We start from the raw sequence: 288,358 nt of genomic DNA on the forward strand, positions 1-288,358 counted from the left end.
GGTCAGGAGTTCAAGTACCACGTTGGGCATGGAGCCTACAAAAAAAGAAAGAAAGAAAGAAAGAAAGAAAGAAAGAAAGAAAGAAAGAAAGAAAGAAAGAAAGGAAAGAAATGCAGAATCCCCCTCCACTCCTGAGCTGGTCTAGTGCAGTGCTTTTCAAACTCTGAAGTGTATATGAATTACCAGGGATATTGGTGAAATGCAGATCCCGATTCTGTAGGTCTTGGTGGGGGAGCTGCAATTCTGCCTTTCCAACAAGTTCTCAATTGATGCCAATGCTGCTAGTCCAGGATGACATTTGAAGTAGCAAGGATCTAAGTCAGACAGGATGAGGGATTGACCTAGGTTACTGGCAGTGGGATGGTGAGGTTCCATCTCCTCTGAAGGAGATGGAATTGACAAGATTAGGCAAAGGTTCTGATATGTGGTAAAATCAAGGATGTATTCTAAGTTTCTGGTTTGCATAACTAGGTGGCGTTATGCAAAGCGTTTGGGGATTTTTTTTTTTTCTGATCTACATTTCTTATAAAGAGCCTGCATTTACTTGTGCATTAAAGAGAGGGGAGACAAAAGAAATCAATGATGCTGTAAGCAGCCCAGGTAAGTAAGGAGGTATTTTAAAATATGATAAACATCTTTAACTTTTGATGAATAAAATATATACTTTTCTGTCTAATAGTTTCTTGGGCGTGATCCATGCTGAATTGCTACAAACTATTCAGCTGCTAGAATCCAACAATATTCCCACAAAGACTTAATAAAATATGATATTTTTTTCTTCCTTGTTAATTTAAGAACTAATCATGGTATAATGCTGACCAGGTGTGACATAGTGATTTCTCTTTAAAAATAGTTTCTAGGGAGCTGATGATGAAAACATAAGGGGGATAATGTACTTCTTTCAATACTGAACCCAATTAATTTCAGTGACTCATAAGTGCTAGGGTGAGAAATTAGATTATTAAAGCTACATTTGTTTAAGAAAGAAATAATTTTCCTTCTTCTCAATAGACTTGTAATTGTTTTAGACATAAATTGCTCTGTGAAGTTAGGTTGGAGAATTCAGTAAAACTAAAGGAAGGCTCATCCCCAAGCTTTATTGAAAGAATAGCCAACTATCTGGTTACAGGCTGCTGGCTGAGGTAGAATTGGTCATCCTGTAACACGAAGCAATGATGGTCATAGCTAATACTTACTGAGCCCTTCCATGCACCACACAGCTTGTTGAGTTTCTCACAGCACCCTGAGATACATGCATTTATTTTATTTTATTTTTATTGAAGTATAATTGACATTTAACATTCTATTAGTTGCGGTGTCCAACATAATGGTGAACATTTGTATACACTGAGAAATGATCACCACAATAAGTCTAGTTTGTGTCTGTCACCATGCAAAGTGACAAAATTTTTTTCCTATGATAAGAATTTTTAAGATTTCCTTTCTTAGCAACTTTCGAATTTGCAATACAGTGTTATTGACTATAGTCATCATGGTGTATGTTACATTCCCATGACTTATTTATTTTATACCTGGAAGTTTGTACCTCTTGATCCCCTTCACTCCTCTAATCTCCCCTCCCCTCTGGCAATCACCAGCTACTCTCTGTAACTGTGAATTTTGTTTTGTTTGTTTTGTTTTTAGTATATGTGCTGCTGAAGTGAGCACTGTTTGTTTTGTTTTTAAAAATGTCACATATAAGTTAAATCATACAGTATTTGTCTTTCTCCATCTGACTTATTTCACTTAGCATAATACTGAGGTAGGCACTTTTAATTCCCATTCTATAGATGGAGAAAATAAGGCTTAGTGAGGGTCACTGGCTTGTCAAATTCTCTCAGATGGTAAGCGACAGACCCTCATCCAGGTTTGACTGCTTGCAGAGCTATGACCCTTAAAAACCTACCCCTGAGTTCTAGAATGTTAAGCAAGAGAATATAAGGTACATCTTCTAAGGTTTACATATGAGGAAAGCAAAGTTCAGGTAATTCCTGGTTCAGTGTGGTTTCTGATGATGCACCACACTGCCTTTTACTGAAACTGACCAAATCTATAAAGTTAGTGAAATGGATCTGATTCTAATGCATATAAGTGGTTCCCTATTGGTATGACTTTGAGAGCCCTGGGAAGACTGTTTTCTCCAAGATATGCTTTCCCTCATTAGATGGTCTCTGAGGTTCTAACATTAAATATTAATTCCTCTAAGTTAGGCCATTATTTTTTTTTTAATGTTTATTTATTTACTTTCATGTGAGAGAGAGGCAGGGAGAGAGGGAGACAGAATCCCAAGCAAACCCCATGCTATCAGCGCAGAGTCCAAGGTGGGGCTCAAACTCACAAACTGTGAGATCATGACCTGAGGAGAAACCGAGAGTCGGATGCTCAACTGATTGAGCCACCCAGGCGTTCTGTTAGGCCTTTCTTATACCCTTGTTAAAATGCAACTGCTCAAGCATGTCAGTGTGGATGTGTGCATACCCCTTCCTTGAGAGAGGTTTTAACTGGGGAGAAGGAACCAAGAGGGGCAACAGAGGCAGACTGAGATGAGTCTTGGGTCAAGAGAAAAGGAATAAGGAAAAAGATGAAAAACAGGGGGTCTGGGGACCTGAATGACAAATCTCTCAAATTAATTTGTTGAAGAACTGATGTGAAGAGGGGAACTCTTAGGGTTAATGATACATGTTTGTTTTGAATAAAGATAGCATTAAGCAGATCTGATTCTCTCACTAAGATCACCTATAAAGACAATATAGATATGGAGCAGAGCTATAAAAAGCTTGGAGAAAAAGCCCTGAATTTGGCACTTCCTTATTTTCTGACCCTGAACAAGGCTTTCCACTCCACCTGGCTTTAGATATTTTTAAAAAAATTATTTAAAAATATTTATTTATTTTTGAGAGAGAGAGAGAGAAAGACAGAGCATGAGGGGGAGAGGGGCAGAGAGAGAGGGAGACACAGATTCCAAAGCAGGCTCCAGGGTCTGAGTTGTGAGCACAGACCCCGATGCGGGGCTTGAACTCACGAACCATGAGATCATGATCTGAGCTGAAGTCGGACGCCTAACCAACTGAGCCATCCAGGAGCCCCAGCTTTTTTTTTTTTTTTTTTTAATGATTTGTGTGTTTTATTAGATAGAGATAGAGTGTGTGTGTGAGCATGCTGGGGGGAGGAGCAGAGAGAGAGAGAAAGAGAGAAAGAGAGAGGGAGAATCTCAAGCAGGCTCCATATTCCCAATGTGGGGCTCAATCCCACAACCCTGGGATCATGACCTGAGTGAGATCAGGAGTCAGATGCTCAACCAACTGAGCCACCCAGGTGCCCCTCCCAGCTTCAACTTTTAACATGAGTTGCTGTCAGGTGGGGGCAAGAGAGGAAGGGCCATAACTGATAATTGATGTGGCTGCTGGGTAGATGATATTTTTGAAACACCCTGAATCTATTCTAGGATTAAATCCTCCTAGAGCCTATCTATGCAGGACATGCTTCAAATAAGGCTGACACTGAGCATCCTTAGAGAGACTTCTCACTTCCCAGCAGCTTCTGTGGTTCACATTCCTCTCCTGTTAGGGATAATTAGTGGAATAGCCTCAGTTGTCCTTCTTAGCATTCTTGTTTGGCCAGAGAAGTCTCTGGCACATTCCTTTTCCTAGAGGAGTCCTTTGTCACCTCTGACTGAAGCAGGAGAAACAGTTTACATAATGGTGTTCGCACTGATGCTTCAAACTAATTTTTTCTCCAATTACCACATTTTCTGACAGCTAGTTTAGAAGTTGTTACCAATTTTTTTTTTTAAGCTGGAGAGCTTTCAATTATAGACCTAAGTTTATCAGAACATAACTCTAAAGAATAGAGCTTCAGATTTTAAAACAGAGATAATGAGAGATATTTCACCAATGACACAGATTTAGGGAAGAAGGTGATTCCTCCTCCGAGGAATCTTAGTGAAAGATATTAATGTTTGGGAATTTCCTCAATTAATCTCATAGGTGAAATCCTTCATAAAGCAGCTTATCTTGGATTGTGGCTCAGCTTGGCACAAACCTATCTGTGTGATAAACTTATGTGACAGACCTATGGACCCAGCTGATCAAAAAGGAAAGCCTGATAAAGCAGGCAAGGCCCTGACCACTAGCAGGCATTTATGTAGATGTTTTTGTTAAACCCAGGGTTTGACATAATCCCTCAAACCATGGATATAGTTGTCCCCTGTTGTTACATGGCCATGATGGGAAAGAACTATGAGTTGATTAAAATAAAAACTGGAGATAAACAGTCTTCTGCTATGAAAAAATATGAGTACTTTTAGCTTCAAGAGTCAGAAGTGCCTGGGTTAGAATCCTTGCTTTGCTGCTAACTAGCTAAGCGACTCCAGAGCAAGACCCTACACTTCTCTGAGCTTCAGAATCGTCTTGTGTTTGGTGGGATGGTGTACAGAGGGACGGGACACAAGGATGCAATGAAAGTGCTAAACACAGGGCCTAGAGAATGATAAGATCTCCATGCTTCGGTGAAGGGTAGCTTTAAGACCATTTCCTGGCATCTACCCCCAATCTCACTCCCGATTTTAATTTAGCTTCTCCTATCCCATGTGGTCATGCCACTCTGGTCATACCTCAGCCCACTTCTTAGACTCTACACACCAGAAAAGTAAATAAAAGGGGTCATTGATGCAGTGTAGATAGATTGAGGGCATCATGCAGATCTTAAATGGCTCTACTGGCTCCCCATTGTCTCAGAATCAAATTAATTCTCCTTGGCAAGGGAGGCAGGATTGTGATAAAGGGCCCTGCCTCTGGAATTAGCTGGATTTGAATCCCAGGTCTGCCCCATCCTTCCCGTTTGACTTTGGTGAAGTCACTCCACTTTCTGAACATGAATATTTTCAGTGGTAAAAATAAAAAAAAGGGATTATAATAGTGCCAATTTCATAAGATTGTTGAAAAGATTATATGAGATAATTAATGCATGTGAAGTTTTTAGCATGAACCTGGCACACATCAGTCACATAATTAGTGTTTTCCATTGTTGTTACTATTTATTATCATTATCATTATTTTATATTGTTAATTTTTAAATTTAATTTTATTATTATTTATTACCACTTGGTTTCAACTTGCTTGTCAGCCTTATTTCCCTCCAGCCATACTTCATACAACACCATGCTGCAGCCACTTTGAAATACCACTAAAAAATGAACTGAACAGTATAATGAATAGAGTTAATAATACTGTACTACATACTTGCAAATTCTAAAAGAGTAGATTATTAAATGTTCCACCACAAAAAATAAATGGTAATTATGTGATGCGATGCTGGTGTTAGCTAATGCTATGATGATAATAATTTTGCAATATTTGAGTGTATCCAATCAACATGTTGCTTAAACTCACACAGTGTCATATGTCAATTACACCTTTGTAAAGCAGGGGGAAAAAAAAACTTAAAAAAAAAAACCCAATGCATTGAGCTCCTACTATATTCCAGGCCATTTCTAAGTGTGGATACTCACTCAAAAATTCAACTCTGTTTTTTAAGACATGGGAACTTATGGTGTAGTTAAAGTCTGTTTGCTATTTCTAAAAGTTTCTCATACTTTTATGTCATCATCTCTGTGTAGATGCCCTTTCTGCTGCCTAGCAAGACCTTTCTTCCTTCTCTCATTGGTGGTCTTATTTATCCCTTAAAAGCCAGCTTGACTGTAAAATAGTTCCTGATATCTTACGGCAGAATTGAATGTTCTCTGCTCTTTGATGCCATAGCACCTTGCATATAATTCTATTATACTAGTTATTGTATTGGGATGTTTATATGACTATTCCTGCTGCTAGAGCAGGAGCTAATTGAAATCAGGGGCCTCTGTCTCATTCATCCAACGATTATTTATTAAGCCTTCTGTGCCTGGTACCACTACACATGCTCAGACATCAGAGATATAATGCATGTTCCTGCTCTTAAAGAATTCATAGTTTAGTAAAGAAGCAGTCATTTATCCATAAAATTCAATTCAAATTGATGATTGTTATAGGGCATACTCACATCAGTCTCATTTGTCTGGACATTCCTTGTCTGTAGGCCTTGTGAGTTGGCTTGATTTGAATCCTATCACCAGAAACATTTCCCCCTAAAGATTGGCTTCCATGCTGAAATTTCACCATTTAAGTTTGTCTACTCTAGGTCTGTATTAGTCAGGATTCTTTTGGTTGCAAGTGACAGAAACCCAACTGAAACTAGTGTAAGCCAAAAGAGGAACTTATTGGCTCACCACGGAAAAGGTGAACAGCCAAATTATGTGAAAAAGCAGGGAAATCTGGATTTCAGGAAGAAGTGCCATCAGAGGCTCAGAACCAGGATTATCTTTATATCCCTTTTCTCAGTTGTGTTGATGTCATTCTTAATGCCAACCAGCTTTCTCTCTGCATGGTGGTGCTGGAGGCTATGTAAATACACCACTCAGATCTCCTTGAGGTGATCAGGAGCATGAGCCTGAGACACTCGAGAGAGGTCACTGACCAAAGGTCCCAGCTGCTGAAATTCATTGCTTCTATTTGCCCTGAGGTTATGATCTCCTTGGGTTGCTCCATGGGAGTGACTGACTGAGTGTGTCAGGCTTCTCCTGGGAAGACCAGAACCCCTTGATGATTGATTTTGGCTTGAGGACTCCCCAACAGCCTTGTCAAACCTTCCTTGGACTGGTTGGTAGTCTTGGAAGCTAATTTCCTCTGTCACTTGGAGTCAGACTTGCATTATAGTCTAATGATTCTCTCCACCTTCCTGGCTTCCTTTCCATTTTCTCTTACTGTGTTTGACCCAATAAAATCCGTGTGCATTTAATCCTGTTTTAGTGTCTGCTTCTCAGAGTACTGGAGTAATAGACTCCTTCAAGAGAGTTTACCATGAGAGCAGAATTGACTGAAGAGCCTGGCTCACTCTTGTGGATGCACAACAGCATTTTGCTGAGGCCACGCTTTTCCCAGACTATTTCCAGCCAATAAATGAGCATGGTGGCAGGGGAGGGGGGTGCAGGCTAATGCTAGTCCATGTCTCTAATGGGAAATTTTGGCTTGACAACTCCCCATAGGCCTGGCCAAGCTTTCTAAGAACTGTGCTTAGAACTGAGACTCTTCCTAACCAATCTTCCTTCCTTCCCTCTCTCCTTTCATAGGCGTCAGTCCTGCATTGCAGTCTGAGCCTCCCCCTGCCCTACTCCTTCTCCCTCCCTTTTATACTTCACAGGTGTTTCTTTAAGAAATCTCTTCCATGGGGTGCCTAGGTGGTTGTTAGTTAAGCATCTGATTCTTGATTTTGGCTCAGGTCATGATCTCACTGTTGTGAGATTATATCAGGACCCCACATAGGGGTTCGAACCCCATATCATTCTCTGCATTATGCAGAGATTGGGATTCTTTCTCTCCCTCTCTCTCTATCCCTCCCCAACTCAAGCTCATGCTCTCTCTCAAAATAAATAAATAAACTTTAAAAAAATTTTAAAAGGGGCATCTGGGTGGCTCAGTCAGTTAGGCGTCCAATTTAAGCTCAGGTCATGATCTCACAGCTTGTGAGTTCCAGCCCTGCATTGGACTCTGTGCTGACAGCTGAGAGCCTGGAATCTGCTTTGGATTCTGTGTCTCCCTCTCTCTCTGCCCCTCCCCCACTCACTCTCTGTCTCTTTCTCTCTCAAAAATAAATAAACATTAAAAGACTTTTTTTAATTAAAAAAAAAGAAAGAAAGAAAGAAATCTCTTCCATGTCTAATCCCATCCCGGTTAACTGCTTTTCAGAAGACCTGAACTAGCACAGGTGGCAAAAAGGGATTTGAATAGGTCTTGCATTTTTGCCCTACATTTACCACTACCATCAAGACCAGTAATTATTCTTTAATCTATTTGTTAAAAAAAAAAAAAAAAAACTCCCAGAGAAAGACTCTGGGTGGGGTTGGCCTGCATCAGGTGAACCCATCAACTGTAGTCAAGAAAGTGAATCATGTGAAACATGGCAGCCATGTGGATGGAGTCTGGGAGAAAGGACCCAAGAAAAGGTTGGGGAAGAGGATGCAATACAGATGCAATTAAAATTTTCCACAGGGTCTTGGAGGCATTGCAGGTTTTCAGAACTTCTTGGAAAATCCATGATAAAAGGGGAGTTAGATTCATTCTTAAACCTTATCAGCTGGTGTCTGGAGGGTACCAATGATGGTGAACTGAGAATAAAGCACTATGAATAGTACCCAGGGGAGAAAAGCAGCATCAAGCCTGGGCAGGAACTCTGTGATGGGAGTCGGAATGCACTTGTATCTTCCTAGTAAGAACACTTGTATCTTCTTACCAATTCTGTTAGCGGCCAGCCTTATCTGAGTCCCCCTCAGTGGAGGAACAACATATAGTCCTTAACTACTATAATGGTTATGCAAATCTAAAATTGTTCAGGAGCTCTAAGATCCAAAGTCCAGTGGAGAGACAAGATACAAAAACCCAGAAGGGGCCAGAGGCAAGGATCAAAGTCTGGGAACGGAGCCAGGAGTTTGGACCCAAGAGGGAGATTGTTTGGGTAGGCAGATCAGATAGCAATGGAAATCGACTGGCCTTGAAGGATTGCTTAAGGTATCAACTACCATTTATAGCTTGCTTTTAAGGTCTGGCAGGAATGTGATGTGTGGGTGGGATGGTTTCATTGAAAGGTCCAGCGGTGGAACAGTCATGGCACAGTGCAAAATATGTACACTGAACCCTTAATGTGAGCCCAATTGAGCCATAATTATAGATTTGTATATTTGGAGCCTTAATGGAATTTTCCAGGAGAATTCAGGGCCAGAGAGCCCTGTGCAAATCAACAGAAATCTGGAATTCCTGGGTATCAGAGACTTTGGGAAAGAGAATAACAGCAGAAGAGGATTTGAGGTATTTGCTTTGTATAGATCTTCTGAGATAAAAGGGGATGACTTTGTGACAGCAAAATGCAGAATAGATCCCCAGGTGTTAAGCTTGGGAAATCAGAGGTCTAGAACCCTGTGCTTATCCTGCACAGCCACTAAGCTGTCAAACGCACTCTCTTCCAGGTATATGCAAGGTGCCCTTCATGCATTTACTATATGCCAGACAATGTCCTAGCATTTTTCTTTTTTTCTTTGTCTTTTTTGGGAAAAAGAGAAAATGCGCATGCTCATGCCTGCATGCACACAAGTGGGGAAGAGGCAGAGGGAGAAGGAGGGCAAGAATCTTTAAGGGAATGACCCCTTTCATTCCCCTCAGGAGGGTGACCTTGCCGGAAACAATGCGTTCTTTGCTAATACTTTCTTATTTCTGCCCTCTTTCTGTTGAGCATGGAACCTGACACAGCGCTTGATCTCACAACCATGAGATCATGACCTGAGCTGAAATCAAGAGTTGGACTCTTAACCGACTGAGCCACCAGGCGCCCCTGTCATAGCATTTTTCATGCATCATTTCTTTGAATCTTAGAAAAACCCCAAGAGGTAATTACTATAATTGTTCCCATTTCACAGATGAGAAAATTGAGGGTCATAGAATGAAGTCAATTGCTGAAGTCACACAGCTCACAGAAAGTAGATCTGCAGCTTGAACACCAAAGACTGTGTAATTGGTCACCTCACTAAGCTCCCCCACCCTGCTTTTAACTCCCTTAGTTACCAACTTTAGTTGTTTTTCCATGTACTCCTTTGATGCTGATAGTTACCCCTTCAGCTAGTACTCAGGGTCATACTGATTATTATTAAAACATAACTTTTTGTTTGTTTGTTTTTAACTTGAAATTTTTTTGAAAACGAGGTAATATACAGGAAAATGGTATAAAATTTAGAGATACAAAAGACCATACGGTTATTTCCCCATCACCCAGTTATCTTATTAAGCATGTTAAAAAGAAGACAGCAGGTCCAAAATGGAGTCACTTGTACTAGACCCCACATCAGCATTGTTTGTTCCTTAAACAATATGGGAGTTCCTCAAAAGGTTAAAAAAAGGACCTTCCCTACAATCCAGCAATCTTACTACTAGGTATTTACCCAAAGAATAAAAAAATACTAATTCAGAGGGATACATGCACCCTAATCTTTATAGCAGCATTGTCTATAATAGCCAGATTATGGAAACAGCCCAAGTGCCCATTGATTGATGAAAGGATAAAGAATATAGAATATGTGATATATGTATGTGTATATATATATATATATATATATACACACACGTGTGTGTGTGTGATATATGCCATACACACACACACACACACACACACACACACACACACACACACACACTGGAATATTACTCAGCCTTAAAAAGAATGAAATCTTGCCTTTTGCAACAACATGGATGGAGCTAGAGAGTATTATGTTAAGTGAAAAAATCGGTCAGAGAAAGATAAATACCATATGATTTCACTCATATGTGGAATTTAAGAGACAAAACAAATGGGCAAAGGGACAAAAAAAGGAGGGGGCGCAAACCAAGAAACAGATTCTTAACTATGGAGAACAAACTGACGGTTACCAGAGGGGAGGTGGGGTGGGATGGGTTAAATAGGCGATGGGGATTAAGGAGAGCATTGTTGTGATGAGCACCAGGTGTTGTATGGAAGTGTTGAATCCCTCTATTGTACACCTAAAACTAATATTACACTGTATATTAACTAAACGGAATTTAAATAAAAACTTTAAAAACTTTTCCGTTTCTACAGTTCAGCAGATCTCCTTTCTGTTGCTCAATAGGATGCTGCCTGATTCATGAATCATTGAATAAAGCCAATCTGATCTTGAAATTTACTCAGCTGAATTTTTGTTGTTTAAAATGCATGAGGTTTAGAGGTCATTTGTATTTTCTTTCTTTCATGTCTATTACCTATTTTGCTATAGAATTGTTTTTTTTTTCCTTACTGATATGTGGAAGCTTTTATTATAAGGGAATTAGTTCTATGCCTGTGGTATGAATTGCCAGTATTTTTCCCAGTTTGTCTTTTTGCCTTTTGAATATATGAAGGTTTTTTCCATGGAGAAATGTTTGGCAGTCTAATTTATCAATTTTTAAAAATTTTATGACTGGGATATGTCATTCTTAGGTTATTCCTTAGTCCAAGATTATAAAACAAAATACCCTGTGTTTTCCTCTATTATTGTTTTGGCTTTGATCCATCTGAAAAATTTTTGATGTAATGTGTGAGATATGGATCCAATTTAAATTGATAAGTTTCAAGTTATTCCAACAATGTTTATTGAGTAATCTTGTTCCCCACTGCTTTGAAATGCCACATTTATTCTATGCTAGATTTCTGGATATATTTAGCTTTATTTCTGAGTTGTCTATTTATTGATTGTTTAAATCACTGCAGCTCAATATCATGTTTTAATATGTAGTAGAGCCGGCCACTCTCTTTCTTCTCTTCCTTTTCAGAATTCACCTAGCTTCTGCTTGTTTCTTTTCTTTTCAAAGATTTTATTTTTAAGTAATCTCTATACCCAACGTGGGGCCCAAACTAACAACTCTGAAATCAAGAGTCGCCTGCTCTCCTAACTGAGCCAGCCAGGCACCCCTCTGCTTGATTATTTTCTATATGAATTTCAGAGTTGGTTTGTCTAGTTCCCCCAAGAAACCTGTCAGTATCTTTTCTACTGGAATTGCATTAAATTTAGGGAGAAATGACATCTTTATGACGTTGTCTTCCTACCCAAGAAAAAGACATAGCTTTTTTTAAGTGTTCTTTGGTATCCCTTAGTAACATTATTTTTTCTTTTTTTTTTTTAAATTTTTTTATGTTTATTCATTTTTGAAACAGAGAAAGACAGAGCACAAGCAGGGGTGGGGCGGAGAGAGAGGGGGACACAGAATCCGAAGCAGGCTCCAGGCTCTGAGCTGTCAGCACAGAGCCCGATGCGGGGCTCAAACTCACGAACGGTGAGCTCATGACCTGAGCCGAAGCCAGATGCTCAACCGACTGAGCCACCCAGGCACCCCAACATTAATTTTTTTCAAATAGAATTTGAATACATCTTTTTAACTTTACTGATGGATAACTTATCTTTTTATTGCTATATAAGTATTTGTTCTTTCCTCCATGTACTCTAACTGGATGTTCTTTTGGCAACAATTTAAGATCTCCATGGTGGCAGTATTGCCTCACAGTATCTTGAGAAACATCATATCTGATTTGATTTGGGTTCCAGTTCCTGCTGCCAGCTTGCAGGCAAGACCTAGACCCTCTGAGGGTTCTGGCCCAGGGAATGCCCTGTCCATACACCTTAAGCTCTTCTAGAGTGGGTGCCATGGATACTAAAACAGGTTGATGGTGTTATATGTGTTATAAACAACTACAAATCTGTATGAATTGAATGCCTTTTCATGCACTGTAAGGTGTCTGTCCACCCCAGGGCAAAAGATGGGAAACTAAAGCTTATGTTGCTTCAAGATGAGACTCTTTAGATGGATTTTTCTTTGGTGTCCTGTAACTGCTCACCTTGAGGAAATTGATGTAGCATTCAGTATTACACTTTCTAAAGATGTAGTATGATTTTCTCCTCAAATCGCAAAAGACAATAGGGAATCAGGTATGCTACCAGAAAAATGGATTATTGAGCTGGCATTGGAATTTGTCAATGTTCATTAGCATTCTCAATCAGCATTAATATATAATGAGCACCTACTATTTATGTGCCATTCTGTGCTAGGAGCTCTGGACACAGAAGTGAATAAAGTCACAATTCCTTTCCTTAGAGGAGTCCACAGTCAAGTGGGGATAATAGGTAGAAACTCACTATAATGCACTAGATTAAATATTCTATAGAGTTAAGATCAGCATGTTCTGGGAATGCAGAGAAGGGGTTGTGAAATTAATTTGGTATTAGCAGTATTGGCTTTTGAGTCGGGCCTTGAAAGATAAGAAGCAGTTAGCTAGTTTGACAAGGGTAGCAGGTGGTACTAGTAACCTGTAACTCTCTATTTAAATGCTAGCTTTGGTGAAGAGATATGCCTGGCTCTTGTAGAAGGCAGGCTGCTGGGGGAGCTAATGCTCCCAGGAGCAGTACTCAACCAGTTTTGAATGGGATCTGACAGATAATTGCCCTAGTTTTCTCACCCCTTGAGTGGGATAACTCCAAGATATGCTTTACAATATCTACCAGGGTTGCTGAGTAGGATTGGGCCCCAGCCACCCAAAGTGATAATGCTTTTCCCTGATTTCTTCCTTTCCTGGTCTCACTTGTCCGTGTCCCCACTGGGGCTTCCTGGGAATCATCTCTGAACAAACTATTTGCACTCAAATCCTAGTTTCAGGGTCTGCTTCTGGGAAACTGACCCAACAGAGCAAAGCACAGAGTGCATTACCAGAAGAGGGAAGAACATCAGCAAAGGCACATACATATGACAACTTGCCTTCTTTTGGGCCCAGAAAGCAGTTGCAGATGGTTGCAGACCAGTTCAAGGAAGGCTAGGAGATGAGCTGAAAAAGCAGCATGGAGAATCACAAATGCCTGGCTACCAAGTGGCATTTATCCTCTCGTGAAGGAAGGACGATATGATGAGAATGGGATTTTTTAGAAGTCCCTCGGATGATTTGGTGGCGGGTAAGGGCACTGTCTGGGGAGGAGGGAGACTGAAGACCTTCATCTCCTCCTTCCTAATATTTTTGGCCAAGGCTTGGGACTCCAAGCTCCAGCTCTGTAGTGCTATCTATAGGGCTCAGGCCCTCACCTGGGAGCGCCTCCCGCCTTCCTACCGATTGGTTGCTGCCTTCATCACTGGCCAGACCAGGCCAAGGAGTTGTGGGGGATGCAGCCGCTGTCTCCGGAGGTGGGCGGAGCTCTTTCAACAGCCGGTGCTGTTGCCAGGCCCTGGCGGCTGTCTATCCCCAGCGCCTGCACAGACTGAATTTTCCTTTCTGCAGCTGCGCTTTCGCGCTCACCACTTGCCTGTCTCCACTCTCCATGTGGGGCTCATCTGAAGCTTCCTATTCAGTCATTGATATTCTCATCCTGTTGTTGGCTTCTGTCAATGGGCGAATTGGGAGGCTTTTGCATAAAGGCTGGGGAAGGACCAGGTGCTTTTCCTGTCTGCCTGGATACTGAGGGGTGTTTTGTTTTGTTTTGTTTTGTTTTTTGAGCAGGTGTCATAAGCAGTCTTTGGCCTTGTTTTCTTTTCGTTCTGCCTTTTATTCTTTCATCTTTCTTCTGCCTTTCCTTCCTCCTGCCAGGCCTTGGATGAAGCATTCTGGATTCAGAGATGATTTAGTTGAAATCTCTGCCACCAGAAAGATCTGTTTAATGAAGGAAACAGAACATGATCCAATAATTACAATACCATTTGCTGAGTTCTACAATTGAGTTATTTATGTACTTTACTATATTTTTAAATGTTTGTTTATTTATTTATTTATTTATTTATTTTGAGAGAGAGAGAGAGAGAGAGAGAGAGAAAGAGAGGGGAGGGAAGGGCAGAGAGAGAAGAGAGAGAGAATAGCAAGCAGGCTCCATGCTGTTGGTGCGGAGCTCAACACAGGGTTTGATCCCACCAACTGTGAGATCATGGGTTAGGGCATGGAGGAGGGAGGCATAGTCAGGGAAGGCTTCACAGAGGCAGTGGTGCCTGAACTGCATTTGGAAGGATTGGTTATAGTCATGAGCACCTGCTAACTACCAGGCACCATGCTAGGCCCTTTTAGCTCGAGTCCTCATGACAACATTATGAGGTAGATAGTCCTACTATACAGAAGAAGAAAACCTCAGGGATATTAGATAAATTAGCTGAGATCATAAATCTGTAAATGGTACTGTCAGGATTCCAAAATAGCTCTACTTTCTGCAAAGCTTGTGGTTGTCCCATTGCACCATGCTGCAAAGCATGGGGAAGGGTGTCTCAAGTGGAGGGAACAGCTTGGGCAAAGGCTTGGAAGCACAATAGAGATGACATATGGGGTAATTTTTTGGAACCCTTGGCTGCCATGCTCACTAGTCCCCAGCACTTTCCAAAGTGCTCACTGTGGCTTGTAGGAAAAGCAAGTGGCAAGTAAATGTTTAAGTCTTTCTCTTAAAATTGTGAAATAGAGTTTCAATATCAGCTCTTTTGTGACAGGCTGTGTGACCTTGGAGAAGTCTTTTCCCCTCTTGGAGCCTCTGTTTCCTTATTTAAGTGAGAGTATGTATCCTACCTTGTAGAGCTGTAAGAATTCAAGGCAATGTGTGAACCGATCATTACTATCGATCTGTTCAAGGTGACTTTAGGATAACCAGGACTGGCTCCTGATGGAGGGGTTGGCTGAATCATCAGGCAGAGGGACTTTTAGATAATTGGATGGGGGAATGCCTTCCATCCTCCAAGAAATGAGAATGCTGGCAGAAAGCCTACTGCTAGCCTGCTTCAAATGGACCAGATGCTATTTTGGAGATGAGAAAAGACATTCTCTTGACACTGGCAGTGTAGGAAGATAAAAACCAAGAAATAGGAAAACTGACCCACTCCTGATCAGGAACAAGGGACAGGCAAGCCAGACAGGTGTCTTCAGCTATCCAGAGGGCCTCCAGCCCTGGCAGAGTCCTGCAGACCCTGGGACTTAGGGGAGGGGACGAAGAGAAAGTGCTGATGGGCTTTCAGGCTGAATCACACTCATTAAAACAACAGTCAAGCATTCGACCTTGGACTATGACTCTGTTTTTCTCAGATCCCTGGAGCTGGCTGTTTTCGAGAGAAGAAATGGGGCCATCTGCTCAGAGCTGGTCCTGGCACTAAGGAACCTTTCCCCAGGGACAGCTGTGCAGGAACTCATACAATGCGGTGTCAAGGGTGGGGGTGGGAGAAATGTACTCTCAATGTGTAGACACTTACATTAAGAAGTCATGCTGGGGCACCTAGGTAGCTCATTCGGTTCAGCATCTGACTCTTGATTTCAGCTCAGGACATGATCCCAGGGTGGTGGGATCGAATACTACATAGGGCTCCGTGCTGAGTGTGGAGCCTGCTTAAGATTTTTTTTTTCTCTCTCTCTCCCTCCGTCTGCCCCTTTGTCCCACGCTCTCTCTCTCTCTTTTAAAAAAAAAAGAAAGAAAGAAAGAAAGAAAGAAAGAATGCCATTGATTATTTATGCCACTTCACCAATAAAGAAGTGGATGTCTTTTTCTTTTCTTTTTCACACAGATCCTCAGATTCCAAGCAGAGATATTATAACCATACCTTCAAAATAAATCTTCACTTAAGAATATCATAGACTTTGAGCCTATGAATCTCTCCTGACCTCGTCCTTTTACACCTGAGGAAACTGAGACTCAAAATGAAATTGACTTCAGAATATTACATAGCTATTAAGCTATTAAGTGGTGAACGAGGGATTCAAATATTTGTCTCCAATTCAGAACATATGTTTCATTATATTTCCCTCTTTAAAATAATTGCTGTCATGAATATGTGCCAGAAATTGTTTTGAGCACTGTTCATATATGATCTCACTTAATTTTCTTCAGAAACTCTGCAAAGAGTGATTAACCCCACTTTACAGATAAATAAATTGAGTCTCATTAAATAAATTGCATGAGATTGCTTTGCTAATAAGCAGCTGAGGCAGAGGATAAACCCACAGGGGGTTGACACTAAAAATCTAATTGGTTCACAATCTAAGAGTATTCAAAAGATTATAAACACAACAGCTCATTCACTGGCATCTTGTAAATATCTCTTCCTACTACCTGGCAGGAGCCTCCTTGAAGAGGAACTGTACCAAGTAGAGACAGGGTGTTGTCTTCTACACCCACTCAGCACAGAAAGCTCAGTGTTATCCCTGGGGTGGGTTGAATGCTAAGTGGAAAGGATGCTCTTTCACTTATCCATGAAGTGGTGTGAGGAAGCTACTAGAAAACAACCTCTGATGAATCCTCTGAGTTTCTCAGGCGGGGGAGACCGACTCTGTGCTGCTCCTCTGTGCATGACAGTAATGTTCCTCTATCACCATAGCAACAAACAATACACCCGCATCCCACAAGAGGCCGGAGCTGCTCTGTGGGGAGTTGTGGTCCAAGCTGGGTGGGAGTGGGAGTAGGGTGTATGGGGGAAGGGGTGTTTCACCAGCTTGATTCTTTCTGCTTGAAGCCAGCTTGTTCCTGAGGGCAGGAATGTTTATACAGGATGCCAAGCCTCCTATATCTGCAGGATTTGGGGCAAAGGGAGATGACAGGGAAGCTGAGAGCCCAGGAGGGCACATTATTTCTTCCATGGCTTCCAATGAAATGTACTTATTCGGAAAGCTGCTGATGAATGGCACCTTTCTAAGGGGCCTGCCAGAGTATTCTAATGGGGAATCTTATGGGCCTTGCAAACAACCAGACCTGCCTTCCATCTCCACAATTTTTTAATTCTAAGATTTCATGTTAGTTGGTATAACCTCTTTGAAGTCTAATTGCTTCAATGCAAAAACGGGATATTTAACACCTCCCCTGAGAGAGATTAAATGAGATAACACATGAGCAGTTTCTGGCATGTGGTCAGCATCTAATCAGTTGTAGTCATTATTGTGTCCCCAATACTGTCAGAGAAATGGAGACTTGGCAAGGGGACCATCTCCGACTCCTTGAGGTCAGGGAAAGACTTGGACTTAGAAGTTTCCTGGGTGCCTCTGCTTCTCTCTCTTTCTCTCTCTGTCTTTCTTCCTAAAGCCATGCTCAGTGTTTGCTCCCCAGACTCAGCCCCTGTATTGCCTGGCTCAGCCTGGTGACATCAGATGCTTACTTCCCCCTGTGGGGCTCCGCTCACAGAATCTCACAACACTAGACCTTGGGGATCACCCAGCTCAGGTCCCTCTCCCTCATTTTCCAGGTCAGGAAATGGAAGCCTGGAGGGAGAAGTGCATTGTTCAAGGTCACCCAGGGAGGTAGAAGCCATTAGTTGAAGGGATTGTTGCATTCATTTTAGCAGGTGTGATTAAGCCTGGGAGTAGCTGCAGAGGACCCACCTCATGCTTTTCATGAAATCTCTTGGGTGCGTGGCTTTAGGATAAGTGTGTGTGGGGAGAGTCCTTTTTTTGTAGTTTAGTTGTGCTGGTGAGTTCTGTGATTCCCCTGGCGTCAGGAATATTAATAGCTAACATTTGCACAGTGCTTTACAGCTTATAAGGTACACTCATATACTTGATCTTATTTAGCCTTGGTAGTAGTCCTTCCAGGTCATTATGATAATCACACCATTCTTTTACAGATGAGAAAACTGAGGCTGAAAGTGATTTGTTCAAAGTTACACAGTTACCGTGGGGTAGATTTAAGAATTAAACTTCTATTTGTGTGATTCCTAATTACAGTACACTGGCCCAGCTGACATGGCCACCTATGGAGAATGCAGTGTCAGGCACACAGCTGTTCTCTATCAACAGGTGGAGGAGGAAGGCATCCACAGGGCTGATGTCATGAAAGGCCCCTGAGTGAAGGTGACAAAGTCAATTCAGTTGGGTTCTCCAAATGACAGGTAACATACGTGTGGAAAGCAATATTGATGCCTTTTCTGGTAAAGCTTTTCACTTTCAAAGTGTTCTTATATTATCTCATGAGAGACCCAAGGCACACCTGTCCCTCCCTGTTTACGTAAGAGGCCCAGAGAACTGAGCAACTTGTTGAAAATTGCAAAGCCAAGAGGCCCAGAGAACTGAGCAACTTGTTGAAAATTGCAAAGCCAAGTAGTGATGGGACCTATAGTTTCTGAATTTCAAATTCTTTCTACATCTCTTTAGGGCAGGGGGTCTGAATGGGGTCCCTTATCCTGAGACGTGAGCAAGGACCAAAGGTGGCATGTTCTAGCAAACTCCCTCATTTGAGAGAACACTGGACAACAAGTGTTTGGTCAGGTGGCTTAGTGTGTCAGCTTTTCCTTTAAGCTCTTTTTTTGAGCTCTGTCTGCCTTTCTCCCTGTGAGCATTCTTTGCTGCATTGTTGTTCAGGGGAAGAGAGAAATCAGAGAAGCGATAAAGCATTTAAATTCATTCCTGATTTTAGCAGGATTCTTTGATCTGCAGTCACCAGATGTGTGCCTGTGTTTACAACTCAATGGGAAGATAAAGATTATGCAAGGAAGAGCATTACACAGTCCTGGGCTTCTAAAACTAGTAGAGACCTCTGAAATTCTGACATTTGGCTTAGTTGGTCATTGAGTGATTCAGAAAGGTGGGGGAGGCCTTTCCACTGATTGCTCTGAGAGAAATGCCTTCTGCCTAGAGCTGGGAATGGCTGCTTGGTCTCAGAAGGAGATAGGGAGAAAAGGCCTAAATAGTGCCAGAATTGTATATTTTGTAGAATTTTCAAGGCCTGCTTCCCCTTCAATTCCAGAGAAAAGACAGGACATATGATAGACTGAAAGTGCTGTATTCTTCCTGCCCCTGGAATCTGGATCCACAGGTAAGGATAAGGGAAAGATTTTCATTATAGCTCATTAAAAACCCAAGCCCACTTACAAGCACGTGTCTTTGCATGCTGCACAGACACTTCTTGGCAAGGACTCAGAAGAGTATGGAGAATACTGGTTGAAGCAGATGTGATTTATAGTTGTGCCAACTAATCAAAATCTTCTGCTCATATACAACTGATTAATGACCACACATTCCCAATTATAAGAAAACAGTCTGTTTTTCCATAAGAATAATATCCTTATTTAAACCTACCAGAAAATAACAATAAATTCATGGAATATTTAATAAATATGTTTCAATGGTCTTGTGGGCCTACATTGTCTCAATGAAGCAATCTCAACCTAAGTAGTTCTTTGGGAACATTCTGGTCTCGCACCCAAGATTGGGACACTAATTGTGTGTTAGGTGTTATATCAGGCTTCATAGAACATTTTGAGTGGGACAGAAGACAGAATCCCTCACCTTGAGGTGATTGCCAGCTAAAAAGAAAGCTGGATAGACACTAACAACATGAACATACATACAAGTACAGCCTCTCAGAGCCTCCTTACAAATATTTAAGGGTATACTTTATGCCAGGTGCTATTCCAAGGCTTAAAGGCTATAGTGATAACACAGGTGGGGTCTTTGCCTTTGAGGAGTAGATCAATACATTTTCACCACATGCCTAGTCCAGCTTCTCTGTCTCTGCTTTTCCTGTCCTCTCTGTCTTGGTTGCCGTCTCCACCCTGTCCTGGGTATCTAAATTCCACCCATTTCACAATGCCTGAGCCATACTTCCTCTGTGAAATCCTCTTACACCTCAAATATCTCTTCTTCCTCTGGCTCTTTTAACACTCACTGCCTGCTCCACTTTCTGGTCATTCACAGACTGCCCTGCTATTGCTGGTTATGTGTTCACATGTTTATGAGCTGTCTTTTTAAGGGCATAACTTGGGTTTTATTCATTCTTGAATCTTGTTTACCTTTGAGTGCTTAGCATAATACCCTGTATGTATTAGGTACTCACAACATGTTTTTTAACTGGTTGATTTAAAAATATTATACATATACTACACCCCTAATGGTTAAGGGGAACTGCTTAGTGAAATATAAAAAAGATAACCCAATTTAAAAAGGGGGGGCGCCTGGGTGGCTCAGTTGGTTGAGCGTCGACTTTGGCTCAGGTCTTGATCTCGCGGTTCATGGGTTCAAGCCCCATCGTTGGGCTCTGTGCTGACAGCTGGGAGCCTGGAGCCTGCTTAAGATTCTGTGTCTCCCTTTCTGTTTCTGCCCCTTCCTCACTCGCACTCTGTCTCTCTCTCTCTGTCAAAAATAAATAAACATTAAAAAAAAGATAACCACACATCTGAAAAATCGAAGTGATACTGTATATGAAATCCCATCATTAGAGATTCATACCTTTGTAAAAGATTCATCTGACACTCTAAAAAATACTTCCAGGAAGGGCGATACCCTAAATTGAATTTATTTAGTTATCAGTGACATATCAGTTTTATTCTCCAACAGACATAAGAGCTGAATTGGGTAAGATTACAGTTCAACTTTCAAACAGCTGAGTCCTTACTGCATGCCAAGCACTGTGCTTCATATTGGGGTCCAAGATGGCTAAAACATAATCCTATCCTTGAAAATCTTACATACAAGTCACAAGAATATTTCATTATAATTTTTAAGGGGCTATGACAAAACCAAGCATAGGTAATGAACACTTAGTCTGCCTTGGAGGATTGAGGGAAGGCTTCTTGGAGGAGTCATCAACTAGCATTCCTCCATACCTTCTCTGAGTGCTTTCCCCATTTCTCTGCTGGTAAACTCTTACAGCTGCTTCAAGATCCACTTCCAATGTCACCTCCTCTGGGAAAGCCATTTTTTTTTTAAGTTTATTTATTTATTTATTTTGAGAAAGAGAGAGAGAATCCCAAGCAAGTTCAGCACTGTCAGGGCAGAGCCTAATGTGGGGCTCAATCTCACAAACCTCGAGATCAGAGCCAGCGTCAGAGTTCCACACTTAACCAAATGAGCCACCCAGGTGCCCCCTGAGAAGCCATGCTTCCCTCATGCCTTGGTGCCCCTAACCCACTTTGCCCAACTGTGTTATAGCATTTCTCACATCTTATTGTGGTTAATTGTTCCTGTGTTTATCCTCCCCATACTCTCCTCTGTCCCATATAGATTATGAACTTCCCACAGACAGGGGTCATTTCCCATTCATATCAGTTTATCCAGCTCTTACCACTGCCTGGCACATGGTAGATGGGAAGACCACTGCATTATTATGCATTATTATACTGAGAACTGGCTCAAATAAGAATCTAGCCACTACTACTAGAAGACCCACTGTGTGCTGGGTGCTTTATATATACACAATCTCATTTATTCTGTGTATGTAACAATTTTGAAAAGTGTTATCTCCCCGTGGCATAACATATAAACTTGTTGAATCATTATTTTGTACACCTGAAGCTAATGTAATGTTGTGTGTCAACTATACTCAAATTAAAAAAAATTTAAAGTGTTATCTTTTTTATCAGATAGAGAAAAGAGGTTCAGAGGCTAATCTGCCTGAGGTCGCACATCACCCAGAGTGGCCTGAATATAAAGTACTATATCTGCGGTGTCCTGTTCCAATACAACACCAATCCAATACCAATACAACACAGGGATTAAGTATATCTCATGAGAGGTGAAAACAAAGGTCCAGAGGTCATACAAGATTTAGGGAGAGCACATGGAAGGTGATAATCAGAGGTCTTCACGGAGGTGGAGACAGATCTAGCCAATGAATGAACTGGAAAAAACAAATAGAAGAATTTTGAAGAGATAAACTTCTTGGTACTCCATAGGCTGCAGCCCTGCCTGACAGGTGAACACAGAAGTTGTGGGGGACCCTTAGATATCCCACTTGGAGGCAAGGGATCCCCAGCCTTACACATAGCTTCTTTTCTCTGGTTCATGGGGAGGGGGAGAGAAGTAGGAGCTCTTAAGTGAGCCATCCCTAAAGTGCAGGCACCAAAAATGCACCCCGCAGACCCGGTGGAGGGATCTATTACCTTATTTCCCCAAAGTAGAGGAGATGACCTTTTGCTTTCCCACTAGGTCATGTCTGCGTCACCTTGGGATGGAAGGGATGTCTTTCTCACCCAGCATTGAGGAAGGGGTAGTTAGTTATTTTTTGTCTCACCATAGGAGAGAGAGAGAGAGAGAGAGAGAGAGAGAGGGAGAGAGAGAGAGTGTGTGTGTGTGTGTGTGTGTGTGTGTGTGTGCGCGCGCGCTAGTGGGTGCAGATTATTCCTTCCTCCCTCACCCGGAGGTTGAGTAGATGGCACCTTTCTCCTAGCTTTGGGAAAGGAGGTGGTTCTTTTCTTTCTCACTACAGGGAGTGTGTGTGTGTGTGTGTGTGTGTGTGTGTGTGTACGCGTGCCAGCGTCACGGGACTGGCTTTTTTCCTCAACTAATGGTGGGGAGGCTGACACCTCTCTTCCCTCCAAAGAGCGTGGGGACAGTCTCCTTCGTCTCCATATCAGATGGGACCTGTCTCTTTCATCCCCAGCCAAATAGGTGGTAGGGGTCTCGGTCCCCTTTTCCCTGTTTTCGGGGAGCATGACTGGTTCCCACGCTCTCCCCACAGAGCTCCGCTCAGGTTGCGGGAGACCTGGCGGTCCCTGCGGGTTAGGACCCCAGACCTAGCGGCTTAGGCGCCCGGCGCGCAGGCGGCGAGTCGGGGGCGGTGCCCGCTCTGCGGCGCGGGGCGGGGCGAGCAGTGGCCCCGCCCCAGGCCCCGCCCGCTCCCTGGCGCGGAGCCTCCAGCCGCCCGGCCCGCCCGGCCCAGTGCACCGCGGCTGTCTGCTGGGCTAGCGCGCCGCGGACCCGGCCGCAGCCTCCTCAACCGCCTCAGCCGCCTCAGCGCTCCAGCCGCCGTCGCCGCCTCAGTCTCGCCCTCCGCGCCGCCCGGCCTCGCCGCCTCGCGCGCCCCCAGCCCCTCAAGCCAGATGATGAACTTCCTGAGGCGCCGGCTGTCGGACAGCAGCTTCATCGCCAACCTGCCCAATGGCTACATGACCGACCTGCAGCGGCCCGAGCCCCAGCAGCCGCCGCCGCCGCCCCCCGGTCCGGGCGCGGCCTCGGCCTCGTCGGCGCCCCCGGCCGCCTCGCCGGGCCCCGAGCGGAGGCCGCTGCCGGCCTCGGCTCCCGCGCCGCAACCCGCGCCACAGGCGGCCCCGGCGCCGTCGGTGGGCAGCAGCTTCTTCAGCTCGCTGTCCCAAGCCGTGAAGCAGACGGCCGCCTCGGCCGGCCTGGTGGACGCGCCCGCGCCCGCGCCCGCCGCCGCCAGGAAGGCCAAGGTGCTGCTGGTCGTCGACGAGCCTCACACCGACTGGTAGGTGCCCGGCCGCCGCCGCCGCCGCTCGGGGCTCCCGGGGCCTGCCGGGCAGCTGTGGAGGCCGCGGGGAAGGCGGTCCCGGGGCGCCAAGGAAACGTTTCGGACCCGGGAGAAGGGGGGGGGGGGTCTGCATGGTCCCGCAGTGGGGAGATGGCGGGTGAGCGTGCGTGGGGGGGGGGGGGGGCGGTGGAAAGGTGAATCCTGAGGTGAAATATTTCCTCGATTCTCTCAAATCCCTCACGACACATAAAAAGAGCTACTTTCTGCAACAGGGAAGAATCTTAAAAAATAGAGTTTTGTTTGTTTGTTTTCGAAGGGGAGGTGGTGCAGAGGAAGCCGACTTTCAGCCTAGACACATCAAAGCTCAGGTGAAACATTCAAAGCCAACAACAATTCTATATCGTGAGTCACGGAGTGAATTTGCAGTGGAGATCGGTGTTGTGCGGGGAGAGGGTGGTGGGGATAGATTTCACCTGGCTGGATGAGGGCTTGTATCCGTAGTGACATCAACGTTGGTCAAGGCACACATGTGAAAGCCCAGGTGTACAGAGACTTGTTCCCATGGAGCGTGGCTTAAGTCTGTTTAAGAATATCAAAATTCTTGTATTTTGTGCAGCAGGGAGGGGATTTGTGGATTTTTTCATTTGTTTTTGTTTTAGGAAAAAATATGTGTGTGGGAGGGGGTTGTGGAAGTGATGGCCTTTTCCAGCTGGAAAGATGACTGAAGTAAAATATTCTGGATCGTTAAAGGGGCACAAACAAATAGAGATCTACCTTAATGCAGTAGACGGCAACTTCAAGAATTCTTTCTTTCTTTCTTTCTTTCTTTCTTTTTTTTTTTTTTTAAGGGATATTCAACTTAGAATGGTGAAGGCTGGGGGGAAATGTTACCTCTAGTTGGTAAAAGCTGAATGAGGTTCATTTAAGACACATCAGTTTAAAGAGGTTCTATTTTATGTAGCAGGAAGTTGGCCCAGGGGATGAATGGGGTGGGTGGTGATGGTGGAATTGATTGGTGAAGGGCTTGAAGAAATGAAGAGGCAAGAGCCTGGTTGCCCCCGCCCCAGGAATACGGGGAGGGTTTTATTTTTTTCGTTCTCACAGGGGTTGAGGTTACAGACTGGACCCAACTGCTTCCTCTCGAGAGTGAGGCACAGAGGGACCACAGAGCTGTTTATCTCCATTTCCTCTTTTGGCTTGCTTCACTGCTTTTCTCTATCATTTTCTCACTGGGAGACTTGGAGGGAGGGAGTACTGGCGTGGGTGTGATGGAAGTGAGATGTAGATGTGGAGATGCACTCCGGCTGGCCCCTAATATGACTACTTTGAATAGTCATTTGGGTGACTTGCGTAGTTGCCTTTTCTCAGAACAGTGGAGTAAAAAATCTTAAGGGACCTTTGTTAGGAAATGACAAAGGTACTTGCAGGAGTGTTTGCAGAAAGTTAAGAGTATATGATGGTACCATAGGGAGCCCCCTGTAATTACTCTTAGTTCAAATCAGCAAGTGCTTATTAAGTGAGAAACGTAGGTAACTAAGCTTTACTGAACATATGTTATATGTCAAACCCTGTACTAGGTGCTCTAATATATAGCTCATTAAATTCTTACCACAAAACTGAGGCTTACAAAAAATGGATAATGTGTTCCAAGTCATAGAGCCAGCAGATAGTAGACCCACGATTTGAACTTAGGCCCGTTTGACTCCAGTAGTGCCACTCCACTATGCTATGTTCCCTTACTATTTTGTTATTATATTATTGGCAATATTAATAATTAGCTCCCTCTATAGGGTAGGCACTGTAGGGGCCTTACAGAGAGCTCACATTTGGGGAGACAAAATGGAAACATGAAATGGTTAACAAAAAAGAATCTAGAATTATTTCAGACTAGTGTTTCAGGCATTCAATAAATGAAGTGAATGGGAGAGCCAGAGTTATAGGAGAAAGCTTCACAAAAGATGAGTCTTGAAGAAAGGCCAGGAAAAGGAGGGGAAAAATGGGAATGATATTGGTGCTTCGTTTTTTTACGCAAGAATCTGACACTCCTGTACCTTGTCCTGATCTCCTATCCTGTTGAAGTCATTTGTTTTGGGTTTAATTACCAGTTAGGTACCTGCAGGTAGGAAGACACTCATTTGTACGTGTATGATGTGGCTGCTGTAGATTTGTGTTTATCACTAACTGCTTCAGTGGCTTGAGATTTGAAACTCTTCTTGGGTATTTTATTCTCTAGGAAGACTGCCTGCCCGGCATGAACCAGAGAATTTGCTTTGCCCTGGAGACTAGACTTCTGATGGAAGTAATAGAAGCCATTTTCCTTTGGGCTGACTCCCAGCTGTTTTCGAATTTTCTCTGAAGTAATAACATTGATTTATTAAAACTCATAAACCCAGTTTGAGTTTAGTGCTTGACAGCATTTGATGCTTCTCTGTTTCTGTGCTTAATAGCAATTCTCAGGATTGCAGATTTTGTCTGATATCATGCCTAAATGTGTTAAAAACATCTCAGTTAAATATTGTTGAATGGTTTTATTGGAAGTTCTCTGTAAGTTAAGGAGCAGGTGCCTGCTTATGACAAGCAGAGTGCCTTAACAAGGTGCTTTTTGCTCTAAAGGCAAATTTTAGTAAATTTGTTTTATTGTTTAAACTGTCTAGATACCAGTGAGCAGGTGTCATATGTGCCTACTATTATTTTCCTGATGCTTGACTAGGAAGTCAGAGTGTAACTTCCCAGTAGAATTTAAGAATGTCAGTCTCATCTGAATTATAGAATGCTAAAATAAAGAGGGTTTTAACAAGCATTTAAATAATTGGAGATTTAAAAGAAGGGCTTTAAATAGGCAGCCTTCAGAGCAACCTTAATATAGATTAAGATTCCTTCTAATGTTTACCAGTGTAATTGTGAACAATGGAATTTGGGGACTTTGCCACTGACTAGGTTGATGGGAAAATTGGAGGATATTTCTGTCTCTTTTGATTGAACTGTGTTTTCATTGGTTGCTAAAGATCTTTAGGTTAATTGTGCAGTGAAGAATTATTGAAAAAATGTATCTGCTTCACTAAAAAATGAAATCAAGATCATTATATCCCTTATTAGTAATTATTGTTAATATTTTAAAAATATATACATATTGCCTGACAATGCATGTTTTCTTTTAAGGTTCATGTCTAAGGTTGAAGTGCAGTTAAGATTGAACTCTAGGAGCACATGGGTGACTCAGTCAGTTGGGCATCTAACTCTTGATTTCAGCACAGGTTATGATCCCAGGGTTGTGGGGTTGAGCCCTGAGTCAGGTTCCACGCTGAGCATGGAGCCTGCTTAAGATATTTTTTCTCTCTCTCTCTCTCCCTCCCCCTCCCTCTCCCTGGCCCCTCCCCTGCTCTTGCTCTCTCTCTCTAAAAAAATAAATAAATAAAATAAAATCACTGAACTCTAATGATCTCTGTGTTTAAACAAGGAACAAGCGTCCATTTGGATATGTTGTTTTTTCTGCATATTACACTCTCACTGGTGAAAAGGTAAGTTTTCTCTCAGATTTTCCTGACTCCATTTTCAGTGATTTCAATAACAGTGATGAAGTGAAATTTTTCATCTTAGCATCTCTCAATGTTTGGTTTGAAAATCAGTGTAGCACAGGCATTCTAGAGACTATCTAGATGTTCTAGAAACTGCAGATATGGTAAATCCACAGGTGTTTATGGAGCATCTTCTCTGTATAAGGTATATATTCTAAGAAAAAGGAGACATAGTATCTCTCTTTTAAGATCTTTCTGTCAAGATGGATAGATAAGCATACATTTTTTTTTTTAAATTTACTAAAAACTACCCCTTGTATTCAAAGAATAATAGTCCTTGGATTAACAGCATTGACATCAACCAGGAGCTTATTAAACTACAGATTATCAGGTCCTCATGCCTACTGAATCGTAATTTGCATTTGAATAAAATCTCTAAGTGATTCACCTGCACATTAAATTTAAGATACACTGAACTAAACGGTATGTAATTAGTGCTAAAGGTGTGGCAACAACACCAACTACTGTCATTTATTGGGTAACTGCTATGTGTGAAATGTTGTATTAATAAGCTTTTTACAAATATTATTGAATCTCTACCATAGCAGTGTAGTACTATAGAAGTTTAAAAGAATGAAAAATGGGTGCGGGCTAGAAGTGGGAAGGGAATGCTTCATGGAAATATTGAGATTTGAATTGAACCTTGAAGAATTCGAATAAAAAAAGATAGGTTTGGCTCAGTCCGGAGAATGGATAGTATAAGGAAAGTACAGTGGTAGAAAAGACAAAGGCCGTGAAAAGACTGGATTGATGAATTACTAGGCAGCACCTACTTTCGTTCTTTTATGGTCCAACCTTGGCCATATTATTAAGAATAGGGGAATTCAAAGTATGGTAGTCTGAACCAGTGCTTGTGAGAGGCTCTAGAAAAATATTTGAATTGGAACTTGGGAGGAAGCTCAAATGAGGTTTGAGGTTTCTGTCTGCTAAATATTTTGTCTGTGTGTCCTGTTTCTGACTGGTGAACATAAACACACTGATTCCATAAAATGTCATTGTTCGTAAGAGCAGTAGGCTATAGCTTAGAATTCTAGATGGTTAGAGCTGGAAGATCATCTGGGTACTTTATAAATGGGAGAAATCTTGATCTGAAGAGGGGACAGTGAGTTGTTCAAGGTTATTTAACTAGTTAATGGCAAAACCAGAACTAGAATCTAGAACTTCAGTCTCTCTACTAAGCTATCTCTCCCCACTATACCACAGTACCACTCTATCCCTCTGTTTTGCTATCTTTCTACCTTTCTAACTTTTATCTTTTTCCATCCCTGATTCTTTCAAGGACTGATAGAGACTTTTCCTTTTATAATTATAGCATTTGAACTCGAAAGAACCTGAATGATCATCTAGCTGTGGAGAAATGGAATGATTTGCCCACCAATAAGAAGTTAGAGAATGGAGACTAGAACTTACATCATCTGACTCCAACTCAAATTTCTTTCTACTCTTTTTGTTTTTTTAATAACTGATATAATTTACTGAAAAGATTGATTTAAGCATCTGCAATGGTGACTTCAACCTTCACTTCTGGCTCAATCCTGATGAAGGTAATTTGTTTAACAATCCCAGAAGGACTGAAAATCAGTAAGTCGCTTGTGGATCCTCATCTGAAAATGATTCCAAGTCTTAGAACCTTCACCACAAGGAGATTTTCCTTTAGTGATTCTCAGAGTCTTGGCAACTGAACTGGTCCTTTCACTTTGAGATTCTTTTCCTTTGTACCTCTGGTCAAGTCAGCACATACGTTCTCCAAAGATACCGGGTTGTGGCTGGTTAGAGTTATTCTGAATTGTTGAATTCCTGCCTCTGGTTCCTGAGTGTTTTCCCAGTGCTTTTAAAAGCCATGACTGTGGAGTGGCTTCCTGATCATCTTGTTCCTGGGCAAGAGTGAACACTGGTGAGTCAGGAGCAGGAGCAAGGCATCCAGGGCTCCACTATAGCTGCGACCGCATCTTCCTTAAAGAGGTCTTTCTACTCTTAAGTCACTCTTTAAGCAGATCCCTCAAATTAATCCTTTTTCTCCTTAAAAATACTATTTTTGTCTGTTTTAAAGATTCTCTGTAGAATTCTTTAATGCATACTTTAAAAAGAGCCACACGAGTATCATGCTATATTCACACCAATTTCACTGTCTTATTTGTGTTATTGTTGTTTCAGGAAAGGTTATTGTAAAGTGGTTGAAGGAGATTCTTAGAGGCCTAGTAATCAAAATCCAAAAATATAATAAGGTTAGTTGGACTGTGGTACAATGATGACCTTCCTTTCAGGGACCCATTTTTACCAGTGTCCCTCTCTACTTGAGATTGCTTCCTGTCTTTCTGTACCAAGTTCAGATCTTTAATAACATTAGCCTTTTCAGTATCTTGCTAAGCAAGAAGTAGTGGAGACCCAAACAGTAAGTTTTCCAGAGTTGTATACCTTCCTCTAAAATTGGTAAAACAGTTAACTGGGATATGTTCAGTGCAGCTGAACATCTAACATAAGCCAGATGCTGGAGATATAAGGATAAGTTGGGCATAGGCCTTGTTTATGAGGATCCTCCAGTCCAAGAGGAAAGAAGACAGACATTTAAAAAAAATTTTTTTTAACGTTTATTTATTTTTGAGAGATACAGAGACAGTGTGTGAGCGGGGGGAAGGGCAGAGAGAGAGACACAGAATCTGAAGCAGCCTCCAGGCTCTGAGCTGTCAACACAGAGCCTGACGCGGGGCTCGAACTCCCTAACCATAAAATGATGACCTGAGCCAAAGTCAGATGCTTAACTGACTGAGCCACCCAGGTGCCCCAAAGAGGACAGATATTTAAATAGGATTTATTATAGTATGGTAATTAGCATGTGTACGATACTATGAGAACACAGAGGTGGGTTGTCCTGGGAAATGAAGATGTGGGTAGAAATGATCAGGCCGTTAAAAATGTGCCATTGTGTATCCTTAGGTAAACTATTTTGCCTCCTTGGTTGATTTTGTAAAATCTGTCAAATGAGAGGATTGAAACAGACATTCTCTAAGATCCTTTACAGCACTATATTATTTCCATGTTACAGTTTTGTGCTATTTTCTTTAAAAAAAAACTTTATAATTTATTCTATGGCATAATGCTTGTAAATCTTTGGAAGAAGAGGCATAGGTCAATAAATGACTAAACATGTCTTTGGATGAAAGGCTCATCTTTGAGTACTCTCCATTCAGTAGCTCTTTCTTACCTCCTCAAAGATGGGAATTGGGGACATGTGGTTGAATTTCTTTCTTCCTGATAGACCTAAGAACTTTTGTATACGTATGTTGAAGTATTGGCTGAAAGCCTTTATTTCTTGATCCCTGCCATATACACTGTGCTGAGCAGTTTATATAACATATGCATACACATTGTCTTACTTTATTCTCACAGTGATCCTGAACAGTAGAAAGAATATTTCATAGATGAGTAAACAAACTCATAAAAGTAATCACTTGTTAATCATAAAGTAATTAACATAAAAGTAATTAAATAGTTAAGCTGTTAAGCTGAAATTTCAGGATCTGAACCCAGATTGCCAGATTCCTACACACACACAAAAGACAAACTTGCCAGCAGAAAAAATTAGATTATTTTTTATTATAAAAATGTTGTTTCTTTTGCAAAATGATTTACCATATGATTCATTAATTTAAAAAATATATATATATATTTAAATTTATACCTGAGTGAGTTAGCATATAGTGCGATAATGATTTCAGGAGTAGAATCCAGTGATTTACTTAAATAGTAAGCACCCCACTGCTTTTGGAGTTACTCAATTTACAAAAATTTTATATATACACAGCTTTTTCAGGATCATATCCTTTTTTTTTTTTTAAATTTTTTTGTAACATTTATTTATTTTTGAGACAGAGACAGAGCATGAACGGGGGAGGGTCAGAGAGAGGGAGACACAGAATCTGAAACAGGCTCCAGGCTCTGAGCTGTCAGCACAGAGCCTGACGTGGGGCTCAAACTCACGGACCGTGAGATCGTGACCTGAGCCGAAGTTGGCCGCTTAACCGACTGAGCCACCCAGGTGCCCCAGGATCATATCCTTAAAGAGAGTGAGGGCATGGTTAAATGTAGTGGCCTCAGGATGTAGAGTTGCATACTGTTTTTAGTGTTTAATGGCACTCATGCTATATGTGCCCCTCTAAATCTTGTAGGACCTTCTGCATACTCATTGGATGGCATTGTCATTCTTTGTTTTAGCTTTCCACATAGATGCAATTGAATACCACAAGGCTACATATAGTTTTCCAGAGAGAGGAGAGGATGATAAAAAAGGTTTCTCTATTCTGCAGACATTACTTCAATGCAGCAGAAGGAAGTAACCTAGAATAGGGCAGGAGACCTATAGAAAGAATAAAGTGAGCAAATACCATAAATCTCTGAACTCTAAAGATGCCCATTCAGCGTGCCTATGAATGGGAGGAAGTATACTGGCCTTGTTTGTTGCTTGACAGCAGGCATTTCTGAAATTGTAATCAGTTCATGTAAAATTACAAAGCAGATTATGATTATATTCAGTCAGTCTACACTTCTCTTTTCAGCAGCATGAAACAATATGAACATATAGGACTAAGGGTCAGAAGACCTAGGGTTGAGACCTGGCTCCACCATCAACCATGTGACCCTATCAGAGTTACATAACCTCACTGAGCCCCCTTTCCCTCTATTTGACACATTTTTCATTAGACACTTACTATATGCCAGACAGTATTTTGGGTTCTGGAATAATACAGACAAAAATTCCCTTATGTGTAAAATGGAATAATAGCATATATATCTCATAGCGATGTCATGAGAATTGAATAAAACAAGGTTTTGGAAAAGCATTTTGTAAAGGGTAAAGAGCCATACTAGTGATTGTTGCATCCTTCCTTGTTTCCACATGCAGGTACCCAACCTATCTTGGTCCTTTTGTTGAGTTCCCCAGATCTTATTGTGCAGTTTTACGATCTATTTTGCACATTTCAGGGGTGAGAAATATCTTAATTTTTTTAGATTGAAGTCTGTTCATACCCAGAATTTTTGAAGGTTTTCTTCGGTATTTTTTGAAAGGAAACATAATTTAGTCTGTTTTTTTGTTTTTTTAAATAAGAAACATTACCCATTTGACTCAGCTATATTAACAATTAGGGACAGGACCACATAAATCCTTATTTTATTTAATAAATGAATTCTAAAATAGCTCTGCTGCAGTTTCACTTGTGACTAATTAAGGAAGGGTGGTTACAGAGGGAGAAATGAAGGAAGAGAGAAACATAGAATGGCTTTAAAAGGTGTTCCTGTATTATTTTCTCCTATTCAATCTATCTTTCATATTGCATTCAGAATATTCTTTAAAAAAATTTTTTTTTTACGTTTACTTATTTTTGAGAGAGCACGAGCAAGGGAGGGGCAGAGAGAGAGGGAGACTCAGAAACTGAAGCAGGCTCTAGGCTCTGAGCTGTCAGCACAGAGCCAGATGCTGGGCTTGAACACATGAATCATGAGATCATGACTTGACCCAAAGCTTAACCAATTTCAGAGTATTCTTAAAACAAAAGCATTCACTGATTTTCTAGAGTTAATTTCCTTTTAAACATTCTTCTCTAACTCATTGTTGCTTGTGAGGATTATTTACAACCTCCAGTTTATCTTTTCAGATTCATTTGTCACTACTCTCTCAATCCTAAACTTTGGCTATATTCTGGATTACACTCTTTCTGAACACGTAACTTGGGTTTCAGTATTCTCTGCTATTATTACACAGTTCCTTTAAAATGCTCTTCTTCTGCTTCTCTCTCTTACCTCAGTGCTCATTTTCTTTATCCCATTTTCAGAGCATGAGGATACTGTCTATTGTTTAAAAAAGCCCCATCTCCTCCAGCCTTCTCCATGTCTTTGCTCTAAATTTCACCCCTTCTATTTCCTTCTTTTCATACTCTCGTTTTCTACTGGTTGGTCCATCCTTGTAAAGAAAGGAACAAGCAAAATCTGCTCTTTGCCTTCTTAATCACTCTTCCAGATATGAAAGAGAAATCTCACTCTTGTCCCCACTTCCTTATCCTATATTTGCCCCCTTGCACTGAGAGCTTTTACCTTTTCCATAATACTGAAATTGTTCTTGCTAGGTTACCTCATTGCTAAATCCAAAGGAAGGTGTCAGTCTATACTTTAACTGATTGGCTTGATACTGTTTATCTTCTATTTGGAAGTCCCTTGGTTTCTGAATATGGCAATCTTTTTTTCATACTGTCTTTTTAAAGTTCCTTCTCTTCTTGGTCTTTTCCTTTGCTTACCTCATTAAATGTAGGTGTTCCTCAGGGCCCCATCTTCTGCCCATTTCCTTTTTCACTCTACATATTTTCCCTGGTCCATCCACTCTCAAGATTTCAGTTACTTCCTAAATGCAATCAGTTCTCAAATCTCAACCGTTAGACCAGAACGTTGTCCTGATCTTTACATGTATGTTTAGTTGCCTGCTGGACATCTCCATTTGGGTGGTTAAAGGTGACTCAAGGTCATTTGTTTCAGTATTGAATTCCTTATCTTCCCTTCCTATTCCAGCTCTTCTTATATTCTCTGTCTCAACTGAGGACACCATTAGTTGTCTGTTTCAATTTCTCATTAATTTCACCTAGAACTTTTGCATGCCTCATCATGATTTCCACTTAATAGCTTGAATGAACTATTTAAAATACAAATGTGACTCTTTGACTCCTTTGCTTAATGCGTTTCGTGTCCTATCCCATGTCTGATATGTAAAGTTCATGGCCTCCTGTGATTTGACCCCTGCTTACTTCTTCAATATCCTAACCATTTCCATCCCTAAACTTCAGTTTACAGGATTATTGAACTATTTGCAGTTCCATATACACATTATGGCATTCCTTCCCTTTGTTTATGCTGTCCACTCCTCCTGCAATTGCTTTTCTTCTACTTTCCTTCCTTTTCTTGACTAAACGCATATTCACCTTTTGAGACTGAGATGAATATTTCCTTTATCAGAAATCCTTCTCTTAGCTCCTGGAATATATCGGGCATCTCTGTCCGCTCCATGCCCTCTTTCAGTCATGTGGATATCTTTATCACTGGACTCAACACAATGATTGGTTTATGTGATAGAGAGTTCTTTGCAGCAGGCTTAGGGTTTTACTCATTTTTATATCCTTAGCATCCAGCAGAGTGTCTGACACATAGTTTGAGTTCAGTAAATCTTTGCCAAATTGAACCTAGGAGAGTGAGATCTAGAGAATGAAAAAAAGGATAGAAGGGAACAATGGTGAGGAAGAAGTATTCTAGGATTAGAGTATATGTTATTATGTTGGAAATCATCTTTACTTACTGCAAATATAACTCTTTTTTTTAAATATATTTTTTAACGTTTTATTTATTTTTGAGACAGGGAGAGACAGAGCATGAACAGGGGAGGGTCAGAGAGAGGGTTGAGGTTCTCCTCCATAGATTATATTGACACTTAGCTCTCAAGAAGCTCATTTTTCTGAAGTTCTTCTCTTCCCTCAGCATGAAATACTCATCTTGGGCCACCCAACATGCTTGTTTCTTTTTCCTTAGTGAAAAAATTCTTTTGGTTTACCCAAAGGATAATTCTGGAGAACTAAACAACATTGTGACTGAAAAATGTTGAAATACACAGTAAGCTTTTCATGATCTGACTTTGCTTACCTCTTCAGTTCTGTCTTTGACCCCCACCCACTTTGATAGCCATGACAAACTACTCAGGTTTAATGGAATGTGCCATGCCCCTATGTTTTACTACTCCTACTACCTGAAAGGCTTCTTCTGTGTTTTTGCCTGAATAATTTTCAAGACTCAGTTCAGTTGTTGACTGTTAATAGAGTCAAGACTAGATTTACTCCTTCCTTAGTTCTTTCAATTTGTGTTAGAAACCATAATATACTTGCTTGTCTCATAGCAATTAACTTGTATTATAATCAGGTTTTACTTGTCTCTCTTCTCATCTTCTCACCTTCAACACTGAGATCTCCTTGAAGACAATGACTATAACTTTAATTTTGGTATCCCCAGCATTTGGTATGACAAAGAAGGTTTTCAATAATTATTTGTTGGATCAGTCAATGACTTATGAAAAAATTTCTGAGAGACAGAGAGAGTGTGAGTATATGAGCGGGGGCAGAGCAGAGAGAGGGAGACACAGAATCCAAAGCAGGCTCCAGGCTCTGAGCTGTCAGCACAGAACCCGATGCAGGGATCGAACTTCACAAACTGCAAGATCATGACCTGAGCCGAAGTTGGACACTTAACCGACTGAACCACCCAGGGGCCCCAAAAATATTTTTATAAATTGTAAAATGGTATAAAAGCATTAATTATTGTTACTAGCCTCCCTTGATGATAAACCTGCTCTTCCACTCTCTAACATACCCTTTTCTGATGGGCATAAACATTCCATGCTTGTTCTTGGGAGAATAGCCATGTACTCTCGATTTCTTCCCCTCTTTCAGCCTAGCCACTAACGTGTCTTTGCTTACTTGAGCCTTTCTCAAATTTTGGAGTCAGTTCTTTCTTTTTTCCTTCTGTCTAGGACCATTCATCCATTCCAGTCCTCCTAATTACAGCTATAATAACTTTCCAGGATATATACCTCTTATTTATTTCTCTGTTCAAGAGACCTAGCAACTTTATGCAGTAACTTTAGCTTGAGGTAATCCTGCAAAAAGAGGCTTGGACTTTGTAGGAGGCAACTGAAGTCCCTTTTGTTCTGTTGTGGACTCTAATCCTTGAAAGGCCCTAATATTCATAATAAAAACTCAATTGAATACTGTTTCTTTTATACTTCCAGGTTCCAGTAATAATCCAGAGAGGGAGCTGTATGTGGGGGGGGACATGCTGGAGTGTCCTATGCCCCAAGTCTCATGGTGCAGGGCTCCAAATTTGAGGGTATGTAGTGGGATGTGGTAGACCCTGTGACACAACTCTAGGGTTACATGTGGATATGTTTCCCTCTTCAGCCCCTATTATTCCCTGATGGTGAGAATTTAAATTCTGTTGAGTGCTAATTAATGCTTTACCTATTAGACAAAAGGGCACCAATGAAAGATTGATCTGCTAATCAATCAGCAAACATCTAACTCCAGTGTGTTAGTTGCCATTAAGACCACAAAACCAGCTAAATACTTAGATAATTATAGAATATATGCTTTCAGCCTTGAGAAGTTGTGCAGAATCTCAAGGAAGACAAAAATTAGGAGAGTATGGTAGAAAGAACATTGAACACATTTTAAAATATCCAGATTCAAGTGTCTACTCTGCCAGTTAACTTTTTGTGTCACCAAAGGCAATTTAAGTCTTTAAGCTTCAATTTCTATTTCAAAAATTAGGGATTTGTGTTAAATCATTTATCTTCAGAAATCAAGTGATTTTTAGAAATCAAGTGAGTTCTACAGTTTAGATTGTTTGACAGTATAAAGGGTTTTTCAGATGAAGGAAGAGATTGCTGTGGGCTGAGGAAGTCAGAAAATGTTTCACATAAGGGGTAGATCTGAGCTAGCCTTTCAAGGCTGAGGGAGATTTAGATTAATGAGGAAGGAGAGATGCATTTCACTTAAAAGGAAAAGAAAGCAAAAGCATAACAGTAATGGGTAATGTGTGTGTAGAGAAGATTTAAGCTAGTTAGTGTACAGGTTTCAGGGCAGGGAAAAGAGAAAGTTTGGGTAAGCAGAGTGGGAGAAATGATGATCATAATACATAATCTATTGGGTATATGACAGGCATTGTTCTATGCAGATTTATTAACTTATTTACTAGGTTATTAAATAGGTTATTATTATTAACTTAATTTTACAAGTGAGGAAACTAAAGCTCATAGTGAATCCAGGGTTTGAACCCAGGTAATCTAGTTCTGAGTCCATGCTTTTAATCAATTTGTTGTGTAATCACTAGAGAACAGTGTTCCAAATTGCTTGCCCCTGAACACCTTGATGTTTCTTATCTTCAATGACAGAGACACACATTTGACCTTGGGCAATTTCTTATTCTGTCTGAACTTCAGTTTCTTTATCTGTAAAGAGGAAATAAAATATATCTCAAAGGGTTCTTATGAGAACCTATTGAAATAAACTGAAAACATCTAATCATAGTCTGGGACATAGAGATGTTCAATAAGTGTTCCACCATGATGAGCAGATTTTGACAACAGCATACTATATGAGTATTTGTAGGAGACTTCAAGTCAAGTAAAATTATTTGTAGACAGATTTCCATGACACTAAAAATAATTTAGAAAAAATAGGACAAACCTAGATGAATATTCTTTCATTTTGGTTGTAGTAGTTGGTTACATATAGTTTAGAGAACATTGATTACTAGTGTTTTGAAAGTCTTGGGGGAAGATATTTTTGAGATAGCTTTGTTCTTTGAGTGCTATCACATTCATTATCTCATTTAATCCTCTACATGATAGTATTTGTGGGGCATAATTAATGTTATCCTCATTTTATGCATGAAGGAATTAAGATGGGGAGATGACCCAAGCTCACATAGCCAGGAAGTGATAGAGTCAGGACTAGAACCCAGGACTAAACTTCTTTGACTTTGGATTTTGTATATTTTTCTACTAGCTTCCTAGACAGAGTTGCTGGTGTCATAGAACTAGGTGGATAGCTAATCTAGTTGGAAGCTTATATTAAGTGGACAAGAATATCAGTTCTTTCAGCCATTTAACAGACATCTTTGTTTTCCAAGGATATTAAGCTTAATGATTTCTCTTTAATGCTACCTCGAAATTCTCTTGCAGAAACTTCTGGGTTCTGACACAAAAAGCCAATGAACAGTGCCATGGAAGGTGGTGACAGGAAGGTTGAGACTGATACTTTTTGGAAAGAAGGGAACCAAAAAACCTCAAGAAGCATCATAATGTTCTGGAAAGCATAGGAGATTTGGAGTCAGATGGTCTGGGTGAATTCAGGTATAGCAAGTTGCTATCCTTTTCTGAATCTCAGTTTCTTCATCCTTAAAATTGTAGTAATAATGCCTGCCCCTCTTTCTTCATGGATTGTTGTGAGGTCAAATAGCAAACTGTAACACACAGATTTAAATATATATGGACTGAAGCTATTGCAACAGGTAGGATTGAGAGTTGATATGAAGAAGAATTCTCAATTTCCTCTTAAGTATTGTCATGGGCAGTTTTTCTAGTTATTAGGAGTAGGAATTTAGGGGAGCAAATATATTTTTCCTAGTATCAGGGCTGTTGATTATAGTAAGAACTGTGGAGGTGGTGAATTTTGTTGTGGTTGTTGTTGCTGTTTTACTTTTCTGTGCCTTCTCTCCCTGTTGACACCTTTCATTCTGAGTCCATGGACATATGTCCTGTGACTTGGGTGGCACTCATTCCAGAGGTAAACATATTTTTCTGAAACAATTTGGGACAGGAGGTCTTATTTTTCAGTGCAAGAATTAGTCTGGTGATTTTTAGGAGCTGAAATGAGGAATTTGGAGGAAATTTTAGTGGCTGGACACAGTGGTGGTTGGAACCTCCTCGAAGTCAGGAGGTTCGTGGAAATTGTAGGCCAGATTATTGTCGGTGTCCCTATCTCCTAGCCTTTAATTTTCAGTAGGCTAAATTAATCTTTGCTCAGCTAGAAGTTGTTAATGGTTATTGGCAATTCCTTTTCACAGGTTTTTGCTTTTTCATAGAAGGAGTTGGAAAATAGAACAATTTCTTTGATCCTAAATAACGAATAGTGGAATTCCAGCCCTAAGATTGGGAGCAGAGGAGAGTCCTTCCTTATTGCTACTTGCCCACATGAAAAGTCTTCTCTTTGAAAGAATAAATTGTCAGTTGACTTGGCAAAGTAGGATTAGGCTGATTTTCCTTTAGCTCCTAGATGACTTATGCAGTCATTTTGGTTGAAAAAAATATACTCAACTTAACTTTGACCCTGGAAGGAAATTTAGGATTCTGTAATAAAGTCATACATATAAGTAAAACTTGATAATTTCTTATGTACTTTGACTTGCAGGTGTCATCTCACTCAATTGTCACCTTAACCTTGTGATGTAATTTGGTATAACTTCCTGTTTTGATTATGAAACCAAAGCTCAGGTAGATTGTGATTTGTGTATATAGTTACAACATGAAATAGGTAGAGTGACATCTAAAATCTAGATTCTTCTTTCTCTGTGCTTTTTTCTCCTTACTTCAGTGCCTCTTTTCTCTATGTAGCTAAACTACTTTCTGAGCCATTAGTCAATTAGGACACTTTTGCCTAAAAGCACTAAGGATGGATAAAAAAATTGCTTAAGCTGGAAAGAGCCTGTATGGCCTGTGACAGGTGCTGCGTAGGTTGGTTGAAAAACAACTTAAAGATAATCTCCTTTCCCTATGTGTTTTTGTTAATACTTATAATATTTTTATGATTTATAATCCTTCTGGTGTTTCTGGTATATTTCAGACTGATTTTAAGTTGTCAGGAAAGGGGATTTTTGACTCCAGAGCTCAATTCCTTTAAAGCTTCTTATTTTCCTTTGTACCTGGAAATTTATTTCTTAGCCAGATTTTAGGATGGTGTCAAATTTAAGTTCCTACTAAAAAGACTGTTCTCTGTGATCTATTTTTTTCTGCCTTCTTTTTTTCAGGTAGCCAGTCCCTCTTGCTACATCCTACCCCTTAATTCCAGCAATAATTATATGCAAAGTTCTGAGAGTCAAAGGGCAGTGGGTTTGGGGGTAGGGCAAGGATATGAAGCTCCTGTCCCTTCTGATTCCATGTGTTCCTCCCAAATCCTGGGAATACCTAGCACCCTCTGTCTTTTTCCACACCTTTTAGGAGCATCTCAGCAGTGGTCTTGAGGAAATAAAGACTTCCCAGAGATTTTTCAATGGTTGGTTTGGTTTTTCCCATCAATAGAGCTTAAAAAAAAAAAAAAAAGGCACGTACAGATCAGCCTTTTGCTTACTTTTAGTGGTCTCCTTTCCCTCTCCATCTTGAGGGTATTTATTATGAAGTTTCCCATGTTATTTCATTCATTTTTTCATGAATTATTCTGTAGGAACTGGCACTATAATGCTGAGCACAAGAGACATTGTCCCATCTTCACAAAACTTATAGTTTATTTGGAAAGATAGTCAAACAAGCAATGTAATAAAGTAGGATTTATAGGTATATCAGCATGATTAAAGAAAGTTTTAAACAGAACATATTTCTCTCATAATTTTGCCATAGCAATAGAGAAGCTGCTTCTACATTTTTCCACATTCTCTTCCAATATTTGACTATATGCAAACTTATTTTTTACATAATTGTGATTGTTATGTAGCCATAATTTCATATTGTTTTTTCAGTTATAATTTTTACATGTTGTTACTTATATATTTTTTTCATAGCACTTGTACCATGATTTATCCAATTATATTTCTATTAGAGAACTGTATTGACTTCAAATTTTTCATGATTATTGCATAGTAAGACTATAGGCATTCTCAATTTTCAGGTAAGACTATAGGCATTCTCAATTTTCAGGTAAGACTATAGGCATTCTCAATTTTCAGGAAAGGAACTACTTGATAAAAAAATTATGAAATATGTAGCTTTTGATATTACTATACTGTTTCCTATAAAAAGTTTTTCCTGTTTGTAGTCCATCAACCATTTCTACCTCACTTTTCAGCACATTATTATTTTTTTTAATATTAATAGGAGTAAAAGCAATATTTGAGTGTTTTTAAAAAATATGTGTATTTATTTGTTTTGAGAGTGGGGGAGGAGCAGAAGAGAGAGGGAGAGTGAGAATCCATGAGGGGCTTGAACTCAGAAACTGTGAGATCATGACCTGAAATCAAGAGTCAGATGCTTAACTGACTGAGCCAGCCAGCCACCCCAAAGCAATATTTGAGTGTTTTAACATGCATTTCTATGAATACAGGTAAAGTTGAATGTTTTCCCTAATGTTTGTTTATAAATATGTGAAACAATTTCTCTGGACTTGGGAAGTTTACTTGTTGATTTGCTTGGGACATTTTGATTTTGAATGGGACATTTATTGTTGATGAGGAGGAATGGATGACAGTGGGTAGAATGTCTTCCTGGGGATTACATCTAACTTGGCAAAAACTTTTGTAATGGTGGAGTCAAGAGTTGGATTCTTTGAGCTAAAATCAGTACTGCACGTGGGGTCTATGCTAGGCTGTGAGTTCTTTTAGGGCAAAGGCTATGTTTTATTATTTGCCTCAGCTTTTTAGCATGCTGGCTGATAGTAGGCCTCAAAAAATTATTGAAGGAATATGAATTTCTTGGGAGCACTGGATAAGTTCCTTCTCTAAATATTATTCTCATCTCTTCTTAAATTGCCTAAAATGTCACCATTTAAGATTTGTTCTTTGGATCTTAAAGATTTTCTAGTCTTGGAGTCCTCTAGGAATTTATTAATACCTATAGGAGGATGACTATGGTGGTCTCAGGAATCATATTGGAGATTACAACCACACTGAGAGCAACACTCCGTATGGATGGAATATAGAATAGACACCTGGTGGTGGAGGAGTGGAGATGGGGTGAGAGATGCTCAGAAGAGTAGTAGGAAGTTGTCGAAATAAACCTTATCTATCTCAGAGAATCCCAGGAATATGAGAATTGGAAAGTAATCTTAGTGGTCACCTGAGCCTTGGTGTCATTATGTATAAATGTCAATGGGAATGTCTACTTTCTAGGGTTATCATGAGATTTTATTGAAATTAAGTAGTTTATGACAGTGCTTTGTAAACTCTGAAGTGCTATGTGGAAAAAAAAATCATTGTTATCATCACCATCTCATGTAGGAAACCAAAAATAGGGAGATAAAGTTACTTTTATTTTTTCCCAGGAGCTAGATTTATTTTTTATATTTTGCTGCCAATCTTTATCATATGAAGATGAAATAGAACTTTCTAAAGTATTATTTTCCCCCAAGGGAATAGGGAGGATGGAGGATGGGGGTAATTTTGAGGGGTGAATAGACTTTCTTAAGCTTTTTACTACTTTTGCAAATGATTAGTTTTTTTCTCAGTCCTTTTCCTAGGGTTGAATGAAAATAACAAGAAGAAGATAAAACAACACAAGTATGGCAGAGTGGGCCATATTCAGATGCAGTCAGTGATTTGATAAGAAGGAATCATGAGCTGATCCTGGAATAGTAGATTGGGATCTGATAAGAAGAACCTTGAATGCAAAGCTCAGAGATGTAGTCAGTGGGGAATAGTGAAGGTTTTGGAGCAAGAGAGTGATTCAATCAGTGCCTTCCTTGGGAAGGTTTATCTGGAGACAGTGTAGAAATGGAGGAGGAAGAACTTGTGTTGGCCTGGAGACTTTAGGAGCATATTTTGGTTGTCCATCTATGAGATACTGGAGGCTTATAGTAGTGGGACCATGACAGTGAAGAAGGGGTTGATAACAAGGATGTCAGAGAGTGTAGTCCTTGGCTAAAGGAGCTCTGGGACCTTATGACCTTCAGTCTATTATCTCTTCCAGAGGCCTGTTTTCCTGGTAAACTTTTTAAACATTGAAGTATTAAAGTGCCAAATAATAAATATATAGTTCATTGGGTTTTTGCAAAGTATAAAGTACAACACAAGTCAAGATACACAACATAACCAATACCTGCTAAGCTTCTATAATGCCCCCTTCTTGATGACCCTGAAAGCCCATACTATACATGGGCCCCCTTCTGAGACTTAGTAATTATTTGTCCCTGCAAACAGCAGCCTCCTAACTAGGTAACCCTCCCTATGCCCTCCCCCGCCCCAGTCCCTCAGTCTCTTCTGCCTCCCCACGGAATCTCTTAGCAGCCAGTCATTAAGACTGTCTCAAGGTAGGTATTATACTGGCATATCTTTTGCTCCAGCTGGCAGGCTGACGGAAGAAGCTCCCATAGCATTTTTAAGGCTAGTTAAACCTCTTATTTCTCTCTCTCATCAGTTTTCTTCGTGTAGCTTTTTACCCCCAAGAGTAGGAAGACAAGAATGACAAGTAATAGGGCTAGCTGACAGGAGACATGGCCCTAGTACTAAATTATTGTATGCCCTTAAATATCACATATCCCTTCTCCTGATTGAAGTTTTATAATTTATAAAAAGAAGGTGTTGGATTGGGGTAACTGGTTCCACAGACCATTCTCGGGGCTTACTGTGGGAAGACTCAAGTGGAGATACTTTGGATCCTCTCTGTATTATTACAACCAGAGCAACTCTGGTTTTATTTGTTGCGTATGTATTGACCTTTCTCCTGAGATTTTAGTTAAAGCAAAGGATTATATAACAAATATATTCTTGAAATCCACTAGACTTAGAAGATCTCTTACAAGTGAAAGTATTGTGAAAACTTTGTGAAAGATTATGAATGGCACAACAAGGATGAGCAAAATTTTTACCTTTAACATTTTCTTTGTATGCACAAGGCCTTCATGCTATCCTCTGACCCTGAGGGAATGGAGGAGGTATGCTTAATTTTGTCTAGATTGGGAAGGATTAACCAAAGAGGAGGCATCGGAGCTGAATTTAAAGGAAGAATAGAAATTCACAGGGTGAATTAGGAGATTGAGGGGAATAAGGCATTTCAGGAAGAGGAATGAGGCAGGAAGGCATGAAAAGATACTTATTTTGGAAATATTGTATTCTTGGTGTAGATATGTGTATGATGAAAAGGGGAACAAAGGAATGCTAGATGATATGGGTTGAGAGGTCAATGGGCTCTTTTTTAAAGGGTCTTGAACATTATAGTTATAGTGATGAGGACTAATGAAAAATTGTAAACATCATTTGAATTAGCACTGCTAGATGAATTTGGGGCTCCTTTAGATTCAGGACCCTTGATCCGCACAGCAGTGTTTATAGCTATGGCAATTGTGAAGCTCACACACTAAGAAGTGATTTTGATTAGAGAGAGCCTTGGATCTATCCTAATTTCTTCTTCTTAATTGGCTTAGAGTATCAGATATATGTGTAATGCTTGTATAAAACAAAAGGCTAGGGGAGTAAAAGAGGCTCTGTTGATGGGCAGCCAGTCTCCACACTGTAATGAACTCAGTGGTGTCCTTCCCATTTAAACTCATCATCAGAGGTGGAAGTGGCAAGATTGTAGTTTTACCTCCTGTGTGAAAAATTAGAGTCAGTCTTGTGGCTCAGGCTTTTCAGATCTCCTCATTCTGCCCCTGGAAACATGTGTTTATTTGTAATGCATTGCATTTGTGGTAATTGGAGCAGCGTGCCTTTTGTTTCTTCTGTCAAACACCTGTCTCCCTGCCTAGAGAGCCTCAGAACCTGATGTAATGAGCCTGTGAATTGTATTAGGTTGGGAATCAGGTTCCAAATTAAACACATATGAAGGTGTCCCACCCATTTGCTCCATTTTTTTCATTTGTGCCCTTGAGACGTCCCTAGATATCATGAGTCCCTAGATCCACCGGTTGGGGACACATTTCATGTTGGGGCACAGTATCTGCCCATTTGGGGCCAATGTCAGCTTCATCCATTTTACAAAACTGAGAAGGACTGAACTGACATTGAAAAGTTACTATGACTAGGCACTTAACATATATTATCTCTTTGAATCTTTACACTTTCAGAGAGGTGCTGTTGCCATTTTACATATAAGCAGATGGTTAAGTAACTTCCCCAAAGTTGCATACAGCTAGAAAGTGGTGAGGATTTGAATTTTTGTCTGAGTTGAAAATCCGTGTTTTTTTCTACTTCTTGACTCTGAAGGCAGAATAATTATGCTATTAGAGTCATAGAAATTTCACAGCTGAGTGGGAAAAAGCTTAGGGGAAGGACTTAAGGCATCAAGGTCAGAAAAGAGGTTTTGGAAAATTGACATTTAATCAGAAGTAGAAGGTATACAAAGTAATAAGTTATAAGCAATTCTAGTATTTACCCCACTTTGGGAATGAAGCAGATTATGCTGTGGCTAGTGATGAGTTTAGATAATTTCCAGGTATGAGTCAGAGCAGGAGATTGATATGCTATGTAGCTAGGGCTTTCTTTTAAAAAAATGAGATATAATTTTAATACCATGAAATTCACCTTTGGGACACCTGGGTGGCTCAGTCAGTTGAGTGTTTGACTCTTGATTTCAGCTCAGGTCATGATCCCAGGGTTATAGGATTGATCCCCACTTTAGGCTCCCTGCTGAGCATGGAACCTGCTTGAGATTCTCTCTCCCTTGGTCCTCCCTCCCCCACTCATACTCTCTCGCTCCCTCTCTCTCTCTCTCTCAAAAAATCACCTTTTTAAAGTATACAATTCACTGATTTTAGTATATTCACAAGGTTGTGTAACCATCAGCACTACTTCCAGAATATCTTCATCATTCCAGAAAGAAGCCCTATACCCTTTGGCAGTCGTTCCCCATATCCCCTTTCCCTAGCCCCAGGCTAATCTACTTTTTGTTTATGTGGATTTGCCTATTCTAGACATTTTATGTGTGTGGAATTATATAATATGTGACCCTTTCTTCTATGTTCAGCTTCTTTCACTTAACATAGTGTTTTCAAGGTTTATCCACATTGCAGCATCTATTAGTGCTTAGTTCCTTTTTTAAAAAAAGTTGATTTATTTATTTTGAGAGAGAGAGAGTAAGCAGGTGAGGTGTGGGGCAGGGGTGCGGGGGGAGAGAAAAAGAATCCCAAGCAGGCTCCAAACTGGCAGTGTGACATGGCTTGAGCTGAAATCAAGAGTTGGACGCTTAACTGACTAAGTCTCCCAGGCAGGCCTAGTACTTGGTTCCTTGTTATAGATTTTATTCCTTTTTTCCTTTCTATACAATATTCTATTGTATGGATAACCATATTTTATCCATTTATCAGTTGATGGACATTTGAGTTTTTAACACTTCTGTGCTATTATGAATAAGACTGTTATGAGTGTTTATGTACAAATTGTTACATTAACATATGTTTTCAGTTCTTTTAGGTATTTCTCCAGAGTGGAATTGCTGGGTCATGTAGTAACTCTTTTCAACTTTTTGAGGACCTCCAAACAGTTTTCCAAAGTGGCTGGTACCATTTTACATTCCTACCAGGAATGTCTGATGGTTTCACTTTCTTTACATCCTTGATGATACCTACTGTCCTTTTTTTTTTATGGCTATCTTAGTGTGTGTGATTTTGACTTACGTATCCCTACTGATTAATGATGCTGATCATCTTTTTCATGGGCTTATTGACTATTTGTATGCTTTTTGGAGAAATGTCTATTCAAATCCTTTCCCATTTTTTAATTGGGTTAATTGGGTTGATTTAATTGGGTTTTTGGTTATTAGAGTTCCTCACATGTTATAGATATAAAGGACCTTACCAGAGATATGATTTGCTAATATTTTCTCCCATTCGCTGGGTTGTCTTTTCACTTTTTTTGTCTTCCTTATTTGACGTTGTTGTTTGATATTGTTTTTTAAAGCATGAAGTTTTTAATTTTGATGAAGTCCAATTTATTTTTTATTTCTTGTGTTTTTGACATATATCTAGGAAACCATTTCTTATTTCAAGGTCACAAATATTTACATGATCTATGTTTTCTTCTAGTTTTTAGTTGTATCTCTCACATTTGGGGTTTTGAATCATTTTGCATTAATTTTTACGTGTTGGGTTCTTATACATGTGGATATTTGTTTTTCCCAGCATCATTTGTTGGAAATGCTTGTTTCCCCCATTGAATTGTCTTGACACACTTGTTGAAAATCAATTAATGGTAGAGTTATGGGTTCATTTTTGGATTCTCAGCTCTATTCTATTGATCCAGCAGATTCCAACGGTTCATTCTCTACGTCAATACCAACACCATGCTGTCTTCATTGTGTAATTTTGTAAGTTTTGAAACTGGAAAGTGTAAGTCCTCCAACTTTCTTTTCCAAGATTTTTGTCTATTCTGGGTTCCTTGAATTTCCTGATGGATCTTAGCATCAGTTTGTCAATTTCTGCAAAAAGAGCTGGAATTTTGATACAGATTGTGTTGATCTATAGATTACTTTGAAGATTATTGACATCTAGTAAATCTTACAATTCATGGACATAGTTGTCTTTCCATTTATTTTGATTTTTTAAAATTTCTTTCAAAACTGTTTTGTAGTTTTCATTGTATAAGTCTTCTACTTCCTTTTCAACATTTATTCACAATAATTTTAGTATTTTTGGTGCTATTATAAATGGAGTTCTTTTCTAAATCTTATTTTATTTATTTCATTTTTGAATTATTACTATATATAGAAATACAACTGACTTTTGCATATTGATTACCTCTTGCAACCTTGCTGAACTCACTTATTAATTTAATTATCTAATTATGTGTGTATATTTCTTAGAATTTTGTATATATTAGATCCTATCATCTGTAAGTAGAAATAGTTTTTCTTCTTTCTTTCCAATTTGGATGCCTTTTATATCTTTTTCTTGCCTAATTGTCTTGGCTGGAATCTCTAGTACAATGCTAAGTAAAAGTAGAGAGAGCAAACATCTTTGTCTTATTGCTGATCTTTGGGGGAAAGCCTTTAGTCTTTCACCATTAGCGTAATGTTAACTGTGTTTTGGGTTTTTTGTTTTTGTTTTTTTAATAGATCCCCTTTATGAGGTTGAGGAAGTTCCCTTTGATTCCTAGATTGCTGACTGTTTTTACGATGAAAGAGTGTTAGATTTTGTCAAATGCTTTTTCTATGCCTATTGAAGTGACCATGTGGTTTTTATCCTTTATTCATATGGTGTATTGCATTAACTGATACTCATATGTTGAACCAACCTTGCATTCCTGGGATAAATTTCATTTAGTCATGGTATATAATCCCTTTTATATATTATTAGGTTTGGTTTGCTAACATTTTGTTTGTAGCTGGGAGATATTTAGTAGATCTTCTGATATTATGCAAGGAGAAATGGAAGGTGCCTCATATTATTCCACTAACTGCTATGTGCCACCACCTTGCTAAAGGCCTTACATATGTTACCTTATTTAAGCTTCTATCTTGCAGATGAGAAAACAAAGGGGCAAAGGTTTTTTTTTGTTGTTGTTGTTTGTTTGTTTGTTTGTTTTGGTTGTTCGGCACTTACCCTGTCTTAAATGATGTTTGATGCTGCAAGGAAAAGAATTGAGATGGAACCAAATAAAACAATGGATTTTTTGAAGGTGTGTTCTGAGTTGTAAAATTAGTTTTATGTATGGAGTAACAGAACTGAACCTGTCATGAGTGTCATCATAGACTAGATATGTTATATCAGGTGAGGCATTGAAGATAGAGAGAAACTAACGTTTTTCTTAATTGTATGGCCACTCTTTTTTTGATATCAGGTAGCGCCTAAATCAAAGCCATCTTTAAGCCTCAGGCTTAAAGAAGACACGTTTCCTGCCCTTGAGTAATTAATAGTCTAGTTGTGGATGACATGCAAGCTGTACAGTGAGATTCTAGGCCTCTAGCAAAGGTGGGCACTGGTGTTGGGAGAGTCTGGAATATTCATTGTATACTTAGATGATGGTGATGATGATGACAACGATAATAATAATAATAATAATAATAATAAAGTATGGAGTGATTAGGTATGAAGTATACTGGTTAGTGATTTGGGAGATTTGTGGTCATGTTTGAGGAGGAGAGGCTCTCTGAGTGCTCAACAGTTTGATCATCATGAATTAGGATTGTATGGGCATTCAGCTTCCCAAAGGTGATTGGAATTTGATGAGAGATGGCAAGTGTGTAGCTGCAGATAGAAATGGCAGTGAAAGTAGACTTTAGAATGGAAAAATAGGAGGTAGGAAGTCTTTGGATTGGCAAATGAATCTAATTTTGATGAATAGGAGATAAGAATGGTGATTGGTTACTTCTGATGGAAGCCAGGGTAAGGCAGAGGGTGTGGTAGAGAGCTTTAGTGGTGTTGGCAAATTCTATTCCTTAAAGTGAATGGTAGGTCCATGAGAGTTCTTTTTATTAGTAGGCTTTATAACTTATTTATGTTACATTTTAAAATATATCTAATGTTTCAAAAAAGGAGGAGAAGAAAGAAAGAAAAGAAAAGAAAGGAATAGAATTAAGTCCCAGCAAGGAACTAATGTGTTAATAATGGAAATGTCAGGTAGCCTTTGCTTAATGTATGTTTTATTATAGCCATCTTGCCTATTTGGAGTCATTAGAGGAATATGTGCTTCTGTATTCTCTTCCATAATCTATAACTGAAAAGGTAATTTCTTAGGGCTGGGTTTTGGGAAGAGGAAAAAAGATGAAGATTTGAAACAGATTTTGTTTCTCCTTTTCAGAGGAGAAAGTGGTAGGTGTGGGAGTGGGAGCTCATGTGTTCAGGCATCAAACTTGGCAGACAACTCCTTCAGAGCAGATGGAGTGAGGATTTCATCGCCTGACAGACTGACTCAGACCTGCCTCCCTGCAGCCAGCCACTACTGGGCATGGTTTGAATCTCTGTCAAAAGCTGCAGGATCTTGTTATTCCTCCTTCTACTCTAGCAGTGGCTAACTCTAACCTTCCCAGGTGAAGAACTGTGCAGGACTCAAGGGAGCCAAGTGTTTCTTCAAGGATCTGATGATATATTTGACCTTGGTCATTTGCAGAGATAGTGGCTTTGATGAAATGGGCATTTCTTAGGTGGTGTTTAAGCAGAGGCTGTAACTTCCAACAGATGACTCCTCCCATCAGTGTTGCTTTAGGGAGGGTTTTTGCATTGGATTGGATTGGATTGCCTATGTGTCCTCCATGCTTCTTTTCTGCCCTGAGGAGATGAGATGTGAAGTGGAAGCTTCTCTACAATCCAGTGATTGGCTTAGTGAGGTCAGCAGAGGAAAAATCCCTGGGAAAGGCTTGGAGTTACTGCCTGAGAAGTAAGCGGCTTTCCAGAAATTACAGATCTTGCTGCCAGTCACGATTTTAGCAACCAGTGAAGATGAACATGTTCTGGATTAGGGCCACAGCCTTTTAGTTGATATCCTTGCCTTTAGTCTCTCTCCTGCCAATCTAGACTGTAAATGCTGCCAGGCTTTTTTCCCCTAAAACCCTGCTTTCATCATGGCACTCTTCATTCAGGTATCTGTCATAGCTGCTGCTCTGCTTCAAGTCTAAGCATAGTGTCTAGCCTTGAAATTTTTTACATCTGGCCTTCATGTTTTATTTTCTTGCCCAGCATTCATTCTGTTCTTCTTTAGCTAAAACCTACCTGCCCTCTAAGACTTAGCTCAATGTCTTCCTCCTTCATGGTAGCGTTTGTCACTGTCATCTGAATTCTGTGAAACATATATGGTAACTTCCAGATAATTCAGTGGTAAATTATTTCATAATCTCTATTTATATATGGACCATCGTGTGTAAGATGATGCTTGGTACTTACCAGTATATTTTGTTAAATAATTAAACATTGAAAGTTTTGTAAATAATAACTAGTATTTGTATATTATATTTGTATCTTAATTCTTCCCCCCCTTTTTTTTTACATTCCTATTTAAAGATAAAGAAATTGAATCTTTTTTTTTTAAATTTTTTTAATCTTTATTGATTTTTGAGACAGAGAGCATGAACGGGGGAGGTTCAGAGAGAGAGGGAGACACAGAATCTGAAACAGGCTCCAGGCTCTGAGCTGTCAGCACAGAGCCTGATGTGGGGCTCGAACTCACAGACTGTGAGATCATGACCTGAGCCGAAGTCGGATGCTCAACCAACTGAGCCACCCAGGCACCCCAAGAAATTGAATCTTGAAGAGTTGATGTAATTTGCCCAAGGTCTCACAGTTGCTACGGTAGAGAGAGAACGGGAGCCCAGATTTTTGGGTCTGTTGAAAATGTTGACTTGCCTCAGGCCTTCTTAAAATCCCAGTTTTTCTTAAGGTATTTGTTGATAGTGTTATTTAATTCCATGGAAATATTGTGGGAGTGCACTGAAAAGGTAAGGTCTTCCTGTGAACTGGACAGTTACAAAACATGTTGGGAATCTTTCAAACTCAAATGAATCTGAAGAAGGGAAGTTGGGTAGGTTGATTAGGCCACTCAGATTCATGTCCACCCAGCACCTTAGAATGTGACCTTTTTTTGGAAATAGTTTTTGCAGATGTAATTAGTTAAGGATCTTGAGATGAAATCACCCTAGATTTAGGGTGGGCTCTAAATCCAAAGACTGGTGGTACTTATAAGGATAAGAGGGGATACAGAGAGAAACAGAAAGGAGAAGGCCATGTGAAGATGGAGACAGAGATTGCTGATAGCCCCTAGAAGCTGGAAGAAGCAAGGAACCCAGGCTTCCTTATAGCCTTCAGAAGGAACATAACCCTGCCAACACCTTGATTTCAGACTTCTAGCCTCCAAAACTGTGAGAGATGTTTAGATGTTTTAAGCCACTACATTTATGGTGATATGTAATGGCAGCCTTAGGAAATTAAAACAGAAGGTAAGAAGAATTAGTATTTACTAAAAGGTCTGTTATATACCAGACATGTTCTAGGCACTCTAGTATGTTATTTTATGTTGTCTTCCAACAACTTTATGTAGGTAAGGGTTATTTATCCATAATTTACAGGTCAGAAAAACAAGGCTCAGAAAAATAAAATTAAAAATTGTGTTTTAAGACCCTTCAATCATGTTGTTGTCAGCTATGTACTTTTTTTTTCTTCTGTAGATTGCCTGAGGAACTTAATTTTGCAGCCCCCAGAGTGACTGGGCACTGAATTGTGATGGTCCATCCCCACTAGATTAGTTAAAGATGTGAAACATGGATTAGTCAAAAGAGGGCCAGAAGTCTCATATGACCTTTCTTTTGGGATTAACGTCCAACATCTGTCTCCTCCAGCATCCTTACCTATTCCTTACCTCCTACATATTCACACCTTCTTCATGACACTTTCCCAGATTCTCCTCTCCCTGATATTCTTCTTTCTCTTTATCTCTTTCTCATATGAAATTTTATAGCAGTTTATCTGTTTGAACTTTATTGCACTTAAAACAGTCTTTTTTATTATACAATTTCTGTTTCTTATTTGCCCACGTATATTGTAGGTTTCTTGAAGATGGGAATCTTGTCATTTTTTAATTTTCCATATTACCTGCTAGGAATCCTTACATGTAACATCTGCTAATTAATTATTAGGTGAATTTCTGTTTTCCTCTTCTCACACTTTACCACTTTCCTTTGGAAGGTAAAGTTTGTCTTTGGTCTCTTCTGTCTGTCTTCTCAGTGACATCGTTATGTCTTGTGATGCACCCCACACCATCTCTGAGCCATCTTGTCTGCTGATTCTCACTCAATTCTCTTCTCAAGTGATTGCTGTGCTGTGGAAAAAATCATTTTATATGAGATTTATCATAATTCTTTCACAATGTGTTATAATTATGTTAGATGTCTTCTTCCCAAACTGCAAACTCCTCAAAAGGAAAGGTTTTTCTTGCTTATTCTTATACCCAAAATACCTCCTAGCTTTTTGCTTTACATTCATTAAATGTTGGCTGAGTGGGTAATTTAAAGGTGTTTTTCTTCCTAGAATGTCTGTATTTTTCTAAGAAGACTGGTAGCTCAACAGAACTTCCAAAGCCTGTTGAATTTGGTGGTGGAATTCAAAAAAATATTAATAAGTGAGGTAGAGGTTTGAATTGTGAGCTTTTTGATCCCCCTAATATTCAACATTATAGGTTACCCACTATTTTATATGGCTGATCCTGCCAAGTGTAGATGGGAAGTAGATCATAAGGCCAAGATCATCTTGAAAAGTGATTCTGAAACTCTCCATATGGAACAGAATTATTTCCTGGAGAGTTTTGTGAAGCTGTCTTTTTATGAAAATAGCTTTTAAGAAACAAAGCAAAACATTTTAAGCTTTAGATAATTCAAGACAGAGCTGATTGAGATCCTGTTTTACAGTTTCTTCCTCCTGGAAGAATAGTATAGTATGATAGCATAGTATAATAGAAAGAACACTGAATTAGGAGTCACAGTGCAAGTTCTGGTCCCAGATATGACACTATTTAGTTATATGATTATATTAGACTATTGTTTTTGTTTTTGCTTCTCAGTGTCTATTTCCCCTTCTTTTAGCATCAGTACTCAGATTTTACTCTGAGGAGCCATCTCCTCCCCAGAATTCAGGCTTTGAGATTTGGACAGAGCCCACTTTACCCCTGGCTCCAGGGATGGACATGTGGTTCATGTTTTGCTAATTAGAGTATTACATTCTTTTGATCATGGATACTGACTTAAGGATGGACACCAATCTCAGTTTAGATCTATGGCTCTGATTTTAGATTAGTTTTTTTGAGAAGATATGTATTCTTTTTATACTGGATGTGAACCTGGGAGTATCTAAGTTTGGGGTCCTCAGGAGAAGTTCTGCCTGGGAGTGAAGCCACAGCAGATGGAGAGCAACCAGGTGTTTTGACGTCCTAAAATCTGTTGAACTCAAAACCTGGACTTTTCAAATATGTGAATTAGTAAATTATATATTTGCCTAGTTTACAGTTGCAAATGTAAGAGTTCTAATTTAAAAAGTGACATTAAGCTTTTCTGAGTACCTTTAAAATAAGTACACTGGGCTCATTAAGAGGTAGATTTACTACTGTCTTGATACATGTTTGAGATAAACTGGATTTTTTTCACCAGAATAATCCAGATATGTGGTATAGATATTCTTGGTACTACTAGATTGTCACTGCATTTCCATATAGTTAAGTCTGATGTTTCAACGGATTTATAAAATCATAGTATAGTATTTGTAACCTTGGCCAAATCTCAACCTCTGAATTTTAGTTTCTTTTCTTAGGATGCTGATACTGATAACTCTTTTGTTCAACTCACAAAGTCAAATGGTGGAATGAAATCAGAGGGTCAGATAAAAAGTATAATTTCGACCTTAAAGGATGGGTAGGATTCAGATGAGGGGAGGAGAGGTAGGGCATGAACATGAACAGTATGAGCAAAGGCAAAAAAGAATGGGAATTCTTCTGTAAGTCAAACTTTTTTATACTTCTGGTGGAATATTAGGTTTCATTTTGTCTTTTTCACTATCTAAGTAATTAGGATATTGAAAGATTTGAAATAGGATCCTTGTGGAAAAGTAAAGCGTTCCAGAAACGATTTAGTAACTCTCTAAAATTATTTTGCCCTGTGGTCAAAATAATTCTAAGCAACTATTTTCCATACTTTCATAGGAAAGAACTAGGGGAATACATAGGAGATATTTAGAATCTTATAAAGACATTTATTTAAACATTAGAATCCCTCAAAATAGGAGTCTTTTTATCTTGGGTGATGGTTACCTAGTGTGGAGACCCTGAGATCTCGAGACCAGCCATTGGCATCCCTTTTCACTTAACTCTACCTGGTCATGATTTCTTATTGTGAACTACAGCACATTCCTTCTAGTGGGGAATAAGAACAATACCTATAATGTAGGTTTTCTATATTTTATTGTGCTCTTTGGTATAGGGTTTATAGAATTCATAGAACTTCAGCGCTGAAAGAGTAATAATAATAATAATAATATAATAATAATATAGTAACTATTGAGTACTAGATGTGTGCTATCTACTGTGCTAATCTCTTTACATATTTAATTCTTACAATTATTCTATCAGATATTGTAGTTATTTCTATTTTATGCATGAAGAGATTGAAGATTACAAAAGTTAAATGTACTCCAGGTCATTCAGCTAAGAAGTTGCAGAGCTGGAATTATTATAAGTCTGTATGCCTTAAGGATTGTATGATCCAGAGGTTCCCAGCCTGGGCTTTCCAGGTGGTTATTTTGAGTCTTAGTCCCTGAACTTTCAATCCAGTCATTCCACTATGCCACCACCAGGGGGCTGTACCTGTGGTGTAACAAAATCTGTGCTAAAAATGAACTTAAAAGGCGTTTACTGCATTTAGTATTTTAGGGTGTGTTTTTTTAACCTCAGCGACTGCTTAAGATTGAGATATTATTATAAGTTAGAACTATCAGAATTTAATATTTTTCTGATACAATAAAAGAGTGAATAAAAAAATACATAAATTAATTTGTCATTTGCTGTAAATAAGGGTTTTGTTAAAATGTAAAATAAGTTAAAATGAGATAACTAACAATGAAGAGAAATGTATTTCAGGTTTTCTTTTCTGGGTTAAATAAATAAATGGCCATACTGTTTTTCTATTTGAATAGATATTTTTATTGTGTTTTTTGTTTTGTCCTTGAAAGATTCTATTGCTTAGACCACTACCGGTATTGCCACCACTAATAACAATCATTTGACTAACCTTTTGTATTTTACATAGTACTTTCTCATATGTTATTGCCCCAGACAAAATTAATTTTTCCATCTTTTCTGTTTCCATAGGCCTCTGCACATAGCCATGCATTGTGTTTTAACTATTTTTTATGTCATTTACCCCCCACAGTTCCCCACACCCCATTCCCAGAACAGTATTCATAGTCAGCTGATTTGTGGTCTTTGTGGGGTTGGAATACTGCCATGTTGAGTGGTGGGGAGCTTAGGACTGCCTCCCAGAAGCACAAGAGAGAATTATGCAGAATTTGAATCTGCTTGGAGTCATGAAGAAAAAAGTTAAAGTCAGTTATGGTTAGAAATAAAGTGAAGGTTGAATTTATAGCATAGTGTAGTGGGAAAATAAGATTAGACTTTGGAGTCCAAGGAATTCTTTCCTTTCCCCATTTACCAGACATTTATTCATTGTCAAAGCACCCTGTACTTCTTGACAATGGTATTTATTATAACTGAAATTTAATAATTATTTGTGTAATGATTATATTTTCCTCTAGCAAACATATTTAATCAGGAAAGAGACTGTTAGTATTGTTCAGTTGCATTCTCTGCACCTAGCACAGCAACTGATATAGTTTAGGTACTCAGTAAATATTTGTTGAATGAATACATGGATGAATGTCTGGTAAATTGGGGGGAGGGTTAAAATTGGCTTGACCAAATCTGAAGGTTTGGAAAAGGTTTCACTGAGGATATTACATTCCAACTGAGATCTGAAGGATGAATAGGAGTTTGCTAGGCAAATGAGGAGAACCACATTCCGGGAGAAAGAACATTTGTGAAGCTTCTAAAAAGGAAAGAGCATAGTTTGAAGAAATGCATTTCCATGTTACTGGAATGTAGAGAAGGGAGAGAGGTATAAAATGAGAATTAACAAAGTTTAGGTCATGCAGAGGCTTAAAGCTTTGCTAAGTATTTTGTACTTGATTCTAATAGAAATGAGAAACTATAACAGTTTTGATAGATGAGAGCCATGATTAAATATTTTTTTGAAATGACTGCTCTGGCTGCAATCTAGTGGAGACTGAATTGGAGGAGGGGAAATGTGGATGCTGGGAAATGATTAAAAGGCCATTTCAGGAGCCCAGGTGAGAGATGACATTGGCTTGGACCAAAATAGTGGCAGTGGAGATGGAGAGAGGTGGAATAACATAAGAAATATTTAATAGATACAATTATCAGGACGTGATGATTGATAGGAGATGAAGGAGAGGGATGTAGCAAAATATGTCTACTAGATTTCTGGGTGGGCACTTGGGTGGATGCGGGTGATGTTTATCAGATGAGGAGTACTAGAAAGCCTAAAGGAAGAGATTTTAGGGGGAGATAAGGAGAGTTATTTTAGACATGTTACATTGAAGTGCCTATGACACATCCATCTAAAGGATCATTATGAGCAGTTGGGTATATCGGTTTGAACTTCAGGAAGGTGTATTTTTTTCCATATGAGGACAGAAAGAACTACTTTATTCATTTTTTTCATGACTGCATGGCGTTTCATTGTATATACTAAAGTACTGATTATATGCCATAAGTAACTGAAGGAAAAGGTAAATAATGAGAGAGAAGAATAATTGATAATATTATTTTAAAAATATTTTTAGTGTTTATTTATTTTTGAGAGAGACAGAGTGTGAGTGGGGGAGACACAGAGAGGGAAGGAGACACACAACCTGAAGCAGGCTCCATGCTCTGAGCTGTAAGCACAGAGCCAGACGTGGGGCTCGAACTCCTGAAGTGTGAGATCATGACCTGAGCCAAAGTTGGATGCTTAACTGACTGAGCCACCCAGGTGCCCCAATAATGTTATTTTTAACAGCAAGAGGGAATTAGGTCCAGCTCACAGGTGGTTTTGGTCTTAGATAAGAGGAGAGCCACTTGATTTATTATTTTAACAGAAGGGATGGAGGAGAATATGGACGAAGACACAGAAAGTTGTGTAGATTGGATGGTGGGAAGTTGAGGATATATCCATCTGGTGGATTCTATTTTCTCTGTTAAGTAGGAGGCTAGGTCATCTACTGAGAACGAGGAAGGAAGGGGTGCTATTTGAAGGGAATAAATAGGATTTAAAATTACCACTGTCTTTTGACCAAACACATGATTTATTGACAGTTAAAAGCCTTGTTGAGGTGCCAGTCTGCCCTGCTTTTCTTTTTTTCATTCCTCAGCAACTTGGGGTATACTTGAAGAAGGTGGATAATTGAGCTTATCAAGGGGTTTTGAGGTTTTATCAAGTGGAGAGGGTGAAAGGTAAAGGAAATTTAGGTTCTTGAAATACTAGGTCATGGAATCCAAGTTGAATAGAGAAGCAAAAGAAGATAGGAGGGGAGTAGGGACAGGGGCAGTGGTTCTCAAACTTTAGTGTGTGCATTCAGAATTATCTGGAGGATTTATTAAGGTGAAGATTGCTTTCGTTTGTAAAATAGGAGGTAAAGTTCTGGTGTCTTTCTCACTTGGTGGTTGTAGATGTTAGGGAGGCATCATGTGAATTTTCTCTTTAATTCGAAGAGAGCTATTAACATACTTTTTGCTCAGCTGTTCAGATTTAAGGTGGTTCAATAAATTATAAATTAGCAAATAACTCTGGAGTGAAAATACTTTAGCTCCCCCCACCCCTTTGGTACCTGATTGGGAGATCCTCTACAAGTTACATACTTTGTGTATTCCAACCTTTTGCTCTGACTTATAGGCAAAGTAGCCATTACTTGTCTTTAGTGGATTGAACATTTTGTGTGACCCCAGTTGAAAGAGTTTTTAAAATGAGGGAATCAAGGGGTGCCTGGGTGGCTCAGTCTGTTAAGTGCCTGACATCGGCTCAGGTCATGATCTCATGGTTCCCGAGTTTGAGTCCCACATTGGGGTCTATTGACAGCTCAGAGTCTGGAGCCTGCTTCAGATGCCGTGTCTTCCTCTCTCTCTGCCCCTCCCCTGCTCATGCACGCACAATCTCTCTCTAAAAAATAAAAAACATGTAAAAATTTAAAATGAGGCAATCACCATTTCCTATGTTTTACTTTCCCAAGGGGATGGTATGAGATTTCATTCTTTTTTTAACAAAAGTTTTTTTAATTCTTTTGAGGTGGTTTTTAACATACAAAGTCTCCGTTTCACTTATAGAGTTCAGTGATTATTATAAAGATGGTGGCAATAGCTAACTTTTATTGAGCACTAATTGTGTGCCAGGCATTGTTCCAGTTACACAGTGCAATGCTTTAATGCAATATTTAATTTAATCCTCTCAGTAGGCTTATGAGGGCATATACTATTTTTCCCTTTTTTTATAAATAAGTCACGCGTGACTTAAGAAAGGTAAGTAATATGCCCAAGTAATGGGCATAGTAAGTGCCCATAGGTAAGTAATGTTCCCAAGCGTGACTTAAGGAAGGTAAGTAATATGCCCAAGTAATGGGCATAATAAGTGATAGGGTTCAAATCCAAGTTTGTCCAATTTCAAGCCTCGGTTTACAATTGCTATACAGGAATTGTAGCAGTCAACACAGTAGTGCCTACTTTTAGTCATTGTATCAGCTGCTTTATTAATTTTGCAATCCCGCAGACTTACACTCTGGAAGCTTTATGTGTCAGTCTTTTGAGTTCTGTGTAAGATGGGATTATCAGAATTTCATGAATATGCAGGTGAGACATGGTGAAACTTGATGTTTGGAGATGCTTATGGTCCCATCTTTGTTTGTTTATTAGAGAGTGAGTGAGTGAGTGAGTGTGTGTGTGTGTGTGAGAGAGAGAGAGAGAGAGAGAGAGAGAGAAGGGAGGCGCAGAGAGAAAGACACAGAATCTGAAGCAGGTCAGCACAGAGCCTGAAAAGTGGCTCGAACTCAAAAACCTGACCTGAGCTGAAGTCGGACACTTAACCGACTGAGCCACCCAGGGGCCCTGCTTATGGTCTCATCTTTATCATTCATTCAACAAGTATCAGTGAACACTTAGGGGGAGGGTATATCAGTCCATTGTGCTAGGTGTATTATAAAACAGTCTAAATTCTTATCAGCTTAGTATAACTTTGGGAAGTTTAACATTGGGGATCAAAGGAGAAGTAGAGAAGAATTGTGGAAAGAACATTACATTGAAGGTTGAGAGACTTAGGTTCTAGTCTGGTACTGGAATGCTATAGATGACCTGAAGTTTGTAAAGGAAATGGTACAGTACTTCCTGTAAAATGACTAGTACGTGTTGAATGAAAACTGTGGTTTGGAATTCATTTTGTTTTGCAGTCCTGTGTTCTCTGTTATGGCATTCTTCTCTTTTGTTTGTTCATATATCCATTGGGCAGTGCATATATTTGTGTCACACCACACAATCTATGTGTGGTTGATAGATTTGGAAACTTAAGTCCAGAGTAGAAGGCAAATACCAGGCAGAGATTAAATCAGCACCCTGGAGAGCTCCAAGTGAGCGCTGGAGCTGCACATCACAAAACCACTCTTAGTAGTTCTTAGGCTATCAATGATTGTAATTCTCTGCAAGAAACTTAGAATGCTTGCGGATCCTTAAGTTACTCTCTTCATTTAGTGTAGATTCTTTGACAGTAATGGTTACAGTTTGGAATGATTTCATACATTTGTAGACTTGAAAAGATCTTCATTTTAAAAAGAGGGAGAGAGAACAGAGACCCAGAGGGAGAATAGCAAAAGGATAAGTGCCTTGCCAAGGGATTTTAGCAAGTCGTTAGAAAAGTCTGGACAAGAATCCAAGTCTTCTGACATGCAGGCCAGTGCTTAGTATGTGATGATAGACCTACCTGTCTTTGACTCTTTAAGTGTCCTCTCAGTAAAAGCAGTTCAGATTATGAGGATAAAAGAAGTAATAAATCCTACAGAATATGTTTAAAAAATTATAGCTTTTCTGGATGAACAGGAATTTAAGATGATTGCATAGGACTGTGGCAAGGGGAAATATTCAGGTTCTATTAGTGGCTTTCAGTGGACAATATTTTTTTTATTAGACTATAAGCAGAGGGCACTACGCTGAGAGATGAATTGCTACATTGTTCTACGTCTCTGACAGAGGGACACAGACTGATAATTTCTCCTCCAAAGCTACTGTTGATCTTCTAGTTTTGGGTAGTGGCGGTCTGTTTCTCAAATTCTGCTGCCCCAATAAGTTTTCTTAGTACAGATGAATCTCCAAATTTCAGAACTGAAATGTCTTAGAGCTCCTATGGTCTACCTCCTTTATTTTATGGAATACTTTAAAATGTTTGTTTATTTATTTTGAGAGAGAGAGAGCAGAGGAGGGGCAGAGAGAAAGAGAAACCCAAGCAGGCTCGCACTTTCAGTACAGAGCCCGATGTGGGGCTTGAACTCACGAAACATGAGATCATGACCTGAGCTGAAATCAAGAGTCAGATGCTTAACCGACTGAGCCACCCAGGCATCCCTGGACTACCTTAGTTTTGAGCTACTCTTTTTTATTTTTTTTTTTTTATTTTTTTTTTTCAACGTTTTTTATTTATTTTTGGGACAGAGAGAGACAGAGCATGAACGGGGGAGGGGCAGAGAGAGAGGGAGACACAGAATCGGAAACAGGCTCCAGGCTCCGAGCCATCAGCCCAGAGCCTGACGCGGGGCTCGAACTCACGGACCGCGAGATCGTGACCTGGCTGAAGTCGGACGCTTAACCGACTGCGCCACCCAGGTGCCCCTTGAGCTACTCTTTAACATTAAGTGAGTCCTAGAGCTCTGAAATGGAATACTTAGACTAGTTCTTGCATCACCCCACTTGGAGATGGCTTACCAAAGACCTTCTCTGGACCAGAGGGTATATTTCTTAAATGGGTTAATTGCAAAGACTGTCTCTTGAATCACACTGTACAAAAGCATCTGCTTCAAGACTTGCATGTACCTGAGGTATTAGGATCTCACCTCTTCAGGCAAAAACTCTCAGATATTCATTCAGCTTCTCCAAGAAAGAAGCTTTTCAGAGGCCAGAAATCTTATTAAATCCACCATATATTTCCCATGGGGCCTCTGCTTCTGAGTTGGCTCCCTGCTAGTTTCCTCTACCATTCTGTTTCTTTATGTTGTGCTTTTTAATGATGATAATTCTTTGGCTTTGACTAGTGTTTTGGTTTTAAAGCATGTTAACACATCCTTATTTAATCCTCAAACCAATCATATGAGATGAATATTATCCACATTTTAGTATCTAGATTCAGCAAACATTTATTGAATGCTACCTACACACTAGACATTTTGCTAGACTGTCTCATATATATGATTTAAAATTTTTGTTTAGTGTTTAATTAGCTGTGTGACTTTTTAAATTTTTTTTTACATTTATTTAATTTTGAGAGACAGAACACAAGTGGGGGAGGGGCAGAGATAGGAGGAGACACAGAATCCAAGCAGGCTTCAGGCTCCAAGCTGTCAGCACAGAGCCTAACGTGAGGCTCGAACCCACAAACTGTGAGATCATGACCTGAGCCAAAGGTGGATGCTTAACCGACTGAGCCACCCAGGCACCCCGCTGTGTGGCTTTTTAAAAATATAATTTATTGTCAAATTGGCTTATATACAACACCCAATGCTCATCCCAACAAGTGCTCTCCTCAATGCCCTTCACCCACTTTCCCCTCTCTCCCACCGGCCCCCCGCCATCAATCCTCAGTTCTCTGTATTTAAGAATCTTTTATGGTTTGCCTTCCTCCCTCTCTGTAACTATTTTTTTCCTCTTCCCTTCCCCCATGGTCTTCTATTAAGTTTCTCAAGATCCACATATGAATTAAAACATGATATCTGTCTTTGACTGACTTCACTTAGCATAATACCCTCCAGTTCCATCCACATGGCTGCAAATGGCATGATTTTATTCTTTCTCATTGCCAAGTAGTATTCCATTGTATATATGAACCACATCTTTATCCATTTATCAGTTGATGGACATTTACGCTCTTTCCATAATTTGGCTATTGTTGAAAGCACTGCTATAAACATAGGGGTACATGTGCCCCTATGCATCAGGACTCCTGTATTCCTTGGATAAATTTCTAGTAGTGCTATTGCTGGGTCATAGGGTAGTTCTATTTTTAATTTTTTGAGGAACCTCCACACTGTTTTCCAGAGTGGCTGCACCAGTTTGCATTCCCACCAACAGTGCAAGAGGGTTCCCGTTTCTCCACATCTTCACCAGCATCTATAGTCTCCTGATTTGTTCATTTTAGCCACTCTGACCTGTGTGAGGCGGTATCTCAGTGTGGCTTTGATTTGTATTTCCCTGATGATGAGTGGCGTTGAGCATCATTTCATGTGTCAGTTGGCCATCTGGATGTCTTCTTTGGAAAAGTGTCTATTCATGTCTTCTGCCCATTCCTTCACTGGATTATTTGTTTTTTGGGTGTGGAGTTTGGTGAGTTCTTTATAGATTTTGGATACTAACCCTTTATCTGATAGGTCATTTGCAAATATCTTGTCCCATTCCATCTGTTGTCTTTTAGTGTTGTTGATGGTTTCCTTTGCTGTGCAGAAGCTTTTTATCGTGATGAGGTCCCAATAGTTCATTTTTGCTGTTAATTCCCTTGCCTTTGGAATTGTGTTGAGTAAGAAATTGCTGTGGCTGAGGTCAAAGAGGTTGTCACCTGCTTTCTCCTGTAGGGTTTTGATGGTTTCCCGTCTCACATTCAGATGTTTCATCCATTTTGAGCTTATGTTTGTGTATGCTGTAAGCAAGTGGTCTAGTTTCATTCTTCTACATGTTGCTGTCCAGTTCTCCCAGCACCACTTGCTAAAGAGACTGTCTTTTTTTCCATTGGATACTATTTCCTGCTTTGTCAAAGATTAGTTGGCCATACATTTGTAGGTCCTATTCTGGGTTCTCTATTCTATTCCCTTTGTCTATATGTCTGTTTTTGTGCCAATACCATACTGTCTTGTTGATTACAGCTTTATAGTAGAGGCTAAAGTCTGGGATTGTGTTGTCTTCTGCTTTGGTTTTCTACTTCAGTATTACTTTGGCTATTTGGGGTCTTTTGTGGTTCCATTCAAATTTTAGAATTGTTTATTCTAGCTTTGAGAAGAATGCCAGTGCAATTTTGATTGGGATTGCATTGAACGTGTAGATTGCTTTGGGTAGTATTGATATTTTAACAATATTTATTTTTCCAATCCATGAGCATGGAATGTTTTTCCATTCTTTGTGTTGTCTTCAATTTCCTTAATAAGCTTTCTATAGTTTTCAGCATACAGGTCTTTTACATCTTTGGTTAGGTTTATTCCTAGGTATTTTATGGTTCTTGGTGCAGTTGTAAGTGGGATCAGTTTCTTTATTTCTCTTTCTGTTGCTTCATTATTGGTGTATAAAAATGCAACCAATTTCTGTACATTAATTTTGTACCCTGCGACTTTTGCTGAATTCATGTATCAGTTCTAGCAGTCTTTTGGGGGAGTATTTCAGATTTTCCATGTAGAGTTTCATGTCACCTGGGAAAAGTGAAAGTTTGACTTCTTTGCCAGTTTTGATGCCTTTTATTTCATTTTGTTGTCTGATTGCTGATTCCAGGACTTCCAAAACTAATGTTAAATAACAGTGGGGTGACAGTGGACATCTGTCGTGTTCCTGATCTCAGGGGAAAAGCTCTCAGTTTTCCCCCACCCATTGAAGATGATATTAGCTGTGGGATTTTCATGTATGGCTTTTATGATGCTTAAGTATGTTCCTTCTATCCCAACTTTCTTGAAGGTTTTTATTAGGAAAGGATGCTGTATTTTGTAAAATGCTTTTTCTGCATCTATTTACAGGATCATATGGTTCTTATCCTTTCTTTTACTAATGTGATGTATCACATTGATTGATTTGCGAATATTCAACCAGCCCTGCACTGGGCCAGATGGACTTGACAGATATATTTAGGACTTTTCATCCTAAAGCAGAATATACATTCTTCTTTAGTGCACATGGAACATTCTCTAAGATAGATCACAAACTGCGTCATAAAACAGCCCTTAATAAATATAAAAGAATTGAGATCATACTATGCACACTTTCAGATCACAATGCCATGAAACTTGAAATCAACCACAGGAAAAAGTTTGGAAAACCTCCAAATGCATTGAGGTTAAAGAACATCTTACTAAAGAATGAATGGGTCAACTAGGCAATTAAAGAAGAAATTAAAAAGTGTATGGAAACAAATGAAAATGAAAACAAAACAATCCAAACCCTTTGGGATGCGGGGAAGGCAGTTGTAAGAGGAAAATACTTTGCATTTCAGGCCTATCTCAAGAAATAAGAAAAGTTCTCATGTGTATGATTTTTAAAAGTCTCATAGTATCTCAGTAAGGTATTGTTCACATGTACAGAAGAAAAACTAGAAGCTTAAAGAGGTTAAGTAAGGAACTTCTGTTCTACTCATTTCTGGCTTTTTTGTTTGTTTGGTTTGTTTGTTTCTAAATACCTGACACCTGATTAGAACTGTGGTTAGCACTTAGGGAGAAGCAATAGACATGTTTGATATTATCAAATTTATGCAGTGTCTGAGGGAGTCAAGATTTGTAAAGACAAGGTAGAATTTAATCTAATATTAAAAGTTGACTATTGGTTATACTTCCAAGAAAAAAAAATTAAGTTGACTCTTAGAAGAGGGGAAAAAACCAAATCTGAGTGGACCAGAGAAATTAATACAGGCTTATGGAGAGAAGATAGAACCTTAATTGAGGGATCTGGAACCTTTTTGGGTCCCTGATCTGTGGATAACAAGATAAAGAGTTAGGTTAGGAATGGTAAACTAGATAGAGATATTGGTGGGAAGAGAGATTAGAGCCAGGAAAACAAGTTAGGTTATTTTAATCAAAATTACCTGTAGAAGCCAGGTATGATCATATCTTCCTTCTTACTAGGGAAAAGAGTTTTTGGTTGTTTTTTTTTTTATTAAAAAAATTTTTTTTAACGTTTATTTATTTTTGAGACAGAGGGAGAGCATGAACGGGGGAGGGTCAGAGAGAGAGGGAGACACAGACTCTGAAACAGGCTCCAGGCTCTGAGCAGTCAGCACAGAGCCCGACGCGGGGCTCGAACTCACGGACCGTGAGATCATGACCTGAGCCGAAGTCGGCCACCTAACCGACTGAGCCACCCAGGTGCCCTGGTTGTTGTTGTTGTTGTTTTTTTTAAATACCAAAGGGTCATAATATTCTTAAAATTCTTAGCTTTTTCCCATTCAGTTTAGCTTTCAAAGAAATGGTAGGTAGGGGATTTGGTTTCATAGCCCACTTTTCTTCCTTTGATCCCAAAATGCTGCTCTGAACTTGCTGCTGTTTTTCATGCCTCTTTCTGTTTTTTCAGTATACTTCCACACGTTTCATTTTGCCTTTACAACAACCCTGCTGCAAAAGGCATGACAGGTATTATTTCCATTTGGCAAGTGAAGAGACTGAGACAAAGGTAAACTAGGCAACTTGTGCAAGATCACACATTGAATTACTTGAGGGCTAAGAATAGGATTCTGATTGTGTAGTCCTTCTTTCTCATTACCTGGTAGAGAGAATTTTAGCTCTCACACTCATCCTCTACTCTCCATCTACCAAATTTAATTACTCCACAGTTTGTACTTATATCAGTGATTAGTGTTTACGTTATTATAATTATGTAAATACAGTTTTCTGCAGAGTTAGATGATATATACCATGATTACAATGCTTACCATACACAATTCCCCCAACACGCTGCACCCTGGAGTTAACAATATTCTGATGTTTTTCCTTGAATAATTTTTACAAACAAATTAAAAACTTACATGGTTTCTCAGAATCCATTATATATTTGTGACTTGCTCCATGTTCCTTAGACAACAGCTTGAAGCAAGCATTAAATGCTAATTCTGGGAGGTGCAATGTCAGGGCAGCAAGAATGATGAAGGTAGAGGGAAGTGAGGCAGGACAAATAGGAAGCAAATGCAAGGTGATGCATTACTTCACTGGCTACTGCTTTGCAACAAGCTATGAAGAGATAACAGCTGGTCGTTTGGCAGATTTCATTACTCACCCACTCAGGACATTTCCTTATGGGCTGTACTGAAAATTGCTAGAATAATCTACCAGAAAGAGGGAAAGGGATTTTATCTTTTAATTTTCCTATGTTTTCTGCTTCCCACTAGTTAAAATTTTCCCCATGAAGAATAAACTCTCTCCCCACCCTTCTTGTATGTACCATCAGATGTGTCTTTGGCAATTTGGGGGAAGCGACATTTTACTATCCATAGTGTGATACTTTATCTGAATCTGGAAGTTGTGGGAGGAGCCAGAGACACCCCGAGTGGAACTCTTTGAGCCCCCACAGAATCACTATGGTGGCAGCTCAAGACAGAGTAAAACCAAGAGAATCTGATGAGGAGCAAGAGATGTGTCTAATACAATCAAGTACTAACAATATCTGAAAAATCTACCAATTGTCCCTTCTTCCATCCCCTCTCTGGAGATCTCCCTCCCAGAAATCTCCATTCTGTTTCAAGCTGTATATTCGCTTTCTAGGCCTGTTGTATTCAGGGGCTTCTTTTTACTTCTGTCTTAGGGAGTAGCTACTGTTTGACAGATCCCACTTTTTCCTTTTTGCTTTACTTTAATTCTTCAGGAGCACAACTTCTAGGAGTTTTTTTTAAAGAAAGGGTACCTAAGAGATGAATCTTCTGAGAAATTGCATGTTCAAAAATTTTGTTATTCTACTCATACATTTGATTTACAGTGTAGTAGAGTATAGAATTGTAGGTTGAAAATAATTCTTCGCCAAAATTTAGAAAATTACTTCTTTCTTCTAGCATCTTGTATTACTGTTGAGAAGTTTAACATTGATAGGTCAAGAAGGCAGAATTAAAAATTAAAAAAATTTTTTTGAACGTTTATTTATTTTTGAGACAGAGAGAGACAGAGCATGTACGGGGGAGGGTCAGAGAGAGAGGGAGACACAGAATCTGAAACAGGCTCCAGGCTGTGAGCTGTCAGCACAGAGCCCGACGCGGGGCTCGAACTCACAGACCACGAGATCATGAGCTAAAGTCGGATGCTTAACCGACCGAGCCACCCAGGTGCCCCAGAATTAAAAATTTTAAAGCATTATGCCTGACCTTTTGGATATACAGATTTTATATCTAGCAATTTAAGAATATACCTTTTCCTCAAGTGTACATGGAACATTTATACAAAAATAATATGAACAAGTCATAGTATAGCAATGAATTTCAAAAATAGATATTACAAAGAATAATCTTTGACTACAACATAATGAAATTAGAAGTAAATACAAAAAGATAAAATTTTTAAATTTTCATGTATTTTGAAAAATTAAAAACAAACTAAGTAGTTAATGCAATTTATTTTTAAAAAAAAATTTTTTTAACGTTTATTCATTTTTGAGACAGAGAGAGACAGAGCATGAATGGGGGAAGGTCAGAGAAAGAGGGAGACACAGAATCTGAAACAGGCTCCAGGCTCTGAGCTGTCAGCACAGAGCCCGACGCGGGGCTCGAACTCATGGACCGCGAGATCATGACCTGAGCCGAAGTTGGACGCCCAACCGACTGAGCCACCCAGGCGCCCCAATAGTTAATGCAATTTAAAAATATCTAGTATTGAATAATAAAACATTACACAGTATTTGAGGGATAAAACAAAAATGAGTATAGAAGAAAATTTATCTTCTAAAATACATATATTAGATAAGAAAGCCTTAATGATTACAGCTTTGTAATAAAGCTTGAAGTTTGGAATTGTGATTCCTCTTACCATGCTTTTCTTTTTCAACATTACTTTGGCTATTTGAGGTGTTTTCTTGTTCCATATAAATTTTAAATAGTTTGTTCTAGCTCTGTGAAAAATGCTGGCATTATTTTGACAGGGATTTCATTGAATGTGTAGATTGCTTTGGGTAGTATAGACATTTTAGCAATATTTGTCTTTCCAATCCATAAGCATGGAATATTTTTCTATTTCTTTCTTTAATCTTCAATTTCTTTCATAAGTGTTCTATAGTTTTCACTATACAGATCTTTTAACCTCTTTGGTTAGGTTTATTCCTAAGTATCTTATGGTTGTTGATACAAGTGTAAATGGGATCGACTTCTTGCTTTCTCTTTCTGCTGTTTCATTATTGGTGTACAGAAATGCAACAGATTTCTATACACTGGTTTTATATTCTGCAACTTTACAGAATTTATGGATCAGTTTTAGTAATTTTTTGGTGGAGTTTTTCAGGTTTTCCACATGGAGTATCATGTTGTCTGCAAAGAATGAAAGTTTGACCTCTTCCTTGCTGGTTTGGATGTCTTTTATTTCTTTTTGTTGTCTGATTGCTGAGGCTAGGACTTCCAGTACTGTGTTGAACAATGGTGAGAGTGGACATCCCTGTCATGTTCCTTACTGTAGAGGAAAAGCTGTCAGTTTTTCCCCAATGAGGATGATACTAGCTGTGGGTCTTTCATATATGGCCTTTATGATGTTGTGGTATGTTCCTTCTATCCCTACTTTCTTGAGTTTTTTTTTTTGTTTTTTTTTTTAATCAAAAACGGATGCTGTATTTTGTCAAATGCTTTTTTGGCATCTATTGAGAGGATCATATGGTTCTTATCCTTTTGTTGATTAATGTGTATCACATTGATTGATTTGTGGATATTGAACCACCCCACAGCCCAGGAATAAATCCCACTTGATCATGGTGAATAATTCTTTTAATGTACTGTTGGATTTGATTTGCCAGTATCTTGTTGAGAATTTCTGCATCCATGTTCATTAGGGATGTTGGTCTGTAATTCTCTTTTTCAGTGGGGTCTTTGTCTGCTTTTCCAGACTTCAAGCTATCCTACAAATCTGTAATCATCAAGACAGTATTGTCCTGGCACAAAAACAGACACATAGATCAATAGAACAGAATAGAGAACCCAGAAATGGATAGAAAACTATTTGGTCAACTCATTTTTGACAAATCAAGAAAGAATGTCCAATGGAAAAAAGACTTTAAACAAATGGTGCTGGAAAAACTGGACAGTAACATGTAGAAGAATGAAACTGGACCAATTTATAACACCATACAGAAAAACAAATATAAAATGGATGAAACACGTAAATGTGAGACAGGAAACCATCAAAATCCTAGAGGATGACACAGGCAGCATCCTTTTTGACTTTAGCCATAGCAACTTCTTACTAGACAGGTCTCTGGAGGCAAGGGAAACAAAAGCAAAAGTGAACTATTGAGACTTCATCAAGATAAAAAGTCTTCTGCACAGTGAAGGAAACAACAAAACTAAAAGACAACTTACAGAATGGGAGAAGATATTTGTAGATGACATATCAGATAAAGGACTAGCATCCAAAATGTATAAAGAACTTACCAAACTTGACACCTAAAAAATAAATAATCCAGTTAAGAAATGGGCAAAAGACATGAACAGATACTAACACACACATGAAAAAATGGTCAACATCAGTCATCATCAGGGAAATACAAATCAAAACCACAATGAGATACCACCTCACATCTGTCAGAAAGGCTAAAATTAACAACTCAGGAAACAACAGATGTTGGCGAGGATGCAGAGTAAGGGGAAGCCTCTTATACTGTTGGTGGGAACACAAACTGGTGCAGCCACTCTGGAAAACAGAATGCAGATTCCTCATAAAATTAAAAATAGAACTACCCTATGACACAGCAATTGCTCTACTAGGTATTTATCCAGAGGATACAAGAGTGCTGATTCGAAGGGGCATGTGCACTCCAAAGTTTATAGAAGCACTATGATCAATAGCCAAATATTGAAAGAGCCCAAATGACCATCGACTGATGAATGGATAAAGAAGATGTGGTGTGTGTGTGTGTGTGTGTGTGTACACACATCTTTGTAATTGTGAATCTTCTAGTTCATAAACATGATGTATCCCACCATTTATTTGATGCTTCTGTAACCTCCCTCAGTTTCATTTTGTTGTTTTTCAGTGTGGAAGTCTTTCACATATTTTGTTGTCTTCATCCATGGGTGCTTGGTGGCTTTTTTTAAATGTTATTATAAATGGTATTACTTTTTGGATTTTATTTTTATTTATTGGTTGCTGGGATATAGAAATAAAATTTTGCATAAAAATGACAAAAATAGAGTATTTCCATTTTTCAGCTCCTAGTGCAAAATGTATCTAAACATTGAACATCAGCAGCAGTTAATATCACACACAAAAAAGAGACAAGCAGACATTATGCACTCCTGATAAAAGAACATAAAGGCATCTAACATGAGTCTGATCAAGCCTCTGGATCCAGCTGACAATTTGTAGGAAGTACATAGGGCTGAGGAACATGTTGATCTTCCCTGTGGAAAATTCTATGTATGGGTCAGTGGCTCCATGTTCTTCAACAGATCCACCACAAGAGGAAGAAACAGATGAAGGAGGGAATCCTGTGGATTAAAAGGGATTTAGAAGACATATACCGTTTTTTTAAATGGGCATCTCTATAATGTCTAAGACTGTACACTGGGGTGCAAACATCAGAAGGTGATTACTAAAAACTCAGGATAGAGGTTACTTTATGGGGAGGGGAGGAGAGGGGAATAGGTTAAGGTTGTGATAGGGTACCAAGGAAGCTGCTGGTAGGCAAAATTCTATTTCTTAACCTGAACGGTGGATATATGGGTGTTTACCTCCTAACAACTCATCAAACTCATTAAGCAATACATTTTTTGGTGTGGCTTTCTGTATCTTCGTTTTATTTTATGACCTAAAGATTAAAAAAAAATATATTTTGTGGTAATGAACAAGAGGATTAGTGGGCAGAGAGGACGAAAGAAGGGAGTTTTATATATTAATTTTGTTGACCACTCTATGCTGATCTTTGTGCTAGGGCATTTCACAGATATTATCTTCATGTTCAAAACCATCCCTGTTTCGTTGAAAATCAGCCTTTGATACAAGGGTTTTTCTTAAGTTTTTATTTATTTTTGAGACAGACACAGAGTGTGAGCAGGGGAGGGGCAGAGAGAGGGAGAGACACAGAATCTGAAGCAGGCTCCAGGCTCTGAGCTGTCAGCATAGAGCCTGACGCGGGGCTCGAACTCATGGAGTGTGAGATGATGACGTGAGCTGAAGTCGGGCGCTTAACCGACTGAGCCACCCAGGCACCCCCTCTGACACAGGGTTTAATAAAAAAAGCCAAAAACTATCCTTGTTTACCAAGTCTCGTAGAGATTAAATAAATTGCTCATGGTAACAAATAGTAGAGGAAAAATTCAAGCCCAAACCTGATCTGGTTCTAAAGTACAGAGTCCTTTTACTTTCCTCATTAGAGTGATATTGGCAAGTAGAAGTGTGGGTGGTTTATTAATTTCTCTCTAAGTGGCAATAGTATTTACCCTCTGGTAGTCACCCTTAAAGTTTTGTACTTTGTGTATATTAAAAATTGTATGGAAGCGTGTGTATTAAATTCTAACAAAAAAAATGATAGTTTTAAGCAGATAATATCAGATGTGAAAATACAGTGATACTTTTAAATCTTCTGTTTTCTAGTGAAACATGAACAAAGATATTTGAAATAAATGTCAAATACAGTCCAGAAGCTGAGCAGTACCAGAACAATCTTAAAAATATAGAAATATAGGGTTCAGGGAGGGACTTTATTTTCAGTATTTTATGTTGCATTGATTTTAGCCCTGTACAATATAAACTTGGATTAGACATGCCTGTAGGCTGAGTAAGAGTAATCTATTACTTCTTTGGTTACAGCTTGATTTCAGAAAGTTGGTTTTATATTTATAACTTTAATTTTGAGTTAGATTCAGTTCTCTCAGCATCTTATCTGTTAATAACTTAATTTTTACTCTTACTTTACAGGGATTGACCTTTTCTACTCTCTCTGGTGTTTTGCTTTATCCACTTCTTTGGCTTGCTTTTCTTGTTACTATAGGACAAACAGGGAAGATTTTATGAAAAAATATAATGCAAATACTTAAAATAAGTATATAAATTGAGTTGGTTCTATAAAAGTGCTAAAACTAAAAAATAACTACATAAATATACTTCAAACACATTCTGTATTTTGATCATTTTAGAATGTAGCTTCTCAAGTGTGTCCTACTACCTACATCAAAATCACCTAGGAAAGTATTTTAAGAACATACTCCATAGGTCCCATCCTGTTTAACAAGTGACTGTGCCTAGAATTTGATCTTTATCTTTTTGTCAGTTTCCCTCTTTATTTCTTAACCTGTTTAAATTTCTTTAGACATGTTTTTTTCTTTTTTTTACCTTTAATTCCAGTATAGTTAACATACAGTGTTATAATAGTTTTAGGTATGCAACATAGCAAGTCGATAATTTTAGACTTTTTACTTAGTGTTCCTCATAAGTGCACTCTTTAACCCTCTTCAACTATTTCACCCATCCCCTCACCCTCCTCTCTTCTGATAGCCATCAATCTGTTCTCTATGTTAAGAGCCTGGTTTTTGGTTTGTCTCTTTTTTCTGTTTGTTTTGTTTCTTAAATTCCACATATGAGTGAAATCATGTGGTCTTTATCTTTCTCTGACTGACATATTTCACTTAGCATTGTGCCCTCTAGATCTATCCATGTTGTTGCAAATGGGAAGATTTCATTATTTATATATCTGCTTTATCCATTCATCTATTGATGGATACTTGGGTTGTTTCCATAATTTGGCTGTTATAAATAATGCTGCACTAAACATAGGGATGCATATATCTTTTCAAATTAGTGTTTTCATTTTCTTTGGGTAAATACCCTGTAGTGGAATTACTGGATCATATCATAATTCTATTTTTAACTTTTTGAGTAACCTCCATACTGTTTTTCACAGCAGCTGCGCCAGTTTGCATTTGACTTATTTAAATTTCTTATCTATAATATCCATAAGAACATGTAGATATCAATAGGCCATCTGAAGGTTATTTGATAGACCATTTGCATGTTTTTGAAATAATAGGTTTGATGTAAGTTGGAGATCTTGACAGCATGAATACATTTTCTTTCCAACAAATTAATGATCCCTTTAATAGTAAATGATTTCTGAATGATTCTCAGCTGCATTATCAAAGACATTAAATTAAGATATGCTGTTATGCTGTGTGTATGTGTGTGTGTGTATGTATATATATATATGTAAAAAAGGAATCAAGACTTAGAATTTTTTTCCCCAGAATGAGTGTCAGTTATTCCAGTCATTAACCTTTGTATGTTTGTGTGGTGTAAGATAACAGTAATTTACTTTTTTTCCTGACAAGCAATTGTTTCTTCTCTGTTTAAATATGCTAGTGGTAGGAAATTTTCTCCTGATGCAAACTGTTCCTTGAAATGATGGACAGGTTGCCTCTATTATTATCTCTTATTCTAGTATTAGCCCTTCTGGTAACAATTAAGCTCTAGCATTTCGAAGTGGGCCCAGTGAATAAATCAAGATAAAAGCATTGAGGAAGGGAATACAAAGGCAGTGTTGAAACAAGGAGAGAGGCATGGGCAGAGAGAAACCCAGAAAGAAGCATGGGGACTGGAAATCTCTTTGATAATTTTGTTTTCCCTGACCTAGTCCAAAGATTCTGTTGGGAGTGTCATAACAGTGCTGAGAATAGTTTCTAAAAAGAACACTTGTGTTTATCATCCCTCTCCCCCACCACATGCCATTCCCAAGAGTTCCTTCTCATTCCAGTTCCATACTAGTTTAAACTACTTTCTCACCTTATAAAACCATCCCCTAATGATATCACTGTGACCCCACATCACCACCAGTTGGAACGAGGGAACCTTAGTATTTGTCCAAGAGCCGAATCCAACACTGAGGCATATCTAAATCTGCCTGCCAAGTTACCTGAATTTCATATAATATGTTGCTCAAGTGATTGTTCAAGAGAGCAACTGATTAAACCATAAGGATGAAAATGTGAGCAGCAGGTATCAGTTTTGACATATAAAGAACTTAGAAATTACCACTTCCACCCTTACACAAGAAACAACAAAATGAAAATCAGTAACTCTTCTTGGACAATAAGAAATCAGTAATAAGTAAGTTTTCTTATCAGAGAACTTGAGATTGCTACCCTAAAATATGGAGAGTTAGGTGAATTTAGAAAATCATAGTTGAGATCTGCTTATTGGAGCAGAAACTGCTGGAGTCATGAACTGTTAGGAGCACCTAATTGATAATTTTGATGAATTGCTGGAAGCTGAGTGTGGACTAGTTTGAGAATGAAAAACTCCTGGGTTTGTAATCTTAGAGAAGACTAAGATTCTTCTTAGAAAAGAAACCCACACTATCATGGGTTTTACATCCAGGATCTCACTGTGAAGAGCCAAGAAGGATCTTGTTTTGATTCTGGCAGGAAGAGAACAAGAGGAACCATTATAAAATATACCTACAGCTTTCATAATAAAGGTCTCCTCTTTAGGGGAAGAGACTTTACCAGAGCTTATCCTACCTGGGAAAAGGACATTTCTTCAACTCTACCCGTCTCCACTCTTACTGTCTCAACTCAAGTGAGGAGAGAGGATAGAAGCTGAGAAATGCTTGTGAAGGACACATGCCCACCATAAGACTGAGATTTAATCATAAGATTATAGAATGCTTCCCCCCCATCTTACTGTTACACCAGTAGGGCTCTGATAGAATAACTGGATTACAGCCAAAGTAGCTTCAACACACAGACTCTATGGGGGAGAGGGCAGGGGGGGCGTAGTTCTCAGGGAAACCAGGACAACAGGGGAGATACAAATGGATGCTAGAGGAATTTGAAGTCTCTGGCACCTACTGATATGCCAAATATTATACAGCCAAACTCTTAGCCAGATAACCTAAAACATCACACTAAAGGAGTATTTACCCTAGCTCTGATTCCTGGTAAATCACGTCTGGCTTTCAACAAAAAATTACAAGGCATGCTAAAAGGAATAGGAAAACACAGTTTGAAGAGAGAAAGCAAGCATGAAAACAGACTCAAATGGCACAAATTTTGGAATCATCAGACAGGAAATTTAAAGTAACAGTGATTAACAGGTTAAGGAATATATGAAAAATTAGACAATGTGAAAGATAACATAGGCAGAGAGATGAAAACTAAGAAAGAATGAAAAAGAAATGGAAGTGACATCAGCATCATGGTATGAGTCATTCCCTTTTTCTTTTTTATTTACAACTAATTGGATGTTTATAACCAAAAAAAACAAAAAACAAAACCAAAAACCTGTACAGCATTCCAGGACATCCAAGATATCCACCCATCTGTGTACCTGAAAGTGGGTTGATTGGACCTTGGAGGAGGCTGTGGAGCAAGGGAATTGGCAGTGGAACCTGTAGCAGCAGAGGAATCAGTGGCAGGTTCAGCAGTGGGACAGCAGAATCTTTATGACACAGGAGGAGTAAAGTGAAGGCACTTGAAAAACATGGTGTGCTTTCAATTTTAGTGGCCAATCAGCTCTGGTAAGAGAAACCAAAAACTTGTGCTATAGCACCACCTTCTGGAAAGCAAAAGAAAGACTCCTAATCACCAACCTTTTGAACTGTTAGAATTAAAATAAACAATGTCCTCCCTAAATAAGGAAGGTGTTTGCTACTTCAGATGTGGCGGCAGAGGCCCTTATCAACCCCTTGGAAAGTCATGGTAGTACAGTATCACCAAAAGAAAATGACAGTTTTCCAGCACTGAATCCAAAGGTGTGGAATATAGTGGTCTAACTGATAAAGAATTCAAAAGAGCTATTATAAAGAAATTCAACAAGTTACAAGAAAAATTACAAAGGCAATGCAGTGATTTCAGGAATAAAATTAATGAAAAGTAGTACTTTACTAAAGAGAATAAATTCTGAAAAAGAACTAAACAAATTCTGGAGTTGAAGAACTCAAAAAATACCATGAAGAATGCATTCGAATGCATTGGAAATAGAACAGATGAAAGAATTAGCAAGCTAAAAGATAGGAATCTAGAAATGATTCAAGGGAGAGAAGACAGAGAAGTAAGATTTTTAAAAAGTGAAGAAAGCCCATGAGAGTTATTACACTCCATTAGAAAAGCCAGCATAAGTATAAAGATTATTCCAGAAGGAGAAGGGAGGGTGAAGGGACAGAGAGTTTATTTAAAGAAATAATAGCTGAGAACTTCCCAAACCTGGAGAAGAAACTGGTTATTCAAGTCCACAAAGCTGATAGAACACCTTATTATCTCAGTGCAAAATGACTATCTCAAATACATATTATATTAAAACTGTTAAAAGTCTATGATAAAGAATTTTTTTTCAATATATGAAATTTATTTTCAAATTGGTTTCCATACAACACCCAGTGCTCATCCCAAAAGGTGCCCTCCTCAATACCCATCACCCACCCTCCCCTCCCTCCCACCCCCCATCAACCCTCAGTTTGTTCTCAGTTTTCAAGAGTCTCTTATGCTTTGGCCCTCTCCCACTCTAACCTCTTTTTTTTTTTTTTCCTTCCCTTCACCCATGGGTTCCTGTTAAGTTTCTCAGGATCCACATAAGAGTGAAAACATATGGTATCTGTCTTTCTCTGTATGGCTATTTCACTTAGTATCACACTCTCCAGTTCCATCCACGTTGCTACAAAGGGCCATATTTCGTTCTTTCTCATTGCCATGTAGTACTCCATTGTGTATATAAACCACAATTTCTTTATCCATTCATCAGTTGATGGACATTTAGGCTCTTTCCACAATTTGGCTGTTGTTGAGACTGCTGCTATAAACATTGGGGTACAAGTGCCCCTATGCATCAGGACTCCTGTATCCCTTGGGTCAATTCCTAGCAGTGCTATTGCTGGGTCATAGGGTAGGTCTATTTTTAATTTTTTGAGGAAGCTCCACACTGTTTTCCAGAGTGGCTGCACCAGTTTGCATTCCCACCAACAGTGCAAGAGGGTTCCCGTTTTTCCACAACCTCTCCAGCATCTATAGTCTCCTGATTTGTTCATTTTGGCCACTCTGACTGGCGTGAGGTGATATCTGAGTGTGGTTTTGATTTGTATTTCCCTGATAAGGAGCGACGTTGAGCATCTTTTCATGTGCCTGTTGGCCATCCGGATGTCTTCTTTAGAGAAGTGTCTATTCATGTTTTCTGCCCATTCCTTCACTGGATTATTTGTTTTTCGGGTGTGGAGTTTGGTGAGCTCTTTATAGATTTTGGATACTAGCCCTTTGTCCGATATGTCATTTGCAAATATCTTTTCCCATTCCGTTGGTTGCCTTTTAGTTTTGTTGGTTGTTTCCTTTGCTGTGCAGAAGCTTTTTATCTTCATAAGGTCCCAGTAATTCATTTTTGCTTTTAATTCCCTTGCCTTGGGGGATGTGTTGAGTAAGAGATTGCTATGGCTGAGGTCAGAGAGGTCTTTTCCTGCTTTCTCCTCTAGGGTTTTGATGGTTTCCTGTCTCACATTCAGGTTCTTTATCCATTTTGAGTTTATTTTTGTGAATGGTGTGAGAAAGTGGTCTAGTTTCAACCTTCTGCATGTTGCTGTCCAGTTCCCCCAGCACCATTTGTTAAAGAGACTGTCTTTTTTCCATTGGATGTTCTTTCCTGCTTTGTCAAAGATTAGTTGGCCATACGTTTGTGGGTCTAGTTCTGGGGTTTCTATTCTATTCCATTGGTCTATGTGTCTGTTTTTGTGCCATATGATAAAGAATTTTAAAGGCAGCCAAGCAAGGAAAAGACAGTAACCTGCAAAGGAACACCTATTAGGCTATCAGCACATTTCTCAGCAGAAACTCTACAAGCCAGTAGAGAGTGGAATGACATGTTTAAAATACTGAAAGTTAAAACATCCAACCACAAAAGGCTACCTAGTGTATAGAAGATATTTGCTGATCAAATCTGATAAGGGTTACTATCCAAAATATATAAATTATATAATTCAACACTAAAATAAAAAAACAATCCAATTAAAAAGTGGGCAGAGACCTGAATAGACGTTTCCAAAGAAGATATACAGATTGCCAATAGACACATGAAAAGATGCTCAACATCTCTACTCATCAAGGAAATGTAAATCAAAATCACAATGAGATAATATATCACAACAGTCAGAATGGTTAGTATCAAAAAGACAAGAAATAAGTGTTGGAGAGGATGTGGAGAAAAAGAACCCTGGTGCATTGCTAGTGGGAATGTAAATTGGTCTAAACACTAAGGAAAACAATATAGAGGTTCCTCAAAAATTTAGAAATAGATCTCCCTTATGATCCTGCAACTTCACTTCTGGGTATATCTTTAAAGGAAATGAGAACAGGATTTCAGTGAGATATATGCACTCCCTTGCTTATCACAGCATTATTTATAAAAGCCAGGATATGGAAACAACCTAAATGTCAACCAGTGGATGAACAGATAAAAAAAAAGATGTATATATACACGATGGAATATTCAACCATAAGAAAGGGGAGGATATTTCTCTATTTGCAACAACATGGATGGCCCTTGAGCACATTATGCTAAGCAAAATAAGTTAGAGAAAGGTAAGTGCTATGTGATACCACTTATATTAGAATCTAAAAAAGTTAAATCTGTATAAAACAGAGTAAAATAGTGGTTACCTAGGGATGGGGGGCGGAATAAGAGTGGTGGTGCTTAAGGGTATAAACCTGTAACAAGTAGGAAATAAACCATAGAGATTTAATGCACAATATAATGAATATAGACAATAATCTTGTGCTGTTAATTATGTAATGTGATAAATATCACTACATCACAACTAAATTACAATGTATAAATCATGCTGTATACCTTAAACTTACACAATATTACATGTCAAAGTTATTCAATTTAAAAAAATGTTAGAAATAACACAAAAGCAATGAAGAATGCTTTTAACACAAAAGCAATGAAAAATGCTTTTGTGGGCTAATCAATAGACTGGACATAGCCAAGGAAGTTATCAGCATACTTGAAGATATGGCAATAGACACTTCTCTGGCAGAAATGCGAAGAGAAGAGTTAAAAAAACAGAACATCCAAGAATCATGGGGCAGTTTCAACAGATTTAACATATGTGTAGTTAGAATATCAAAAGAAAGAATAAATATTTGAATAATAATGACCAAAATTTAATGCTGAAACAGTCTTTGACAAAATAGAAGTGAATTTTCTCAACCTGATAAAGAACATCTTACCAAAAACCTACAGCTAACATCATACTTAATGATGAAAAACTGTGTGCTTTCTCCCTAAGATTGGGAATAAGACAGACATGTCCTTTCTCACCATTCTTTTTCAACACGGTACTGAATGACCTTAGCTGGTGCAATAAGAGAAGAAAAGGAAATCACATGTGTGTAGATTGAAAAAGAAGAGATAAAACTCTTCGTTCACAGATGACATGACTGTCTATGTAGAATGTTACTAAGAATTGACCAAAAAACTCCTGGAACTGGTAAGTGTATAGAGCAAGGTTGCAGGATACAAAGTTAATATAAAAAGTCAGTTGTTTTCCTATGTACCAGCAATGAACAATTGGAATTTGAAATTGGCTAAATCTACCATTTATAATACCATTACAAAAAACTAAAAAACTGACATATAAATCTAACAAAATATGTGCAGGACATTTATATAGAAAAAAACCCCACCAAAACTAATGAAGGAAATAAAAGATCTAAATAAATGGCGAGTTGTATTATGGTCATAGGTTGGAAAACAATAAGCCCTTCCCAACTTGATCTATGGATTCAATGAAATCCCAATAAAAATTCCAGCAAACTATTTTGTTAAATACCAACAAACTGATTCTAAAGTTTATGTAGAGAGACAAAAGATTTGGAATAGTTAACATCAACAGGAGGAAGAACAAGGTTGGAAGATTCACATTTCCTGGTTGCAAGACTTACTATCAAGCTGCAGTGATCAGGGCAGTATACTACTGGTGCAAGAATAGACAAATGGATCAATGGAACAGAACAGAGAGTTCGGAAATGGACCCACACAAATATAGTCAAGTGACATTTGACAATTACATAGAAAAAGGATAATCTTTTCAAAAAATAATGCTGGCAAAATTGGACATCCCTGTGCAAAAAAATCCTAGACACAGATTTTACATCATTGACAAAAATTAATTCAAAACGAATCTTTTTGGACCACAATCTAAATGCAAGGCTATAAACCTTCTAGAAGAAAACATAGGAGTAAATCCAGGCGACCTTGGTTTTGGCAGAGTTTTCAGCTATAGCACCAGAAGCACAATCCATAGAAGAAAAAATTGGTAAGTTGGATCTTATTAAACTAAAACCTTGCTCTGTGAAAGACACTGTTAAGAGAATAAAAAAAAAACAAACAAACCACAGACTGGGGGAAAATATTTGGAAAACACGTATCTGATAAAGGACTTATATCCAAATATACAAAGAACTCCGAGACTCAACAATAAGAAGTGTATACTTTGGAACACAGTTTGGCAGTTTCTTATGGAGCTAAACATAATCTTATAAGATCTAGCATTCATACTTCTAGGTATTTACCCAACCAATTTTAAAACATATGCCTGCACAAAAACTGATGTGCACATGTTTATAGCAATTTTATTTATAGTGGCCAGAAACTAGAAGGAATCACCATGTCCTCCAACAGATGAAGGAATCCACACAATGAATATTACTTAATGATAAAAAGAAATGAGCTATCAAGCCACATGGATGAATCTTAAAAGCATATTGCTAAGTGAAAGAAGCCAAATTGAAAGGGCTACATGCTGTATGATTCCAAATATATGACATTTTGGAAAAGGCAAAACTAGGTAAAAAGATCAGTGGTTACCCAGGAAAGGGGGAGGAGGGAACCTGAATTGGTGAAACATAGGGGATTTTTTGTTGGGCAGTGATACTGTAATTGTGGATATATGACACTATTCATTTGTCAAAATCTTTGGAACTCAGAAGCACAAAGAGTGAACTGTAATGTTTGGAAATTAAAAAAAAAATCATCTGGGAGGTTGAGTGATCCCAATATGAATACAGAATGTAACAGACGTAGAAATGTATGAAACATCCTCACTGAAGTGAATGAATTTCTCCTGCTGCTATATTCCTTGACTTAACACCATCAGTAATTTATTTTTTTTCTCTATTGTATGTATGTTGGGAAGCACTCTTAAATCCTTTGTGAAAGGATTTAAATATTAAAATTACTCATGGGTGAGTGGTTAAAGCTGTTATTGGTAAGAACAATAAGTAGGAAGTCAGACGACTAGGGTTCTCATATGAGCTGGATCACTGATTAGTCATTTACTTTTCCTAGTCTCAACATCCCCACTTGCAAAATGAAAGAATTACATAACTTCTAAGGCCATTTCCTGATATAAAGTCAGTATATATGTCATTCTCATCTCACTAACTATGTGAATGTTCTGTAACAGCAGAAATTGTCTCCTTGCTTGCAGAGCATTGTACACAGGGCTGAATTGAACATTTTTCTAGGCTCTTTTTCCTGTACATGGAGTCATTGTTGCTGGTATTTTCAAGTTGAAATCAGACTGTCATTTTTACTAAAATATGGGAAAATACATTCATTTCACATTACTCTCAGAAATGCCGACTTTGCTGCAGACATTGTTAGCTATTTGCACATATCCTAGGGCTTTTTGTAGGGCTTTGACAAATAAGTGGCTATACTTATGCCAAAAGCATTGGTGTTTTGTTTGGTCCCATTTGTCAACTGAGTTACTACAATCTCTGTAGTGTCCATTGATATAGTAATATAGGATTGTCAGGCATTCAGGGATAAGACAGCAAATGTATATCATTGATGTGTTATTGATGAAAGCCAGGTAGGAGGAAATTTAAGAGAACTAAACTTGGAATGCCAAATTCTGGTTTTGGCTGTGCCTCTGATTTTTATGTTTTACTTTCTTTAAAAAATTTAATTCCAGTATAGTTAACATACAGTGTTACATTAGTTTCAGGTATACAGTATAGTGATTCAGCAATTATATACATTACTCAGTGCTCATCATGATGAATGTTTTCTTGTATTTTCACTTTTGAAACAAAGTTTTTTTTTTTTTTTAAAAAACCTTACCCCAACATTATTGATCTGAAATCACTCTACACATAATTTCTGATCTTTTAACCTTAGGAAAATACCATACCTTTTAGGTTTTTAAATTCTTCATCTTCACACTGAGGAGTTGGGCAAGATCATTGCTTCAGTCTTTTCCAGAGCTAACATTCGAGAATTTGTGTGGCTTAAGTATTAGGTTGAAGATGATAGGCTTTGCTTGGAGTTCCTCATGTGTGATAAAAGTATCAAGAATCACACCCAGATTCATAGCTTGAACCTAGAACACTAAGAAAATCAATATTTTCTCCTAGATAATACCTCTGTAATGATTGTATCTTAGGTCTTTAAGCACTATCAGCAGTATTACCTCCAAGATGGTTTCACTTTATAGTCTTTGCAGTTCTATTATAACAGTAAGGTTTAAGTGAAGTCAGACAAATCCAACCTAAGAATTTGCATTGGTGCATTTGACAGAAAATTGTCAAACCTTTAGTGGGTATCTACCCAGCTCTTTGGAAGATTTATGCTGCTATAAATGAAGCTTCATCAAGCATTCCAAGTAGCATCAGTTTCTCCCTCTGTCCTAAATCATTCCCATCAACATATCACAAGCTCTGGCTCACTTAGCTTAAAAAAAAAAAAAAATCTCCTTGACTCCCATACTCCCATTGTCCTTGGTTCCTTTCCTGGAAAAACTTCGCAAACACAATCTGTATCCATGTCTTCACTTCTCAAGTTTTCTTTAAATTTTTAAAATTAAAATGTAGATGAACTCAATTATTATAATGTATTTGGCATGAGCTTGATATCTCTTTTTATGGAAACATTTAAAGTTCCACCTTTCATGTCTGAAAATATACTACTTTTGCACTTAATAGTTTGCTAGCTTTAGAATTTTACGTTGGAAATTATTTTCCCTTAGAATGTTGAAGGCATTGCTCAGTTATCTTCTGGATTGTAGTATTGTTCCCAGGAAGTTCAAAGCCACTTTGGTTTCCTAATCTTTTGTATGTTATCTGATACCAACCCTTTTTTCTGAAAGTTTTAGAATTTTCTCTTTGACTTGCTCTTCTGAAATTTACAATGATGAACCTTGGTGAGTGAGAATCAATTTATGCTAAGCTCTATGGAGCCATTTCTTTAAGTCTAGAAAACAAGCCCAATTCTGGGACACTTTCTTATATTTTTTCATTGTTGATTTTAAACTCATATTTTTCTGGTTTGTCTTTCTAGAACTACTGTTATTTGGATGTTAAAACTTCTGAACTAGTCAGGTAATTTTCTTAATTTTTTTGTCTTCTGTTTTCCATCTCTGAGTGTTTCTGTATTTTTAGGAAAATTTCCTCAACTTTTCTTCCAAAGTTCCTATTGAGTTTTCTTTGAGTGATATTATTTGTTTCTCTTAAAAATTTTTCCCATGTAAAGTGTACACTTTAATGGTTTCTATTATATCTAAGAATTGTGCAAGTATCACCACAGTTGATTTTAGAACATTTTCTTCACTCCAGAAATAAACTGTACCCATTAGCAGTCACACTCCAAGGAAATGCCACATTGTTTTTATAAGTTGATGGACATCTCATCAATTGATGGACATTGGGGTTTTTGGCTATTCTAAACAATGCTGCTATGAACATTCATGTATAAATTTTTGTGTGATATGTTTTTCATTTATCTAGGGAACATACCTAGTAGTGGAATTGCTGGGTCAAATGGTGACTGTATGTTTAACCATTTGAGGAACTGCCAAACTGTTATCCACAGCAACTGCAGCATTTTACACTCCCATTAGCTGTGTATGAGGGCTCCAATTTCTCCACATCCTCACCAACTTTTGTTCTTTTCTTTTTTATCGTAGTTATCCTATTGGGTTATGAATTGGTACCTCATTGTGGTTTTGATTTATGTTTTCCTGATGGTTAATGATATTGGACATTTTTTCATATGATATTTGCTATTTGTATATGTTCTTAGGAGAAATGTCTATTTGGATCTTTTGATAATTTTTTACTTGGGTTATTTTTTTATTGTGTTGTAAAAGTTCTTTATTTATTGTGGATACTAGACCCTTATCAGATATATAATTTAAAAATGCTTCTCCTTTTCTGAAGGTTGTCTTTTCACTTTATTTAATGGTATCTTTCGAAGCACAAAGTTTTTGATTTTCATGAAGTTCAATTTATTTTTTCTGTTGGTTTTGCTTTTGAGATCATATCTAAGAAACTATTGTCTAATCCAAGGTCACAAAAATTTACTGTCCTCTTCTTAAGATTTTGCTCTTACATTTAGGCCTTTTATCTATTTTGAGCTAATTTCTGCATATGGTATTAAATAGAAGTCCAAATTCATCCTTTTACACATGTATATACAGTTGTCCCACCACCATTTGTGGAAAATACTCTTCTTTATTGCCTCATCTTTCTACCCTTATCAAAAATCATTGGATCATAAATGTGAGGGTTTATTTCTGTGCTTCTATATATATTTTTAACTTACAAGAACTCATTGTTTTTCTCTGATTATTCTGTTTTCATCCTATGTTTCTACCATAGGGCCATTATCTTTCTGAGGATATTAATGGTAGCCTTTAAAGCTTTTACTTCTCTGCAAAGTCTCTGTTTCTGTAGGTTGCTTTTTGATCTGTTCAGGGGTTTGTTTCATTTTGTAATATCTACAAAAATGTGTGTTATTCTCAGTTACCTGCTCAAGTCTAAAGATGGGTACTAAAGGCTGATTGAAAGCTCTGTGGGTTTGGTCGAGCTTATCTACTATGGGTCTCTGTAGGGTGACCCAGCTAGACCTGATCAATGTTTCAGTATGTTAAAATATTTTTCTTTTACATCTTTGGTTAGGTTTATTCCTAGGTATCTTATGGTTTTTCGTACAATTGTAAATGGAATTGATTCTTTGATTTCTCTTTATGCTGCTTCATTATTGGTGTATAGAAATGCAATAGATTCCTGTATGTTTATTTTTTTTATCCTGAAACTTTACTAAATTCATGTATGAGTTCTAACAATTTTTTGGTGGAGTCTTTTGGGTTTTCCAGATAGAGTATCATGTCATATGCAAAAAATGAAAGTTTGACTTCTTCTGTGCTGATTTGGATGCCTTTTATTTCTTTTTATTATCTGACTGCCAGAGCTAGGACTTCCAGGACTATGTTAAATAACAGTGTTGAGAGTGGACATCTCTGTCTTGTTCCTGGCCATAGAGGAAAAGCTCTCAGTTTTCCCCCATTGAAGATGATATTAGCTGTGGGATTTTAATAAATGGCCTTTATTATGTTGAGGTATGTTTCCTCTAACCCTACTTTATGGAGGATTTTTATTATAAATGGATGTTGTATGTTGTCAAGTGTTTTTTCTGCGTCTATTGAAAAGATCATATAGTTATTATCCTGAAAACTATTAAAACACTGATGAAAGAAATTCATGACACAAAGAAATGGAAAAACATTCCATGCTCATGGATTGGAAGAACAAATATTGTTAAAATGTCTATACTACCCAAAGCAATCTACAGATTTAATGCAATCCCTATCAAAATGCCAGCAGCATTTTTCTTTTCTTTCTTTTCTTTCTTTTTTATAATTTTTATTTAAATGCTAGCTAGTTAACATGTAGTGTAATGTTGGTTTCAGGAGTAGAATTTAGTGATTCATCATTTACATATAACACCCAGTGCTCATCATAACAGGTGCCCTCCACAATATCCATCACCCATTTAGCTCATCCTTCACCCACCTCCCTCCATGAACCCTTGGTTTGTTCTCCATCATTAAGAGTCTGTTATGGTTTGTTAATCTCTTTTTTTTCCCTTCCCATATGTTCATCTGTTTTGTTTCCTAAATTCCACATAGGAGTGAAATCATATAGTATTTGTTTTTCTCTGACTTAGTTCACTTAGTATAATACACTCTAGTTCCATCCATATCACTGCAAATGGCAAGATTTCATTCTTTTTGATGGCTGAGTAATATTCTGTTGTGTGTGTGTATGTGTGTATGTATGTATACGTACATATATACACACACACACACAGTATCTTCTTTATCCATTCATTAGTCAATGGAAACTTTGGCTCTTTCCATAATTTGGCTATTGTTGATAATGCTGCTATAAACATCGGGGTGCATATACCCCGTTCAATCTCTATTTTTGTATTCTTTGGGTAGACACCTAGTAGTGGAATTCCTGGATCATAGGGTAGTTCTATATTTTAAGTTTTTCAAGAACCTCCATACTGTTTTCCAGAATGGCTACACCAGTTTACATTCCCACCAACAGTGTAAGAGGGTTCCCCATCCCATATCATTTTCCACAGAGTTATAACAAACAATCCTAAAATTTGTATGGAACCACAAAAGACCCCGAATAGCCAAAGCAACCTTGAAAAAGAAAAGCAAAGCTGGAGGCATCACAATTCCAGACTTCAAGTTATATTACAAAGCTCTTGTGATCAAGACAGTATGGTACTGGCACAAAAATAGACATCTAGATCAATGGAAGAGAATAGAAAACCCAGAAATGAACTCACAGCTCTGTAGTCAATTAATCTTTGACAAAGGAGGCAAGAATATACAATGGGAAAATGTCTCTTCAACAAATGGCATTGGGACAACTGGACAGCAACATGCAAAAGAATGAAACTGGACCACTTTCTTACACCATACACAAAAATCAAAATGGGTGAAAGACCTCAATGTGGACCAGGAACCATTAAAAGCCTGGAGGAGAACACAGGCAGTAACCTCTTTGACATGGGCGATGGCAACTTCTTACTAAATATTTCTCCTGGGGTAAGAAAAACAAAAGCAAAAATAAACTATTGGGACTTCATCAAAATAAAAATCTTATGCAGAGCAAAGGAAACAATCAACAAAACTAAAAGGCAGCCTACAGAGTGGGAGAAGATATTTACAAATGACATCTTATAAAGAAGATAACATCTAAGATATATAAAGAAGTTAAAAACTTCAACACCCAAAAAACAAATAATCCAATTAATAAATGGACAGAACACATGAATAGGCATTTTTCCCAGAAGACATACAGATGCCTGACAGACACATGAAACGATGCTCAACATCACTCATCATCAGGGAAATACAAACCAAAACTACAATGAGATATGACCTCAAACCACTCAAAATGGCTAAGCTTAACAATATAAGAAACAATAGGTGCTGGCGAGGGTGTGGATAAAGGGGAATCCTCTTATACTGTTGGTGGGAATGCAAACTAATGCAGCTACTCTGGAAAACAGTATGGAGGTTCTTTAAAAAGTTAAAAATAGAACCACCCTATGATCCAGCAATTGCACTATAAGTATCTACCCAGAGGATACAAAAATACTAATTTGAAGGGATATGTGCACCCCGATGTTTATAGAAACATTATTGACAGTAGCCAAATTATGGAAACAGCCCAAATGTCCATCAACTGGTGAATGGATAAAGAGGATGTGTTATGTGTACACACACACACAGGAATATTTGCTTTTAAAAAAGGAATGAAATCTTGCCATTTGCAATGATGTAGATGGAGCTAGAGAGTATTATGCTAAGAGAAATAAGTCAGAGAAAGACAAATACCATATGATTTCACTCATATGTGGAATTTAAGAAATAAAACACATGATCATGGGGGGAAAGGAGGAAAACCAAGAAAGAGACTCTTAACTAGAGAGATCAAACTGATGGTTACCAGAGAGGAACTTGGTGGGGGATGGTTTAGATAGGTGATGGGTATTAAGGGGTGCACTTGTGTTGAGCACTGGTGTTGTATTTGTGTTGAATCACTAAATTGTACACTTGAATATAATATTACACTGTATGTTAACTAACTGGAATTTAAAAACAAAAAAATCTATTTCTTAAACAGTTCAGAAGGGTCTCTCACTCCTCTTCCTAGGAGAGTATAATCATAAATTCCAGAATTCTGGAATTTCATTATGGCATGGGCTGGGGTCTCTCAACAGTGAGAAAGTAAACTCTTAATCTACTCTGTTTTCAACGAAATATCCCTAAACTTTAAACATGCCCAGTGACCCCTATGCCAAAAAATCCTTTTTTTTAATCTCTCCTGAGAATTAACTCTAGTTTTCTGTCTGAATTAAGAGGGGTCAGGAGAAATTTGTTACTGAGCTAAGTGTAGCCGTAGAGGATACAGAGGCCTAACTGCTTCTTAATACTTAATTGGTCTGATTGCTTTTACCTGTAATGCCACTTCCAGGCATCTGGGCCTTTGGGGAATTTCATAATATCAACCATGATGCTTCTCTGCTTTCTTAACTCTGCTATCGGTTACTGCTTCTTCCATTTTCCACTGTCCACAATCTTGTGGCTGTCATTCCTTCTATTCTCTTTATACTTGTATGTTTATACCTTAAAAAGAAAAACAAAAATTAGGCAACCCTTTATATTAATTATAGTTGGATTTCTGGAGATAACAGAATTAAATATTTATGTTCATTTTGTCATCTTTAACCAGCAACAGAATATTAAAAAGTATTTTTGTTATTGATTTCTGATTTAGTGCATTGGAGCCAGGGATTGAAACTTTGATATTTGTTGAGGTTTAGAACCTTGAATAAATCAATTTTTATAACTTTTCCATGTGTGCTTAAGAAGAGTATGTGTTAACTATAGAACTTTGGCTGAGTATCTGTGTTGTGATTTTCTTCGTGCTGGTCATGACCTCAAGGAGTTTATTGGCACGTGCTGTATGTATGTCAGGGGTTTTTAACTTGATTGTCCTTGGCCATGAGGTACAGCTTTCCTTCACATGCTGTATGTATCTGTGACCACTCTTGGGCATACTGCAGTCTTTAATCATGCAGTTTAAAACTGTTGTGGCACAAGTATTCTTGTCTAAATAAAATTTATTAGTATGATCTATATAGAGAGATATTTACACTTTTTAAAAAAATGTTCATTTATTTTTGAAAGAGAGGGAAAATGTGTGTGCATGAGGGAGAGAGGGAGGGGCAGAGAGAGGGGGACAGAGTATCCGAAGTCAGTGCGGGTCTTGAACTCATTAACTGTGAGATCATGACTTGAGCCAAAGTCGAATGTTTAACTGAGTCACCCAGGTGCCCTGAGCTATATACACTTTTGATTGTTTTCTACATGTCTGCAAATAAATGCAATTTGTGACCTGTATTAATGATTTAGTATAAAGTGGGAAAACTAGATTAAAGTATTTGTCTTAAAAAATGAGATGGAGGGGCACCTGGGTGGCTCAGTCAGTTAAGCTTCCGACTTCAGCTCAGGTCATGATCTCATAGTTCATGGGTTCAAGCCCCGATTCAGGCTCTGTGCTGACAGCTCAGAGCCTGGAGCCTGCTTCTAATTCTGTGTCTCCCTCTCTGTCCCACCCCCACTTGTGCTCTGTCTCTCTCTGTCTCTCAAAAATAAGTAAATGTTAAAAAAAGAAATTAAATAAGGATGTTCTTTGGCATATAATTCTTGGTATCTAAGCCATTTCTTGGATTAAGTTTGTTAATTTTTATTCACGTATTCATGGACTTAATAATTTACTTCCTGATTTATCAGTTAAAGAGGTTTGATGAAGTCTACCACTTCAGTTGTGAATTTTCAGTTTTTCTTTACTGTCAAAAGTTCTGTCAACTTTTGCTTCATGTATTTGGAAACTGTCACTTAGGGCCATACATGTTTCCAAGTAGTTATATCTTCTTGGTAGATTGCTGCTATTAATTGTATATAATAAGCTTTTATCCCTCTATCAGTGCTTTTTGACTTTGGTTCTGCTTTATATGATATATAAAACTGTGAGATATGTACTCTGATATATTTTTTCCATCTTTCAACTTTCCACATTTATATATTTTTAATGTTTTCTTTTTGAGAGAGAGAGAAAGCATGAGTGGGGGAGGGGCAGAGAGAGAGGGGGAGGTGGGGACAGAGGATCCAAAGCAGGCTCTGCACTGACAGCAGCAAGCCTGGTGCAGCGCTCAAACTCACAAACCATGACCTAAGCTGAAGCTGGACGCTCAACCCACTGAGCCACCCAGGCACCCCTCCACATTTATATATTTTAGATGCATCTCTTGTAAACAGAATATAAATGGATCAAAAATTAATCTGACAATTTTTTCTTAACTTGGAATTTTTCATTTTTTATATTACTGATACATTGAATTAATTTCTGCTGTTTGCATTTTGTTCATTACCCTGCTTTTACTATTCGTTGTTTTCTCCTTCCTACCTATTATCACATTGCTAATATTTTTTCCTCCCTGCTTTCCCCTCTCCACTAGTGTGGAAGTTATACATTCTATTTGTATTCCTTTAGTGAATACTCTTAAAATTATAAAGTTGTAGTTGACCTAAAATCTAAATTAATCAATTTCTTTATTCTCTGGAACAATTCTACAATCTTAATCTGATTATTCTTTTCATCTTATTTGTTATTATTGTCTACCTTTTAGACTTCACTTGCTTTTATTCAAATTAGTCATTATTATTTTGTTTTGTAGCTTGGCTTTATATAGAAATCTCAGTTCCAGCATCTGCCTTGTGCAGGACTGGCCCTCAGTTGGACATCAACATCCAAGTCCATATTATTTGTAATAATGATAGGTTGGGGGGGAAAACCCAGATGTTTATTTATTAAGATACATCCACCCAATGGTATGCAATAGAACCATAAAAAGGAATGAGAACTTATCTTTCAGATATAAGTGAAAAAAGCAAGGTACAGAACAGTATAGTATAATTTTATTTAAGAAGTAAGTGCATGAGTATATTTTTTCAAAAAGAAACACTGAAGGAAACTAATAAAAATTATTAACTGTGGGAGATACGGTCATTGGAGAACTAGATGGACAGGACAGGATTGAAAATAAGACTTCTCAAAATATACATTCTTATTCAGTACCAGGTTCTGAGGAACTCTAAATTTAGGGGCTGGATAAAAGGAAGGGGAAGAGCAAAAGGGACTGAGAATAGGAAGTGAGATAGGAAGAAAGGCACTCTCCTGACTTGGTTAAACAGCCCTGTCTTATACTCTCTATAAGCAATCTCGCATCATCAATGCTTGGCAAAGCTTATTTCCTTCATAGTGCTTATCAGTATCAGTAATTATTTGTATATTTACTTTTTCTCTTTCTCTACTAGAATGTAAAACCCATGAGAGATTGTGTAGTGCCTAGAATAATGTTTGGGACATAGGTATTCAACTAATATTTGTTGAATGAAAAAGTAGAAGCAGCATGTGCAAATCTGTAGGGGCATGAAAACACACACATATTGGAGAACATAAGCCATTCAACAGAAGGGAATATATTTCGTGTGTGTTGGAAGGAGGACAGGTAGCTAGGTAAGACAAGGCTGGGAATTGCTCAATACTCAGAGCTCTGAGTTTTAAAACTCAATTCATCTCCTCTGGTTCTCAAGATGCACGAGAGTTACATTAGGCTTAAGTTAATTATGTAAGTACTTTCCTTTTAAACATGCTTACATTTCTTCTGCTCCCTGTTACTTTGGTCATAGCATGTGACCTTGAACTTGGAAGAAAAAGGTATATAGGTTCTTGCCCTCAGGGCTTAATATTAAAAATATTTATGGGGTGCCTGGGTGGCTCAGTCATTTAGCATCCGACTTCAGCTCAGGTCATGATCTTACAGTCTGTGAGTTCCAGCCCCACGTCGGGCTCTGTGCTGACAGCTCATAGCCTGGAGCCTGCTTCAGATTCTGTGTCTCCCTCTCTCTCTGCCCCTCCCCTGCTCATGCTCTGTCTCTCTCATCTCAAAAATAAATAAAAACATTAAACAGTATTTATAATTTTCCCACAGGGGGAAAAAATGAGGTATTTGTCCAGCTCATGACGTTCTCCTTTTCTGAGAACTCTTCCTGTCCCCTCTGCTCAGTTGATTGGACCAACGGTGGACAATGGAACCAAGTCAGGTTAATCCCTGGAAACTGGAAATTAGGCCTGAGAGACATTAGTTTGGAAAAGAAGAAAAGCCAGGCATAAGAAAGAGAAACTTTGGTTTCTGATGACTACAGTTTCTTATTCTAGTTCCTCACGAGGCTCAGTTCGCTGAGATCTCTGAGATATCACTTACAATAAATTCTTCTTTTTTGTTAAGGTAATTTACCGTGAGTTTTTTTCTTGTTATCAAAAGAAATGTTAGATGCCACTTTCCTGGGGTACCTGGTGGCCCATTCAATTAAGTGTCTGACTTCAGCTCAGGTCATGATCTCATGGTTAACGAATTCAAGCCTCTCATCGGGCTCTGTGTTCACAATGTGGAGACTGCTTGGGATTCTCTCTTTCTGACCCTCCTCAACTTGCGCTTTCTCTCTCTCTCAAAATAAATAAACTTAGAAAAAAAAAAACATGCCTCTTTCCTTCCCAGCTTTACTAATTTTAAATTACATTGCACATCTGTTTAATACTTTATAGCTTCCTAATACTATCATTATTTCATTTTCCTCACAACAATATGAAGGTTAGACAATATTTTCTCAATTTGATAAATAAGGAAACTGAGGCAAAGACTGATGAAGTGACTTGACTAGGTCCTTATAGATGTGGTGACTCTCTATGTATCATTCCATCTCTAAATTAGCTTGAGGTCATCACACAGGTTGTTTTCACAACATAGAGCTTCATTTTCTCCATTGAAGAAGAATTGAGATAGCAGGAAAAACTTTAACATTAAATAATATAATGAGACATTTATTCTATTTGGAGAAAAATTAGTTGGAGTACTATGGGTTTTTCTCTGCCTAACATAAGTGTAGGCTCTTAAGGAAGGATGTCCTGTATTATAGTAGAAGAGTGAAATGTCATGCAATTCCCTTTTTTTGTGGCTGATGCTGAGTTTCTTTCTTAGCCTTGCAGGTTTTTTTTTTTTTTTAATTAAAAATTAAATCTTCTGGGTCATTGTTGGAAAAGATACTCTATTCTTTCTCTTTCCCTGATAACAAATTCCTATGTAGTAAGAATTACTGAGACAATATTTTCTTCTATATTTGGCCAGTGATTTTTTTTTAATGTTTATTTTTGAGAGAGAGACAGAGAGAATGCAAGCAGGGAATCCCGGGGCAGAGAGAGAGAGGAAAACAAAGAATCTGAAGCAGTCTCCAGGCTTTGAACTGTCAGCACAGAGCCCAGCGCAGGGCTCGAACTCGTGAGCCATGAGATCATGATCTGAGCCAAAGTCTGACACTTAATCAACTGAGCCACCTAGGTGCCTCTTGGCCAGTGATTTAAAGATATGCTTTCCATTTCTGAAATCTCATTAGGAGTACATAAATGCTTTTCTTTTAATTTAAGTTTTTATTTAAATTCCAGGTAGTTAACATACAGTGTAACGTTAGTTTTGGGTGTAGAATTTAGTGATTCAACCCTTATATACAACACTGGGTGATCATCACAACTCCCTCCTTAATCCCCAATACCTATTTAATCCATCCTCGTATCAACCTCCCCTCTGGTCCGTCTGTTTTTTTTTTTTTTATAGGTAAGGGTCTTTCTTGGTTTTCCTACCCCCTCCTCATGTTGGTTTGTTTTGTTTCTTAAATTCCACATATGAGTGAGATCGTATGGTGTTTGTCTTTGTCTGCCTGACTTATTTTGCTTAAAACAGTATGGAGAAAGGGGAACCCTCTTACCCCAGGAATGCAAACTGGTACAGCCACTCTGGAAAAGTCAGAGACTTAAAAATAGAACTACCCTACAATCCAGCAGTTGCACTACTTACTAGGTATTTGCTCTGATGTTTATAGCCGCATTATTAATAATAGCCAAATTATGGAAAGAGCCCAAATGTCCATCAACTGATGAATAAAGATGTGGTGTATATATTTTACATATATATGTACATATGTATATATACATATATATACACACACATATATATATATATACACACATATATAATATATATACAATGGAATAATAGCCATAAAAAAATGTAATCTTGCCCTAAATGCCTTTTGAAATTATTTACTTATTAAGAAAAGCATGTGTAATGCCTGTTACTTGCAACACTGGGTCATGTGTGAAAATTTGAAACACTGAGTTAGTTACTGTCTGTGAAGAGCACACAGGTGGTAATAATAGTCAACACTTCTTGAGTAGTTGCTATTTGTCAGGCACTATTCTAAATACTTCAGAATATATATTAATTTAATCCTCACAACAATCTTGTGAGGTAGGTATTATTATTATTACCATTTTATAAATGAGGATTTTTAGGAACAAGCTCAAGTCACACAGCTAGTTAGTTGTAGAGCCAGGACTAGAATACGTACCTGCTTTACTTCAAAGTTTGTGCTTTTCTTATTGTGCCTTTAGAGGCAGAAAAAAGGAGGCTAACGGAGTAATGCCATTGTGTGGTGATAGGACTCAGTTGGGATGAATTCACTCTAAGGAAAACTCATGTAAAAATAAGCCTGGCCACAGATTTCAATTAAACTTTGTAGAATTTTTCAGGGTATTTGCTGCCTTAATTGTGGTGGAAGGAAATGTTCAACTATAAGAATTTGAAGGCTGATAGTTTAGAGGAAAGATAATTTACTTTTTTTTTTTTTTAATTTTAGAGAGAGACAAAGTGCAAGTGGGGCAGAGAGGATGAGAGGGAGAGGGGGTGAGAAAGAGACAGAGAGAGAGAATCCCAAGCACGTTCCATGCCCAGTGCAGAGCCCAAAGTGGGCTGATCCCATGACCCTAGGATCATGACCTGAACTGAAATCAAGAGTCAGATGCTCAACCGACTGAGCCACCCAGGCACCCCTAGAGGAAAGATAATTTAATTGTTAAGTAGTATGATGAAAGTAAATAGCATCATCTGTTAATGTATTTTTACTGATGAGAGAATTTATCACATCTGGATTTAGAATTAGAGCATTTTTAGAGAGCAAACAACGAAGTTTGGTCAAAGGATAATCTACACTGTTATCCTGGTGGTGCTTAGCATATAAATGCTTTATAAGTGCTCATTGAATAAACAAGTAGAAAGCTGCCTTTACTTATGCACACATCATCGTCTTTTCTAATACAGTGGTGTATGTCCATAATATCAAATCACAAAAAGAGCTACTTGAAAGGAAAATGGAATATGTGATACTACTTTCTGCTAGTTTCTGAGGGAATAAGCTATTGTTCCAGATATTTTGCATTTCTACAGTACAAAGGTAGCTGAGAGATGATTTGCTTTTTTTTTGACATTCCTCAGCTTAGTTCATATTATTAGGTTGTTCATTTTAGATATTTGGGCCTTTAGTTTCTTCCCTTCATTTACTTTTTTGTTATTTTTACCAAAGCAAATTGCAAAAGAAAGAACATTTGAGAAGGCAATTCAGATCATGATCAGCATGTTATAATAGACCTGAAGAATGTGTTCTGTACACTTCTGGGATTAGAAAACATTCTGAAATTGGATTGATGATTTCTAACAGTACTTGAAAAATAGAGAATCAGAATCTCAGAGGTATTTTTCTCAATAACCATCCAATCCATATTTCTGCCACCACACATGCCCCCTCCCAGACCAATCTCTAGCTCTGAGTAAATGGATTGATTTGTAATATCTTTTCCCACCTATCCATATGCCACCCTTTCTTCAAGGCCAAGTCAAGTAGTATTTCCTCCAGGGAGCTTTTCTAAAACATCGTTCTTTCTTTGTATGATTATTGGTTTGTCATTAACTTTAGCCTTTTTTCTAAGGTGAACGGAAGGTCCAATGGGTAGAAACTAAGGAAGACAGAATAAGGCTCAGTATGTGTGTCAAAACAGTGTGTCACTGGTTTCTCTAAGATCATCCCTAGATTTGATGTTTCGTTAATTAGGAGAATTCTCAGAACTGTGTACAGTCATACTCAGAGCTATGATTTATTATAGTGAAGAGATACTAAACAAAATCAGCTTAGGGAAAAGATGCATGTGGTGAAGTCTGAAGGAAACCAGGTGCAAGTTTCCAAGAGTCTTCTTTGGTAGAGTCACACAGGACGTATTTAATTCCTGCAGCAGTATTTTGACAAGTGTAAAATGTTGTCTACCAAGGAAGCTTATCAAACACTCAGAGCCTAAAGTTTTTACTGGGGGCTGGTCATGTAGGCACCCTCTACTTACCACATGCCATAATTCCACACCCCTAGAAAGAAAGTAGGTGTTCATCATAAACCACATTGTCTGTATAAATAGTTTAGGCATAGTGAGCTATTCTTATGAGTTCTGGGAATGGTGGTACCCTCCTGAAATCTAAGTTCCTAGCTACTAGCCAGGGATCAACCTTGCTGGAAGGACTTTCTAATAATAGCATTCTTAAGCCTGGTATGTTAACTTTTTATGGTATTGGGAATCTTTTTAATGTGCTTACAGAAGGTGAAATAGACTAACTTAGGAAGTAAATATTACCGTGTTAGAAGACATTTAAAAATAAGTTGGTTAAAAACTTGTATGAAAACTTTTAGAGAAAAAAAAGTTTTAGAGGAGATACATCCATTGCTATTATCCAAATTCTAGGACTTTTTAAATCCCATAAGATATATTATCTTGTAGTTTCTTTTTTCCTTGTGTTAGTCCTTTAATACACAGGAGAATGGCACTGTATTAGAAGAAACCTGAGTTCTTACTTAGTGCTGCCACTCTTTACTTGTCTCCTTCATTTTTCTTATTTGTTTATAAAGTACTTAAACTTAAAAAAAAGTATTTATTTGTTATTTCAGAGCATGCTCTGCACCGTCAGCATGTGAAGCCCGGCATGGGTTTTGATCCCACAAACTGTGAGATCATGACCTGAGCTGAAATCAAGTTGGACCTTAACTGACTGAACCACCCAGGTGCCCCAAGAACTTAAACTTTTTGATCTCAAAGTTTTGTGTAGCTCTCATATTTCTGGTCCTTGAGGGACTCCACTGGATTACTTTGATTAATAAAAAGCTCTTGATGATACTAAGGTAAAAATCTAATTCTCTTTAATGTCTAACCATTCCTTTTGTTCTTAATTATGTCTTTTGGATAGGTCTGCTCCATTTCTCACCTGAATGCCTGTGATTAAGAGTTCTACCATTCTTGGTGTTGATGCTAATGAATCTTAGAGACTAAAGTTTGAGTTTAGCTTCTTACCCTAGGTTGATGGAAACGGGGCAGTAAGGAATGGGGAAACTTGAGGGAGAGCTCAAGACAAGGGAAATGTTTGTGCCTTCCTACCACAGTTCTCCCTTAGACTTGGTAACCCTTCAGGTTTAGGAAAACACTCAGAAAATATTCAAAGTGCTTGAATGTTCCTAAACTCCTGTGTCCCTATAACTTACATCTCTGTGGACTGTAGTGATTCTTCCTAAGCATAAAGAGACTGCTGTTGGCCCTTCATCACCAGTGATCTATGGTGAGGATGGGGCAGAGCTCAGCCATTTGCTAGTTTTAATCTGTCTGGAAACAGGAGTCCACTGGAATTGAAGAAGCCTCACCTCTCCATCTACCTGGCAGAATTATCATGACATCTAAATTTTACTCTCATAAGGTGTCAGTACTCTACCAAGTAGAAAGTGACCACTTCTAGGGAGCAAGAAATCCTTAGAGGCCACATAATGTTTTTCATGGGTTGGAGTGGGAAGAGGAGAATGCGAAGACAGTCTGTTGTCCAGACATGTTTCTCCCACTCATGTAATTCAGAAATCCTATTTTGGCATCTCTGTTAGGTCATCCAGGTTTAAATTAAAACCATTCATTGAGCAGGAGCTTATTTCTGCACCTTAAGATACTCCATGTGATCACTCTGAATATTTTTTATAATGTTAACGTGAAAGCTGCTTCCCTGTAAGATCTAAACATTTTTAATTTTTCTAATTATACTTGTTAGTGTTTTTCAGACTGCTCTGTTTTTTTTCTGAGGAGTCCTTCAAAATATTATTGTATTTTACAATAATACAAATTATTGCACTGCATCTGGAAAATACAATTCATTAAATTGATATGCAAATTAGTTATTCAGATTTAGTCAGGACAGTGGATCAGATGAGAATCTAGAAGGAATAATTAACTTTTGAGCAATCCTTGGTAAATAGTGTTATATTAGCCTCTAGGGAACCTAAGGGCATTAGATGTCTAGGGGGAGTCAGGGGAAGATAGTTGGAGATTGGCAGATGGCTCAGAAAGGTAGACAAAGTATCCCAACAGTTCCCTGTTACCTAAGAGTAAATGGAGTACAGGGGGATATCCTGGACTGGATTTAAGAGTCCTGGGTTTTAGGGGCGCCTGGGTGGCTCAGTCAGTTGAGCGTCCGGCTTCGGCTCAGGTCATGATCTCTCAGTCTGTGAATTTGAGCCCCGTGTCGGGCTCTGTGCTGATAGTTCAGAGCCTGGAGCCTGCTTCAGATTCTGTGTCCCCCTCTCTCTCTGCCCCTCCCCTACTCATGCTCTGTCTCTCTCTGTCTCAGAAATAAACATTAAAAAAAAAAAAGAGTCCTGGGTTTTAGTCTTGCCTTTACTCCCAGTGAGCTCTATAATTTTGGGTAGTCACTTCTAGTGCCTAGTTTTCTTATCTGTAATGTAAGAAAATGTAATAGGCACTAGGTAGCCCTTAAAGCACTCTGGGCTATGATTACCAGGAAATAGACTAACTACATTTTAAGACAGTTTCTACCTAGATGTCAAACTTGCCCTCTAGGGACACACATATCTTCAAGACTAGCAAATTTACTTCTAAGCATTTTTTTTTCTTTTGATGGGTTCCTTGGTCCTTGTGAGTTACAAAATCAGTAGCTTCTTAAGAGATTTACATCCAGAGGTGATGAAGAGAGTAAGTCTCTGGCTGTGGCCTTCAGAAAGATTTAAGCTATTTTCCTACAAATGTGTTGTCATTTAAAACATTTTTTTTTTTGCTTATAATATACATTTATTATTTTCTTCTCACCAACAGTTTTTTTTTTGTTTTTATTTAAATTCCAGTTAATATGCAGTGTAATATTAGTTTCAGGTGTACAGTGTAGTGAGTCAACACTTCCATGAAATGTGTTATTGTTTTATAAAAAAAAATTTAATGCTTATTTATTTTTGAGAGAGAGAGTGATAGAATGTGAGTGGGGATCCCAGGGCAGAGAGAGAGAGGGAGACAAAGAATCTGAAGCAGGCTCCAGGCTCTGAGCTGTCAGCACAGAGCCTGATGCAGGACTTAAACTCATGAACAGTGAGATCATAACCGGAGCCAAAGTCAGATGCTTAACTGACTGATCCACCCAGATGCCCCTGTGTTTTTATTTTTAAATGACTATGAGGAAAGGCAGGAATGAGTCCAAGATGGTGGGGTAGGAAGATCCTGAACTCATGGATCATTTCCCTCTGAAAAACATCTGAAAACTAGATGAACTGCTTTTTACAACAAAGGATAAAAAGATCATTTTGAGACAGAGGAGTAGGAGATGCAGAGACAAAGTCTCACACAAAACCCCATCCCCAGTCTGGGGACAAACAATAGGGAGGGTCTCACTGGAAGGGCACTTCTTCTGGAGTAGGAGGGGTCGCCCTCACTTTGGGGACCTCAGCCCCTGAGGTCTATACTGAAAAGATGAGCCTCCAGAACCTCTGACTTGGAAAACCAACAGGGCTGATGTTGGGGTTCCTGAAGTGCTATAGAAAAATGACATTCCCTTCTTGGAGGGCTCACATGTGGGCTTACTTGCCTGGAGACCCAGTGAAAAATGGCAGTTTGAGAAGTCCCTAGACTATGTGCAAGAGAGTTTCACTTGATGATCTGGAGCCATCAACTGGAGAGACACAGGACAGCTGAAACTCCCAGAGATGGAGGGATTGGCAGATGCCATTCTTGCACTCTCCAAAGAGTCTGCTACCACAAGCAGGCAAGCTTGGATGTGGCACCTTGTTGGAATGTGTGGGGGTGACCAGTCACAGCACTTGCTGAAGCTGGAGAGTATGGGCAGTTGCAGCATGCCTCCACTCCCTAGCTGGGTTGGGTGAGTACAAGTGGTTATAGAGTTCTCCCACTCCCTACCAAAAGTGTGTGAGGATAGGCAGTTGTGACACTCTCCTTCCCCCTGGCTGGGGCTGGCAACAGATGCATGCAGTTAAGACATTCTCTTCCTACAAATGCCCCTTCCACCCTGCTCTGTTGTTTTTCTGAAGCTGGCAATTGTGCCCCACTCACTGTAATCTACAGCTGTCTTACTAAAGCCATCCCATGCAACCTACACAGGAGACATCCCTTGATTACCTGGTCCTGGTGGCCCAGAGTGCTGGTGTTCCAGAAATCTATGGGACTATAACAATCAGGAAGACAGTTATTGGCACTACACCACTCCCAGGACACTCCGCAGACAGCAGACTGAAACACAACCCCAATTTTCCTGTCAAAGAGGCCTCTTTACTTAGCCTGGAGCTTCAGACTAAGGAATAGGCTTCAGGTTTCCCATACATCTAGAGGCTAAGTAGGCACTCCCAGGGAGACACCATCCTTTTGCATACCCTTGGCCTCACTACAGTTCTATGAGACTTCCCAGGGAGGAGCTTATATATTTGTCTAGAGCCCCAGTTTTTGTAGCTGTGGCCCAGGGGACACCTTCAGATCTCCTAGCTTACAGTTAGCTTGAAACTAGGTGCTAAATGATATTCCTCTGCTTGGATCACTGACTGGTCTTGGCACACCTTCAACAATGAGGACCTACCAGGCAGTTTAGATAATCAAAAAGGTTTGGGGAACAACCAAGAGAGAGGATAAGGTTGAACAAGAAGGATCATCACCTATATAAGGCCACTCCTTCAAGACATAGAGGTAGCTTTTTCACCTGATATACAGATACAAACACAGAGTCAAGCAAAATGAGGAAACAGAAATTTGTTGCAAATAAAGAAATAAGGCAAAACCTCAAAAAAAGGCCTTAGTGATATGGAGATAATCAATCTACCTGATAAAGAATTTGAAGTAATAATCATAAAGATGCTAACCAAAGTCAGGAGAAGAATGGATGAACACAATGAGAACTTCAACAAAGAGAAACCAAAGAGAAGAAAGTACCAAACGGAAGTCATGGAGCTGAAGAATACAATAACTAAACCAAAAAATATAGTACAGTGATTCCACAATATAATGAAATATAAGAATGGATCCATGAGCTGGAAGATAAAGAATGAAATGCAACCAGACAGAGCAGCACAAAGAAAAAAGAATTTTAAAACAATGAAGATAACCTAAGGAACTTCTGGGACAATATCAAGTGGAATATCATTTGCATTATAGGGGTCCTAGAAGGAGAAAAGAGAGAAAAGCGGGCACAAAACTTATTTGCAGAAATAATGGCTGAAAACTTTCCTAACCTAAGGAAGAAAACAGATATCCAGGTCCAGGAAACCCAGAGATTTCCAGATATGATGAACCCAAAGAGAGCTACACCAAGACATATTGTAAATAAAATGTCAAAAGTTAAAGAGAGAATCATAAAAGTAGCAAGTTTCATACAAGGGAAACCCCATAAGGCTATCAGATTTCTTAGCAGAAACTTTGCAAAGCAGAAGGGAGTGGTATGGCCTATTCAAAGTCCTGAAAGACAAAAAAAACCCCCAAACTTCCAACTAAGAATACTCTATCTGATAAGATTATCATTCAGATTTTAAAAAGAGATAAAGAGTTTTCCAGACAAGCAAAAGATGAAGAGGTCATCACTACTAAAGTGGCCTTACAAGAAATATTAAAGGGTCTTCTTTAAGCTGAAAGAAATGTTACTCATTTTACAAAAGTAAAAATCTCACTGAAAAAGGTAAATCTACAGTAAAGATAGTGCTACTAAGAAAGCTACTAAGATTAAAAACACAAGTAGTAAAATGAACTAAAACTTCTAATTAGCAAAGGGATACATTAAAAGATGCAGAAGTGACATCAAAAACATAAAATGTTGGAGAGGAGTAAAATTTAGAGTTTTGAAATGTGTCCAGATTTAAGTTGGCATCAACTTAAAATAGACTGTTATATACACATGATGATGATATATGTGAACCTCACAATAACTACAAAGCAAAAATTTTTGGTACATATACAAAAGAAAATGAGAAAGGAATCTAAACATAACATTAAGGAGTCATCAAATCACAGAGACAAAGGAACAAAGACTGAAAACAGCGAGAAAACAACAAAATAGCAATATGTAACACCTACCACTAATAAGTTTAAATGTAAACGGACTGAATTCCCCAATCAGAGACATGGAGTGGCTGAATGGTTAAAAACAAAAACCAAAAAACAAGACTGCCTCCAAGAGACTGTCTTCAGAAGTAAAGACACACAGAGACTGAAAGTGAAGGAATAGAAAAACATATTCCACGTAAAGGGAAACAAAAAGCTGGTGTAGCTATACTCATATCAGGCAAGATAGACTCTAAAACAAAGATTATAGTAAAAGACAAAAAGGGGCACTGCATAGTGATAAAGGTGTCAACCCAGCAAGAAGATATAACATTTATAAATATCTGCACACACAACATAGGAACACCAAAATATGAAGCAAATGTTAACCTAAAGGGAGAAATTGACAGCAATACAATAATAATAGGGGATTTTTAAACCCCACTTACATTACTGGATAGATAAGCCAGACAGAATATCAATAAGGAGATATTGGCTTTAAACAACACATTAGACCAGATGGACATAATAGATATATACAGAACATTCCAGCCAAAAGCAGCAAAATACACATTCTTCTCAAGTGCACATGTAACATTCTCTGGGTAGATCACATGTTAGGCCACAAAACAAGTCTCAGTAAATTCAAGAAGACTGAAATCATATCAAGCATTTTTTATTGATCCCAATGGTATGAAACTAGAAATAAATTACAAGAAAATGAAAAATTGTAAGTACATGGAGATTAAACATGTTACTGAACAACTGAGTCATGGGAGAAATCAAAGGAGAAATTAAAAAATACCTAGAGACAAATGAAATAAAACCAAAATTTATGAGCTGCAGTAAAAGCAGTTCTAAGAGGGGAGTTTATAGCAAAATTGTTCTACCTCAAGAAATAAAAGAAATCTCAAATAAACTATTAAGCTTTACATCTAAAAGAACAAGCCCAACATTAGCAGAAGGAAAGAAATAGAGCAGAAATAGGTGAAATAGAGACTAAAAAGACAATAGAAAAAAAAATCAATGAAACTAAGGGCTGGTTCTTTGGAAAAAAAAAAAAAAAAAAAAAGTTGACCTGTAGCTAGACTTGCCACAAAAAAGAGAGACAGGGCTCAAATAAATGAAATCAGAAATGATGCCATGAAAATACAAAAGATAAGAAACTGCTATGAACAGATTATGCACCAACAAATTGGACAATCTAGAAAAAAAAAATTTCTAAAAACATAGTCTTTTGAGACTGAATGAAAATCTAGATAGATGGATTACTAGCAAGGAAATTGAATCAGTAATCAAAAACCTCCCAACAAACAAAGTTCTACTACCAGACTGCTTCACTGATGAATTCTACCAAACATTCAAAGAAGATTTAATACTATTCTTCTCAAACTTTTCCAAAAAATTGAAGAGGAGAGAATGCTTGCAAACTCGACAATACCCTCATACCAAAATCAGACAAAGATACCACCAAAAAAAAAAAAAAAAAAAAAAAAAAAAAGAAAGAAAGAAAGAAAAAAAAGAAACAGGCTAATATCCCTGGTGAACATAGATGCAAAAATCCTCAAGAAAATATTAGCAAACTTGGGGTGCCTGGGTGGCTCAGTTGGTTAAGCTTCCACCTCTTGGTTTTGACTCAGGTCATGATCTCCTGGATCATCAGATCAAGCCCTGCAGTCAGCTCTGCACTGACAATGCAAAGCCTGCTTGGAATTTTCTCTCTGCTCCTCCCCCACTATTGCTCTCCCTCTCTGTTAAAATAAATAAACATTAAAAAGAAGTATTAACAAACGCAGTTCAACAATACATTAAAAGGATCATACACCATGATCAAGTGGTATTTATTCCACAGATGCAAGGATGTTTCAACATTTGTAAATCACTCAATGTGATACACAACATTAACAAAATGAAAGATAAAAAACATGATTATCTCAATAGATTCAGAAAAAATTGACAAAATTCAACATCCATTTGTGATAAAAACTCTCAACAAAGTGGGTATAGAGGGAACATACCTCAACATAATAAAGGTCATAATAACAAACCCATAGCTGTTATCATACTCAGTATTGAAACACTGAAAGCTTTTTCTCTAAGATCGGAAATAAGGATACCCAGTATCTCCACTTTTATTCAACATAGTATTGGGAGTCCTAGCCTAGCAATTAGGCAAGATAAAGAGATAAAAGACGTACAAATTGAAAAAAGTAAAACTGTCACTAATTGAAGGAAACATGATACTATATAGAGAAAACCATAAAGACTCCACCAAAAACCTGTTAGAACTAATAAATGAATTCAGTAAAATTTCAGGATATAAAATTAACATACAAAAATATGAAATCTGTTGCATTTCTGTACGTTAATAATGAACTATTAGAGAAATCAAGAAAACAAACCTACCTACAATTGCAACATAAAGAATAAAATATGTAGGAATAAATTTAACCAAGGAGGTGAAAGATCTGTACGCTGAAAACTATAAAACATTAAGGAAAGAAATAAGACACCAATAAATGGAAAGATATTCTGTGCTCATGGATTAGAAGAATTGTTATTATTAAAATTCCATACTACCCAAAGCAATCTACAGATTCAGTGCAATCCCTGTCAAAGTTCTAATGATATTTCTTACAGAGCTATAACAAATAATTCTAAAATTTGTATGGAACCCCAAAGACCTCAAATAGCCAAAACAGTTTTGAAAAAGAACAAAGTATCATATTCCCTGATTTCAGAATATATTACGCAGCTATAGTAATCAAAGCAGTATAATATTGGTATAGAAACAGATATATAGATCAATGGAACAAAATACAGAGCCCAGAAATAAACCTATGTATATGTGGTCAATTAACTTCTGACAAAGGAGGCAAGAATATAAAATAGGGTAAGGACTCTGTTTTCAACAAATGGTGTTGAAAAACTGGACAACTAAATGCAAAAGAATGAAAATGGACTACAATCTTACACTATATACAAAAGTCAATTCAAAAATGGATTAAAAACTTGATTGTAAGACCTGAAACCATAAGACTCCCAGAAGAAAATAGGTTGTAAGCTCCTTGACATTGGTCTCATTGTGGTGGTGCTGGTGCTGGTGTTGGTGCTGGTGCTGGTGCTGGTAGTGGTTTAGATCTGACTCCAAAGGCAAGGGAAACAAAAACAAAAAAAAAATTATTAGGACTATATCAAACTAGAAAACTTCTGCACAGTGAAGGAAATCATCTAAAAAATGAAAAGGCAACCTAAAAAATGGGAGAAAATATTTGCAAGTCATATATCAATAAGGGGTTAATATCCAAAAATATAAAGAACTAAACTCAATAGCAAAACAAAAGCTAAACAATCCAATAAGAAAATGGGTAGAGGATCTGAATATACATCTCTCCAAAGAAGATATACAGATGGCCAATGAGCATGTAAAAAGATACACAACATCACTAATCATCAGGGAAATGCAAATCAAAACTACAGTGAGCTATCACCTTTTACCTGTCAGAATGGCTATTATCAAAGAGATAAGAAATAGAAAATGATGGCAAGGATGTGAAGAAAAGGGAACCCTCCTTAAACTTAAAAAGAAGGGGGGCATCTGGGTGGTTCAGTCGTTTAAGTGTCCAACTCTTGATTTCGAACTCACAATTCATGGTCATGATCTCACAATTCATGAGTTGGAGCCCCGCCTTGGGCTCCACACTGACAGTGCAGAGCCTGCTTGGGATTCTCTCTCTCCCTCTTTCTCTGCCCCTCACACATGCATGTTCTCTCTCTCTGTCTCTGTCTCTCAAATAAACTGGGGTGTCTCTCAAAATGGGATACTGGGTATCCTTGTATTATTTCTGATCTTAGAGAAAAAGCTTTCAGTGTTTCAATACTGAGTATGATAACAGCTATGGGTTTGTTATTATGACCTTTATTATGTTGAGGTATGTTCCCTCTATACCCACTTTGTTGAGAGTTTTTATCACAAATGGATGTTGACTTTTGTCATTTTTTTCTGAATCTATTGAGATAATCATGTTTTTTATCTTGTGGTCTTTTATCGTGTGGCTCAGTTGGTTAAGCATCCAGCTTCAGCTCAGGTCATGATCTCGGATTGTGTTTCGAGCCCTGTGTTGGGCTCTGTGCTGACAGCCTGGAGCCTGCTTCAGGTTCTGTGTCTCCTTCTCTTTCTGTCTGTCTGTCTCTCAAAAATGAATAAACACTAAAAAAAAAAAAAATAATAAACTTTAAAAAAAAAGGAATCCTCCTGCACCACTGGTGGGAATGTAAGTTGGTGCAGCTACTTTGGAAAGCAATATGGATGTTTTTCAAAAATTAAAAATAGAGCTATGATCTAACAGTTTCACTACTGGGTATCTATCTGAAGAAAATGAAAACATGAATTTGAAAGGATGTATGCATCCATATGTTCATTGAAGCATTATTTACAACAGCCAAGATATGGAAACAACCAAGGTATCCATCAATGGATGAATGGATAGAGAAGATGTGGTATGTATATATGATGAAATACTATTCAGCCTTAAAAAAGATGAAATCTTGCCTTTGCAGCACCATGGATGGACCTTGAGGGTATTATGCTAAGTGAGTAAGTGAGATGGAGACAAATACCATATGGTTTCACCTATACGTGAAATGTGAAAAACCAAGCAAGCCAAGAAACAAAACAAAACCCTCTCCCCGGGGAGAGGACAAAAATGGGTGAATGGGATTAAGAAGTACAAACTTCCAGTTACAAAATAAGTCATGGGGATATAATGTACATCATAAAAAAATATAGTCATAACATTGTGTTAACTTTTAAGATGGCAGATGTAACTAGACTTATTGTGGTAACCATTTTGCAGTGTATACAAATGTTGAATCACTATGCTTTATACCTGAAACGAAAATATGTCAGTCTTACCATGTCTTCCCCCTACCCACAAAAAGATCATGATGAAACTTAGCTTGTCTCTGAATAGCTAGGCAGGACTCAGCAGGTTTTTTTTTTTTTTTTTTTTTAAACATTTATTTATTTTTGAGACAGAGAGAGACAGAGCATGAACGGGGGAGGGTCAGAGAGAGAGGGAGGCACAGAATCTGAAACGGGCTCCAGGCTCTGAGCAGTCAGCACAGAGCCCGATGCGGGGCTCGAACTCACATACCGCGAGATCGTGACCTGAGCCGAAGTCGGACGCTTAACCAACTGAGCCACCCAGGCGCCCCAGGACTCAGCAGGTTTTAGATAATCTCTATGACCACGTAAATGAAACAGGACAAATTCAAGGTCCCATGGAAGCACCAAATGCAAACACTGAGTTCATGTAAGTTACAACAGCCCAAAAAGAGAGTTGACATAATAAAGTAGAAAGAATACTAAATAGAGAGTCTGAAGCTCCAGTTTAGGCCTGGCTCTGCCACTTCCTGGCTAGTGAGACCCTGAGCTAGTGAATTTACTTCTCTGTGCCTTAGAATCTTTAGGTGTAAAATAAGAGTGTTAACTTACAAGTAACTGAGTGAGGCCTGACAACTCTGAAGTAAGAGGAATGGAGCTAGAAGCCCCTGAATGGAGAGTCATCTGGGATGACAGGAGGGTTAGCAGGATGTTCCTGGCCAAGAGCCTAGTAACGAAGCTTTACTTCTTACTGTACCTTGGCTTAAGTGAAATTGTGTTTTGTCCTGATTGTGCCACTGAAAGACTGGCTAGGTAGTGCTTTTCTAACTTTCTTCCCACAGATACCCATAATGACAGAGGAAGGTGAACTCTAAGGTTTTGGTGGGAGAGGGGAACAGTATAGCTTTAAACACTTTACTTCAAGTTGAGCAATAGATACATTTAAAATGTTATATTAAGACAATCTCATGTAAACATAAAAAAATTCTATTCTGTAATATATTTTTGTTTTACTATCAACATAGAGCTTTAAATTATTTTTAGGGAAAAGAAAATTTAAAACTATTTCCTCTGTCTCTTCCCCTCATAATCTCAGTAGACAGAAGGCCTAAGTCTGGAATAATGATAAACACTAAACTGTTTATACGAGTTTATTTTCAGAGGAGAAATAGAAAAGGACTTTCATTTAAGTTTTTATTTTTATATTGAATGTATTGCAAGTATATACTCAGAAAAAGTAGAATTTTAAAAATACCCACCTTTGGAGTGCCCAGGTGGCTCAGTTAGTTGAGCGACCAACTTCGGTTCACATCATGATCTCACAGTTGGTGGGTTTAAGCCCCACATTGGGCTCTGTGCTGACAGCTCAGAGCCTGGAGCCTGCTTTGTATTCTGTGTCTCCCTCTCTCTCTGCCCCTCCCTGGCTCACACTCTCTCTCTCTCTCAAAAATAAATAAACATTTTTTAAAATGATAAAATAGCATCCACCTAAAAAACCGTTGCATGAAATTGATACTACAGGAAGGGTCTCTGTGCATATTCCATGGAGATATGTGCTTTTTGATACATTGTTCCCATTTAAGGAGCATGGGGCTATAGGAGAAGATAACAACCTTGCCTTAATCTTTTCTTAGAAATAATTTGACATTGTATAGCCTATGTGATAGCTTTTACTGTTAGTGTTTCCCACACTGTTTTAATCTGTGTAGGCAAACCTGGTTATCCCAACTATGGGGAGGAGAGGTGTGATTGTTACAGTCTTTTTGAGAAGCAGCATGATGTAATAGGAAAACGACTTGGCTTTGGAATAAAAAAAAAAAAAGTCATTTATTCTTCTATCAATCTATGTATTTGTGCAAAAAACCCAAAATTTGCAAAACAAGTTGAGTTCTATTTATGAATTATGAGAACTTGGCAAGATATCTAACTTCTCTGAACTTCCATGACTTTATTCAGAAATTATCCCTACATCCTCTTAGGGTTGTTATGAAAATTAAATGAGATAATATATGCATAAGTGCCTAACATACCAGTTGGTACATAATAGATACTTAATGAACTTTATTTTCCTTGCTTCTTTCTGCTTGTTGAGGAAACACTTTATTCCTTTCAAAAAGCTTTCATATTCAAGGTCTGTTTTGATCCTCATAGCTCAGATGATATCATCTTTACTTTAAAATAAGGGAAGGTGACTGGGCGGGGGTAGTGACTTATGTGCTGTTACTATATTTTAGTATAAGCAGAAGAGCCAGGACTTGAAGGCAGGTTTTTTGATTTGCCACAGGGCTTTTTTCCATACTTAATTTGGTGGAATTTCTTTTGTCTTTAAATTGGATTGTGTGTATTATTTATGGTAGGTATTCTGTCAAAACAACAAAATCTCAAGACTTAGTGGGAATTCAACAGTGGTCTAGCCTCTGTATCTTGCCCCTTATTCAACATCTCTGCCAGGTATTTATTGGAAGAGAGGATTTGACCATCAAATAAATATAAGACAGCAGGCTATGTAGAAGTGTTTAAGACATTACTTGGAAGTTGTGAGGCATATGTGGTGTAGCAAAATGAATAGCAAGCCTTCTAATTAAAACTTTTGGAATTGAGGTTCAGAACTACTTTGGCCAACTCACAAAATAATTGTACAGAACAGGTATTAACCATCGATAGAGGGAAATGTCACAGTAAAGGTAATTAAGGCAAATTACTACAGATTGTTCTTTATTTTTTGTCCAGGAAAATTTTTATTTTTTTGTTAAAAACATTTTTTTAATGTGTATTTACTTTTGAGAGAGAGAGAGAGGGTGAGCAGGCAAGGGATAGAGAAAGGGAGACACAGAATCTGGAACAGACTTCAGGCTCTCAGCTGTCAGTACAGAGCCCAATGCGGGGCTTGAACTCATGAACCACGAGATCATGACCTGAGCCAAAGTCAGACACTTACTTGACTGAGCCACTCGGGTGCCTCTGGAAATTTTTTTTTTTATTCTTTTTTTCTTTTTCTTTTTATTTTTTAATGTTTATTCATTTTTGATAGAGACAGAGAGGGAGGGGCAGCAAGAGAGAGGGAGACACAGAATCCAAAGCAGCTCCAGGCTCTGAGCTGTCAGCACAGAGCCCGATGCGGGGCTCAGACCCATGAAGCGCAAGATCATGACCTGAGCTGAAGTTGGATGTTCAGCCAACTGAGCCACCCAGGTGCCCCTGGAAAATTCTTTTTTTTTTTTTTTTTAAAGGTGGGTTTTTTTTTTTTCCCCCTATGGTCAGGAAAAAGCAAGGAAGTCCGCTCTCACCATTACTATTTAACATAATGGTGGAAGTCCTAGCCTCAGCAGTCAGACAACAGAAAGAAAGAAAAGGATCCAAATTAGCAAGGAAGAAGTCAAACTTTCACTAGTTGCAGATGACATGATACTCTATATAGAAAACCTGAAAGAACCCACCAAAAACTTACTAGAACTAATACATGAAGTCAGCAGTCATAGGATTTAAAATCAGGAATCTTTTGCATTTCTATATACCAATAATGAAGTAACAAAAAAGAAATCAAGAAATTCATCCCATTTACAATTGCATCAGAAACAGTATGATACCTAGGACTAAATCTAACTAAAGTTATAAAAGATCTATACTCTGAAAACTATAGAACACTTATGAAATAGATCACAAAGGACACAAAGAAATGGAAAAGTATTCTATGCTCATGGATTGGAAGAATTGTTAAAATGTCTATACTACCCAAAGCAATCTACAGATTTAATGCAATCCGTGTCAAAATACCACCAACATTTTTCACAGAGCTGCAACAATCTTAAAATTTGTGTAGAACCACAAACACTGAATAGCCAAAGCAATCCTGAAAAAGAAAAGCAAAACTGGAGGCATCAGGATTTGGGATTTCAAACTATATTACAAAGGTGTAGTTATCAAGATAGTATGGTACTGGGACAAACACAGACACATAGATCAATGGAACAGAATTGAAAACCCAGAAAAATGGATCCCCAACCATATGGTCAATTAATCTTTGACAAAGCAGGAAAGAATACCCAATGGAAAAAAGTCTCTCCAACAAATGGTATTGGGAAAACTGGACAGCAACATGCAAAATTATAAAATTGGACCACTTTCTTACACCATGCACAAAATAAATTCAAAATGGATAAAAGACCTAAATGTGAACCTGGAAACCATCAAAAGCCTAGAGGAGAATACAAGCAACAACCTCTTCGACTTTGGCTGGAGCGACTTATCAGGCTGGATCAAGGTTGTGAAGATCCTTAAAAACCAGGCAGAGTTTGACTTGAAAACATTTTTTATTTTATTATTATTTTTAAAGTTTATTTATTTTGAAAGAGAGAAAGCTCAAGCGGGGAAGGGGCAGAGAGAGGGAGACACAGAATCGGAAGCAGTCTCCAGGCTGTGAGCTGTCAGCACAGAGCCCTATATGGGGCTCAAACCCACGAACTCTGAGATCATGACCTGAGCCAAAGCTGGATGTTGAACCTACTGAGCCACCCAGGCTCCCCTTGAAGACATTTTTTAAAAATCCAAAGAGTGACATGATCAAATAGACTTTTCAGAAGATCATGTAGTATGGCTACAGTAGTCACATAGTCCTCAATTTTCTGAATCTTCGAATGCCTGGAAAGATAGTACTTCAGGCCTTTAGAATTCGCTGCTGGCTTGGAATTGGAGATTCTTAGAATTGGAGGGGATCTTAAGTATTATTTAGTCTAGCAGTTATCGGTCTTCTTATGCATCAGAAATTCATGTAGAACTTTAAAAAAAATTAAGATTCCCAATTTCCTCAGATTTCTTTAATCAGATCTGCTGTGTTGAGATCCTTGATTTTTCTTTTAATAAGCTTTCCAGATGATTTTCATAACCAGTCAGAACTGTGGGTCAGTGTTTAAGAACCACAGGTCTAGACCAATCCTTCTGTTTCTTATCCAATTCCCACCACTTCATGAGTGGAAATTTGCTTTCAGCTCTAACATTTTCTTGACTTGGCATTTCTCTTTACATACCTACTTTCAAACAAAAACCAAAGCAGAATTAACGACAACAAAAATACCCAGCCACTTATTGTTTACCTATTATATCTCTCATGCTGTTCTGGGTGTTTATCCATGTTATCTTATAATTCTTAAAATAACTCTGTGCAGAAGGTATTTTTATTCTCATTTTTAAAGAGGTTACAAAACACTCAAAGCCACATAGCTTTGTAGTTGATTGAACTGAATCTTCAAACTGAGGTTAATTCTGTGCTTTATTTAATGTTTGCTGTTGCTTCCAATGTCACCTTTTGTTGTGACTCTGCTAAGTAGATCTCTTCTTCATCAGTGATGAGGATTACGAATTTAGGTCCTCAGATCCAGTCTGGCCTGAAGGCACTCTACCTTGTTCTCTTCTATCCAGATCCTTGTCCTCATCATAACCTGGTTCATTCATGAAGCCTTCTTACTATATTTCTACCTGTTGAGCTCTTTCTAAGCCCATCTGAATTCAGAACACTTAGTAGATATACCATTTACTTGGAATCCCTTCACCACTCAGGTTATTTCATTTCTCATAGATTATTATGTCCTTAGCCAGACAGTAAGTTTCTTGGGATAAGGGACTGCATTTCATATATCATTGTGTTCTAAATCCTCTAGTGTTTCAAAATGTTTTACATAGTTGGAACACAATATTTATTGATTGACCACGTGGAACATTTGGGAGATGAGAGAAGAGACTATTGGGCCAGAGTTTGAGGTGATTTTTGAAATCATCTTTTAGATTTCTTGACCAGTATTAAAGAGCTATTGGCGCTCTGAGAATAGCTCTATAATATTTTTCCATTTCCCACATTTTTATCACTTTTCTCAGCAGGGGACCTAATGACTCTCCTTCTCTAGGTTCTGTTGGCCATCCTAATAACCCTTCCTCTCCTGCAGCGTCCCTTTGACCTTGAACTTACCACTTCCCTGCTTTGAGCCTCTGTGCCATCATTAGTAAAATAAGATCAAGGTAACTGTTAAGTTTCTTTCCAGCTCTCATATTCTATGGTGCCATTGTCTAGAAGCTCTGTTGAATGAGGAAGCAAATTATATATCACATTTCCTTGTCATTGTAGAAACCAAATGGGTCTGCTGAACAGGTTCTGGAGAATAAAAATTTCTTCATCCAAGCACCAGACTTAATGGGCATATTAGTATTGGTGGTCTCTGTAGGCTTTTTATCAAAGGAAACTTCAGACACAGGAATGGTGATATTTGTCAGTGTTAGCTGCAACTGAGAGATATAAGCTAAGAAAATGTGATTGATGTCATTAGACCCATTTTGACAGTGTGATATTATTCTCAAAGCACACCCCAGCATCGAATTATTTTTATCTCATGTGGGTCAGAGTCTGGGTCCTGTTCCCCTTCCCTGGGAAGGTGGGTAGACAGTTTAATGATGGTTTTGCCTACCAGGACATTTGGTCTTAATAATGAGCTCAGATGTTTCTTTGTTCCATTGGGAACTTAAACTGTAACAAGGAAGCTTAGTAGTAAAAATACTTCGATGTGGGAAAAAAATAAGCATCTTTCGCTGAAATCAGGTTGCTCACATCACTGACCCTGGGTATGTTATTCTTTCCATCTTAGTATCCTTTTTTTCTGAGTGTCCTGCCCCTCTTCGCTGATATTATCACTAAATATCCTAACTGTACTAATAGGTCTTTTTCAAAAGCCCACTCCTATCCCCATCTCCCTAGTTGCCCTTTCTCTTTTTCTGTAATTCTATTTCAAGAAGTCTCTGGGGCGCCTGGGTGACTCAGTCGGGTAAATGTCTGACTTCTGCTCAAGTCATGATCTCGCAGTCCATGAGTTCCAGCCTTCCGTCGGGCTCTGTGCTGACAGCTTAGTGCCTGGAGCTGCTTTGGATTTTGTGTCTCCCTATCTCTCTATGCCCCTCCTCTGCTTGTGCTCTGTATCTCTCTCAAAAATAAATATTAAAATTTTTTTTTTAAAAAAGTCTCTCTGTATGCAATTTAATGCTTAGTTCTCTATTGTCTCATATTGGTATCTCATTATTTTATGTGTGGTCATTTGTCCCCTTAAATTATTTGCTTCTTGAAGGCAAGGAACAATCTATGTTCATCTCTGTAATCCTATCACTGGGATGGCTCCAGAAACAATATAGAGGAGGGAGCGAAGGAGTGTAGGGGACTTAACATTTATTGAATTTATGTCTTATACTAGGGATATATACGTTATTATTTTTAAAACTTTATAATAGCCTAAAGTTAGGAAATATTAGGTCCATTTTACTCCTAAGGAAACTTCACCTCAGAGAGGTGAAGTCGTGGGGAGGGAGGTCAGAAGCAGTGTTGAATCAGTCATGTTTAGTATTATATTTCTCCTTCTCTGCCATTTTCTTTTTGTCTTAGTACAGTAAGTTATTTAATCTCTCTGAGCTTCAGTTTCAAAATAGAGATAATATCTAACCTACTGGGTACTTGTGAACCTTAATAAGAAAGATAATATAAATAAGGAACCTTTGGATGCTTTGCCCATGGACAGTTAATGAGACATGAAGATAGAATGGACAGGACTTGCTATTGGATTGGTTGTAGTACACAAGAGGAGAAAAAAGTGAAGCAGGACTCCCCGTGTCTATATTGAACAACTGAGAAAATCATGATATAATTTACAGAGTCTGGAACACTAGAAGCAAAACAATTGTGAAAGGGAAATGTTGAATAATTTTGAGATGTTGAATATACAGGTCTACAGCTCAAAGGAGTGATCTGAGACAAAGATACAGGAGTTGTTGGCCTACATGTGGTAATCAAAGCCCTCAGGTAGAAGAGTAAGAGTAGAGTGAGATTATCTAAATTCTGAAGAACTTCAGAATTTAAAAGTGAGTAGAGAATAACCCAACAAAGGCAACTTTATTTTTTTGTTGTTTTAAAAAAATTTTTTTTTTATTTAGCCCTCTGGATTATTTTTTTTTAATTTTTTTTTCAATATATGAAGTTTATTGTCATATTGGTTTCCATACAACACCCAGTGCTCATCCCAAAAGGTGCCCTCCTTAATACCCATCACCCACCCTCCCCTCCCTCCCACCCCCCATCAACCCTCAGTTTGTTCTCAGTTTTTAAGAACAAAGGCAACTTTAGATAGGTAGCCAGATAGGTTGGAAACCAGGAAAGTGTAGTGTCACAGAGCCCAAGGGAAGAAAACATTTCAAGCAACAATTGCCACACATAATATCTTTTTCATCTTCCATTTACTCTTCAACCCAGTATAGTCTGGCTTCTGAACCATCCCCTCAACTGCACTGAAATGGCTCTTTTCAAAGAACCATTATCCACAGTTGGACAAATTCAGTGGGCATTTCTCCATCCTCATTGAACTTACTATGCTAGCAGCATTTAGCACTGTCTACCATTCCCTCCTTCTTTCCCCTACTTCCATGGCTCCTTTTTTTTAGAACCCTGTCATAGCTATTCTCCCTCTACATGATCCCTAAATGTAGGGATTCCTCAGAGCTCAGAACCAAGTTGTTTTCTCTTTCTGAAAATTCTTTTCTTAGGTGTTCTCAACCATTGCCATTGATTTCTGACCATCTTGGTCTTATAACTTCCAAATGTTTATTTCCAATAAGACCTCTCCTGTGAGTTTTAATTTTCTGCATAATATCTCCATTTACATGTTATGTTATATATATCCCCCAAAGCACTGTCTTTAGACTAGCCTATCTACTTTTTCTGCTTTCAGTCTTGTCTTCCTATAATTCTTTCTCCATACTGCAGGGAAAGAGATTTATTAAAAATATAACTTTGGTAGGGCATGTATGAGTTAAAGGTGAAATTAATCACTTTCACATTAAAACAGATTCTTTTTGGTTCCTTCAGAACCCTACAGTAGGCTAGGGGGTGGCTTGGAAAAGAACCCAGGTGTCTGAAGAACCAGTCCAGAGCTCCAGAAGGACACTTTTACTAATATTCCAAGTGACATTTTCTCCAAGTTGAATAAAAAGAAAGCACATGGATTTTCTATTTATTCTGTTAATTATAAGACTCTTGCTATTAGATATGTATTAAAAAATTAATTTGTGATCATCAGCTTCTGCTTATGCCTGAGGGCTCACTGCCTTTGATGAGGTTGGTTCTTACTATCAGCAGGATGATAACTTCTTTATTGAGAATCAGTTAAAAAAAAACATATCCTCAGTTTCTTCTCTGTGTTAAATTTTAGGTATACAAAAATGAGTAACATCTATACCTTCTATTTTATGTCCTCCAAATCCACAGTGTAATAAAGCAGACAGAGTAGATTAAATATTAGCTATAACAGATGCATGTAAAGAGGGTTTTAGGGGAAGATGCAGGAGTGATTGATTTGGCTGTGGAGTAGATGGAGTAAAGAAGACCTAACAGAGGAGTTAATATTTGAACTAGATCAATCAGAATTTGCCATAACAGGGAGAGCATATTTTGCAATAAAACATCACAGGTGTAAAAATACGTCAGAGAATGATGTGGAAATATTTCATAAAATTGTACAGTGACTTTAAATTCTGAGGAAAGAAACTGTGCACCAGAAGATAGAGACTCTGAGGAAACAGAAATAAGGAAAAGTGAAAAGTGTATCAAGTTAAGAATTGCCTAAGTCAAGAAGGAAACAGAGTTAGGTCAGTGAGAATGATGGAATGAGGACTCCTGACAATTCTCTCCATAAAAGCTATGTAATCACCTCTATGAATCAGTAGCAAAAAAAACTCTCAAAAAAGCAATGAGCTTTTGGGCAAAACGTGTCCCAATGTAGGTTGTCGGAACTGTGGAAATTAAGTAAAGGTCTGAAGCAAACCAAAGAGCATTTTCAAGAAAAATGGCTGAGTCTCAATGAGAATGAAGATGGAGCTCTTTCAAAGCCCCATCCCCAAAGAATTCTTGATTTGTTTGATAGTTCCCTGAAATACTCCATTGGCAAGGCTTATTTTTATTAACCTGACTGGAAGCTTGCCTGGTGAGAAAAGTCTTTTCTATGGGGGCATTTTCTAAAAACAATTGGTGGCACTTGTTTAACATCATGACTTCCTTAGGTGGCAGAGACTTAAAAGGAAAAGTTGAGGAATGAGATGTCTAGAGAGGACTTCATATTATTTGAAATTAGAAAGGCATGCACATGTGCAGGGCTCTGTGCATGTGCAGGATTTGTAGGCTACAGCAGAGTTGTAAGCAGCCTGGCTGAGTGTTGAAGTCCTATCCCAACACACACAGATCCTTTAGGAAAGACTATACTTATTGGTTCCAGGCACTTAAGGAAATCTCTGTTCAATCACTAGCAGACCACTAAGCTAACCAAGCAGAGACCTCACTAGCTACACACAAAGAATACAGACTTTTTCTAGCAAAGTCACTAAACAAACAAACAGCAGCAGTAGCTCTTTGACTTATTCCCATGTGATCTCATTTATATGTGGAATTTAAACAATACAAAAACAAAACAAACCAAAATCTTAGATACCAGAGAACAGATTGGTAGTTGCCAGAGTTGAGGGATGGGTGGGAGAAGTGGTTGATGGGAATCAAAAAGTACACACTTCTTATAAATAACTTATGGGGATATAACGTACAGCGTATTGAGTATAATTAACAATATTGTATATTTGAAAGTTGCTTAGAGAGTAGATCTTAAAAGTTCCCATCACAAGAAAAAATTGTAATTATATAAGGTGGTGAATGTTAACTAGACTTACTGCGATTATTCTTTCACAATATATGCAAATGTTGCATCATTGTATACCTGAAACCAATGTAATGTTATATGTCAATTATACCTCAGTTTTAAAAAAGAATTAAAGGAAAATATGAGAATTATGTATCCCCAAATAGAGAATAGCAATAAACAGATAGAAAGTATGTAAGGATATATAAAATAGAACCATAAAAATGTCACACACACACACACACACATATGTATGTGTGTGTGTGTGTGTATATATATATATATAGAGAGAGAGAGAGAGAGAGAGAGAGAGAGAGAGAGAAAAGACATTCTGCAGTTAAAAGTACAATAAATGAAATGAAAATTTCACTAGAGATGTTCAACAGCAGATTTTAGCAGGCAGAAAACAAGAATCTATGAACTAGAAGATTGGTCTATTGAGATTATATAATCTGTAGAACAGAAGAAAAAAGAAGAAAAATGAACAGAGCCCGAGAGACCTGTAGATCATTGTCAAGCATACTAACATAAACAATGGGAGTCCCAAAAGGAGAGAGAAAAAGCAGAAAGACTATTTGACAAAATAATGGTAGAAAACTTCTCATATTTGATGAAATACCCAAGAAGCTCAATAAACTCCAAGTCGTACTAATTCAAAAGAGATCTACACTTAAGTCATCATAACCAAATTGTCAAAGCCACACCTGAAGACAATCTTGACAGCATAAAAGAGAATGACTCATCATGTATAGGGGGATCCTTGAAGAGATTAACAATTTATTTTTCACCAGAAATGATGGAGGCCAGAAGGCAGTGAGATGACCTATTCAAAATGCCAAAAAAAAACAACCCAAAAAAACTTTCAATGAAGAATTCTATATCTAACATTATCATTCAAAAATGTCGGAGAAATTAAGACATTCCCAGATTGAGAGAGAGTGGGAGAGGTAGAGAGAAGGAATTCATTGCTGGCAATGAATAGATTTAAAATAGACTTAAAGTCACAGGTTAAAAGCAAAAGTATGAAAAATATATATCATGCAGATAATCAAAAGAGAGTGGGAGTGGCTACACTAATATTGGGCAAAACAGACTAGACAAAAATTATTACTAGAACAAATGACAGTATATATTGATAAAAGGTCAATCTATCCATTGGCAAGGCTTATCAGGAAGATATAACAGTTACAAACATCTAAATATACAAAGTCACAAAAACGTGCAAAAACTGACATAATTGAAGGAAGAAAGTGACAGTTCAATAATAATAGCTGAAAACTTGAGTACTTCACTTTGAATAATGGAAATATTATGTAAACAGATGATCAGTAAGGAAATAGAAGAATGACATTAGAAGCCTGCTAGACCCAAGAGGCATTTATAGAGCACTTCACCCAACAATGGAGGAATGCTCATTCTTCTCAAATGCACATGGAGCATTCTTCAAAATAGGCCATATATTAATCTATAAAGCAAGTCTTAATAAATTTTAAGGAATTTATCATACAATGTATATACTCCAAATACAATGAAATGCAATTATAAATCAATAACAAAAGGAAATTTAAGAAATTCACAAATATGTGGAAATTAAACAACACATTCTTAACCAATGAGTTAAAGCAGAAATCACAGGGAAAATTAGAACATACTTTGAGATTAATGAAAACAAAACCACAGCATACCAAAATTTATGGGATGTGATTAAAGCAATGCTTAGATGGAAATTTATACCTATACTATATTAAGAAAAAAGAATGATTTTAAATAGATAACCCTTGACCTTAAAAAAAAAAAAAACTAGAAAAAAGCAAACTAAATCCAAAGAAAGCAGGGGGCGCCTGTGTGGCTCAGTGGGTTAAGCATCCAACTTCAGCTCAGGTCATTATCTCATGGCTCATGAGTTTGAGTCCCACAGTTGGCTCTGTACTGACAGCTCACAGCCTGGAGCATACTTCAGATTCTGTGTCTCTGTCCCTCTCTCTCTGTCCCTCTCCTGCTTGTGATCTGTCTCTCTGTCTCTCAAAAATAAGTAAACATTAAAAAAATAATAACTCCAAAGCAAGAAAGAAGACAGTAAAGATTAGAGTGGAAAGAAATAAAATAGAGAATAGAAAAACAATAGAGAAAAATCAATGAAACCAAAAGTTGGTTCTTTGAAAAGCTCAACAAAATTGACAAATCTTTTGCTAGACTGATCAAGAAAAAGATATAAGATTCATATTACTAAAACCAAGAATGAAAGAAAGGAAGTTACTATTGGTCTTAGAGAATTAAAAAGGATTTTAGGGGAACACTATGATTTCTTACTCCAGTAAATTAGATAATCTAGTTAAACTGTCAAATTTCTAGAAAGACACAAAATGCTGAAACTAACTCAAGAAAAAATAGAAAACCTGAAGAGACCCATAAAAGAAATTGAATTAATAATTTTTAAAATAATCCCATACAGAAAAGCTCATGACCAGATGGCTTCACTGGTGATTTCGAGCAGATATTTCAAGAAGAATTAACATTGATCCTTCACAGACTCTTCCAAAAGATGAAAGAGAAGGGAACATTTTTTTTTTCAATATATGAAGTTTATTGTCAAATTGGTTTCCATACAACACCCAATGCTCATCCCAAAAGGTGCCTCCTCAATACCCATCACCCACCCTCCCCTCCCTCCCACCCCCCATCAACCCTCAGTTCTCAGTTTTTAAGAGTCTCTTATGCTTTGGCTCTCTCCTACTCTAACCTCCCTTTTTTTTTTTTTTTTTCCCTTCCCCTCCACCATGGGTTTCTGTTAAGTTTCTCAGGATCCACATAAGAGTGAAAACATATGGTATCTGTCTTTCTCTGTATGGCTTATTTCACTTAGCATAACACTCTCCAGTTCCATCCATGTTGCTACAAAGGGCCATATTTCATTCTTGCTCATTGCCACGTAGTACTCCATTGTGTACATAAACCACAATTTCTTTATCCATTCATCAGTTGATGGACATTTAGGCTCTTTCCACAATTTGGCTATTGTTGAGAGTGCTGCTATAAACATTGGGGTACAAGTGCCCCTATGCATCAGGACTCCTGTATCCCTTGGGTAAATTCCTAGCAGTGCTATTGCTGGGTCATAGGGTAGGTCTATTTTTAATTTTTTGAGGAACCTCCACACTGTTTTCCAGAGTGGCTGCACCAATTTGCATTCCCACCAACAGTGCACGAGGGTTGAGAAGGGAACATTTTCTAACTCATCCTATGAGGCCAGTATTACCCTGATACCAAAACCAGGTAACACATTACAAGAAAAGAAAATTATGGAACAATATTTCTTGAGGCGACTGAGTGGCTCAGTCAGTTAAGCATCTGACTCCCGCTCAGGTCATGATCTCACAGTTTATGAGTTCCAGTCCCACATTGTGTTCTCTGCTGTCAGCACAGAGCCTGCTTTGAATCCTCAGTCTCTCTCTGCCTTTCCCTTTCCCTCCTCTCAAAAATAAATAAACATTAAAAAAAAGAAAATATTCCTTGTGAACATATATGCAAACATTCTCAATAAAATAACAGGGAATTGAATTTGCCCTCATATTAAAAGGATTATGTATCACGACCAAGTGGGATATACCCCAGCAATGTAAAGTTGATTGAACACATGAAAATCAGTATAATACACTATATTAATATAATAAAAACCCATATGATCATCTCAATAAACACAGAGAAAGCATTTGACAAAATCTGGCACCTTTTCATGATAAAAACATTTAATTACCTAGGAATCAAAGGGGACTTCCTCTATCAAAAAAATCCACAACTAATACCATACTAATGGTGAATGAAAACTAAGATTGGAAATGTGATAAGGATGTCCACTGTTACCATTTCTATTCGACTTTCTACTGTAGATTCTAACCAAGGCAATTAGGCAAGATAAAGAAATCAAAGTCTTCTAGGTTGTAAAGGAAAAATTCATTTACATTTCTAGACACTAACAACTAATCATCTGAAAATGAAATTTAGAGAACAATTCCATTTATAATAGTATCAAAAGGAATAAAATACTCAGGAATAAATTTAACAAAAGTGCAAGACTTGTACACTGGGAAGTACAAAATGTTGAAAGAAATTTAAGATCTAAATAGAAATGTGTTCATGGATCAGAAGATGGTATTACTCTCCAAATTGATCTGCAGATTTGAGGCAGTTTATTTCCAAATTCCACCTATTTTTTTTTCTTTGCATGAATTAAGCTGATTTTATTTTATTTTATTTTATTTTATTTTTTAACGTTTATTTTTGAGACAGAGAGAGACACAGCACGAACAGGGGAGGGTCAGAGAGAAAGGGAGACACAGAATCCAAAATAGGCTCTAGGCTCCAAGCTGTCAGCACAGAGCCTGACGCGGGGCTCGAACTCACGGACCACGAGATCATGACCTGAGCCGAAGTCGGACACGTAACCGACTGAGCCACTCAGGCTCCCCAACAAGCTGATTTTAATATGATGTGGAAATTCGAGGGACCCAGATAGCCAAAACAATCTTTAACTTTTTTTTTTTAATACTTATTTATTTTTGAGACAGAGCTTGAGCAGGGGAGGGGCAGAAAGAGAGACACAGACTCCAAAGCAGGCTCCAGGCTCCAGCCTGTCAGCACAGAGCCTGAAGTGGGGCTCAAACTCACAGACCATGAAATCATGACCTGAGCTGAAGTCAGATCCTTAATTGGCTGAGCTGCCCAGGCGCCCCACCAAAACAATCTTTAAAAGGACAATTGGAGGACTCAAAATTCCTAATTTGAAAAGTTACTACAGAGTATGATTTCAAAGCTATATGCTTCTTGGTCTTTTGGCTAAGATCAAGTGTGATTACAAAACTATTGTAATCAAAACGGTGTGGTACTGGCATATGGGTCAAACATATATAGGTGAATTAAATAGAATTGATTGTCCAGAAATAAACCCATGTTTATCTATGGTCAATGATTTTCTTCTTCTTTTTTTAAAATGTATTTATTTTTGAGAGACAGAGAGAGAGAGAGAGAGAGAGAATCCCAAGCAGGCTTTGTACTGTCAGAGCAGAGTCTGATGTGGTGCTCAAACTCAATAACTGTGATATCATTACCTGAGCTGAAATCAGGAGTCTGGTGTTTAACCAACTCAGCCACCCAGGTGCACCTTTGGTCAATCATTTCCAACAAGGGTGCCAAGACAATTCAATGGGGGCAAAAAGTCTTTTCAATAAATGGTGCTGGAGCAACTGAATATCTACATGCAAAAGAATTAAATTGGATTCCTACCTCACACTATATAAAAAAAAAAACTAAGTATAGATCATAGGCTTACATATAAGAGCTGAAACTATAAGATGCTTAGAAGGAACTATGGATGTTAGTCTTTCTGACCTTGGATTAGACAGTGGTTTCTTAGATATGACACCAAAAGCATAAGCAATAAAAATAAAAATGATAAATGTCTTCAAGATTAAAAATGTTTATGCTTCAGATACTGTTTATTAGAAAATAGAAGAGAGGGGCGCCTGGGTGGCTTGGTCGGTTAAGCGTCCGACTTCGGCTCAGGTCATTATCTCACGGTCCGTGAGTTCGAGTCCCGCGTCGGGCTCTGTGCTGACAGCTCAGAGCCTGGAGCCTGTTTCAGATTCCGTGTCTCCCTCTCTCTCTGCCCCTCCCCTGTTCATGCTCTGTCTCTCTCTGTCTCAAAAATAAAAATAACGTTAAAAAAAATTAAAAAAAAAAAGAAAATAGAAGAGAAAATAATGGCAATAAAGTTCATTCTTGCCCCAAATTCAAACCAATATTTGTTTCTGTCATTTATTACTAATTTTTAGCTCCCAACCTCTATTCCTTTTCCAGATTAGGCCCTGAACCATTGCTTTACTATATCTTAATGCAAAGTCTTGGAAATAATGGGGTATAATTAACTATCATTCCTTAGATGTATTGCCTCTTCTTCCTTGAGTAGATGGCCGAGAATTGTTGTCTTTGAGATTTTTTTTTTTTAATGAGAAAGTCATGGAACTCAGATGGATTTATACTTAATGTGATATTTTCAGAAGTTGAAGTAGAGGCTAGAACATAATGTTTGTCAAGTTTAAACTCAGGATATGGAGTGAGAGCATTGTTAGAAGCTAGTCAGAAACAGAGGCTATACTGAACTACAACAGCTAGAATAGGGGGAAGAAGTGTAATAAAGACATAGTCCTATAGGAATAAAGAGCATTGAGGGATCAGGTAAGATTTCAAATGGCTTATAAAATGGAATAAAATGAAGCCATAAGGAATATGATGAAGCTATTTATATACTGATACAGAACAATTTCTAAGATATCTTTTTAAAAAGATAAAGCACAAAGAGTGTATACAATATGTTACCCTTTGCTTTAAAAGAGGAAAAATTATACATTTTATTACTAACATAAGCATAGAGTATCTCTGGAAAGAGACAAAGAAGTTGAAGACATTTGCTGCCTTTGGGGATGGAAACTGGATGGATTTTACTGTAATAAACTGTCAGCATGGTGGGATAGATATTTTGAAGATTCTTCCCATGATAAATAGATTGTTGATGACCTACAGTAAAAATTTTATCTTTGACCATTTTAGGCTCTCAAAAAGAAGGAAAATCTCCAAATTGCCCTACCCCCCATCCCTCTATGAATATTAAAAAAAGGATAAGGAAAAAAAGTGAGTGCAAACTGAAATGAGAACTGTAAGCAATAAACAAATCCAAAAGCTGAATTATCTTTGGGAAAAAAGCTGACTGATATCAACACTGGGATCCACAGGCCAAGCGTTGTGTCTTCTGAAATGTGGTTCTGACCCTGAAACTTTGCTGCTGACCGCATTAAGATTGTTTCTCAAAGTGGTCTAAAACGGCAAATTTGATAATATGATACTCCACCCAACCCTCAACTGAAAGCATTTATATGCAAAGATTTTCTGGAGGATAACATCCTTAACTTAGGTATTGAGGATGCCCAAAGATTAAGTTCAACCAAATAGGAGTTGACAAGCAAAGATTACCAAAATTATGAGGAAACAAGACACCCGTGAGTGAGCTACATCAGAAATAACAAACAGCAGATTCAGACTCCCAAGGACTTCAGATATTAGAGGTTTCAAGAAAAGAAAGTAAAATCTTTATGAAAGACATGTTTAAGGAATTATGAAATTATTAGCAAGACTTGAAAAGAACAAATTAGAACTTTTAGAAATAAAAATTATTGAAAAACTCAATAGATTGGATTGAATAGCAGATTCAATTATAGCTGCAGAGAAAATGAACAAATTTGAATATTGACCTAAAGAAATTGCCTAGAATACAGTACAGAGAGACAAGTAGATGGAAAATATGAAAGTGAAGTTGTGATATGGAAAATAGAATTAAAAGGTCTGAAATACATCTACACTGTTGTCCTAGAGATGAAGAAATAAAAGAGAGTCATTATCCAAAAATATAATGGTAAGAATGTGAGCTGATAAACCTGAATCTCCAGAGGAAGCAGACAAGATTTTTTTAAATACAGGGGGCAAAAAAAAATCCCACCTTATACTAAATACATTGTGGTGAAACTAGAATACTAAAAAGAGAACATCTTAAAAATAATCAGAATAAAAAGATCACCTTACAGTAGTCAGCAATGCTATTACAAATATTTCATTTTCTTTTTGCCTGTAGTAGGATTGTATTCCTTATTCAGTGAAGTGTGGAATGTGACTTTCTTTGGCCAATGAAATGTGAACAAAATGAATGTCCTTTCCTGGAAGACCTGTATGTGGTTTTATCATTTCCCTTTTTCTTGTCTAAACTGTTATGGAAGCATGTGTCAAGATAGAACCTTTGAAAACCTGAGTCCCTGAGTGCCTGAAGGACAGAAACTTGTGCAACTTGTGTAGAAAATGTAGTGTGAGCAAGAAGTAAACTTCTGTTGGGTTAAACCACAGAGATTTAGGGAATTATTTATTACTGAAGCATAACATAGCTTATTTGATTGATACAGATAACAGATCCTCAGTAATGATAATAGGAGCCAGAGGAACTAAAATTATATTTCCAAAGTGATGAGAGAAAATAAGTGACAACTTACAATTATGTGACTGTAATTACTAATACTTATTTAGAATTTGCAATGTGCCAGATACAGTTATAAGAGCTTTATATTAATCCAGTGAATCCTCACAACAGCTCTCTGAGGTAGGTATTGTTATTATCAGATGAAGAAACTGAGGACCGGAGAAATGATGTGAATTTCATATAGTCTACAGTTAGTAATGGATGGAACAGGGATTCAAAATCAGGCATCTGCTCTACTCCACTAATCTAATACTGTCTTTCAAGAATGAAGGTGAACCATTTAGCAGAGCTTTGTTTAAGGAATATTAGTAATAAGGAAAATAATCCCAGAGGTAAAGTATCAGATGTAAGAAGGAAAGGTGAGGAAAGAAATTAAGAAACTTTTCTCTGTAGGTCTAAATGAACACTGTGTATATAAAATAATGATAATATATAATTATGGAATTTAAAATGACAGAATTAAATTCCCAGACAACAATAGTGTGTCAGTCTAAAGGGAGATGGTTGAAGTATTCTAAGGCCTTGCTTCTCAGGAGCATTGCATCAGTTGGGAGTTTAGAAATGCAAAATACCACACTCAACTCACAATTACTGAATTGGAATTGCTGTTTTAAGCACTCGGCAGGTGATTCATATGAACATTAAAACTGAGAAGCACTCTTCTAAGGTCCTTGAATTGTTTGGGAAGGGGATTATGATACCAATTAACTTCAAATATAATTAAGAGAAACAATATAATTTGAAGAATAACCAATGAAAGAAAAGAAATAACATGTATATAATTTCTAAATTAGCACAGGACTGGGAAAATTAACAAATTAAAAGAGAAGGGGGCAGGAAAAGAGAAAAAATACAGGGCAAATGGAAAGCACAGTTGAGTTGAAGCGTAACAGACATTCCAGTAAATGTGAGTGGCCAAAATTTACCAGTTAAAAGAGAGGGGGGAACAAAGTAAAAGTGATTATCAAATAGCATTTTAAAATGCTATTTTTAAAATGCTAAAATTTAAACTTTAGAAACACACCCAAAACATAAGGTCATAAGAGTAAAAATATCAAAAAGGTATACCAGGCAAACACTAAACCTGAGAATGCTGAGGTATCAGTAATACCTCTACAAAACTAGAAAGAAAAACAAAAAAGGTTGGGTGACCAGGTTAATATCAGACAAAATGCATTTTAAGAGGAAAGGTTTAACTCAATTAGAAGATTAAAAAAAAAAGTTGAAATATATAGGGCAAAATTGATAGAACCACAGGGAGAAATTTACAAATGCAGTATGTCACTAGGAGATTTCAATACGTCTTTCTTATTTTAAGGCCAAGCATCAAAAAAAAGCAGTAAAGATGTGCAACATTTGAACAATATAATTAATATGCATGATCTAATAGGCATATGTACAAATCATCCTTCCAAAATTAGAGAATACACATACAATTCCAAGGTAATGTTTTGTTGTATCAGTTCACTGTTGCTACTTAACAACACCCATTTGTTAGCTCACAGTTCTGTAGGTCAGTAGTCTGACATAGTGTGGCTGTGTTCTCTGCTTCAGGTATCATAAGTGTCAGCTGTGCTGCTGGGGATGCAGGAGAAAAATCTGCTTGAAATCTCATTCTTGATGCTGGCAGAATTCAGTTCCTTGTGATTATAGGACTGAGATCCTATTTTTTTGCTAGCTGTCAGCCAGGGGAGAGGTTGCCTGAATTCCTTAATATGTGGCCTTTTCAATCTTTAACCCACCAATGGCACCTCTTTCTTGTGCTTCAAATCTCTAACTTGCCCTTCAACCACCAGCTGGAGAAAAGTCTCAGCTTTAAAAAGGCATCTGTGATTGGGTTAGGGCCCCCTAAATAGTTTCCCTGTATGAAAGTCCAGCTGTGCCTTATAATGGCCTATTCATGTGAGTAAAATCCACCATACTTAACAATCCTGGGGTTAGACTGGGAAATCTGGGTTCACCTTAGAGTTATGCCTACTACATTTGTGTAAATGTTTTATCTGATTTACTGGATCGGACGAGTCTTTAGGGCAGGTTAATGTCTGGCACGTACTAACACTTAGTAAATACTGATGTTATCATTGACTAATAGTGTATTAGAAGTATGAGATTATAATCTTATTCATGTTTATTCCCTAGTATCTAGTATAGTGTATGATTTATACTATAGTTTTAGCAATATTTAGATGAATACATAAAAGAATGAGTAATTATGTAATTCAGGGCAATGGCCACTATTCTATTATATAGCATGATATATTTTTCTAAAATGTGTAATTCAGTTTGAAATTTCTTTGTAGTTTTTTTTTTTTTTTTTAATTTTTTTTTTCAACGTTTTTTATTTATTTTTGGGACAGAGAGAGACAGAGCATGAACGGGGGAGGGTCAGAGAGAGAGGGAGACACAGAATCGGAAACAGGCTCCAGGCTCCGAGCCATCAGCCCAGAGCCTGACGCGGGGCTCGAACTCACGGACCGCGAGATCATCGCGGGGCTCGAACTCACGGACCACGAGATCGTGACCTGGCTGAAGCCGGACGCTTAACCGACTGCGCCACCCAGGCGCCCCTCTTTGTAGTTTTAATAAAATGACAGTACAGAATGAATCTTCTAGTTTTTTAATTAATGGTTTAAAAGCAAAATTATGAAAATTATTCACATAAATATCTTTTCTATTTTTTACTGGTATAAAGTAATGAGCACTGGAATAGGAAATGAAAGATTCAGATTTTGATTCTGCCATTAACTAAATAGAGGGGTGTGTGTGTGTGTGTGTGTGTGTGTGTGTGTGTGTGTTTTCAGGGTGAAGACAATTTGGATTAGATAATCTTTTAATTCCAATGTCCAATGCTACTGTTTCATATACTACTCAAGAGTTCAAACATAATATTTAACATAACAATGTGCCTTATACATTCAGGTACCCAGCAGAAGTATTCCAACTAAAGGAAAAAATACTTGAAGTTAGGCTTCAGAGAGATTAATGGATTCCACCAATAGCTTCCAAGACAAATTTATCTTTGGAATTGCAAGTTTATTACCCTGGGACTATCTAATGCTAATGTTTTCCTTCCTGCTTGAGTAGCTTTTTAACCTGAAGTTTTGAGTGATGGTTATTGTTGCAATTTAATGACATTTGCTCAGCCCTTATTGACTATCTGCTCAAATAATAGATTAGCAGATACTAATCCCATCAGAGGGCTTGTCTGTGTAATGATGTCACTGTAATCATTCTGGGTAATTTAATTCTCTGCTTAGCTCAGTTGCTAATGGTCATCCAGAGAGGTCATTCCCTTTTAAGATGACTCAAGTGGAGGCTTCTGGCATATGGTACTGTATTTTAAAGAATCCTACATAAGGAGGAGCAATATGACTTACCATATCTCATCTTTCAGTGCAGGATGCATTTTCTTTTTATTAAAATACATTTAAAATTATTTATTTATTTTAATTTAAATCCAAGTTAGTTAACATGGAATGTAATAATAATTTCAGGAATAGAATTTAGTGATTCATCACTTACATATAACATCCAGTGCTCATCCCAACAAGTGCTGTCCTCAGTGCCCATCACCCGTTTAGCCCATCCCCCTATCCAACACCCCACAAGCAACCCTCAATTTGTTCTCTTTTTTTGAGTGTCTTATGATTTGTCTCCCTCTCTGTTTTTATATTATTTTTGATTCCCTTCCTTTATATTCATCTGTTTTGTATCTTAAATTCCACATATGAGTGAAATCAGGTTATTTGTCTTTCTCTGACTGACTTATTTCTCTGAGCATAATATACTCTAGTTCCATCCACATTGTTGCAAATGGCAAGATTTCATTCTTTTTGATTGCCGAGTAATACTCATTGTATATGTATGCCACATCTTCTTTATCCATTTATCCATCGATGGACATTTGGGCTCTTTCCATACTTTGGCTGTTGTCGATAGTGCTGCTATAAACATGGGGGTGCATGTGTCCCTTCGAACAGCACACCTGTATCCCGTGGATAAATGCCTAGTAGTGCAATTGCTGGGTCATAGGGTAGTTCTATTTTTAGTTTTTTGAGTAACCTCCATACTATTTTCCAGAGTGGCTGCACCAGCTTGCATTCCCATAGGCCACATACTCTTTATCCATTCATCCGTCGATGGACATTTGGGCTGTTTGCATATTTTAGCTCTTGTCAATAGCACTGCTGTAAACATTGGGGTGCATGTTCCTCTTTGAATCAGCACTGCTGTATCCTTTGGATAAATGCCTAGTGCAATTGCTGGGTCGTAGGGCAGTTCTACTTTTAATTTTTTCAGGAACCTGCATACCATTTTCCAGAGCAGCTGCACCAGTTTGCATTCCCATAAGCAGTGTGAAAGGGTTCAGTGTGGGATGAGTTTTAACCCAACATTTCCTAAAATTATTTGCCTACAGAAGACCTGCCACAGAACCCAATGAATGTCACAGAACACAGTTTTGGAAAGGCTGATTTTTTTTCTAATCTAAGAAACTAAGACTAACTCTTTAGGAACATTATAGAGAACTTTTATTGGAAGTAGCTTTAGACATTATCTGGTTGAACTCTTGAAGAGAGTTGCCCAAATAATGAGTTGGTGACACTGCTTCAGTGAAAGTAATCCAGATGTCTTGTGTCTCACTTCTGTGTTTTTCTTACTATATCGCAGTTCTTAATAAAATGATAAAATCACCTCAGTTCTATGAACCATTAGCCCTTTTTTCTGAAAATGACCAGACATTTAAGATCAACTGGGCTTCAGTTGGAAGATAGGAGTGAAAAGAGGGCTTTGATTTAAAGCATATACTGGTTTTTGTTTAAGGAATGTCACAAGACAGCCATTTTCAACTCCAGTTCAATTTTTTTTGTATACGGAGTCCCTCTTTCTTATCTGCCTTTCCCCCTTCAGAAGTAAAATCTATTATTTTAAGTTATCAGACTCCACTGTAAACTAAATGAGTCACCTTCTTTTCTAACATCTATATTATTAGAATGTGTGTTCCAAGTAGGGACTTGCATCCTTCATAAATTATTTAATATGTTTTTCTTGGTTTGTTTTTTATTTCTTTTTGTTTGGTTAGTGTTTAAGATATAATTGTTCTGTCAGCCAGTTTTTCCAGAGCTTTTCTTGACCCTTCACTTAAGGGTGAGAGGAAAAAAATAGATGGAGAGTTTCAGGAAGGGAAGCTGTATAGAAAAAACTCAAATACCTGTTCCTAATATTGAGCTATCTGATTTTTAAAAAATGTGGTCATAAAGATACAATGAGCTCTTTCCATACTTAAATAAACAGTTTGCAGTTTATTCTTGCTTACAGCTTGTAATTCCATCCCTAAATATCTATTTCTTTACGTGTTGAAGATTTTTTCAAGTTTTTTTTTCTTTTTTTTTTTTTTTTTAGTAATCCTACACCCATTGTGGAGCTTGAATTTACAATCCCGAAATCAAGAGGATGCTCTTGCAACTGAGCCAACCAAGTGCCCCCATGTTGAAGATGTTTCATTCTTGCTTTCTCTTGCCAGAAAGTGCCATTGTCAGAAATCATTTTTGGGAGAATATTTTCTAGGAAATTGAAATAAGTTGGATTCAGGATAGGAACACAATTGGAGGTCAGGGGACATGGAGAAGTGTAAAGCAAGAAACAGAAAGAAGGCACGGGAGACACAGCTACCAAAGGCACAGTAGTGGAAAGTACTTGGACTCTGAAGTCACGTCTTTCTGATTTTGAGCTCTGTCATTTTGGATTAGGTATTTAATCTTTCTGAGTTCATTATCTGATCTCTAAAATGAGGATACTAATCTTCAGAATTATGAAGAATTACATAAATTAAAAATATGAGTATTTATTATCATATTCATCAACCAATTAGGGCTTGCCTGTGGGAAGATTGAGAAACATTTTTAATTTCTCCTTTTTTTGAAATATTTATGTAGTATTGAAAAACCAGTAAAGGTATTTTTGCTTTAATATAAAAAAGAAATTTGTGAAGTGCCTGACATTTATTAAGTGCTCTTTCCTTTCCTTCTTTCCCCAGCACACTCTCCATCACCAAAGTTCCTTGATTTTTTTCTTACCTACCACCTGTTTCCTCCATAAGGAAGAAAATAAGACCCAACTAGACAGACATCTCCTCTCCTGGGTTTGGGGTACAGGGGTGAAAGGAGGAAACTCTGCATATCTAGGCTCTCTTACAGAGGCAATAAAGTATATAGATTCAGGACTTAAGCTTGGGAGAAATTCAGATATGAATATATCCTGTCTCCTATCATTTACCAGCTGAATAACCAAGACAAGTTATTTCAATACAACTTTTTAAAATGTTGAAAGTAACTAAATTTCAATACAACTTTTTAAAATCCCTTTTAAAATGTCGGTAATTATAGTACTTATCTAGAAGAGTTGTGGTTTATATATATACTTAGCATAGTATCTGGCACACTGTACTGCTCAATGAATGTTAGTTGCCATTGTTGTTGTTATTATCATCATAATCAGTATTATCATCATCTCATCACACCGAGATCCCCTTCAGATCCTTAGACAACCCTAAATAAACTTTCACAGAATTGGCAATTCCTAAACAGTTTGATAGGATGGCTCAGAGAAAGTAGTCTTCATTTTTTAGCAGGTCGTTCTTTATAGATCTTTCTCTTCTTTTGAGACTTCTGACTCAAAAGCTTTGAATTGCCTTTTGGTGTCAGTATATTGCCCACTCTTCCTGCCTACCAGATAGTTCTAGTTAATTGAATTTTATTTAAAGAAGAGAAATCTGGAACTCCTTAGCCATCAGTTCACTGCATTAGGCCATTTATCTCCGGGGATATTGACTACTGTTCCACGTTGAAGAATAAGAGGATCTTTGGTCAGTGTACTATGGTGAATCATTTTGGGATCCCTAGGCAATTAAATGATTTGGAAAAGGACTCTCAGTGCCTGATAAAGTGATATGGAATCTGTGGCATGGCATCATTGTTGTGTCAGCTAGTCTTCTGGAAATGAAAATTTTTAGAAAATACTTAGGACATTGGGAGAAACTCCTAGGTAAGACCCCTGGGTGATTGTTGGTATGGTTTATCTCCATAGAATCTCTAAGAGGAGGACTGTGTTCAATGCTGAAAAACATGAGAGTGGTGTTAACTTAAGGGGAGGTTTGACAGAGGTGCTTTGAGTCTAGATGAGAAGAGACATCAGCATTCTCCTTGGAATCTGAAAGCACAGTACCTGTGTGCAAGCTGCAGGTTGACTATCTGCTATCTCCCTACCCATTGTTCTATTTCTTGGATCAAAGCCACTGTCTTTGAGGGCATTCCTGGCAGCTTCACAGTCAGATTCAATTAATTCATTTTATTCCTATATTCAGATTTGTTTAACTACCTCTGTCAACTGAATTGTGACATGGTTTTAATTCATTTCTCTATTTGGGGATCTCTCTCCTGTGCTCAGACACAGCTTGCACCTATGGAGGATATAGACATATAGGCCATACTTTCAAATTTTTTACAATGAAGTTAGAAGGCTGTTAACCCATTGAATCTCTCACATTTGCATAATATTTAGAAGTTTGCAAAATGTTGAACATAATTCTCTTCAGTTATCACAGTGAGCTGTATAATCCTTGTTAACTATTAGGTAGATTTTGTAGATGAAGACTCTAAAGTGGAGAAGAAGAAATGTGTCCACCAGGGTCATAGCACACCTCTAGTGAATGGTGGACTAAAACATGAACCCATTTCACCTGCCTCCAAGTGAAAGCTCATTGACTATGCCTCCAGTGCCTCCATGGATATCTCGCAATGCACTTAAAAAATTTTATATATAATACTTTAAGAAGTAAGTCATATCAAGTTAGCATTTGGTATGTGCCTGTGGTGGTATAAACAGTAAGTTCTACGGTAGTCTGGAGAGGAATGATCATGGATTGTAATGATTCAGGAAGGCTTTGTAGAGTAGGTAAGATTTGAGTTGGGCCTTAAATGAATGGAGGAACTGTCAAGGGGTTATTTGGTGTCTGTTCTTCTGAGTGACCAAGCTTTCTTGTGCAGAGGACTTTGTGCAAGTTCTAAACTCAGTGCTGGTGATCTTTGTCTATCATCCTAAAAATGCATTTCATCCTCCTGTCTATTCCACTCTCTAGGAATGATTGTGACCCAGATCAGCATCCTAGTTCTGTGTGTTGATATTTTCATGCAGTGTTTTGTTTGTTTTTTTTTCCACCAAGGCATTCCTGTGGAGAAGAGAGTACGTATTATAACCCAAACAGCTGCTGGCATTAACTTGAAATATATTAAGTCTTGTTTTGATTTTTAAATATATGTAAAATTTTCTTTATACTGCATAATATTTATAATCGTTTAAGGTAAAAACTTTTAAAAAAAAGAGAAAAAATAATTAAGTAAAAATGATGCTTCAAGAAGACAGGCCATATTTACCTTCCCTCTTTTTTAAAAATTGTGGTATAGTGAACATAATATAAATTTCACCATTTTAACTGTTCTGAAGTATGCAATTCTATTCTTAGTATACTAAGTGGCATTTAGTACATTCACAATGTTTTGCAACCGTCACCACTGTCTAATTCCAAAACATTTTCATCACCCAGAAGGAAACCCTGTACTCATTAAGCATTCATGCCCCATTTCCCCATCCCACAGCCCTGACAACTACTATTCTGCTTTCTGTTTCTATGGATTTGCTTTTTCTGGGTATTTACTATAAATGAAATCAAAGAATGTGGTCTTTTGTGTCTGACTTCTTTCACTGAGCATGTTTTTAAGGTTCATTCTTGTTGTATGTGTCAGTACTTTGTTCCTTTTATGGTTAAATTTTGTTTATTCATCAGTTGATAGACATTTAGCACATGAATGTTTCTATCTTTTCCCTATTAGAAATCATGCTGCTATGAACATTCATGTAAAAGATTTGTTTGAACATTTGTTTTCAATTTGGGAGTACATACCAAGGAGTGGAGTTGTTGAGTCATGTTAATTCTATGTTTAACTTTCTGAGGAACCACCAAATTGTTTTCTGCAGTGCTGCACCAATTTACATGACCACAAGCAATGTATGAGAGTTTCCATTTCTCCACAAGCTCACCAACACTTGTTATTATCCATTTTTTAATTACAGCCATCCTAGTGGGTGTGAAGTGGTATCTTATTGTGGTTTTGATATGGTCATTCCCCTAATGACTAATGATGTTGAGCATCTTTTCATGTGCTTGTTGGCTGTTTTTATGTATTCTTAGAAAAATGTCTATTCAGGTCCCTTGCCCATTTTAAAATTGGGTTGTTTGTCTTTTTGTTAAACTGTAAGAGTTCTTTATATATTCTGGATACTATACCTTTATCAGATACATGATTTGCAAATATTTTCTCCCATTCTTTGAGTTGTATTTTCATTTCCTAATGGTGTCCTATGATGCACAAAAGTTCTTTATGAAGTCTAATTTATATTTTCTTTGGATACTTGTGTTTTTGGTGTATATCTTAAAAACATTGCCTAATCCAAAGTCATTAAGATTTATTCCTATGTTTTCTTTTAACAGTTTTATAGTTTTATATCTTATACTTAAGGCTATGATCCATTTTGAGTTAATATATATATCTAATGTGAGGTAAGTGTCCATCCAAATTCCCACTTTTGCATGTGGATATCCAGTTGTCCCAGCACCATTTATTGAAAAGACTATTCTTTCCCCATTGACTAGTCTTGGCACCATTATTGAAAATCAGTTAGCCATAGATATATGGGTTTATTTCTGGACTCTCCATTCTATCCCATTGATCTGTATGTCTATTCTTAAGCCAGACCACACTATCTTGATTTCTGTGACTTTGTAGTAGTTGGAGTGTGAGTGAGTCCTCCAATCGTGTTCATTTTCAAAATTGTTTTACCTGTTTTCAGTCCCTTGACGTTGCATATAAATACTTGTATCAGTGTTTTCATTCCTGCAAAAAGTCTATTAAGCTTTTGGTATGGATTGCATTGAATCTATAAAGCACTTAGGGGAATATGGCCACCTTAACAATATTATTTCTTTCCATTTGTTTAGATCATCTTTAATTACTTTTAGCAATGTTTTGTAGTTTTTATTATACATATCTTTCATTCCCCTGGTTAAATTTATTCCTAAGTATTTTGTTATCTATGTTGCTATTATAAATGGAATTGTTTTCTTAATTTTCTTTTCAGATTGTTAATTGCTAGAATACAATTGATTGTTGCTCGTTGATTTCCTATCATTCAAGTTTGCTGAATTCATTTATTCTAGTTTGTGTGTGTGTGTGTGTGTGTGTGTGTGTGTGTGTGTGTATTCTTTACTTTTACGCATAAGGTGTAAATTCTTCCTTCCCCACTTTTAAAGAAATATTACCCGTTGCATAATACTACTTCACTTTACTGGGAGTACACATATCCCAATGTGAGAAACCATTCTGACTTATTTCTTTTCACTTTACAATTTGCAAAGTGCTTTTACATCTAATTTTATTCTTTTAATAACAAAATGGCCAATAATATCTCATTTTACAGATAAGGACACTGAGGCTGTCAGAGTTTAATGATTTATTGTAGGCTCACACAGCTTCAGTTAGAGCTGAAGTCTTCTCACTAGAAGTCTAGCATTCTTTTGCTTGAACTCTAATTCCTTCATGTATTTGCTGTAGTGAGTAGAACTTGGGCCACAGTAGTTTTTGTGTAAACTTGAGAGGCCAATCCTGTGGCTAGGGTCAGCATGCAGTAAAATAAAAAAATGAAACCAACATATGTTCTCAAAAAGACGCACACGAGAATGTTCATAGCTCTTTATTTGTAATAGCTCCAAACCAGAAATACCCCAGGAATCCATCATGGAGACTAAATAAACAAATTCTTACATTCTATACTGGAATACTACTCAGTAATAAAAGGAACAAATTACTGAGCATAGAGCACATGAATAATCTTTAAAAGATTATGCTGAGTGAAAAAGCCTTACTGTATGATTTCATTTATATGAACAACTAGAAGAGACAAAACTATTACAGAAAAAGTCATATCAGTGATGGCTTCTGGAGGTGTGGTGGGGATTGATAGGAAAGGGGTATGAGGAAGTAGTCTGGGGTGATAGTAATGTTCTATATACTTACAGAGGTTTGATTACATAGGGGTGTGCTCTTGTCAAAACTCAGCAAATGAACTTAATATTTGAGCATTTCATTGTATGTAAATGTTATCTCAAAAGAAGAAAAAAATCAAGTATTAAACTTAATGATATGCATTCTGAAGTATTTAGGGGGAAGTGTATTGATGCTTGCAATTTACTTTGACATTGATCAAAAATAAGATGGATCAATGGATGGATAGAGGTATAGAAAGTTGGACAGATATGTCATAAATCAAGTATGGTACAGTAGTTTTCCCATATTCACAGCTTCAGTTACCTGTGGTCAGCCATGGTCTGAAAGTAGATGATCCTCCTGATGTATGGTCCTTAGGTCAATAGTAGCCTCACACTTGATCACTGTGCCTACATCATTCACCTCACTTCATCTCATCACATAGGCATTTTGTCATCCCTTATCATCACAAGAAGAAGAAGGGTGAGTACAGCACAATAAGACATTTTGAGAGAGAGATCATATTCACATAACTTCTATTATAGTATATTATTATAATTGTTCTGTTTTATTATTTGTTGATCTCTTATTGTACCTAACTTATAAATTAAACTTTATCATAGTTACGTATGTATAGGAAAAAACAGTACATATAGGATTCAGTACTATCTATGGTTTCAGGTGTCCACTGAGGGTTTTGGAATGTGTATCTGCCTCAAATAAGGGGGGACCTACTGTAAAATGTTTTTTTTTTTTTTTTGAGAGATAAGTGAGCAGGGAGCAAAGAGAGAGAATCCCATGAGGGGCAGATAGGGAGAGAAAAAGAGAGAAGCAAGATTGGTGTTTTTACCCAAAGTGGGGCTCGTGTTGACTCGAAGTGGGGGTTGAGCTCACCTGAAGCTGGACTCCTGCTCACCCACTATGGGACTTGAACTCACAAACCGTGAGATAATGACCTGAGCTGAAGTCAGATGCTTAACAACTGAGCCACCCAGGTGCCCGCTACTGTATAATTATAATGCTAATGATAGAATTTGGTGGTGAGTTCTCTGTAAAATTCTTTCAAATCTCACCTTTGCTCTATGTTTGAAATTCCCCATAATAAAATGTTGAGGGAGGAAAGGAAACCAAGTTTGGAAACGTAGTTCCTCTTCAAGCACGCTCTCCTACCCACCTTCTCCTCAGCTTAATAAGATGGGTATAATGTTACATAAAGGCAAATGCCAAGCAAGATGAGGGTAGCAAGAGTTCACTCACCAGGCTCCAAGCTGGCATGACAACTTTCTATTATTCTTGACTCCTTTATTAGTCTGGAACTCTTTCTTTGTTGTTACCCAGAGTCTGTCCACTTATGTTCCTGAGAAACTTGCCTATCAGTCTTCAATTTTCTTAATTATGAAATTTATTTTATTAATTTACTAATTACAAAACCTGTTTCTGTTGGAGAAATGTCTTATTGCCTTGAAAAGATTTCACTGTTGTTATTCCAAAGAATCATCTAATTTTCATCTGAACAAAGGCATTTTGGGGGAGAAAGAATAGTCCATTGGGAAACAGGAGATTTGTATTCTGGAGTAGACTCAGGTAAATGACTTGTGCAAGGTCAAACAATTGATAAATGGTAGAGCCAGAATTTGGACCCAGGAGTGCCTAATTCCAATATAGGAATATAGTTGTTCCAATAAAGAGCAACCCTGTTGCTCTTTAGGACCTAAAGGAATGTGTGATGGCGTTTCAGAGAGCAAGGACAGTTTTCACCCTTTAAATTCTGCTGTATGGACAGTTACTACTTTAGAACCTAGCCCTGGAAGTATATCAACTTTTGGAGGACTAAAGCTTACAGCCAGCTCTTAGTAGCAGCATAAAAAGTTTCAATCTTCATATCCTTAGGTTATTTTCCTACTTTACTTACAAAAAGCTCTCCTAGAAAACTGGTGTGAAAAATATGAGTGAATTTTTGTGCCGTATATCAGATGAAACCGTCCAGGGTTCAGGAATTCCTAGTGTTTAAGACCTCTTTAATCCTTTATTCATTCTACATTTGTAATAGCCTGTTCATGGTCCTTCTTAAAAAACTTAAATCCCAAGGACTTCTGACTAAGGATCTTTGATGTTTGTGTCCCTAATTTTACATTATGGCAAGAGATTATGTTGTGGAAGTACTATTTTGCTCCCCCAGAATACCACTCACAAACATTCTGTGAACTTGTGATGAATTGGGGTTACTACTGGCTTCCTCAGAGCAAGATCTGGACTTGTACATCTCCTAGTACAGTTCTTCCTAGCATAGAATAGATATTAAAGAATTTTAAAAGATTAATTGAATTAAAGATTTTACTTCACTTTGGGAGGAGTGCCTATTATTTTAACTAGACATTTCTCAGCCAAGATTGTCAGGCCCCTGAATAAGTCATTATGTTAGGATCAGAGGGTTAACAACAGCCTAGAAAAGATGGACTGATTTGTGGATCTGTATGCCAGCTCTTTTTGGAGAGCTGGCTTTTTGGAGTGGCCTAGATAAATCACAGGCCAGCAATACTGAACCCATAGGCCTCAGCAGAAAAAAAATTGTAGATTTTCCTTAGTTCCTGGGAAAAGGAAATGACAAACTCCTCCCTAATCAGATGTCTAGGCTTGAAGCTAGGGATTTTTTTGAGGATGGAAAGGGAGAGCAGTATGGAAAGGGAGAGCAGTATGGAAAGGGAGAGCAGAGAAAGGGTGGGAGAAGTGGGGAAGAGATTGGGGACACAGTTGGGAGAAGGAACAGGCAGCTAGGAATGCAGAGGGGAAAAATAGAGGACCTGAGAGAATAGTGGCTATTAGCTCACCCTTGTTTTGTGACAGGTGGGTGATTGGCTGCAAATGAGTTTTTGCTGGAGAACTGTTTCCTCAGAGTGGCCAGAATAGCCACTGAACTGGGTTTGACCTTAGTAGTCACCATCCTCACAACCCTATTCTAGTCTTGTGGGACCTTGGGATGCCAAGCAAGCTTTACAAGTTTTGTGGAAAAAGAGGGAAGGAGGCTTTAAATAACAGCTCTCTCCTTCACAATCAAGTCTCAGACATTCTAGAGAGGTTCCCTCTTGTGACTACAGATGTTGCTGTAAGCATTAGAGTCTAGGGCACTCTTGATTATAGTTTAACCTCAGAGGGAAGCAAAAAACATTACAATTTCAGTGTCACCCAAGAGTTTTCTATAGATTACATTGGTTAGAAGTTACATAAAATCAGTGTAGTTAGTTACAACCACATGTCCCTTTCCCACCTTCATGGATATGTAGAAAGACTCGCTTAAGATGTACTATCACCCTGGTTTTGCCTTGCTCACAAAAGCTTCCAAATACAGAATCAATGGATCCAGTCTTTATTCCTAGAGAAAACTACAAAGCAATTTATTCCATTCATTCAGCATATATTTATTGAGTGACAGCTTTGCTAGGTGCTTTAGACTCAATGTTGAGATAGATGAATTTAGTCTTTAAATTGTGCCTTACCAAGGTACAATCTTTAGAAAAAAGGAATATTCTATTTTGTTGAAATCTGATCTCAAATTCTACAAAGAAATGCTAGAAATTACTTATACATACTGCTTTGGATTTTGTACTGATCAGTGCTGGCTCATATATCTCATCATTCATTGTTTATAAAGGCCCTGGGAGACAGAGAACTAACTATATCCCAGCCCACCCTACCAAATAATATTGGAACTAACAACACTTTGGATGATATGAGTGGGTAGTGCCAGAAACTGTTATATAACCTTCCAAAAATTCTGCCTTAAGGTTGCAGTTAGAGTTGTCAAGTTTTAAATCCTCTCCCTTGTGTCTGTATATTTTCTACCTTTTGCCCTTTTGGGAAGGGATAGAGCATCCTACCCAGAAGTTAGTGACATCTTCCCTAGAGGCAAGAGTCAGTCTTCCTGGAGCGAGTTGGAAAGTGGGGATTCCCAGGTCTTCCTATCTTGGCCCTCCGTGCCACATTCTACTCAGCCTTAATTCTGAGCTCCTACTACATGGAAGATATTAGAAGATACGGTGGCTGTGGAGATGAATATGGCATGGCTATTGCTTTAAAAAATGTAGTCTGATACAGGAGATAGGATGTATATAGGAAGAGCTAAATGAGAAGCAAGAATAGGAAATTTCAGATGAGTGATGTTTGTGCAGGAAGAGGTAGCATGGAGAAATGGAAAGAGCAGTGACCTTATAGTTAGAAGTCCCAGGTTCAAAGCCTTGGTCTTATGTTCATGAGCAAATAAACCTTTTTTTTCCCTTGGCTGACTCATCTATAAAATGGGGATAATGATCCTCACCCTGCCTAATTCTCAAGGTTGTAGTAAGGGTCAAGTGAGATATTATAGTATGAGAAACTTTGGAAAACACAATTTAAAATACAAACACAGGCAGACAAGTGAAGAGTGGTCTTATCCAATTTTACAGATGAGGAAACATGCATAGAAAGATGAAAAAACTTACTGAAAGTCCTGTGTGCTTGTGATGAAAAGAGCCACCTGTAGTTTAGACACAGAACAGAATGCCTATTTCCATTTCTCGTCTCCTTTATAGACCTCATCTGCTCCAAGACTGTAAAGTAGCCATTATGCTGTTGCCACCATATAAAGTATGTTTAGGTTTAGAATATGAGGAAGTTTAGGGGTCCATATTTTATCCTAAGGATATTGGTCATAGGGATATACTGTCACCTTATTCATTTACCTCGGCAAAGGTTTAACATAGCACTGTCTAATAGAAATAAAATATGAATTGCAAATGTAAGCCTTGTATGAAATTTTAAATTTTCTAGTAGCCACAGTAAGAAAAAAGGAAACAGATGAAATTAATAATATATTTTGTTTAACACAATATTTATGAAATATTCTCATTCCATCATGTGATCAGTCTAAAAAAAATCATTAAAGAGATATTTACATTCTTTTTTTCACACTAAATCTTTGAAGCTGATGAGTACTTTTCCTCCCAGCACATCTCAGCTTGTATTAGCCACATTTCAGGTGCTCAGTAGTCATATGTGGCTCGTGGCTACTCTATTGGACAATGTAGCTTTCCACAATCTTCTTTTTTCCCACCTTTCAGTGGCACCTTCATTCCTATTCTTACCTTCATTCTAACCTTCATTCCTGTCTTCACTATTTTCTTTTAATAGATCTGTTTATTTTCCCTTTCTTTGGTCCTTAGAGAACCTAGGCTTCTTTTCTGTTTAAGTGCCAGATATCCTTCTTTGGTTAGATAAGAAAATTCTCTTCTAGCTACTATTTTAAATCAGCTTGTGTTCCTTATACTATGCCTTTCCTTCTCTGCAAATATTCAGCTCTTTTGAATGAGTTTTCCATCTCATGTTGCTTCTGTGTCTATCTCTTTTACTAAATTTTGTACTCCTTAAGGACAAAGATAGTGCTTTGTTCATTTCTCTGATCTCAGCCCCGTAGTACAGTTTCTGGTCCTTAGCAGAAATTTGGTAAGTTTTTAATAATTGAACAAATAAACAAGCTTTTCCTGGATACCTCTCCAGCTCCTTTTTCCTCTTCTACAGCGATTTTTCTCTGTAGCGATACTTTTTATTACAGAGCTATGCTGTGGCACATAAAGGCCACCCTTGTTTTTTGTGGTTTTAATTATTTGCAGGAAAACACATAGCCAGAATTTTAGACCGTATTCCACAGTTCTTTCCAGAAACCTTTTCTTTAGTCTCTTTTTAGGTTATATGATTTTACCTGTGTTGGGAAAACCTATGGAGTCTATTAGGCTTGGCTCTTTAATTGCCTGCTTGATTCTTGACGTTTCTCCCAGGTTCATTTGCCTGTCTTTCTTGCCTTCATACTTTCTAATCTTCATACCTGCCTTTGTGCTCTGTCCAGACTTTCCTGTCACTGTGAGTATCTTACACAGTCTCAGCCCCAGTTGACCTGAAGGTGGGTACTCCCTAACAGCAACTTAATGTGAAACCACACAGTCATAGAACCCTGAAGTTAGAAACAAGGTTAGAGGTTCACGTCCAGAGGTCTTCCTACCTTAAAGTAGTTGAATTTTTTTTTAAGCAAAGCTTTAGGCACAACCCTATATATAAAACTGGTGAAAATAGAGCTGCTTCAATGAAATAGGGTTAGAGGTTCCTAGAGCTAGTCGGGGACTCCACAGGACATGGTTTGAGAACCACTAATCTAGTTCTATTCCACAGTACAAATGGGTAAACAGAGACCTAGAGAAGCGAAACAACTTGCTTAATCTGCACAGAAAGCTAGTGACAGGATCTGGACTAGAACCCAGGTTTCTTTTCCAGGTCAGTGTGCTTTTAACCACAATTGAATGTTTGGAGTCTCATTTCCCAAGGGGAGAAAACAGTAACAATGAGTCTTTTATTTTACTCTGCTTGATGAGATCTGACAGGGTCCACCTCTTCTTCCCTTCTACTAAGTCAGGTTGGCCCCTCTTGTTATTGTTTTTCTCTAGAACCCAGGCTGGGGCTTGCCTTAGCCTTTGTTCTGTTCCCAGTTTTTGTAGTGCCAAGAAGGATAGGGAGAGAGCGGATTCAGGCAGGTCATGGTGGAACAGATGTTTCCTGTCCCTTGGCTAGTCTGGCTGTGTCTTTCAGAGGCAGCCGAATGCCATGGCCAGGTGTGTCTTTCAGGGCCTTCCAAGCCCTTGGAGGTGGTAGGTGTTTGTAACCGCAATTTCCTCACTAGCTTCTGTTTTTCAAAGGCCTCTAGCCACTACCCGAGGGAATACATCTAAACCTCTACTTTGGGAGTCATCAATCATTCAGAGCTCTCTGGGTCTGGCCATAATCTACCTCTGTATTCTTATTTTCCAGTGTCCCCTTCATGCATCCTATGTTTTCTCCCAGACCACTGTGTTTTCATCCCTTCCACCTCATCTTCACCTGTTAAAATATTATTCATCCCTCCAGATCAAGCTTAAATGCCACCTTCTTTAAGAAGCCTTTCTCAGTGTCCAACCTTATACAACCTCCCTCTGTTGTAGTTTTCTTTTTATAGCCTCATCTCCCATTATTCCCTGCCTCATATTTTATGTACAACAACTTTGTACATACCATGTTATTTCTCACTTCCATGTCTTTGCTTATGCTGTGCATTTGCCTATAATTCCATGTCCTAATTTTTACTTCACTTTTGCCTGGCTAACTCCTATTTAAATTTCAGATGGGCACAGGCATCACTTTTTTCAGGATGGCTTCCCTGGCCCTTTCACTCTGAGTTAGGCTATTCCCATAATAGAATATACCTACCTCTGTCTCTATACACTGTATTTTATCTATTTGTATCTAACTCCCACACTGGACAATGTTCCAAGAGAGATATCTGTGCCTTATATTTTCTATTGCTAGCATCTAGCAATATCTCACTAATAGTAAATGCCAAACAAATATTCATGGGATAGGTGAATAAATAATTTTATACTATTTTAATACTTTTATACTAGTATAATATCTACATTGAAAAAAGCCTATCTACCACGAGACTACAAGTTCTGTAACAGCAGGGACAGGGTTTGAGTCTTACTCACCTTTTTGTCCCTCATAGGGCCTTATTCATAATAGGTGTAACAGCTGGGGTTTTCCAGAGAAACAGAAGCAATAGGAGATATGTAGATACATAGATTTATTCTAAGGAATTGGCTCAAATGTAATTTAAGGAATTTTAAGGAACTCAGGCAAGAATCGATACTGCAGACTTAAGTCTGAAATCTGTTAAGAGAGGCCATTAGGCCATCAGGCAGGATTTCTACGTTAGTCTTGGGACAGAATTCCTTCTCTGAGAAATCTCAGTTTTTGCTTTTAAGACCTTCAACTGATTGGATGAGGCCCACACACAATTATCAAGGATAATCTCCTTTACCTAAAGTCAACCGATTGTGAATATTAATCGTATCTACAAAATACCTTCACAACAACATCTAGACTAGCATTCAACCAAATAATGGGCACCTAGCCAAGGTGGAACATAAAACTTAATAATCACAATGAGTGACCAATAAATGTTTGCTGAATTGAAGCATGCTTTTGAGCTTCCTATCTGACGCTCAGAAAAAGAGAACAATCTTACTTCTGTGTCCAGCAATAATTTGAGCTCAATAACCTGAAAATCCTCTACCCACTAAACTGCTAAAAGTTCTGAATGAAAAATAATAAATTCTTTAAAATACGTAACTGAGTTTGCAAGAAAGTAAGGGACTCTTTGGAGGCCAAAAAGGAGACAGAATGTGTAGTAAGTCTATAGGATGATGCATCAGGCCTCTTGGAATATCTGTCTTGGTAATCTTGGGACTTGGATTTTAATATGTATACAAGAACAGGAGATGAATCTTTATGAGACAGGCATTAAAGCTGAGACCTGCAAGTGAGTCTTACACCTTCAGTAAAATGGTGGATAGAAAACAAAATCTCATTGGGGTGCCTGGGTGGCTCAGTTGGTTAAGCGTCTAACTTTTGGTTTTAGCTCAAGTCATGATCTCATGGTTCGCGAGTTTGAGCCCCATGTCAGGGTCAGTGCTGACAGCACCAAGCCTGCTTGTGGTTCTCACTATGGCCCTCTCCAGCTGACTCTCTCTCTCTCTCAAAATAAAGAAACTTAAAAGAAAAAAGAAAAAAACCTCAGCAATATGTGGACACAAGAAAGTTGTCATTCTCAGCCTATACTCTGGATAAAAAAAAAAAAAAGTTTCTTTCTGAGAATTCAAAACCATAGGTCTATCTTAAATTGGGTGTGGAATTTGGATTTATACTACCTGTGTAGTCTGAGGTCCTACAAGTTGATTAATTAACAAAAAATATGCCCAACCAACAATACCCCAAGGTGCCTAGCAAAAGAAAACATGAACTTTTCTTAAGATGAAAAAGATCTAAAACTATAAGATGATAAAAAGATCTATAAAATTAATATATTTAAAATTATTAAGGATAAAAAAGAATTTAAAATATAAGGCATATATGACAAATAGAATTTTTAGAAATCAAAAAATATAGTAATCTAAATTAAAAATATGTACTATTTAAACAGGAGATTAGATGCTGCTGAAGAAAAAATTGGTGAATTGGAAATTAAGGCAGAAATTACCCATGATACCCCTTAAAGAGTCAAAGAGAAGAAAGAAATATGAAAACAAAGAGACAAGGAGGATAGAATGAGAAGATCCAATATATGTTTAATAGTTCTAGAAGGCAAGAATGGAGAAAATGGAAAGGGGCGATATGCAGAAGTAATGGTTGATATTTTTCCAAAATTGATGAAAAACCTCAATTAGGTCTTTGAATTCCAAAGGATAAATTAAAATAAAGTCACTTCTAGACATATTTTAGTGAAACTGTACAACTACAAAGACAAAAATTAAATCTTAAGAGCAGCTAAAGACAAGAGATAACCTACTAGAAATCACAAATTGAAAACAGTGACAAAATAAACAAAGGAATAATCTCAAAAGCTGAGAGACACAAAACCCACTCAGTCTAGAATTTTCCACGTAGTTAAAACTTCATTCAAGAATAAGGGTAGGGGCAGCTGGGTGGCTCAGTTGGTTAAGTGTGTGACTTTGGCTCACATCATGATCTCGCAGTCTGTGAGTTAGAGCCCCATGTTAGGCTCTGTGCTGACAGCTCAGAGCCTGGAGCCTGCTTCAGATTCTGTGTGTGTGTCTCTCTCTCTACTCCTTCTTGTTCATTCTCTCTCTCTCTCTCTCTCTCTCTCTCTCTCTCTCTATTCCTCCCTCCCTCCCCCTCTCCCTCTCCCTCTCCCTCTCCCTCTCCCTCTCCCTCTCCCACTCTCTCTCTCAAAAATAAACATTAAAAAAAAGAATAAGGGTCAAGTGGAAATAATTTTAGACAGATAAAGACATCAAGTTTACATCTCAGAGATCATTTCTGAAAAGACTACTGAAAATGGATATTCTTCAGGAAGCAGAAAATTGAATCCAAAAGGAAGTAGTAACATGAAAATAGCAATAGGGAGCAGAGAAGTTGGTAAACATGTGAGTAAATCTAAAACAAAACAAAACAACAGAAAAAGCTTGACTGTATGGAATAACAACAAAAGCGATGACTAATTTAGGGAGTATAAAAAAAGGGATATTAAAATATTGGGCAATAGTAGTAAGTGACATGGCAGGGGAATAAAGAGAAAAGTGGAGTGATCAGTCTTAAAGCACACTACAATTTGGGAGGACAATAGAGCTACTGATTAATTTTATACCTGAAAAGTAAAGTATGCATGTTAAAAGAAGAATTAAGGGTAACCACACAAATGAATACAAATAAAATGTATAATTGCCAGACTATTAAAGGGGAAAGATTTGCACCAGGGACCCCATACAAGAAAGATTAACTCTGCATACTTTGTAATAGCAAACATTCAGAATAACTTAAGTGTGCATCAGTGGGAGGAAAGTTAAATTTGATATATTCAAACAATGAAAATAAATGAATCAGTGTTTTATGCATTGCCACAAATACACATAAAAATTATAACATTGAGAGGAAAAAGGCAGCTTACAGGCAGATAAATATAGAATAACACCACTTATATAAAGCCCCAAAACAAGCAAAAGAGTACTACATATAGTTTATCAATACACACAGTAGTAAAATTGTATAAATATGTATATGGAAATAATAAACATTAATTCAGAATAGTTATCCCTGGGAAGAAGAGGTAGGGGAATGAAATTGAAGAGGAATGTGCAAGAAGTTTCAACAGTGAAACTTCTATTTCTTTTTTTTTTTTTTTCATCTGAAGAAAATGTAGAAAAATATTAAGATTTGACAAAGCTTAGTATTGGGGGATAAACAGGTATTTGTTATGTCATTCTTTAAATATTTCTATATACTAGGGCACCTGGGTGGCTCAGTTGGTTAAGCATCGCAGTCTTGATTTTGGCTCAGGTCATAATCTCACAGTCATTAAATCATGAGATCGAACCATATGTCGGTCTCTGCACTGGGCATGGAGCATGCTTAAGATTTTCTCTGTCAAACGGGAACCCTCTTGCACTGTTGGTAGGAATGCAACCTGGCGCAGCCGCTCTGGAAAACAGTGTGGAGGTTCCTCAAAAAATTAAAAATAGGGGCGCCTGGGTGGCGCAGTCGGTTAAGCGTCCGACTTCAGCCAGGTCACGATCTCGCGGTCCGTGAGTTCGAGCCCCGCGTCAGGCTCTGGGCTGATGACTCGGAGCCTGGAGCCTGTTTCCGATTCTGTGGCTCCCTCTCTCTCTGCCCCTCCCCCGTTCATGCTCTGTCTCTCTCTGTCCCAAAAATAAATTAAAAAAAAAAAAAAAAAAAACATTGAAAAAAAAAAAAAATTAAAAATAGACCTACCCTATGACCCAGCAATAGCACTGCTAGGAATTGACCCAAGGGATAGAGGAGTGCTGATGCATAGGGGCACTTGTACCCCAATGTTTATAGCAGCACTCTCAACAATAGCCAAAATGTGGAAAGAGCCTAAATGTCCATCAACTGATGAATGGATAAAGAAATTGTGGTTTATATACACAATGGAATACTATGTGGCAATGAGAAAGAATGAAATATGGCGTTTTGTAGCAACGTGGATGGAACTGGAGAGTGTTATGCTAAGTGAAATAAGTCATACAGAGAAAGACAGATACCATATGTTTTCACTCTTATGGAGATCCTGAGAAACTTAACAAGACCATGGTGGAGGGGAAGGAAAAAAAAAAAAAGAGAGGGAGGGAGCCAAAGCATAAGAGACTCTTAAAAACTGAGAACAAACTGAGGGTTGATGGGGGGTGGGAGAGAGGGGAGGGTGGGTGAGGGGTATTGAGGAGGGCACCTGTTGGGATGAGCACTGGGTGTTGTATGGAAACCAATTTGACACTAAATTTCATATTAAAAAAAAAAAAGATTCTCTCTCTCCCTCTGCCCCTCCCCCACTTGTATGTGCACATGCATGTGATCTCTCAAATAAATTAAATAAATAAACAAATAAATAAACACATATTTCTGTATTCGTGAAATCTTTATTTAGACAATTAGTGAACTTACATTTGGAGAAATGTGTATAGGTGTTTGAGGATTATAATTAGTTAAGTTTATTTTTTTCACAGTAAGGTCTGATATAAAGTGGTGGCAGAAATTTAAACAGACATCACTTCCAAAATCATGTTTTCTCTAAGTGGTAGTTTGCCATGAGAGAACAACACTGAATAAAATCTCAGATTTGTCCAACTTCCAATATTTGCTTCTTAACTCAGGTTTGATCTGACCAATCCAGAAGAATTTCGTTACGTTCTATTCATCATGCCCTAATAACATAAATTGGAGGAGGCTTTAGGCTGAGGCTATTTGAGAGAATAGCGGTGGTGTAGCTTGAAGAAGTGAAGTCTTAAGGAGGCCCGTTCACTGTCCTGAAAGGCAGACACGTACAAGAAAGGAACAGACTGGTTTTATGTGGGCAAAGCCAAAACCAAATAGCAAACTTAAAGATGGCAGATTTTGGCTCAGTGTAAAAATCAACTGTCTGAAAATGAAAACAAAAAGTAATAGTAATTTTTATTACTGAAAATATAACAGTAATTTTACTGAAAAATAATAATTTTTTGATGATCCCTTGTTATGAACATTGTAGACCAGATTTTACATTGGTGTAAAAGTTGGATTTGATGACCTAGTTTTAAGCTTCCTACATATGAATGATAATTAAGTCTTTAATCTTTTTTTTTTTTTTTTTTTGAGAGAGAGAGAGAGAGAGAGCATGGATAAGCAGGGGAGGAGCAGAGGGAGAGAATCTTAAGCAGGCTCCACGCCCAGCGTAGGGCTTGATCTCACAACTGTGAGATCATGGCCTGAGCTGAAATCAAAAGTTGGGTGCTTAACTGAGACTGAGCCATCCAGGTGCCCCAGATTATTAAGTCTTTAAGCCGTTCGAGTGAACATAGTCACATAGCAGAAATTTTGACACGGAGAAAGACTACTCTTGGCCTCAGGATTTCAGCTCTATCTTAGGAAAATCCCCAATGTACAGAATCTGGAACCTGGGAAATAAACAACACTTACGTAGAACTCTCCCTTCAAGAGAGTACTGTGAAGGTGACTGTTTCTTTATTCCCCAAATTCCAAATTATTGGATTCACAGGTCCTCAGAGGCCCCTCTCTTGGTCATTGGCAAACCAGGAAGCGAGGAACTGGCTCCATCCTACCTTTCAGCCTATTCCTACTGCCCTATCACTTCCTCTCTGAAATATGTGTATTCTATATTATACTGTAACTGTACCACCACTTAGCAGGGTTTTGTGAATTACACTTTCATGCTGCAATACTTTTGTTTAAGTCACGTCTCTGCTTGAAATGGCCTTTCTGCATCACACATTGAAAATCCTACTACTTAACTCCTATACTGTAAGAACCTGAAAATGCCTTTAGAAACCATGTGATTAAATCTCCATATTTACATATAAAGAAAATGTAATTCAGGTGAATTTCTAAACTATGCAAAATTTCTTCCTTTCACCCTGTGATCAGAATTTATCACTCCTTTTTCTGTACTGTAGCACAAACAGAAAACCATGTAGAATGTTTGAGACCTTATCTGTTCTAAATTGACAATATCTGTGAAGGTTAAGTATCTTGACTTTAAAAGAGCACAAGGAATTTTTATTTTTAATTGTGATAAAATACACATAACATAAAATTTACTATCTTAACCATTTTTAAGTGTACATTTAGTTCAGTAGCATTAAGTATATTCACAGTGTTGTACAACCAATCTCCTTTCATCTTATAAAATTGAATCTCTATGTCCATCAAACAACAAATCCCCACAGAGCACAAATGTTTTATCATGTAAAGTGTGATAAAAGAAATAAAGGAATTTTTAAAGTTTATCTGTCTTAACTAAAAAGAAACTGAAATCTTTAAGAGCTGGAAAATTATGTAGAAGCCTGATGAACAAAAGATACTTCTCTTAAAATCCGCTCTGGGAAAAATGAAGAGAATTAATGGTTATAATGGTTGATTATTACAGAAAAGTTACCAAATTGTATCTAAAGGTGTTGGTTGTCTTTACTGTCTTGTATAAGTATCTATTTTTAAAGCTATACTTTTATTACAGAAATCATACTTGAGGGGCGCTGGGTGGCTCAGTCAGTTAAGTGTCTAACCCTTGATTTTAGGTCATGATCTCACCATTTATGAGATTGAGCTCCACATCAGGTTCTGCACTGACAGCGCATGACTTGGGATTCTCTTTCCCCCTCTCTCTCTGCCTCTATCACACTCCCTCTTCCTCTTTCTCAAAATAAGTAAATAAACATTTTTAAAAAACACAAAAATCATACTTGCTAGGAAATCATTTTTAAAAAAGATTTTTTATTATGTTTATTTATTTTGAGAGAGAGAGAGAGAGAGAGAGAGAGAGAGAGAGACAGAGCATTAGCAGAGGAGGAACAGAGAGAGGGAGACACAGAATCTGAAGCAGGCTCCAGGCTCTGAACTGTCAGCCCAGAGGCTGACGTGGGGCTCAAACCCACGAATCATGAGATCATGACCTGAGCCAAAGTCAAATGCTCAACCAAATGAGCCAGCCAGACACCCCTCTAGGAAACCATTTTTAAATAAGAATATAAATTATTACACTCAATTGTTATTATTACAAAATTTTATTTAATCAAAAGTAAAAAATTTTAAAGCATGCATAAAAGTGAATATCTTAGAAAAATGTTAGTAAATTGTGAGATTTTCAAAAATGAATACTCTTTAAAAATTATTTTTGAATAATTTCACATTTCAGAAATAGTGTGAAGTGGTTAATAAGATCTGCTCTGGAATCATGACCACAAACCCTGAATCCATCACTCAATAGTTACATGACTTGAACAAATTAATTAATCTCTCTGTGTCTTAGTTATCTGTTGGATTAGGAGATGATCTTGTCTACCTTATATGACATAAGGATTAATTGAATAAGGTGTGTAAATTCAGCATAGTAACTAGTGCTTACTGTAGTTAATAAATATTAGCTATTATTAATTTTACTGTAGTTAATATAATTCTGGTACTTGGACTCTCTGATAAATAATCTGCTCTACTGCTGTTAACACTAATTTATTCTTTGTGCTGGAACTGTGTGAGGTCTATAGTCTTTCCTTAACCTACCCCCTACCCAGTGGTTTGCATATTGTTGGACAAATAGTAGGTACCTAATCTAAAAAATCTTTGTTGAATGAATGATGAAAATGTTTTTAAAGGTTTATGGAACATATTTCATTATAATAGCACTGAATAACAAACTCCTTTTCAAAGGAATATATCTAACACTAAAAAATGAACTGGGTTTTCAATCAGTTTGGGTTGATTTTTAAAACTAGTCTTTTGGGCTTGTTATATGTGAAGAGCATTTCAATGGATCATGAGAGAGGCTGAAATGATGGACAAATTCACTGAGGAGAAGAGAGCCAGAACACCACCATATATCTTTGCACTTCTATACTAAGGCATGAACTTCTTTCCAGATTCATTGCATACTAAACTTGGTGTAATGAGAAGAGCATTGGATTGAGAAAAGATGGGCTTTCCCACAGGGTTCTTGTGAGCACTGGTGGTATAGTAGTGAGCAAAGCTGCCTTCCACAGGATTCCCACTCCATGACCTTGGAAGACCATTTTTCCTCTTTAAGTGTCCGTTTCTTTGCCTGTGAAAATGAGAGAAAACCAGGGCTCCTGGTGGCCCAGTCGGTTAAGCATCCAACTGGATTTTGGCTCAGGTCATGATCTCATGGTTCATGAGTTCAAGCCTCACGTGGGGCTCCATGCTGACAGTGTGGAGCCTGCTTGAGATTCTCTCTCTTTCCCCTTCTTTCTCTGCCCCTACCCCCACTCACACACGCACACATGCACGCTCTCTCTCTCTGTCTCTCAAATAAATAAAAAACCTAAAAAAATGAGAGTATACCATCTAAGGTCCATTTTTCCATTCAGAATATGTGTGGTTCCATTTTGCTAAACTTGGGTGCATCTAGGAACATGTGGCATGTCTCTTCCAGGACAGTGCCAGTTATTCTCCCACCCTGCCAAAATTCAGTTGTTAGTGCCTATTCTGTGAGTAATATCTCCCCCTGAATTGGTGCCAGTTGGAAAATTGTAGAATGGAATGTGCCACCTGGGTTTGGATTTGGAAATACAAAGTATTGTTGCCTTGAGGTACAAGGATGTTTCTACTGAGCCATGGTGGTGAGTAGGCTGGTAACGACCGTTTTCTCTTGGACCAGGAAATGAGGGTCAAATCTCCTTTACTAATGATAGCAGAATGAAGAGAGCACTCTTATTTCCTTCCAACAATTTGCTATGTGAACTGTGATGCAATTATCACAAACAGAATCAAAGTATCAGTAAAGTGATAAAAATAAATAAAACTTATCTAATGCTTTTGTAATGCAGAGCTGTTTATATTCTTTATCATACTTGATCTCACAAGCACCTTGAATGGAATTCAAGCCCTCCGTTTCCACATCCTATAATGTCACTTACAGATCTCTGTTCAATTGCAGCGTTCCTTGATTTGGGGAGAGTTGCCTTTCTTGCTCTAGAGGGGCAACATGGTGGAATGGAAAGGGAATATGGTCTACCTCTAACTAAGTGTTAGACCTTGAATTAGTCAAGTATTACCCCTTTCTGGGACTCTGTTTCTTCATAAATAAAAAGCCTCTAAGCGAAAATTTCCCTCTCAGAAGGCTGAGGAAGTATGTTATTAAAGTCTCACATGACAGTAAAGTCTTATAACACTTTAATAACTAGTATGCTGACATGTACCTAGAATAGAACAATAAGACAGAGGATGGTCTCATCAAATATTAGAGTAAATGACCATATTTCTGTCTTTAATTGTAAATACCTGATCAACATTCAAACAAAGAATCCATTTGGTTGAAATGCTCTGCATTTCAAAGGACTCACACAAGCACATTGTTTAATCCAGTGATTTTTACGTAGACAGGGGAAGAGAGGTACCTAAAATGTGTGGCTGAGTGCTGTGCTGGATACTGTACATACTTATATTTGTTCAGCAAATATTATTGGGCACCTAATATGTACCAGACATTATAATAGAGCTGACATGGGATTGATATATAGCAGTTACTATGACAGCTAGGTCCCTGTTATCGTGGAACTTACATTTTGATTGGGGAGATAGATAATAGTCAAAGAAAATTTTTAAATGAATATAATGTCTTTGAAGATAATAGAATGACTGGGAGGGGAGGGGACTACCTTAGCTCAGGTAGCCTGGAAAAACATAACAAGGTAATGTATAAACTGAGACTCAAATAGTAAGAAGCAGCAGAACGTGCAAAGATCTAGGGGAAGGATATATCCTGCAGCAAGTGCAAAGCCCAAGAGAGGTGAGGTGGTAAGTTTAGCTCATTTGAGGAATACATTAAAATAATTTAAATCTCACAAATTTTAGAAATAGGTATTATCTTTATCCTATAAAGATACAGAGAAATAAAGGTAGTAAATTTCAGGTAGTAAATTGAGGATCTGAGACTTAAACCCAAGTTAATCTGGTTCCACTCAGCAATTGATTGAAATGCAAAATTTCTGAGTTGGCTTGAATAATTTGTTTCTTTGTGACCCAGTGGGAAAGGTACTCTTTCTTCATTTTGATTCAGGGTGTATATACCTCAACTAAAAGATGTAAATGGCTATTTGCTTTTGGCATTGGATGAACATATAGCACTGTGTATTCTTGTATGATACTACTTTATGTATTGTGGTTCCTCATTCCTCGAGTCTCAGATGGGTGGGTGTCCTCTGTCAGGAATCAAGCAACAGGTCTTTATTAAGGATTTTGTTATGGGGCTGAATGTTCGTGTGTCCTGTTCCCCCCCCCACCTCCACCCACCAATCCACCCGCTGCCAAATTCATGTGTTGAAGTTCTAACTCCCAATGTGATGGTATTTGGAGGTGGGGCCTTTGGGAGGTAGTTAGGTCTGGATGAGGTCATGAGGGTGGAGCCCCCATGATAGAATTAGTGTTTTTTTTTTCAATATATGAAATTTATTGTCAAATTGGTTTCCATACAACACCCAGTGCTCATCCCAAAAGGTGCCCTCCTCAATACCCATCACCCACCCTCCCCTCCCTCCCACCCCCCATCAACCCTCAGTTTGTTCTCAGTTTTTAACAGTCTCCTATGCTTTGGCTCTCTCCCACTCTAACCTTTTTTTTTTTTTTCTTTCCTTCCCCTCCCCCCTGGGTTTCTGTTAAGTTTCTCAGGATCCACATAAGAGTGAAACCATATGGTATCTGTCTTTCTCTGTATGGCTTATTTCACTTAGCATCACACTCTCCAGTTCCATCCACGTTGCTACAAAAGGCCATATTTCATTCAGAATTAGTGTTTTTATAAAAAGAAAACAGAGAGCTCTTTCTCTCTCTCTCTACCATGTGAGAACACAGCAAGAAGGTGGGTCTTTCCAAGCCAGGAAGAGGATCTTACTGAGTAGACTGGCACCTTGATCTAGACTTCCCAGCCTCTAGAACTGTGAGAAATAAATGTCTATTGTTTAAGCACCCAGTCTATGGTATTTTACTATAGCAGTCCGAGGAGATAGATATCTGTATCTATACATCTTTATCTATGTTATACATAGATAACATAAGTAAATAATACATAGATAATAGATAATATATATTATTTCTCTATATATTTATCTGTAGGTCAATAGAGAGAGGTAGATAGGTAGGTAGGTAGATAGACATAGACATAGATTAGATGGATGATAGATAGATAGATAGATAGATAGATAGATAGGGAAAGAGAAGGAGATTTATTGTAAAGAATTGGCTCACACAGTTATAGAGACTGAGAAGTTCCAAGATCTGTGGGCAAACTGGAGACCCAGGAGAGCCGATGGAATATTTCCAAGTCTGAAGACCTAAGCACCGGGAAAGTTGTAAGTTTCAGTCTGAGTCCAAAGGCAGGCGAAGACTGAGACCTAGCTCAAAGACAGTCAGAGAGAGAGTGAATTCTTCCTTACTCCATCTTTTTGTTCTCTTCAGGCCTTCAATAAGTTGGATTAGGTGCACTTACATTGGGGAGGGCAATCTGCTTTACTCAGTTCTAACTCAAATGTTAATGTCATCCAGAAACACCCTCACCAGAATAATGATTAGGCAAATATCTGGACCCCTGTGGCCTTGTCAAGTTGAAACATAAAATTAACTCTCCCCGTTTTGCTTTATTTAAGGCAGTGGTGAGTGTGAGGGTGTGTGTGTGTGAGGCAGTAGGAAGGAAATATAAGACAGTCTGCACCCTCAGAAGGCTCTGATACAGTAGGAAGAGGCACACATAAATGAAAAATCAGTGGGTTATACTAAACTGTGTCTCTCTAAAGTGACAAGGGAATGGGTTTCAGACTAAGCTTTCAAAGGAAAGGAAAACCACTCTCAGAGGGAAGGACAGGAAAGGTTTCATAAAGGAGGAGGAACTTGTTTTGGACCTTGAAGAATGAGAAGAGGTGATTTCCTTCCTTTTTTTTAACATTAATTTTCAAATGGTCTTTAATAAGTTTTAGGATACATGCAAAGATAATTCATAAAATTTGTACCAGAAAAGAAAATATAAGACTCTCCATCCAATTTTGGTGAGGCTACAATAGCCTTAACAATAATTTGGATAAGAGCAAAGAGAAAAGGATTTATATCCCATTCCACCTACAAATTTAGATGCAGTCATTCTTTGTAACATGTTATTAATAGAGTCTGATTAGGTATCAAAAAGAACATTGTATAATAAAGTAAGACTTGTTCCTGGATCCAAAAGCTGGAAGAAAAGTACAAAGTCTATGATTGCTTCACAGGTGAATTCTCTTAAATATTTATGGTAGGGAATACAAGTTCCACAAACATTCTTACTCCCAGCTCATTCTGTGAAGCCAGCATTATTACTCTGACATCAAACAAGACAAAAACACCACAAAAAAAGAAAACTCACAAACCAAAATCCCCAATAAACATAGATTCAACAATTCCTAAATAACATTTTAGTGATAGCACTTTAGCATTTTAGATGATCCCATGATATATAAAAAGGATCATGCTTTGGGGCACCTGGATGGCTCAATTAACCTGGATGGTTAACGTCCAGCTTCGGCTCAGGTCATGATCTTAAGGTTTGAGAGTTCGAGCCCCACATCGGGCTCTCTGCTGTCAGCGCAGAGCCGGCTTCAGATCTTTGGCTCCCTCTCTCTCTGCCCCTCCCCTACTTGTACTTGTGCTCTCTCTCTCAAAAATAAATAAACATTTTTTAAAAAGAAAGCAAAGGATTATGCATGATGACCCAATGGGGTTCATCCCAGGGACTCAAAATTCATATAACATTTCAATATCAATCAATGTAATTCACCACAGCAGCAAATATAATAAGAAAAACAATAAGATCTCAATAGATGCATAAAAATCCTTTGAGATTACCTTTTGTGGTGTGTGTATGTGTTAAGAACACAGTAAATTTTGTGGTGAGAACTCTCAGAAAATTTCAAGAATACAATACAGAATTGTTACCTGATGTACTTTAGATCCTCAAAACTCATTCATCTTGCCTAACTGAAACTTTGGAATCTTTGACCAACATCTAATTGCTGCCTCCCCAGCCCCTGACAACCACCATTCTACTCTCTGCTTCTAAGTTTGACTATTTTATGTTCTACATGTAAGTGGCATTATGCAGTATTTATCTGTACCTGGCTTATTTTATTTAGCATAATGTCCTCCAGGTTCATCCATGTCATTGCAAATGACAGAGCTACCTTTTTAAAGGCTGAATAATATTCCATTATACATATATATCACACTTTCTTTATCCATTTGCCCATCACTAGACATTTAGGTTGTTTCCACATCTTGGCTATTGTGAGAAAGAGGTGATTTCTAAGCAGACCAAAGCACAGAGGCAGTAGTTTGATGAGAGGTAGCTGGGAAACAGCGTCTGCATGGTAGATTGATGTAGTAGTACCATTCAGTGTCTGAATGGTGGTAGGACAGGGCTCCTACATATGCTGGTGCAGGTTTTTCACCATACAAGTGCATTTGAGTGCGGAGACTAGTGAGGGATGAAACTCAGCCCCACCTTCTTTTTGCCAGTCCAGGGTACCTGGGTACAGGAATGTGTCCACCTGGAGTAAAGGGTGCTTTTTTTCTAATTCACACAACAACTCTGCAGCTGTCTTGCAGGAGGGAAATGGTAGGAGATAAATTTGAAATAGAAGGATGGGGCCAGATTATACAGAATGTTCCTTTATATCTTGACTGCTATAAATGGATGGAAACGTGCAGCTTTGATGGTAATGGTGGGTATGATTTGTGACCCTCCACTGGAGTTAAACCTAGGGCTTTGCCAGGGCTAGGAACCATGTTTATCTAGCATAAAATAAATCTGTATCTTTTGAAAATTATATTTGCTTGATGTTTCTCTAAAGCAAACTTCATAACTGACCCATTTTGCTCCAAAATCAAATCAGCCTGATTTAATTTTACAAGCCAGTCATGGAAAGAGAATTTGTCCCATGACTCCAAAGCATTCTGTTCTGTAGCTCCACTATAATTATAGACAAATGCATCTAATCTTCCCATCATGTGTTCTGAATTACAGGATTCTTTTTTTTTCTTCTGTATTCGATAATCTTATCTTGTTATACTGCATCATTTAATTATTCCCCAAAATAGAGATCTTCAGAAAATCTGCTCAGAAAAAGTGATTTAGTGTTCCTAACTGAAGTCAAACTGGGGTGTTTACTTAGAAATTAGTCATTTTCAGAGCTTTGAGTTTTTGCTGTTTTTCTTAAGGGGTCTCATCTGCTATCTAAGGCTATTGAAGTTGTCCCACAGATAACTTAAGGGAATATATAAATTCTAGAGACATGGACTCTGTAGGTATCCTCAGAGACCTACAAGCCCAGGACTCTTTCACAATGAGCAAATGTGCCAAATAGTAGGACAGGAATTGGGAATACAAAAATGAATAGAGCACAGTCCCCATCTGAGAAAGTAAACAGTCTCTAAATTTGATCATCAGAGGTCCTGAAATTTAATTTTACCAGCTCTGCCACCTACTAACTACTACCTTTAAGCAAGTCACTTAATTTTTCTGAGCCTCATTTTCCTATAAAACCTGTAACATTGCGATGACATTCCTGTAAGGCATGAAGTATCATGAGATTAATTGGTTATCTGGGATGAATGACGTATGTAGTCATTCAGTGTTCTTTCCCTCCTTCATATTACTTCTGTCCTCTTTGGATCTTTACCTTTACAGTCTGAAGATTTTATTGAAGTCTTTCCTAACATCAGAGCCTTTACATTTTGTTCTTTTTTCCCTGAGCCATTTCTACTTTCATTATGTTATTTGTTTTTAGACAAGTGGACCTAATATGCTGAGTCAAAAATATGGACATCCTATAGTTTGTACAAGGTGAGGTCAAGTGTAAGAAACTCTTTATTACTTTAAAAAATTTTTTAAAATGTTTATTCATTTTTGAAAGAGAGAGAGACAGAAACAGACAGAGCATGAGCGGGGGAGGGGCAGAGAGAGAGACACGGAATCCGAAGCAGGCTCCAGGGTCCGAGCTATCAGCACAGAGCCTGACATGGGGCTCAAACTCACGGACTGTGAGATCATAACCTGAGCCGAAGTCCGATGCTCAACTGACTGAGCCACCCAGGAGCCCCTGTAAGAAACTCTTTGTATTGGGTTTCCAGTAAACTTTCTGATGATACCCAACATTTTAAAATCTTTCACTCTTGATCTTTTTGTGTTTTGTCTGTGACATTGTACAGGACTGATGTCTTTTTTTTTTCCTCCCCTGTCATTTCAGGTTCCTTTACTGGATTGTAGTTGAACACTCATGATCCTGTGATAAGATCATTTCCCCTGAATGTGTTTTCTTACACTTAGTCACATTAAAACTCCTCTGCCACTTTTCTGCCCACGTCCACATCTTCTTTCAGTTTATCCCTAATCAGCTTGGCATTTTAATCCCTGGAAGAGCTGAATGCCATCTGCAACTTGGCAATTTCCCCTTGTACTCTCTTCCAGATCATTTATATGAATGTTAACTAAGACACCATGCAACTTGCTTTCTATGTAAGAAGTGCCTTGTTGCAGAGCATTTGATAGAACAATTTAATCACTGAATTAATAACATCAAGGACTAGCCACAGAACTTTTTATCCGGAAAAGTGTTCACTCATTCCTGTTGTTTGCTTCTCATTCCTAAACCAATTATCTGTAACAGACATTTCTCCACATACTGGGTTTTATGGTTTGTGAATTAGAAAACAAGTCCAAATTTGAGTTAAGAACCCTTTACCAATATTAAGACCCTGACTATTTTAGGTCTGATTTATGTCTCTGTTCCAGAACATCTTTAGTAGGAATCATATACCACTTTCTATCATTTCATTAAATCCTCTTAGCTAATATCTTCTTAAATATCTTCTTAAATAACTGTCATTTTCCAGGCAGGTGCTAGGTTTCTAGGCCTAATCAATTAAGTTATCAATTGAGTTGCCAGATGAATGCTGTGCAGTAGCTATCGGTTTGGTTGTGTACTGGTAAGATAGCAAGTCCTGAAATCTACTTACTGCACCAGCTTCCCAGATGATCTCAAGCCCTGGTTTGTTCCCTCCAGTCTCTCCCACATTCCAGATAAGTGGTTTCTCAGATCTTAGGCACAACTGATCACGTCACCTCCCTGCTTAACATCTTTGACAGTATTTTTAAATTTTTCTAATGTTTATTTATTTTTGAGGGAGAGAAAGAAACAGAGCACAAGCAGGAGAGGGGCAGAGAGAGGGAGACACAGAATCCGAAGTAGGCTCCTGGCTCTGAGCTGTCAGCACAGAGCGCAATGCGGGGCTTGAACTCACGAACTACAAGATCATGACCTGAGTTGAAGTTGAATGCTTAACTGACTGGGCCACCCAGGCACCCCTCTTTGACAGTATTTTTGGAGACAATTGGGAAAATTTTAAAGATGTTAAAATTTATTTTAACAGTAAAGATGTTAAAAATTATTAATTATTAATACTAAATTAAGTGTTAAAAAGTCATTACCCAGGATAGCCAAACTCATAGACAGAAAGTAGATTATCAGGGATGAGATGGGGATGGGATATGGGCAGTTATTGTTTCATGGCTCCAGTTTCTATTTGGAGTGGCGAAAAATTTTGGAAATAGTGATGATGACTGCACGTTGTGAATGTATTTAACACCACTGAATTTTAGACTTAAAAATGTTTAAATGGCAAATTTTGTTATGTATATTTTGCTACAATAAAAAATGCATCATTGCCAGAGACAGTATTTAAAGTGTTATAGAAGAAATGGTATGAAATTTTGGATTTGTTTTAAAACACTCAAACAATAGTCTCAACAGTGAGGGTGATAGTTGAAAATGATGGGCAAAATATTGATAACTGATGAGGGTAGTTTTTTCACAATAAAAAGTTTTAAAAACTTGTAAACTAGCCATTAAGTCCCAACTATTCAGCCTGACATCTGAACCCTTTGCCGGTTAGATGCTTCCCTTTCTCTGTACCTGCAGCTCTCACTGCTCAGCTTACAGTGTCCTTCCCTGCAGTCAGGGGGTCCACCGCAGTGTTCTGTGCTTATGTAGCTTCTGTGCCTTTATACTCAGCCATTCAATTCTGCTTCCTTCTTCTTATGTGGCAAATTCCTACTCATTCTTTAAGACTTTAAGATTCCTTTTCTAGAGACCTCCTAGACTTCTCCAGGCAAAGAGAATTCCCTCCTTTGAGTTCCTAACATGCCTTGTTTGTACTTCTGCTATAGCTTATATCCTAAATTTATATTTATACCTTTTATTTATGCTTCTGTTCTCCACTAATCTGTAAGCTTCGTAAAGGTAGAGGGAACTTTTTTTTCACTGTACATGTTTCTGAGTTATATGAAACTTCTGTTGTTTTAGTTGTGCACTTCAAGTATTTTTTAAAGAAAGATTGAAAGGTGGGAATGTGAATACTGGTTATAAATCTTAAGAGTTGAAAAAGAACTTAGCAATTGCCTGTATTGGTAATGGACATCATTCTCCTTTTCTAGACTGTGCTTTCTCTACTTGGCAACTGCTGATGCATTTTTACAGTTCCAGCACCTACTATTGGGTACTCAATAAATTGTTGTTGAATTTATTGACAAATTGTAGCCTTTCCTTCTAGAGATTGCAAAAAGCCAGATATGTAGCTTGGGGTATATGGACACACACTTTCCAGAAGAAAGTGAATTTTCAGGCATGGTTTGTCAAGGCAGCAAATGAGCACCTGGAGGGATATTCCTGGGCTAGTGGGGTTGGTGGCAGTACACATCTTGCCAGTGGGTGGCGGCAGGACCTCATAAACCCTCTGCAAGACTAGCAGGCCTAATTCTACCCTTTGAGTGTAGGGTGGGAAATAGGAATCCTCTAATATTTCCAGTTTACTTTCTAACTTCTTCATGCCTAGAGATGCTTGGCTGAAAGAACAAGGCCAGTGAGACAGTGAGTGCCAGAAACTAAGCACCTTGTTAAAGATAAGTGTCCACACCAGTGCCAGGTATTTACTAAGTGCTAGACTGGTTCCAGAGCTCTAAGAATGCTTGTTAGTGCTTTCATATTCTAGATTGGGGTTTTGATCCCTATATAAACCTCAGGCACCTAGGGAAGATTTACACTTAAGGCTGTTTTTAGGCCCTTTAGTTCCAGTGTGGTTGGAGATTTAGAACAGATTTTCATGTGGGGAAGAAAGAATAGATGCGCACGTGCCCTCAGATGCACAATGCAGGAAGAAAGGAGGAACTTGGGCCTGCAGTGACAGGCTCTGTTCAGTCAATCCTGAAGGTGGCCCCTTCTGGTTTTCTCCATTTGTCTGGCCAAAACCATCACTCCTAACATTAACATACCATTAACTCCAGTTAATAAGCAAGCCCTGATTATGAACCTAGGTAAGTACATAGCTCAGTGAAGGAGTTAGAAATTTATGGACACAATGATTATGTTTGTACAGGCCTTAGCTCAGAGCATATAAGCAGACAACAGCACATAATCATTATTAAAAATCCAAAATGTTCTGGAAAATCCAGGGCTCACTTGTGGGTGGTCCTTGCACCAAGCATTATTACATAATCCAGTTGTCTGAGGCTCAGGGTGGGAGAGGGGTATTCCAGATTATTAGACAACTGAGTTTGAAAGGTGGTATCAGATGATGATGCTGTGAGCCAAATATCATAAGCAGACAATAAATGGGATGAAAGTTCAGAGGAGGAAGAGGCCATGTTGGCTGTGGTAATAATAAAACAGCAGTAATACCTGGTACATAAATATTTGTTGCATTTTGCTAATAGTAGTTTGTATTTACATAGCATTTCAGAGTTTCCAAAACACTTTCATGTCCATTATTCTCATCTGGCTTTATTAAGTCTTCACAATGACCTGTGAGTAAGGTATTAATAAATGAGGTAAAATATATAAAATAAAATACTTAGAATAGTGGCTAGCACACAGTGTATGCTTGCTATGAGTATTACAGTTATTATCAGCCCTGTTTTATACATGAGGAAACTAAGGCTGAGAGAGGCAACTATTGTCAAGTCAGACTCCTGAAAAGGGGTAGAACTAGGCCTGAACCCAACAAAACTGGCTTCTATTTCTAGACCTTTCTCCATTCTATTTAGAGACCTTTCTCCATTATCCCATGCATAAAACAGGGAGAATTTAAGTTGGGCTTGCCTAGGTTGGGCCAACAAGTTTTGAGGCGGCCTTAGCAGAGAAGTGTTTTGAAATTGTGTTCCTCAGCCTCATAAGCCCTAGTTGAATAGGAATTGGTGAGATTGGTGAATGTGTTCATTGCCTTGAGTAAGAAGAGTTAAATCTAGAAGGCTCTACTCATTTTAGCAATAAGGGAAGATGGTTCATTGCCTGGCCCATCAAGGAAGCTGCAAGCCATTAAACTCACATAGATCCTCAGCTGCTAGGCTTGTTAAGAAAATGTACAATAGGGGGAAATTGACAACACAGGCACCATAGATATTTTTAGTCTGTGCTTCAAGGATGTACATCTTGGGTTCTGTTTAGGGTTGAGAACAAGGAGGTGAATTTGGGTTGATTTGACAAGATTGCCAGTCAGAAAGTCCTTCTCTGTGCCCTGTTTATGCAAGAGACTATGGGGTTAGGGAGGGAGGAAGGGAACTAAGGGAGGTGAAGTAACTTTCCTAAACTTTCAAACACTGAGGAGAGTGGTGTATTTTTCTTGGGGGTATCAGGGGAGGGTGGGGAGGGCAGTGTGACAATGTCAGTAAAAACTGTAACTCTGTATGTTCCTTGCACCAGCAGTTCTGCAATAAATTGTTTATCCTTCTAATGTACAACATGGTGACTATAGTTAATAAAATTGTACAGTGTACTTGAAGTTTTCTAAGAGATTAAATCTTAAGTGTCCTCACCACACACACAAAATGGTAACTGTGTGAGGTGATAGACATGTAATGTGGTAATCCCAATTCACAAAGTATGGGTATATTAAATCATGATATACACTAAATGTATACAATTTTATTTGTCAATTCTACCTCAGTACAGCTAGGAAAAATAAGTTCTTTATCCTATGGATAGATTCTCTCTCTCTTTTTTTTTTAATGTTTATTTATTTATTTTGAGACAGAGCAAGGGAAGGGGAGAGAAAGAATTCCAAGCAGGCTCTGCACTGTCAGCACAGAGCCTGAGGCAGAGCTCAATCTCAGGAACCCATGAGATCATGACCTGAGCCAAAATCAAGAGGCAAATGCTTAACCAGCTGAGCCACCCAGGTGCCCCTCTATGGATATATTCTTAAATGTTAGCCATTATAGCACTGTTTATAATGTCAAAAATAACCCCCAAACTGGAAATCTAAACACTCACCAATATATATTGGTGAAATTACTGTATGAGTTTCAAATAGAATTTCTTGCAACTATTAGAAAGAGGTCCATCAGTATGTGCTGAAAGCTTATCACTAAGATGTTTTATCAAGTGCAATAAAAATCAAGATTCAAAAAAGAAGAGTTTATGTAGCATGATACTATATGTATATATGAAGCATATATGTATGCAGATAACATACACACATTTTCCCCACACTGGAAGGATATGCTTGCAACTGGTAATGAGGATTATGTGTGATGAAAACGGAATGGGAAAGGAGAAACTTATTTTTTATCTTATTCTTTTATGTGCTTTTGAAGGTAGATTTTGGTTGATTTCACCACATGACATACCTTTTTTGTTGTTGTTTAATTTAAGCCACTTGCCTAAGGTCACAGAGCCAGGAAAGGTTAAGGCTAGGATTTCAGAGCATTGTGATTCACAGCTTCTCTGGATTCTAACACACTGCCTCCTAACAGTGCTCTCTTAATATCAGCAGGTACTTCTGTCACTTCTGTCACTTGCTTGTAAGTTACAAGCAAGATTCTTCATAAAAATATCTAGAACCAAAATTTCCAAGGGCCAGAGCTGGGAGAATGTGCTCATTCTCCAGAAAACGTCTCTGCCCCATCCACTTGCTATCTCAGCTTCTTTTTTATAAGATTGGCTCAGCCAAGAGAGGTCAGTGACCCAGAGCCAGGAAACACAGACCAAGATTTTCAACAGGACAAATTACCTTAAGGAAAAAGCATTAAGATCATTGGAGAGGTGGGGCTGGGGAGAAGGCATGAAAACAGTATCGTTAGCTGACTTGGTCACTGGGCAGGTGCAGGAAGTGGCAGCTAAACCCAGCCAGAATCTATAAATATACTTCAGTATCAGTGTTTAAAACTTACAAAATAAGCCAGTGCAAGTGAATTAAAATACTTGGTGACACGTAAGCACCTAGATGTAAACTCTTAGTTCTAGGCTTAACCCCTATGAACTTTTCTGTGGTTTGGGCATATTATTTAACTGCTCTGGGTTTCAATTTCCCCATCAGTCAGATGGACAGCACTATCTGCCCTGGCTGCCTCACCAAGTTGTAAGGGACAAATAAGGCAAGGAATGTGCTTTGAAAGTGCAAGGTATCATACTGAATGAGAGGTTATTGTTAATGGCTCTGAGACTTACCTCACAGAACAAGAGCTATTTTGAGACAGGAAGATAGAAGGAAGCATCAGAAAAGCATTGCTGATAACAAGGTAGACATACCTCATCAACACAAGAAAGGAACCTCTAGGGTCATTTACTCCATTTCTCCTTTTTATAGTCATGGAAAAGATCTCCAGAGTCCAAAATCTACAGAGCAGTGATAGTGCCACTATAGACTATCATTTAAATTCATAAATAAGATGGAACTGTAGCCAAGGAGACAGGATAGGGTACAGGCCCCTTGCTGGAGGGGCTTACAGACCTATGGATGTTGAACAGGGTTCTGTAAGCAAGCTGATGAAGCTCACTAAGGTATTGGAACAAAGGTTGGGGGGATAGGCTTCAGTGATCCAGCTCCAGGATGGCTGAGTACCTCTGGGGAGCAATTTAAGGGTGGCCAGGGACTTAGGACAAATGATAACTTCCTAGAACGGACTGTTCCAGAATCCAGAGAGGAAAGGAAATATCTTGGCCTTGTCCTGGGTAGTTCACAGGAACCAGGGTAGGAAGTATTTGTAGTGGAAATAGTGCTCACAACATCAAGTCCTTTTGAGCAGAAGAAGGAAAATAGGGAAAAAACATGCAATGTAGCACAAATGACGAGTCAGTTTTTGTAATGGTGGGAGTGAAGATGGAGAGAATGAATCAGCAGAGGGAGACAGTACTATATAGTCCCAAGGGCACTGAACCCACACGTGGGTGTGAATACTGACTGGCTCTGTCACTAACTTGCCATGTGACCTTGAATATGCCATTTTCCTCCTCTGAGTCTTGGTTTCCTCCTCTCAGAAATGAATACCTTTCTGTCTCATAAGTTGTTATGAGGATTAAGAGAGATCTTCTTGAAAGCAACGTACATACAATTCCTGGAACATGATGCCCAATTCCTGGAACATGATGTCTCCCTTTATTTTGGAGAGGGACTCCTAGAAACCCACCAGTGAAATATGCTAATTTGAAATTTCAAGCACTGGGAAAGTGGGACCAACCCAGCTAACAGGTATAGTGTGGAAAGGCCCTTTTCCCATATGGAGAAGTAGCCTAAATGGACAGATAAGAAAATCTTATGGGGGTGAGGATGGGGAGTTAAGAGCAAGGTAGGAATGGATAGAAATATAAACATAAACACAGTCCACTTATGAGGGGCTCTGAAGACACTGATGCATTAATATGACGTTCCTCTAGATCCATGACAAGATAGGAAGATAATAATTACTATATAACTCAGCCTGACTAATTTTCTTGACTGAAATTCAGAAATACAAGATAGGTTTTGTGTTCAATTATAGCAGCATTCCTCGGCCTCTTCCCTTTTAAAATTTATTTTCTGGTATAATTAACTCTGTCATTCATTGATTGTCCTTTAATCCTTATTTTGTTGGTTATATTTGCCTTTTAAATTATTAATTGCCTCAAATCCTTTTTGGAAGTATGGGTATGAAGGGGTAAAATGATAACAGTTTCTTTAAAAACTCCAAGGGCAGAGCCCAAGTAGAAAATCAGAGTGACTTGTGGGATAGAGGAAGATAAGCAAAGTATATGTGTAAGACTGACCTGCTCTTTACAAGGAATAACATTAGGGGAATCCCTACTTCTAGACTTCTTTTGTAGCCCAAAGACCAAGGATGTTATCATAAAAATTGCAAAATCTAGGAGTGAAAAAGTGCTTTGGATTATTTTATGTGTAGGCAAGCTGAGCATAAAGGAGAGGAAGTGGTTTGTTTGCTTGAGGCTGTCTCATGATGATCCAGTAGCTGAGTTATAGGGTCCAACCCTCTCATTCTGGGGTTCTCTCTACTATGGTCCTCTTCTTTATGATCGTGAATTCCTGATCTCAAACACTTCTATGATACTAATTTGTGTGGGTTTTTTTTTTCCCTTTTTCCAGGGCCAAGTGCTTCCGGGGCAAAAAAGTCCTTGGAGATTATGATATCAAAGTGGAACAGGTAATCACCCTGAAGCCCAGAGTTACATCTGCATCATCATTATTCTTTCTTGACATCCCACAGTGAACCATCTAGTTCTTCAGAGTAGAGTTCAGTGTCTGTCACTGGATTCTAGGCTCTCCATCTCCTTCCCTCACCCCTCTCTCTGGGGATTTTCTGCCTATGAGATATGGTTATGAAGGCTGCATTTCAACTTCCTGACTTTTTTTCATGGTGCTGGTGTCTGTAAAGAAGCGAGGAGTGTGGCTCTTAGGGACTTCTTGCAGTACACAGTTCTCAGGCTGAGGAAAACCTTAGGGGAATGTTTTCCTGGGACACTGGCCATACCTCCGTATTGTTGGTTGCATGATTTTCCTGGGTTGGCACATATCTGGCATTCAGTTGTGCAGCCTCCAGTGGTGCCTATTCTGGGTGTGAGACTACACTGCAGAGAGAATTTCAAAAGAACACCTTGTTTGTAATGTAGTAAAGTCCTGAAATCACCCCCCCCCCTTTTTTTTAATCTTCCTCTACCCTTTGCATTGTAATAGATAGAGATAATTAAGTCCATTTGGGTGGAGAAGCAGTGTCCAGTTGAAACAATGCATGTATTTTCTATGTAATAATAGAAGTTACTTGTCATTCCTTACACAGAGTGCTGTGATTTACAGAGTACTCTCCTATGCATTGTTGCATTCAGTTCTTAAAACAACTTGTTAGATAGGCAGGGTTGATTAAAAATTATTCCCATTTTATAGATGAAAGAAACCCTCCCCGCCTCCCACCCCGAGAAGTGAAGTGACTTGCTTAAAGTCTTATGGAGCTAAATGGGGGCAGAGCAGAAGTAAAACCCTGTTGTCTAAACTAAAACCTGGTGTTTTTATGTTGAAACTGACAGAGGGCACGTTGCCTCAGTTTGTGTTCCTGCTCTGTAGAAAGTCAGCACAGGGGAGTCAGAACACCTGAACTTTGCTTCAGTCTCTGCCAACACTAAGTTTTATTTTCCAGAAAAGTCACTTAACTGCTTCTTTGGTAAATAGGGAGAATTCTCTCTGTCCTTCTTACCTCACAGAGTTGCTATGAGAGCTGGATGAGATCAGTTTGTGAAAATATTTGAAAACTGAATAAATGTTTAGGGGGAAAGCTGCTGCTGCTCTGGGGAGAACTTGGCAAAGGATTGTGATCTTATGTCCCTACCGTTATTTTTATTTATTTTTTTATTTTTATTTTTATTTTTTTTTACAATTTTAACTATAGTTAAAAAAAACCAAAACATGTAACATGTAATGTACCCTCTTAATCCCCTACTGTTATTTTCCAGGCGGAATTTTCAGAGCTCAACCTGGTGGCCCATGCAGATGGGACGTATGCTGTGGATATGCAGGTGCTCCGGAATGGCACAAAGGTTGTCCGGTAAGCTCCTTTCTGTCCCCAGGGTCACTGTCACTGTCTTCGGAGTTATTGTCTCTGGTTTGCAGAGGTGGTTTCAAAGTCAAGTGTTGGATTGAGAAGGCAGTGCTGTGTATATTGTGCAGAAGTTAATGATGTGTGCTATGTACAAGTAGTAGAGGAAGGCGGAGAAAACTAAGGCAGAGCTCTTAGTCCATTGGTAGAGAAAGGACTCAGGACTCATTTAGACATAACTAGAGTCCTATTAGGGGAGTTCTAGACCCCAGCACCCCTTCCACCAGTGTGATTTTGTGCTTTTATATTTTCCCTGGAAAATAGGATTCCTTCGCTTAAAAAAAAGGTTTGAAAACCTCTGATCTAGTTCAGCCTTCTATTTTGCATTGATTTTCTTCAATTTACTCAGTGAGTTGCTGGCAGAACCTTGTGTTTCTCTATTCTCTTTTTTTTTTTTTAATTTTTTTTTTTAATGTTTTTTTTTGAGACAGAGAGAGACAGAGCATGAATGGGGGAGGGGCAGAGAGAGAGGGAGACACAGAATCGGAAGCAGGCTCCAGGCTCTGAGCCATCAGCCCAGAGCCTGACGCGGGGCTTGAACTCACGAACCGCGAGATCGTGACCTGAGCCGAAGTCGGACGCTCAACCGACTGACCCACCCAGGCGCCCCTATTCTCTTAACCCCTAGCCCTGTATTCTTTCAACCCCCATCCCTGTATTCTTTCTATATTCCTTAGTCCTGGGAATTCATAAGTCTGATAGGAAGGTCTAGGTTGGAAGGGACATTGTGGATGGAAGAAAATTTGCAGTTAACAGGACACTCACATGCCAGGTGGTGTGTTGGATCATATCACTTATAGATGTGATCAAATCTATTACAACAATTCTGTTAGGGGAGGTAATGAGAATTCCAGATTGGGAAAAATGGTTCCCACAGTGTCATTCTTCCGAGGGGTCCAGCATGGCATCAGGTTTTTAGACTTCAGAATCTTGCTCCAGGAAGAATCTTCACTTTATCCTCTTCCCTACCTCCGTCTGCAGCATCCTGACACTGAGGTCTCCAGTGTCCAACAGGAACTGGCTCAGTGACAAGGAAGGCAAAACTCAGGTGTCAGGAACTTAACAACAGGGAAATGTAAACTCCTCCATCCTGGAGACCGAGGAGGACAGTAAAAGAGATGTCCGTTCAGGTAGGGAGTGAGCTCAAGAAAACGATGGGCTCCTCCAGCTGCAGGTAGAATGAGTCATAGGGATGCATGCACAGAAGCAGGTGGTGACAGAAAAGTCCATAGTGGGTGTCAGGAGGAATCTGGCAAGAATAAGGCAGGCCCTTCCAGGTACGAGTGTAGGAACTTGAGAGCTGGCCTGTGTAGGAAGTCTGCAGCTCAGTTCCTATAACTGATATGTAAGTTTTGATCTCAGGCGTATAGACTGGAGCCAGTTTCCCAGAACTTGGGCACAAGGAAGTCAGAACAGCTCTAGCACATGCCATACTGACTTGATGCTAAGTCCCTTGCGTGACTGAGGAGGGCTTCTTCCAACCCCACATTAAAAAGACTGGTCTTTGAGGCCAGGTGGTACTGGAGCTGCAGATCGGGGTTGGATGGGTGGCCTGGGCAGAGAACCAGGTAGGTCACTGCATACGGTATGAAACTGGCAAGCTCTAGAGCCTTGAGGGTGGATGCTGCCACAGAACTGACTCTCTGGAAAGATGGGGTTCCTCTGGAGTCAGGGCATGAAGATGGAGCAGCTGAGGCAAGGAGCTTTGCTGGCTAGAGGGGAAACACAGGAAGCCTTCCCATGCATGGGAACATTCTGTACTCCCAGTGCTTCCTGTAGCCATTGCTCAACCTCAGTTCTTCGAGAAATGTTTGCACCCCTCTCTAGCATACGCTTTGGAAGGATAACATCGGGAAGCTTGGCATCTGTTCTCAGTCAGCCTGAACCCTTACTCTCCTGGGGGCCTGATCAGCTTTAAGCAGTTGGAAGAGGGCACTGAGATCAGGGATCTCCGTGGCAGGGTTGTGAAGTCAGCCACATATGTTGTCCTTAGAGTCTTCTGGGATCCTCTTGGAGCACGAACTCTGAAGCCACAAGGAACTTCTGCTCTCACATTTCCCCATATTCTTGTTCATTTAAGGTGTATGGGTCTGAAAGTACTTCTTCCCTCCTGAGGAATTTGTACCTTAGAAAAAGACAATGCTTAATCCAGAGGAATAAGGGAACTTCATACATCTGTTCCTTAAATTTCCTCTGAGAAGTACCATAATACCTCACTTCCTAGTCCATGAAAGAATAATAATAATAAAATGAGGGGCTTACAGCAGGTGGCCCTGAATATCCCTTTTCTATCTAGGGCTTTGGAAATAGGAGACGAGATGATGTGTGACCTGAGATGCTGGTTGATGGGAAACTTGCCTCTACATTTTTACCAGGTCCTTCCGGCCAGACTTTGTGCTTATCCGGCAGCATGCATTTGGCATGGCAGAGAATGAGGACTTCCGCCACCTGATTATTGGCATGCAGTATGCAGGCCTCCCCAGCATCAACTCACTGGAATCCATTTACAACTTCTGTGACAAGCCATGGGTGGTGAGTGAGATCCCCTTCTCCCCAGATCCTGTAGCTCCCAGTCCCCCAGGGGGGACCACTGATAATCAAGGAGCATTAGGCAAAGCTGTGAGGATATGGGAGGAGCTTCAAATGGGACAAGGGGTAGGGTAGGCTCTCACAATAAAACATTATCATCATGGGCTGGGCTGCCTTTGCTGCAGAGTGGACCTTTGGTCTCACAACAAAGCCACACAAAGCTTCTATAAAGAAATCTTTACGAGTCGGTAGGCTGTGCCCTCAGCCATAAGATGCAACAATAAAAATACCTGTTTCTTGGCTCTGAAGGGCTATTAGAAAGGCCTGAGGCTGTGGGGACCCAGCTCCTATAACTGCTGCTCCAGCCTGCCCTCTTAGAAGGAAACACCTGCCCCTAATCACATCCTCTTCCTCTTGTTTTTCAAAAATCATTTCAGCTATCACACACTGACTTTCCAAGGGTGCAAGCTGCACACACTGTGAAGTTCTCCGACCCCAAGCCTCTCCACCACCCAGGGAGCTGGAGGGGGTGTTTTTTAACCAGGTGGAGCCATCACCTCTGCTCTTGATCTCTTCCTCACACCTGAATTCACAATATTTCCTGTTCTCTTACAAACCCAGGAGACCTGACAATGTAAGAGAAAGACCAATGAATGAGGAGTCAGAAGATCCGGGAGTTGCTGTGGTTGAGGAGGGCAGGTTGGGTTCCTGGTCACCAGTCATTCAGCCTTTCTCTTTGGACTGAGATACCTAAGAATCCCAGAGTTTTGCAGAAGCAGGCTAAAAGAATTATATGATTTGAATATGTTGCTAATCACAGAAGATCATATTTGAGGCCTTCAAGTTTCTTCTCTGGGGACCTCCCTTTTCTCCTCAGTCACACAACCTTCCCTACTGCAAATAAGCCCTAATCCTTTCCTTCCCTACCTTTCCAATACCTGTTAGAATTTGGCTCCCTCCTGGCCACACAGGGTGATTTTGCTATTATTAGTTTTTTTCTTCTAACTAAACCTCTCTGTGCCTGGTTTCTTTGTCTGTAAAGTAGGAATAATAGCAGTGACTGTCACCAGTTTGTCAGCCTGGTTGTTACTGTCCCCTAGTATTTGGGATCCCTTTAAGAAACTAGTCCTCTGCTTTATGTTCCAAAACTATGCCAGAGGGCAGGGTGGGAGGATCAGGGAGCCTGTGCCTAGGGCTTTGCCCCTCCTGGGATCTGGGATCTGGTGAGGGTTCACATTCTCACCCATTCATAATCCCAGCACATTGCCTTTGGCATCACATGAGAACTGCAAGGCTCCCTGGCCAGACACCAAGTTCTCCCTTCATTTTCATTAGGCAGCTGCCACACTAATGGCATTTTATATATTGTTCTCTGCCTGTTAATGGGAGTGAACAAATTTGGTGACTGTGAAGGGAAAGTCCCTCTGAAATGATGACTTTGGTTCATATTTTCTGTATTTCTTTATTGCGTTGGGAACTCAGGCTGCTTTCAGTGTGAGGCTTCAGTTGGATTGTCAAGGCTCTACCTGCATCACCATGTCCCTGACCATATCTGCTATGGTCAAGAGACCTGCTTGGTCAAGGCAGGCACACTGGGATTTTGGAAACAGAAGTAGCCCTATCAATGAAGGTAGCATTCCAGAAGAAGCCAGAATGCCACCATCCCATATTGCTGCAATTTTATCTAAAAATCCTATCACTCTAAGTTTTTTAGAGACAGAAGCACGAGAGTTGAATTAAAGCATTTATTTCCAGAAGTGCTAAGGATAACTTACTAAATTCAGACTTATCTTGAAATCTCATTTCTTCCAAAAAATCTTTCCCAATTCTCTGAAGAAGTGGTAAAATGAACATTATCTTCCTATTCATTGCCAACATCACCCCCAGCACCTAAATCCATTGTCTATGCATAGAGGAAATAACCCTTATCAGATATTACATTTGTTTAATTCGTAACTGTGTGCTTGTGACTTCATCTAAGTTTCCAAGGAGGCAGGGGTTAGATGCCAAACCCAGTACCTTGAGCAGACAGGGGCTGCCAGAGATAAAGTGGAGGAGGGTGGGGTGAGCTCCCAGGGATCTAACCAGTGCCTGGGAACTGGCTGCCATTTTAGTCTTGCTGTTCCAGGACTCTGGGATTCCGCCGTGGGCCTTCCTGGCATCGCTGTGGTGTCTGTGTAACTCTCCCACATGCTGGAAAGATAAAACCCCACATGCCTTGGTGCCATGCCAATGCGTGGGCTGCAGCAGGACAGAGGTTGTTAGGCAGAGCTGGCATCAGTTTGCTGGCGATGCTGGAGAGCGTTGGGAGCTCAGGAAGGTATCCAGAGGCAGAACAGGAGTCCAGCCTGGCCAAGGTGGGTAGACAGGACTTAAAGGTCAGATGGGGTGATGGAGAGAATCAGAGAAGGCAGGAAAAGTCTGAGGGGTTGGTCTTGACAGTCAAAGCAAGTCGACAAACCAAAGAATGGCAAGGACAGCAGGGTATACAGTGGAGTATGCAGTGGGCAGGAAGAGACCTACCTGGGTGCTGTCCCAACTCCAGGTATCATCTGGGGGCCTATGCTTTCCTTTGCTTCTCTAGCCTCAGTCTCTTCATGTGTAAAATGAGATGTCTGGTCCAGAGACTCTGTAAAGTGTCTTTCAATAATAAAATCTTGGGGGCCTGAGAGTCCCTGACTCACAGTTTCAGTCCTGGAGGACTTCAAGATCCAGAGTCACTAGCCGTGTCACAAAGGGGAATGACCCAGAAATTCCAACATTTTCCAGCATTTCAAAAATAATAGGAAAATTCTGTCTTTGCCAACAAAAGGACCACAACATATGATCACTTAAACTGCAGTTTGATGATGGAGTTTGGGAGGAAATATAATAAAATGATATTCCTTTATGGTAAAAAGTTTGAAGAACTGATCAAATTCATTCCTTTCATTTTATATATGAAGAAAATGAGGCCTGGAAAGGAGAAATTATTTGTTCAAGGGCACCCAGCAAGTTCAAGGCAGAACAAGAACCAGAAGACTCCAGTTTTCTAAAAACCCTGTTCTGAGCTTTTACTCCTCCCCTCATTCCCTCATTACCCCTACTGCCAGTGCACTGGGGATAGGTGTGTGGGTAGGGTGTATGAATGGATGGAGCAGAAAAGTCCTGTGTGTTTCCTGTGGGAAGAGCATGGTCTTTGCAGAGTCTAAAAGGTAGCTACGTGAAAGAGTAGGAAGAGTTATATATTAGGAATAAAGGAGCCTTGGTTATGAATCCAGCTTAAGTATTATGTGACTTTGGGCAAGTGACCTCACTGGGCTTCAGTTTCTTCCTTATAAACTGTGGGAGCAAGGTGTTCCAGGAGGTGCTAGATGTTTGCCAAAGGCTTTTCAACCCTCACATTGTAAGTATGTGTATCTCACCTCTTCTTCATAGAGTTATTCTGGTTTCTCATAGGTAAAGGGTCCAGTGAGTTGAGTTCTTAGATGAATAGGAAGTCCTGGAGAGACTGGGTCTGTCTATCCTGCATACCATGAGCATCAAAATCTTCCTAAAGAGCAGCTTTATTCATAACCTGCTGCTTAAATTCTTATGACTCCATACTGCCTGCAGAAAAAAGCTACCATTCCTTTCCTAGCATTTGAACTTTCAAGACTTGGCCCCATGTTACCTATCCAGCTTTATCACTTGCCATCTCTGGAGTGTTTAGAGTTAGAGACCCAAATTTCAATCCCAGCTTCATCTCTTTGCAGCTCTGTGACTTTAGGCAACTTTTCTACTTTCTCTGAGCCTCATACGTAAAATGAAGAGGATAAAATACCTAGTTCATCAATTTGGTATGAGGACTGAATATTATTAAAATTGTATAATTATAAAATTCATTCAGTAATGAATGTTACTTCATTCTCTCTCCCTTCCCCAACTAATGCATATGTTCCCTAAAAATAAGAATTGTGCACCTCTTTTATATCCTCAGAGTGTTTTGCACAAAGCCCCCAACAGAGCAAATACTCAATAAATGTTTGTTATATAGATTGATGTTTGTCTATTCCAGTTGTCTAGATAATCTGAAACATTTGCTTCTCTTTTGCAGTTTGCCCAGCTGGTCGCCATCTACAAGACATTGGGAGGAGAAAAGTTCCCACTCATTGAGCAGACATACTACCCCAACCATAAAGAGATGGTAGGTGATTGAGTGGGGACTCTAGTCCCTCTGCTGTTTACATTCTGAGCTTAGCCTCATGGTGATTATGGGGCTCAAAAAAGGGCCTCGGCATTTTCGAAAGACACTCTGTTGGGGTTGAACTGTGGACCTGCTTTGTGGGGCTAGAGCAGCTGAATTTTAGCTGATAACCCCTTGTCTCCAAGGGGTTATTGGAGACCGAATAGTGAAGAGCAGAAACAAGGGCATTTTATCAAGCTGAGAAAGTAACAAACCTATGGATCAGCAATCAGAAGATCCCACTGTTTTGGGTTCTAGCTCTGGCCCTGCCACAGGTCACTGGATTAGTTAGATTCCCTGTATGTCAGTTTCCCACTCGGAATGTTAAATGCACATATTATTCCTGACCAGGATATCTAATATAGTACTTACAAAATGTGAATGAAATTCTTTAAGTAATAGCCTTCTGGAAAAGTGTGAAGCACTCCTCAGATGTAAGGTATTGTTCCTATTATTTTTCACCAGGCCCTTCCCTTGGCTTCCTCAAGATTACAGTCAGACTGGATTAACACTATGCCTTCTCTGAGGCCATACTAGGATATCAGAAGGAGCAGAGAGATGGTTTGGTTGGCTGGGACAGAGGCTATTGCTAATGTTTGTCCTTCATGACAACTTCTAGCTCCAGTTTAACTCCCTTCTTTCTCTCTGTCCCCACATCCTCTGCCCCAGGGTTGCATGGTCTGTTGGTGATCCTGCTTAACCTACCAATGAAGACTTACTGCCATAGCATTCCAATATTGTACTCTGGGACAGAGATCATGTTTATTTCCCCTCCCACTCCCTACTCCAAAAGGGATCTCCATTTGAACCATTTCTGTGAATTATCTGGCATATTGTGCATGGGCCAAACCACACATAAAAGATGAATAGCATCCTTGAGCCTTGAAAAGAACTACCGCCTTCATTTTTGCCAGGGCAAGGCTCTGGAACTTTAAGCCCTCATCCTTAATAAATTCTTGAGATGAGCATAAGGGCTTTCCCTTTCAGGGCAAGCCAGGAAGCCTTGCACAGTCTAAGGAACCCTAAGGGGTCTGTGCCTTGGAGTTCTCAGGGACTCTAATACACAGTGGTGAGGGGACTGAGCTGAGGAGCAGATAGGGAACAAAGCTGGCTTTTTCCTGCCATAATGCCTAGCAGGGCTGACCACTGAAAACAGTTGTAAGAGTTGCAAAGTATGTTCCCCATCTACCATCTTTTTCCCCCAAGGGCCCTTGTGTTATTTCTCTCCTGTCCTCTATCCTGAAATTTTCCCTCAAGAGAGGACCTCCTAAGATCTCTCTGAGGTGTTAAGAGCTAAAGGGGAATTTCATCTCTACAAGAGAAAGGCTTTTTTTTTTTTTTTGGCTTAAAAAAATTCTGAATTAGGAATGAAAACATTAGTAATTGAGTAGAGAAGGACTTTCTAAAAGAAACAGGAGAAGCTTTATGCACATCAGTTGAAGGCATTAAGGATAATTAACCTGGAGAGGTAATACCTAAGTCTATTCTTGTCCACAGAGGTATGCTAACTGGGCCAGATCCTCTGCCAGGAATGACGTAGAGGGGAATTACAGCATGTGGGGGAAGGTTAGGCCACTGCAGGTCTCCCCCTGAATGACTCTGTACCCCTCAAGTCTCTCCCCCAAACAGATGAAAGTATATGAGAGGATTAGGATGAGTGGGACATGAGTAGAGGACATACAGCCATAGTGTATTGTTCTTTTCACTCCTCCAAATCAGCTTGTTTCTGATTCTGTCAGCCCACCTTCTGGTATTGTACATCACAAGGCCACATCATCTCATATGTATAATAATCACCATTTCTCCCTTATCAGATCAGTTACAGTAAGAGAAAACACATTCTCCCAGGGAGAAAAGTGAATAGTTCTGGCTATAGAAAATAAACTAAGCCAGAATCAAAACTTCAGTAGCAGGGCTTAGCTAGACTGAAAGGGTTTGGGAAGCAGGGGAGATGGGCTAAAGGCAGGCTAGAAAAGTCAAGTGACTTTTCCTGGCCTTTGACAGGTTCTGGGATGGTATTTGGATACAAGTTGTAACAAGCCCCATCCCTGCCCTAACACTAGCCAGATCATCTACTTGGTACTTCCCATTGGCTGGCAGTGATGAAACAGGTGGTGACGGCCAGAGCTCCACAGGGAAGGAGAACTGGCTTAGGCTTCAGGACTCTTGAAGGAAAGTGGTGGTCATTGGCCCATACTAGGGCTGGATGATGTCAACAAACTCCTTCCTGAGGGGCAGGCGGCCCTGGTACCAGCTGCAGGTGCCATCGACATGCTTCATGCAGATATAATGCTGGGCCTGGTACCCATAGAGCTTCCGTTCCAACAGCCAGTCTGTCCAGAGGCACTCATTGGGGGCGGAGATGGTACAGGGCACTGTATAGCAGGTGGTAATCTAGGGTCATACCACATAACATCAATGTGAGTAGAGCGTCCTTTTTCCATTATTGCCTTTCAGACTCCTACATTATCTGTACAACCCAGCTTAAATGCCCCTGACTTACAAAGCTTTTCCTAGTCCCCAGACTTCCTCCTGAGCTCCCCATCCCTTATGCTCCTAATATATAGCATTGCCTGTCTAATGATGTTTCTGGAGTCAGACAGGCCTAACAGTCTTTACCACTGACCTTGAGCAAATCACTTCACTTCTTAAAGCATTAATTTCTTCACCTTAAAATGGAAATCTTAATTCTTCATAAATTTGTTATAAAGACTAAATTGAACATTTTAAATAAATAGACTATTATAAGGCCTGGCAAAAGTAGACTTTCATTAAATGATAGCTATATTATCTCAAACTTTATATGATGGCTACCTTCCTAGCCAAAATGTAAGTACTTTGAGATCATGGACTATGGACCATCTTGCTTTCCCATCCCCAACTTCATACAGTGACTGATCCATGGCAGATTTCAAATATAGTATGGTAAGTGAATAAATGCATACACAAAGGAAGGAATACATGAAGAGTGAGACTGCAAGGCTCAGACCACTCCCCGTCCCCGAAAGACCTTGGAAATGGACATTCCCTTACTTGGCAGCCACAGTTCAGATGGTAGTGGTGATTCAGACTTTCTCTCTGCAAAAAGGACAGGTTCTCCCAAGGTTCGATGTAGTTACACAGATGGATGAAGACTTTTCCATCACTGAGGATCTGACCTTCAAGGGGAATGGAGGAAAACCTAGCATGAGGAATCTATTCATGGAGACCAGGAGCCCAGGTCCTCAAAGATACTGTCATTGCAGACTCTTCAATGGCTTTTTGATGGCAGTGTTGACTTGGGACTCAATGAAAGAACCAAAAAAAACTCTATAATTTTTACATCGAAGATATTAGCAGACTATGTTTGTATGAGAGAGAGTTGTGGGATGAAGACTTTTTCCTTAGCATGGTACAGAGAGAAAAACATGGGCTTTAAGGTCAGACTCTTGATGTAACCCCCTTCTTTTCTCTCATTTAGAGCTATGACCTTAAGAAAGTCATATAACTTCTCAGCTGGAACATGAAAGTAATAATTTGTTGTCAAGATTAAATGAGAGAATATCTGTAAAGTTCCCAGCACAGCTTGGGTCCACAGAAGGTTCCATAAATAATAGGTCCCTTCCTCTTTCCAACCCTTCCTATAACTACACAACCTAATCTCCTGCCCTGTTGAAACTTTTCTTGGTGAGTCTTTCTCCTTCCCCATAGGAAAATTCCCCCTCTTTACTTATCAAACTTTTTCCTATCTTCCAAAGACTGTTTTCAGTACCACCTCATCCTCCCAGCCATCTCTGGCCACGCTCGCTCACACCTCTCTTAGAACTTCAGTCATTCATTTACTCACTGAGCAACTACTATGACGTGGTACTAGAAATACAGAAATAAATATGACAGAATCTCTGCCCCCAAGGAGCTTAATAAGCAGTAGGGCAGACAGATAAGTAGGTAAAAATTACACTGCTGTGTGATTATATACAAGATACAGTACAAGAATGAAACAAAGCATAATTATCTCTGTCTGTGGAAGGAGATGGGGACAAGGAAGGTGTCTCAGAGGAGATGATGCTTCTGTGGGGCCTTGAAGGGATGGATAGAAGTTCACTTGCAAGACACATAAGGGAAAGGACTTCTGGACATTGGGACTACACTGTGCAGGGTGGCAGGGTGCAGCCCAGAAGAACACCTTCTGCAACTGCAAGTAGTTTAGTTCAGCTCTGGGGGGAAATGAGGGTCTGGGAACTGTCACTCACACACGGCAGGAGACAAAGCTGGAGAGGTGGGCGTGTTCTGATCATAAGGGCTTTCAACATTAGGCAAAAGAGCTTGTGCTTTCTCCTGAAGAGCTTAGGTACCACTGATGATTCTTCAGCAGACTTGTGGGTTTTTTTATCCCCACTCTCAGTTAGACCTGACATTTTTGAGAGAAGAGGGCACGTCTCCTCCCCTTGATGCACCACAGTGCCTGGCAGAGGCAGGGCACATGGAAGAAATGAGGTGGCCTCATCTGCTAGTCCTGGGACCTAAAGGGCTCAGTGGCATGCCTTGCCTCTGTCTCTCCCATCCAGAGGCCCCCAGATTAACACAATTCCACATCCTTAGACCTGGGGAGCCCCTACCAGTGTGGCCTCCAGAGGCTATGACTTCTCAAGAGCCAAGCCTGGACTGTGAACTCTTTGGGGACTGTGACCTATCACTGAGTCTTGACCCTCCTGCCCAAGGCCTGGCAGCGAGTAGGTGGTCATTATTGCTGAATGGATGGACAGATAATGTAAAGTCCTCCTGTTCTCCCCAACTGCTGTGTTTTTCTTTTCCTTGCCTTCTTTTCAAATATTTTTCATCCTTTAGGGGAAAGTTAGGTCCCACCAACAATTAGCTTCCCTAATTGTTTGCAACCACACAAATACCTATTTTCCTTGAACTCACAGCATAATTTAATATTGCATTCATTCACTTATGGAGTCATATTCTTGAGTGGTACCTTGACTGTTATGTCCCAACCAAATGGATATGGAGACCTGCCTGGGCCCAAGTTCATAGAGTTCATAACCATGTTAGATTCAAGGCTCCTGTTAAGACCTGTGATTTACTGTACACCTAGAATATGGCCTGTGATGTGAGTTAGCCACAGAGGCACATTTTGAGCCAAGAGCATGACCCAATGTGGCTATATAAAGTTACTGTAATAACTGTCATATGTGTGTTGGGGGGTGAGGTTGCACAGGCACAATCCTCGTTTACTCTGTGAAACCAAGACATCACCTGTAGTGCAGTGTCCAGTTTACGGTCCTGTGCTAGGGGAGGGACAGGCTATATCCCATTTGAGAAGGTGTCCAGGATAGGAAGGGGTCTTGGAACCACAGCCAGGAAGCCTGGAGCTAGAGTATTTGTATCCATGGTCCTCCGGCCTCTAAAGGATCATCATAGAGCAGAGGGCATAGCTGAACCCACAAAGGGCAGTTTCAAAGAGGCAGATTTTTGGCTCAAGGTGTCAAAAACCTTATACCAATTAAAACTGCTTAAAAATAGAACCAGCTGCCCTAGGCTGGGAGAGCAGTCTGTCCTTAAAATAGTGAAGCAGTAGCCAAGATCAGTGTAGTGAAGACTCTTGCATTGAAAGGAAGGTTAACACGGCTCCTCCCAACTCCGAGGCTGCCTCTTAGTAACACAACTCTGTTTTATGCCCAAGAAAAGGCCACCTGGCTCAGCTTGCTGCCCAAGGACAGCCCTGACTCTTCCTTGGCTGTCTTCCTTAGGACAGAGACTGTTAGGGTTGCTTGTTGGTCTTTAACTTACCAGTCAAGAGATATTGCTTCTGGCTGTTAGCTTCTAGTTTTACACCACAGAGAGAGGAATCAAAAGGTGTATAGATATACTGAACATCCTTGACTTTCTCAAACCCTTTAAACATCTGAAAGGCAATTACCAAAAAAAAAAAAAAAAAAAAAAAAAAAAAAAAAGCAGTATTGGGTCAGGGAGTATACTTTATATCTTAACAGGAAAAACCTCTCATTTCTCAATCTAAAAACATTAGGCAAAAGTCTAGTTCAGAATTTGGTAGCCCAGCTTCTCTCTTAAGAAAAATCTAAACCTTGGTTTATTCCAGTGAGAATACCTCCAGGATAGACAGCTGTAGGACTAGATGGACACTGAGGGTCTGTGGGACCTGCTCCCAACACATCAACCACTTCCACTCCAGCATCAATACCCCAGGATCAATGAGCCAGTCGCCTGACCTACCAGCCCAACTCCCAGTAGACAGACCCCACTCCTCCCAGCAGCCCAAGGAGGTTAATGCCCTGTCCTGTCCCCATGTACCTTTATCTGTTTGATTTCATACCGGATCATTTTTTGAGTGTCAGTGGGATCTGCACTGGCAGGAACTACCTTCTCACTGGAGATTTTGGCCCGTATGGCTGCATAAAAAGAGAAGAGAGGGGACCTTCAGCAACCTGTGGGAGCAGTCCACCTGGTATCTGAATGACCTGAGGCCCCTGGAGAATTTTATAAGGGAATTCTGGGTTTAGGTCTCATTGGGTTGTGAGGGGGACCATTTTGTGTAAGAGTGGGGGCCCAAAAACAATTCCTCTGCAGTTACTGAAAGTTCCAAACCCTCAGGCCTGCTGGGTCCTACAATCTTTAGAGTTTACCTGCTAGTTTTGAGAGTCTAGTTTTCCATAGCCCAGATTGCAGTGGGTTGGAGGTAGGCGCCAGGGTAGAGGAGGGAGGAGATGCCCCTTGAGTTTGCAGTCTTCTACCTATGTAGCCTGAGGCCTCAACAGAGCCCACCCAGAGCTGACATTAGTAAATGTTTATTGAATTAATAAATATGTTCTGACCCTGCACAGTTTGTCTCTTGCCATGTGGGCATTAATCAAAAACTGGCTGTAAAGTTCTTCCTCTGTGTCTGGCCCAACGCTAGGTACTAGGTCTGTAAACATGATTAAGCATCACCTATCCTGCAGGACTCTTGGTCTAGTATAGAACACTTACAAAGAACAACAGCACAGCATGGTGGGAACACAAAAATGTAAGAGATACTGTGGTAGCACCAAGGAGTCCAAAAGTCTTCAGAGGAGAGATACCTGAGTAAGAACTTGAAGGATAAATGGGAGTTTGCCGGGAATTTAAGGGTGTGGGGGAAGGGCATTCCAGGCAGAGGAAAGAGAAAAAGGGCAAAAGGTGTGTCTTGGGGTTTGGGGGGCGGCATGGAGACAACATCAGTTATAGGCTTGGAAACAGTGGATGTTTATAATGAAAGCCCAATCCCCTGGCTCCTGGCTCCCCTTACCCGCATCCAGTAGTTCAGAATAATCACTGAATATCTCTTGTCATTGTTCTTCAACGACACTCCATAATTTCAGTAGGCAGGGGTGAGGGGGTCGCTATAGGGGTCCCTTAGACTGTCTTTCATTTCCTTGCAACTTGCAAGGTTGCTATGGCACCGGCCCTGCCCCACCCATCAGCCCCAATAGGAGGCAACTGGTGCAGTATTTGATCTCCTCCCTCTCCCTGCAGACTACAGGTTTGCAGCTTGGCCCCATACCAACCCCACACAACCACCCCCCGCTGTGGACCTCACAGGCCTCCGGGGACTCACCGAGCGCTGAGTGGCAGACGTGCTGCTGGGGGTGCGCAGGGGCGCAGCTGCACGCCTCGCTCATCCCTGGCGGCCGCAGCAGTGCCAGCAGCCGCAGCAACAGCGCCCAGCTCGGCGCGGTCCGGGGGCTCCGGGGCATGACACCGCAAATCCCTGCTGAGCCTGTGGGGTCTGTCGGACCAAACAGGCCCTCCAGGGTTCATCCAGAACGCGTCGCGCCCCTTGCCCCAGGCTTTTTGAGGTGGACCTAGGGCCAATCCCGCCCGGATGGGCTCCTCCCTCCTTTGGCTGTAGGCCACCCACGGCTGCAGGACCCGCAGCCCTCCTGACTGGCAGGCTCAGTAAGATGAAGAGGGAAGCCAGGAGAGAGGCCCTTAGCCTCTATTTCCCTGCCTAAGCAATTAAGCCTTATAGAAGTAGAGGGAAGGCACTGGGAAAGGGGATGGTGTCAAGGCAGAAAGACAGAAAGCTCAACAAAGACAAATGCATGAGGGCAGAAAGACAGAGGGGCTGTGATTCAAGCTGAAGGAATAAGGGTGAGGAGAGCACAAACAGAAAGTGAGACAGGCAGAGTCAGAGAGAGGCAGACGGAATTACAACAGGCAAAAGAGACAGTGACAGAGAGGACGGACCCCTTGCTGAGCTGCACACTGGGAATGAGACAAGCTACTCAGGGCTTCTTTCAGCTGCAGGAAGTGTTTTCAATGCCCTATTTATGAGGCTCCAAAGCAACAGCAAACAGTAATGGAATAGGACAGAGAAAGTTGGGGTGTGTGTGTGTGTCTTGGCTCTGTCGGCTGGGGGGTGGGGCGAGATGTCAGAGAAAGCAGCCAGTGCTTTTAGAAACCTTTTCCCATGTCCAGAGCCTCAGACTCTGCAGATGGCTGAGGACAGTGCTCTTGGTGGGGGCTCAAAGCGCAGGGTATCCCAACACTCAGGGCAAACCTGGGACCTCAAAGTCCTCTCCAGACCGTAGGCCACGCTGATTGCTATATTCTGTCATTACTCGCTGGAGAGACTGTGTCTTGTCATAGAAGGTGGAGCAGCTTAGAAAACAAAGAAGCAAGGTACATGGGGTCACTTCAACCAGAACCATGCCCTCTATGTTTGACAGAGCACAATGCTCCAAGTCTCCAAATAGAAAGAGATACATGAGATTATTGCAGGATGTTTCCACACAGTGCTGGACTAGAAGGTAGGAGGCTGGGTTCCGATTGTGTCACAAGGTAGCTTTGCAGCCTTTGCCTCTCTGCGCCTCACTTTCTTCTCCATAAAATTGGCTTGAACTACATCTTTCCAAGGCCCTTTTGCCCCAGCTTCAACCGGCCTCATCCAGGAACCCTGAAATCCTCAGATCCGGTACTCCCAGTATCTGGTCACACTTAGGATTCCCATGGGAATCTGACTTTTCATCAGAGTCAACTTTAATTTTTTCTGAAGACTTCTCATTTTGATGTGGAAATGATGTTTGAAAAGAAGTAAATTGAAGGAGAGCTGAGTCTGACTGAGAAAGATGAGATCTGGTGACCAGGTTGGTTCTTCATATAACACCCAGACCAAGATAGAGCCTGACGTATTTATTATTGGACGGACCCCAAAAAGCATCCACTCCAGTCTCTTCATTTGGCAGATGTGAAGACAGAGTCTCAGTGAGGTAAAGTGACTTTCAGAAAGCTAGTAGCAAAGAGGACTAGAATGCAAGTCTCCTGATATATGCAGGGAGCCCTCCAACATGGTACTTCCTCCGTCCTCACTTTGTAACCACTTGAAATCCTGCCTTTGGAGGGTAGTTCTCCTTTTAAGTTTCTATTGTCCCTCTGTTAAAATATGGCTACTTCAAGATAGAGTTTAAGGATGTCTTTCAAAAGATAAACATGTTGAATTCTTATGTCAGCTCTCTTCCGAACTCCAAACTGGGCAGAAAGAGACCTTAGCATACTAAGCTGTGTTTGGTAGTGAGTTTGGGGTGTTGGTGAGCAGCGCAGACAGTGTGAAAGAGAGGGAGAAAAGCCAGGTTCAGTATAGGAAAGCTGGAGGTTTGAAGGGGGAGGGAAGGGTACTAAAAGGTACATGACAAAAGGGGCATTAGGATTACAAAGATACTGTTCTTGGGGTACCTGGGTGGCTCAGAGGGTTAAGCCGTCAGCTCAGGTCATGATCTCCCAGTTAGTGAGTCAGAGCCCCACGTTGGGCTTTGTGCTGATAGCTTGCAGCCTGGAGCCTGCTTCAGATTCTGTGTCTCCCTTTCTTTGTGCCTCTCTCCTGCTAGTGCTCTCTCTCTCTCTCTCTCTCAAGAATAAATAGACATTAAAAAATTTTTTAAAAAAACCACAAAGATACATTTCTTTCTTTTTTTTTTAATGTTTACTTTTTTAGTTTTGAGAGAGAGAGTGAGCAATTGGGGAAGGGGCAGAGAGAGAGGGGGACAGATGATCCGAAGTGGGCTCTGTCCTGACAGCAGAGAGACTGATGAGGGGTTGAACTCACGAACCATGAGACCATGGCCTGAGCTGGAGTTGGACGCTTAACTAACTGAGCCACCCAGTAGCCCCGGTACATTTCTTTTCAAATTCAGGTTTATTAAAATACAACTTACATACAGCAAAATTCACCCTTTCAAAGATTATTTATTTATTTATTTATTTATTTATTTTTACTTCTCTTTGGCTAAGGACAGGTCCTGCCCAGAGTTTGTCTAATGCAGAGAAGGCTGAAGCAATGAATTTTAAAGATGTAAAGAGTACTTAGTGGCAGAGAGGGGCAAGTCACTGTCACTCTATGGGCCTCAGTTTTTTAATTTGTCAACCAAGTAGGTTGGGCTGGTACTTTAAAGGGCCCTTCCAAGGGTATTACCAAGAAAAATACTTGTAAGATTCCACAGAAAGTGAGGCACACTCTGACCAGTTCATTCCTTTCTCCTCTGCTTTCAGCTGACACTGCCTACATTCCCTGTGGTGGTGAAGATTGGCCATGCTCACTCAGGCATGGGCAAGGTAAGGCCAGGGTTTGCTGCACTTTGGGGTTGAGGCCAAGAAGGGTAATTTTCAGAGAGCCTGGTTATGGACTGGCTCCTTTCTCTATGAATTCTTTCCAAGGAGGTGATTTGGCCCCTCTGAAGGCATGAGTGTTACCCAAACAGACCTTTTCCAACAAACAGAGTACAGGCTTGGGCCTTGGGCCCTTTGTAGCAAGTGTGGGTCCTGAGTTCTAGGAGGGGAAGCTAGAGAGGAAGGGCTTCCTCTGGAGATGTGGCATCCAGGTTTGCATCTGGATGAGCAACATCTTGATGGGTTTAGCTCAGGGTTCTTGTGATTCTCAGTATCTGCATTTGTGTGTCTCCTTTTCTCCCTCTCTGCCTTGCTTCAACATTAGGTCAAAGTGGAAAACCACTACGACTTCCAGGACATTGCTAGTGTGGTGGCTCTCACCCAGACCTATGCCACAGCAGAGCCTTTCATTGATGCCAAGTATGACATCCGGGTCCAGAAGATAGGCAACAACTACAAGGCTTATATGTGAGTGGGGTTGGGGTCTCAGCACATACTCTTCAATTTCTCCTCAGCCCAGTGGAAAATCTGAGGCTCCAGGTAGCAGTCAACTCTCAGTTTAACCTCATCTGGCCCAAAAGGCAGAGAACAGAAAGAGAGTGCCATACAAGCCAGGGACTCCTAGCCTGAGTTCCTTTCATGTCAGAGGAGGGCCCATGAACTAAGATGAGAAATAAAATTAATATTTATTTTCACTAGCCTCTAAGTGAAATTTGGCATCTCCTCAGTTATAAACCAAGACAACAGGCTACAGTAGTAGTAACAGCACATGTGACCTTGTCACTAAAGGTAATCACAGAGATTTTGGGGTTTTTTCCCCTAGATTTTTGTTTGCATTCTAGTTCATTAACATATAGTATAATGTTGGTTTCAGGAGCAGAATTTAGTGATTCATCACTTACATATAATACCCAGTACTCATCATAACAAGTGCCCTCCTTAATACCCATCACCCACATAGCCCATCTCCCACTACTCAACTCCCTCCATCAACCCTCAATTTGTTCTTTTTTGTTAAGAGTGTCTTATGGTTTGCCTCCCTCTCTCTTTTTTTTTTCCCTTCCCATATATTCATCTATGTTGTTTCCTAAATTTCACACAGGAGTGAAATTATATGGTATTTGTCTTTCTCTAATTGACTTATTTCTTAGTATAATACACTCTAGCTCCATCCATGTCATTGCAAATGGCAAGATTTCATTCTTTTCTTTTTTTATTTTAATTTTGAGAGAGAGACAGAGTGTGAATGGGGTAGGAGCAGAGAGAGAGGGAGACACAGAATCTGAAGCAGGCTCCAGACTCTGAGCTATTGGCACAGAGCCTGATGTGGGGCTCGAACTCATGGACCGTGAGATCATGACCTGAGCCAAAGTCAGACACTTACCCTTAACCAACTGAGCTACCCAGGCACCCTGAGATTTCATTATTTTTGATGGCTGAGTAATATTCCAGTGTGTGTGTGTGTGTGTGTGTGTGTGTGTGTGTGTGTGTGTGTGTGTGTGTACATACCACATCTTCTTTATCTATTCATCAGTCGATGGACATTTGAGCTCTTATGTTGCTATAAACATTGGGGTACATGTATCCCTTCAAATCTGTATTTTTGTATCCTTTGGGCAAACACCTAGAAGTTCAGTTGCTGGATCATAGGTTAGTTCTATCTTTAACTTTTTGAAGAACTTCCATACTCTTTTCCAGAATGGCCTCATCAGTTTTCATTCCCACCAACAATGTAAGAGGCTTCCCCTTTCTCTGCATCTTTACCAACATTTGTTGTTCCTTGTGTTGTTCATTTTAGCCATTCTGACAGGTGTGAGGTGGTATCTCATCGTGGTTTTGATTTGTATTTCCCTGATGGTGAGTGATGTTGAGCATCTTTTCATGTGTCTATTAGCTATCTGGATGTCTTCTTTAGAAAAGTATCTATTAATGCCTTCTGCCCATTTCTTCATTGGATTATTTGCTTTTTGAATGTTGAATTTGTTAAGTTCTTTATATATTTTGGATACTAACCCTTTATTAGATATGTCATTTGCAAATTTCTTCTCTCATTCCACAGCCTGCCTTTTAATGTTGTTGATTCTTTCCTTTGCCATGCAGAAGCTTTTTATTTTGATGCGGTCCCAAAAGTTCATTTTTGCTTTTGTTTCCCTTGCCTCTGGTGACATGTCTAGTAAGAAGTTGCCCTGGCCAAGGTCAAAGAGGTTGCTCCCTGTGTTCTCCTCTGGGATTTTGATGGTTTCCTGTCTCAGATTTAGATCTTTTATCCATTTTGAATTTATTTTTGTGTGTGATGTAAGAAAGTGGTCCAGTTTCATTCTTTTACATGTCGCCATCCATTTTTCCCAACACCCTTTGTTGAAGACACTGTCTTTTTTCTATTGGATATTTTTTCCTGCTTTGTTGAAGATTAGTTAACCATATAACTGTGGGTCCATTTCTGGGTTTTCTATTCTGTTCCATTGATCTATGTGTCTGTTTTTGTGCCAGTAACTTACTGTCTTGATGACTACAGCTTTGTAATATAGCTTAAAGTCCACAATCATGATGCCTTCAACTTTGCTTTTCTTTTTCAGGATTGCTTTGGCTATTTGAGGTCTTTTGTTGTTCCATACAAATTTTAGGACTGTTCGTTCTAATTCTGTGAAAAATGCTGGTGGTATTTTGATAGGGATTACATTAAATGTGTAGACTGCTTTGGGCAGTATAGACATTTTAACAATGTTTGTTCTTCCAGTCCATAAGCATGGAATTTTTTCCCATTTCTTTTTGTCACCTTCAATTTCTTTCATAAGTGTTCTATAGTTTTCAGAGTACAGATCTTTTACCTCTTTGGTTAGGTTTATTACTAGGTGTATAATTGTTTTTGATGCAATGATCAATTCCTTGATTTCTTTTTCTGCTACTTCATTATTGGTGTTTAGAAATGCAACAGGTTTCTGTACATTGACTTTATATTCTGCAACTTTGCTGAATTCATGTATTAGTTCTAGCAAGTTTTTCATGGACTGTGTCAGGTTTTCTACCTAGAGTACCATGTCATCTACAAATAGTGAAAGTTTGACTTCTTTCTTGCCAATTTGGAGGCCTATTATTTCTTTCTGTTATCTGATTGCTGAGGCTAAGACTTCCAGTATTATGTTAAATAATAATGGTGAGAGTGGACATCCCTGTCTTGTTCCTGACCATAGAGGAAAAGCTCTCAGTTTTTCCCTATTGAGATGATATTAGCTGCAGGTCTTTCTTATATGGCTTTTATGATGTTGAGGTACTTTGTTGAGGGTTTTTTTTTAAATCAAGAATGGATGCTGTATTTTCTCAAGTGCTTTTTCTGCATTTATTGAGAGATCACATGGTTCTTATCCTTTCTTTTATTGATGTGGCATATCATATTGATTGATTTGTGAATATTGAACCAGCCCTACAGCCCAGGGATAAATCCTACTTGGTTGTGTGAATAATTCTTTTAAGATACTGTTGGATTTGATTTGCTAGTATCTTCTTGAGAATTGTTGCATCCATATTCATCAGGGATATTGGCTTGTAGTTCTCCTTTTCAGTGGGATCTTTGTCTGGTTTTGAAATCAAGGTAATGCTGGCCTCATAGAATGAATTTGGAAGTTTTCCTTCCATTTCTATTTTTTGGAATAGTTTGAGAAGATTAGGTATTAACTCTTCTTTAAATGTCTGGTAGAATGCCTCTGGGAAGCCATCTGGCCCTGGACTTTTGTTTCTTAGGAGATTTTTGATTATTGATTAACTTTATTATGAATCTGTTAAAGTTTTCTATTTCTTCCTGTTTCAGTTTTGATAGTTTGTATGTTTCTAGGAATTTTTCCATTTCTTCCAGATTGCCCAGTTTGTTGGGATATAATTTTTCATAATATTCTACTTTTTTTTTCTGAAGTTTATTTATTTTGAGCGAGAGAGAGCATGAGCAGGGGAGGGGCAGAAAGAGAGGGAGAGAGAGGATCCAAAGTAGGCTCCGTGCTCTCAGCGCAGAGTCTGATGCGGGGCTTGAACCCTGAGCCAAAATCAAGAGTTGGACACTTAACCGATTGAGCCACCCAGGCGCCTCTCATAATATTCTCTTATAATTGTATTTTTGTGGTGTTGGTTGTGATCTCTCCCTCCTTCATTCATGATTTTATTTATTTGGGTGCTTTCTCTTTTCTTTTTAAGTCTGGGTAGGGGTTTATCAATTATATTAATTCTTTCAAAGAACCAACTCTTAATTTCATTGATTTGATCTGTTTTTTGTTTGTTTTTGTATCATTTATTTCTGCCCTAATCTCTATTATTTCCCTTCTTCTGCTCTCTCTGTCTCTTTTTTTAGGCTTTATTTGCTATTCCTTTTCTAGCTCCTTTAGACATAAAGGATTCCTTTTTATACATTGAAAGGAATCCATAGATTTCACCAGGCTGCCAGAACTCAGAAAAGGTTAAGACACTCCTAATAAAAATATATAGCCCTGAAAAGACTACAGAGCATTAAAAGCTTATTGGTTATGAGAAGAGATGACTTCTCCACATGACTGTGTCCATTTGCCAGAATGGAAAGTTAAAAGTTTCCTCCATTTGAATTTAGAGAAAGAAAAGATTTCAGGATGACCTGATCTTCTATAATATACATAAGAATGCAAATAGCTTATTATAATTCCAATTTTGGAAATATTAGCCTCTCACTTTTTAATAAATATAGCATAGTATTTCCTTTACAAACAAGAACATTATAACCAGGATTTGACTTTGCCGCTCAGCACTTGAGCAGACTTTAAGGTTGAGCAGCTTCCCTTTCCCTTGCCCAGCCATTTCCACTGTTCTTCCATCATTATCTCCCTTCAGTGTTTGTACTCCCCACCCCTGGAATTAGGAGCCCTTCCCTACACCTCCTTCTTCTCATAATTCTGCACACACCTCTAGCTTAGCCCTCTTCACACACAGGAATTCCTGTCACCCTCCTCTGAACTCCCTGGGGAGGGACAGTGGAACCATCTCTGCAACCCCATCAGCTTGTGTAGCAGCAGGCACAGAGTAGGCAGCCAGTAAGTACTCAGGGAAGAGCCCTTGTACAGGACTGAAGCACAGAATCATTTTTACTTGTTTGGACTAGATTACTGCTTTTTAAAAGTTTATAATTTTTTATTTAAAATCTTACTGCTTCAGAAAGGAATTTAGGGTTGTTTTAAAATTGTACACAATGTAAGACAAGATCGTTTAAAAGATCATTATAAAAAGTAGCTAAAAGAAGCAGAAAAATCAATATGTGTAGGCACCTAGGAAAGCAGATTTCCTATCCTTTACTTTTAAAAGTAAATACATAAATACAAAATGTTTATGACAGTGGAGCAAGAGTACCTTGATCTTTAAAAGGAGTTGCCACTTTTTTAAGGTTCAGGTTTCCAAAAGCATTTTCATTGAAGCATAAGAAAAGAGAATCCTCTAATATTTATGAAGGATAGGCAACCAAAGAAACTTTAGAAAACATTTACTTACTTTTTGATTTGCAAGGGGCAGTGATTTAGGTGAATATTCAGGTTCTCGCAGCTCCTCTTCCCCAAGCTTTTAGCTATCCCCTTGCTTTCAGAAGGAATTGACCTGGTAATAGCCACAATAAGGTTTAAGAGTCTTCCCTTCTCCCTTAGCTCTCACCCTAGAGATCCAGAGACAGCCATATTTGGTGAAAAGAGGGTGCTGTTCCCTCTCTATTCTCAGTAGGTGATAATGTGCATCTGTCTGTGGAGGTCAGATGACCTTCAAGTCCTGAGAGGTAGTTGAGCTGTCACTGAGTGGCTTCTGGGTGCTCCTTACACTCCCCTAGGTCCCAGGTAGCCTGTATGGATCTATGCCCTGTATTCTCATTGTTAGAGAAAGGTGTGAAGTGTAAGGGACATTATTACTTACTCAGTTTCCAGGACAGTATTTGTACCGTGGCCCTGTGCTGGGGACCTGGAAGCGAGTGATTCTTTGCCCCTGCCCTTGAGGAGCTCAGCCTGGTCACAGGGACACACCCGTAAACCACCAGTGTTAGGAAGACAGTGCTATTTTTATTATGATCTTATTTTATTATGATTTTATTATGTGTGTCTCTACTCAGATTTTGCAAGTCAGTCAGCTGTTAGTTGTTTGTTTTTTTCTGAACTAGGCCGTGGGGTATGGGGGGAGCACAGCACAATGAGGGAATCAAGAGTCTTAGATTTTTTATCTGATGTCTAATTTCACTAGATACATAACCTTCGGCAAGTCATTTAACCTTTCTGAGTCTTAATCTCCTTGTCTGTAAAGTTGGTTTGAGGATGTCAGCCTACTCACAACAGGGGTTTGCACTGAGGCTCTGGTGAGGGGGTTGTGGAGGAAGAGCCTTGGAAAGTAGTCAGTACCGTACAAATGTGAGGGGTTCGTATTACCATATCAGTCAACTAACTAGGCTGCCTCAGGGCTCTGAAAAGTAGCCATATGTCTAGATTTCTCAGTGTCTGAGACCAGACCTCTGGAGAAGGTACTCCTGGGAACTGCTGAGTGGAGACTGCCACGTGCATCCAGTCTCCAAATGGTATCACGTGACAAGGGCAGCACATGAATGGCTCTGTCAGTAGTGTGAGCAGGGCTTTTCTGTCCCCTAGGCAATCCCCTTCCTCTTGACTCTGTATGAGTGAGGACTAATAATTAAGAAGGCCTATTTTTGGTGTTTTACAATTCATTTAAAACTGTATCAATTGATCCTCATGACAAACCTGTGTTTACACAGGAATAAGAGGCTCAGAGAAGTGAAGTGACTTGCCCATGGTCACCCAGCCAGTTAAGAGCAAATCCAGAACAGAAACCAGGTCATCTACCTCCAATTTAGTCCAAGACTAGTTGACTCTAATACCTGCTCATGGATGGAGAGGGTGCAGAGGGCACAGCAGAGAAGTCACAGGTCGGTGACTTGATTCTATCAGTTGCATTTGATGGATGAGGCAACTTAAGCCTGAAGAAGTTAACTGACTTGCCCAGAGTCACATTGTTAATACTGCAGACTGTCAGAAATTAACTGTTGAATGAATAAATAAGTGAGCTAGTAAGGAAGCCACGGAACCCTGAGAGTGTTCCCAAGATCAATAGAATTCAGTCTGTATATACCAACTCAGCCCAGATACTAAGTGGGTAGGCTGCAAGTGGTTTATAGACTTGTACACATAAGACTTAGCTCAAATAGCTAATGTAAAAAGTAGATCTAGGATTATAAGTGAGGTATAGGCAACGTCCTTTAGGGGTTCGGGAAAATAAGTGTTCATCTGATGGAAAAGATCTGGGAAACCTCCCTGGAGCCACAGCAGTCTGGGCTGGACTATAGAGAGGAGGAGGACACTGAGGGCAGGGTTTGGCAGAGGTAGCCAGCTTCTAGGCTCAGCAGAAAGGTGCCTTGGCTACTGAGGCAAGAAGCAAGTGGGGGAAGCAGCAGTGAACTAAAATTCTGGAAAGTTTCATGTCCCCATCTTGCTAGTACGGCTCACTGCCTGTCCTATCCTGGTGGGACCTTGTTACAGGAGGACGTCGATCTCAGGGAACTGGAAGACAAACACTGGCTCTGCAATGCTGGAGCAGATTGCCATGTCAGAAAGGTGAGTGAGAGAAGTTGTCCACCCCCCAGCCCAACTGCCCTAGATGAAGAGGTGAAAGAAGTGACTCCTGCCCAAAGGGAGCCTCTAATCAGGACAGAACACAAAGGCCCAAGTAGCCAGGTAATGAGATCAGGCAGGACTGGGTTATATGCTAAATTATGAAGATAAAGACTGAACACTATGTAGAAGCTCCAAGAAAGGAGCAGTTACTATGTACTGGAATAGCCAAGGAAGGCCACCTAGAGTATATGAGACCTGCTTTGAGCCTGGAAACATGGGTGGGATCTGGAGAGCAAAGTGAGAGGGCATTCTACAGAAGGCAATGTGCTTGATGGGGGTAGAGGGAGGGAAGGAGGAGAAGGGTGGAATGGGAGAGCTGGAGACAGGAAGGAGAGCATGCAGTAGCAAGCAGGTTTGATATGAGCTAACATCCCAGACTCAGAACACCTTCCCATCACCTCCAGGTACAAGCTGTGGGTGGATACCTGCTCTGAGATGTTTGGTGGCCTGGATATCTGTGCTGTCAAAGCTGTACATGGTAAAGATGGGAAAGACTACATTTTTGAGGTAAGTCTGGCCCAAGGAATATCTCAGTAAGAGACACCCCCCAAAGCTGGAGGCCACGCTCTTGGCTTGAGAACTATGTGGGCTGCCCAAACCGCATTTAGTCTCTGAGGCCAGGGGATGGTTCCCACTCAATACGTCCAATGGCTGTGCATAGCAAAACATCTTCACCAGTAGGAAGCTATTGTTTGCAACTAGCTCGGCTGACCCACATCAAGGGTAAGAGATGCCAGGTCTGGGTTCCTGGAGTTCTAGTCTAATGCTGTTCCTCTGGGAACACTGTAGTGATTTACCATTCTTGGTCTTAGAAAGCTGGACTTGGGAATCATTCGGTTCAGTCTCATTTTGTAGATGAGAAAACTAAAGCCCAATGCCATGAGCGTGTGCTCAAGGCCATGGAGTGAATTGGTGTCTCAATCTGGGCTAGAGCTTAGGTCTCCTGGATGCAGGAGATTCTTCTTAGCATCTCTCTGAGGCTTAGAGATACTTTATTCAGTCTGGTCCTCTAACACAACTTTGCTGACTCCCTTTTCCCATATTAAAGGGAAAGTGAGTAACAGTACGAATCATTCATACACTTTCTTGCCCAATCTTTCTGGGAACAGGAAAGGCTCCTTGCCAGGAGTTGGTGGTGTTTGCAGAGGATTTGTGTCAGGAGCCCAAAGTGAGCTTCAGAATCTACTCCATGATCTGCTTGGCATGTAGTGTCCTGGATAATCATACGTCCCCTCTCTCAGTGGGCCTGTTTTCTCATCATAAATGAGAGCTGGACTACAGGGTCTATGGTCCTGGTTAGGCAGTCTCTTCCTAAAGGAGGAAAACATTTACCCAGACATTGAGGTACAGGAAGAATCAGGATGGTGGTGAAAGGGAAGGAATCCCAGGTCATGAGCAAAAGCAGAAATCTAGTTGTTTAATGGGCAGAATATGTGTGGAGACAGAAACTGCATGGGTGAAAAATCTCAGAGACGAAAACTGCCTACTCTTAACTAGAAGTTAGGGAGTGACCTTCATGTGTCCTGCCTGCAAACCTCTGAGCCCTAGAGCCATACTCTCTTCTTCAGCTACCAATCTTTCAACCTCACTGAGCCCTTGCCTGGGTAAAGTTTGGTGGGGAGGACCTTAGGCAAAGGTTTGCCAGAGAAGGGGACACAGGTCTATTTCTGCAAAAGAACTTGCTTCCAGCTCAAGATAAGAATGCCAGTTTCATCCCCAACCTATCTCTGATGCCTTATGTCCTACTCATTCTAAAAGTCTATTCCAGGCCTTTGATGTTTCCAGACTCTTTCCTAACCTGAGCTACATCTTCCACCAGGTCATGGACTGTAGTATGCCACTGATTGGTGAACACCAGGTGGAAGACAGACAACTCATCACCGAACTGGTCATCAGCAAGATGAACCAGCTGCTGTCCAGGACCCCTGTCCTGTCCCCTCAGAGACCCTTAACCACCCAGCAGCCACAGGTAAGCAGCAGGAAGAGACATGGGAGAACCAAGAACCATTCCCAAGCCCACTGCTCTAGACTTTGGTGGCTCCAAGATGGAGGAGGCTTCTTATTAGGAGTCTGCAATAGCAGCTATAGAACTGTCCAGAAATGGAGTATTGGCTCTCTTCTCTCTGAACTTGAAGTCTCTGGGGGAACCATAGCCCATTTTCCCTTGGGATACTCCCACTTTTAAATGGGAGGGGTCTCTGAGGGGGTGCTGGGTCTGACCTCTCAACAAGTGTTTACTGTCTATGAGGGCTCTGCTGCATTTGTAGAGAAAGAAGGGTGTTTATCAGAAATCTGCTGGTCTAGCAGTGCCTGGGTGACTCAGTCCATTAAGCATCCAACTCATGATCTCTTGATTCATGAGATTGAGCCACATGTTGGGCTGTGCGCTGACAGCATGGAGACTGCTTGGGATTCTCTCTCTCCCTTTCTTGCTCTCTACTCCTCCCCTGTACTCTCTTTCTCTCTCTCAAAATAAATAAATAAATTTTAAAAAGAAAGAAATATGTTGGTCTAGAGAGAAGAGGGGGTCATTCTCTTCCCTCATTCTGGAAGAGAGTAACAAGGTAAAGCTCAAACTAGAAATCTGCTTTCCTTTCTAAGGGAGAGAGACAGCTTTCTTCAGTTGACTATGGTATGTGACTCATGACCAGTCACATTCACAGCGACAGAATCCAAACCTCAGGTGGGAAATCCACACTGAAGCTTTTGTGGCTCAGGTCCTGTGGCTCTAGAATGGGCCAAAGAAAGGCAAGACTGAGGGTGTTAAATCCCATCTAGGAGATATCTCACTTTGCAAAAATATCCCCTAACTTTCTTCCCGCTGAATTTTTGCATAATGAAGTGGTAAGAGCTTGAGATAATGAATCTAAGAACTGAATCCTAGTCTAGCTGTTCCCCTAAACAGCTGTGTGATTTGGGGCAGTGGGGGGTGGGTGGTGGGTGGGAATTACTACGCTTTCTAGGGTTCAAGTTTTATTACTTGTACGTGAAAATCACTCAGAAATTTTCTTTCTTTCATACTTAAGACAATTAGAGAGGTAGAATAGAATAGTGATTTCAGAGTATAGGCTTTAAAGAGAGAACTACCCAAGTTTGAATCCTGGACCCTCTATTTACTGGCTTTGTGACCTTAGACACTTATATGTGGCTCAGCAGAGATGACAATGGCACCCCTCTCCTAGGGTTATTATGAGAATTAAATGAAGTAAAGAACCTAAAATATAGCATACATAGTGTATCATAAGTGTTCAATAAAAGTTACTTGCTATTATTAAGTAAGTAAGCAGCCTCTGGGCTTGGGTTCCCTGCGACCTTAGGCTTCGATATTATCACCCCCTTTCCTAAAGATCAGTGCCTCACTGGGATTATACTGCAAACAGAAGCCAAGTAATTGGATTCTCAAAATACTTCAGTAAGAAAGAAGAGGAGTGGGGGAGGGAAAAACAGGATAAACCAGCCTGGATTATTTGGTATAGAAGCAAATTACCCCACATTTTCTTCTTATCATTTGAATATCACAGAATCATAGCATAGGAGCATGATTGATATTCAAAATAATGGACCTGAACCATCAAGAATCAGTTACTTGTAAGTCAGTATTCCACATGCTGTTTAAGAAAGCTAGAAACTTAATGTATGAGAAATATTTCTGTAGAAATGACTAAATTAAAACAGTGTGACCATTCGTAAGTCAATTCTTTCTCTGGATGTCAGTTTCTCCACCTATAATATTAGATAGATCTAAATACCTTTCGAGCTCTGAAAATTTGAGTAAAATACTTCTATTCTGGCTGATGTTGGATAAATGGGAGTTTCTGGGCTAATAGATTTACTTCTGGTGTCCAAGTTGAGAGTAGCCACCTGCAGTGGGATGCTATCATATATCAGCTCTTACGGGTGTCTCATACCTTCTGTAGCAGGCTCATGCTGTGTCAAACCTCTGGGCAGGTGCAAGCATCTGTTTCTGTACATCAGGAACGTTAGTCACTAGAGAATTACAATAGGGTAATTAACAGAACAAAGATTAATTGCTTGTTAGAGATATAATCCCATTATTTAAAATTTATACTTAATTTGGTGTGATAAAAAAACTTTCGGGGCACCTAAGTGGTTTAGTCGGTTAAGCGTATGACTTCAGCCCAGGTCATGATCTCACAGTTTGTGAGTTCGAGCCCTGCGTCAGGCTCTGTGCTGACAGCTTAGAGCCTGGAGCCTGCTTCGGATTCTGTGTCTCTCTCCCTCTCTCTGCCTCTCCCCAGCTCATGCTCCTACTCTGTCTCTGTCAAAAATAAATAAACTTAAAAAAATTTTAATAAACAAACAAACAAACAAACTTTCCTGGTTTAAAAATATCAGATCTGTGGTTAGATTTTATGATTTTGTAAAGCTAATGGATCAGCAGATTGTTGCTTGTCCCTGCCTGGGAGGAACAGTAACAGGTAGCCTCCTTCCTGAGAAATACAGAGAACATCTGGTTGCAGCTTAAAGAATTTATACAGAGTAGGACAGGCTCATGCTGCCCAGGCAAGATAAACAAAAATGGGCTGTTCTGGGATTCTTTGAGGATCCCTGAAGTCCTTTTATAAACAGGAGTGTGCACAACTCTCTTGGCCTTCTACAGGAAAGTCATTTTGGACTAGAATGAAGAGGAGACCTAAGTTCAGCCTTGTCCTTGCCACTGACTCACCAAGTGACCTGGGATAGATATCGTCCTGTTTCTGTTTCTGTGTCTCAGCATCTTCATGTGTAAAATGAAGGACTGAACAAAAAAAAACGCTAACATGTCTTCTAGCAATGAAATTTAGATTATACAGAAATGATATCTGAAGCATAAAAGTTCAGTAACAAAGAAATCACCAAAAAATATTGTCCACCCCACAAAAAGCATTAGTTCTATTTTGGTACAAGCCCCTTACTCTGCAAACATTACATATTGCAACTTAAATATTCTAAAGAAAAATGGGAGGTAAGAAACATAGTAAGGAATAAGCTTTCCTAGATATAGGAGCTCCTACAAAAATCCCCTTGTAGCAAAGCCAGACTGGCTCAAGGATAAGCTTTTCTCTGCTCAGGCTCACATTCAAAGCTACACTAAGATATTGTGGGAAGCACATTATGCTGGGAGTTAGGACACTCAGGGGTTCGTCCTACTCTATCCTGATATTATGTGACCTTGGGTAAGTCTTTCCCCATCTCTAAGTCTCTAATTCCTCACTTACGGAATGAAGTTGGATCAGATGATATCTAGATCCCTTTGAATTCTAAAGTCACATGAAACCTGGAGTCAGCCCAACTGCAAAGTCTGAGAGTACAGTCTTCCACAAGACTGCCTTCACTCCTGATACCAACAGAAAGTTCAGAGTTCCCAAGAGTTCTCTGGAAGGACTCACATAACTTACTGAAAGCTGTTATACTCACAGGTGTATTATAGGAAAGGATACAGCTCAAAAATGAACCAAAGGAAGAATGCACAGGGCAGAGTATGGGAGATTCCAAACATGAAGCTTTCATTGTCCTAAGGACCCATTAACCTCTCAGCATCCTTATGTGACAGTACACATGGTGCTAATCAGGGAAGCTCATCTGAGATTTGGTGTTCATAGTTTTTATTGGTTTTCATGTAACAGTTATGCTCGACTGATTGATCACCTGTTTGAACTTGGTCTCCAGTATCACCATACCTCAAAGTCAAATTAATACCATGTGGCCCCACGGGCTACTGTGAGTCACCTCATCAGCATATATTATCAAATGTGATCTGAGGGCTCTCACCACAAATAACAGGGACACTCCTATTGCTCAGGAAATCCCAAGAATTTTCCTTCCAAAAGTAGGGGGACAAAGGCCAGATTTCTTACCTCCCAGGAGTTGGGGGACAAAGGCCAGATTTCTCTTTGGGCAAGGCCAAATTCTTTACTCCATATATGATTAAATTAGCTTAGCCAATGTTTCTTGAATATTTCAGACCCTGTGGGCAAGGGACATGCCTTTTTCATCTGTCTTTCCACTGACTAGCACAGGCCTAGCCCAACATATGTGCTTAAAATTAGTCATTAGACTTAGGGCTACAGTGATGAATGAGATATAGTTCCTGTCCAAAAGATTTTCATATTCTAAATTCATATCATGACTGAATTCACAGAGGTCATCACCATTGGTCAGATGGTACCTTCTTATATTCTCTGTTAGTTTCTTCCTGAACCTTGTGCCTTGACCCCAGCCCCCCTAAAGACAGAAATACCAGTCTGTCACACTTGGCAAAATGCTGCTACTTGGGATGGAAGTCATGACTGAACTGGTCATATTTCCACCTCCTATTTCTCCCTGATGATAGCATATTTCCACTGGTTATGATTGAGGAGACATTTCAGTCATCCTGGCTCCAGGCCCATGGAGTGTCAGACCAGATTGCTTCCATATTCCCACTATTACATCTGCCAGTTAATCTGCATCTTTAGCCACATGATCTGCTTCTAAGACCCACCCTTCACTGGTGATCTGGATGCCACATCCTTTTGGCTTTCAAGTTATCCCTATTTTCTCCATCATCAATTTCTTCTCTCTAGAAGATTTTCACATCTACCCACAAACATCTGCCATTTAGAAAAATGAAATAATAACCAATCCCACCATCCCACTGAAATTGCTCTTGTCACAGTGACTCCAAGTCACTGAGTTCTGATCTTCCCATCTTCTTATCTTGCATGACTTCTCAGTAGCCTTGATGCAGTTGCCCACACTCCCTCCTTCTTAAAACACTTTCCTTTCCAGGCCTCAGTGACCCTGTTCTTGCCTGGTCTTCATTCTACCTCATTGATTTCTCCTTCTCACCTCCTTTGCTGGCTTCTCCACTTGTGTTAAACCTCCAAATGTTGGTGCCCTAGAATGTGGTCTGTGTACATTCCTTGGCGATCTCAGCCAGCCCATATCTATCTCCTGCTCTGACCGCTCCTTGAACTCCAGATTCACATTTTTAACTCTTGCTTGACATCTTTATTTGCATGTCTGAAGGCATCATAAATATAACAAGGCCAAAACAGAACTCTTTTTTTCCCCTTAAATTTGTCTTCCTTCCAATTTTTCCCAAGCAACTCACGTAGACCCCTGCCTGCCTCTTTGCCCTCATACCATCCTAGCTCTTCTTCACTGTGCCCCAGCCACACTGGTAGGGGCCATCGCATCAGCTGTGTCCTCTCTCTGAAATGCTCTTCCCCTTTTTTTGCATGGCTGGCTCCTTCATGACAGTACAACTGAAATTGCCTCAACCATCCAATCCGAAGGTACCACCGGCTACCACCCCCGCTTCTTGAATTTGCTGCATAGCTCTTGCTATCAGCTAAAATCATTCTCATCTGTTTATGCCTTTGACTCTTCCAGTAGCATGTAAGGATCTGGAGAGTAGGGGTCTGTTCACTGCTGTGTCTCTAGGGCCTGCAGAGTAGCTGGTAATTTGTAGCCACTGAATACATCATGAGTATACTGAGGAGTGGGCAAGAGTGATGTGGCCAGATACAGACAGTCCTCAGTAGAAAAGTTAACAATAACAAAACTAAGTCTGTCTGCTTTTTATTATCGTTATGTGATAGCAATTCTATGCAAATGACAGTGACTAAAATACTCCTCCTACCCAGGCAAACCACTCCTCCTTCTCCTCCCCTTGATATGGTATTGCAGTACATATTTGTTGAATGAGTTCCCAGATGGTATAAGTGTCTTTAACAGCCCTTAAAGCATATTAGAGTTGGTGTCAGGATCCTGTGAGTGATTTTGGTAGTGTGAAAATAGAAGGGCTATAAGCCAAGGGACATTACCTGGGTCCCAGCCAGAACTCTGTACAGTACACTGAGACCTTAGGTGCTGTCATTAAGTCACATTCCATTCCTCACAATCAGACCCCTCTTGCTGGCCGCTTTCTTCCATGGCTCTGGCAGCTCAGGCTGAAAGAACTTCTGGCCTGAGTCACAAGCCCTAAGAGCTGCTTCTTGCCCAGTATTCTAGGTCAAGACCAGGACAATTTATCTACCTTTCTCTTTCTCCCTCTCTATCCTTGTCTGCAGCTCTACTGTTACAGCTCTCATTTCTTTGACTCTAGAAGAGCACCTAAAGGAGGCTGAGGGGGAGGTGAGTAGAGGGCACACCTTACCTTGTTGTCAGCCAGCCTCCTAGCCTGAGACAGACTAATTATAGAAGACAAAGAGCAAAGTCGTTTGAGCAGACTCAAGCTAGCTGCTGTGCCCAGTTCGAAGGAATAGGGGCAGGGTTGTAAAAGGCACTGCTATGTTGCTGAGGGCAGGGAGGCAAGTGGCAAAGCCTTATCTGGCTAATGACAACCTGGCCTCAGATTGGCTGTACTGCCAGCTTTGGAGCTGCCCTAAGAGTTGGCCAGGGCAAGTGACTCTGAAGTGCTTTTGGGAGACTGTTCTCAAGGTGGCAGTGACACCTGGTGGCCAGTGATGGCCAAAGCCTCCAGGCTATATACTTTTGAAACCTTCCTATAGGCCATGCCCTTGCATCCCCTCCACACATTCACCAACCCTTGGGGTCTGTCTTCTGGGATCTGAGTTGAGCCTGGGGCTCTGGAGAGGTGTATGCTGCTCCTGAGACTACTGGGAACCAAGGAGAGAACTTCGGGTAGACAAAGCTTCAGGTCACGCCAGCAGAGGTGGGATCCTGGTGCTCTCCTTCAGGTGGTGAATCTTTGTTCATACCCCACCACACTGCTTCCACTTTTTAAAGTTTCCTGTAATGTCTTCCGGAGTCAAAGGGCTGAATTGCTAATGCAGGGATTTCAGACACCAATGAGCTTTCTGTTTGGCTTGCAGGTTATACCCAGGAGAAGTGATTCTAAGACTCAGCCTTTGGAAGTATTTAGTACACATATGGTGTCCGGGAGGAAAATGAGCCTCTTCCCCTACCTTGAGCTGATCAGACCACAACTGCAATGTGGTTTCCAGTCTGAGAATCACAGTATAAACAAGGACAACCTCTAACTCTAAGAATGTGCTCAGAGGAAAGAATATGGGGGTTGGGGCATTTGGCAAATCAACGACTTAATGTTAAAGGAGATCCAGTTGAATAGCAATACTCTCAAGGAGCCCATGACTGAGTACCTTCAGGTCTCTGGTGCCTGGTGCCCAAAGGCAAACCTGCTGGAAGACAGGAGTAAACTAACACTAGGAGAGGAAATGGCTGCCCTGGGAACTGGTGTGTGTGGCTGCCACGTCACTGCTGATGTTCTTGCAGGGGCAAGATGAGTACATGTCAGGGCTATGGTGAAAGTGTGGGCTGGGGGCTAGGGCTGTTGGTGCAGGTAGCTTAAAATCCCTTTCCAGATCTGAGATGCTGTGTACTAGCCACAGACCTGGAAAGGGCAGTGATGAGACTTCAGAACCGAAAGACTGAGGCCCACAGACCTGCAGCCTGTGGCCTCTGGTGGGACATTCTACCAGTCCTTTTTACTGGTTCTCTGGACTAAAGAGATACTGAAAACATTTCCAGCCAGGTCTTTCTAGCCACAGAGGCTCAAAAAGATGAAGTCTCTTGAATACAAGGACACAAAGACTGAGAAGGGGTTTCAGTGGGGTCTAAAGTGCCATGCAGTTAGTGAAGGGATGCAACTCAGATCCCAAACATGAGACTAAGAGGGACTCACATAGCTTAGAAGAAGTAAATTTAGGACAAATGAAAGGTCTTCCTGCTTCCCACAGCAGGACTGGCTTTAGGGAATTAGTTCCCCAGTGAGTATAAGCTGAAAATGTGAGATTTGAAGCAGGTTCAGATAAAGTCACTAGTGACCAGATCCTTTAGCAGACTATTAAGGGAAACTGACTATTTTCAGGCTGTCTTAACTTTTAAGGGACATCTTTAATCACTTGAAGCTGACATTCTGACCTCGGGTGACCTGGCCCTCAGTGCCTCCATAGGTCTCATGGATTGCCCCCGTGGGACACTTCTTATGTCCTTAGGAAATCACTGATCATGGGAGGGCCCCAATCCAGGAGATGAGCTCTGCCCTCAGAGTAGCAATTTCCCTCGTGAAAGGAGGAGGAAGAAGAGCTCATCCTTGGGAACCTTTTATAACCTTTCCGAGGAAGGAAGGTGGGCACTGGTGACTGCTGGGGTGATCTCAGAAAGATCCCAAGGTGCCTGAAAACATGCTGTCCCCTTTGCTCTAACTGAACCTACAACCTCCCAACCACATTCCTTCCTGCTGCCTCATTCCCCCTGGGGTCTTAGACCGGGGGAGCAGAGCCTGGGGGAGCTGATCAGAATAGCTCTGTGGCGTGTCCGGCAAGGAGCTTGGCCTGGCCTCTTTCCTGGGGCCAGACCCTGAGACCCTTTCCCAATTTCCTGTCTCAGATATGCTGAGCAAGCACAGGCCTTCCTCCTTGGTGGGGGCAGCTGGACTCGGGCCAACAACTCTGAAAAGTTGAGTCACTCAGTGTCTTTCCTTCCTCAGCTTTCCGTCCTGCTGGGACCTCAGATAGGAGCTCCTGTCTCCCAGCTTGTCTGCTGAAAGCCACAGGGTAGCAAGTTAAAGGTGCCTTTGACAAAACCCCACAAACCCTCATCCATGGGCTTGCTTTTTCTCCTAGACTGTGATTGCCTGTCCATTTACCTCAACAGCTAATATTTACTGTTTCTGAAATGACTTTTCTGCATCTTCAGGGGCCTCACTGGAACAAGTTAGTGATAATACAGAGGGCATGGTATAGCCTAACCCAGAATCCCCTACATACTGAGCCACTGTGCACCAGGTGAAAGGAAGCCACCCAACAATACTTTCTCCATTGACACATGAAATTCTAGAGCTTCATTAAAGCTGCATTCCTTTGGATTGATATTTATTATTATTTAAATAATAGTAATGATGGTCACATATACCAATGCCTTGCCTAGCACTGTACAGTTGACAAAGCACAGTCACTATTTTGAGCCTCACCACCCTATGTGAAATGGTTTGGGCTGGTATTTCTATCTCTGTTTCATACATCAGCAAAGAGAATGCAAATGACTTCTCCAGAGTCACACAGTCACACAGGAGTGCTGGATCTTCTGATCCACAGTTCAGGTAGTGGTCTACAATAATAGGCACTATGCCTTTTTCATGTCCCCACCAGAGCACAGGGGAAAGTAAGAATGGAGAGAGCTGGGCCTTTGTGACCTTGTGTAAGGGAAACCCTTGCTTTCCTGAAAACCAAGTGCTAAACTTAGCCAACCTAGAGGAGCCTCTGAGCTATACCTGCCTCTCTCCTGTCTCCCTGATTTCTCAGATTACTAAAGCCCAATGGGTTCATCAGAGTGGGATACCAGCCCAACCAGCTTTGATGGAGAGCAGCAGCCCTCTACTTGCCAAGGCCCTCAAAGCCTGTGCCTCTGCTCAGGCCCAGTAGCCCTGGCATCTTGCTGGGCTCAAGACTCTGCAGCTAAGAAAGGCTTGTCTCCTATCTCAGACACCTAGAGAAATGAAAAATGCATGAAAGAATTAATGGAATCCCAGAGACAGAACAGCTTGTAGAAGACCTCTGGCTTCAACTTGATGACGTCCTCCACAGTATCTCTGATCAGAGTTTGTCCTGGCCCTGTTTAAACACCTCTAAGGCCAGGAAGATCATTACAACCCAAGCTAGCCCTTGACCTTGATCAGATTTACATTTGACTAACTTTGATTTTCTACTCAGTCCTAGGTGTTTCCACGGTTACCTCACTTAGTCCTTCTAATCTGCCTATTTAAAAAACTGAGACTCAGAGATTAAGTAACTTTCTCAAAGTCACATGAGGAAAGATGTCATTTCCACACTTTTCACCATCCTGTGTGTTCCATGTACCCATTTTAATTCCACTGGTGTCACCCTTAAAGAAGCACCAGAATTGGTTGCAGTGCTCTCTTGTGGGGCTTATCAGCCCAAAGAGCAGTGAACCTGTGACTTCCCTTTCTGAAGCCTCTCTAGCGTAAAATTTTTTGGCAACGGCATTGTAAATGGACAACCTCTGAGCTTTTTGTCATTCTATAAGCCCAGGGTTGTTTGTTTGTTTGTTTTTCCCCTTAAGGGGCTGTAAGGCCATTTATTCCCCCTTCTTTTTTGAGTGCAGCTGGGCACAAGCACTGGACTACACGTTCTTACCTGTTTGAGTCAACTCAACTTCCTGAGGGAAACCGTAGCTCAGTCTGGCCATGAGCTCCTGCTGTGGGCTGGCTATAGGCCAGACTTTGGCAGTGACGCCAGAGTGGCCAGACTTCTGTGGAATTAAGCATCCCAGGCAGTTCTTGGTGACTGGAGACAGATCCCATGGTAGCCAAACCCCACGGGAATACCCCTCAGCCCCAACAGATGGAAGGCTTGTGGGCGGAGCCAGAGAGTCTCAGCCTGGTAAGGGACAGTCCTAGGGGACTCTCGTCCTGCCCCACATAGTCCCTGGGAAGTCTTCAGTCCACAACCTCAGTGGAGCCAGGGAAGGGAGAAGCTCCCTAGGCGCCAGACAAGGGTGGCCAAAGCATATTCCCAGGCTCCAGCTCAAAGGACCGCCTCTGGGAGCTCTTTCTCTGAAGCTTTTAGAAGTGAAACTTTTGGGCTCAGTTTATCCTTGGGTGTCTTATTTTTATATTTCTTAGGCTGAGAAGAGCCAGGGCCAGCTTTCATTGGTATGATTACCCGTGTCAAGTCATCCAGTCAGTGTCTGGTGTTCTACCATTAGAGTTTAATCTATGGGATTTTAAAGTCCCTCCCCCCCAACACACCCTGCCACCAGAATCATAAACTGTCAGGATACAAGGAACCATGGTGTTCACCTAATCTATCTCATGTTTAGTGAAAGAATATCTCTACAATATCTTTGTCAGGTAATTCTCTAGCCTCTGCTGAACACACCCACCTCCCAAGATAGCCTCTTCTACTGTTTTCGCTATGTAAAGTTCTTCCTGTAACTGAAAGTCTACTTTTCCAGAGCTTTTGCCCATTGGCCCTGGCTCTGCTCTCTTGTTATATGGTCTTCCATAGCCCTATCTGAAAATAACAATTCTCTGAGAGGAGAACATCTTAAGCTATTCTTGATCAATGTCTGAGGTGATTGGCAGCAGTCAGTGGTATGAGGTGAGGCCTTGGGGAAAGGGAACTGGCAAGAGACAGTCTAGTGGCTCCACAAACTGTATGAATTTGGTGTCTTTCATCTGAGTATCCTTTTCAGTCAATTAGAGGGCATAACACTGATGGCTTGTCAGGGAGCCCAGAGGAGGCTTTGTTATCACAATTAAATAAAGTTCTCCAAAGCCTAGGAATAGAGCACTGCAGGGGGTATTCCATCATGGGAGTAAGACAGAGTTTCAGAAGAAATTCCTTATCAGCATCACCATGACCATCATCTGCTGCATTTACTTAGCACCTACCAGGGTCAAATGCTTATAGGTAGGTAGGTAGATAGATAGATAGATAGATAGATAGATAGATAGATAGATAGATAATCTCACTTCTTTTGAAGAAAGATGGGTGCAGAGGAGTGAAATAACTTGCCCAAGGTCACAAAGCTAGTTAGTGGCAGATTTGAATCGAACCCAAGGTCTTCCCAACCCAAAAAACCTAAATTCCTCAATCACTCTGCTGCCCAATCTTAAAGACTTGCTGCTGGAGACCTAGGCAGCAGTGTGTGTGTGTGTGTGTGTGTGTGTGTGTGTGTGTTGGGACGTGGGGCTGATGCCCAACCTAGTCAGAGCATGTGAGAAGCCCAGGTAGAAAGGCTATCCTGCTATCCTGGTGCACCCATTACCAGACACTGTATCCTGGCCCCAGACTTCTCCAGTTGGCAGCCAGGTTGAGAGAGAAGAGATCACAGTGAGAAAGAACCCTTGGGCCTAAGGTTTCCCTGACTTCAGCTGGGTTAGGTGGTCTTGGTGGAAGCAATTTCTGATTCTTTGAGGCTTGTTTTAATTTTATCTTCTGTACCTGATATACAGGCAGATACCTCTGCTGGCCTCAATTTTAATTCCCTAACTTGAACATTTCCAGAGCTGCTCACTGGATTTGATACCAAATTCAATACAATTTAACTTCTATGATTTAACAACATTTGTCTTCTAAAGACTTATACTCTAGTCCTTTTTGGATTTTCACTGTTACTGTGTTTGCATGTTCATTTATTTAACAAGCATTTATTAAGGATATCTTATTATACTCAGCCCTGTGCTTGACGCTGTTGGTAAAATTTTGATAGTCTTGAATTTTCCAAAATATTCCTGATTCCAACTGTTTGAATTTTTTAAATAAATAGTTCCTGTACCAGGCCTTATATCCCACTTTTTCTTTGAAAACAATGGGCATTGTATTTGTTGGAAATTCAAGAGAAGATGAAGACACATAGTTCTCTGAAGCATCTGTCTTCTTGGGGGCATCATCCCCAGTCTTCAGGATAAAAACAAAGGCTCTCTTCAGTAGTATGAGTCTCCAAAGTGCTGTTTCAGGATTTCAGAGAAGACATCACAGTCGAAAGGTTTCAAGGATGAGGTAGAAAGTGACTTAAACCTCTAGGATGTGTTGGATGGGATTGGTAGAACAGGAGAAAAGGCATTCCTGGAAGATAATCAGCACAAACAATGGAGTGGCCTACCCTAGAGAATAAACAGTGAGGGGTCAGGCCTAGAGGGAACAGGTGTGTTTAGGGCATGAGGCAAAGGGAAGGCTAGGAAGGTCAATTCCAACCATGCTGAAGCAAGTTTTGGATGTCAGCCTGAAGGATGTGGTTGTCATCTTGCTGGTAATGGGAAGAAAATATGAGCATCAGACTGCCTGGCCTCACAGCCCAGCTGCATCAGCCTCTACTGTGTGACTCTGTGAAAATTACATGACTTAGCTAGGCCTCAATTTCCTTATCTAAAAATTAGAGATGTTGATAATAATAGCATCTACCTCATAGAGGTCTTATGAGGTTTTTGGCAATACTGCATGAAAGTTCCCAGTATGTTACCTGGCACATATGCAGCATTAGCTATAAATTACTTAGAGCAGTAAAGTGACACAATTAGGAAAGGAGTATAGGAGAACAGCAGGTAGGCATGGAGAGAATAGATTGGAGAGAGAGGAGACTATTTTGGTAGTGGTAAAGTAGTAGGAGTACTAGTACTAGGAGTCTAGTAGTCTAAGCAAGAAATGGTACAGGCCTGACCAGCATTGGTTAGAAGAAGGTGGTGAATCTTAGATGTTGAGAGAGAAAAGCTGATGGGTCTTGCTGCTGACTGGATGGTGTGGTCTCTAGCTGGTGTGTTGGGTGTGGGTATTTTGGTGCCAGAGCTCAGAACAAGCATGGACCCCATGACAAGGCTTGGAAGAAGGGGAGGGAAAGTATTGGTGCGATTGCTTGCTGTGATCTGTGAGGGGGTGGGGAATGTAGATAGAACACACACCCTCTGATGTGGTGGCGCTAAGGACATTTCAAAGGCCCCCTGCCTCCCACTGCCCCAAATCCTCTTAGTAGAACAGTTTTAAGCAAGGTTGTTAAAGACCATGACACTGGAGAGGGTAACACTTTGGCTCTCCTTGAGTGGAGCTGAAAACAGGCCTTAATAGGCAGGAGAAGAGACTGATGGTAAGAATCAGAGGCCCATAGGAAATAAGGAACAGGAGGAGAGATGGTTTTCATGTGGGAGTAGGGCCGAGGGGCACTGAAAGAGGAAGTGGGAGAATGCTAATGACATTCTCAGCCCATTTCACAGCCTTGCCCTTGCAGCTCCCTCTGTGACATCACCATCAGCACACTTGGCAGCCCTTAGGTTTTACAGACCATTTCCCTTTTACTGAATTTAAGCTCCAAGTCCTCACTGCCTTAATTCAAATGTAAGACAAACTGAAGTCACGTGCATATTTGATCCTGTCTGGGCATAATCAGAATCCTAGCTGGGAGGAGAGGGAGCTTGGGAGTGGAGCCATGTTATTGGGTAAAATGTGATTATGCTATCTGAGAAGGAAAAACAGCCTGGCCTTGAGCACTTTTACTAGCATTAACATCTTACTGCTTCCCTCTGGGTAAGAAGGGTTTCTGGGGTGGGGGGAAACAGACTACTGCCCCCTCCTTTAAGTCCTTCCCTGTGGGGGTTCCAGTGCAGCCCGAAGAGTGGATCTGACCCCAGAGCCAGCCCAGAGCTGATCCCACCCCAGAATTAACTCCACAGAAGAAGTGAAGCAAGTCTAGGCTAGTCATCTAGTCCAGCCCCTGCTCTCAGGACCCTTGGAATCGCCTAAGGCAACCCACTCTCTGGAGTTTGGTGTTGATCTTTCCTTCAGGAAGCCGGGCCATGAGTATGAGGGGAAACTGGACAGGAGGCAGCCACCAGAGAAGAAACCAGATGCTGTTAGAAGATTCAAAGCTTCTGAACAGAATACGTCTAAAAGGGAGGGAAATGAGAAGCGGGGAGGGGGGCACTGCCTACCAGTATGGGACTAAGGCCCAGACCCCCTAGACCTGTGCCCCAGCAACACTCCAGATGTTGAGATCTCCCTTGAGGCATTTCTGGAACAACAGAAGCCTCTAGGCCAGATCCCATGGATCCCATCAGATCCCACTACACTCATGCCATGGAGCCACAGGGTTTCTCTTTGGAATCTGCTCAGAGTTTTGTTTTTATCTCTTTTGCATTTTGTCTTCCAGAGTGGAACACTTAAGGATCCGGACTCAAGCAAGACCCCACCTCAGCGGCCAGCCCCTCAAGGTTGTTTACAGTATATTCTCGACTGTAATGGCATTGCAGTAGGGCCCAAACAAGTCCAAGCTTCTTAAAGTGATTGGTAGTTCATTTTTCAAAGCAGAAATTTTAAGCCAAAAACAAACAAGGAAAGAAAGGAAAGCGGGGAGGGGAGCAACACTCCCCCCACCCCCCAGTGGTGCCGTTTCTGCGTTCTTTCAATGCTGACTGGACTGTGTTTTCCTATGCAGTGTCAGCTCCTCTGTCTGGTTGTTTACCTGTTCCTGTTCGTGCTTGTAATGCTCACTTATGTTTCTCTGTATAACTTGTGATTCCAGGGCTGTTTGTCAACAGTGTACAAAAGAATTGTGCCTCTCCCAAGTCCAGTGTGACTATCTTCTGGGTGGTTTGATAGTATTTTTTAAAGTATTACATAATGTGGGGTGAAATAGAACTGAGGGGGGTGGACAGGGGAGAAACAAAGACCACAAAAATAAAACCCAACTCCTCTCCTTCTCCCCCCCAGACTCAGATTAAAGCACCCCCCCCACCCCCTGCTTACCTCCATGAGTGTGCTTGGGATCTTCAATGAATTGTGCTTTTTGCTTCCTTTCTGCATGACTAGGGTAAATAGAAGTTTAAGAGATTTTCAAGGTCTAATTTCCATAGCTTCATCCGTTGAATCTGAAGGCATCCACCTTTTTCTCCATTTGCTAAAAATTTGGTGCAGTTTGAGTTTATGTGAATAGGCTGGCTGTGCCTGTAGAGCTCTTGTGTTTTTAGTGATGACATGAAATATAAAGAACAAGCTATTTCCAGGAATGTGTTCTGTATTTTACATCGAAGTGTACCTTCTTTTTTATTATTAACTAATTAGCTATGAGATTAGACAAAAAAAAAAAAATGGGGCCGCTGATGTGCAATATCAAAGTGAACTTGTGAGTATTTTCTGTGTGTTGATCTCAGTCCCCCTAAGTTGTTTCTTCTTTGTTGCTGTTTCTGAATTGGCCATATTATGCGCTTCTGTGAAACTGAGGCTGCTTTTTATTCCCCAAAGCTTGACCTATGTACAGAGATGATTCTGTAGTGATTTTGGACATAGGATGCAGGAAGCTACTGAAAGTCTGAGAAGGATTCAGCCACTGTGCTCTTGGCCTCTCCCTAGGCATCATGAGACCAAATAAAAAATGTCCCATTTCACAGAGCGGGTACACTGGTACAGAAGTCTGAGGTGGACTCCTGCTTTCATTTCCAGCTCTGACAAGAGCCCTCCAGAAGTCAGAGAATGAGGGTTTTTCTTTTTCCTGGGAAGAACTGTCTCCAATTTTAGCTTGTGTGTGTTTGGGGCAGAAGCTCCACAGCCATGGCTCTTGAAGAAACCTTACCAGTTTGCCCTCTTTCCTCTGACACACAGTTCCTGGGCAGTGATGAGGCAGGTATTTAAAGCAGGCCTCGGCTTCAGTGCCTCCTCCTGCCATCTCCTAGCCAGGTTGGGATGGGCACTGAGTGGTCTCCTCTGGCATGATGGTCCATGGGAGATCATGCTAGCAGTTTGCATTTTAGAGAAATGCTTCTAGCTCTACTTTCACATTCCTCTCACTTCTATACTGACATGTTACTGTTCTGGATTCCAGGTCGGAGGAATAAATAGTGCCGATAGTATGATTTATGTGTCCAGGGGCACGTGCCCCAGTTTCTCCTTGGGTTGCTGGCAAATTCTGAGGCTACAGGGAAATGCACTGAGTGTGAGTGTTCTCATCTGTGACCCCTCCCTTAGATGATGGTGGTGATGGTCGATCTGTTGTAAATATATACACATATGCATTTACGCACTTCCAGGTGGGTTGCATAAGAATCAGGTCCTTAAATACCTCCCAATCTGATGAAATGGTAGAAAGGAATAAAGCAACATTTCCCAGAATGGAGGAATACCTTTTATTTATTTTTTACTTATTATTTATTATTATTTTTTGTCCAAGCAGTGAGCTGATAGTGGTGTTGCTTCTCTGCATGTTATCAGTGTGAACATCTAGGTGCTTTTCATGTGACATTTGTGAGCCACAAATACAAAGTTGCCATTTGAATTCAGTCAGGCTCCAGGGTGGCTTTAGCCAAGGTCTCTCAGGTCGGGGAGAAACTGATTAGGGCTCCTACTGCCAAATGCAAGCAGGCAGCGTATCCTGACTATTATGTGCCCTCAGGCAGCATGCTAAGGAACAACTCTGTGGCCTGGGGGACATCCGTGTCACAGTATAGGATTGCTGTTCAGGTGTTTTGTACCCATTTCTTTTCTGATGTTGTCCCCTTTTTTTGTACCGATCCAGCTGGGAGAACCTCAGCCAATGCTGGAAGAGTGATTTAAGTACCTCTCTTTTGTGACTCTCTTGTACAGCTTAATGTGCAATAAAGGAAAAGTTATATCTGTCTTCAGTGTTAAGTTGTAAAGTTTCTGGCTATTCAAGCATCTCTGTACAAGTGGGAAAGAATTCAGGTTCCTGGTACAAGAGGCTGAGCTATCAACCTGCTGTACTTTACAAGAAAAGGCTATAATACAAACGATGCCAAACTTTGGAAGAGGCAGAACTGGTTAACGTGGAATATGCTGATCTTTCGTCTTCATCTTCACTGGTTATCTGATTTGAACTTGGAACTTCAAGTTTTCAATGCAAAACTCCATTTCTTTATTCCTTTATGTATTTATGTATAACTAACCCTGGTATTTACTGGTAATTGATAAAGTGGAGCCCATGCCATGTGGTAGGGAGATGGGCTGATGATCATGGGTGCACAGTGTTGTAGATGTATAAATCTGCCTCTCTAGAGGGTATGGGTATTCTGGTGTTTCTAGGAAACTAAGTTACAACACAACTCTTAGCTTCTCCTGAGTTTCTAGAAGCCCACTCCTTACAGCGGGCCCATGAATGTGGACTCTGGGAATGAGACTGAGAAATTGGATCTCTCCGACCAATTATGCATCATTTCCACTAGTCAGTATGCACTGATGGGGACATCTTTTGACTTTTGAGTACAGGAACGCCCTTAGCAAAATCTGAGCAATCAGGTATCACACTTACTGCCTGACAAGCCCCAGAGGAAGGATGGCCTTTTTTTCTCTCCAGGCCACCAGATGGTTTTCTGTCTCATGCTGGGAGAACAGTATCCCTACCCTTTGGGGGGCAGGTGGGGCTCTTTGCCAGATGGTGCCCACAACATCCCCAGGGGAGCATAGGACTTGGGTTTCTGGAAAATTTCCACCACATACATCTGGGAGGGAATGGAGCCCCCTGAGGATGGTACTAAGGGGCAAAAGAGCACATGGAAACAAAGGATTGACCCTAGTCATGTGCATGGGCTAATGTTAAAATGAAGCTCTGGTGGGGCGGGGCGTGACAATCAGACATGTGCAGGTCAGGAGCCGGACAAAGACCAGCTGGGTAAAACCATCACAAGTCTGTGATCATCAATGGTCATAAAGCACACGATGCTTTTTGAAGAACTTTCTGGTCCATTAACATCTTTGAAACACTACCTGAACACTGTCTGAAAGACAACTAAGACTAGGGGTTACTTTTTAATAGTTTTATGGTTGTAAACACCAAGGTGCAGAGTAGTTTGCTGACTTGCTCAGGGAGTCACTAGTAGACTCTGTCTTGGTTTTTCTGACGCCCAGCCCTGTGCTCTTTCCACTGCCCTGTACTATGTCTGCTGCGTGGAACTCGAGGCCTTCTAGGCCTGCATGGGGTGGGTTGCCCTATACCTAAGGAACCTCTGGAGAGGAGGGTTGGGCTCCCTGTGGTCTGGGAGGATTTCTGTAAAAGAGCTTGCCTCTGAAGGGCTGCTCCTGTCATGGTTTCTTCCCTGTCCTGACTTCTGTGCCTGAGGGGCTGTGTCTCTGAGGTGGAGCTAGTGGTGGTTGGATGAATGGGGGAAGCCAGGGACTGGCTCTGGAGCCCTTCAGAGCCTCTGGGTGGCTTCTCATAATAGAGCTTATCCTTTTGGTAATTAACTAACCCCACCCCATAAGACGTAGATTCTAATAAGGAAACCCTTTGATATGGTTAAATTATGAAGTTTTTCTTGTACTGAACCTAGGGGGCCCTGGGCAACCCCAAGGAATGCAACCCCCAGGCAAGGTGCTGCCTCCACGCCGGCCTCCCCCTGGACCATCACTGCCACCTTCCTCCTCTTCCTCCTCCTCCTCTTCTTCCTCCACCACCCACGGAGATGCACCCTCCAGCAGCAGCTCCCTGGCAGAGGTCCAGCCACCCCCGGCTGCTCCACCACAGAAGCCCCAGCCTCACCCACAGCTCAAGTAAGAGACGACTCAGCAGCTCCTTCCCCTCTCCCCTTCCTGCCCCTCCTCACAGGACTTAGGCTTCAGAGCTGCTAGAAAGCACCTTCAATCAGGCTTCCTTCTACAGATATTTTTGTGGGGCTTTTTTGGGGTTTTGGTTCTGGGTTATTTTTTTGGTTGGGGGCATGGTTGGGGTTGATCAGGGAGGGTAGGAAAGAGGGAAGTGAAAGTCTAAGGTCTAGCCAGAAGTACAAACCCTCCCCTTTCTTCCTGGGGAATACCAACAAGGCAGAGTTACTGCCCCCTTTCCTATTCTTATATTAGCTTAGGGTTGTTGTTTCTTTCTCTTTTTTTTAAATCCTGTCTCCCACTCTTTTTTTCCATTCCTTTTCTGTGTGTGTGTCTCTCTCTCTTTCAAAATTAAAAAGAAAAAAAAAATCCTCTTTCCTGCCTCTGACTCACAGTTTAGGGTGTGCAATCAGCAAGCCTGCCCAGAAGGAAAAGGGGGAAGTAGTTAAATCCATTTCAACTTTTTACCTTCAGCTTTGTCAGAAGGAGCTTGGTTTCTGGTTATGGTCAGAGGAGGGCCCAGATAGATACCCCGAGGAACTCCATCTTCTTGGGCTTCCTCACTCCGTAGAAGCCCTCACCACACTGCCCTGCAAGCCGTCACCACACTGCCCTGCTTCAGAGGAAGAACTGAGGGCCCCTAGAAAACAGTAATGCTGTACTTGGGATAGACAGCATCTAGGTGAGGATGGTGGTCAGTTCTACCCTCTTCCCCAGAACCAGAGACACCTCTCCGTACTGTCCCCAAATAGACCCCTGTCATCACTGCAGCAGAGACAGCTGTAGCCTTGTGGGGATGGGAGTGACCCACCAGTGCTTCTCAGAGTGAGGTGATTGGAATCTTCAGGGAGGGAGGAAAGGGAGGCACTTAGAGATAGTCTAGGCATTGTAGAGATGAGTAAACTGCTCAGAGAGATTTGGTTAATTTTCTTTTTCAAAACCACTTTGTCAGTTAGTAGCAGAGCCAGGATTAGGGTTCAGGTCATCCAGATAACTGCTCTCTCTAGGTCTTTCAGCCCTCATGACTGGAGGGGCATCACCCACTCCTGCTCCCCAGCTCTAGCTGGTGGCACATTTCACATCTCACCTGCCCCATAACCTCCCCTCAATACGATTGTTTTCTGCGTGCTGACTTTTAAAATCTCTCCTGCCTTCTCATTAGCCAACTCTGGCCCCAGTCTGAGGGCAGATCTTTGGGTTGCCACTGCCTTTGGGCTGAAATATCGAATAGAGCCAGCCTCTGACAACAGGCAGGAGGCTTATACGTGGTGCCCCTGGCTGTACATGCAGAAGAGGGCCCCCTCCCAGAGGCAAGCATGTTGGGGCTCACCCCCAACCCTAATGAAAGACAGGCCATTTATTTACAGTCACTGCAGGAGAAAAACTGCTCACACTCTGTAGAAGGGAATTTCTGGGTCTGCACCCCAAATTTCAGGGAAGACTGAGAGTTCTAAGACACCAGGAGAAGAGTTCTGCAGCCAAAAACCATCAGGATAGAGACACAGTGAAAGTCAAGGAGATATGATAGACCACTAGAGTTATCAGATCTCATATCTTCTCAAATGCTGGGCTTGGTCTCCCCTTGACCTTCTTGCCTTCACAGTTTTTCTCTCTGAATCTCTAGTCTCTCAAGGGAAAAATTCCTCCCTAAAATGTGTGATTTGGGTTTGTAATTAGAAAACCCAATATGTATCCACATATACACATATGTGTCCACCTGGTATGTTTCTCTTTTGCCCCTGGATTCCCTGAACCCCACAGACCTCATATCAGGGCTCCTCCAAGGAAGGCCATAAGGGCGGTCATGTCCATTTTAAGAACAGATAAATTGAAACATTTGTTTATTCCAAGTTTACTTGGAATGAGAGAAAAAAGCAGAGTATAAAGACCTCACAAATGAGAAACCGAGTCCCAGAGAAGCACAAGAGTGCGAGAAGGGCAGATCCAAGACTTTGACTCAGGTCTTCTGATGACTTCACCACTTGACAGTTGGTGGGAAAGAGAGTGCAGAGTCTAGGGTCCCCTAGTTGCTATATTTCATTAGAAGGGAAGGGTGTGAGATTCCTAGATTAGTCCTTACCAAGTAGGGACTCTGAAATGTAACCTGTGGGCCCTTTAGTTCAGCATTAAATAAAAGGAACAGATGAGTCACACTCCTTCTCCTTCTTTCCCTTCTCTCTCTTTTCCCCTTCTCCCTCTCTCCCTTCTCTTTTTCCCCCTTCTTCCTCTCTCCCATGCTGCCCCCATCCTTTCCTGTCTTAGCAGCACTGAAGGTGAGGGTAATAGCACAGGGGCCTCCCTGGGGCTTGGTAACACTCCACTGCTGGCTTTCTCCTCCATCACCCTGGTCTCCTTTCGGGGGGGAGTGGGGGTTCGGTTGTGTATCCTCATGTCACCCTCCTTCCCTGCCTCACTGGGAACACCCCCTCTCATGTTCTCTCTGGTTTTTATCTTCAAGCAAGTCGCAGTCCCTGACAAATGCCTTCAGCTTCTCTGAGTCCTCCTTCTTCCGGTCTTCAGCCAATGAGGATGAAGCCAAAGCGGAGACCATCCGGAGCTTGAGGAAGTCCTTTGCCAGCCTCTTTTCAGATTAGCTCTCCAGATACACTGGGGCACCTAGCCCACCGGGAAAGGCATCTGAGACATTTGACAATAGTCAGCCATGCTTGGTGGTGATGTCCCATGACCTTGATGTGTGTGCCCCTTCCTCTGCTCTGTTGTGCTAAGTGATATTGTGTAGCTTAGAAAAGACGATGTGAAACTCTCAGGGCAGGTGCCTAACCAGGAAAGGGTACCTGACTTCAGGTAGAATAGAGCTGTTTTCCTATAGTCCTGACAGCTTCCTCTCAGGTCATCATTCGCTGTGAGTTTAGTGGCCTTATTGTGATAGTGCCATCATGTCTTACTCTTCTTCATGAAACCAGAATTCCCTTCACTGAGAACTCTTGGTAGCTTAACCCAGCTCAGATGCAGTGCTAAGCATGCCCCCCGCTTTAGTCAGTGCTGCCTGTTTAGGGAGCATACACCTACCCAAAAATGCTCTTGTCTCTAAGTGTTAGGAACTTACCCACACTTGGATCCTTTGTCATACCTGTTCACTGTTTGAAACACACCTGCCCAGCACAAGACATTCCTCCACCACTATCATGGTAAAGTACCTTTAGTCTGTTGATTCTGGAGAGAACAGATCTACAGCACTCCCCGCCCCTTTTCTCTCCTCTGGAGAGCAGTTCTTATGTGCGTGCTGCAGTGATCTTGAGCTCTGAAGCTGCACTGTAGAGAATGCATGCCACTGTAACAGCAGTATGCCAAGTTTTGTGTTCATCTCCAAATAAATGTTAAGACCTTTGGTGTAATAAAAGCAGCAGCATTAACCAGCATTTGATTCAGCCATGAGGTCTCCCCTAGGCCACCCTTTTGGTTGAGAGAGTGTATGTGAGGCATATGTGTGTGCTTGCAAGTGTAGGGAAGGGAAAAGTCCAGGAGAGTGAAGCTGTTTGTGCCAGTATGTTTGTGAATGTGCTTATGTGTGAGTGACTGTTTGCAAGTGGTTGAGAGTATGGCTATCCTTTAGATGCCACTTACGCTGGGCCTCCTGACACCTCCCGGTGAATGTTTCCTGCAGGACAACTGAACATTCTTCAGTAACTCAGCATTTCCACCAGTTTTACTGAATTTTTAGCCTTTCTAATGTGCATAGGACCCTGCTCCTGGGGCAGTCAAGTTAGACCTACTTGTCTGGTCCATCAAGCTCCTCAGCTAAAACCCACATGGTGGTACCAACAAGGCTGGACCCATCTGCTCTGATGAGTGGAGTCCCACAGGCCTGGCCCCAGGCATCCGAAAGAGGCCTGTGATTGAGGGTGGGCTCTGAGGGACTTCACTCTGGCTTCTTCAACAAGAGTAGGTTCCCGAAGACCACAAGTACTGTGAAGATAAACTCAACATGTGCACTAATAAATGGAAATCAGTATATTAACATGATATCTATATAATTTCCTACACATACCCATCCTAACTCAGCAAAATAGCTTTCAGCCAAATGCCACTATCTTGCTAACCCTCCTCACAAGCAGTAGATGCTGAGAAGGCAGAAGGTGAAGTTGTCTGACACTAGTGTCGCCTTTCTAATTCAGCCCATGATTTCAGGGTTCAAGGATCCAGAACGCTACCTTCTTCTTACACTTAAAAAACAAGAAGTAGAACTTCCCACTGAGTGACCCCTGGGAGTGTGGGGGCATGGCAGCCCTCCTCCCTCAACAACACACATAACTAGGGAACAAACTATTAACAAACTAAATAAAAAGGTGGGGGCAGGGAACTCCCTATACTCCAGGGAATTGACCTTCAGGGTTACTTCTATATCCAGCAAAGAGTCTGCCACTTGTAGTCACTTATGTCCCTCCTGATTCTAAAAATATTTAATAGGATGTGTTAATTAATCAAAAAGCATTTATTGAGCACTTGCTATGAGCGTAAACATTGTGATGGAGTCAAAGAAATATGTACCAGCACTTTCATAGTGCTTACTAAGTTTCAGGCACAATTCTAAGTACTTAGCATATATCAATTCATTTATTCCCTCCAACAATCCTATATTATGGGTATTGTTACTATTTTACAAATGAAGAAATGGAGGCACATCCAGATTCAATAACCTGCTCAAGTTCACCCAGCTGATAAGCAGTGGAGCTGGGATTTGAACCCACACAGTGTAGCAGTATAACTCATGGCCTGGACAGCTTTGCTGTATTATTTTTATTTTACCTGGCAAAGGAAACAAGATGTAGTTTTACTGAATGGTACATAATGTGAAAGCAAAATAAGAAATACACACAAAAATTCTTTGCACCCATACCTTCCTCCTTCCTTTACCTTCTATCAGTTGGCCCCAGGGAGCAGAGGGGTGGGAGAAGGTTGGAGAACTTATCAGTGTTGACCCCCCATCCTAGAACCATGAGTAACACACACAATATATCTTATTCTGATTGAATATAGTTATGGTTCTTAAAAAATTACTCATTCTTTCACATGTGATGTCAGACCAAAAACCACAAGTGGCTTATTTAGAAAATGAGTCAGCCAGGAACTGCTAGGGTGACAAAAAGGGGAGGCATTTACTATAGGTCATGTAGCACCCTGGTCCAAAGGACACATGGATTCTATTCAACTCTTAGTAATGGAGTGGGGCCAGAGGTGGGGGAGTTCCATTTTGAAACACCCCTCTTGGTACGTAATAAAGCTGGCCCCAGAGACTAAGAAATTTGCCACTTGCAACAATCAGTAAATATTTGATGAATACCATGGTTAAAAAATGACCTAAGGGTTGGTGATAGTCCACTATAGATCTTGAAGCCTTCAGTCTGCAGGCCAATTGTGACCACTCTACAGCCATCTCTGCAGCTGACGGGGATTCCCTACCCACATCTTTACCCCAAAGTAATAGAGATAGAACACTTCATCCCTACCACATGGAACTCCCCATATCCTTGGGTCAAGATGAATTAATTCTGTTTATGTATTTGTTCAAAACTCTTTATTGTATACTTACCAAGCTCAATACATTTTGTAGGAAGAATATAAAAATGAGTTAAGCAAAGATTCTGCTCTCATAAAGTTTACCATCCAGTAGGGGAGGTAGCATATATACAAATATAAAGAAGAAAGTGGCCAATGTCATAAGACAAATGCAGTCAAAATGTTAGTTTGGAAAAAAATTAAGCTTGATAGGTATTGGTGAGGATATGGGAGACAAAACTCTCACACACTGCAAGTGGGAACATATGTTGGTACTGCCACTTTGAGGAACAATTTGGCAATATCTAATGCACAAACCCTATAATTCAATAATTTCTAGACATTCATTCTAGAGAATCTCTTGCACATGTACTCAAGGAGGCAAGTAAAAGCATATTAGCTGCAGCACCATTTGTGCAAAATAGAAACAACCAACTTTCTGTCATGGGGGAATTAGAACATAAATTGTGATTTACTCATAAATTGGAATACCGTATAGAAGTTAAATAAAAATATTTGAGGAATCCAGTTAAGTTCAGATAAGATACGGAAGGAGTATGAAAAATATGAGTGAAATAACAGTAAAATGGACAAGTAGTAGGTGTTATGGGAGTGGAGCATACCTGTAGCTTGGGTGTTCAGAGAACGGGGCACCTTACTAGTGAGCTGTGAGCAGCCCACAGGATGAGGAGACGTGGCCACTGGGAAAATGGGGTGAGCACACAGAATGCAGTCACTGAATTGTACAACTGGAAATTTCATCTAGTTCTGTCCTCTCATTTTACAGATGAGAAAACTGAAGCCCAGGCAACTTAAGGAACTGGCCAAGGTCATGAAGAAAGTTAGTAATAGCAGTAATGACTTTTAGTCCTAGGTGCCTGATGGGCCATTAGAGACACTGTCCATCATGAGATAAATGAATGGGTTTCATTTCCAGGAGCCCTCCTGGGAGGAAGAGGCTTACAAAGCATTTCAGAGGCCAGGAAAGAAATGGGATGAGACAATGCTGGGCCACAGGAAGAGCCTGGAATCAAATATGGGTTTAAATCCTGTGTTTGCTAATTGTTAGCTAGTTGACTTTGATTATAGCTTTTCTATAATCTGAGGAGATTATTTTAATAATTCAATAAGCTAAGTCTCTTCAGGAAATGGTGCTGGGAAAACTGGACAGCTGCCTGCAAAAGAATGAGCCTGCACCACTTTCTTACACTGTACACAAAATAAACTCAAAATAGATTAAAGGCCTAAATGTGAGAGCTGATACCATAAAATTCCTAGAAGAAAGCAGGCAGTAATTTCTCTAACATTGGCTACTGAAACATTTTTCTAGATATGCCTCCTCTGGCAAAGGAAATGAGACAAAAGCCAAATTAAACAAGTGAGACCCACCAAAATAAAAAGCTTCTGCACAGCAAAGGGAACCATCAACAAAACAGAAAGGTAATCTACTGAATGGGAGAAGATACTTGCAAGTGATATATCCTATAAAGGGTTAATATTCAAAGTATATAAAGAACTTACACAACTCAACACACACACACACACACACAGAATCCAATTTTTAAAAAATGGGCAGAGGATCTGAATAGGCATTTTTCATATACAAATGGCCAAAACTCATGAAAAGATGCTCAACACTGCTAATAATTAGGGGATTGCAAATTAAAACCACAGTGAAATACCACTTCACACCTGTTACAATGGCTAAAATCAAAAACAAGAAATAAGTGTCGGCGAGGATGAGGAGAAAAGGGAAACCTCGTGCACTGTTGATGGGAATGCAAACTGGTATGGCCACAGTGGAAAACAGTATAGAGTTTCCTCAAAAAATTAAAAATAGAATTACCATATGATCCAGCAATTCCACTACTGAGTATTTGCCCAAATAAAATGAAAGCACTAATTCAAAAAGATATATGCACCCCTACGTTTATTACAGCATTATTTACAATAGCCAAGATAGGGAAGCAACCCAAGCATCCATCAGTAGATGAATGGATAAAGAAGATGTGGTCTATATATACTATGGAATATCACTCAGCCATAAAAAAAGATTGAAATCTTGCCATTTGCAACAACATGAATGGACCTAGAGGGTATAATGCTAAGTGAAATAAGGGTCATAAAGGGGTGCCTGGGTGTTTCAGTCAGTTAAGCATCCAACTCTTGATATTGGCTCAGGTCGTGATCTCACAATTTGTGGGTTCAAGCTGTGCATGAGACTCTGTGCTGATAGTGTGGAGCCTGCTCAGGATTCTCTCCTCTCTCTTTGCCCTTCCCCCATTCATTCTCTCTCTCTCTCTCCCTCTCTCTCTCAAAAGAAAACTTAAAAGTCAGAGAAAGACAAATACCATATGATTTCACTCATGTGGAATTTAAGAAATAAGACAAATGAACAAATGAAGGGAAAAAAGGAACAAACAAAAACCAGACTCTTTAAACAATTTTTTTTTAGTGTTTATTTATTTTTAAGAGAGAGACAGAGCACAAGTGAGGGGAGGAGCAGAGAGAGAGGGAGACCCAGAATCTGAAGCAGGCTCTAGGCTCTGAGCTGTCAGCACAGAGCCCAGCGTGGGGCTGGAACTCACAAACTGTGAGATCATGATCTGAGCCGAAGTCGGACGATCAACCTAGTGAGCCACCCAGGTGCCTCAGAACAGACTCTTAAGTACAGAGAACAAACTGGTGGTTGCCAGAGGGGATGTGGCTGAGAGGATGGGTGAAATAGATAAAGGAAATTAAGAGTACACTTATCTTGATGAGCACTGAAAAATATATACAATTGTTGGATTATTATATTGCATATCTGAAACTAATATAACACTGTATGTTAGTTATACTTGAATAAAAAAATAATTAAATGAATTAATTAATCTAAAGTCTGTTCTAACAGTGGTTGGCGTATGAGAGGATCACAAGAAATCCTCTGCCTCATGAAGAGAACACCAGTGGAATCCCCCCTTGGCCAGGACTCCTCCAGAAGCAGCTAAAAAAATGTCAGTCGTGCTTTTCTTCATCTCCTGTAACCAGGTGGGCCTCTAGGGCAATTTCAGCCCATTAGATGCCTTTTCCTAGGGCTATGTCTTTTTAAGATTAAGTTGGTTATATTGAGTTGAGGGAAGACACCTGAAGGGCAAATACTGCTGCCCTAGGCATCCATCCCACTAGCAATGAGCGTGCACACGCACACACGCACATGCACACACACAGCCAAAACCACTGCAGCTATGGAAATGACCACACAAACCCCAGATGACTTCTAATGGGCTAAATTTTAGACACTCATACTATGTGATCATTCCTATAGTGGTGTGGTTTCCTTCAAACAATTCCTTTGGGAGCCTAAACATTTATTCCAACAAGCCTGTTGCTTATGCTCAGAAAATGGTTCCCCTCAGATCTGTAACCCTCAAATTTGAATTTCTGTGATTATTGGAAGATCAGGAGTTCATTACCTGGGAAAATACAGATTCCCATGCAAACTGTCCTGCATATTGCACATTTTGGCAGGTCCTCAACACACACAAAAAAAATAGTTAAGAATCATTGTTTTAGGGAGTGAATTTTGATTTAAATAAAACACTTAAGGGGTGCCTGGGTGACTCAGTCAGTTGAGCTCCTGACTTTGGCTCAGGTCATGATCTCGAGATTCATGAGTATGAGCCCCATGTTGGGCTCTCTGCTGACAGCTCAGAGCCTGGAGCCTCCTTTGAATTCTCTCACTCTGCCCCTTCCCTGCACGTGCTCTGTCTCTCAAAAAAATGAAATAAAACGTTAAAAATTTTTTAAACATTTAAAATTCTTTTGGGGTCAACTCTCATGATTAAGGTAGATCACATATAAGGTTCAAAATAAAATGTAACTATAAATTAATGAGATAAATTTGTGTAGTTTATAAACTGGTTCTGAAGGAAACTAATCCCATTAAAGGAGTCTCATATGTTTGGAATTATTTCTCTTTGAAATAAATGTCAAGCCTCATCAAGATTCCTGATTTTGTCAGAGAGACGATGCATTTCAACAGGCAAATTCTATTGTTTGTTAAAAATAACCTTATTACTATCTAATTCTCAAGCCAAGCACAGACTACTTTCAGAATAATGTTTTTCTCCTCAAATACTCATAATCACCATCCCTTACATTTGTATAGTATTTTACAATTTATATAGCACCTTGCAATTTAAAGGCACTTTACAGTTTATAAAGCACTGAGTCTTCTATATTTTTGTTAGATTCTCACAACAGCCCCATGAAGCTATCTCATTACATGTGATTTCTGAGTGAGCTTTGGACTCCCACTTGAAAGGTACTCTTCCTTCTACAAATCTCCTTGGACTTCAAAGCCTGTTGATTGTAAACATGTAGGGAAAATAATGCAATTATTGATTCTGTCTGATGTTACTTCCCTATTCAACACCATATCACTTTTTGAGAACTTGCTTTCTTTCTTGGATACTGATGTAGTCACACACACACACACAAACACACACACATTTGTGCTCGTCCATTGGTCATATTTTCAGGTATCTTTTTTTTTCTCTTGTTTCATGGTCCATACTCCCCAGCCTGGCACCTTTATCAAGCAAATAACCTGAGAGAGAAAGGGGAGGAGGGAACACCAAAGAGCTGTTCCAGGGAACCCATGCCATGTGTATATAAATGTTCCCCAGGGAATGCCACCCCTCTCATTTTCATCCACTTCCATATCCATATATATCTCTTTTGACAAGAGTATCCACCCTTCAGTTAAGTCCTTCACAACAGAAAGCCACAGCCATCCCAGTGAATCAGGTTAAGTTCAGTGACCACCTAACAAACCCTGGTTGTTCTAGATCCAATTCTTGAGTAAGGGGCATTATTAGCTCTGTTGGATTACTGATGAGATGAAACAGGTTTGGATTCTTGGATCCACTCTAGAGCTAATGGTAATGGTAATGATAGAGGGTTGAAAGACTGTGTCCAAAGGAGCCCTATAGATGGCTCAACCAAACCTGACTTATCCATACTCTGAAGACCTTCAAACCAACCCTGAGATCTGAGTGGCTTGATGAGTAGACTGGAATGACATTTGGGCTGCTCATTTGCCTTTGGAGTTTCACTGAGCTAACACGCTATAACTCCTGGGATCTAAAGACACTTTGGGTTTGAATATTTAACACTAAAGCAGTGAGCGGTCAATAGATTATTTCTTCTTAAAGACTTTTCCTCTATTCTGTCTCCATAGCTATTATTCTGGGGTAAGACCTTTATTCATACCTCTTATTGTTTCAGTCTCCTAATTGGTCTTCCTGGTTTCAACCTCTTGCCTATTTCTGCAAGGTACACTTCTTTTAAGATCTGTGATTATCAAAATCTTTCAGTGGATTTCCAGTTAGAGAGTGGAACCCTAATTCTTTATCTTGGTAGTTAAGCCCACCTAGAGTCTGGCCTCAATTTAGCAGGGAGGCATTACGTCTATGGTTAAGTATTTGGGCTTGGGGGTTAGACAAATCTGGTTTCAGTGGGGGTTCTACCACTTGTTAACTGTGTGACCTTGGGCAAAATGACTAAACCTCTCTAAATCCTAGTTTCATTACTTGAAATGATTGTAGTTGTAATAGTACATATGTATGAGATAATGCATGTAAGGTGCTATGTGCAGGTATTGCACACATATAAAGAAAATTCTAACACATTTTATTTATCATTATTATTGTTTTTCCACCATATCTTCCCCATATTTAGTTGTAGCTAAGCTGATGTAGCTGTCCTTGTTTTTGCATTCTTCCTCTATATGCTCACTTTATTGGTTTTTTGGCGATCTTCAGCTCCTTAAAAATTATTTTTTTTCTCTTCATTACTTGTCCAAATCATGCATATCCTTCAATACCCAGCTGAAATATCACCTACTCCATGAAGCATTTTTTTCCACCTGAGTAGTCTGTGGTTGTTGTCTCTCCTTTAAACTCTTAGAATACACTTATTGTTTCTACTACTTACATAGATGTTTTGCAAGTTCACACAATTTTATTAAAATGTGTATATTTATTTCATCTCTTTGTTCTATTCATATCTTGAACTCTTGTTGATTTTTTTTATGTTGAATTATTTTCTTCCACTTTTCATCTATCAAAGTCTATGTTTTAGGCTATTCTGAACCAGATATTTTTCCCAACATTGTATTTTGAAAATTTTAAGATACACAGCTAGTTGAAGTAATTATACAGGAAATACCCTTATACTCACTACCTATATTCCACAATTCACATTGTATTATGCTTGCTTTATCCCACATCTATCCACCCCTCTATGCATCCAACAATCAATCTTACATTTTTAATGCATTTCATAGTAAGTTGCAGACATCAGAACAGTCACAAATCATGACACAAATTAGCTCCATCTGGTGAAGATTTTGAGGATCTACTTTATCTCCTGGTTTTGTAGATGAAAAAACTAAAGACCTAAGATATTAAGCAATTAATTCAACATTGGTTGGTTAATCATCAAGTATATACTGATCACCTGCTATGTCCCTGGTATTCTGCCAGGTCCTACAAATATAGTAATGAACAAAACAGTTCTGCCATCATGAAGCTTACAGCCTAACGGAGAAGATAGGTAATTGAACAGATCATTACAAATAGTTAAATAATAAAGTACTTGGGGATCCAAATAAGTCTGGTGATTTAGAAAAAGGATCCTAAAAGGAGTCACTATTTACTGCTCTGATCTCCAGACCCTTACTCCTGGTGATATCCAAAGACTTTCATGTATAATGATGATCTATTTTTTTCTGTATGAATAAATGACTGTAGTATAGAATTATTCTTGTTGTAAATATAAGAGAAACTTCACAAATTCTTCCAGAGGAGACCAAATACTGCAGGACAGAGTTGAAGGTGTAGTTTCTATGGAAGAAAAGATTCTCAGGAACATGGAGAAGTTAGCCTGAGCCCAGGAGTTAAAGCTGTGAACTTTTTATAAATAGCAGTCTCTCAGGAGCTAGGGCAAAGATGTTCAGGTCAGACTATAGGAAGCATATGAATTCAGGCAAAAGGAACTCTAGACTTGCAGGAAGCTCAATTTAGGGTGGGACCAAAGAATTACAAATACAAGGATTTCATTAAGAGTGACCTCCTCTCGGGCTCTGTGCTGACAGCTCAGAGCCTGGAGCCTGTTTCAGATTCTGTTTCTCCCTCTCTCTGACCCTCTCCCATTCACGCTCTGTCTCTCCCTGTCTCAAAAATAAATAAACGTTAAAAAAAAATTTTTTTTAAAAAAAGAGTGGCCTCCTCAGCTGGACTTTGTACCTATTTTTAGACTTGTAATTTCCTAGTAGACTGAGTATATGTGAGTGAAATATAACTTTATGTTAGGAAATTTCTATAGTTTCTCTCCTATTAAGTGATTTAAGGATTCTACAGTATCTCTTCCAAGTTTGTACTGTTTGGATCTATTTTTATGTTCTAAGGTAAAGAAATGGGTCCATCACTAGTCTCAAGACAAGAGACTAGGCAAAAGATTTATCAAGGCTTTAGATCTGATCTTTGGAATTCTGAAGCCAGAATTTTGCCACTAAGTTAAGTCCATGGATTGAGCATATTTCCCTAAGACTGCCCTTTCAAAGAACATTGTTACAACTGGAGAGAGTAGCTTTCTTCTTTCTTTCTTTCTTTCTTTCTTTCTTTCTTTCTTTCTTTCTTTCTTTCACAATCTTTTAAATACTTTTTTGCTGAGGTATAATTGACATATAACATTATATTAGTTTCAGGTGGACAACATAATGATTTGATATTTATATATATTGCAAAATTATCACCACCTGAAGTCTAGTTAACATCCATCACCACACAATTACAAAATTCTTTTCTTGTGATGAGAACTTTTAGGATCTAATTTCTCAGCAACTTTCAAATATGCAATATGGTATTATTTACTACAGTCAGCAAGCTGTTCATTACATTCTCATGACTTAACTTATTTTATAACTGGAGGTTTGTACCTTTTTACCCTATCAACTATTTTGCCCAACCCCCACCACCCCACCTCTGGCAACCACCAGTCTGTTCTCTGTATCTATGAGGCCAGTTTTTTGTTTTTGTTTTTTAGATTCCACATATAAGTGAGATCATAAGGTATTTTTTTTCCTCCGTCTTATTTCACTCAGCATAATGCCCTCATGGTCCCTCTGTGTTTTCACAAATGGCAAGATTTTGTTATTTTTATGGCTGAATAATATTCTGTCATGTATATATGTGACATTTTTTAATCCATTCATCCATCAGTGGATACTTATGTTGCTTCTATATCTTGTCTACTAGAAATAATGCTGCAATGAACATAGGGGTGCGTATACCTGTCAAGTTAGTGTTTTCATTTTCTTCAGATAAATACCCAGAAGTGCAATTGATAGATCATATGGTAGTTCTATTTTTAGTTTTTCAAAGTACCTCCATACTATTTGCCACAGTGGCTGCGCCAATTTGCATTCCCACCAACAGTACATGAGGGTTTCCTTTTCTCCACATCCTCATCAATATGTAACTATCTGTTGTCCTTCTGATAATAGTCATCCTAACAGGTATGAGGTGATATCTCCTTGTGGTTTTGATTTGCATTTCCCTGATGCAAAAGTGATGTTGGGTACATTTTCATGTATCTGTTGACTATCTGTATGCCTGTTTTGAAAAAAAAAAATGTCTATTCAGATCTTCTGCCCATTTTTTAATCAGACTGTTTTTGCTATTGAGTTGTACGCATTCTTTATATATTTTGGCTTTTAAGCCCTTATCAGATATAAGATATACAAATATTTTCTCCCATTCAGTAGGTTGCCTCTCATTTTGTCAATGGTTTCCTTTGCTGTGCAGAAGCTTTTCAGTTTGATGTGATCCCAATTGCTTATTTTTGCTTTTGTTGCTTTTGCTTTTGGTGTCAAATCCAAAACAATATCACCAAGATCAATGTTAAGGAGTTTACTGCCTGTCTTCTAGGAGTTTTATGGTTTCAGGTCTTATATTCAAGTCTTTAATCCATTTTGAGTTAGGTTTTGTGTATGGTGTAAGAAAGTAGTCCAGTCTCTCTGTCTCTCTCTCTTTCTTCTTTTCTTTTCTTTTTCATTTCTGTTTGTTTTTTTTTTTTGTTTTTTTTTTGTTTTTTTTTGTTTTTGCATGTGGCTATCCAGTTTTTTTAACACTATTTATTGAAGAGACTGTCCTTTCCTCATTGTATATTCTTGGCTCATTTGTTGTAAAGTAATTGACCATATATATGTCAGTTTATTTCTGGACTCTCCATTCTGTTCCATTTGTCTATGTGTTTTTATCCCAATAACCATATTCTTTTGCTTACTATAGCTTTGGCATATAGTTTGAAATCAGAGAGTGTGATGCCTCCAGTGTTGTTCTTCTTTCTCAAGATTGCCTTGGCTATTCGGGGTCTTTTGTGGTTCCATACAAATTTTAGAATTTTTCTTTTTTATTTATTTACATTTGGTAAGTAGACCATTTGTAGATAACCCTAAAAACTAATGGAATGAATGCATGTCATCAACATGGAGGACTCTGAGTATTTTGGATTATTGTTCCCAATTATTCATTCTCCTCCTTTCTTTAACTGAGGACATGTCCCCATCCATTGCCAAGTGATTTATCTCCCTTGTCCCACTGACATGGGGCTTGGTTATGGGATTTATTTTGGCCAGTGGTATGGAAACCAACAGAATTTACTCCATGAATGCCAATTCATTTGGTTCTCCCACTTCCACAGAAATCGTCAGATTAAGTCCTAGAATGGAAAGAAAAGTGGAAAAGAACTACCACCAATTTGAGACTGCCAACACATAATGTAAGTGATAAAAGCATGTTTATGTTATAAGCAATTGGTGTTATAGAGTTGTTTATTTCTACAGCAAAGCTGACTGATATATGTCAACAAAAGTGTATTGAGACTAACCCTTCCCCAAAGTTTGCCTAGAGTAGGTGAGATACTTTAAAAAGTTATTTTTTTCAGCTATCTAATTAAAGGAGACTAATTCAAGTAAATAAGTATAGTATAGAAAGATATCAAACCTGCATTGGGAAGAGGAAATGGTATTTCCTTGATTTAAAAATCTGTACATTAGTTTGTTATATTCTCCGTAGGCTCCCTAGACAATCCTTCTTAAACTTTCAAGTTTGATTTCTCTCAGAAAAGTCATGGCCTATAAAATGACTAATAGTATTATTGAAAAGTGAGGTTGATTTGAATATTTAATAAAATACTTTCAAGCACTCTACTTGAAAATAAATCTTTTTTTTTTTCAAGCAACTATCTATGACATAGAAATCAGCAGGCTCTGTAGATTTTTATCTGAAAGTATGGTTAGATTCTCTTCTTATGGATAGAAGTACAGCCCAGCAATGCCTTTTATAAGATCTACTAAACTTTGCGAGGACCATCTAAAATCTAATAGGAGTAGGGGTGCCTGGGTGGCTCAGTTGGTTAAACACCTGACCGGCTTAGATCATGATCTTGCAGTTCATGAGTTCTAGCCCCATACTGGGCTCTCTGCTGTCAGCATGAAGCCTGCTTCGGATCCTCTGTCTCCCTCTCTCTGCACCTCCCCTGCTCATGCACATGCACATTCTCTCTCAAAAATAAATAAACATTAAAAAATAAATAAATGAAATCTAATAGGAGGGGTGCCTGGATGGCTCAGTCGGTTAAGCATCCAACTCTTGATTTCAGCTCAGGTCATGATCTCACGGTTGGTGAGATTGAGCCCCACGTCTGGTGCTGCACTGACAGTGTGGAGCCAGTTTGGGATTTTTCTCTCTTCTTGTTCTCTGTCCCTACCCTGCTCATGCTTTCTCTCTCTCAAAATAAATAAACATTAAAAAAATCTAATATAGGAATGAAAAATCAGAGCATTCTAAAAAGTCCTGAATTTCTAACTTATTAACTGGGCCACGATTTTGGAGTCTTTGATGCTGTTTTCAAAAGCAAACATTACTCTTATTTAAGTCCCCTAACTTTGTATCCTTGTACTGTGCTGGCTGCTCTCAGATCCCCTTCCCCATCCACTCTGAAAAAGTAAGACAGATAAAGCCCAAAGTCACTTTCATCAAAGCATGTACCTGACTCATACTCCACTACCTAGAGCATGAAGGCCAAACTACAACTTGCCATCAAAGCCCTCTGCAAATAAACCCACTATTAGGTGTTAGCTTCCTACAACACAAATCCTCCACTCAAGACTAATGATCTACTCGCTATTCTTCAAATATAACTTGTACTTTTCTGCCTATTCACCTCTGCTCATGAGGTTAGAGATATGTTCTCTCTCTCTCTCTCTCACTCTCTTCTGCATGTCCAAATACTCCTTACCCATCAAGCCCCCACTCACATTTCACTAATGAAGCCATCCATGACAACATAATTACAAGGGACTTGGGTCTTATTACTATCACAAGGAACATGGGATGATACAGGCTTTTGGGAACCCAATATTGCCTGACCTAGTGAAGTCAAAGGACAATAATTTATTACCATAATTTCTTAGGGGCTAAATAGCATGCCCATAAGGCAAAAAGGTAAACATCACATAGAAGCCTATTCTATAAGGCCAGATTCTGCTGTGGGCAATTTAGTTGGAATTTAGGACAAATGCATACACCAAAATCACCTTTTTAAAGTAATGGTTACTGCTGAAGCAATCTTTTAATAACCTGAAAACCCCTTAAAGATTGTGGGTTCTTAGGGTACAAGAAGAGTAAGTCTTGAAGGTGGGGGGATCTGTGCATTCTTTAGAAAACTTATACATTATAAATATTATTTGTAGTCTGTTAGTTTTCATGCTTAATTTTTTTTGTAATAATTATTATTTTCAAAAGGTTTTATGTTGGGGCACCTGGGTGGCTTAGTTGGTTAAGCATCTGACTTTGGCTCAGGTCATGATCTCACAGTCTGTGAGTTCCATGCCCTGCGTCAGGCTCTGTACTGACAGCTCAGAGTCTGGAGACTGCTTCCGATTCTGTCTTTCTCTCTCGCTCGCTCTGCCCCTCACCTGCTCATGCTCTGTCTGTCTCTCTCTCAACAGTAAATAAACATTAAAACTTTTTTTAAAAAGGTTTTTTACATTAAATCTTAATGTATAAAACAGATCAAACTTATTTTGATTAAAGCAGGACAAGTAGGTCAGGCACACCACTAAGTTGACCTATTGTACCTTTATCCCAAGGTGATCTCTGCTTCCCTTCCATGAGTGCCAAGTGTCTAAAAAACAGTTTATCACTTGTCTAGTCCAACTCTGCTATCCAGTCTAAAGCATCTCTGATGATTTTTCATCCAGCCTGTCTTCAAATCTAAGATTTTAGACTTCCTGTTTGGCTGAATCTGAGCTATAAGCTAATATTATAACTATTCTCAAAAAGGAGAAGTAGCAGCTGCTCAAATCAAAATCCACTTGGAATGAACACATCAGTAACCTTCAACAGATAGGAATATGTGCCGTTCATGCCAAAGTACTCAGACAGCAATGAGGAAAGGGACTTCATGTCAACCTCTGGGTAAGAGCCGACTGCCTCCAGCCCAGTGAAGACAGGCAGGAGGAGTTCTACGGAGTGTGCCTTGGGAAGTGGGACAAGGCTCTTCGGCACTGTCTCTATTCCTCACAATTACTTCAAGCCTCAGGGCTGCTGGCTGTTTGAAATGTCATTGCTATTAAAAACATTTAACCTAAGTGACAGGATCAATCTGATGAAAAGTTACAAAGACGAAGGGTAGAGAACGTTAAAAATGTGTATCACATTGCCATGTTTTCACTCACACTCCTCCCAGGTCTCTCTCTCTTTCATGATGAAGTCCAAGACCATGGATGGGATCTTTCAGGATCACAAAATACATGTATATTTCCTTTCATGGAAAAAGGAACTTCTTAAAAACCAATAATCTTTTTTTTTATTTTTTAATTTTTTTTTAATTTTTTTTTAACGTTTATTTATTTTTGAGACAGAGAGAGACAGAGCATGAACGGGGGAGGGTCAGAGAGAGGGAGACACAGAATCTGAAACAGGCTTCAGGCTCTGAGCTGTCAGCACAGAGCCCGACACAGGGCTTGAACTCACGGACCACGAGATCATGACCTGAGCCGAAGTCGGCCGCTTAACCGACTGAGCCACCCAGGTGCCCCAACCAATAATCTTTTAAATGGCATTGTGGGAAGAAGGATTCTTCATGCCAGGTTCTACATCCAAATGAACTGAGGAAAGGTACCATGTGACAGATAATCATGGATAAATACAATAGGAAGCTTAACTTCCTCCTGGAGATTGTCCAGAGCCTCTTGGCGCTAAGCCAGTGTTCCCACTCCTGCTCCTGAGGTAGGTGTTCTTGCTTTCCAACAAACCCTCACAGGCGCCAGTGTTATAAGATAGAAGGTAGAGAGGAAGGCACAACTCTGTATGAAAGGAAGTGATTCATTTTAAAATATACTGCATTTAAATATAATATTAAAGTGAGTATTAGATTCTACACTCTACTGTGAGTAAGGGTATGGCTGCTAGAAGCTGAAATGGGAAAAAACCCAAAACAACCAAAGTTGGATTTTGGTAGATGTGCACCAGCCCATGGGTAAAATGCTAGCCAGGTGCCTACTGGAAGCATGTATATCGGGGAGCACAAAAGAGAAGGGTGTTTCTGAGAAAATACCTGGCAAACCCTCAGAACATAGAACTCAGGCAAACAGAACCATGAAACAAATACAACATAAACCTACCAATTAACCACTTTGCTTCTTCTGAATTATGCTGTGAGTGGTAGCATTCTTCCAAATATAGATGGTGTGTTATTTAAAGAGTAGTAACAAGGTGCTGGCATAGGGGTTTCATGTTGTTAATATATGAATAGGAATCATTTAGGCTTCTTGCTGGAGGAGCCCTTGCTGGAGATATAGTATGTGCAATTTCTGCTGTCAACAGAACCCAGTGTGGTATGTCTTTAGTGGGATGAAATGACACTGAGCATGGCCCTGAGAGCAAGGGGCTCTGGTTGGTAATAGCCAGAATTATATTTAGTCTCCTGAACTTTTACCACCTTTGCTTTATTCTAAACTCACCTCCTGTAAGTTTTCTACTTAGCTGCAGTCAGTCTAGGTGTGAGGCACATAATGAAGGCATTTGCTTTTTCTTTGAGAGCCATAAAATCTTTCTGAGGGGAGGAACAACTGCTTTTTTAAAAACAGAAATTTAAAATCCAATTTGTAAATGTACATTTAAAATAATTGAATCCTGTGGGGCACTTGGGTGGCTCAGTTGGCTAAGTCTGATTTCGGCTTAGGTCATGATCTTGCAGTTCACAAGTTCGAGCCCCGCTTCTGTCTCTGTGCTGACAGCTCAGAGCCTGGAGCCTGCTTCGGATTCTGTGTCTCCCATCTATCTCTGCCCCTCCCCCACTTGTGCACACACAAGCTCTCTTTCTTGCTCTCAAAAATAAACATTTAAAAAAAATTTTTAAAGCTGGTTCACTGAAAGAATTTACAAATATAAATGATCCAAAGCCAACCTGATTTTGAAAAAGGAGAGGAAGCCTAAAGACACAGCATAAGAAATGGCAAGAGGAGAGTAACCATCAAAAGAGAAGCAATTTTAAAAACTACAATTCTAAGCAAGTACATTAGAAATTGTATACTAAATAGATAACTTGCTAGGATAGCAGTTCTCAAATTTGGGGGGCTCCTGAAAATTACTGAAAATACAGAAGAACTTTCATTTATGTGAGTTGTATCTATTACTGTTTACCATGTTTGATATTAAATTTGACAGTATTTGTGTAGTAATTAAAATTTTAAATAATTATAAACCCATTGCATGTTAACATAAATAACAATTTTAGGAAAAATAAAAATTCTGTTCTCCTTGAAAAATTACTGAGAAGAGTGGCTTCTTTACATTTTTGCAGATCTCTTTAACATCTGGCTTAATAGAAGACAGCTGGGGGTTCCTGGGTGACTCAGGTGGTTTAGTGTCTGACTCTTGATTTCAGTTCAGCTCATGATCTCAGTGTCATGGGACCAAGCCCCACGTTGGAGCTTGCTTAAACTCCAACTCCGTGTGGAGCCTGCTTAAAATTCTCTGTGTCTCCCTCTGCCCCTCTGCCCTACTCACACACAGTCTAAAATTTAAAAAAAAAAAAAGACAACTGGATTCTCACCTGTTTCTGTACTGAGTTTATTGTCACATGCTGTAGCTTCTGAATACCTCTACTATGTATTAGTGAGAGAATGAGAGGGAAAGACTTGGACACTTGATGTTCTAGGAAAATATACTTTAGAAAAAATAAATGTATATAATTTACTCATTCCAGAATGCAAGAATGCTTCAATATTAGGAAATCATCAGTCATCATAAGTCAAACAAATAAGTCATCATATTAGTAGATGGAAGCATTTGACAAAATTAAAAACCCAGTCCTGATAGAAGTACTCAATAAAATAGGAACCAACGGATACTTTCTTAAAATCATAAAATACAAAAATTATGTTATTTCATTAGCATGAATTTATGTATACCCTGATTTTATGCTTTGCTTTTAATTTTATATATGATATAGATGTAGATATGGAGATGGAGATAGAGACAGAGACAGAGACAGAGAGAGATAGAGACAACATAGAGTTAGAGAAAGAGGTATCTTAGCCCCCCAGACCAGCATCTTATTTAATGGGATACCCCAAAGGCATTCCCACTAAAGTCAGGTTTAAGACAAGGGTGACCACAGTCACCATTATTATTAACCTGATATTGGAGGTACAAGTCAATGCTGTTTTATAAGTGAAAGCAATTAGAGGCATAGGAATTGGAAAAGAGGGATAAAATTATCTTTTGGGGGAAAACCAAGAGAATTGATGGAAAACCACAAATTAGAGACTTTAGTTAAGAAGCAGGAAATTAGGTCTCCTCCCACACACTTATTTAACATGCCATATTCCTGTGTATTCTCTGTTTTGTTCCATTAGTCTGTTTTTTTTCTATTTGTAGACCAGTATCACACAGTTTTAATTACTATAACTTTATGATATGTTTTTATTGTTAGGAAAATCCTAGCCTTTTCTCCTTTTTCAGAGTTGTCTTGATGATTTTCTCTTGTACTTTTTATATTCTATATGAAACTTAGGTTAAGTTCCATTAAAAAGCCTTTTGATACACCTCTCTGTTTATTGCAGTACTATTTGCGATAGCTAAATTATGGAAGCAGCCCAAGTGGTCATGGATTGATGAATGGGTAAAGGAGATGTGGTATGTATATACAATGGAATACTACCCAGAAATAAAAAGGATGAAATAAAAGGATGAAATAAAAGGCTGAAATCTTGCCATTTACAACAACATGGTTGAATCTAGAGGGTATAATGCTAAGTGAAATAAATCAGTCAGAGAAAGACAAATACCATATGATTTCACTCATATGTAGAATTTAAGAAATAAAACACATGAGCAAGAGAAAAAAAAGAGAGAAACCAAGAAACAGACACCTAAAGTATATATAGAACAAACTGATGGTTACCAGAGGGGATTGTGGGGATGGATGAAATAGGTAATGGGGATTAAGGCATACGCTTATCATGATGAGCACTGAATAATGCATAGAATTGTTGAATCACTATATTGTACACCTGAAACTAGTGTAACACTGTATCTTAACTATACTGGAATTTTTTTAAAGCCTTTTGAGGGGCTTCAGGGTGACTCAGATGCTTAAGCATCCGACTTTTGATTTCAGCTCAGGTCATGATCTCACGGTTCATGAGTGTCACTGTCAGTGACCCGTGTCACTGTCAGTGGGGAGCCTGCTTGGGATTCTCTCTCTTTCTCTCTCTGCCCCTCCCCCCATCAAGATAAATAAATAAACTTTAAAAATAAATAAATCAGTAAATAAATAGCCTTGACATTATGATTGGGAAGGCACTACATTTACATATTTATTTCCCAGGAGAATTGACATCTCTAAAATATATGACTTCCCATGTCATAGTGTATGCTGTTCTTCTAAGCATGGCCTTCCCTGACCACCCTCTTGTAAATCGCATCCCCCCAACACTCCCTACCTTCCTCCCCTGCTTTATTTTTCTCCATTGCACTTGTCTCCATCTAACATACTTTATATGTTACTTTTTATTTTGTTTATCATCTGTCTCCCCTTTACTAGAATAGAAGTTTCATGAGGACAAGTACCTTTGTTTTCTCTGTGGCTATAAATAGCCCCAATGCCTAAGATGGCACCTGACACTTAACAAGTGCTCAACAAATATTTGCTGATAAATTAATTAATACAACTGGGTCTTTTATTCCTTAAATAACACTTTACAGTTTTCTTCATATATAACTTGCTAATTTCTTGAAGATTTGTTCCAGTTATGTTGTTGCTATTGTGAATTTTATTCCACTTAACTTTCTAATTGATTAGAAATTAGAAAATTTTAATAGTTTCTTACTTGATTCTCTTGGACCTTCTAGATTAACGATCATATAATTTGCAAATATTGTCTCTTCCTTTCTGATATTTATACCTGAAATCTTCCCCTGTTTTATATTTTCATTGGTGGGGACCTCCAACAAAATGTTAAAAATTATGAGTAAGGAGCATCCTTGTCTTGTTTCTAACTTTTAGGAGATGTTCATCATAGTAATTAGTACATATGATTAAATATGGTAAATGGACTTTATCAGGTTAAGGAAGTTTCCTTTTTTCCTAGGAAATAGGAAGCACAAAAGTTTTAAATTTTAATGTACTCAAATTATTAATATTTTTCTCTATGGTTTGTATTTTCTGTGTCTTATTTGAGAAAGCTTTCTTTACCTCAAGGTCATACAGACACTTTCCTACATTTCTTTCTATAAATCTGCCACTACCATTTGGGCCTTTGGTGTACCTGAAATTAATATTTGTGGTATTGCGATGTAGGGATATTTTCATTTCTCTCCTACGTGGACAACCATGATCCCAGCGTCACTTCTTGAACAATCCTCATCCACTTGCAATGATATTTCTATCATACATCAATGCTTGGGTCTATTTGTGACTTCTCAGATGTGTTCCATTAATTCATTCATCTATCCTTGCACAAATACTGCACTATCTTCCTATAATGAACAAATCTTACTACATGATAGGAAAAGTCCCTTATCACATTCTCCTCGAATTGTCTTTGTGATTCTTGGCTCTCTGTCCTTCCATAGAATTTTAGGATCAGTTTGTCAGGTTGACAAATTAACCCTGTTGAATTTTTATTGAAATTATATTAAATGTATAGATGAATTTCATGGAGAAGTGCCATTTTCACAAACTGGGTCTCTTAGTCCATAAATGGGATCTATATCTCTCCATTTATTTAGGACTTCTTTTATGTTCTTTAATAGTGTTTTAAATTATCTTTACATAATTATCTTGCATAATCTTTCTTAAATTTATTCCTGGATAGCCTCTAGTTTTTTGTTATTATGATAAATATCCTTTATTTTGTTATATTTTCTAATTGACTTATTACTGGTGCATAGGAATGCTATCGGCTTTTCTAAATGCTGATTTCTCCAGGAATCTTGCAGCATTCACTCATTAGTTGTATGTTTACAAATTTTTGGATTTTCCGTGTAGATATCCATATTGTCTACCAAGAAGGACTATTTTCAATCTTCCTTTACAATCCTTTAGCCTCTCCAATTTACTTACCCTACCTCTTGATGAACAGAGGTTCTTAACTTTAATTAAGTCCTAGTTATCAAGATTTTCCTTCTTGTTATTGCTTTCTGTTCCTGTTTAATAAATTGTTCTGTATTCTTCTATGTTCTGAAATCTTTATTGTTTTTCCTTTTATATTTAGATCTACAAATCATCTGGAATTGATTAGTGTATGTAGTAGGAGATAGGAGTCAAGACTTATTTATTTTTCCATATGGATATCAAATCAGTTCAGTAACATTAAATGAAAAGACAACTGACAGCCTACTAAATTATGGTGACAACTTGTCATAAATCTCTGGAGATCTGTTTTAGAACCCCCTACTATGTTTTAATGGTCTATCATTTTGTAAATAGCATATTGTCTGAATTACTGTATTTTATGGCAAATTGTGTTGTCAAGTAGCTCCAATATCAATGTTCATCAGAATTATCTTAGTATTCTTCAGCTTATCAGTTTCCACAAAAAGCCTTCTGAAATTTTTTTTTTTTTTAATTTTTTTTTCAACGTTTTTTATTTATTTTTGGGACAGAGAGAGACAGAGCATGAACGGGGGAGGGGCAGAGAGAGAGGGAGACACAGAATCAGAAACAGGCTCCAGGCTCCGAGCCATCAGCCCAGAGCCTGACGCGGGGCTGGAACTCACAGATCGCGAGATCGTGACCTGGCTGAAGTCGGACGCTTAACCGACTGCGCCACTCAGGCGCCCCTGAAATTTTTATTAGTATAATATCAACTGGAAGACTTGACACATTTACAATATTGAGACTACCGACTCATAAATGTGATATATCCTTCTATTTATTTAGGTCTTCTTCAGTTCCTCTAAGTAATGTTTTGTAGTTTTCTGTGTAGAGTCTTCCACATCTTCTGCTAGATTTTTTTCCTAGATAAATGATTTTTTTCTATTATAAATACATATATATGTATAACATATATGTTTAGGGGCGCCTGGGTGGCTCAGTCGGTTGGGCGTCTGACTTCAGCTCAGGTCATGATCTCACGGTCTGTGAGTTCGAGCCCCGCGTCGGGCTCTGTGCTGACAGCTCAGAGCCTGGAGCCTGTTTCAGATTCTGTGTCTCCCTCTCTCTCTGACCTTCCCCCATTCATGCTCTGTCTCTCTCTGTCTCAAAAATGAATAAACGTTTAAAAAAAATTTTTTTTAAAAGAAAAAGAAAATGATCACTTTTTTTATTTGGGAAGTTTTTCTTTAGACTAATGTAATTTTTTTTTACTTAAATATTTGAAAATTCACTGATGAAGCCATCTGAGCCTGGAATTTTCTTCATGAGAAAGTTTTAAACTAAAATTCAGTCTCCTTAGTAGATAGAGGACAGTTCACATTTTCTGTCTTTTTTTGTCTGTATTGGTAGGATGTGTTTTTCCAAGAATTGTCCACTGACTTAAAATTTCAATTTAACTTTGGCGTAAAGTTTTCCATGGTATCTCATCTTCTTAAAATTTTTTTAATTTAAATTTTAGTTAGCATGAAGTGCAATATTGATTTCAAGAGTAAAATTGAGTGATTCATCACTTAAACATACAATACCCAGTGCTCATCACAACAAGTGCCCTCCTTAGTACCCATCACCCGTCTAGCCCATCTCCCACACACCTCCCTCCATCACCCCTCAGTCTGTTCTCTATTGTTAAGAGTCTCTTGTGGTTTGTTTCCCTCTCTTCTCTTCCCCCCTGCCACTTCCCATACGTTCATCTGCTTTGTTTCTTAAATTCCACATATAAGTGAAATCATGTGATATTTGTTTTCTCTGATTGACATATCTCATCTTTTTAATATCTGTAGTATCTTATACTTATGTTTTTTTAATACAAATATTGGTAATTCTGCTTTGTCTAGAGTTATTACAACTACAACTGTTTTTGTATCATTGTTTGTGTGTTAGTAAGTCTACCATAACAAAATACCACAGACAGAATGGCTTGAACAACAGAAATGTATTTTTTCACAGCCTGGAGGCCAGAAGTCCAAGATCAAGGTATCAGCAGGTTTGGTGTCTCCTGAGACCACTCTCCTTGGCTTGCAAATGCCAGCCTTCTTGCTATACCCTCGCATAGACTTTTCTCGGTGCATGAACATCCCTAGTGTCTCTTGTAATCCTAACATCCTCTTCTTATAGGGACACCAGTCAGATGGGATTAGGGCCAATCCCAATGCCCTCATTTTTAACTTAATTACCTCTTGTAAGTCTCTATTTTCAAATACAGCCATGTTCTGAGGTAGTAGGGTTAGAACTTTGCCACATGAATTCAAGGGGACACAGTTCCGTTAGCCTGGCCTATCTTTTCCCTTACCAGCAATCTTTCTGTGTCCTATAATGAAGGTGGATATCTTCACTACAGATACATATATTTAGACAGACAACATATACTTGGATTACTTTAATTTATGTAGACAATCTCTGCCCTTTAAATGGAGTTATTAGTCTATATGCAGTTAATGTAATTGTAGGATATTTGGCTCAAATCTACCATCCAATTTTTTTTTTCAATTTGTCCATATATCCTTTGCCTTTTAACCAACTGAGCCACCCAGGCACCCCCTTCCTTTGCCTTTTTAAACTCATTTTATGTTTTCTTTTGGATCAACTAAGAGACTTTTATTATTTCATTTTACCTCTTCTCTTAGCTTGAATTTATTCAATTATTGTCTTTTCTTTTATTGTTCCCCTAGAGATTACAATGTGTATTCACTGAAAGCTTTATTTTAAGAGATTTAATTCACACACCAAGCAATTCATCCACGTGAAAGGTCCATGTCAGTGCTATTTAGTATATTCACAGGTTTGTCCAACCGTTCTATACCTGTTTGGAACATTCTTACCACCTCATAAAGAAACAGGTACCATTAATTGTCACTCTCTACCTCTCCTTCAGCCCTAGGCCACCGCTAATCTATTTTCTGTCTTTATAGATTTGTCTATCCTGGACATTCAATATAAATGGATTCATACAAGATGTGGTCTTTTGTGACTGACTTCTTTCTCTAAGCATAATGTTCATACATCTTGTAGCATGTATCCATGCTTCATTTCTTAATTGATGAGTAATATTCCATTGTATGAATATATCACATTTTATTTATCCATTCATTAGTGATGGGCATTTGGGTTGTCTCCACATTTGGGCTACTATAAATACCAATATTTGTGTACCAGCTTTTGCATGGACATGTGTTTTAAATTCTTTTGGATATATACCCCAAAGAGGAATTGCTGGTTCTTATGGTAACTGTTTAGTATTTTTGAGAAACTGCCAGACTTTTTCCAAAGAAACTGTACAATTTCATATTCCTATCATCAGTGTATGAAGGTTCCAGTCTCTTCACATCTTTGCCAATGTTGGTAATAATAGGTCTTTTTTATGACAGCCATCCAGTGAATGAGAAGTAGTATTTCACTGTGGTTATAATTTGCATTTTCCTAATGGCTAGTCATCTTCAACATCTTTTCATGTGCTTTTTGGCCATTTATGTATCTTTTTTGGATAAATGTCTATTCAGATTCTTTGTTTATTTTTAAAATGGGCAATTTAACTTTTTGTTGTTGAATTATAAGAGTTCTTTATATATTCTGGATATTAGGCCATTAAAATGTGGAAAAATTCTCTCCCATTCTGTTGATTGTCTTTTGAAGCACAAAAGTTTTTAATTTTGTTGATTTCCAATCTATTTTTCTATGCTTGCATGTGCTTTAGTTGTCATGTAGGTTTATACCACTATTTTTTTCTAGGTCTTTTATATTTTTAGTTCTTACAATTAGACATTTGATCCATTTTGAATTAGTTTTGTGTATGGTATGAGGTAAGGGTCCAACTTTATTCTTTTGCATGTGTGTATCCAATTAGATCCAACACCATTTCTTGAAAAAACTACTCTTTGTTCCATTGAATTGTTTTGGCACCTTTTTTGAAAATCAATTGACCATAAATGTAAGAACCTTTTAAGGTTTTGCTTTTTTTTTTTTAATGTTTATTTATTTTTGAGAGAGAGACAGAGCATGAACAGGGGAGGGACAGAGAGAGAGGGAGACACAGAATCCAAAGCAGGTTTCAGGCTCTGAACTGTCAGCACAGAGCTGGACGCAGGGCTTGAACCCACAAACCATGAGATCATGACCTGAGCCTAAGTCAGACACTCAACTGACTGAGGCACCGCCCCCTTAAGGTTTTGCTTTTTATATTTTGCAGTCATTTATGCATATTTGAAGCAGATAAGGTATGTGGAAGTATGAACTTACTGCAGCATTATTAATGGAAAGTCACTATATTTATTTCACACTCATCTTTTTTTTAAGTTTATTTGTTTATTTTGAGAGAGAGAGAGCAGGGGAGGGGCAGAGAGAGACTACCAAGCAGGCTCCACACTGTCATCACAGAGCCTGATGTGGGACTTGAAGTCACAAACCATGAGATCATGATCTGAGCAGAAATCAAGAGTCAGAAGCTCAACTGACTGTGCCACCCAGCTATTTCACACTCTTCTGCTATTAGCTCAGGAATTAATGTCTTTATTGAGTTTAATGCTTCTATTATCATGCTATTGATTTCCTTCAAATATTTGGTGATTCTTTTTTATATGCTTATACTGTGTGTGAGATCCTTCTGTGAATGCTTTTTCTGTTTGCCATTATCTAAATCAGATACTAAAATAAGGAGGGCAGACATCTTCCAAATGTGATATTATAGTGGTCTGGGTTTTGGCTGTGGAGATTTCCTGTCTCTCCTGGTTGACTTCTACTGGCACACTGGACTACTTTTATTATTCTAGTGCCCAAATTCAATACATTCAAAGGATTAAAGGCCTAAATGTGAGACATGAAACCATAAAATCCTAGAGGAGAACACAGGCAGTAGCCTCTTTGACATAGGCTATAGCAACTTCCTACTAGATATGTCTCCTGAGGCAAGGGAAAAAAAGCAAAAATAAACTATTGGGGCTTCATCAAAATAAAAAGCTTCTGTACAGTGAAGGAAACAATCAACAAAACTAAAGGGTAACCTACAGAATGGGAGAAGATATTTGCAAATGACATATCTGATAAAGGGTTAGTATCCACAATATATATAGAACTTATAACACTCAACACCCAAATAAATGAATAATCGAATTAAAAAATGGGCAGAAGATATGAATAGACATTTTTTCAAAGAAGGGATGCAGATGGCAAACAGACTCATGAAAATATGCTCAACATCACTGATCGTCAGGGAAATGCAAATCAAAACTACAATAAGATATCACCTCACACCTGTCAGAATGGCTAAAATCAACAACACAAAAAGGAACAGGTGTTGGAGAAGATGTGGAGAAAGGGGGACGCTCTTGCACTGTTGGTGGGAATGCACACTGGTATAGCCACTCTGTAAAATAGTATGGATATTCCACAAAAAGTTAAAAAAAGAATTACTCTATGATCCAGCAACTGCACTACTAGGTATTTACCCAAGGAATACAAAAATACTAATCCAAAGGAATACAAACACCCTGATGTTTATATCAGCATTATCAACAATAGCCAAATTATGGAAACATCCCCAGTGTCCACTGACTGATGAATGGATAAAGAAGATACACACACACACACACACACACACACACACACACACACACACAATGGAATATTACTCAGCCATAAAAAGAGTGAAATCTTGCCATCTGCAATGACATGGATGGAGCTAGAGAGTATTATACTAAGCAAAATATGTTAGAGAAAGACGAATGCCATATGATTTCATTCATATGTGGAATTTAACAAACAAAATAAATGGGCAAAGGAGAAAAAAATAGGGAGACAAACCAAGAAACAGAATCTTAACCATGGAGAACAAACTGATGATTACCAGAAGGAAGACGGGGGTGGTGATGGGTTAAATAGGTGATGGGTATTAAGGAGGGCACTTGTGATGAGCATGGGGTGTCGTATGGAAGTGTTGAATATTATATTGCACACCTGAAACTAATATTACACTGTATGTTAATTAACTGGAATTTAAACTTAAAAAAAATTTTTTTTTTAAATGTTCGGTAGTCATCGAAGAAGGTAGTGTTTTCACCTCTTTTTTTTTTTTTTAACTTTTAACTTTTATTTATTTTTGAGACAGAGAGAGACAGAGCATGAACGGGGGAGGGTCAGAGAGAGGGAGACACAGAATCTGAAACAGGCTCCAGGCTCCGAGCTGTCAGCACAGAGCCCGACGCGGGGCTCGAACTCACGGACTGTGAGATCATGACCTGAGCCGAAGTCGGCCGCTCAACCGACTGAGCCACCCAGGCGCCCCTTAAAAATTTTTTTTAACTTAAAAAAAAGAAAGAAGGTGGGGCGCCCGGGTGGCTCAGTTGGGTGAGCGTCCGACTTCAGCTCAGGTCATGGTCTCGCAGTTCATGAGTTTGAGCCCCGCGTCGGGTTCTGTGCTAACAAACAGCTCAGAGCCTGGAGCCTGCTTCAGATTCTGTATCTCTCTCTCTCCCCCTCCCCTGCTCATGCTCTTCCTCTCTCTGTCTCTCAAAAATAAATAAATGTTAAAAAAAAATTTTTTTGAAGAAAGAAGGTAATAACAAAGAACAGAGTGGAAATAAATAAAATAGACAAAAGACAATAAGGCAATAGAAAAGATCAATGAAACTAAGAACTTATCTTTTGAAAAGAAAAACAGAAAATCCTGATTTCACCTGATTTAATGCTTGAAACCACTCTGAACTTCTTATGCTTTTTCAGTAACTGTTTCTCATACATGCTTTGATTATGGTTTCCTCTGCATTTTTTTCTCCATAGATTTGGTCAAACCTTCTATTTTTCACACATTGCTCAAAGTTCTGATCTGCAATAGTTTTTTTCTTGCTTTCTTACTATTTATTCTTTATACACACATATATTTTTGTCATTATATAGAGTTATGCATAGGAAGAATGTATAGATTTGTTTCACATTTATTTCACTATCTTAATTCAATTTATGTATTTCAATAAAAAATGAATTTTCTCAAGAAATATTTTTCTGGATAAAGATATAAAGCAGATCTTAGAACATTTAAGACACTAAAAGAATGCTATCATATACTTCAGAGATATCCAATTATGAATAATTGGAATTACTAACTATAAATCATTAGTCATAGGGCTCACACAGTGCTCTGACATAGTTGAAATGCATTAAGTATTTACTGAATGAACGATAAACATGGCATAGTTTTTATAAAGGCAGCCATCCCCAAAACAGGTGCATTAGAATCATCTGGATTCCAGGGACATAGAGATCTTAAATTAAGTAGCTCTGTGTAGATAGAATGTGATAAAGGAATATGGTTTTTACAGCATTCCCCCAGTGACTCTGCTAGGTAGCCAGGTTTGGAAACTATTTTAGGGCAGTCTTAGGAGTTTGAATTTTACATGCTGAATTAAAAAAAAAAAAGCTGAGGCGCCTGGGTGGCTCACTAGGTTGATCGTCCGACTTCGGCTCAGATCATGATCTCACAGTTTGTGAGTTCCAGCCCCACGCTGGGCTCTGTGCTGACAGCTCAGAGCCTGGAGCCTGCTTCAGATTCTGTGTCTCCCTCTCCCTCTGCTCCTACCCTGCTTGCACTCTGTCTCTCTCTCTCTCTCAAAAAATAAACATTAAAAAAAATGAAATATAAATAAAAAATAAAAAAGCTAAGTTTCTATTTATGTCTCTGTAGGTTTACAATAATAGAATAAAATAAAATCTATAAAAATTTTAAAAAAATGTTTAAGGTGTGTCTGGTAGCTCAGTTGGTTGAGTATCTAACTCTTGATTTTGGCTCAGGTCATGATCCCAGGGTCATGGGATTGCACCTTGCATTGGGCTCCACACTCAACGTGGAGCCTGCTTAAGATCCTCTCTTTCCCTCTGGCCTTCTCCTCAGTTCATGCTCTCTCTCTCTCTCTCTCTCTAAAATAAAGTAAAACATATAAAAATGTTTAAAAATTTTAAAAATATAATAATAGAATTTATATAGTATTTTGCCATTTGCAAAAGACTTTTACATAATTCTCTCATTTGACACTCACATAGTCCTATATGATACATGTTATAAATTAAGTCTAAAGTAAGCAGGAAAGAAAAGCTAGTACTAATTGTATCCTTTCCAAATACTGTGCTAAGTAATTTAACTTAAATCATCTCATTTAATTAAGAGCCTTTCATAAATCATTCTTGCCCAATAGATAAGAAAATTGAGGATCAAAGACCTATGTTACCTGCCAAAGGACACATAGCTAAGTACCAAATTGGAATTTGAGGCAGTAAAATTGTTGGGAAGTTGAGCTCCAGGATCAGTAGACTGGGCTCAGTTCCTAGTTTTGTCTATTATGAGTATATACACTTTAGCAAAGTTATTTAACCTTTCCAATTTTCAGTTTCAGTTTTCATATTCCCCAGTAAATGGGTAGTAATAATAATAATAATAATAATACCTACTTCACAGGTTGATTCACTGGGAAGATTCAGTAAGGGAAGTCATGCAAAGAACTTAGCACACTGCCAGGCACCTGCTAAACCGTCATAGGTGTTAGCTATTATTATTATTATTGTTATTATTATTATTAGGTTTCTCTCCAAAGCCTACACTTATTTCATCATGCCAATTTATTTTCATAAAAGAATGTGATAAAGAAAAACGTATGCAATGCTTGTTGATTCTTTATTGTTTATTAATGATACCTTACCTCTAATATTTTTAATTTTATTAATGTTTATTTATTTTTGAGAGAGAGAGAGAGACAGAGTGCAAATCGGGGAGGGTCAGAGAGAGAAGGAGACACAGAATGTGAAGCAGGGTCCAGGCTCCGAGCTGTCAGCACAGAGCCCAATGCAGGGCTTGAACCATGAGATCATGACCTGAGGTGAAGTCAAACACTTAACAGACTGAGCCACCCAAGGTGCCCCACAAGAATTTCTTAAATGTACTTTGCATATTGTTACAAATGTACAATTAATAGGGTTTGAATGAACGTATTTAATGCTTTGTTGTACTTGGTTGTATGTAAGTTTTATGGTGAAAGCCCATCCCCCCCCCCCTTCTTGCTGAATCTACATTATTCTTAGGTGTTAGAAGGCTAGACTAAGCCTTGCCCCTTTATGGTAGTATGAAACTGTAAAAAGATGTGATTATAATTTGTTATGTGTAATAATTATCTACATACTTGTCTGAAGAAAGGCATACAGAGACAAGGTCATGTCTTTTTTTTTTTTAATTTTTTTTTTTAACGTTTTATTTATTTTTGAGACAGAGAGAGACAGAGCATGAGCGGGGGAGGGGCAGAGAGAGAGGGAGACACAGAATCGGAAGCAGGCTCCAGGCTCTGAGCCATCAGCCCAGAGCCCAACGCGGGACTCGAACTCACGGACCGCGAGATCGTGACCTGAGCTGAAGTCGGCCGCTTAACCGACTGAGCCACCCAGGCACCCCTAGCCATGTCTTAATTCAACTTTGTATCCCCTCCCTGGCATTTAGTGCAAAGTTGTGTTGCATTAAACCAACCTATTAACTGAATGTTACCATAATCTGTATTTTAAAAACTTTAAAAAATAAACTTCTTTGAGGCATAGTTTATACACAATAACATATCCTCATTTAAAAAAATTTTTTTTAATGTTTATTTCTTTTTGAGACAGAGAGAGACAGAGCATGAATGGGGGAGGGTCAGAGAGAGAGGGAGACACAGAATCCAAAGCAGACTCCAGGCTCTGAGCTGTCAGCACAGAGCCCAATGCGGGGCTCAAACTCACGGACCATGAGATCATGACCTGAGCTGAAGTCGGATGCTTAACTTACTGAGCCACCCAGGAGCCCCAACATATACTCATTTTTAAAACATACATAGTTTGATGAGCTTTAAAAAATGATTATACCCATGTAATCACCCACCCATCAGGATATAGACCATTTCTATCACCCCCAAAAGTCCCCTTGTGCCCTTTGTAGTCAATCCCTGTCCTTCTCTACCAGCCAGCCAGCCCTGGGCTGAAGGCAACCATTGATCTGATTTCAAACACTAGTATTACCTGGGCTAGAATTTCACTTAAATCAAATCACAAAGAGGGTACTCTTTTGTATCTGACTTCTTTCGCTCAGCATATTATTTTTGAGAATAATTCTTGTTGCCTATAGCAGTAGTTCATCCCTTCCTATTGCTGACTGGTAGTCCATGTATATCACAATTGGTTTATCTGTTCATCTCTTGATGGACGTTTGAGTTGTTTACAGTTTGGGACTATTATAAATGAAAGTGCCATAAACATCCATTTATAAGTCTTTGTGTGGACATGATTTTATTTTTCTTGAGGAGTATTTAAGAGTGAAATTTCTAGGTCAGATGGTAAGACTGCATTAACTTTATAAGAGACTGCCAAATAGTTTTCCCAAGTGGTTGGACTGCCAGCAATGTGTAGCAGTCCTGAGTGTTCCTACCCTTGCCAAAACTTGATAGTATGTCTTTTTGATGTTAACCATTCCAAAGGGTGCATAGTGGTATCTCATTATGGTTTTAAGTTACATTTTCCTGATGACTAATGATGTTAAGCATCTTTTCATGTGCTTATTGGACATTTGTAAATCCTCTTTTGTGAAGTCACTATTCAAACCTTTTCCCACTTAAAAATTATTGGCCTGTTTGTCTTCTTAATACATATGAGTTCTTTATATTTCCTGGATACAAGTCTCTTGTCAGTTATACGTATTATGAATATTCTAGTCTGTGGCTTATCCTCATTTTCTTAATAGATTCCTCCTAAGAGTAGATTTACAATCTTGATGGTATCAAATTTATCTATTTTTCTCTTATGCTCAGTTCTTTTTGCATCTTATACAAGAAATTTTTGCTTATCCTGAAGTTGTGAAGATTTTTCCCCTTTTTTTCTAGAGCTTGCAATTTTTAAATATTGTATATAGGCCTATGATCCATTTTGAGCTAGTTTAGTGAACTGAAATTTGAGGCTCATTTTTTCCATATAGATATCTAGCATTGTTTCCATGTAGATATTCTAGCATTATTTGTTGAAAATATTTTTCCATCCCCATTGCATTACCTTGGATTTTTTGTGTTGAAAATCAATTCTATATTGTGTGTGTATGTATATATATGTATATGTATATGTGTATGTCTCATGGTTTCATTGATCAATCTATATGCCCATAACACACTGTCTTGGTTATTATAGATTTATACTAAGTCAGGTAATATAATTTTCAAATTTGTCTTGGCTAATCTAGGTATCTCATGTTCCCATATAATTTTTATTGTTTTTAAGTTTATTTATTTATTTTGAGAGAGAAAGAGAATGTGTGCATGAGCAGGGGAGGGGCAGAGAGAGAGGGAGAGAGAAAATCCCAAGTATGTTCCGGGCTGTCAGCCTAGAGCCCAATGCAGGCTTGATCTCACAAATCATGAGATCATGACCTGAGCCAAAATCAAGAGTCAGATACTTAACCAACTGAACTACCCAGGCGCCCTTCCATATAATTTTTAGATTCAGCTTGTACATTTCTTTTCTTTAGAAAGCCTATTGGGACTTTGATTTGGATTATGTTGAATCTATAGATCAATTTGAGAAGAACCAAGTCTTTTTATCCATAAACATGATTTACCTCTATTTATTTTAGCCATGTTTGTAGTTTTCAGAGTGTAAGTCTTATACATATTTTGTCAAATTCTCCCCTATGTAATTTAGGTTTAGGGATGTTCTTATAAATGCATTTTTAATTTTACTTTCCACTTACTTGCCAGTATGTAGAAATACAAATGAATTTGTATTTTGATCTGTAACTCTGCTAATTTCACTTAGCAGTGTACTGGGGTTTTACTTTTCCCGTATTCTTGTCAACCTTTATTATTTGTCTTTTGGGTTATAGCCACCCTGGTGAGTATGAAGTGGTATCCCATTGTGGTTTTTATTTCCATTTCCATGATGGCTACTGATTCTAAGCACCTTTTTATGTCCTTATTGGTCATTTGTATATCTTCTTTGGAAGAATATCTGTTAAATTCTGCTTTGCCTATTTTTTAAATTTGCCTATTTGTCTTTTTATTGTTGAGTTGCAAGCATCCTTTATATATTTTAGATAATATCCTTTTACTTTTGACTAATGTGTGTCTTTATAGGTAAACTCACTTTTTGCAAAAAGCATACTACTAGGACTTTTTTTAAAACTTCAGGCTGAAATTATTTGCCCTTTAATTGGAGTGCTTTGATCATTTACATTTATATAATTATAGATACAGTTGAATTCAGGTCTGTTGTCTTGCTATTTGTTTCTTATTTGTCACTTCTTTTTTTCTCCTTTTTTAAATATTTTCTTGCATCCTTTGGATTAATTCAATATTCTTTAGAGTACCATTTTATATCTTTGGCATATTAGGTATATATTTTGTGTTGCCTTTTGCATTTGCTCTAGATTTGCAATACGCATCTTTGTATCATTTTTTAACTTTATATGCAGCTAAATAATATACTTTTTCACACACAGTGTAAAAATCTTAAAAGAATATACTCCTGGTCATGAAAAATAGAGGAGAAAGCTTCAAGGTCAATGCCTTCACCGAAATAAATACTAACCCAGAAAAAGTCAGAACCAACTATTTCAGAACTCTGGAACCTGGCCAGACATTTACACCATCCACTAGAACACTGGGTGAAAGGAGAGGCTACCAAACCTTGGTAAGAGAGCAGCATGCATGAACCAGCTACCGTGTCCCATTCTTCAGTCCCTCTGTTGCTGTGAGGGTAATGCCTGCACTCCTAAGGTGGCTGGTTGGAGCCAATCTTGTCCCCCCAGCTTTGGCTTGTGCCTTTTGTTCAATCTGGTGGCTCCCTGGGGGACCAGCACAGACACTTACCTCTGTTTCAATCCTCTCAGGTTGTGATGACGTCCCTGACAGCATCTATCAGAAGATTTAAAGAGATAGAACACATTCTTGAGGGGATCAGACTCTTCCAGTCATAGGCTGACTTCAAAAATAACAGAAACTTCAGCGACCACACACAGCAAGGAATACAGGCTCTGCAAAAAATAGTTGGGAAAAGTCACTATTAAAATAGACAACTGCAGGGGCGCCTGGGTGGCGCAGTCGGTTAAGCGTCCGACTTCAGCCAGGTCACGATCTCGCGTCCGTGAGTTCGAGCCCCGCGTCAGGCTCTGGGCTGATGGCTCGGAGCCTGGAGCCTGTTTCCGATTCTGTGTCTCCCTCTCTCTCTGCCCCTCCCCCGTTCATGCTCTGTCTGTCTCTGTCCCAACAATAAATAAAAAACGTTGAAAAAAAAAAAAATTTAGAATATCAGAGTGAGTAATAGAAACCATCAGAGTCAACATTTAAAAAAAAAAAAAAAAAAAAATAAAATAAAATAAAATAAAATAGACAACTGCAGGGGTGTGTGGGTGGCTCAGTCAGTTGAGCGTCCAACTGACTTAAGTTCAGCCCAGGTCATGTTCTCACGATTTGTGAGATCAAGCCCACCGTGAGGCTTTGTGCTGACAGCATGGACCCTGCTTGGGATTCTCTCTCTATGCCACTTCCCCATTTGCACATGTTCTCTCTCTTTCTCAAGATAAATAAATAAATAAACATTAGAAAAAATAAAATAGACAACTGCAGCCCTCAATAGCCATCTCTGCGAAGGGTGAGTCTGAGTTCCAGACTTACCACATTATAATATTCACAATGTTCAGGTCTCAGCAACAACAACAGCAACAACAACAAATACAATGCATACAAAGAAACAGGGAATTGTGGCTCATTCACAAGGAAATAAGGACTTGACAGTTTTGACATATGAAAATCTGTGTAATACACCATGTTAATAGAACAAAAGGAAGAAAAACCACATGATCATCTCAACTGACACAGAAAACGCATTTCACAAAACCCAACACCCTTTTGTGATAAAAACACTCAACAAACTAGTAAGATGAAGTATCTTCATAACCATATGTTAGAAGCCATATATGAAAAACCCTAGTGAAATTTAATAGCGAAATACTGAAAACTCTTCTCCTAAGATCAGAAACAAAACAAGGTTACCTGCTTCTGATACTTCCTTTCCTTTTTAATACTTATGTATTTTTGAGAGAGAGAGATACAGAGTGTAAGCAAGAGAGGGGCAGAGAGAGAGGGAGACACAGAATCCCAAACAAAGCAGGCTCCAGGTTCTGAGCTGTCAGCACAGAGCCCAATGTGGGGCTGGAACTCATGAACCGTGAGATCATGACCTGAGCCAAAGTTGGATGCTCAACTGACTGAGCCACCCAGGCGCCCCCGCTTCTGATACATCTATTCAACCTAGTGCTGGGAGTTCTAGAAAGAATAATTAAGCAATAAAAAGAAATTAAAAGCATCCAAATTGGAAAGAAAGAATAAAAATGAACTCTTTTGCAGATAACACAATCTTATATGTAGAAAAGTCTAATGAATCTGCTCCCACAAAACCCTGTTATAACTAATAAACAAATTCAGCCGAATTGTGAGATACAAAATAAACACATGAAAATCAGTTGCCTTTCTATATGCTATCAATGAACAATCCAAAAAGGAAATTAAGAAAGCAATTTCATTTTTAATAACATCAAAAATAATAAAATAGTTACACATAAATTCAACAAAGCAAGCGTAAAACTTAAACACTGTGAACTGCAAAGTATTGCTTAAAGAAATTGAAGACCTAAATGAACAGAAAAACATTCCCTATTGGGGCGCCAAGGTGGCTCAGTCGGCTGAGTGTCCTACTTCAGGACATGATCTCACGGTTCATGGGTTCGAGCCCCACGTCCAGCTCTGTGCTGACAGCTCAGGGCCTGGAGCCTGCTTCTGATTCTGTGTCTCCCTCTCTCTCTGCCACTCCCCCACTCACCCTTACTCTCTCTCTCTCTCTCTCTCTCTCTCTCTCTCTCTCTCTCTCTCTCAAAAATAAACATTAAAAAAAAGGCTAATCATTCTCCTTGGATGCCACTGCTTCTATCATGGTATTTAATACAGTCTGTTATAATCATGCATGGCTTTATCTTCCCTGCAGAGCAAGAGCTCCCTGAGAGTCAATCTCTTTGCTTATTAACTCTCAAACAGCCCAGGGGCACCTGGGTGGCTCAGTTGGGTAAGTGTCTGACTTCGGCGCAGGTCATGATCTCATAGTTTGTAGGTTCGAGCCCCGTGTCTGGCTCTGTGCCAGCAGCTCAGAGTCTGGAGCCTGCTTCAGATTCTGTGTCTCCCTCTCTCTGCTCTTCCCCCACTCACACTCTGTGTCTCTCTCTCTGTCAAAAATAAATAAAAAACATTTTAAAAAATCTTTAAAAAAAAGAAAAACATCCATGTTTATAGATCAGAGACTTATATTGTTAAGGTGATAATACTATGCAAAGTTGTTTACAGATTCAGTGCAAACCCCATCAAAATCCCAACTGTGTTTTCATATAGAATTTCAAGGTACCCCACATGACCAAAATCATCTTGAAAAAGAACTAAGTTGGAGAATTCATACTTCACAATTTCAAAGGTATAGCATTGTGCTGCTGGGCATAAGGAGAGATATGTAGACCAATGGAATAGAATTGAGAGCCCATAAATTGACATCTATGGTCGCTTTTTGACAAGAGTGCCAAGACTATTCAATGGGGAAAAGACAGTCTTCAATAAATGGTGCTGGGAATATTGGATATCCACATATAGAGATGAAGTCAGACCCTTAACTTACCTAAATTTTAGAACTAAAACTCTTAAAACATCTAAGAAAATATAGAGCAAATCTTCACAGCTTTGGATTTGGCAATGGCTTCATAACTGTGACATCAAAAGCACAGGTAACAAGAAGAGAAATAGATAAATTTGAGTCTATTAAAATTAAAAGCTTTTGTGCATCAAAGGAAACTATCAAGAGAATGAAAAACAACATGCAGTATGGGAGAAAATATTTGCAAATCATATAGATGATAAAGATTTAATGTTAAGAATATATAAAGAACTCTACAACGTAACAACAAAAAGACAAACAACATTAAGACAAACAATTATAAAGTGGGCAAAGGACTTGAATAGACATTTTCCAAAGAAGATACACAAATGGCAAACAAATGCCTGAAAAGATGCTAAACGTCATTAGTCATTGTGAAAGTGCAAATCAAAACCACAGTGAAATGCTGTGTCCCACCTAATAGAATGGATATTATCTCCCCCCAAAATAACGAAATAACAAATGTTGGTGAGGATGTAGACATAACTGAACTCTCATATAATGCTGGTGGGAATGTAGAATAGTGTGGCCATTGTGGAAACAGCTTGGTGGTTCCTCAAAAAGTTAAACAAATTCCACTCCTAGATATACCCAAAATAATTGAAAACAGGGACTCAGATCCCTGAATATTAATGTTCATTAGCAGTATTATTCACAGTCACCAAAAGGTGGGACAGCCCAACTTTCCGTCCACAGGTGAATGGATAAACAAAATGCGGTATTATGTAAAATGAAATGTTATTCAGCCATTGGAAGGAATGGAGTTCTGACACATGCTACCACATGGATGAAACTTGAAAACATTGTGAAATAAGCCAGGTAGCAAAGGACAAATATGGCATGATTTAACTTATATCAAATAACTGGAAGAGGCAAATTCATAACTATATATTAAAAATGGTTATAAAGGAAAATTTTATGTAACATATATTTTACCACAATAAAAAATGCAAAAAAAAGATATTCCATTCCTCTCTCCTGCTTTTGTATACTTTCTGAATTCTATATATGTTATAAATACTCCATACATTGAATTCAATACACTCACTACAATCAAAAAAGAAGAAAATCTTTCATATTTACCCACACATTTATAATGTCTGAGATTCATCATTCCTTTGTGTAAATCCAAGCTTCCCTCTGATATCATTGTCCTTCATCCTGAATAACTTTTGAAACATTTCTTGCATGCTTGTGAGCTGCTGATGAATTCTCCCAGGGGTTGTTTGTCTAATGATGGCATTATTTCACCTTGATTTTTAGAGATATTTTCACTGTATATTTTTTCCTTTCAGCATTTAACAATCATCTGGTTTCTGAGAAAAAGTAAGAAGTTATTCTTATCTTTGTTTCCTCTGTATTATAATGTGTCTTTTTCTCACTGGCTGCTTTAAAATGTTTCTCTTTATAACTTTTTTTCAACAATTTGGTCATGATGTGTCTTGTTAGTTTCCTTCGTATTAATTTTGCTTGGGATTCACTGAGCCTCTTTGATTTGTGAGCATAGATTGTTTGCTTTTTAATTTGGGGGGAAACTGGTCTTTATTTCTTCATTTTTTTTCTGCTTCTCTTCCTTCTCAGACTTTAATTATATTTGTGTTAGGCCATTGCATATTGCCACACAAGTCACAAGGCTCTATTTTTTTTTCTTGATAGTTTTCTTCCATATTTAGTCTACATAGTTTCTATAGCTATGACTTCAATTTCCCTGACCTTCTTTTATATTTCCTAAAATACTGTTAATCTCATCCAGTCACTTTTTCACTTCAGATATCCTATTTTTCAGCTCTAGAATATCCATCCAGTCCTTTCACATATCTTTAATTTCACTCTTCATTGTGTTCCTGTATTTATTCAAACCCTTGAGTACACTTACAGTAGCTTTTAAAGTTTTATGATAGTGCCATCTTCTCTGTCATTTTTATGACTGTCCTTATTGACTAATTTTTATTATAGCTATAGATCACATTTCCTGCTTCTTCACAAGTCTAACAATTTTTTCTTAGATACTGGGCAGTGTGATATTTTTTGTGTTGATTGTTTGGATTTGTTATCTTCCTTCAAAGAGTATTGTGGGATTTTGGCAGACAGTTAAAATACTTGGAGATAAACTTGGTCCTTTCAAGGCTTGGTTTTTAAGTTTTGTTTTATAGGTGTGGAATACCCTTAATCTATGGTTACTTCAGCCCTACTTCTAAGGCATGGTCTTCCTGAGGGCTTTACTGAATGTGCCAGGTGTTTAAAGAGGTCTATACTTGAATGTCTTCCAGCATTGTGTGAGCTCTATGAATTATACTCTGTGAATTGAACTATAAGCTTATAGCTCCCTGATAGTTATGTTTTCCCCCGTAATTGTTATAATTCTTACTATCCCTGCCTTGTGTAGTCCCATTCTATGCATGCTCTGTTTAGTATTCAGGCACAGACTAAAGGGGAACTCATGCAAACTTCTGGAGCTTTTCTCTGTATACCTCCCTCCTTACCATTACTCTACTGCATAGACTCCAGCCTCCTCAGACTCCCAGAACTCTAATCTCTGTCTCCTCACTTAGGATCACCTGCATGTTCTGCTTGGGTTCCCCACCTCTATACCATAGTCCAGAAAGTGCCTTGGCAGAAAGCTGGGGTGATCATAGGACTTGCTTCTTCTGTTTCTCTTCTCTTAAGGATCACAATCCTGAGACACCTGGATGGCTCAGTCAGTTAGGCTGAGTCAGTTAAGCCAAGTCCAACTCTTGGTTTTGGCTTAGGTCATGATCTCACTGTCATGAGATCGAGCCCTGCATCAGGCTCAGTTTGGAGGCTGCTTAAGATTCTCCTTCACCTCTCCCTCTGCCCCTCCCCCCACTCAGTCTCTCTCTCTCTCTTTTTCTCTCTCTCTCTCTCAAAGAAAATAATCACAGTCCTCTTCTCTCTATTGTCTAATGTCTGAAAACAGTTGTTTCATAAATTTTGTTCAGTTTTCTAGTCATTTACAGTGGGAGGACAATCTGGTTCCAGTTCTTCTGCCGTGGCTGGAAGTAGAACTATAATTTGCTTTTTTCTGTTTAGTATTCAGGCACAGACTAAACAGACGTGGAACAATAATAGCTTACAGCTGTGTTGCCATTTAAGGTAAATGAAGAATGAGTGAATGAATAGAATGATATATTGTAAAATAAATTGCCGATGGTATAATCAGACCCCCTATAGCTTGGAGAAACTTTAAGCTCTTACTTTAAACAAGAATTCCTTAAGTAGTGTTACCAGTTTAATTTAAGTTTCTTTCTTCCTCTGGGTCAGGCATGCTTTAGAAATTACCCCTTCACAATGGGTCTTTAATTGATCATTAACACCAATGGAATGCTACCTCAAGTAACTTAAGCTCTTTTCTGTGATTTCCTCCAACATAAAGTTAGGAACACTGAGTATATTCCCAATTTGCCTTATTTCACTGAGGGACAAATAGCAAGCTCCAGCTTGTTCTTGTGATATTAGAATTAAGTCATCCAATCATGTCTTCAAAGTCAGGTATACTAATATTTTTGTGATTTCATAAGGAAAATAAAGTCTTTCTTTGTAAGATCTGAAAGTGTAAGCATCTGCTTTTGAGACTATAGCCAATTTCCTCACTCAATTTATGTTGAGTGTTTGGATTTTTTTTAACTATGGGGACATGATTAACAGTTTGAACAGGTCTCACAGATTTTTATGTATACTTTCAGATAGATGCCTCCACTTTGAGGCTTACATCAGACTAGATATTTTATCTGAGTAGAAAATTAAGATAAATGTGAAGGTGAATCTCTTAAGTATAAAAATCTATGATTTGAGTTAGCTTGTGTTATGTCTGGTGGAGACTACAGGAGATGTTAAGTAATTTCAAGCAAAAAGGGAAGTAAAAGAGACATGATTATTTTTGCTTGTTAATATTTAGTCAAGTGCCCACAGCACTCCTGGTGTTGTGTTGAAGACACAGTGTAACCAAAACTGTTACCTGTGTAACAGGTGGATTTAGTTAGCAGAGCATGAGACAAATGTGTCATGCTTTTCTGTGAAAACACAGCAATCAAAATGAAAGTCACAAATGCTGTATAAGCTGGGAAGCTTGACTGAGAACAAAGAAAGATGAGGGGAAGAGAAAGGAGAGAATGAATATGATTTGCATAATTTAAGATGAGAAGATTTCCAGAATCTCAAAGAGATATTAGCACTTCCATGCTCCTTGATGCACTATTCACAATAGCCAAGATATGGAACAGCCTATGTGTCCTTTGGCAGATGAATGGATAAAGAAAATGTGGCATATACATACAATGGAATGTTACTGAGCCTCAAAAATGAAGGAAATTCTGCAATTTGTGCCAATGCGGATGGACCTTGAAGACCATTATGCTTGGTTAAAAAAAAAAAAAGCGAGACACAGAAAGACACATACTGCATGATTCCGCTTATTTGACTATCTAAGGTAGTCAAATTTGTAGAATGAAAGAGTAGAATGGTGGTTGCCAGGGGCTGCGGGGAGGAGAAAACGGGGAGTTACTCATAAAGGGGCATAAAGTTTCAGTTAAACAAGATGAATGATCTCTAGAGATCGGCTGCACAACATTGTACCTACAGTCAACAACACTGTATTGTACACTTAAAAATCTGTCAAGAGGGTAGATCTCATGTTAAATGTTCTTATTACAATTTGAAAAAAAAAGATGAGAGGATTCCTACTTTTATTTGTGGTATAGAGATCTTATAGGAATGTTAAAAAGACTTCAAGGTTAAAAAAAAAAAAAGACATTTTTTTTTGAAGTCCAGGCCTGTAATGACTTTCAGGTTTTCGACACATGCCTCGTTCTTTGACTTTATGAATGGAAAAAGGTGGCATGTATCCACTGGCTTAATCTAAGGTGTCAACAATCCCTTTCCAAAGCTATATTGAAATAAGAGGAGTGCCTACAATTACTAAAGATCTTCCGGTGATAACAGAGAAATTGCATAAACTTCTGGCTAATGCATCAGAATGATTCAGCGTTTCACAAAAAAATTTACTTCCACTGACTTTCCAGTGAGATACATTTTCAGGAATACTTTCTCCTCATACTTAGCTGAGTCAGTGGAAAGGCAACAACTGCGCACTCCCAAAGCAGTCATGGCTTCGGAAGGCTGGTCAGAGCCCTACTTTTGCTATGTCTTCTTTAGAACTTTCCCCTCTGAAAGCAGTAGGAAATAGACTGGGTGACCACGCCAGGGCAGAATCCTGCCTGCTGGCACAGTTTACCTACGCTAGGTTAGCAAGGGTGAGATGGCTGGTGAGGCAGAGAGCATGCTCTGAACTCCTTGTAATTGAATTGTCTAATACACCTGAAAGAATCTGCACCCAGCTTCTTGCTTATCAAGTGTACTCCCTAGGGGACCTGATTAAGGAAGGAAAGAAATAGGATATTGGAGCCCCTGCCACAGATCTGCGGTATGAGCATCTACGTAATAAAGGCCTTGCTGAAGCCATGCCTATTAACCTTTAACTTCCAAGGCTACCCATATAGTAAACACTGGGCTATACAGATTCTTCAGAGAATGTGCGGGAGTCTGTAGCCAAGTTTTCTGGGTAAGTATGAATGAACATCAAGCTTATTAAAAGTTAACTATTCTAAAAGGAAATTTATTTTTCTTTTATAAATAAAATGTTTAGAATACAATTTTCTTTTTTTTAATGTTTATTTATTTTTGAGAGGGAGACAGAGGGCAAGCGGGGGAGGAGCAGAGAGAGGGAGACACAGATCTGAAGCAGACTCCAGGCTCTGAGCTGTCAGCACAAAGCCTGATGTGGGGCTCAGATCATGACTTGAGCCAGAGTCAGACGCTTAACTGCCTGAGCCACTCAGACGCCCCTATAATACAATTTTCTTGAACACCTAATCATTATAAATAGCAGTCATAGTGATGAGCTATAATGTGGTGATGCCCTTAGGTATAATGAGATGCTAGGACACTTTTTCCCTATGATACTAAATGGTTCCAAACTTCTGTCCCTTTTAAGTTGTTGGTTTTTTTTTCTTCTCGTGTCATTTTCTTTGGCACTTCCCTCACAGATATGGTATTAGTGGTCACTACTTCCTGTTATTAAGAAATTTTTTAATACTTCTCTTAATTTGTTATTATTGGATATGGGCATAGATGATATATTGCCAGATTTCCTGTGCAGAGACTCGCCAATGAATCAAGTTCACTAGCTTTGGTGCATAGACTTGGTGGCATCTGTTTTGTCTGTTCAAAGGTATTTTTTATCACGATTTTTTTTGGGGAAAGATAGGTGAGGTTGCTTAGGAGCTGAACTCTTGTTTGTTGATGTTTTGCTACTATTTTATATACTTTTTTTTTTTTTTTACACAGTGAAGAGTAGTTTGCATACTATCAAGCAGAGTAGTGGATGCTGTGGTGCAGGACCCCAAATGTTCCTTCAGGACTGGGGTATTCTCTCCCCCAGAAGTTGACAGCATTAGCTAAATCTTAATTCTCTCTGGGCACTGCCCTCAGCCACAGGGAGCTGCTTTGCCCCAGTCTGCTGCCTCCGCAGGTGCAGCTGACATCCAGTGACCAGTTTGTGTGAGTACACATTGGTCCAGACTTCTTACCTTTACTGAAGACAACTTTGAAAGGCCATCTCAGTTCCAGAACTTTCTGTGGGATTGGCTAAAGCCATCATTGTCACCGCACCACTGCTTCTCCTGACCAGTCCTGCTCCCCTTAGTCCCCTTCTAGGTATTGCTCCAGAGAGAATTCCCATTGAACCTCCTCAGGCAAATCTCTATCCCAGACACTAGCCCAGGATTTCCATCTCAAGTGACCCCCCCATAAGAGAGTCAGTAATAAGTTCCTCAGCCAAGGGCAGCTGGGCTAGTGACGTTCTTCACAATTCTGTGACACGAACATTATGCATTTGGGTAGTACCTCTATCTTGCCTCCTCTTCTACTCCAACTTCTTGACGTCCATACTTTCTACAGAATTTCTTCTTTGAGTGGAGATTTTGAAGTTTACTAGCTGAGGTCATAAAAATCAGGATTCAAAAGATAGACTATAAGCTAACATTTATTTGGATAATGACTTTTATTGAAGAGGTTTTATTTAGACCTTTGCTTACAGGTTCTGAAGTATCAAGGGCTTTTTCATGTTACATTATTTTATTTCTTCAATGTCAGAAGTATTCATTTTGATCAGCCTCTGTGTTTCCATTATTCTTTGAAACCAAAATTTATGTTCCAACATAAAAGAATATTTATGAACATGTATTTTCGTACCATGGCCTTCTTCAAATTCCCTAGCTCTCCTGTTCTGGTTTCTAAAACATAGACAAGTGTTGGGGCGCCTGGGTGGCGCAGTCGGTTAAGCGTCCGACTTCAGCCAGGTCACGATCTTGCGGTCTGTGAGTTCGAGCCCCGCGTCAGGCATCTGGGCTGATGGCTCGGAGCCTGGAGCCTGTTTCCGATTCTGTGTCTCCCTCTCTCTGCCCCTCCCCCGTTCATGCTCTGTCTCTCTCTGTCCCAAAAATAAATAAAAAAACGTTGAAAAAAAAAAATTTAAAACATAGACAAGTGTTATATATCTTCATTATTTTCTTTGATTTAAGGTCTCCATGCTACTATTATGATAGCTTACTCTGGTAATCTCCATGCCCCTTTCATTCTTTTGTTGTTGTTGTTATTTTATTGAGGTATAGTTAACAATCCTACCCTATTAATTTCACCTGGCAGTTTCTAGTCTCAAACTATTTATTTTTTTACTTATTTTTTGAAGTTTATATTTATTTATATTGAGAGAGAGTGTGTGTGCACACGCAGGGGAGAGGCAGAGAGAGAGAATCCCAAGCAGGCCCTGCACTGCCAGTGCAGAGCCAGACTTGGGGCTCGATCTCACAGAACATGAGACCATGACCTGAGCTGAAATCAAGAGTCAGACACTTAACTGACTGAGCCACCCAAGCGCCCCTAGTCTTAAACTATTTAAATAGCTGGGTTCACCAACTTGAATGCAGGGATTTAAAAAGAAATGGAAAAAATGCCAAGCATGCTAATGTAGTAACAATTTTAATTTAATTAAATCATGTATAAACAACAAAAAAAGTATCACTGATCAAAACCAGCATACCCTAAACTAAGGTCACCTATTTCACAGAGAAAAAAACTTGGAAGGGACCTCAGCGAGGTCACCCAATCTAAGCACCTTATTCTATGGATGAAACCTGGAGAGGAGAAGCGAATTCCCCAGTATGTGGCAACCAAAGCTGGATCTCTTGACTATTGGTTCAGAAATCTCACTACTTTACCACATAACCACTGAATTCCTTTTACTTTTTCTCCAAATCACTTCATGAAGCCAGAGCATTTTCTTGGTTCAATACTTTGGAGACCACAGTTATTTTAACTTAGTTGTTCTTTGAACCTCAAGTGGGTTTCTGGCATTCCCACTTCCTAATTCCGTTATGCAACCCATCAGCCTAATTTAACCAACATGAGTTCACTTGGGTGAGGAAATATTTAGGCACTTTTATCAATATCAGGTTTTCCTTTTTTTTTTTTTTTTTAAATGTTTATTTACTTTTGAGACAGAGAGAGACACAGCATGAGCAGGGAAGGGACAGAGAGAGAGGGAGACACAGAATGTGAAGCAGGCTCCAGGTTCCAAGCTGTCAGCACAGAGCCCGACGCGGGGCTTGAACTCATGAACTGTGAGATCATGACCTGAGCTGAAGTCGGACACTTAACCGACTGAGCCACCCAGGCGCCCCAGGTTTTCCTTTTTAAAGAATAACCTGATTTGGGGTGTCTGGGTGGCTCAGTCAGTTAAGCATGTGACTTCAGCTCAGGTTATGATCTCGCGGTTCATGAGTTCCAGCCCCGCTTTGGGCTCTGTGCTGATGGCTCAGAGCCTGGAGCCTGCTTCAGATTCTGTGTCTCCCTCTCTCTCAGCCCCTCCCCCACTCACACTGTCTCTCTTACTCAAAGATAAATAAACATTAAAAAAAACAAGTTTTTAAAAAATAACCTGATAAGACCTTTCAATAAGCTCAGCTTGAACCCAGCATGCTAAAATAATTGTCAGAAAATGTTCATGTTCCTTTTATAAAGTGCCTCACATAATACACTTCTTTGTGTGACATCTAGCTTTACCTGTGGTAGGATGAAACTCTTATTCCAACCAAAAGTATATGCACATTGGTTCCCTTCCATGTACTTAGGATTCATATAAAATAAATTGGTTAACTAAATAAGTAACAAATGAACAACGAGTTATACAAATATTTATCATGGGAAGAGTTTCAATTTGAATAAGAGAATTACTCTAGAAAGATAAGAATGACGCCAACTGGTGGGAGCAGGGACTCTGATTCTATTTTACAAATATTTTCCTTTCATATCTCTGGTCTTTGTCAATCTCTTCAGAGTCACCAAGGCAGACGGGCAATTGGCAGTTTCTTGCAATAAATTATTTTGCTTAGAAAGCCTGCATAGCAGGTATTGCCTGACTTAGCTGGAAACGATAAACTAGCAATGTTGTTATTCGAGTTAGAAGGACCAAAGGAGCCTAAAGTTACCTGCTGTGTTGTCATGATATCTGCTTAAGAGAGTGATAAAGAACTTCAGTCTGGGGGAGTCAGAGACTTCAGCATGACACAAAGAACTGGAATTCTCCAAAGCCTTCCATTTAGGTTAAATTTACCCAGAGAGGAAGCTAGATCCAGTCTTGACCTCACATACAACTCCATTCTCTAGCAACATCTCCAAAGATATCACAGACCTACAAAGGTTTCAGTTATAGAAATGTTTCTCAGTTCCCTGGTTTCTTATGAAGTTTTCTCACATGGCTGGTATGGGTGAATCTGGCCTTGCTTCTTAGTTTTGTGAAGGGACCACACCAGAGTGAACCACGTCCCTACTCTGGGTTTGGTGGGGGCTGATACGGATGGCACTGTGGGCATTTCAACATCCTGCTGCCTCTCTGGAGCCAGGAACTCTCATTTACAAATTCTTGACCCTCCTCCTGCACCAACCCCACCGTCTCCACCCCCAACAACAACCTCCTGGCATTCTTTACCAGGGCACTGAGATTCAGGCTGAGACCTGCTTCCTTACAAAGGACTTGTTTCCTTCCTATCTGGCATATCCCAGGTAGAAATCACGTTTCATAATGTTTTTCTCCTTTTGTTCTCAGATGTTCTAAGTCGGCTCCCTGCAGTGCATGTCAACATTAGAACACCTGGGGCAGAGCTGGCTCTCAGAACAACAGGAGAGACTTGCCAATGAGCTTGCTTAGGATTTCTCTGCAGTGGGGATTTGGGGACTGGGGCCTGTTTGGAATGTCAGAGAGAACTTGAGGAGGGGAGGAGTGTCACTGCTTCCTATTAGAACATGACAGAAAGCCACACAGATCATTTTAAAGAAGCCAAGGTTTTGACTGGATGTGAGAAGGCATGATTTAGAAGAGGTCACAGATCACTGCTGCCTTCTTGTTCAGCATACTCTGGTTTTGTTTCCTCTGTCACGATTGGAAGAGGATGTGTTGCTAACTAACCTATCAAGCTGCTCTTGTATAATGTGGGGTCCACAATCCACTCTTGAGGGGAGTAAAAAAGCTACTGAATGGATATACCACAAGAAGCCCTCCATTACTTTATCTTTTCCAGCACTAAGTATGTTGGTTCATTAAAGTCCAGACTTTCGCTGGCACCACCTTGGCCTCTCACGGTCACCTCCACAAAATCCCCAAATGAGTCAGCTGAAATGGGAAAGAGTAAAGAGGTGTGTTTCTGGCTCCTCCACTCAAGACTCTGAGCAATGAATGACTGCAAACAAAGTCTTTCAACCTGCAAGTCTCAAGGGCAGGGTGTGAGCAGGTGTGCAGCATGGTGCATGTTCAGCAGGTCGGACATGTGTACTTTCCTTCCATTTAATAACTAACTCTCCCCACTGAGCTGCAGTCCAGCTTCACCAACCTTCAAAACCCTTGTGTTTTAGGGCCAGGGATCAAGTGTTCCCTCTTTCTCTGCAGTGATTTTTCCCCCAGTTGCTCATGTTCTAAACATGTTTATTAATTAAATTTGGCCTCTCTGGACGATTTTCCGGAAAGATTTTTTTTCACACGTTGAAGTCAAGCATCTGCACACTGTTGGATGTGTGTTGTTTGACATTTTATCGATAGCCAAGTATGCAGATGGAAAAGCCCTTTGCCTGCAAGCTGTCTTGTATGACCACTGAACCCTACCTTCCATGCAATTCTTCAAGTTCCGTATAACTAGAAGGAGTTATTTGCTGGCTAACAGAGAAGACAAGATCACTCCTCTCATACCTCTGTGGAATGTTGCTAGGTAAGAAGAAATAAGGATTGTTCATCCACAGCCTGGGGAGTCCAGTAGTCTGGACTCTTGTGAAGGACCAGCACATATTTTGTAAGAATCCTGGATTGTTTTCCTTGATGTGAGGCTTAAAAATCTAGAAAAACATTATGAAATGTGATTTCTACCTATTTAGCAATGTGGTATTAGATTTAAACACACACACACACACACACACACACGCACGCACACACACATACACACCTCTGTGGGGACAAATTTTAACCTGTATCTTGGAACCCCTGGTTAAATCCCAGGAGACAAAGGAAGACAGACCTTGTAAAGAGGGGTTTCAGCACATGGACTTGAATCAGACTGCCTGTGTTCAGATACTGACTCCTTTACTTACTAAGTTAGGCAAGCTACTTAATGTCTTTGTGCTTCAGTTACCCAATCTGTAAAATGGGGACAATAGTAGTTTCTACTTCATAGGGTTGTTATGACAATTGAATTAAAATTTGTAAAGTGTTGGGGTGCCTGGCTGGCTCAGTCAGTAGATTCTTGATCACAGGGTTGTGAGTTCAAGTCTCACGTTGGGTATAGAGATTACTTAAAAATAAAATCTTGGGGTGCTTGGATGGCTTAGTTGGTTGAGCATCCAACTTGATTTCAGCTCAGGTCATGATCTTATGGTCATGAGATGAAGCCCTGCATCAGGCTCCATGCTGAGCATAGAGTCTGCTTAAGATTATTCTCTCCCCCTCCATTTGCCCCTCCCCCACTTACCCTTTCAATCTCTCTCTCTCTCTCAAACAACAACAACAACAACAACAACTTAAAGGGCACCTGGGTGGCTGAGTTGGTTAAATGTCAGACTCTTGATCTTGGCTCAGGTCTTGATCTCAGGGTCATGAGTTTGAGCCCCATATTGAGCTCAGTGGTGGGCGTGAAGCCTACTTTTAAAAAATCTCTTAAAAAAATAAAATAATACAAAATTTTTAAAGTGCTTAGAGGTATGTCTGGCACATAGTAAGCTCTATACAGGTGTTTGTTAGCCAAATTTTTTAAAAATGTGTTACAACTGTACTGGCTTGCTAGGGCTGCCATAATAATACTGCAGACTGGGTGGCTTAAACAACAGAAATTTATTGTCTCACAGTTCTGGAGGCTGGAGGTCCAAAACGAAGGTTTCAGCAGGATTGATTCCTCCTGAGGGTAGTGAGGGAAGAATCTCCCCAGGCCTCTCTCCTTGGCTTGTAGATGGCAGCCTTCTCCCTTTGTCTTCACATTACCTTCCTTCCATACGTGCGTGTGTTCAAATTTTCTCCTCTTATAAGGACACCAGTGATACTGCATTAGGGCCACCCTAATGACCTCATTGCAACTTAATCACAACAATAAAGGCTCTATCTCCAAATACAGTCACAATCTGACGTACTGGAAGTTAGGACTTCCATATATGAATGGGGGGGGGGGAGGAGGCACAGAAGATGACATATAATTCAGCCCCTAACAGAAATTTTACATGAGCTCCTCTGTCTCCAGAGGGGCTATGTACGGTTGAAATAGCCACGTGTAAAAACAGCTTCCAAACCATGTGGAAGGGGGCCCTTTTATCTGCATGTTTCTCCTTTAAACCTGTTATATTCATTTATCAAACTAAAACTATACTTATAGGATACACCTCTCCTGGTTAGAGTGGGAGAGAGCCAAAGCATAAGAGACTCTTAAAAACTGAGAGCAAACTGAGGGTTGATGGGGGGTGGGAGGGAGGGGAGGATGGGTGATGGGCATTGAAGAGGGCATCTTTTGGGATGAGCACTGGGTGTTGTATGGAAACCAATTTGACAATAAATTTCATATATTAAAAAAAATAAACATCACGTGAGAAAAAAAAAAAAGGACACACCTCTCCTGGGAACTTGATGAGTTCAATAACCCCAGACTATTTCTTTAGAGCAGGGCATTTAAGTGTCAAGTCTGGCTTATTTAACGGGTCCAAAGTTCATTTTTTTAGTTCAGTTGGATTCTCCCTAGTTCTAGTACCCTTTCATTCAAATCTATCAATATTAGTTAGGCTGTGATGTCATCAGTCATAAACCTTCATCTTTAGAGTAGGAGTCCTCGTCCTTTAAGACAGTTCACATACACTCAACATGCTTTTTGAGTAATTAAAACTTTTTGCTTCTGATTCTTCTTCATGACATGCCTTCATGGGTGAGAGACAGAACTCTCTGTACCAGCCAATGTTTGTAAGGACTTTAGCTTGTGAAAGACTGGATACATGTTAGTGTCACCCAGACAAAAAAAATATAATGTTCTAACTGGAGAAAGAAAACCAGAGAAATATCATAGGATTCATCAATTTTAGAAATAGTAAAGAGAATAAAATCCAAGTATAAGTTAGGATAAATTGAAAGGAAATTTTAAAAATCAATAATCCCCCAAACAGTTAGGTTTTGAGCTTCTTTAGAGCAATGCCATTCTTTTATTCTCCTTTCTCTCTTTTTTAATCCTCCATATAATTCTGGAGATATAATTGTGCTCCATGAATATTTCTGTGTTAAAAACAATTTAATTGAGGCTAAGGTTTAAAAGAGGTAATCTTAGAGTTTATCTGAAGGACGCTGATGAAACTCATTACATATCAAAGGCAGCGCAAGTTGCAAATATGAACAGACTCATAAAAGGAGCTTGGAAGTAGAGAATTTTTCTCTTAAAGAATCATTACTAAAAGGGGAAAAAAATCCAAAACAGTGTCACACAAGTGAGGAAAAATCTACTTGATTTGAGATCAGAGTTTAGCCCTCCTGCCTTAAGCATAAGAAGAAAGAACAAGAAACCACAGACCTTAGAAGGACATTCATCTAGACCAAACCACTCATTTTACAGATGTACAAACAGAGGCCCAGCCATACTAACAGTCCAAGATTATGCAGTTAACTGTTAACGGGATTACCAAGCTGTTTTCCTGATTTCCACACTCTGTGCTTCCTCCCTTCTTCCTGATGGATCTATTTAGTGAAGAAATTATTTAAAACATGCTTCAGATTCCTGACGTGTACCACTAAGAAGAGGGAAAGGAACTGCTAGACGTGGAAAGCACACACAGTAGCCAAGAAGTGGAAGCATTGCCAGTGTCCACCGATGGATGGAAGGGTAAACCACGTGTGGTCTGGAACACAGTGGAACTTCATCAGCCTGGAAAAGCAATGAGATTCCAACATGTGCTACAACATGGACATTATGTTGAGTGAAACCATTCAGGAAAGCACAAATGCAGTAAGACTCCACTTATATGAGGTACTTAGAGTGGTCAGAGTGGTCAGATTCATAGAAACACAAAGTAGAATGGTGGCTGCAGGGGGCTGAGAAGGGGGAGGGGAGGAAGGAATTGTTATTGAATGGGTGCGGTTTCAGCTGTGCAAGATGAAAATATTCTGGAGGTTGGTTGTCCATCAGAGTGAATATATTTAACACTACTGAACTGTGCACTTAGAGGGACACCTGGGTGGCTCAGTCAGTTAAGCTTCTGACTTCGGCTCAGGTCATGATCTCACCGCTCGTGAGATGTGCGCTCTACATGGGTCTCTGCACTGATGGCTCAGAGCCTGGAACCCACCTTGGATTCTGTGCCTCCCTCTCTCTCTGCCCCTCCCCCACTCACACTCTGTCTCTCTTTCTCAAAAATAAATAAACACTAAAAACATTTTTTTAATGATAAAAGGGTACATTTTATATTATGTGTGTGTGGGGTTTTTTTTTTACCACAACTAAAACAAACAAAAAGGAAAGAAGAGATGAACACAAAATAATAAAAGAGAAAAAAGCCAAAGAAGGCACAAAGCCAAAGGAAAAGCAAGAGAAAAGAGCAAAGATCAGCAGTTTCTCCCAGCCATGGGGCTCCTCACCACCTGCAACCCCCAAATCCAGCCTTCTGTTTTGATTCTTAGATCCATTTACTGTACTGGTCCATCTGCTTACAAAAACCACTCTGCTGTTCATGTCAGATCTCCCTGCTCTGCTGTCAAATTTCTTTTTTCTTAATGTTTATTTATTTTGAGACACAGAGCATGAGTGGGGGAGGGGCAGAGAAAGAGGGGGACACAGAATCCAAAGCAGGCTCCAGGTTCTGAGCTGTCAGCACTGAGCCTGACACAGGGCTCGAACCCACAAACCGTGAGATTATGACCTGAGCTAAAGTCAACGCTTAACCGACTTAGCCACCCAGATGCCCCTTTGCTGTCATATTTCTGATCCCAATGTCTATGCCCAAACCCATAACAACACACACACACACACACACACACACACACACACACACACAGAGCAGCACACACTGTGGTAAGCCAAAAACCCTCCTGGACCATTCTGTAATCCTCTCCTCCCCAGGGTTGACCTGTCCCCAAAGCCAAAATCCTTGTCATCTCTTCTAGTCTGTAGGTAGCCAAGGATCAGAACTAAACCAAACCATGAAGATAAGATCTATTTCAGGAATCTCTTTCTTTATTCCCTTGGCTCTGGCTGCCCAGCGCCCTCATGCAGCTCCTGGGCACACAACAGGCACTTACTGTGCTGAACCCGAGATTGTTTGGGTCAATGCCCTTGCTTTGCACAACTTTCTCTATGTGGTTTCTGCACGTGGTTCTTGCACGTGGCTCTCCTTCCCTCCATCTCTATGCCATCCTACCCCTTGCTAGTGTCACTGTCATTCCTACACACAATCTAAGTTTGCTCTCTGGTAACTGTCATACTAAAAATAGAATCAGACTACAGAAATCCTATTGTGACTATATGGAGAGATAGCAGTTTATTTGTAGGTGTTGATCTCTCAAGGAATATTTGCATTATAGCAGGTAACAGTTCAAATGGCCATGTCTCTAGTGGTGAGATTTTAGCTGTCAGAGACAGGCCTTGGGGAACATGATTTTAGAGGTGCAAGGCTTTTGAGGAACGTGTCCGAAGGACATCAAGCTCTGTGTCTTACTTGTTTCCTGCTTTCCCACTCCTGAGACAGCTGCCTTGTCTCTTTAGAGTGTCACCTTAGAGGAAACGCTTGCAGTGTTTTGGTGCTTGGCCTCATAGTCAGAGAGATAACATGATAAAGTCCTGCCTTTGGGTAGTTTATAATCCATATTTACTGACTTGCCCAGCAAAAATTGCTGTTTATTCAGGTGGTCAAGTCTGACAAATTCTCATTGGGAGACTTGAAAAGAATGGCCAGAGGAAACATAATTCTTAAATTCCTGGTAAACAAAGTTTCAGTCTCTCACAAAACCTTTTCCCTGGGGAGGGTGGGTGATGAGCATTGAGGAAGGCACCTGTTAGGATGAGCACTGGGAGCTGTATGGAAACCAATTTGACAATAAATTTAATATTTAAAAAAACAATAGTCAAAGTATGGAGAGAGCCCAAATGTCCATCAATGGATGAATGGATAAAGAAGATGTGGTATATATATACAATAGAGTATTACTTGGCAATCAAAAAGAAGGAAATCTTGTCATTTGCAACTACGTGGATGGAACTAGAGGGTATTATGGTAAGTGAAATTAGTCAGTCAGAGAAAGACAAATATCATATGACTTCACTCATATGAGGACTTTAAGACACAGAACCGATGAGCATAAGGGAAGGGAAGCAAAAAGAATATAAAAACAGGGAGGGGGACAAAATGTAAGAGACTCTTAAAAATGGAGAACAAACAGAGGGTTACTGGAGGGGTTGTGGGAGGGGGGATGAGCTAAATGGGTAAGATGCATTAAGGAATCTACTCCTGAAATCATTGTTGCACTATATGCTAACTAACTTGGATGTAAGTTAAAAAAAAACAAACAACAACAACAACAACAACAACTAAACCCTTTTCCCAAACCTGCTGCTTTTGCATAGGATGCAAATTCTTGCTTAAGCTCCGTCTTTTAAATTTTCCTCTATGTTTGTTCAAGAAGCTAGTGATATATGGTCAAAAATTGCTAAGGAAGGTGGAAAAGAAATAGAAAGTACAAGTAATACGGAATTATCAGCTCATTATTTTACTGGGGACCAACTTGGCCAACATGATCTTTTTAAAATTATGTTTTTCTAATATGACTGGGTACATGTGGATTGTAGAAGTGAACCCCTACACAATAAATTCTTCACTGAAAAGCACTTCAAGGAATGGCACATATATCCCCAAATCACCAAAAGACGGTCAAGCACTGGGGTATATTCATAGCTCACCTTACGGTTGATGGGGAGATTCGCTAGTCATTCTGAATGCCGTTATGTAAAGATGTGCAGCTTCCTGTACATCTTTTTAATGGTAGCTCATCTTTGGTTCTCTAGTGAGACACCCAAATATCTGAATGTCACTCTTTGTACTAATAAATGGATTTTCTGTTCTCACTCACCTTGAGTTGTGGGAATGAAAAATCAGATCATGTTCACTGTTTTTCATTGAACTTGGCTTAAGAGATCTCTCCCTCCCTCCAGTTTTCCTTGTAGTGCTTTTTCCTCAAAGTGTCACATGAAATAAGGGAAGAATCTTTCCTATAGCAACATTTAAAGCCACCACCAGGTCTCTAGCACAAGTTTAAACCCAGAGAAAGCTCAAAATGAGCATTTGTTTTCCAAGGAAGAACAGTACCAATACACCATCTCTCTAACACAGACTGCCTTCAAACAAGCAAAAAAAAGATCTATTTGCGAATAAACCAATGAAGCTGCCCAGCCATGCTAGCTGTTACGGTGCTTGATAGCTAGAACATCTTCAAAAGGCAAATCCAATTCTGTTAGAAAAGGAGTTAAGCTAACACTCCTGGGTAATCCAATAAAGCTTCCAGTAATTCTGCTTCTGTTTTCCTACTCTCAGTTATTTTATTTTTGTCTTTTGCTTATCATTTGGAATGGTGACTCATATTTGCTACTGGGCAGTTATCTTTCACTACTCAACTTTCATTTTCGACTGTGGGCACACTGAACCCTTTTCAATAGTATGGAATTCCTTTTCTAGGAAACATGTTTTGGCAAATCCTGGAGAACATAAACTCCATAAGTCTTATTTATAAACAGGTTACCTCCTTTCGTCTCATAAAAAGGTCTTTTTTCTTTTAAATGCACATTAACAGGGGGCACCTGGGTAGCTCAGTCGGTTAAGCGTCCGACTTCAGCTCAGGTCACGATCTCGCGGTCCCGTGGTTCGAGCCCCGCGTGGAGCTCTGGGCTGATGGCTCAGAGCCTGGAGCCTGCTTCCAATTCTGTGTCTCCCTCTCTCTCTGCCCCTCCCCCGTTCATGCTGTGTCTCTCTCTGTCTCAAAAATAAATAAACGTTAAAAAAAAATTTTTAAAAATATAAACTGCTAATAAAAAAAAAATAAACGCACATTAACAGGGAAGAAATACCAGTCTTTTCAAGAGCTAAAATCTTATTGAACCTGTATTTCAACTATTGTTCTTATCTACTTGGATTCCAATATTTTTTGAATGGACTAAATGAAACCTGGTTATTAGGGACCAGGAAAGAAAGCTGTCTCTCCTAGGATCCCCTCAAACTTAATTAACTAACAGTTTGGCTAGGGATGGACCCTATAGAAATTTAATCAATGTTCTTCTGCCAAAACTAATGTTTTATTCTTGGTCTTTGTTGTTGTCGTCTAATTTTTTTTAGTGTTTATTTTTGAGAGATAGATAGAGTGTGAGTGGGGAGGGGCAGAGAGAAGGAGACAGAATCTGAGGCAGGCTCCAGGCTCCGAGCTGTTAGCACAGAGCCCAACGCAGGGCCCAAACCCATAAACTGCGAGATCATGACATGGGCCAAAGTCGGACACTCAACTAACTGAGCCACCCAAGTACCCCTATTCTTGGTCTTTGAAAGGAAGAGTAAAACAAATAATAAAGATGTTTCTATAAAGATTTGTAAGCATCTGGGATTAAAACGTCTGCATTTGCACCACATTTTATAATTGTTGTCATCATCACATTGAAAAATACTTATTAAGCCCTTGAGACTGTATGGTGCTGTGGTAAGCAATGTGCAAAGAGAACTACATAGATATAATTCCCATTTTGCTGGGTGGAAAGGGGAAGCTAACACTGAGGCACAGCATGAAGAATGTAGATTTATTCCAGTGGGTGATGATTTATGAAGATTTAAAAAATAGGTGTGGGTTTTTTGTTTTGTTTTGTCTTCACAGTTAAATTTGTTCAAAAGCAAAATAATCATGGAACTGTGGAAGTAGAAGAAATCTTCAGGATCATCCAGACTTTTTATTTTTTATTTTATTTTTATAGAACACTTTTACGTTATAGAATCATGAACTGCCTACAAGAAACCCAAAGTGATTTTTCCAAAGTTACAGAAATTAAAGACATACTCGGGATTACAACCTAGGAACCCTAAGTCCAAATTTAATATTCTTTTCAATGCACCATTTTCCCACAACATTTTCAAACACACATGAATAAGTTATTACAGATGCTATCTCAGCAAAGATTTGAGAATTATAAGGTTAGAGTTAGAGGATTAATTTAAGAGAACAAGGAAAAGATGAGAGGCAAGACAAGAGCATGCCTGAGAGAAAGAAAAGTTTAAGAGGCAAGTGGAAATAAGGGGGGAATGCAAGTTAACATGCAGTGCCTCTCACAAATGAGAAGCAGTGTGACGTGAGGAATATAGTAGAGAACATGGCGCCCAGTGACAGGGTACCTGAGCTTGGCTTGTCATTAGCCCCAGAACTGCGGATCAGTTCCTTAATATCTCTGCACCTTTGTTCCTTCATGGATAAGACAGAAGAGTTGAACTGAATTCCCTCAAACGTGTCCTTTCTGGCTGTCACATGGTACAACTCTGTTATTTGATGGGCACCAAAACATAGGTGGTTCTGGAAAGAGAGTCCTATATTGTTATGGAAGAGTGTGTAAACTTCCCACAGGGCCACCAGTGAAAAGGTAGTAGTCCTGAGCCAAGAAGAATGATCTCTTTCACTAAAATCCTCAGAAACTCAGAAAATCAGGAAGTATTTTCTTTTTTTTCCTATCTCATTTACTTCTTTACCACACAGGAGGATTTGGTTTGGGTCGTTATTTGCTTCTATATTAGAGCCATGGGAGCCTGATTTTTTGTTGTTGGCTCTAGGTCCATATCTATGCATATAAACATATATATTAATAACTTTAGAAGTTATTGGTAAGGGAAGCATTTCTTTCTTTCTTTTTTTGTTTTTATTTTTTTGGGTTTGTTTGTTTGTTTGTTTGTTTACTCATTTGGTTAAACTCTCCCCTCTCTCTTAAGTTCCAAATCTGGGGTAGTGTGTTTAGGGTAATGTTCCTCTAGTAGAGTGAATGCTTCTCACTCCTGACTCTCTCCAGGGGGGTGCTATGGTTAGAGAGGATATTCATTCTTGCACTGTCCTCGGTTCAAGAAAAAAAGACAACTAAGTCACACGTGCTTGGTACAGAAATGTTATCTTTAAAAATGCAGCTACCAGGTTGTATGCTGACAACCAAGCAGAGCACTGAAATACATTTAACAAACTCCTGATCCTGGGTTGTACCTCAGGGTACAAATCTTTTTTGAATTTTTTGCTTGATACACTAAATAAAATGATCAAACTTGTGTGTATGATTATTAAAGCAAAGAGTTGCAATCAAACTCATTTCAGCAAAAAATCCAGCTAGCTTAAAGCAGATTTAAACAAAGCTGTGTACTTTGCAGAGCCCATTTCCTGAGGCCTGAGATAAGAGCAATGAGCATCTAGTCATACCATCCCAAATATCTGGACACAACCTGCAAGTTTCTGTGGAATGTCTTTGTGTTTTGGGTTATGTCATTTGTATGTTTTGTCTACATGGCACCAAATATCTAGATGTTTGGGAACATCCAGATGATGGACTTAAAAATTCTTGTTTTGATGGGATTTGGGCATTATAACCAAGAAGCATTTCCAATCAGTAACATTGACATCATCAACCTTTGAAAAAGCATATGCTTCTTTTCATTTTTGATCGACATGAGAGAGTAAAAACTCCATAACTATAACATTATAATTCAGTTTTGCATATTAACTTCCATTTCAAAAATATAGTATGAAATGCCATAAATTATAAAGCAAAGAAAATGCCTCTAAAGTTTTAGAAACTTCTCCCTTGTTGTCTACTTCTCTGTTTTTCCTTTTTTACATTAAAAATTTGATCTTTGCCTTATTGCAACTATGAAGAAATCTAAATCTGAATAGCCCTTTTTATAATAGTCATTGTTTGTACTTGCAAAACTGGATTAAGAAATCACTGGTATTCTTAACACATGTTTTTTTTTTTTGCCAAAGAAAATTCAGCATATTTCTGCTTAGCCTTGAAATTTCCACCAACCAGACTGAGTGATTGTGTACCACCCACACTGTTCTCCTTGGCTTCCCTACTTCCCCAGGGAAATCTCAGCTTGAAACCCATATAACGTGTATAAACTCCTCTTGTGCCTTGTTGTGTTACACCTGTCCTGCAGGTGAAATGATTCCCCAGCTGTGCCACTTTATGAGATCTAGCACTTAGTCCATAAAAATCAAATAAACATCTTTTCTATGTTTTCCCCTTTCCGTCCTGTCCTGTGTCTAAAATTATAGACTACATCCTTCTATTTGATGGGAACACCTCTCTCTGTTCTTCCTTTTCTTATTTTTAGGCATCAAACTCCTCCTGGATCATAATTACTTTCTTAAGCATGAGCATATTACAGCACATGTAATGAATACAGCTTCCTCCTTTCGTTCGGCAAATACCTGAATTATTCAAAATCCACCCTTCCTTTTCCCCTCCCCTTCCAAACCAACACACATCACACACACACACACACACACACACAGCTTTTAATTTTTTTTAAATTTTGTTTAATGTTTATTTATTTTTGAAGGAGAGAGAGAGACAGAGTGTGAGTGGGGAAGGGCAGAAGAGAGGGAGACACAGAATCCAAAGCAGGCTCCAGGCTCCGAGCTGTCAGCACAGAGCCCGATACAGTGATCAAACTCACAAGCTATGACATCATGACCTGAGCTGAAGTCAGTCGCTTAACCGATTGAGCCACCCAGGCACCCTGCACAAACAGAGCTTTTAAAAATTAACATAAACTAAATTTTGTCTTGAATATAACAATCAAACCTTTCTAATTGGCAGCTCCCCCTTGCTTTACTTCTATCCTAGTACTATTGAAAAAAGAAATATAAAATAAATGCATTATTAATTGTCATAATAAGTAGATATTAGGAATTTTAAAATGTTCTCCTTTATTCAAACAAGACATGCAATAAGTGAACAAATAGTATTATAAACCTTATTACAAACAAAGAATGCCCCTCAAAACTACAATCCATTTCTTCAGACGACTGTTTCTGAGTTCTGCTTCTCAGACACTTTTCAGTGTCTTTTACCACCTTCTTCTGCTCTTTCCGCTTCTTCTGAGAGTTCTCTCCATATTTCTGATTGTTTGCCTATGCTGCTTTTTCTTTATTAGTCACCTTGGGTGTTATCTAGCTTGCAACTATAGAAGCTGTGAATTTAGCACTCTTCCCGTATTAACCCCCTGTCCTTTCTTTCTTTCCTTCTTTCCTTTCTCAACATATTTCTATCACAAGTTTTAGACAAATGAACATTCTGTGTTTACATTATTATTGCCATGTACATATTATTCATGAGTGAGCCAATAGTATATAGTATTTCCTTTTCTGTATGTTTATTTTTCCTGGAGTTAGTCATTGCCCCTCACTTTTTTTTTTTTCCACTATCTATTTTTACCAAACTCTTCAAAGGAGTCATAAAACTCCTTTAAACAAGTCAGCCACCTCAGGTGATCTATTGGTTTCATCCAGGGGGAATTGGGTGACATCTTTCTGGAATTTCTCCATCCCCCTACTCCAAGTTGGGATTAGTTGTTCTTTTTGGCCTCTTACAAAGTTGCTGATGTTGCCATTACCATCATCCTGGGAATTGTCTTTCCTTTCTCCAGAGTTGTTTCCCCAGTCTCCTGGATTTTTGTCTTCTTTGTTATTGGTTTGCTCCACACCTTTGTCAGAGTACATCATCTAGTAGCTTCCCAAGGAATTTGAGAGAAGCAATTTTCAACATCTTTTTATTTGAAATAGCTTCAAGATTACATGGGTGTAATCATATATTATAGTTTTCCCCAGATTTTCCTATTCTTAACATTTTTGCCCCGTTAGTGTGCACATACACACATACACAAAAGTGTGTTAATATGTATACAAAATATTTTTCCTGAACCATTTACAACTAAGTTCTATATATAAAGGCCCTTTATCCCTGAATATTTCAATATATATTTTATAAGAATAAAGATATCTATATCTCTTATATATTTATAGGTCTATCATCAACTTTGATAAATTTGACCTTGACATAATAATCTACCATTCATATTCCAATAGATCAATTTTGTCAGTTGATCCAGAAATGTTTTTTTTTAATTTTTTTTAATGTTTATTTATTTCTGAGACAGAGAGAGACAGAGCATGAGTGGGGGAGGGGCAGAGAGAGAGGGAGACACAGAATCAGAAGCAGGCTCCAGGCTCTGAGCTGTCAGCACAGAGCCTGACGTGGGGCTCTAACTCACAAACCGCGAGATCATGACCTGAGCCGAAGTCGGTCGCTCAACCGACTGAGCCACCCAGGCACCCCAGAAGCGTTGTTTTTTTTTAATATATTTTATGCCCCTCTGCTACAGGATCCAGTCTAAGATCAGGTATTGCATTTAGATGTCATTAATCCCCTTTAATCTGGGATAATTCTATAGTCTATCTTTGTCTTTTATGATGCTTTTTTTATATAAAAAAAAAATACCACCAACCCTCCCCCCCGCTTTTTAAACAGGATGCTCCTCATTTTGGTTTCCTGATGTTTCTTCATGGTTAGATTCAAGTTATAGATTCCTCATCAGAGTTCCTAGTCCTATATGCTTTTTAGGGCATCACATTTGGAGACATCCATGTATCTTTGCCCCTTTGGTGATGTTAATTTTGGTCACCTGGTCAAGGTGATATTTAATTTTTTCCCCGTTAGATAGTTTGTTTTTCCCCTTGCAATAAGTAATTTGTGGGAATACACTTTAAGACCATGCTAATGTTCTCTTCGTTGTAATTTCCCTCAAATTTTGCATCCATTGATGATTCTTGACTAAACCAATCTTTATTTTGATGGCTGCAAATGATGATTCAACTCTTGTACTCCCTTCACATTTACACATTTACAAGTAAATGCTCAGCATTCTACTAAAAGATCCTGCCTTTCCCTTCCCATATATCCATCTGTCCGTCCTCCTGTCTCCTATCTATCTACATCTATCTATCTATCTATCTATCTATCTAGCATCTCTCTATTCTTGAGATGGATTTCTTTTTTCCCAATGGTTTATAATTTGTTACTGTTCCTACTCTCTCTTTCTAGAATTCCTATTTTTCAAATTCTGGCATGATCCTCTAATTTACTTCTCTTTTCTGTTTTTCACCTTTTGGTCTTTTAATTCTACTTTCTGAGACAGTTCCTCAATTATATCTCCTAATCCTTATATTGACTTTTTTTTAATTTTAGCTATCACAATTTTAATTTTCGAGAGATCTTTCTTGTTTCTGATTTTACTTATGTCTTGGATGCAGTATATACTTTTCTTTCAGAATATGACTGAACCTGTTTTCTGCTCTCTGCATTGTTTCTATTTCTTTGCTGTGAGATTTTGTGGGTTTTTTTCAGACTATTGAAACCAAATTATTATTATTTTATTATTACTTGTGTGCCTGTCATGTTGGAGGTGTTCCTCAAATGTCTAGTGATCTTTGACAGATTCTACTTAAGAGTGAGGCATGGCAGGGCTTGCTGACTTGTGGGCTTCAAGCCATGTGATTTGGTAGGGCCTATTTGTTTCACTGAGATGTCTCCAAATGTCAGTGTCTACATTTGTCTCCTCTTGAGGCAGTTTCTCCAGGGAGAATCATCCAATCTTCTGGTTGGGGGAAAGTGTGATGGCTGTGGGGATGGATGGGGAGTTAGAGGGCTGATTGGGGGCAAGAGGAAGCTATAAGCTTGGATGCTGGAGCACAAAGGTGGTGCTTTTGCAATGTGCTCACCCACACCCTCCATTATGCCTACAGTCCCTTCTCCCAGAGCCTCTCACTTTCAATTTCTTCAAGGAATTCATCTCTATTCTTGTATAGGCTAAGAGAGGAGTAGTCACCTAACTAGGTGGAGTAATGAAGTAGATGTGGGGAGCTAAATGCTTGTGGCACAGACTTTCAACCAGTCCTCAATCCTCTCCATCCCAAGGTTCACCTGATGCCTCAATTCCTGAACTTTTTAGAGTTCTGTAGAATGAATTAACTGTCTTCTCATTGCCTTCTGCCATCTGTAGATTTAGGTTTTAGCTTTCTCCATTCCATTAAGTCAGTTATGACAGGTCCTTCTACTTCCCGTGTCTTAGAAATTTGTGGAATCTTGCATCCATTGTCATCTCCTCTCTCACTCTCTCTGTACTAATGAGTGTATGCCATTTGAAATTCTTATTCTGTCTTTGATGATGCTTCACAGAGGAACAGAGGTAAAGATATGGATTTGATCCATCTTATCAATTAGAATATAAACAAAAATTTGAAATAGGAAGCAAAGTCTTAAGATTAGAATTAGCATTCTGGCCACTTGCACTTAATCCTTTCCAATTCAAGTGGAAATGGCTGCTTGATGTGAGATCTGGACACATAGGTTTGTTTTGTGATTAAGGGAAAAGACAGGGCCCTAAGGGATTAGTTTGTGGGGAGGAGTCTATATTCCACCATTTAAAATGACAATTCAGATATAAGAGGGGAAGCAGTGATGGATTTAATGGGAAATTTAATCATAAAATAGAACTTAAAGAGGTGCAAGCTTCCAGTTATAAAATAAATCACAGAGATGAAAAGAACAGCATAGGGAATATTGTCAATAATACTGTAATAACATTGAATGATGATGGATAGTGACTACACTTATCATGGCAACCACCAAATGATGTATAGAATTGCCAAATCAGTATGTTGTACACCTGAAACTAATACAATATTATATTTTAATTATACCTCAATTTAAAAAGGATAACAGAACTTAATTTTCACGTGTTCAACAACGTCTAATGTCAGACAGCCATTATGTGCCAGCCACCATACTAGGTGCTTACTTCCTAGATGTTCTTGTTAGATCATCATTAATATCCTCAGCAGGAGAAAGTGTGTTCTTGACAGGAATGCAGACAAACTCAAGTTACAAAGATGAAATAAGGAAACTGTGGTTGACTCTATACAGTAATAAAACTGGAGAGTGACTATAAAATATAATCTGTAAAGGGTGCAGTTTGACTTATCTCAGAGGGATTTGCCCAATAAAATATTACTTAGGTATCTAAGGAGCCTGTATTTTATGATTTCATGACTAACTAGAAATTAAGCAATTTGGCTGAATCAATAGTTTATTTATATTCATATTTTGGGGCGCCTGGGTGGCTCGGTCGTTTGAGTGTCCGACTTCAGCTCGGGTCATGATCTCACGGTTCATTGAGTTCGAGCCCCAAATTGGGCTCTGTGCTGACAGCTTAGAGCCTGGAGCCTGCTTCAGATTCTGTGTCTTCCTCTCTCTCTCTGCCTCTCTCTCTCTCTCTCTCTCTCTCTCTCAAAAATAAACATTAAAAGAATTATAAATATTCATATTTTTGTGAAACCACAGCCAGTTTGGGGATAAAGTTTATCTTATCAAATAGTGACATAAGGTAGGAAAAGGAAGATCCATTGGATGGTCTACCACAAAAAGGGGAAGAAAATCCATATGTTGTTCAGGATTTTCAACTTGATACTCCATTAAAACCTTACTGAGTTTTAGTTAAATTATGTGACAAAGGAAGGAAGGAATAGTTTGCCTACACAATTCCTTCACAGACTTTGCTGTTGGTAAGGGGTAAAGGGAAGGGAGATTGTGGAACCCTCTACAATATATTGTTGAATGAAAGGAGAAGGTCATGATGTATCTATAATATGCAGTCTGTATGAGAGCATCTAGAAGTGTTTACAAATGGTTAAAAGAGGTTATGTCAGAAGCACCCGGTTGGCTCAGTTGGTTAAGTGTCTGACTCTTGGTTTCAGCTCAGGTCATGATCTCACCATTCATGGGTTCCAGCCCTGCATCAGGCTCTGTGCTGTCAGCGTGGAGCCTGCTTAGGATTCTCTCTCTCTCTCTCTGCCCCTCATCCACTGCCTTTCTCTCTAAAAATAAATAAACTTAGAAAGATTTTTTTATATTAATTTAAAAAAGAGGTTATGTCAAATTTTCAGGCTACATTAGGCCAACTGATGATATCCTCATTCCCCACATGTGGTCAATGAAGTGGAGGGGCGCCTGCGTGGCTCAGTCAGTTAAGCATCTGGCTCTTGATTTCAGCTCAGGTCATGATCTCACAGTTCATGGGTTTGAACCTTGCATCAGAGTCTGTGCTGTCAGCATGGACCCTGCTTGAGATCCTCTCTCCCTCCCTCTCTCTCTGTACCTCCCTGCTTGTGAGCATGCGTGTTCTCTCTCACACAAAACAAATAAATAAAGAAACTTTTAAAACATGATGTGGGGCAGAAAAAATCTAATCTACTGTTAATGGGATTGAAAATTAGTACAGCTACTTTGGAGAGTAATCCAGCTTCACATCAGAAAAATGCAAAATAAAACAGCAATGAGATACCATTTGGTGCACATCAGATTGGAAACAAATTTAAAGTCTTACAATACAAAGCGTGGGCAAGCAGGTGGGAAAGTTGATACTGTGTATTCTTGCTGCAGTTTAAATCCAAAGGACCACTTTGGAGACCGTTTTGGCATTTGCCAACAAAGTTGAAAATAAGTGTATGCTGTGACTCAGACATTGCAGGTTTTCATTTTATTTCAACTCTCTGTTGATTGAATTATATCATCAAGTAGACTTTTCAGAAATGGTCTATGTCCAGAACCCTTGCTTATCCAACACTATTATCTATATGTTGCCTGTATGTATCTGTTGCCTAAAGGACACTCGGTTTAGAACTTTTCAGTCAAATCCCTTATCTCTCAAAGCATTTAGATGTTGCTTCACTGTTTTCAGATGAATGTTTAAGAGAAGTCTCAAGCTAACTTAATTCCTTTTCCCTGTGTAGGAGGCTTGACCCCTTTTCCGGGAAGTCTATAGGAATTTCAGTAATATTTCCATCACGGAATATATCTTTGACTTGGTTCTCCACATATTCACTCTGTGCCTTTTTATTTCTAACATGTTTCTTTGTTCTGGGACTGTACCATTTTCTCCTCAGTTCCTTCTGTTGACATTTCCAGCTCCTTCTAGAACTTAGGCTGTCATTGTGTTACTTCATGTTCTTCTAAATTTCCTCAAGAGTGTGAAGAATATAGTATCTAAACATTTCTTTTCCTTCCAGGATAACTTTTCTTCCAGTTTGGATTCTCCACTGCATTTCTTTCCTTCGGGGGTGGGGGTGGGGGGCTATGGAGGGAGACTAACAAATTTTTGCACAGGTCCCATTTCACCTAGTTTTGCCTCCTACCTTGGCTTGACAATCCTATCCTGGCCTTTTTGCCCCCAAATAGTGTAGGCAGATTCTCCTTAACTCCAGACCTTGTTCATCTGGTTAATATTTGAATCTCTCCCTCAGAACATGATTTTAAGGGCCATGTTAATGGGTTGTGGTTTTGTTCTATTTTTGACCTGCCTGTGGGAGCAGGAAGGGGCTGGAGAGTTTGCAACTTGGAGAGATGAGACCATGGAACTTCCTCACCTCTTTAATGAGCCCTGCATAACAAGACCATTCTGTTGAGTTGGGGGAGGCAAGGGTCTGGCCTTGCAGGCAAATAGTTGGGGTCACTGAGGTTCTCTTGAGTTTCACTCTGTTCCCCTGCTTCAGGGTCATTAAGCTGGTGTATTGAGTGTGCAAGAATTGGGTGTTTCAATTTTCACTTTGGTGTGACCTAATGTTCTCCCTCCCATCTGCCATCCAGGGATTTTATTGGCACCTTGAACAAAAACAAAAACAAAGACAAACAAATAAACAAAATCCTCTTTTACTTTACACCAAAGGAAAAAAGATGTGAATTCTATGAGTTTTTCTAAATTGGGCTCATACTATTTATCTGAGGCTGGAGGGTGGGGCTTCAAGTTAGAAGTTCCTACCTTCTAAAAAAAAAAAAAGAGGTTAGAGTGGGAGAGAGACAAAGCATAAGAGACTCTTAAAAACTGAGAACAAACTGAGGGTTGATGGGGGGTGGGAGGGAGGGGAAGGTGGATGATGGGTATTGAGGAGGGCACCTTTTGGGATGAGCACTGGGTGTTGTATGGAAACCAATTTGACAATAAATTTCATATATTAAAAAAATAAAAAATAAAATAAAAAACACATTATGAAAAAAAAAAGAAGTTCCTACCTTCTGTCATTTACATTCCCACTCTTGGTGCCACCAAACCTCACTCAGCAAGGTTTCCAGAATTTTATCTGCCCACACTGATTGCCTCACTGTGTTTCTCTCTTAAAGTCAAGAGTCTATTTCCTGCATCTCCTTCTAATTTGTTAAAATTTGTGTTACATTGGGGCGCCTGGGTGGCGCAGTCGGTTAAGCGTCCGACTTCAGCCAGGTCACGATCTCGCGGTCCGTGAGTTCGAGCCCCGCGTCAGGCTCTGGGCTGATGGCTCGGAGCCTGGAGCCTGTTTCCGATTCTGTGTCTCCCTCTTTCTCTGCCCCTCCCCCGTTCATGCTCTGTCTCTCTCTGTCCCAAAAATAAATAAAAAATGTTGAAAAAAAAATTAAAAAAAAAAAAATTTGTGTTATATTGGGTGATATTCTTGAAGTTTGTAGAATAAGATAGACACCCTGGCTGGTCTGCAGCATCAATTACATACCTTTGCTCTTTTCACTTCATTTTTTGTGTGTGGCTTAATTTAGGGGAGGAAAGTTCTTTGGTGGCCCTGAACTTTGACTATCATCTAACAGTCTTTCCAAGTTCATATTGTATATATCCTCTCTGTGCATTGGGTTAAGTACAGAAGACTATTTACATTGAAGTGTTTTTCTTTTCTTTTCTTCTCTTTTCTTTTCTTTTCTTTTCTTTTTTCTTTTCTTTTCTTTTCTTTTAGCGAGAGAGAGAGCGTTTGTGAACAGGGGAGAGGGGCAAGGGGAGAGAATCCGAAGCAGACTCCACACTGAGTGTGGCTCAATCCCACAATCCTGGGATCACAACCTGTGCCGAAATCAAGACTTGGACACTTAACCACTGAGCCACTCAGGTGTCCCTGACTTGAAGTTTGCTAATGGTAAATTGTGCCCTCAAATTCTTATGTGAATGTTTTCACCTGTTCTTCTTTTAAAAATCTTTTGTGTTCATCGTGGCTCTTTCTATATTCTTATTCCTACAAGCAGCCCACAATCCAGAAGAAGACGGAACATAAGATCTTTTAAACAAAATACATTTGATTACTTTCAACCCTTGGAGGAAAGGAGTAACTACAATAACAACACAATTAGAGCAGACAATTTTATTTAGGTTAGTGAGTCACATTATCCTAAAGGTTATCTGTCCGTTTTTAGCTTACCTTTAATATCAATAAGAAGAGTATGAAGAAATATAATCCCTTCCAAGATATTCTTAAATTAGGTTTATAGAGTTATTTTTGTCAGTTTTTACTTTCTTTTCTTTTTCTTTTTTACAATATCTTCTACTTAAATATACCCAACTTACATTCATACACAAAAAGGCCACTTGAGGAGGATTTATATTAATAGTCTAACACTAAAATGTCAATAGGAAAATCACAAAATGACATCGACAAGCCATTTAATGAAAAAAAAAACCACAATTAAAAAAAATACATTAAAAATGACGCTCACCTCATTAGTTACCAAATGCATTTCAATTAAAAAAAATACCACTATTTGCTTATCAGAGTCACATAGATAAAAAATAATAATTTTGTTCTAAGTGTTGAAAAGAATGTAATGAGATGCTCTGATTTATATATAAATAAAAGAGAATACAACCTTGATGGAATGTAATTTAAAAATTAATAGGAAGAAAAATTTGAGGTTTTTGCCTTGACCTAGACATTCTACTGCAAGGAAACTATCCCAAAGAAATGACCAGGGAAGAGTATCAGTATTTATGTACAAGAATATTTATTGCACTATTACTTATAAGAAGAAAAAAATCGAAAGCAACGTAACGTCAAGTACTAGGGTAATGCCTAAATAAATTGTATGACTGAAAATGAAATATTAAGCAATCATTAAAATTGTGTTTTGGAACAATTTTAGCAGCATGGGAAAAGTACAAACTGTAACGTTAAGGGAAGAAAGCAGGCTATTCTATTTATGCTAAATAACAATGTATCATCCACATAAAATAAATCTGGAAATATATACACCAAAATACCATCAGTGATTCCATCTGGGTAATGAGATAATAGGTAATCTTTATCTTAGTCTTTAAATTTCATTATATTTTCCAAATGTAATTCTTTAGTGAGCATGCATTATTTTATAATAAAGTCGATTTTAAAAATATATTTATATATGCTATACATGATATCTGTATATCCACATTATGTCCTCAGCAGGACAGGAACATATTATACCCTTAAAATGACATATGAGGTCTTTCATGATAAGTTCCCTACTTACCTCATTTTATTTTTTACTCTTCTCAGATCTTTCCACTTCATTTTAGTCATGCTGAACTACTTACAATCTCTCCAAACGTGTTTATCTACAGATGCTGGGTTGTTGTTGTTTTTTTTTTTTCTTTCCTTCCTGGAATGCCGTGGGCTTGATTTCAGGAGCAGAGATATTCATTCCTTTGGAGGAGAGACTTGTAAGAACAAGACAGGACCTAAGGTCTAGGGGGTTCTGGGGTATCAGGCAAAACACCAAGACAGGAATTCGGGCAGAAAAATAGGGTAGAACGCCAGTTATCAGAATCAAGACACCAAGAATCACACTAACAAAGGAGACCATAAATGCACTGGAACTTTCTGTGAGTCCTGGCTAAGAGCCACTTGACCCCGAGTCCATAATGCCCAGCTAAAACACTGTAGTCCTCACTCCC

General features: G+C 39.3%; 2 protein-coding genes, 1 long non-coding RNA gene and 1 pseudogene across 3 annotated transcripts; 1 reads left to right on the plus strand and 3 right to left on the minus strand.

Moving 5' to 3' along the window:
• The first annotated feature begins 23,237 nt into the window (after positions 1-23,237).
• On the plus strand, positions 23,238-219,348 carry SYN2 (synapsin II). Its single transcript, XM_019428129.2, has 13 exons — positions 23,238-23,749; positions 168,416-168,473; positions 169,774-169,865; positions 172,292-172,448; positions 176,521-176,610; positions 187,159-187,221; positions 187,601-187,743; positions 194,805-194,879; positions 195,344-195,446; positions 196,759-196,908; positions 211,572-211,632; positions 215,698-215,917; positions 218,427-219,348. Exons 1-13 carry the CDS (start codon positions 23,364-23,366, stop codon positions 218,560-218,562), a joined length of 1,734 nt encoding a protein of 577 aa, XP_019283674.1. The 5' UTR covers positions 23,238-23,363; the 3' UTR covers positions 218,563-219,348.
• Positions 28,817-29,169, minus strand: LOC128775685 (40S ribosomal protein S20-like; annotated as a pseudogene).
• On the minus strand, positions 174,177-175,512 carry LOC109254349 (uncharacterized). The gene is made up of 2 exons (XR_002074765.2): positions 174,969-175,512; positions 174,177-174,793 (listed from the first exon to the last, which is right to left on the minus strand). It is a non-coding gene; the product is annotated as an uncharacterized LOC109254349 (long non-coding RNA).
• On the minus strand, positions 177,933-184,919 carry TIMP4 (TIMP metallopeptidase inhibitor 4). Its single transcript, XM_019428130.2, has 5 exons — positions 184,229-184,919; positions 182,947-183,044; positions 182,425-182,539; positions 179,683-179,807; positions 177,933-179,043 (listed from the first exon to the last, which is right to left on the minus strand). The coding sequence occupies exons 1-5, from the start codon at positions 184,365-184,367 to the stop codon at positions 178,846-178,848; spliced, it is 675 nt and encodes a 224-aa protein (XP_019283675.1). The 5' UTR covers positions 184,368-184,919; the 3' UTR covers positions 177,933-178,845.
• Positions 219,349-288,358: the final 69,010 nt, after the last annotated feature.

Source organism: Panthera pardus, unplaced genomic scaffold (assembly GCF_024362965.1).
Source record: "Panthera pardus isolate Hobbes unplaced genomic scaffold, ASM2436296v1 HiC_scaffold_8, whole genome shotgun sequence".
NCBI classification, from domain to species: Eukaryota; Metazoa; Chordata; class Mammalia; order Carnivora; family Felidae; genus Panthera; species Panthera pardus.

Bases quoted from the DNA above. Each gene is read 5' to 3' on its own strand.
- SYN2 (XM_019428129.2), top strand. From the start codon at position 23,364: ATGATGAACTTCCTGAGGCGCCGGCTGTCGGACAGCAGCTTCATCGCC. The intron at 23,750-168,415 runs GTAGGTGCCCGG...CCCTTTTTCCAG, and splicing joins GACGAGCCTCACACCGACTG to GGCCAAGTGCTTCCGGGGCA. The intron at 169,866-172,291 runs GTAAGCTCCTTT...CATTTTTACCAG, and splicing joins AATGGCACAAAGGTTGTCCG to GTCCTTCCGGCCAGACTTTG.
- TIMP4 (XM_019428130.2), bottom strand. From the start codon at position 184,367: ATGCCCCGGAGCCCCCGGACCGCGCCGAGCTGGGCGCTGTTGCTGCGG. The intron at 179,808-182,424 runs GTAAGTTAAAGA...TTCCCCTTGAAG, and splicing joins GAAGCAATATCTCTTGACTG to GTCAGATCCTCAGTGATGGA. The intron at 179,044-179,682 runs GTAAGGGAATGT...GTATGACCCTAG, and splicing joins ATCTGAACTGTGGCTGCCAA to ATTACCACCTGCTATACAGT.